Consider the following 285,763-nt stretch of genomic DNA (forward strand, 5'->3'; position numbering starts at 1 on the left):
TCACTGACTGCGGGTGAGGTTGTGCTTGCTGTTGAAACGCACACAACAACAACTGGAATACATGTGTAAATACACTTAGAAATAGCGGACCTTCAGAGTTTAGAGCAGAGAAACACGCATTTAGAAAGAGAGGTAGGGATGCCTACAACAAATGTTGAAAGCGTTGATTGTAAGAGTTATCTTACGGGCTATACTTTTATACTCCTTTGGTTCTTACAGTATAGAGGACCGCCGCGTTTAACTTTCAAAATGGGCTTTTTTTATTTCTAATAAAATACATTTAAATGATCGCCAAGTAAAACAATTTTACGGTAAAAACTTTGAATGATGGGACAATGGCGGAGTGCGTGTGAATGCAGCACCGCTTGTGGACAGAGACTCTGGTGACAGATAAACAAACCCTGCATGGGACTGAGGACTTTTAACAGTTTACGTTAGCAAACTCAGTGCTGTTACACGGCTGTTTTAAGTGCTACGAAAGCATCTTGGTTGACAGAAGACGACTCAATTGACGAACAGTTAAATATCCTAGTTGTGGCCGCTGAGAGGTGAGTTTGATACAAGTTGTTGCTAGAAAACTTAACGGTAAGCTAACGCTGGCTAGTAGTTAGCTAGTCAGGGCTTGTTTTAGCCCCAGTGAAGACTGTTTCTCAAATAACATTACCCATTTTATTTCCACATAATGATTTGTTAAAGTAAGCTAGCTAATTAGCAAGTTATTAAAGTACCCACAGTGTCTGTAATATGAACCGTGTCCCAGTGCCCATATGGTCCCGCTAGTTTGAGCTAGTGATGGGTAAAATTGGCTAACGTTACCGTGGTGAGAGCTAACGGTGCAGTGCTGTTAGGCTTCTTCGCTGAAGGGCACTGGTTCACTTGTTGCACCCTCAGCTGGAGGATAGGCTCCTGCTTCCAGGCAATAATGAGTAATCGAAGAATTGACAAGTTGTTTTTATGTTGTCATCTGATGAAAAGTTGTTACGTACATTTGCACGATGGAGGCAGCTGTTCAGTAAAGCACGTCTAAACGTTAAAATCTCACACTAACATATAAGGAAGAAACACAGTCTAGTTAAACTATTTCTAAATGATCATTTCATGTGCACATGAATTCAATCATGGATTTCATACTGGGCTATCTCCTCAGATTTCATTGCTCATTTGCACACGCATGGTTTTCAGTGGTTTTCTTTCTGCATATTTATAACAGCAACAGAAGTCACTATTTCATGTGTGTTTATCCTTATTGCTTTCAATAAACTCTATAAGTGCAATTATCATTCATTTTCTGAATCTTGTGCATTGATTCTTACATCACCACCTGTGCTTTCACCACTGTATTTCTTGTAAGCGCATTCATCTAAAATAATACTTAACCATTTTCCTGTTTCTCCCACTTCCCCCACTGTCTCATCTTTCCAGTGACCTGTGACTTGGTGTGATAATTGCATGCTGCATGTCTTCACCCACCACCCACCCGCATTCTCTTCTTAGTTTTGATCATTGGCCCTACTTTAGAAATGAGTGCCTTACCTTTCCTCGCATGTTGTCTTGTGAATGTGGCATCATGAGGAAAGACAGGGATAACCCTCTGGCACTATCATCCAAGACACCGTTTCAGAGCCAGACGGACTATGGTAGAGAGCTAGAGAGGCTGCGTGCTGATTTGGAAGCGGAGAAGAACCGAACACAGTGGGCCCGCAGACACCTCCTTGTTGAGATACGGCGCCTGCGGGAAGAAGCTGAGAGGGAACAGCGCAGGGCTGTGAGGGAGCTCACAGCCAGGAGTGGGTGCCAAAAGGACAAGCATTCTAACAAACACTGGCGTGTGCTGGCTAAGGAGCTGAGCATTAAAGACACCGGACGTTGCAGCAAGGTTAAATCCACAGGGAAAGAGTCGTTTTGTTTGTGCAGCATAGGAACACATAGAAAGCTCAATCAGTTGCTGCTGACACTGTATGAGAAGATACATGGTGAGCAGGCCATCCAAAAATTGCACCACAGGCAGGAATTTGAGCTTGAAAAGGCGATCTTCCTCTGCCACCTGCTAGACGCCTATGGAAGACTGTTGCAGAGAAGGCCGAAAGCAGAGCACCCCAGTTATATTTTTAAACATCTCTCAAAAAAGCCAACTCAGGAAGAAAAAACAGCATTCTGTCAAATGCTTCAGAGATCCCAGAGTGCCTCCCACTCAACTAAGAACAACAACAAAGAAGATCAGCAAAAGCAGCCTTCAGACAGGGACTTGTGTGCAGTTGACCCTTGCACCTCTGCTGCAGCCGTGGACACCTGTTGGACCAGCTCGCTGAAAATTTGTCACCCCCACAACATTCCCCATGCAGGCTGGGACGACCAGCCTCCCTGCTGCACTGAGGGGTCTGGGTCAGATGTGTCAATGCCTGCCAAATGCATGGACAGAAATATGGAGGTAAGCTGTTTCACATTTCCATATTAATCATTATTATTTTTGTTCATTTATTAAGTGCATTTGTATTACCTCAATATATACAGTTCAGTGGGGAAATATTGGTATATAGAGTTTATATAGTATATTATTTATTGTAATTAGACATTTTGTAGTATACTGTGTTTTTGTGTTATATTATTATATAAAGAATATAAAGCAGACAAAATATTTCTGTACACATCTATATGAATTCTGCTGCTGCCATATCAATAAAGATCAGTGAAGATGTTTCGCAGGCGATTATGCCAGCCCAAGCCATGATGCTACCTCCACCATGCTTCACAGATGAGCTTATGATATTTGGATCATGAGCAGATTGTTCTTTTTCACTTTTACTTTGGTAGAGATGAATCTTGGTCTTATCAGTGCGTAAAATGTTGTTCCAAAACATTTGTGTTTTTCTGTAGTTGTGTTGTGTATTTTTTCATTAACTCTATCCTGGCTTATCTTTTGGTATGCCCTTAAATTTCTTCTCCTGAAATCTTCTTCAATTGGTGGATTGTGATACCTTCACCCCTGCTCTGTGGAGGTTGTCGGTGGTGTCATTGACTGTTTTTATTGTTTTTTTTCTTCACATATTTCAAATATTTTGGCTTTGATCCCAAATGCCTTCAGTGTACAGCAAACTCAAGTGAATTGGCTTTACCAGTCCAATGCATTTTTTAGGCAGGCTATATATTTTCATTCATTGTTATTCACCAAAGCATTTTGTGTGTATCCTGTGTAAGTGAAGAAAGTATGTGGTATTGTTCTCAGATGACACAGTTTTGTAAAAAGGCAGCAGCAGAAGTTGCCATTAGGATACATCAAACCTAAACGTATTGTCAGAGCTGGTGAATGAAGGACAGCAAATTGGAGGGGTTAGATGAGGGTTGGATCTGTTTATGCACTTTTTTGTTTTTTTTTCTCTCGCTTTCCCTCTCTCTTTTTTTGAAGTAGCAGAAGTGGGTCAGTGCCTTTATTTCTTGGATCAAGTTTTCATAGAGGGGGAAATAAAAAATTAATCAAAGCTTGATGCATGTCAACAACAGCAATGCCAGCTTGGCTGTTTACTGTATTATGCACAGCACTGCTAAGCCATGATGCTTATTATCACAGCACTTCACAAGTCAAAATTTTAAAGGTGGAAATTAATTTTTTGTGCCATAAAATATTTGATATTGTGTTTTGAATGTTGATAGGAGAATTGTTTATTATAATATCTTTCTTATCATTTGTATCACTCTTGTGGTGAGACTGTAACATCACAGACAGCTGACAGCTATTGAACATTTGCTGTTTAGCTTTTTGCCAAATTGCAGAGATGCTTCTTTCCCTCCCTGTCCTAATTTAATGGATACAATTTCATGTCAGATGTACTTGACCAGCAGCCTGCTCTTCGATATCATGACAGGCAGGCAGACGGGGATGCTGTGTCAAAATATGTCAGTGTGACAGTATGTTAATACCACTGAGCCATGATAGACCTGGCTATAGCCCACTTCTGTGCGGAGCAATATGCTGTTTGACCAACATTAACATATGCTGACTGGATGCTTTTTTTTTTCTTTAATGGTCAGTGAGGGTTTTTTTAAATATTTACTGGATGTGTTTTGTTTACATATGTTACACATATTTAACATTTGCTTGTGCCAGTGCTTATGTGTGTAGCAGTAATCATTTATTTTGTTCTTAGTTAGCTGTTTCGCTTCACCTCTTTTCTCAATCATGGAATAAATTCCAATTGTGAAAGGAACTGAAGCAGAATAGAAGTGTTCAGTGGACTTTTTAGACAACTAATGACATGTTCTCATGAGCATGATGTAATAATAGTAGAACAGACTGGAGCTGTGAAATGCAGTGTTTCACAAGTGGTTCATACAGTTTTTTGAGGCAGAAATATGACTGAGCTGAGTTGTCTGGATTAGGTGCCTTTCCATTTTTCAGTCTATTAAAATTAACCCCTTTTCCCTGTGTTACTCAGTGTGCATAGTGTATATACTGTAGAATAGGAAGCACTTTCAGCATTTATTATCATTTAGATGAATGACACTGACAAAAGTCATTGTTAGATATTTTCACATTGTTATCCCTTTGCATTCCTTAAACACAGAAACAGTCCTGTTACATCTCTTTAAAGAGCTGCTAGGTAAAGTTCAGTTGCGAAAAATGTACGTTTATTTTTTCACTATTGTATCTATTTGGGTTACCAGAATGGTTTCCACAGTTATATCTGTGACACTTTCAACCCAGAGTTTGTCAAGGTTGTATGAGGATACAACCATATGTCCTCTCAAATAATAAGACAGGCCCCCTTTTGGCTCTTATTCAGGTCGCTGTTTTATTTGATAGACAATTAGCTGTATTACCTGATCGTACCTCCTATAGTAGAGTGGAGGGTAGTGAGGCTAAGTTACCCAGGTCTTTTGTGGCATTAGACTACCATCTATATGTTTTAAGTACTAAAACATAAGGAGCATTTGCCACCTTGTCAGACATGTTATATGTTTTTATAGCATGCAACTGCAGTAAAACATAATCAGTCTAGACTAGACCAACTTGTTCCTCTGCCTGCCTCTTGCAGTCTGCCTGTGTTGCAGTGTGTGCTGCCTCTTGAACAATCAATAGGCAGCCAACATCATTCCAGCGTCATCTCCATGGAAACGAGCTCTAGTTGTGGTAATGATTGGACCCCGTCTCAAAGCCTGCCTTTTTGTGATAGGACGATGGAAGCAGTCCTCCCTACCCCCCTCCTCTCAGCGACACTCACCGTCTTATACACACATTTTTCCCCTCGTCCTCTTTCTTCACCTATATGGCGCTGGAACCAAGATAGGATTAAGCAGCTCTGTCGAGTCTTATTGCATCTGGATGAAATGCTTTTTGACACCGCAGCATCAACGAGGACAGACTCGCAGCTGAAGAGTCAACATGCCACCCTGCCATTCAGCCACACTGAGAAAATAGGAACGCTAATGGAGACCTGTTAGTTAGAGCGTTCTCTTGTATTTTTCTCCATTGCATGTCTCGGCTTGTTTGCTGCTTCATTTGGGCCTACATGCGCTGTTTTAGCATAATGTAGGATAAGAATTGGACTTGTGTACAGTATCTTTTCCCACTGTCTGGATAAGCACCCATGAAAAACCCCTTTAGACGACAGAGCGGTAAGGCATGAAGGAACATCTGTAAGGCATGTAGTGAGCAGGATTCTCAATCTGAATGCTGCACTTTGATAAATAGTAGTAAGAGCCTGCTCAAGAATGTTACCAGGACGAAGACAGTCAGTCAATTATTGTCGCAAACCAAGACTGAAAAAATGTAACATCCCTTGAGAGCTGATTGTCCTAATTTTAGAAAACGTCACAGTGCAGATTAGGAGGAGGTACTTTACAACTCCTCGTTCATCACTAATTGAGTTTTTATTAGAAATGGCTCATGGACTCTAATCCTAACCGATTTTAAACAAGCATTACCTCCACTGGTGTCATTTTTGTTTGCTTAAACAGGATTTTACAAATCTATGAGACCTGATGTTTGCTGTTTAGCAGCCATGGCTAAAACAGGCCTATGCTTGCTTTCAGACACTTCACCTTAACTGTAACAACACTCCTGCCTATGAACTGTTGGAGTAGGGGACGGTGACATCTTTCATTATTTTATGGGCTGTCGGCCTACCACAGCTGATCTGTGTTATTCACTTCCGGCAAATGAAAAGCCTGCGATGGCTTGGTCTTGGCTGGTCACCTCATTTGGTCATTTTGATTTCATCTGTGCTGCTTGACTTTGACACAGAGTAATGTATGACCTGTGCACTCGACCTGAGCAGACTGAGCCTGCGCCTGCACACGCAGGAATGGAGAGCCGTGAGGACGCGGAAGCTCCTGAACAACAACAGCAGGAGTTGAGGAGGTCAGAAGAGCAGGTTAATATGCAACATGGGCTCTTGGACAAGGCAGTCTCTACCACAGCTAATGTGACTTCAACATCATTGTTAGGAAAGAGGCACCACTCTCTGTATGCAAACCTCAATGGTTTTGAAGTGGAAGGGTTACGTAAGGTGAGTGTGGACCATTTGTTGTTTGTCTCCCAGTTTTGTTCTTGATAGTTGGACCTGAGGCCTGGACTCATGTGATGGGTGTCTAGTAATCCATTAATATTATAAAAACTCTCTGTAGAAGTCAAGCAGTGACTTAAAATATTTTGTATTGTGTGTTGTTTACTTTGTCTTCTTACGTATTGAGTCTTAAGTAATAAGTTATATCTTTTGTTATACAAATTAGCAGAAATTTGTTTGGTGTTGTACTGACAAAACCACCTAAATCGATTCTGTATTAGTTTCTTTATTCTGTTGAAACCTATCACTAATCATGGGATCACCAGTCTTCTTCAAGAGAATATTTTGGCTTTATGACTCTTTTCACATTGCAGACTATAATGTGTTATTGAGTTCCTGTTCTATGACATACATAAAGCAGAATAATCTCATTATTACAGGATTATGTAGAGTAGGTTTTACACTGTTATGTACAGTACCAAGCAAAAGTTTTCCAGTGGAACTGAATGGGAAAGTATGCCCTAGTCTTTTACTGATACTATACTTTAATTGCCCTTTGTATTGGAACACAGTGATGTTTTGTGTGAACCCATGTGTGCAGTGCAGTTTCTCAACGTGTTATTTAGGGTTGTGCTGCTGTAGCAGAATCAGAGGGTTAGCAATGTAACATTCTGACCTATGGTGACCTTGTCCTTAACTCACTCCAGCGTGTGCAGACTGTAAGGAGGGAAAATCCACTTAATGGTAGCCAACAGAAAATCAATAAGGAACCCATGAGATGTTCATGTAGTTGATTTATGTAGCATAAGAGGTATTAGTGTACAGTCAACAACTGTCACAGTAACTTCTTAAAATTACTAGACATTTGGAACTAATTAAAAGGTATCATTCTTTTGTGTAAAAGCCTATGGAATAGTTTATTTTAAAAAGTTATACTTGTTTGAACACAGCCAGCAGGTACTGTTTAAAGGTTATAGATAGTACCTTGGTGCAGTAAACAAAACATGCACTACATTGTTTTCATACTAGACTGTGAAGAGCAACACATGAAGGCAGCTGAATCAACCTGAACCATGTTGAGCTGCCACTCACATAACCTGCTACAACAGTCTCTACATGATCGCTCGTGTATTGAGTTCAGTTTTAATTCTCAGCTGAATTTGTGCATTGCTGGTAAAGTAATGCCTGCTGTTGTTGTTTTTTCTCTGTATCTGCTACTATAGAGTACCAAAGCATGCTTTACTGACAATTCAATAAGAGCTCTTTTCCTTTGTTAAATAGTTTGAGTTTGAGTGTCGAGACAGTATTTTATCATCTAAGCAAGGTAGTAATCTGTTTGCAACATTGCCTGTTGTCTTCCCCACCCCCCGCACTTCATTAGTCCATCAGAAACAATCACAGTGTAGTAAAATCCCCTAATGAACTGTCAACACACAACCTGGAAGATGATTCGAGGCCACAGAAGCTGAGGGGGAGCATTGAATGATGCATTAGAAATGATTATTTGGCCATTTCAGTCCAGTGGGGGTTGGCACTTCTGTTTTTTCACCAGGGGACTGTCACTCTTAGATTATTGTGTATAATTACGCCATTATTTGCAGTTGGGGTAGGACCATCATTCTTTTGTGTCCTTATCACGAGTGCTACCCATAAGTGATGATTGGGTGAATGCTGTGTTTGTGTGTGTGTGTGTGATGTTTATAAGAATAGAATGAATCTCTGTGCTCCTATTGAAAGTGGCTGAAGTTGTATGGAATTTATAGATCATATCTTATTTAAGGTAACCATTAAGCATGTGCATCCATGGACATGAAACATGCAGTATGTGAATATTTTGATGCTTTTATATTTGCTCCTTATTCACATTCATTAGATAAACTTTGTTTTGCTGCAGCGTGAGTAAAAAGAAAAATGTAACTGAGGTTCTACTTCTTTTCTAGCATTCAGACTAAATGCAGTATTTTCTTACAAAGCACTGTACACAGTATTTTGTGCCTTCTTTTGTGTCTTAAACAAGGATCATTTATGATTTGGATCAGTCTATATAAATTGCATGGATGTGTATCAAAGTTGAAAAGGGCTTCAACTAATATATTTAGTTCCTATTGATTTATCTGTCAATCAAACATTTAGTCTGCTAAAGATCAGAAAATAGTGAACTGATCAATTATTGTAACTGTTTTATAGGCTGCTTCAATACGGGCCCAAATAGAACAACCTGTCTGACATATAATCACAAGGTCCTGTGTGTATGTGTGTGTGTGTCTTTTAGCCAGCTATGTTATGGCTTGTGAATAATTGAAAAAGCAGTGAGATGGGAATCTCTGGAGTATTGGTGTCTCACAATATCCCAGCCCAAACATCACTGTCTGTCTGCTGTCTGGCACAGGCTCTCTCTGTGGAACACTGCTCAGACATTGTGTTCACTGTCAAACTGTATTTGGAACAAACAGTGTGGAGCTATATATTTAGTTTTACACCATAAAATCTGGAATTGCAAAACGTGCTGTAGACTATAGATTGAATCTGAAGGCATTTATTGAAGTGTTTCTTGCTATTCTACTGTATTTGTGTGGCAAAAACTAAAATGTGGATAAAGCAGTTATAAAGCATTTACATGTTTACATTTGTCGGCATTCATAGCAAGAACCTATTGCCCTTACATTTGTCCTCCAAGAGCCCTCCGGTCTGTGACATTTCTGGTCTTGGTTCCAAACTGCTGGTGAGATTAAACCCATGATTACTCGTGTTCCTCTCACAAAGGGAAATGCTTTTTGCCTGGAGAAGGAAAGGGAGACTCATTCTGTTGACCGACTTAATGTCAGAAAAGGTCACTCTGGCCTTTCATTACTGAAGTGCCTCCACCAGATGTACATTTATTGAATGTGACTTGTATGGATTTGTTGTGGAACACTGTAATAGTGTTTAGTTATGTGAGCAGTGCAGCATTTTTTTTTGAGACATATTGACCCTCTAGATTATCTGTGTGCATTGGTTCTGTCATCTGGAAAATAACCTCCAAGCCTTTTAGTCTAAACCTGTATAATCGGAACAGTATAGAATATAGAGGGTAAGTGTAGGCTATCCTTTTAAGCTTAAGTCTATCTGTGTTTTTAATAATTAAAATTATTATCTAGGTGTTAATACTTTAACAAGTTGGGAATTCCCAAAGTTTATCAGATATTTGTTTGACTTTTCGAGTGTTGGTGTGCTTATCTGCTTCAGGAAACCAGGCTTATATACATAGTACATTGTTTCTAATCACGAAACTGGCCCTGACTCTATGTGCTGTAAACAGAACACTGTGATTTTCACAGGGTACTTTTGGTGTCATGTCCTGCCTCCTGCACACTCCCGGGCCCCACCCCCAGCTGAAACCAAACAGACTATTTCCCTGACACAGGCAATCTCCTGTTGTGTGTTATAGCATGTGTGAAACAGTCTGGACAATGCCTGGAATGGAATCTCCAGACATTGTTCTGAGTTCATATGTGAAAACAGCCTGAGAATTGGTCTCTGGGGAAGGAGCTTTCATCACTGAGCTCTGTGGTGATGAGGTGAAGTGATGAAATGATGAGATGCTTGCTCCAGTGTTGGCTATAATGTAGTGAAATTTGACAACATCTAAAGTGGCAGCAGGGTCCTTGTGAGTCTGGTTGGATGCATTTCTTCAATTAACTTTATGCACTTCTATCTCTGTTTATTTCGTTGTAGTTTACCGAGGTCAAGCCAGTCTGTAGAATGAAATAAGGTAAATGGTGTTGCCTATATCTGTCATTTTGCTCACTCTGATTCTTTTTTTTTTATCAAATCTTCAATGAACAATGGCAGTTTAACCTCAGTCACATATCAGCTGAATCCTCCCTTTTACGTGTGTGATGTTATAAAATAACAGTCAGCATGAAAGCTAATATCACCTTTCTGATTAAACGTTTTTTTCAAGATGGTCATTAGTGAGCCAATAATAGCTGTCACTTACTGTGTAGACATCCTTTAAATACTATGTGACTGCTTTGTGGTGTAGCTCTAATATAGTTTTGTATTATAGCAAAGAGACCCAATAAGAATTACAACAATATGTGAGTCAATATGTTATTTAATTTTACATTGTAGTGCTTAAAGGAGACAGAGTTGCAAAGATGGTGTGTGTGCAGTGTGCAAGCACTTGTACAGTAAATATTTTCCTCAAATGTAATAAAGCTAAGTATTGCTAACATGATTTTAAATGGTAAAGTAGGTCCAGCAAAATCGTTTCTAAGAGTGTCTGTTATGCTGCGGCTCAGATTAAGTTGTTGTTGGCAGTAGGGTTGCAGCTTGTATGCATACGCAATTTTCTTTGACAAGATTAGGGGTTATTTGCAGAGGGACGCGAGAGAAACAAATCATCTCCACTACATTCTGTCTCCCTCCTTTTCCTTTTCTGCTGACACTGCATGAAACGGAATAATTTGGCGACCCCTCCTTCTGCTCATCTTTTGCCTTTTAAAGGCCAGATGTTCTCTGCATGTCTGCCTTATTAAGCCCTTTGGACGCAGTTTGATTGTGACATTTTTATTTGTGCACTAAAGGATGATAAGGCAGCCATGCTAGTATAGATTTAAATGACTGTATAAGTCCAGCAGTGTTATATTGGTGCTGTAAGGGAGAGGCCTGAAATAGCTCCATGCCATAATAGAGATAAGATCTGAAAGATGAAGGTATTAGTTATTATATAGGTGCTGAAACATTGTGAGCATTTTGACTGTTTAACTCACATTAAGCACTAAATCCCTAATGGCAGAACCGATGAAAAGTGGCTGCATCACTACTCTGTGAGTGAGAACTACAGCATGAAGTGTCTTCTTTACATCCTGACACTGGATGCAAACTGGTCTCTTCATCCCACATACAGTTTTGTCCTGAAATGTATGCACATCTCGGGGGGCGTAGGGGGAGGGGTAAAGGGGGGTGTTGGCTCTTTGTTCTCTAACAAATGTATAAGAGACCCCCTAATCCGTCACCGTCAGGTACCCCAGAGAGATGAGTTGTGATAAATACAGGAGGGGATTTGAGAGGACACTTAAGAGGGCTTCTTCATGATTTATATTTGAATAAGAGAGAAAGCTACTGCTAATAAAAACCCCTCAGGACACAACAGCTATGTGCATCTGTGTAGATTTTAAAGAGATATTTCTCTGCTTTGTTTGAGAGAGTTGTAAATATCAGACCTATTGTTTCCTAACAGTATGAAGGTATGAAATCATGGCTATAGCCTAGTTTTCGTTCCTCTGAATAATGAATTAAGCAATTAGGACAGCACATAGACAAGGAAAGTGAAGTGTTAAACCACAAGAGATGGGTTATTGTGGAAGAGATCAAAACAGATTGTTTAACTTTTTCATGTCTTTTGAGGTTGTCTTTTGATGACAGCAGAAGACTTCAGGAAATGTCATTAGAGGACCTCTGATGCTGTAGGAGGCAGAGATGGAGTGTCATTGATTTGGCTTTAAATCGTAACACTTCACCGTTCTCTGTTTCTCACCTCTGCTGGTGATTTAAACTGTGCTCTGGAGTCATTTCTCCAGCCATGCGGAGTTTGCGAGTTGGGTCTCTGGGAGGAGGCTTTACCTCTTCCATTACTGCTGGCAATAGACAAGGATTAATTAAGGCACATTTCCAGATTCAGCAGACCGCCTCCTTCATGCCAATCCACTGAGCGACACTGCTAAATAGAACTCAGTTTTATTCATTTGTAGACTGTAGATTGGTTTTATAAAAACTGAATCTGCAGTGGGTAAAAGTAGTATAAATGTAGACTCTTATTTGAGAGACGGAAGGATACATCACTTTCTGAAAGAAGCGGCATAAAGAGCTGAGATGCAATGCAATAAAAAGATTTTTCTATTAGTGGGACTTTCTTTATGAACTCAGCATGCAGCATAACCTTTGTTCCCTGAGCTACTGCTGTGTGTTCCTCCATCACTAAGCTTTGTGCTATTTATGTGAATATCTTAGAAGAACACTGGCAAAGTCAGACAGTCCACAGTTGGTGTAATTAATGTTGTGTACTGATGTATTGCTTAAACAGTAGACCCTATGACTGCATGGTTTCTGCTGTAACACATGAACTTGCTAAATTAATAATGTTGTACATCAGTGGCACGTTCTTTTGTATTGCATCTACAGTTATCCTGAATAACAAAAGACTTAACAATAGCAAAGTGTGTGTTATTTGTCTTGCAGCCTCTTTAGAGGCTTACAGTGGGGGATTTCTGGCTGTCAACTAAAAATGCTGATGTCGGTGCTTCTGTGAAACCAGACTGTAGACATTTCCATACGCCGTACAAAAGCTGGCTGTGGATCCCAGACAAAAGGATAATCTGGTTGTGTGACCTTATGAATATGTAAGCATAAGCCCATGAACATTTAATGAGCTATTTAATTCTCTTTTAATAGGCAACTAAAGTCCCTTAGTGTTTTGTAGTGGTCTTATATTTATTTCTCAGAAATGTATTTCTCAACAAAATTTGCATTTTGTGTAATTCTTTTGTCTTCCAAAGAGGTGTGACGTGATGTGATGTTTTTCCAAATATAATTAAAAGTCTTCAATGTTTATTTTAAAAGCGTTTGGTGAATAGCATAAAAAGACAGTAAAAACAGATGTTGAATGAGAATTAAATGTGGGGGTGGCTTAAATGTTAAATATAGTGAAGTTTAATTTACTGCTGCTCTAACAAAACAAGCACTTGAGTCTGAGGTTAGATAAAAGCGTCTTACTTACTTAATTCTGTGTATTCTTACTCCTTCCAAGTGAGGATTTTTATTGCATGAATAGAGCAATTATGGACACAAACAATACCTTGATCTTTCATACAATATATCTTCTGTTTCTTTCTATTTTTATTTTAATCTATCCATAGTTGTACTGTGTCTTTGGTACTTCTCTTTCTACTCTACAGGGCTGCCAATAAGATGCCCAAAAAGATGAATTGAATTCCAGAAAACCCCTAAGGCATTTTTATTCAGGCCCTCAGTGGCATATAAAACTGCAAATGACCCAGATAATCAAGGAACTTCAGTGTGCTCTCTTAGCAATGCTCAGACTTGTCAGTGTCAGCTTTTTAAGAGCTACAAAAGTAATGCAGTCAGATCATTTGGAGACACTCACTTGTAGTTTCTGTTTAATGCTACATTTTTTTTTCTTATTAGTATTGAGCTCGGGTTGTTTTGCTTGTCTGTGAACATTTTGTTTAATTAAAGTGACTCTGTTTTTGTTCAGGTTGATTCTGCTGTGCTGTCAGACTGTTAAAGTCAAGTGGGGGTAGAGTTTGATCTCCTGTGGGCAGACTCAGACTTTTACAAATTTAACAACCTGTATTGTTTATTGTAGGAGTTGCATGAGAATATCCTTACATTTTAGTTAGTTGGCTACAAAGTGATTTAGACAAAAAAAATGTTCAAATGGAGACACTCTGGGACTGTGGCTAAAATCTGGGTTCATGAGTCTACAATATGTAAAACCTTGAATGAGCAGGGTGTCTATTGCAGGACACCATGAAGGAAGTTGCTGCTTACTAAAAAGAACTTTGCTGCATGCCTGAAGTTTGCGAAGAGCACATTGACACTCCACAGCGGAATTGGCAACTTGTTTTGTGGACTGACAAAACTATTTGTAAAGAACACAAAACACTATTTCTGGCACATACAGCGCATAGCATATCATCATGAAAACATTCTCCTAAGTATGGTGGAGGAAACAGGATACTTCAGGATAATTAGCCAATTACATACTTTATCCACTAACACTATGACATTTTTTTATGGTTCTGAAAAAACATGTTATTATGTTATTATTTTAGTCACATTTTTGTTACACACACACATACTCTTAACTTAGATAAAGATCAGATCACATTTTATGACAAATTAATGCAGAAAACCACAAAATTAGTTAACTCCCCGTTCAGTTTTCTACCTGTATCCACAATTAGTATGGATAGATAGATTTAGGCAGAACATAGGGAGATGGCTCCATTAGGCCAGTCGGTCCTGCCCAAGGCTCAGACTCTCCTGACAGACGTTTGTGTAGAGACCCCTGCCCTGCTTCTACTGAGTTTACATCTGCCTTGCTTACTGAGCCAGGCCCACGTGAAAACAGAGCTGCAGTGAGAGAGGAGATCTGGCTGAATGCTAATACGCCAGCCTTAAGCAGACACCTCACCACCTGCAGCTTTTTTCTGTGGCAGCAAGTGAAGCAGGAGCAGGGTGGGTTTCAGTTTGTAAAGAGCCGGCATGACCTCATGCTTAAAGAAAAGCCTCCAGTGTTTTTCAGTATGACTCCCAGGGAACAATTGCAAGATATGGACTGACTCCAAGATCATTAGAATTAGAATGGAGGCAGGCAGAGGCTGAGTTCACTCTGTCCTCTGAGGTGATTGATTGTGCTTTAAAATCATCGTCCTGAGAGGAAGAGTGGGACACTGGGGCCGACTGACTCCTTTAACTGATGAAAGAATAACTCTCAAGGACACAAAGGTTGATCTGAGAGAGGAAGCTACCTGCCTTTAAGCCATTACACAATATTTGCCAGTAGGAAGCATTTAAATGTTTAGGAAGGGCAACAGATGACCTAATTATAGTTTTCTCAGAAAATCAGAGCAACTAATTCAGGTTGCAGCAGTTTTGTAGTTGTAGTGTGAACATCACACATAATAGCATTGGGTGGTGTTACATGTGTGAGGTGTCTTCCGTCTTTCTGCCATTTTTGCATCAGCCATGCTTAAAACTGTAATATATAGCAGAATGTGCTGTGCCACTCTCACTTACCAGCATTGCTGTTGTCCTACTTGTGAGCAGAGGCCCCACCCTTAACTGAGCTGCATCATGAGGTCATTCTAGAGAGAGAGTACTTCATTAAAATTGCTTTTTATCTTTAGTTGTACTTTTTCTTCTGTGTAACACAGATAGTGTGAGAAATTTGTTTCATTTTGTCATTTCTATATTTAGAGATAGTAGTCTTACAGTTTTCTGATCCACTCTCCTTTTCTGTTCAGAGCTGTCATGGATTCCACTGCTCTGCTAGCCAATGGTGATTCACACTAAACATTAAGAATGATGAAACATCAGTAAACTAAACTAACAATAAGATGGTGTTTGCTGATCTTTTGGTATTGAAGCTGTCTGTGAATCATCTTTATTTGCCTGTTGTATCTTTACGTTGACTGCAGGCATTACTGTGTCATTTAGACAATATTGGGAATCTACTAAAACATGCCCATACAGTATATAGGGAAACAGCAGTAGGTCTGGTCATCACTAAGTCATTGCATTCACAGCTTCACTTTGTCCAGTGACTATCTTAAAATTCAGCCACTTTGATATGAACGTTTGTGCAGAGATGTGGTGGTGCACATTTGTTTTTGTTTTTATTTTTATGCTACTGCTTTTACAGCTTTAATGTATTAATTTTAAAATATATTTTCTCCCCAGGTCAAATACTAGTCATTTAAATAAAAATATGGTCTGTTTGTTTGGATGATTTAACTTGAAAGCATATTGGGTTTCTGGCAAGAGTTTGTGACCCTCTAACTAGCTATTCAGACAGGATGTTCAGTGTTACCATCATAATGGAATTGGAAGATGAACACACAAAAGCCTCAGCTGCTGGTTTTGTAAACAGCAGGTCATTAGTGTTGACTTAAATAACAGGTACGGTAGCATTTAAAACCCTCAGAGGAGCCACCAGATCGCAGTTACCAAGACAACATAGATGGTGGTCACAGGATTTTTTTATAGTGTGCTTGAAAAGTACAGTTTAGCTACAGTTTTTTTCGTGTGTCTTTGGGTGGCTGTAGCTGTGGATAAGAACATGCAGACTGTTTCACACTGGTCTAGCTTTTCCTAACAGGTATCACTAGGCAGTATTACCTTTTCCAGTATCTGCTTTTTCATCATATGGAAGCTGCCAAAACTGGTCTAGGTGATGGCTCGGTTTTACAAACCCTCCCCTCACCTCCAGCTTATCTGTTCTCGCTGTCTGTCCATCTGCTCTCAATGCAGCCATTACATTCATGTGTGTGCCAGTCCTAGTGTCAATGGTTCCCCTCTGCAGAAGGGACTGTAAAGCGCATCCCGACACAGAAACACTAAGGCGCAGTGCCCTTAGTGTTTTCCATTTAAATAAAGAACATTCTGAGGTTTCCACCTCATGGACGATAAACACTCATGACAGTCTTGATCACCACATTGACTATCTGCCACATTGACGGCTGCTTTGTTCAGCTGTCTCTTCATTAAGAGCTCACAAGATAACAAGCTAATTAGTGCACAACCCTAGACTATTACACTATATCAACCACTATAAAACTTCATTTAGCAAAGCCTGAAAAAACACTAATTTACTATATTTGGTTCCTTTTTGTCTTTATTTTATTTCTAACAAACTATCATCACAGTCCTTTGCCCTAGGGAATGAACAGCCAAATCCTTAAATCCTGGTGTGGCTGATGTTGCAACTCAAGCAGTAAGATCATCATTAGTGCATCAGTAAATTAGAAATGAAGGAAGGTGAATGTCCATTTGTTTTCACAAGTTTGAACTGTAGCACACATTTAAAACATGGCTGAAGTGACTTTGGGACAGTTCACTAAATGTTCTCCACAGGGACTTTTAAAGCCTGGACCTGAGCCCAAGCACACATTTATTAAGAGGCCTGAAAATACAGTTAATTGGTGTTCTTGTCCAATAGACAGCTTGAGAGAATTTACAAGCACGAATTTGAGAAAGTACATACTGTAAATCTGTAAGTGGTACTCAAGAGCAAAGCAAAGCTGTAACTGCTACCACACGTGTGGCATGTGTCTAAATGACGTAAATATTAGTAAATTAGATTTAAGGGCAATAACCAGAAATCTATAACACAATAAAAATTAGTCAAAAATGAATGAATACAGTTTGGTTTCAACCTACTTTTTCTCATTTTTTTCTTACCCTTGTCTCTGCTCTTCTCCCTCCTCTTATGCTTAGTTACTGCAGTATAATAGATGTTTGGTGCCAGTGGTAAACTGATTAATTTGGTCAAATGAAAAGCCTTTTCTGCAGACTATCATCTGTCAGCCTACATTAGCTAGCTCTTTGTAAACATTGGCTGAGAGCAGAGAAAGGCTTTTCTGTATCTGGAACATGATTTAAGACGTTCTACATAAATGAATATCGATCCATTTTTCTCTAAAACTAAACACAACGCTTACATTTGTGTGCGTCCTGGCAGAAGCCCCTAAACTCAGCATCTGTTTTTGTTGTGCTTACATTTTCAGAATGGCACTGACAGTGGATTTTTGGTGCGTCAGAACTCTGAACTCTTGCGAGCCCTCGATGAGCTGGAGAAGACTTGCTCCACACTGAGGGAGGAGAATGTCCTGCTGGTACGACTAAAAATAACAAACTCCTGACTGAAAGCTTCCTAGAAAGTAGACCAAGTGCACAGATATGTTGACTAAAACATATATATACAGTGTGTATTGATTCAGGTAGGTGCTTTAACTAAGACAGATGATATGGAGTAAAATTAGTAACTGTGTTACAGATCCCCTCTTTAAACCATTTATGTCCCTTCCTGGATTATGTGACTTTTTGTTTGCCTCTACTTTGCTGGTATTTGCTGCAGGCATTTTTTGACAATGATGTTTGTTTCCTGTGTATTTAGCGGAAGAGCAGCGCCCCAGAGACTGAGGAGAAGGTCAGGCGGCTGAGGAGAAAGAACACAGAGCTGGCAGTTCTTGCTAAGAGGCTGGAAGATAGAGCTCGAAAACTACAGGAAGCCAACCTTAAAGTGGTAAACCACATGGATAAAATACCCTTCAAGTTGTCACGGCTCATTTGCCCTCACTCTGAAATAAATGCTGGGAGTGATCTGTTATTTGTCACCATTCAGTCTCCTATTAAACCTAATAGAAATAGTTGAGCGTGTGATGATTAGGAGCCCTGTAAAATAAGTTAAAGCTTCATTGTTGTGTCTATGAGCTCATTAAAAAAATGTACATACTACAAACTAAATATACACACGGTTTTTTATGTTTTTAATGAAAATGCAAGTGCTGTCCCTATTGACACCCAGCTTAACACAACTTTTGTCATCTGACAGTCTTTTACCACATGCCACAAACTAGGTGGGAAGTAGACATTCCTGAGAATGAAAAAAAACTTAAATATAACGTTAACATTATAATAAAATTTAATCTAGTGTAAAGTACTGGAGTATTCTAATGAAAAGTTACACTATGCACTGTATCTCTGTCCAGGCAGCTACAGTCACTGGCAGTTGTGTAAGGTGTGTGCACCTGTTCCCCCCACCCCCTGCTGCTCAGTAAAGGACAGACCAGTGTACCTTTGGTGAAAATATGAAGGGTGTACGAAGGATGTAAAATATGCTTCATGGGCTCTACTAAACTACTGTTTGGAGGCCAGATAATATAATCATTTTCAGAATTTTTACAACAAAAAAATAATGTGCTTCCCAACTTTGGGTTAAATAATTTTTTTATCATTATTATTAATTCTCTCAGTTTTAACATAAACTGTCAGTAAGAATGTATTCAACACTTTTGAAATCCTTTCTAGTGAACTATATGTTTTCTTCTTCCTCTTGTACAGGTGAATTCTCCATCACTGATGAGACCTGGATCAGTGGAACAGTACAAGAGAGCATTTGCCCGTCAGCGAGCTCGTGACCTAGCCCAGCACGCTGATACAATGCTGTCTAAGGACAAGGAGATTGCTGCCCTGCAAGAGGAGTGTAGAGCTCTTGAGGCACGACTGGTCACCACTAAGGTACTCAAAATATAATTTCTCAGTAACGGCTTTACTCAGCCAACACTAAAAGGTTCAATCTAATTAAATTAAAACTACTTCTCCTCTTGATTTGTCTCTGATCAATTGTCTTCCAAGTTTCTGCTCTACTGTGTTACTTTTTCATCACTATGTACAGACTTGCAATGCCACAAGCTCGCTCCCTGCTGGAGAACATGGGTACTGCTCATCCTAACTCCCTCCTAAGCCTGTCTTGCAAAGGCTGCATCATTGCTGATGTCTAGATGACAATGCAGAAATAGGCTGCCTTGCTAAGTGCCTGTTTTTAAGTTCTGATGGGGGGGGATCTAAAAGTAGCTTCTTCTGAATGTGAACATCTGTTGTGTTGAGTGATCTCTTGTTCTAGGCATTGCCATTGCTAGATCATTTATAATATTTAACCTATGTGAATTTTCACCATTTGTCCCTGGTGACAAGAGGGGAGGGTAAAGTGCTTTAGTCAAGATGAATTTAAACATTAAAATACATTGAACTTATCAGAATGCTTATTTTTCCATGGCCCAGAATTAGTTCACTGCATTTTTTGTTTTCATTACACGGTGTTCCCTCTCACTGTGTGGTTGAAGGGAGTTTTTCCTCTCCACTGTTGCGCAATGCTTGCTCAAGGGAGATGTTCTTGGGTTCTCTCTGGGTTCTGACTTTAAGTGCCTTGAGATGATTCTGTCGTGATTCTGTGCTACATAAATAAACGATTAAGATTATGTCCTAATAGATGAGATTATAATTCTTTGTACCGGTTTAGTAATTTGGCATGCAAGACATTCTGTACCTTAAATAAAGTACCTTAGTTAAAGTAACTATAATAAGGGTGTGACATCTTTACTGCATGGTTGTGTTTATATATGCATATGTCTGCATAGGGCTCCCCTGTTCCATCTGGCAGAGTGGAAATTGAGAAGCTTCTCAGGGAGTCTCAGAGGGAGGTGCTGCGGCTCCAGAGGCAGCTGTCTGTCACATCATCCAGACAGCAGCACGACCATAGTCCTGACCGCAACGGCCCAGAGAAGTGTGCTGAAACTGAAGAGGAGGAGGTGGTGGAGAAGGTAAACTCACTGCCAAACACAGCACAACTCTACGCTGACCCCTATTGGTCTAAATCAGCTTAAAAAAACTGATCATAACTTTTGTAATTACACATATGAGATCAGAATACCATTTACTAAGCAAATACCATAATAGTTATTGTAAGGCCCCATTGTAAAATAAAAGATAAAATGATTCATATGTGTAACCAAAGGCACTGAATAGCTACACGAAAACTTTCAGACTTTCTGAACAACTGCTGTGATTATAGTTCAGTGTACTTGAACTTAAGTACATGATTTCAAATGTATTAAGACCAGATCATGTATTTTCATTTAGGATCATTAATAGTGTTGTTATCAACAGTAGATCTATCATTCTGTGTTTGTTGGTAATGTAAAATGTTGCTCGTCTATGTTTATGTTGGCACAGATGCTGTTTTGCAGTGTTATATAATGGCTCGTCGCTGGACTCGATACTAATCTGCCACAAGCCATAATGAGATGATTCCCTGTCTTGAACTTGGTCCTGATCAAAGATACTAAAGTCTCACACTCTGATCCTCTCTGCATTTAATACTGATCCCCTCTGTGTTTAAATCTTAGAAACATTTCTTCACCAGTCAAGTGATGCACAGAGAGATATAAATCACTGAACAGAACATGCACATGAAATATATGAATCTGTTACATGCTGCAGTGGGAGAATTATTTGCATCTGTAATAGGGGAAAATGTATTTTCCTGACATTCTCTTGAGAGGTCAGTTTTATAATTAAATCGCATAAATATCAGTTTATGTGGCTTTAAAGTCATACATCATATTTATGGATTTTTTTGTCAAGTTCTCCGCTGCCTGAGGAGCTCAGATGAGAATGCCGATTGTGGTAATCTCTGTCGTTTGAGGGACGCAAACACGCACTGTCAGTGACACACGCACACCCAGAAAGGGGCCATGTTGTGTGAACTCTAATCCCCTCTAACAACAGAATGGTACAGTCCAGTAATCCGCTCTCTGTTGCTGTGGCAGCGGTGAGAGGGTTTTGGGTGGTAGGTAAGACTCCAGCCGCACTGAAGACCTGCCTATCTTGCCCTGCTCTGGATAACTAGCAGGCCCAGGAAAGACTTGACATTCCCACAGATCAGAAGGGGTAGGTCATCTTATAAGTTCTGTTGTCTCTGTATGTAGGTCTCACTGGTTCTGTGGACTTCCACTTGGCTAACCTCATAGGTGTCTTCTTGGACGTGTGACTAAAGCTGTGCAGGAATCAAAGTTGAGATTTGACACTGAAACTAATCAGCATTATGACGAATTACAAGTGTGCGAGAATTGGCTCAAGGCAGCGGGTGCTGCATCTAGTGTGTTAGATATTATAGTCACCAGCTGATTCTCAAAGATTATTAGTATGCTACGTGTCCCATGTTAGCAGTACAATATGACTCTTAGCTATAGTCTCATAGCTGTAGTTTTTTTATATTTACTAAATCCTGTGGTAAATCCCACCCTTGCCTGTGATGCCACTGTCACTTTCTTACATATTAGAAAGATGGGACATGCATGAGGCCTCGTCAAGGACAGCCTGCCAGAAATAAGGTTTTGCAACAGTTATATTTTGAAGCTTGTAGAATTTAGAAAGACCAACTTAGTGACAGGGTGGATAGAGTGTTTGATGGTGGACATCGATATGCTCCGTATTAAAAAGAAAATCAACGGCCAGGCCAATCCATTAAGGTGCTTTTAAAAGAAGTGATCCAGTTACCCGTTTCAGTAGTCTGCAGGGATTACACCAATGTGCTTATGGCATTCAGGGCCTGCTGAATGGGATCTGACCCTGCTTTAGTACGCATGGGCCCAGGGTGTACTTGATCATGTAGTGTACATGGACCACATCAGGGTGGAGTGTACACAATGGCACCTCAGTGTACTTCTTCTAAGCTGGGACCTCATCTGAGAGAAACACAGTGACCTACTGTGGCCTAAACATTACAACAGGCTTTACACAGAGCTGCATAACTCATCAAGATGTTTATGTGTTTTAAACAGTATTTTTTGCTGAAACTGAGAAATCAACATCCACATTTAATACTTCAAGTTCACAAAGCCACACAGGAAGCATTTGACTCCCTTTGACTTTAACTTTGTATTTTCAAAGCTTAAATGAGAACTAGTCTTCTTTGTTGTCATAGTGTGACTTGCTGTCCTTTCTATCATAACCCAGTCTTAAATTAACCACATTTTTATGCCAGTGATTTTAGCATTCCTGCTTCTCATTTAGCATTACTTTGTAGAATATTAAGCTTAAATATCTTACTACTAATAGTAAGATATTTCACTTGTAAGTCGCTTGGGTTAAAAGCGTCTGCTAAATGACTAAATGTAAATGTAAATGTCTAAATGTAAATATCACGCAGTGAGCTGAAATTGAAGCTATATTAATTGCAGTATCAAGTAATCCTGGGTCAACACATTTCCACTCTGCGCTGTAGCCACTCCAAACAACTAACTCGTTGTTTAAATTAACTTCAGTGGCTTCACGAGGTGTGTTTAAAAATCTTTTCTGCTGACCAAGCAGAACTGGCATTACAAATATTAGTGTGTATAATACAGAAAACATTCCAATATAATGTTTGCACAATATGTGTGTGTTCATCAATTGCATTGTTGGTATTAGTAGACAGTATCGATATAGAAACTGATGCTAACCAGAGCATCTTTGACAACATTACTAGATTGTTGTTGATTAATAAATTAATGAATCAATATACAATTTTACTAGAATGTTTTCTAATATACTACATTATTTAAGTAAAGACTGTTTTTATATGCATTATATAAGTTAACTCCTAAGGTTGATTCCTCCTTAGGATCTCTATACAAATATTTACATGTGCATTTCTAAGCATCCTCTGGCACAACTCACCCTGTCATTTCATGTAACATTCAATTAATATGGCTTCAGTTAGGATAAAAATTGACTTGTGTTACCTTCTTCACTGGTTCAATTAAATGGGAACTAGTGATTTTGACCTTTTGGCAGAATAAAGTTAGATTTCTGTCTTTATTATTGAGATATAAGATATGTATAAGAATCTTAGAAATTTGCGGTGTGCACTAACAAACAGCTTGGTTGATATTTTCTCCATGTAAATTTAGACTGACTGCACAAAAATGTAAATTCTCACAACATGCACAGATTGTTAGGTCACATTAAGTTTGGTTAGGTTGGGTGACTGTGTTGGCACATATACCTTTAAAATGATTCACAATACCCTAATGCTCTAATGCTCTGTGTGGCAGTCCATTCATTCCTCCTAACGCTGTATAAATGAGGAATTATGTAATGTTCACCCTCTGTACCCATTCGTCAGAACTATGTCAGAATTATATCACATGTTGCCTAGCCCCTGATTATACAGAATTTGCTTTAAACTCATCATTTTGAGCTCTCACATTCCCTTTACAAAAAGGATTGCTCTTATCAGGCATTTGAGCTGTGGACTAGCAACACTGACACACTGATCATAATATGTAGTCACCATGTAGATAGCTCCATGAAAAAATCTCAATCTCTCTAAAAAAGCTAAACACAAAGATATTTTTTTCTTTGTTGGTATGTTTGATCATTAGATAGCCACTATGGTATGATGTGTAAGGTGTGGAGCTGTGGTATTCTATACTTACTAGTGCAAGGAAGGAGTGAAGAAAATGAGAAGAGCTGCAGAAGTATTGATGGAAGGAATCAAAAGGAGTATGGTTATTCAGATTTACATTGTTATCCTACCTTGGCCACCACTAACGTCGCCTGCACTTAGTTGCATGGCTGCAAGTAGCAGTTAACACTACCCACTGATGCCAGTCCACTGGATGAGTATGAAGTGCTACAGGCTCATTAAGAACCGCAAGTTTTAGCCATGACTGACCAAAAGACAGATAGGAATTTTGCTAGGATGTTCAGATGATCCAGCCTATCTATAGTTGAAGGATGTGACAGGATCTGATTAGTTTTGATAATCAAAAGGAATCAGGAGGAAAAAATCAGCAGTGTTTCAAGCTCTCATCCCTGTTCACAGTTGTTGTCCAGGAGCCAATAAAATTAGTGCCTTCTGCTGGCCTTTCATCACCACTACTATCAACACAATCTAGTCTCCTACCCAAAAGATAAACCAGTGATAGTCTTGCTTAACTTCACAAACATGCCACCAATTTGGGGCTAAATGCAAAAGCATCAATCAGTTAACGCTGTTACTGAGGTACTTTGTACCCACCACAAAGGAACATAATGCTTAGAAACAAAGCTTCAGCTAGCATGTGTTTGATATGGAGCCCAACCTGTTAGCCACTGGACTAATGAAATTTAACAGTGTAGAGCCAGAATACATCTGCTGGTTTTAATGCTGTGAGTGGAAGTTATACAGATAATAAAATTAAAGCAGTCTGGGAAATTAATTTCTCTCTCTAGGTAGGGTATATAGTTTAAAGTTTCGAATTATCTATTGGAGTATCTGAAATGTGGACTGGTGTTCAGAGGTCCATAGAAACCATTTTCTCTTGTTAATGCCGGGTTGCCTTTATGGACAATCACGCGGTTTCTAAAAATAACAATTGCCCCACACATCAGCCAGAGGAAAGTACTCTTTTCTAATCAAGTCACAAATGTATGACCACCATTTGTCTACTCCAACGTGGTGTTGATGAAGTCATTTTAAGTGTTTCTGTAATTGCATAGATGAACATTTGGCATCATATGCAAAAGTTGTTTTTTTATAGAATTAAAGAAATGTACTGTAACTGTTTGTTTGGCCATTGTACCTCAAGTGACACTGTATCTTTTTGCATATAGTTGGGTTACTTAATTATTATATGAATTAATGGGTATTAACCATTAATTAGGTTTGGGTAATTTCAGTACACCTTTTGGTGGTTAGCAGTGAAAAAGGAAGGAAAGTAGAGATCCACTGCCGCACATGGCATAGCGCCTCTGATCCTGTTATTGGGTCACAGCCTTGGCGACACTAGCACAGTTCTGCTCTGAGCATAAGTAGGTTTGCTCTAAAATTAGATACTGATTCCCGACTCTTAACCCTTAACCAATGTCAGCCTGTCCCCTACCTGGATCCTAGTTAGGAAATTCATATTATAAAAATGAGTGTATGATAGTAATTGGTTAATACTTGGGGTCTGCTGTGAAAAATTCCTTCAGTCATTACATGCAGCCTAATTAGAAAGGAAAGACTTCTTGCTAATGTGACATGTTGCAGGCTACAGGGATTCCCTCTGGATTACTCACTGACTTCTGACTGATTCTTCCCGTCCTTGTCAGGTTGTAGGAGAGACCCCGTGTGTGGTATTAGATGAAGCTCCATCCAGGTGTGAGAAAGCTCCCGGAGAGGAGGAGGAGCCGGGGCTGCGAGTGACGCCCCCACCGGGCCTAAGCCCGACCCCCTCCCATCAGGAGGTACACATAGAGGAACAGCGCCTACAGTTTCTGGTGAGAACTTGTAAAACTAAGATTTACAGTATTATGACAATTTACTTTGATGAGGAAGAGAATAAAACAGCTTGTGAAAGTAATATGCCAATAAATCCTTCCTTGCCAGAGAAATATAAAGCTTTGTAATGGAAAGGGTTAATAAATATCATCATCAGATGAGTCCTTTGTGCCAAATATTCATTCATAAGTGTCTTGACAACTCTACGAAATTGCAAGAATAACACTTTGCTATCCATTTTGCATTTTCCTGTGGTGCTGCAGCTTGAATTTTAGTGCTGTGACTAAGCTGCCTGCCACTGAAGGAAAAACTACAGTCAGATTTGTTATGTAATTCTGGGATTATTTTGATCTTGTCCATTGGAAACAGAAGAGTACTGCAGCACATTGGCTTTCTGATTCTACAACTGGCTCTCATGACTTAAATAGACAATGCCCCTATCTGCTCTCCATGGATTTTTAATGTCAGGATGGAACATTTAAATCTGAGATATTAGATATCGATTTTGTTTGGTTTGTTGTAAGAGAATTGATACAATGTGCTGTATTATATCAGTCAGAAGAATCAGGCAGAAGTCCTTTGAAGGGGGTCAGGGAATGTAGTGTGTGAACAGTACTTTTAAGTTCCAGTCAGTACTGTACAACAGTACTGTACATGATGCTTTGGTCTTCACAGTCATACTATTTGACTACACAACAACATCCTCACTTGCTAAAAATTATTCAGGTCTTTAAAGCTGTAACTTCTGCACATTAAAGCCATCACACGACAGATTTCAGTTTAATTATCATTATCTTGCTGCTTCATCTCTGGTGAGAGGACAGGATCCCGTCCCTTCAGCTGGTGGTCTGCAATTAGCCTGTCTGCTGTGTAGCTTCCCCCTTACACAGTCACAGTGGTAATACTTGATTGAGGTCCTGTGGTCATTCTAATATCCTATGCTAGTCCTGTATGTAAACTGCATTTAGAATAATTAAAGGAGGCTAAACTTTGTAATACCGCACTGCTGAGAGGTCAGAGGTCAATATGCTTACTGCAGCCAATGTGATTTAAATGCAAATTGTTTGTCATCATATTTCACTGTGTTTACACGGTTTGGCTCTTATGCAGTATATCCTGCTCCTAATGATGATGTAATGATCTAGATCTGGTTTCAGAGCCACTTTCAGATTTCTGAATAAGGATTTAGTATAACCATCTTTGCTTTGTTCTCATTGTTTGTTCAGGAAAGTGAGTTGAGCAAGAAGAGAAAAGAATGTGAAAACCTTGAGCATGAAGTAAAGAAGCGACAGAAAAGATGTCTGGATTTGGTAAGCAATCTTCATACTCCAGTATTTCCTTCTCTCATGCTCTGGCAGCCCTCCAGTCTGGTTTAAGCATTACTCTAGTGGACATTATGATTATGTGGGAGATATGGATTTCATCTTGTGGTTTCGTAACAGGAGAGCCAGCTTGAGGATGAGCGAGGCAAAAATGAGCAACTGAAGGAGGAGGCAGATCTCCTCAGGAGGAAGGCACAGCTGCTCGACCAGGTCAGTGTCTCCTTGCCCTATTAGGCTCCTTCCTATTTTTATAACAGAGCTGTGTATATATAATATGTAACAGAGTAATATGTAACATTTAGCACCATAAATTGACCTATAACTAATGTTATTATAAACAGTTTCTCAGTATAATGTAGTGTAGAACGAAAAACAAAAACTTGAAATGATCCAGTTTGTTAACTAGCTGTTGTTTCTCAAGACTCGGGCTGAGAATGAGGAGCTGAGGGAAGGTCTCTCTGAAGTGACCGCTCAACACAATTCAGTTCTCGAGGAGAACCAGAGACTCCGTGCCAAACTGGAGAACCTAGAGCAGGTCCTAAAGGTACACCTATGGCCCAATAATCTGTGAATTCTTCACAGTTTCACACCTTATCACACTGAACTATCTGGATCCTGATTATTGTTTTGGTCTGAACAGCATATGCGAGAGGTCGCCGAGCGAAGGCAGCAGCTGGAATTGGAACATGAGCAGGCACTGGCTATCCTTAAGTTCAAACAGGATGAAATCAAGCGGTTACAGCGGGTAACAAAAAAAAAGCCTTATATACATACAAAACCGTTAAACATGAATTAATGAATTTCAGTGTGTTAGTGGGAAATGGGGTGCCCCGTCCAGCAGGAGGCAACCTCTGAGCACCAGTAAAGCCCTGAGTTATGTCAGCAGCGCTTGCCATGCTGTGAATTTGAATTTTACGATCAAATAATTAACATTACACTGACTTTAATGTCTCTTTAATCATCAGGCTCAGTTATTCGCCAAGAGGGAGCATGAAGGAGTGGTTCAGATGTTGGAGGTGAGTTTGAGGTGCACCAAATTAAGTAAAACAAATGTTTGTTTTTTTTTTTATATCCCCCTGAACGTTTATTACCATACAGTGGAGTCCTGAGATGTTTCCAGTAATATAGGGAGACTTAGCAAAATAAAAATCAATGCCGTCAGAGTTAAAGTTTCACAAAAGAGTGAAACTCACTATAGAGAAAGGAGGAGTCTTTTTCAGACTTCCTCAGTATTTCTTTCATGCATTACCTTATTTCTGCATGACAGGATAAAGATCACAATCTTTATTGAATGTGTCAAGCTGAGCAAAATGAGTATATATATATTTAATCCATTCCCTGTTCTTAGTAGACAAAGCCCATCTCAGTACCACTGAAGCAGCATGGACGTACACTTCACTGGGCTCTTTATTCTTATCTAAACACCTGGCAGAGAAGCAGTTGCAGAAAATACTTGTATTTTTGTCACACTCACAGGCCTGGAAAACCGTTTGAACAGATGGCTTCTCTGCTGCCTTGTGACGTTTTACGTTTGCTCTCAGTGTGAGTGGAACACACTTTGAATTTAAAAAATCACTCTTGACAGTTGAAGTCCCCATCTGTCTGAATGGCTGCCGATTTTGAGTAATGAGAAGCGAAGATCACGAAAAAAGATTACAGAACAAATGCAAAATCGTCATTATGCACAGTTGGTGATTGCATACATGTATGTTTGCTGCCTGTGCTCCTTACTTCCACACTGTGCGTTTTCTTTGTTCCTAAATGAAGTGTGTATTTTATTTTAGGAGTTGACTCAGCTTGTGTTGCGGAGAGAGCTGGTAGAGTATAGTTGCTCCATTTAAAAAAAAAAAAGCAAGCTTTTTTTTCCCTTCCTCTTGCTTCGTTTCTATCACTTTCTTCCTCTCTATTTAAACCCAGAGCATCACAGGAGAAAGTCTCTTTCCATCCTGAGAGCCTGATGTTGTTGACTAGTCCTTTAAAAAGCAGACATTGGCTGCTGAGGGCTAAGAGACATTCTAGTGATACTTGCCCGTGAAGGGATTTTGTTGCTGATCTGGACTTAGACTGCTGTGTTTCTACTTTATAATATTTTCGTTTTCCCAGATTAATTGTTTCACAAGCATGTTTTTTTTCCCCTTTGTGATATTTCTTTGCTAACCAGAGTACACTGGACTGCATGCAGGTACTGTTAACCTTTAGATGGCTTGACTTCCTGAGCTAAATAATATCTTCCTGCCACAAATCCTTAGCTAGCACCTGTGCATACAGTAGAACCACCAAACCCCAGTTGCTTTTATTTAAACTCTACACTACATGTGTGTTTTGTACAGGACATACACCTAAATTGGATGTGGGAGTCATTAATTTCTCTAAACTTATCTTAAACAAATGCTTTATGTGGCCATAGAGGCCTCATTTAATGCTGATGCATTTTTGTAGGTTACCAAATTGTGTGTAAATCAGGTCATTCACATGAGGCCAGATAACAGTGTATCCGTGGCACAGTCATTGCTCCCACCTGCATTGGGAACACTTATCACACTGGATTGTTATTTGATCTTATTATGCTGAGGTAGAATTTCACATTGTGTTTACCCAACACATCACTGAGTTGAATTGCTGTTTGTGAATGAGTATATAGGTTTCCAAGTGATTTTAGTGTTTAGTACTCATTAATGCTTCAGCTTATGTACTGTAGCTAGACGACAAGTGACTGCAGACTGGGCTTTGCGTAGGTGAGAGCTAACAGGAAATGTTGTTCAGACAGTTTCATGCAGAAGCTTTTTGTCAGATCAGCCTGCCAGGAAGCTCCCACCACAACCGGAAGTGAAATCTGCCACATATAGAAACTCAGTGGGGCTAAGACAAACCTCTGTAGTCTTCTGGCAAACAAGCCTGCTGTCAAGTGGCTGTGGTAATGTGAATGCAGTGTAAGACAGAAGCACAGCATTATAACTTCTCATAAGCTATGCTACCCCTCTTACTCTGGTTTTTATTCTTGTTTCACCTCTGATCAGAAAGCTGCTCACCTTCGTTTCCCTCCCGTTTTTTCCCACTGGTCCTTGTCCTTTGTGTTTGCAGCCTTAACATTTGTTTCAGTGACAGTTTATATTGCCTGTCTTGCAGAAACCAACCCTGACTTTATGCCTAATGTTTGCCAGCTTGTGTTGTTCTATTTGTTCTATTTCTACCAACTATAATAATAACATCTGTGTAGGCTCAAATGTTGTGTGCATGTGTGTTTACATGTATCAATTATAAGACAAAATATCAGTTCTTGTTACAAGGATAATGGATGTATAGACATAAAAGGTTGCTGCATGACTCTAGCAAGTACTGTGTTACTTTTAATTAATCTGGCTGATGTATTACATGGAAGAAAATATCTACCTACATAACTAAATAATACAAATGCACAATGAATTTAGATATGCTCAGAGCAATTGTAAATTATAGCTCTTATGTACTGATTATCTCAAATTGATGCTTAATAATGTAGTTTTATGGATTTTTCCCGTTTACTTTGTACTGCACTGTAAAACCTTTTTTCCTGTATACCTGTTCTTCGCGTGTTTTACGTGAAGTCAAAGGTGCGAGATCTGGAGGAGAAATGTCGTAGCCAGAGTGAACAGTTTGGATTACTGTCCCAAGAGTTGGAGAAGTTTCGACTGCAGGCCTCAAAGGTGGACCTGTCCAGCTCTAGCCTTCTCAATAATCCCAGCCTCTCTGTTTTGACTAATGGGGTAGGCCTGACTGCTGAACGAGGTGAGCTAAACCACCGGGGACATGCATACACCAACAAAAACAGCCATATTTTAGGCAGCGATAAACCTGCAGTTAGCAGCACTTCTTATGATTCTTAGTGTTTTATCATTGCTATAATTTAATAAACAGATGAAACGAGATTAAAGGAACAGAAGATTTGGATTGTGTTACAATATAATATCAGTTTTGTCAAGTGTATTTCTTTGATGTAATAGCTGTACCTAGTTTATGACTCAATAATTTACAAAGCAATAAACTTACAGAGTCACTATGAGTAATGTTACCAGCACTCGTCATTAAGAGTCCTGATACAAAACATGGCTTCAGAAATCAAATAGTCCAGTTCAACGCTATTAGTCCACTCTTAGACAAAATGTCTTCAAAAACATCCAAATCCTGTCTCATCCTCTCAGGTTTTAGCATATTTTTGTAACCCTTTTTTTTGTGATTAGCTTTTTAGTTTCCTTTAAACACCAAGGGCACATAAAATTATGCCTAAAATGATCTTCACACCGATTTTGGTTGTGTGTGTGTGTGTGTGTGTGTGTGTGTGTGTGTGTGTGTGTGTGTGTGTGTGTGTGTGTGTGTGTGTGTGTGTGTGTGTGTGTGTGTGTGTGTGTGTGTTACACCTAAGTATCTTCTAACAAGGCTATGAATGAAAAACAACTTTTAGAATATCTATTATAGTGCAATCTCATCCCCAGCTGCTTCATCGTAACATCAGTGTCTTACTTTATGTAACCCAGAAATGTATCCAACCTTTTTTTTCCTACGCTGTTCATGTGTTATAGACTGCACTGATGGCTCTTGGGACATGGTGTCTCTGGGTGAAATAGCCTTCTGGAGTCTCGAGGGAGGAGACACTCTCTCCTGCCCTGAGGGTAATGATCCGCTCGGTGCTCGCTGTGTCTCTATTAGTCATAATATGTGTTGGGCACAGTCAAAAAGCACAGCATGTTCTAACCCATCATTTCACCACCACCATCACAGTCCAACTCAGTAACAGAGCTTGCCTGTAATTCTCGCCATCATATGAGGGTCAGAGAAATGTCTGTCGACCATAAAACCAGTTAAGCCCCTTAGCAGCACTGGTGTGACACGTTGCACGAGGTAGTGTGACCTCTGACCTCAGACAGATGGAGACAGGATATTTCCTCCGCCATTTAATCAGCCAGGTTCAACCTTGAGCCTCCTGCATGTCAACCAGTGACCACATCCCCCTAGCTGCTCACAGGTTCAACCAGGTTAACCAGTGAGAGGGCTGGAGGTGTCTAGTAAAGTCACGGCTTATGTATTATCCTCTTCCTCTCTCTCTCTCCTGCTAGATGTGGCTGCAGCGCTGCGAATGGGAGCCACCCCACACGCCGCAGGTCTGTCCAGGGTGGAGCGCTCGCCTGTCACCAAGCATCGAGAGCTACCCACCATCAGTGTCAGCAAGTCAGCATCTTCCTCCAGCAAGTCAGAGACCACACACCTCACTCCAAAGTCTGACACCCACCTCAGTCCGCACAAATCAAGCCCAACACACGAGGTTAGGAATTTCATCATAAAAACTCATCATCCTTTTACATTTGAATCAAATTTAATCAAATCTTATCAACGACTAAGATTATAGATTATATATTTATGTTACTCCAATGCATAAGTAATGTCTACGACACAATACTGTGATTGTTATATGCTGCAGTTATCTAAACTACTTTATGTCACATTTTATTAAATTGGATACACATGAATAAATCAGTTGGTGAGCCAGAACCTTTTAATAACTGCTGGCTTATTTGGCTGCTTTTTACCCATGAGTTGGTGAGTGTTAGATTCAAGCCCAGGTTGTAGGTTTATAACAATGCTGTATTGGCCTCTTGATATTCATCCAGGTTATGCCATTATGCCAAACTCCTGCTCACAGCTTCTGTGAATTTCTTTGTCTCTGCGTAGACAGGCAGCTCATTCATCAAGATTACCAAGGTGGACGTGCACGTGTACATTGCTTGCGTGGATTTAATGGATTAAACAGCCCTCCTGTCATTTTGTATGACTACAGGCTGTTGCTGACTATTCTAGAGCTCCTTCTGCTAATATGTAAGAGAAATTAGTTGGATCTGCAGCCATGATTTAGTATTTTTGTTGTGCCATGTTTCCAAAGTGTTGGTATCTGGTTTTTCACTGCAGACAGATTGGTGGGTTTTTCATCTAGTCACTCGTCCGCCTAACGTCTAATAAAGCTCACATTTAGTGAAGTAATTCACTAGTCGCTGTGGATTATGAAGGTTATACAGTAGTAGTTGTAAGTGATTATCCTTGATAAGATTTTCCCAGAGAGTTATAAATATACAACCTCTCTTATTGCATTGTGTATAGTCAGCATGAATAGAAATGAGATAAGTATGAGATATAAATTATTCTGTTAATAATCATATACAGGAAATAGTGAATAGTTAATTTCATATGAATAGGCATTTATGATGACTAATAACTAGCTCTGGGTTTACAGTAAATAGATTCATCCAGAAATGTGTAATACTGTGTAAAATCAAGTTTCATTTCCACCTGTTTTGGTGAAATAAAAAACATCACGTCAAGTAAAACGTCATTTACAGTCAACAGTGATTTGCTTTACAGTCATCTCCAGCCATGGCACAGTCATAGAGTTCATCTCTGTAGAATGTACACTCATCTAACATCAGATTTAATAGTACTAGTGCTTTGTGATAGGGAGATTAAGATACATAAAATGTATGCTTCCCTTCTGGACAAAATATTTTTAAAACTGCCTCCAATATTATTTTTAAGTTGAGTTCAACAATAACTGAACATGATCACCTTGATGAATGGAGGTTATTATTTTGTTTAAGTGTAACTAATAAACTGGCAGTCAAGTGTAATTTGGTTATGTTCTGTCAATAGTGTGATGCTTAGACATTCAGTTGTACTTTCTATTGAAACACCATTCCAGATGTACCAGTATTTCCCACTCTTGACATTAATGCAAGCAGCTTTATGTTATGATGATCTACTCTCTGTTCATGGTGTTCTAAGGTGGACACTGCCAGTGAAGTAGAGGAGCTGGACATTGACGTGGCTCCCGCACCTTACACTTCCAGCAGAGGAGCAGCAAAGCTCCAGGTTTTCATTGCACGATATAGGTAACTATACTAGGACTGAAATCAGCTCACTACATTTTCAACACTTTGTTGGTTTATGGAAGTAACTTCCAGGCAAATTTATTTTCACCAGCTATAATCCATATGATGGCCCCAATGACAACCCTGAAGTGGAGCTACCCCTCACTGCTGGAGAATACATCTATGTGTATGGAGACATGGATGATGATGGCTTTTATGAAGGTGAGTCTGGAGTTTGTTTGTTTTTTTGTATTTTTTTTTTTTTTTCATGTTTCTTTTTATAGAATCTACAGTGTTCAGTATTTTAATTTGGCTCCTTTCAGGTGAGCTGATGGACGGACGCAGAGGGCTGGTCCCCTCTAATTTTGTGGAACGCGTATCGGATGACGATGTTATGAGTTCTCACCATCCAGAGACAGGGGATGTGTCCCATAACTCCCTGCTAGACAGCAGCCTGCATAGTGCCAGCCACCAGCATCACCTTCACATGGGCTCCTCAGAAAGGACAGAGGCCCCTGCTACCTCTAGTCCTGCCTCAGCTCCCTCAGATTCGGCCTTGGCTGTCCCAGCCCCCCTCACCAACGGCCTGGACTTGGATTTGGAGGAAGTGGGAGTGGACATAGTGCCTTACCCACGTAAGCTCACTCTCATCAAGCAGCTTGCCAAGAGCATCATCATCGGCTGGGACCCTCCGCTGGTGCCGGCTGGGTGGGGCAACGTGTGGAGCTATAATGTGTATGTGGACCAAGAGCTGCGGCTCAACGTGCCCTTTGGTGCCCAGACCAAAGCGGTGTTGGAGCGGCTAGACATAAACCTCAAAGCCTACCGCGTGTCAGTGCAAAGCCTGACAGAGAAGGGTCATTCAGACCAACTGCGCTGCAGCATGCTGGTCGGTCGGGACGTTTGTGTAGCACCCACTCAGCTGCGTGTGGATAGGATCTCTGCCACCTCTGCCAACCTGACCTGGCTGCCCAGCAACAGTAACTATGTGCACATTGTGTCCTTGAATGATGAGGAGTGTGAGCTGGTAAAGGCTGGCTGCTACTCGCTGTGCCTCAATAACCTCCTGCCCAGCCTGCAGTACACAGTCAAAGTGGAGGCAAGGCCGCACCGTACACCATGGGAGTTACCTGTGGAGCGTCGTGAACACAGAAGCGCTACAATTACTTTCACCACACTAATGGCAGGTCAGTTCAATAAAGTAAAGTATCCTCTGATGTGGATTAGTTGTTTTTCAGTATAGAAAATATATAAGATATCTTTGCCAGACGTCCCATCCCAGTAGATGATTGTATTATCTAAAACTATTATATTATTATGCACTCAAAAAGCACTTATTTTTGTCTATAGGCTCTGATGTGTGTTTCAGTGACTGAGAATTTACAGACAGTATCTCTGTGTGACATACTATGATTCTATGTTTCAGCTCTTGAATTAGGAAAACAAGGTTACCAGAGTGACACGTTAACCAAATGTGTTTCAGTGCAGATTCGGCCTAATATTGAGCAGTGATGGTTTTCCATCAACCATAAAAGCCTCATAGTGATAGTCTAAAAAGTATGTGAACCCTTTAATAATGACCTCAAGAATTGTTGATTTACATAAACCTGGAAAGGGTTACAAAGTGATATCAAAACCATTCACCAGCCTACAATCTACAAATGGAGACACTTGGACTGTAGCTACTCTACCAAGAATTGGGTGGCCAGTCAAAATGAGCCCAAGACCTGGAGTGATAGCTAAAGATTTGAAAGCAACTGGCTAACACATGTTCATGAGTCTACTAAAAAGAACATTGCTGTACGCCTGAAATTTGCAAGAGCACACTGACCATAGTGGTATTGGCAAATGTTTTCTGGACTGATGAAACTATATTGAACAATTTGGAAAGACCATACATCACTACATCTGGTTCAAGAATGGCACTGCATATCATGAAAATATCATGCAAATCCTAAAGGATGGTGGAGGAAACATCATGATTTGGGTCTGCTTTGCTGCATCAGGGCCTGGGCAGCTTGCAGTGATTGAGGGGAAGATGAATTCCCAAGTGTATCAAAAAATTCTTCAGAATAATGTGAGAATGTCCCAAGTCACACAACAGAATGGCTTCAGAAAAACCAAATCTGCCTTTTGGAGTGGCGAAGTCAGAGCCCAGACCTCAACCCAAACAAGATGCTATGAGAGCCACACAAAAATATATGACAGAGCTAAAGCAGGTCTACAGGAAGAATAGGCTAAAAATTTCTCTTGAACAATGTGCAGGTCGGATTCACAGTAACAGGAAGAACGTGGTTGAGGTTATTGCTGCCAAAGGGGGGGGTCAACTAGTTATTAGGTTCAAGGGTTCACATACTTTTTCCGCTGTCAATATGATGTTTTTATGGTCTCAATAAAGACATGGAAGAATTATTATTTTAGGTACATTATATTTAATACTCTTGACTCTGACTTAGATGAAGATCAGATCACATTTTATGACAAATTAATGCAGGAAACCATTAAATTCTGAAATGTTTTTATACTTGTAGTTTATTGAGATCTGAGTTTCATTTTCTGAAACATATTGGCTTGTAATGCAGAGTATTGCACTGCATTAATCCACAATGTCACTTTGTGTTACCATATTGCCCTTATCTTCTACACCTTATTAAACCTTAGGTCTTTAAAATGCATATTAGACAGTGGTACCGCATTCAATTTGACTTGTATTTCTGTAAATAATCATTTAAATTTGTTTAAGTTTCATGCCCACACTCTGGGAAGCCAGGTATATGTTTTCAAAATTTTTCACTGTCCCTGTAGGGTTAGACAGCAACTTTCTTTGTAGCCCATTGTGCTAATTATTTCTTATGCCAGCATTGTATTTTCAGTGAGTTTTTACATGGATACTAAACATGCTGCTCTATTATTTGCTTGCCCATGACTTTGGTGTAATATTTTAAATGCTTGCAGGTCCCCCTGATGCTCCACTTGATGTACAGCTGGAACACGGTCCCTCTCCAGGGATTGCCCTCATCAGCTGGCTGCCAGTCACTATAGATGCTGCTGGGACCTCCAACGGAGTCCGCGTCACTGGGTACACAATATATGCTGATAGGAAAAAGGCAAGAACTTTGTTCTGATGTTTTTATTTTCAACCAAGCTGTGTATTGTTGTTAGAATTCAAAATATTTGAGATGGTAGTTTTAATATGTACATGTGAATTTTATCGTTCTGCTATCCAAGGTGCTGGAGGTGTCTTCCCCAACAGCCGGTAGTGCCCTGCTGGGCCCCTCTCAGATTCAGTCCCTGCAGGCAGCTCAGGAACTTACTGTCCGCACCATGTCTGCTCACGGGGAGTCCTGTGACTCTCTGCCAGTCAATGTGCCCTGCAAGCTGGCTGCCATCATGTCAGGCCCAGCTGTCGCCACCCCAGTTGTGCCAGTTCCCGTACCCTCCACCCCAGTAGGTCCCAGTAACCTGCCCTCGACACCATCCTACATGAACTCTGCTGCCAAGAAGGCCATGCTGCCCAGCACTTTGCCATCAGACATACACATCACTGGTCTTACAATGGAGGCTACTGCCAACCCTCCTCATACTCTCCACTCAGAAGATCTTGATTCATTAGCCTCATATGTGAAGGCCTGGGCCAACCCCTCATCTGCTGATGCCTTGTCTGTGTGTGAGGCCACTGCACCAGTAGTCTCCACCATCACACCAGTGGTAATCCTCACTTTGGCATCACAGCATGTTTTTTCTAACTTTTAAATAGTACCACGTTGACTGTCTTTCTTCTCCTTTAAGGTTGATGTGACTTCTCCCACCACATCAGCACCTAATGCATCTCCAGTAACAGCAGCTGCACATGCACCAGTAACAGCAGCAGCAGTTTTGGAGCAACACAGAGACGCAGACAGCCCTGGAACGATATGCCCTTTCCCATCTATTACAGACTTCATTGAGGACCCCAGTGCCAAGCTCGGGACCCCTGAGCGCATCCCTACCCCACCGAAAGCTCCCATCACTGATTTCCTTAACCCTCAAGACACTAACGTCCTCCGACCACCCAGCACTTCACCTCTGGAGTCAGAGGTAGATGAGGAGGGAGAAAACACCCGCTTGGTGTCCATCGAGGAGTTCTTGAGACAGGACCAAGAGCCAGCATACTGCAGGAGGCAGCAGGTCAGCCCAATTTATTGTCCCCTGTCTAAAGTAGTGCGGCAGGGTGTCCAAATCAGGGGCATAAGGATGAGCTAAGTTTATAATAGTAATAATAGTTTATCCTGGATATTCAGCTACCAGCTTTGTATGAACCAGGCTGTAAAAACTGTGGAATGTTATTACAATAGGTTCATGAAACAGTCACTTTGGATCATTTGATGCAAGTGTTAACATATATTTTAACAGAATTATGGCAGAGGCCTTGTGGAGCCTCCCAGCGACTACCAAGCAGACAACAGCCGCTCAGACCTGTCAGACATCCTGGAGGAGGAAGAAGAGGAACTGTACTCTGATCATATTGGGGAAGCTCAGGCCAGGGGATATACAGTTAGAGCTAACAGGGTAAAGGAATGAGTGTACTACATGTTTAGCAGTCATATATGTCCAAATTTATCACAAGAACTTTGCAAGTTCTGCTTTTGGAAGGAAATGTGCTACTTGTTAGATGATTTCTTTACTGGCTTCTGTTTGATTGTTTTTGTTTTTTTTTCCCTCTTTCCTTGTTCTTTCCTTTGCATGGCCGGCTTGTCATCTCTTTTGTCTGCACTTCTCTCATTCTCTCTGAACAATACACCTTTACCAACCGAAACTTGCATGCTTTGAACTGGGGTCCTTGTAGTCATGCAAGCTGGAGCCTCCAGATAGTGATGAGGAGGTCCTTGAGAGGATCCTTAAGTTGCCCCCTCAGGCCTATCACAGCAAGCAGCTGTTCAGCATTCCTGAGGTGACAGAAGAGGAAGACAGCAGCCACGAAGACCCTTTAACCCACCACACTCGGCCCAATCCCACCCACTTTCACCCAAAAGACTCTGTGCGCCTCCACCATTCCCCCCCGCACCACACACATCATCCTAATCCCAACGCACGTCCACAATTTCCCCCTCACCATCATCACTTCAACAGGGATCCCAGATCACTCACCAAAGAGCCTTTACCCAGACACAGACCCCTGCAGGTCAAGCCTAAGACACAGCACAGGGTGCACTATGCAGACACCATCGATTATTCTGAAGAAGACAACATGAGTTTATATGAGGGTCCCACCAGCAGGCGGGTCTCAGCCCACTGTCCTCCCAAGCCAACCCCCAACAGCAGAGAGAAAGTACTGCTCAGAGGGCTAGGGGACCGCCTTAGGAGGGAGGCCATGCTCAGGAGTCAGATGGCCGTTGCTGCGGCATTAAACCTGAGCCATGGCCTTACCCTGCCAAGAACCTACCCCATCAGCAAAACAGTACGGTCTCTGAAGTCACCTGTTGGTTGTGAGGTGGAGATCGACGTGGAGTACGGCACAGATGACAATGAGGAGCCTGTGGAGCACAGACCTGGGGAGGTGGTGGTGGAGCAAATGAGCTCTGAGTGGTGGGTGGAGAGGGCTCAAATGGAGCACTGCAAACTTCCCCACGGCCGAGGGATGAAGGTTGAACCACTGGTAAATGTCACTTCAGGCCAGACGCAATGGGTGTGTTGTCCCACTCTGCTCCTCTCCCTTGCAACAGTGTTGACCTTTAATGGAGATCACTTAACTTCACGTCTGACACTTCTATGTTCTAATGTTTCTAATGTTTTTCAACATTATCAGTGCAGTGGACAAAGGGAGGTCGGGTCACCTGCTTAAAAAAATAATAATAAACAATCACCCTACAGTAAATCATTCAGTAAAGTCATGGTGCTTGGGATGGCAAAATGTAGCCAGACAGTGGTTACATATAATTTAAACACGTTTGTCACAACTACCCGGCCTGTAACTTCTAATCTTTATAATTCAGCTGAGGTTGAAGAACAACTATTGTATCTGTTCTCTCTCTGTCTGCTGCACTAATTCCTGCTGCTGTCAAATTCTCCTACACCTTGGAAACCACCCAACTCTTGTTTTAAATTAGTCAGTACCGCCATGTCCAATGGTAGCTTACAGTGTGTGTGCTTTGTTGTGTGTATATGTCTGCTAACACCGCCATAGCACAAAAAAGGAACATGTTTATGTTGAAACAGTAGATTGCTGGAAACCGGATGCATTCGATGTTCAGTTTTTCTAAACCCTGATGTGTCCCCTCCTCCCTATTTGTGATTGTGTTTCCTTGTTCGACATTTTTCTTATTGCCTTGTTTCTTTTTCTATATGTTGAGCAGGAGCACAGCGAAATCCCTCCAACTGAGGCATGTCCACCGTGGGGAGGCCAGGCCGAGCTGTCTGCTAATCCAGTGTGCTCACAGGCCAGGCATCTCAAAGGTTGTTGACTCTTTCCTGTGGTGTTTCTCATTTCCTCTGTCTCGATGCTTTTTTTAATGTTAATATGCAGCCATGTAGCCATGCAAGCGTATGAGGCAGTGCTTACACACCTGTGCTTTCTGTTATCTGCCTCCCCCCTCTCACATGATGGTAGTCAGATTAGCAACTTGTGTAGGGAGGGGGTCAGAGGGGAGGAGGTGCTGTAGAGAAGTGGGAGAAAGCCTACTAAGCTGAGAACCGGCTTAACCCAAAGTGGCTTGTCATGACAGGAGGAAGTGACAGACATTAAAATAGTAACTTTGATTAACCAGCAGAGAAACAGGCTGCAGTGTGGACAGTTGAACCCCCTTCTCTTCCGATCTGTCACACCTTCCTATACCCTCTTCTGCTCTGCTCATTTGCCTTGATGACTCAGACTGCTCACTCATTTTGTAAACCTGACCTTTCTGATGTATGTGTGGGCGCACAGTGGACTACACAAATAAATGCATAAGCATACACGTGCACACAGATAGAGGAAGGGAGCAGGGAGAAGTTCTGTCCTATCTACTAGAAAAATCAGTGAGGATGTGAAAGTATGCAAGTGTTCTGCCCGTGACTCTTGCCACAGATGGGCCAAATCTTCCTAATGAGATAGAGAACACATCTCTCTAGGGCAGCTTAAATTCTCACTACAGCTCTTCAAATGTGTCTCTCGCTGTCAGAGAGCCTTCAGTTCTACAGTAGTGCTTTTAGTGAACCTCGAGTCAAACGTCATGTTTGCGATGCTGTGCCATCAGCCAAATTTAAAAGCAGCTTTGAATGATCTATGACACTCAAGACATTAATTAAAAGCATGTTTGCTTTTATTTTTTAAGGTGTGCTTAAGGATGTTTTTTCTGTGAGCGGCACCAGATTTAGGTTAGACAGTGGGTCAAACACTGTTTCCTTTGTTGCTCAGTTGCTGCACATTATGTACGGGTGCACGTTTGTCAAACAGTTCACACAGATTAGGATCAGTGGTTTAGCTTGATTACCTCTTTTAAGGACATGCCTGTGCTGGGCAAACACTGTGCACAGCAGCACTGCAGTTGGTGGGTGGTTGGGGGAAGGGAGGGGAGTGGACAACTGCAGAACTAACTGCAAGCTGTGCATGGCCTCTATGAAACTGATCTGCTGTGGGAGATAATTAAAATAGAAAACGAGTAAAGTAGCGCAGCTAGTATTCTGATTATTTTCTTGATTCGTAGATTCATTGGTTTGTTAGTACAATCTTAGAAGTTCAAACAGTAAACTAACCCTAACCCTAACCCAATAACATCTTTAAATCTCTTCTTTTCTCTGACCAAGAGACCCCAGGATAGAAGCTGCAACTAGCAAATGGACCCGGAATGAGCAGATTTGTATTTGTTTCAAGTTTAGCTTCTTAAATCCATACTTGGAAGAAGTACAGTAGCTGTTAGTTTGGGAGTCATAACATAACCAGTGCCCTCAGTACTGCACTTGTGTAAACAATATGAAGGCTGTGTGTGTGCGTTCGGTAGGCATCAGTCCTGTATCTATATCTGCAGGTGGTGTTGATTCACCAACAAAGAAAGGAGACGGTGACATACGCATCTTTGTGGCCCTCTTCCCTTATGATCCTACCACCATGTCACCCAATCCCGACGCTGCTGAAGAGGAGCTGCCCTTCACTGAAGGACAGATCATCAAGGTTCGTCCTTCACAGCTCAGAGCCCACTGGAATAAGACTGACAATCATGCAGGTCTCTGACAGTCAGCCAGCTGTCATAGTGTAGTATTTGAAAAAATGCGTTATACTGGCAACTTAACATACTGGCAGTGTTTGCTGTTGTTAGATGAAAGAGTATAAAGTCAATAGAACACACGGTGTCCTTATGACTGATTATGATACATATCACATGACACATGTTCTGAACCCCAAAAGCCATTACTTGATAGGTGACGTCTGTTGTATTAAAGTTTCCACTGAGGAAGAGGCTTCGGAGTTTAATAAACACATCTTACACTTCTCTCCTCAGGTCTACGGAGATAAAGATGCAGATGGGTTCTACCGCGGTGAGTCTGGTGGTCGTCTGGGCTACGTGCCGTGTAACATGGTGTCTGAGATCCAGGTGGAGGATGAGGAGACTCGACAGCAGCTGCTGCAGCAGGGCTTCTTGTCCACAGCGGCCTCAATGGAGAAGATAGGTATGTGGCAGATGTAGTAGGTACCTGGAGACCAAATTCTGTGTCAGTTACACGGCCAAATGATGTTGTTATGTTGTCCGCCATTTCCCTTGATAAATGAGCTGTTTAGACATCCTTTACCAGAGGTCTAAATTGTGATGTCTTACTCATAATGTCACTGCTGTTCATGTTCAAGTGGCAAGTGAAAATGGCAGCACCAGTGTTACAGAATCCATACATTGGCACATTTGCATCAGTTTGAATGAAAAGCTTCCTCTGGACCTCATCAGGTCTACATTTCAGTTGAACTAAACTCAAATGGATACAAAATGTTCCCTGTGGTGTTGTTTAGGACAGTTTTGTGGTTTCTTGTACACTGTGGTGCTATCTAGGAAATCAGAACCATCTACTTATTCTCACTCAGACTGCGTTTTTATGCAGGTGTTGAAAAAAATAAGCTGTTTGCTTGAAGTGAGTTGAGTGTTTGCCTGTGGTGAGTGGTAACGAGCCACCCAGCAAACTCAAGCAGTCACTTTGCTTTCATTTCCTGCTTTTACCCAGAGCAGTGTTTACAGATGGTTTAACCTTTTCACTTCCACTTGTTCTCTCACTGCTGTGTCTGCTGCTCACTGGTTGTCATTTTTAAATTGCTCTCCTTCACTTGGCTTTTCATAGTCTGGTCTGCTTCTCAAAAAAATATTGCATCTCTGTGTTTCTTTTTGGTTTCATTTATTTATTTATTTTTTTATTATTGTTATTTTATTTTGGTTTTCCTTTCTAAAACTCTATAAAGGCACTCGCACACACGCACAGCTTCCACGTCGCCCTGTTCCACCGCCGAAACCGAGACGATCCAAGAAAGGTGTGTCTCACTGCAGATTGCGGCTTCCCGCCTCCCCCTTTTCTTCTCCTCTCTGGTTTGCTTCTCTTTCGCTCTCTTTCACTTTAGCTTTTTGCTCTTTCAGTTGCTGCTTCTCACTCTGTGGACCAGGGGGGATTTTTAGGTCAGCTACTGTAGTATTGAAATCAGACAGCTTCTCAGCATCATGGGCAAATATAGCCATTGTGAATAGTGTAGTTTCATGTTGTATTATTAAGCCTACTGTTGCGATTTCCTTTCATTTGTAAGCTATTTCAAGTAACAGCTTTTTATGATTTTGATTCTATTAATAACACTCAAGCAGCAGCTTTGCAGCTGCACACACGAGTCAGTCCTGTCAGTTTTCATTGGATTTTCATGTAATAAATTCACACATGAAATCCAAACTCTAAGTATTTGGGCAGTTATTCAATTTGAAAGATAATAACTGATATTATATTAAAGTGCCATTGTGGAAAATCCTTTACAGGCAATGACAGCCAGAAATCTTTGACCTACAGGCATCAACAAATGCTGTGTATCCTCTCTAGAGATGCTCTCACGAATCTGCGCTGCAAACACCTGCAGCTTTTTGCAGATCAGTACATTGAGTCAGCCTGTCAAAAGTATTCCACATCTTTACCCTTAATCTTACTGCATATTTATGCATTCATACCTGCTGCTTCTGTCAACAGTGTAATCACAAATAAATGCCAGTGTGCCAGTTCTGCTAGCAGTCATACATTTCCAAGACACATGAACATTAGCCTGACAGGTGAGCTGTTATGATTTTAGTCATGAGCTGTTCCTGTTTTGAACCACACTGAACCACACTTTCCATCAGTGTGATAAAGGTGCCTTACTATTATCTTCTTCACATGCACAGTCACCTCTTTACTCGTCACACTGACAGCCACCACAGGCTTAATAGCAACTCTGTATTGCATGACGTTAAAACAACACAGCTGCCAAACCATCATTTAGTAGCCTGTTGCCCAGTTACTTTTGCACTTTTGCAAATTGGGTACAGTGTGTAAAAAGACCTACATGTACTATTATTTCCATATTTATGTAAACCTGCTCAATTTGATGGTGAGGCTGGGCACTTTAATATTCTGTCCATTATCTTATTTTAGCTTGAGTACCAGAACTCTCCAAATAACTTCAGTCTACAATTCTGGATCAGTGTGGCCAGCGTATTGCATGATGACCTTAAGGTCACTAGATGAAGCATCAATCCCCTCTGATCATCTGTCCTTCCACTGTGATGTCTCAAACATACTACAAATTCAGAACTTTGGTTTTGTGATCTTCTTTTGCGTCTATCATTGCGTGATAGTGTTGTATGCTCCTCTCCCTTACCCCTTCTCTTACAGTGGAGTCTGCAGCGCTGTGGGAGGAGAGTGTAGACTCTTCCATCCAAGGTTTGTAGTTAGTGCTTTGACTCTCTCCCTCTCTGCCTGCGCCTGCATGATCAAACGGCCGTTTCACCGGAAACCAACATGTGTTTACCTGATATTTAATGTGTTTCACTACTCGTTTTGCATTGTTTTTATTGGTTATAAACATGAAGACTGTATTTAAGCTGCTGGTAACAGGACTTACCATTATCCATCCTTGCAAGAGTATGTCTGAAGGGAACAAAAGAATATTTTTCCTTCAAGTCATACATATCATAATACCAACCAGTGCCTTCTTCTAACTCCTCTTTTCATTTCACAGTTCATCATTTAATCATCTAATAATTATCTTTGTCTTCATTTTTTATAACTGTGTTGCAAAGTTTTAGGTCCACTCTTAATCCCATGACAAGTGTTTGCTGTGACAGATGTTTAGCAGCACAGCTCAATCTGCTGCAGCCTTTTTAAATGGAAATAAAAATGCAAACTCTCGCTGCTCATCTCCCGTTGTTCTGTTCTGCATGTGTTGTGAGTGTTCCTCAGCTTAGCATGGCGCTGAGTAAGTCTGGCAAGCAGACACGATGAGCTGCATGCTGATGGGCTCATTGGAATTGCAGACACGTCTCCCTCGTCTAATTATCAGGATGTCAGACTCAGCTGGTCGCCCCCTCTCTGTGTTTAACTGACAGATCACAGCCAGACTGCTGCAGCTGCAGGGAACCCGGCCCCAGGAGCATGCAGGATGGTCGCCATCTTTGATTACGATCCACGAGAAAGCTCCCCTAACACTGACATAGAGGTGAGGCTTGTATACACCTGATAGAACTACAGATACACATAAGACCCTGTACTTGTAGCAGTAGGTTTTGTTTCTTATGAATTTGTTTGTTATGACTGTGTTCAGGCTGAGCTGACCTTCAGTGCAGGAGACGTCATACAAGTGTTTGGAGACATGGACGAAGACGGTTTCTTCTACGTAAGTGTACATGACTTTGACAGACATAGTTTGAACTTGTTTGGGGTGATTTTAGTCACAATATACACCATGTTATTTTGTTAGCATATACAACTGTTGCCACAGTATAGGTTTATAGGTGTTAGTTTGAACAAAACAATAATAATAATAATAATAATGATGACAGTATTGTATTGTAATGGAAGGATTTAGGTGAATTCCAGCTCTGTGTTCTTTTATCTGATGTTGTATTTAACTTCCAGGGAGAATTGAATGGACATAGAGGTTTAGTACCCTCCAACTTCCTGCAGGCCTTACCAGAGGATTCTCAGCCTGCACCAGAACCCAGAAGAGAATCACAGGTAGCTGCATTTCTGTCCATTCTCTCTGCACAGCTGTATATAGATCAGGCGACAACCTCTTGACCTATTTTCAATTTCATTATGTGTGTTAACATTTCTTTTTTCACATTATCTTTTAATCATTTGCAAACACATCCAAAGTCATTTTCTGTTTCTTTAATTTCTTCTTCTGCACTCTTTCCTGCATGGCCAGAAGCACAAACGAACTGTACACTTTGAGAAATGATCGTAAGTGTTTCAAATAGGACTCCAGCAGCTCAGCAATCAACCCTAGTCTCCCCGCTTCACTCTCTGTAGTTCTGCTCCTTTGTATCACCTCCTGGAAAAACCATTAGTTCTGGTTTACTGTTCAAACTGAAGTTTAAATCCACGGTAACCGCTCCTTTCCTTGTATTTTCTGTTTGTCCTGTGTCTAACTGTAGTTTCCACTACTATATATTACTGAGTGCATACAGTGTAAAACTAGAACCCATCCAAGTCAGTTAGATATTTTTAAAAGATGTTGAAACTCTAATGTCTTTATTGCTCAAACGCATATTCTTACTTTCATCCTCAAGGGCACCTGGACGTCTTCCACAGAGCTACAAGATCCAGGGCCCTCAACATTAGAAGGCGGTTTGCACCTCCCACCAGAATCTCCTTCCCATGACCCAGCAGAGCACACATACCTCCCACCCACTGCAAGCCCCACATCAGTTCTGGACCTGTCTCCGGGTCCAGCTGTTACTTCAGCTGCAGTGGAGGCCTGCTGCTCCCCTTCACCCCCCCTTCCAGCAGTGAGCCCGGCACAACCAGACAGCTCTGCACCAAGCAAGAAGAAGAAAGGCTTTTTTGCCAAAGGCAAGAAGCTGCTAAAAAAACTGGGATCCAGCAAGAAAGAATAAGAGTCAGGACAGCTGACTGAGGATACTTGCATTACGTTGAAAGCACTTTTTCTATTTGCCCTGTTAGTCTCAGTCGGTAGTCATTGCGCTTAGTGGCTATCAGATCTAATAATCGATGCTTTAACCGTCGGTAATTATTACTATTAACATTAGCCTTAGAACACTGCTGTTGGTGAACTTTCAAACATCGCTCAGCTTACACGGGCATGTCGAAGTGCATGTTGAAGTGTACAAGCTCATAAATATACTCACTCAAATAACATACATAAGAATTTGCAAATTGTAAACTAATTAGCACTTTTACTGCTTCATATAAAACTGGTGTAAATCTCTCAACTGAGATTAGGATTTTCCTAAGAGTCTGATGCCGAAAGCAGACATGCAGACTCAGACACAGCTAATAAAACATTAGCTTTAATGTTCACGTACTGGTGCCACTTTATAATAGAAGCAGCAGTGTGTCTCTTCCTCTGTGTGACTATAAAGAATGCACTACACATCCTGAGTGGATGTTTTTGATGTTTGTGTGTGTGCTTGGTCCCACACTTGTGTTTCTTGTCTTTAAGAGTATTTATTCATTACTTTGTACAGATCATGTTATTTATTTGTTTCAAACTCTGCCCTGATCATCATCAGATCGCATGAAGTGACATCAGGGCAGGAAGTTAGTCATACCATGCTGTTAGAAACGGTGGTGACCCACTTTGATATGTGTAGTTTTTGGGCTTTGAGGTGATGAACAGTCTTTGAGTGTTAAATGTAAAGAATGTGTGTGTGTGTGTGTGTAGATGAAGCTGTGCAGTCCACTGGTGAGACTGAAACCAGATGCCTTTCTAAGACATTAACACGGGAACTCTCGTTGTTTGTGACGACCCTCACAACTGGCCTGATTGTTAAATATTACGTATAATCTGTCTGTGTTTCGGTGTGAGAGAAAGACCTGCTGTGTGTGCACATTAAGTATTATCCTGTGAGCGATAGGCTGTTCCAAGACATAATTCCAGGCAGAGTTTAGCCCCAAGTACTAGTTTTATTATATGATAGTGTTTCCATGACATTCCTGACTAATCAGAGCATCATTCGGTCTGTACATCATCACCAAGGTAATGTCATCAGATGTCTTTTGTCTGGCCAATAGTTTAAAACCCAAAGATCTTGCATTTTAAGACGCAGAAACTCTGCCTGTTAGTTATCATAATAGTTGCCAATTATTTCTCTTTTAATCAACTAATCCAGGGGTTTTCAAAGGCTCCACCCTTGAAAGAAATATACAGGATGCTGCTGCAACCCCCAAACATCCACCCTCTTTTTAAATGGATTTTTTCTGTGGGTGTTTTTGGGTGCTTTATACAGGCTAAAGTCTGTAGCCTGTATAAAGGCCAGAGGAGAGCGTTGTAGGGCTATTTAGAGCACTGAAGAACAAATATATGTTGGGCAATATGAAAAGGTTCATTTGAATGGGTTTTGTCACTCCTGTCAATTCGGCAGCAGTAAAACTACACCCGATTAGCCGTTCACAGTTCCTCTTTGTAGTGTCACTGCCTGCTAGTTTGTAAACTTCTGGGTTCATTGATTAACTGACTGATGGTGGCAGCTGTATCTATTTTATACTTCAAAACCAAAAGACTGGACTCGCTCCTATCACTCATCTTCAGTTTAATATCCACATTAGAGTGAAGCAGCGTCCTCACTGCTGGTCACCATAACCACAGTAATTAAGGGCCTGATGCTGAACACACAGCCTCTCACCCACTGTCATTCAGTATGTTCTCAGCGTAGCGTAGCGTGTCGTGTGGTTTTAAGTGTAGCACGACTAACAGTTCTCAGTCCTGGCACCGGTGGCTTGTGTTGCTGCTGTACTGTGACAGACCCTGCAGCAACGTGTGCGTTCTTTTGCCTCCGTGTTAGCATTATGATGAGGTTCAACTTGTGGTGTATAACCACTGGGTCACAGAGGTTATAACATCTGTACCAGCCCACGCAGCGTAGTTAGGATTAGTGCACCCATTAGTAACATGACATTGTGTTGCATTGGTTGGTTTTCACTGAATGTGCTGTAGTACTTTAAAAACCGAACCATAGCGTATTGTTAATGATTTGTGACGGCGCTGTTCTACGAAGCTGTGGTGCAGGTCTTCAGTTTTGAAGTGAATGTGTGGACCAGGCCTTAGTGTTCAGCGATCGTTCACTCCTTTTATCTGTCAACACAGGGCTGTTAGGTGACTTCTCAGGTTTTTCACTTAAGTAGTTTCTTATTCATGCTGAGCCACCTGTTGACTCCGGCTGTCACAAACAGCAGAATACGCCAAAATCCTAAAAATCTGAGGTGCTTTGCCTGTTACCATAGCTGCTGTACGAGAGCGAGCGAGCGAGCAGCAGCATGGGAAGCATGGAGGAGCATCAGACCTAGTTTCACTCACATTCGTTTAGGTTAAGTTTTAAGTTTCCCACATGGGGGGTCATACGTGATGACACAAGTTGGAGACTTTGTTTTTTTAATGTTACATAAAGGGAGCGTGAAGATGCCAAGGAAAAAACAAAGGGGGGGGGTGAATGAAGACACTTTAGATGTGACGTAGCCGGGACAGAGGCAAGACTGTGACTGTACTGTATTTATATTTTATTTATGTCATCTGTCTGTTTTAAATGTGGGGGTCGGATGCTCAAAAGTTGCCGAAATGTACAGCGCATTTTGTACTGATCTTGTATTTGACAGCCTTTAATGCACAAGTATTCCTCCACCTGCTGTGTAGTGAGTAGACCAGTTAGGACCTAGACCCATGTAGGCAGTGTTTCTAGCTCAGCTGATCATATTTAGCCTTACAAGAAGACCTTGTTTAGTCTTAATATGTTGTTTACAGGATGTTTATTGACTGCATGCATGTTCTACCCGTCTTCGGCCTTATTCGTGTCACTGTCATGTTTGTGTTTTCTAGGCTGACCTTTAGGGTTGTAGACTGTCGATGCAGTGGAAGAGAAGCTGCAGTAGCTTTCTGTATTTAATAACAGTGTTGGCTATATTTTCATACAACACGGAAAGCTTTTCTCTTTTTCTTTTTTTTTTTTTGTTGGCTTACCTGACCTGCATTCATTGTTTGAAACAAGTGGAAGACTGACCTTTTTTATATATATATATATATATATATATATATATATATATATATATACCTGTTTTTATTACCCATTTGGAAGCTCGTCTGTAAATATTTTTGTTAATATTGTTCATTTTATTTGATTTTTTTTGCATGTTTAAGCAGTGTCCATGGAGGAAAAGTAACTAAAGTAGTACACAGAGGATTTGGTGACTTGAAATTGTGATGGTTCCTTTCAAAATGGATCTTTTTACAGGAATAAAGTATGTATATTTTCACAGAAAACACTGAACGTGTGGTGTTGCTGAAAAACACGAGGTGCGACAAGATGCTTGTTCATTTTTCATTTTTATTCAACATCATACAAAATGCACTTTATATGTACATGATAACTTTATTTTTTGGGTTTCAGGACATTTATAACAGATCAATTATAAAATGGAGGAAAGAGTTGCGAGCTTTGCTGCGCGCCACACACCGCCCATGTGAGCTGACTGTGGCAACACTCTGGGTAATGCATGGCCTTGCGAGACAAAGCAGCTTCCTCTTTTTCTGACTTCCTGCGCAGGCGCCATGTTGGACCTCTCCTTTCCCTGTAGCCAACAGTACACTCATCCATAAAGTAGGAAACACTACACTGTGGTGAGGAGTTTAGTAGTGCTTTCTACTTTATGGATGACTGCACTGTACATCCACCAATCGTCTTCCGTCTCGCGTCTGTTCCCCGCTTCTCTCTTCTTCTGCACCTGCACCACCTTCTGCAGCTGCACACACACTCTCACCAACACCCCACCCGGACACACTTTTTTTTTTTTTTTTTTTTTTTTACACCAAACTGAAACTTCTCAGCCCAGCGCTCAAACAGCCCTCGCTTTTGTCAAACCAGAAAATGCACACTTCCTGATTTCACTTGAGCCATTTGTATGCAGAGTTTTCCGCACAGTTGGTTCAAATTCAAATGAATTGTTCAAATTTAAGTTGGTGTATGAGACGGATATCTGTCTCAAACTGTCCTTCAGCTCAGTTTTTGAGGCAAAAGTCAGAAGTAAGCTGCCAGGGGAAGTGCTATCTTGAGGAAGCCATTTTGGCAGGCATGAGTAAGCTTTTCTGTCTGAGCAACAGACAACTTGGTACAATCAAAAGTCATGTTGTAAAGGTTCAACAGTAACTTATCAGTTAGCAGTTGAAAATTAACTTGGAGAAAATGCAAAGAAGAAATGAGGATCAAAAGTATACAATACACATTATAAAATATATAAAACATAGCATGACTACTGCATACAGTGAGAAAATTCAGTTTTTAAATACAGTGTTTTGTTTTTTTAAACAAATTCCACATTCACTTCTGAATAAAGAAGACATTAACTCAATCAGACACGTTTAACACTGACTTATCGTTCATTCTCTCTTAAAATGCGTTCAGTCGTTTTTAAATGCCGTCACAAATAATTCTAGCATTAAATAGATAACGTCCTCCATCATCATACTTTACCTCAGGCTTCCTTTTTCTTTTCTCTCTTTGTTTTAATTGACTCTTGTCCGGCAGCCTCCCAGGTGTCTTCTCTCTGTCCAAGGACTGGATGAAGAAGAAGAAGAAGAGGCTGTCTCCTTTTGAACCCTCCACAACCACGTGATGTAACCACAGGAAGAGGTCTAACAGTCACAGCCCGTCTCTTTCTCTTCTTCCGTCCCAGCTCTGTGCTTTTTGCAGGCGCTTCTTTAAAAGTGCAACTGAGACGATTTTTTTAAGACGCCACATTTTGAAAATGACACAAACTAGGTGTGAGACAACTGGTCCTCCATGTGTTACTAGCAAACACTTGAACGCCCCACACCTTCATTTTTAATCATTTCTATTTTCTGCATACACCTGAATTCATTTGTTTAGGGACAAAGCTCAGTTTTATTACAGTGCTGCGTGTGATGGTGTTGTTTCTACTCATGTACAGCACAGTGTTGGGTAAGGAGCCCAGAATGAAATAGGGGGAGGTTACAAGACACCGAGCTTATCTGTTGCTGTCAGGTGCAGGTGAACAGTTCAGTGTCTTGTAACATGTTAAACTTTTTGTGACATCCATGAGGCGCACATCCTGAGATCATCTTTGCCTTCAGAGGACGTCTCTACAGAAGAGTGTGTGAATTAGACCACAGAGAGGTACCAGAAGTACCTGATGGGTAAAAAAGGACATTTCCTGTGTGAAGATGGTTTCACTCACTCGCTGACGTCCTTTTACTGGAAATAGCGTTTCGAGCTCAATTCCTGTTAAATGAGTTAAACATCGGTGGCTGCTGTTGGTTCTTTCTTGACTGAAACGAGGCTCAGCACGTCAGTGTTAGGTAGTCTGTTCAGAATGAAATGGTTTTTTAAGGAAGCCAGTTGTGAAATGGCAAAAAAAAGTGAGGAGAGGGCAACATCCACAGTGCATGTGTTACAAATGATGAGTATGAGTAGTATTCATTTACTCTTTCAGTGTACATATGGGCATGTGAGTACTGCTTTAAGATAGACTTCAAAAATGTGAACCGATCCTTTAATGTTTGAAACGTCTCGTTCGAGAGCCTCGTTGTCGTCACCGTTCGTCATCACCCTTCTGCTGGTTTTGAAAAGTGAGAGGCCACGGCTTTCAATTCCCCCTAAATGTAAATGCCCAACTGTAGCTGTGCGGTTTCTCACGACGCTAACCTGGAGGGGAGTTGGGTTAGTCCCCTTCTCAACCCCCCCCTCCTCCTCACCATCACCATCACCCCAAGAAGTTCAACAGACTGTGGATGACGGAATAAAGTGAGTAGTTCAGTGGAAACTTCAGCACGTGTGTTTCACCAACAGAACACACTATACATGGAGCACAAGCGGGGGGAGGGGGGGTCAGCTTAGTCCATTTACTCAGGTACAAGTCAGATCTGCTTTATAAATTCTCAAACCAGAAGCAGAGTTAAGAGAAATTATAAATCAGTGTCCTAATATCTGCTTACAACTACAGTCACAAGAGAAATCAATGACAGTACAGGTATATACTAACACGACACAGTCCCACCCATCAAACATACAGAGTGATGGTGGAGTAAGTAAGTGAAACAGTGTTTTAAGTGTCCATCTTATGAATAGCACACTGACACTGTTGCTAAAATGCTATAAAGAAAGAAAAGTTTGCAAAAGTCTTCCCCTGTATATTTGTGTTACTCTTTCCATCACAGGCTCTGTTCTCGGGGGCCATGTGTCACTGTGGTTATGTAACATATAGTGTGTGAAGAGAAAACTCTTTAGCGTCTACTACCTCACACTACTATAACTTAATTCCCATGACACCAACAGATGTTGGGAGAAAAAGAGAAGACATCAGTGCGACACTGATACGTCTGAGGGTGGTGGATGTGGGAAACAAATCAGTGTGTGTGTGTGTGTGTGTGTGTGTGTGTGTGTGTGTGTGTGTGTGTGTGTGTGTCCACTTCACAACAAAGGCTCGACATAAAAAATGATATGGTTATGATACTAAAGGACAACATTTCTGAAAGGCAGGGAGCTGACGTCAGCTGGTGCACCAGATAAAAGTCAGGAAAACACTCACACACTGAGGCTGCAGAGACCTACTTTACAAGAGAGCGCCCTGGGTGTTCGTTTCTTTTTTTTTTTATGCTAAATGTAAGCGTATAAATACGTGATGCTCCAGTTACAAGTGAAACAGGACTTGTTGAAAATACCCAGCATATGCTTGTCTTTAAAAGCCACACATTTCGTTGTCACCTTTAACCCTACAATCTTCTGACCTCTGCCCTGCATTTTGTTAATCCCTACCCTCTACAACTTACTGAGTCACCAGTCTCCAGTTAAAAGAGAAAAACCAGCCTTCATCTGTCAGACGACCACTAGAACTCAGTCATCTGTTCATACGGCAGTGAGGAAATGATCCTAACTCCCTGCCGACTAAAGCTGGGGCCTTCCCTAGCCCACGCTGCCTCTCGTGATAGACCTTATCTGGGCTGGCAGCCATTTCCCCTCCCTGCCTGCGCTCTCCAAGCTCCTCCACAGCCGCGTGTCGACACCGCTGAGCCACCCAGAAGCTTACAGGTCCCTCCCTTCCCTGCAAGCTCCACAGAGGCCTGAGCTGCTCTAAACCAGATTCTGCAGTGCACCAGTGAAACCTTTGTAGTCTTCGGTACAACTTTGATATACTTTCCCTGATTATGTGCATTTCAAATGTTTTCTTTTTGCTAAATATTGTTAATATAAAGTTACTCTGTGTATACACAGAACTACTACATAATAAATGTAGATATAGAAAGATAATATAATCTATATATGTAAATTAGTTGCATCTAAGTTGGTTTGGGGATTTTTTCTTTGTAGGCCTCATGACCTACAGACACTGAGATACAGTGGTAAGAAGCTTTTGGAATTTAATGGTTTTCTGCATTCATTTGTCATCAAATGTGATCTGATCTTCATCTAAGTCAAGAGTATTAACAAATATAATGTCCCTAAGCGGGCCCAAATCATGAGGTTTCCTCCACCATACTTAAGATTGGGATGATGTCTTCATGATGATATGCAGTAACCTTTATATGTCAGGTTTAGTGATGTATGTTCTTTCCAAATAGTTCGAAATAGTTTCATCAGTCCACAAACCATTTTGCTAAAACTGCGTGTCAGTGTGCTCTTTCGCAAACTTCAGGCGTGCAGTAATGTTCTCTTTAGTATATTTCTACACTACACTTTCTAGTTGGTTTTTATGGTTGTTCTCTATACTTACTTTTCAATAAATCCTCTCAAATGTATTGTGTGACCCTTCAGACAAGCTGACACTAGAGATCAATCTACGCTGTTTTGCCCACCCCATCCTCTTTCTGCTCTGCTACGCTCTGCTATGCTTAAACCAAGCTCTGTCCAGTGCAATAGTCAAGTTTTCAACATGGAGTTACAAAAATAAATATAAATAAACACAAATCTGAAAGCCTGAAAACTTACTAATCAAGCAACAATTCTCTGATTGGTTAGAAGAGTGAGCCTCGCTCAAAAACATTGCTGTTATGATGAGGGTTTGATTGAAACTCTCCCCATTAAGATAAATGTTGGAACACATTTCTACAAAAAAACAACAACAACAAAAAAAAAACATACTTCAGCTTTAAGTAAGTGTCTGAATACTTTTTTTCTCATGACGGCACAGTTCTAAATTCAACTTGTTTATCTACAGTACACATGTCAGCACTGGGAAGAACATGCCCTCATTCGTAAAAGGAAATGAAATCCTTAAATATGACAACCTGCTCTCAGTTCTGTAGCTGATCTCTACTCTGCACAAGAGAGGAAGTGTTGTCAGCCTTATGAAACACGCTCACACACAACAGTTTGAGCGCGTGTGGCCTTCTGTTGATAATGTCCATCCTCCTACTTCCCTATCTCCACTTTATCCCTGTCAGACAGAGCACATTGCAAGACTGGGCTGTAGAAACCTCCACTTGCTTTATTCCCTTTTCTTAAAAGACACTGTAAACCTTTCATCAACACCTTGTTTTCTGATCAGATATTTTCCCTTTAGCTTATAGCTGCAAAATATCCAAATATGGGCAAAAAGACACACTGCAGTTATGAGCGCCAATGAGGCCTGTGTGTGTGTGTGTGTGTGTGTGTGTGAAAATGAAAGGCGTGTTTCGCTCAGATGCTGGTACAACCTTCTATAGAGGAGAGTGCAGGCGAACGCAGGCGTTGTCCTGACAACGCCTGCGGTCGGGGAAGTCTTGCAGCAGTGAGCAGAGCTCGTGGTTTTGTTTTTAGTCTGCAGCTGAAATGAAATGACTTCAGCCACATGCATTCAGAAAAGAAATGAGGATCAAATCGCACCGAAGAAACCTAATAAAACCTGCACTTTAGTGTGGAGCTGTTTGCGTTTCATGGTGCTAAAGGAATTATAAAGAATTATAATGCAATCAAATGACATTGCGCTCTTCAACACAGGCGCTCTGCTCTGCAGTGAGTTAAAAACCCACATGGAGGCGTACAGACTTCTTGTGGTTTATTTCTCATTTGATTATCAACTGTCTTCAACCTCTGTAGGTAGATTCTCAGTTCAAAAAGTCTCTGTTCCGCTTGTGATGGAAAGAATGAGAAACACGTAGCATTCTGTACATTTGAAAGTTTGCTTTTTGAGGAAGGAAAGCATGAGTTCTTAATTTGAACAATGTGGCTGACTGTGCCCGTGTGTATTTCAAAATAGCATGGGTCTCTGTCAAATGAATGACGGTGTTCCTGGGCTTCAGTCTATAAAAGCTATTTCATCACATGCTTGGTTGTTCATTCAGATAATATCTGACAGATAACATGATGACTGTCAGTTTGAAGAGAAGCTGGTTGCTTTGATTGAGCTAAGGAGCAGTTTGTCTGTTAAAAAGTTATTGAGTTCAATTACGTTTCAAAAGGCTGCACACGTAGGACATGTTTAAACCCATGTTTTTCTGTTCAGACTCGTAGAGGTGAAGCATCCCACCATGCACTGGACAGATGATTAAGAAACAGACGATCGCTCCAGGACAGACAACCGCTCACACTTCCTGTTTGCACTTCCAGACTCGACTCTGATCTACCTGAACCGCTCGTTGACCGTGTGGCACAAGCGTAACGAGAACCAGGCCCTGGTTCACAATTCTCAAGTTGATGAAGTTAACGGCTTCAGAACGATATGTGCTCTTCCCAGCTTCACGTTAACCAATTAAGCAATTAAGCTGGGGCTTCAATGGGAAATGCATACTGTTTACTTACAATGGAAATGAATGCATGTTGGGAAAAATGTGAGTATTACAAAGATTACATTATAAAGTGAGGTAACAACCACAGAATAAACAGAGCAATAACAAATAGGACGGGCAACTTAGATGGATAGAAAGTGACATTCATAGAAGGTTTAATCAGCTCATGGCGTTTTCAGCAGGTTCGGTGGTTGCTGTTGGTTGTTGATCTGACCTCTGACCTCACTGCGTCAAAGATGTTAAATAACATTAGATTATTCTTAATAACTGCACCTTCCACTACAGCTAAATCTGCTTTTGATTACTGAGAATTTATCAACTCCCTGTGTAATAAAGCGGTTTCCTGAGTTATTTTCACACCAACATTCTTCTGCCTTTGACGCTTATCTGCACTGTAGCACTGTACATTTTGCTCTACTACATTTGCTATTAGTAACCATGTTAATCTAGTTAGGTAAAGCAGCTGAATGGTTTCTGTCAGTGTTTAAGTACGAAAGGTGAAAACGACAAAGAGTCAGATATAGACGGCCTAACACTGTGCGCGCTTTTGTAAACTGCTTCTAATAGAAACCAAGTTACGGTGTCATGAGGTGTAAAGGGGCATGTGATCTGTCTATACAGTATGTTGCACATACTCACATCCAGCACTGGCACATACCGAGAGAGCAGCATGATGTGTTACTAACTGAACTAAGCCTCATATTTGTGTTGAGCTATAGTTTGACGTATGACCTAGTTACAGTATATGTGCGTGTTTTTTTTCAAAGAGGCATCAGATCGTTGTTAAGTACAGATGTGTAAAGTCTTGATATGCTACAATCTAACATACATGATACTTCCTTGTTCAAGATTGCACTCTTCCTTCCAGCTCTCCCTTCATGACCCATTGTAGTTGGTTCAGAAAGGTAAAGTGAGAAATGCTGCTGCACATGTGAAACTAGGACAGCTTTTCTGTATATCATATCACGGATATGTTTACCTTTTTATGCTCTTTTCACCTCAAATTACTCAGCTGTATCTTTATTTATTTTTTATAAAAGAGTGGTTTTACTTTCAGCACCTTTGCAACAAAATATGAGCCAACAACCTAAGGCAAGACTAAGATCTTCCTGCATTCACTTACAGGGTTTTAAATAATCCTCAATGTGCACAACCCTGATTTATCAGACAACAGTAAGTTCAGACAAAGTCTGGACCCTCTGGTGATAAATATTGTAAAACAAGCCTACAGTACGGTGCTACACCCGATCCACACAGCAGTACAGAATGAAAACCTATAAATCAATTAGTTAGTACAAGCTATTGTACAATGAAATAGAAGACACAGCAGTAAGTAGAACTGAGAAGCACTTTTCAAAAAGACAACCTGTTATGATGTGTTTCCACCACTAATAGTGTGGCTTATAGTTCCCCCTACTAGCAGATTAGGGTATTGCACATTGTTTAGCCTCTGCACCACCATGTTCCTCAAATAAAGAAGTACAGAAATGTTTCATTAATAGTTTGAACAACTCATGGTGAGAAGGACGTAAATTTTCATCTACTGAATAAGACCATTTGAGGATTGTGGTCCTTCATGGTACACATTCCTGTCCTTGAATCTACAAATTAAAATGTACAGAAGCATAAGAAAATAAGTCATTTTATGACTCTATGTTTCTTATAAAAAAGACTTTAATTTTTTTCCAATATTCAAAAAATATTCAAAAAGAAATAACCACTTGTTCTCTCCTGTGATCACCAGGGCTAATATTTCACATGACAACAAAAAATTTAGTTGTACAGTTGGAGAGCAGTTCCATGAAACACTGCAGATCAAAAGTAGTCCCACTATTGTTGTTTCTTCCTGGAGACTGTGCTGCAGTATATTACCACTCTAGTGAGACTAAATAGACAGGATTATGTCTTCACCGCTGTATCTCTGGATTTGTAGATCACTCCTCTGCTTTTCAACTCTCTTACCACACCTTCAGGAAAGGAGAGAAAAAGACAATGAAGACTCCAGCAAATCATTTACATTCTAAGTGTGTGTGTGTGTGTGTGTGTGTGTGTGTGTGTGTAAGATTTACTACATATTGAGGCAGTGGGCCTACAGTTAGCATACCTGGTGGTAGACGGCCTGTCACTGACACTGCATATACACCTGGCTTGAAGTTGCCTATCGCATGGGCAACAAAAAAATTCTCATGTGATAAAAATTCAATTTAAATTTAAAGTGAAACTAGGTGGAAACCATATTTCACAAAACATAATGTTTAAAACGATATTAAGCCTGTACTCAGCAGCAGAAGACCGGTTCACAGTCTAGCCACCCAAGTCTATTAATGTAGCTTGAAGTTTAGAAATAAATCCTTACCTATCCTCTGCCACTTAGCGACCCAACTGTCATCAGGACTCATCATAGCTATAACACTGTGGACATGCAGATGTTAGAGATAATCATTTAGAAAACACTCCAGTCTAAGAAGACTTCATGTTATAGTTTTATGGATAATCGAAGCTAAATCAGTGTTTACCCATCAAATGAGGAGCTTGTGCATTCGTAAACCATCTCTCTGTTCCCTTTCATCTGAAGGTATGACTCACAGTTATCACAGCCGTCATATTCAAACTGGTCAATGGTCTAAGGAAAGAAGGAGATAATTGATTTGGTAATGTGCTATATGAATCCAAATCAGAGTGAGTGAGAGAGAAAGAGTGAGTTAACAGTGGAAGAAAATGAACAAGAGAAACTGCTTAAACTCAGCAAACATTGTTGATTCTCTGCTGTTTAATTTGTTGTTTTCAAAGTCTAGAGTCACTTCTACTCATACACACATTTTAAGTGCAGTCTCACGTTATTCGCTGGTTAAAAACACATAATCGTGGAATCATTACTTCTACTTTCTGGTTCATGCGTGAGATACAAGACGAAAATACAGTTTAGAAAACGGCTACGCGTTAGCTCAGAAGCTAGCAGCAGCGTTTTGATCTCACAGTCCACACGTTACCTTCACTAACGAACAAAGAAGACACGCTCGCAGGTGGCGAAGGTCTTTGGGGACAGTTTCCAATGCCATTATGTGAAGCTCCGACACAAAAGTCTACAGAAATCCCACACAATGAAAAAGATGAATGTTTTCAAGATATTACTGTCGCTGGGTAATTACGTCACTAGCGAGGACCTTCAAAATACCCAGCACAGAGGCGTCCGTGTAGCGCGCCTGTATAAAAATCTTTACCAACAATAAATCAGTCACGGCAGAAGGCTTCATTTGAAATTAATTAATTTATAAATGGATCTGACCTTGTATGCGTGTATTTCAACCTTTGCTAAACCAGTGCAATAAAAATATAACATTCATACATATATAACTGTGTATAACAAAACCTAGTAGACTGGTAATGTTTTAAATCTATTTGTTTTAGACATCTTATCATAGGTGAAAGACTCTTGGAATTCTTTACAATCAGCTGTCTGACATGTTTTCTTCTTATAATTTTCCTCAGGTCATAAAGTCAACTGCAGCTACATTGCTTGTTTATTCAAATCTACAGAAACACCTCACAGCCCAAAATGTCTCAGTTCCACAGTCTAACCTTAATAATAATTGATTTCAGGTGCCAGGTAGGGAATTCTTCCTCTGACCACCATCTGGGGCATATTTCCGCAGATGTGATTTGAAGCAAATCCACTACAGAATGACTTAAGAGCCACAACATGTGTCTTTTGGGAGGTCCAGTCAGGGTCCAGACCTCAACCCGTCTCATACAGATGCTGTGGAATGACATGAAGAGAGCCGTTCAACACCAGCGTCCTAAAAATATGACTGAGATGAAGCAGTTCTCAGAGGATGAATGGTCCAAAGTTCCTCTGGATGTTGTGAAGGTCTAATCCACAGATACTTGCTTGAGGTTATTGCTGTCAAAGGCGGTTCAAGCCGTTATTAAAACAATGTTTCACTTACTTTTTGCATCATCAGTCGGTATGTTTAATAACTGTGCTCATTAATGACATAAAAGATCATGTTGACTGTGTGTGTTTCACAAGCTTAGACATGTTGTGTTCGTTAATATTTCTGACTTTGGTGAAGATCAGATCACAAGGGCTTTAACAAAGTATTTTATTATTATTATTATTATTTCATGGCCAATCTACGCAGAAGACAGTGCCACTACCTTTACCTATATATATATATATATATATAATTATACAATCATACCTGTGACATTTGTACATGTTAGCACATTAACATGTTGAAGACAGTAGCTCAGGTTTTGAGGGTGAAGATAAAGACCGTGTCTGGACTAACAGATCCTGGACTAACAGAGTCTGGACTAACAGAGTCTGGACTAACAGATCCTGGACTAACAGATCCTGGACTAACAGAGTCTGGACGAACAGAGTCTGGACGAACAGAGTCTGGACTAACAGATCCTGGACTAACAGAGTCTGGACGAACAGAGTCTGGACTAACAGATCCTGGACTAACAGATCCTGGACTAACAGATCCTGGACTAACAGATCCTGGACTAACAGAGTCTGGACTAACAGATCCTGGACTAACAGAGTCTGGACTAACAGAGTCTGGACTAACAGAGTCTGGACTAACAGATCCTGGACTAACAGAGTCTGGACTAACAGAGTCTGGACTAACAGATCCTGGACTAACAGATCCTGGACTAACAGATCCTGGACTAACAGATCCTGGACTAACAGATCCTGGACTAACAGAGTCTGGACTAACAGATCCTGGACTAACAGATCCTGGACTAACAGATCCTGGACTAACAGGGTCTGGACTAACAGGGTCTGGACTAACAGGGTCTGGACTAACAGATCCTGGACTAACAGGGTCTGGACTAACAGATCCTGGACTAACAGATCCTGGACTAACAGGGTCTGGACTAACAGATCCTGGACTAACAGATCCTGGACTAACAGATCCTGGACTAACAGATCCTGGGCTAACAGATCCTGGACTAACAGGGTCTGGACTAACAGATCCTGGGCTAACAGATCCTGGACTAACAGATCCTGGACTAACAGGGTCTGGACTAACAGATCCTGGACTAACAGATCCTGGACTAACAGGGTCTGGACTAACAGATCCTGGACTAACAGGGCCTGGACTAACAGATCCTGGACTAACAGGGTCTGGACTAACAGATCCTGGACTAACAGATCCTGGACTAACAGATCCTGGACTAACAGAGTCTGGACTAACAGATCCTGGACTAACAGAGTCTGGACTAACAGATCCTGGACTAACAGATCCTGGACTAACAGGGTCTGGACTTACAGATCCTGGGCTAACAGATCCTGGGCTAACAGATCCTGGACTAACAGATCCTGGACTAACAGATCCTGGACTAACAGGGTCTGGACTAACAGATCCTGGACTAACAGATCCTGGACTAACAGATCCTGGACTAACAGATCCTGGACTAACAGATCCTGGACTAACAGATCCTGGACTAACAGATCCTGGACTAACAGATCCTGGACTAACAGATCCTGGACTAACAGATCCTGGACTAACAGATCCTGGGCTAACAGATCCTGGACTAACAGATCCTGGACTAACAGATCCTGGACTAACAGGGTCTGGACTAACAGATCCTGGACTAACAGATCCTGGACTAACAGATCCTGGACTAACAGATCCTGGACTAACAGATCCTGGACTAACAGGGTCTGGACTAACAGATCCTGGACTAACAGGGTCTGGACTTACAGATCCTGGACTAACAGATCCTGGACTAACAGGGTCTGGACTGACAGATCCTGGACTAACAGGGTCTGGACTAACAGATCCTGGACTAATAGAGTCTGGACTAACAGATCCTGGACTAACAGATCCTGGACTAACAGGGTCTGGACTAACAGATCCTGGACTAACAGATCCTGGACTAACAGAGTCTGGACTAACAGATCCTGGACTAACAGAGTCTGGACTAACAGATCCTGGACTAACAGATCCTGGACTAACAGGGTCTGGACTAACAGATCCTGGACTAACAGATCCTGGACTATCAGATCCTGGACTAACAGGGTCTGGACTAACAGATCCTGGGCTAACAGATCCTGGACTAACAGATCCTGGACTAACAGATCCTGGACTAACAGATCCTGGACTAACAGATCCTGGACTAACAGGGTCTGGACTAACAGATCCTGGACTAACAGATCCTGGACTAACAGATCCTGGACTAACAGATCCTGGACTAACAGATCCTGGACTAACAGGGTCTGGACTTACAGATCCTGGGCTAACAGATCCTGGACTAACAGATCCTGGACTAACAGGGTCTGGACTAACAGATCCTGGACTAACAGATCCTGGACTAACAGAGTCTGGACTAACAGATCCTGGACTGACAGATCCTGGACTAACAGATCCTGGACTAACAGGGTCTGGACTAACAGGGTCTGGACTAACAGGGTCTGGACTAACAGGGTCTGGACTAACAGATCCTGGACTAACAGGGTCTGGACTAACAGATCCTGGACTAACAGATCCTGGACTAACAGATCCTGGACTAACAGATCCTGGACTAACAGATCCTGGACTAACAGATCCTGGACTAACAGGGTCTGGACTTACAGATCCTGGGCTAACAGATCCTGGACTAACAGATCCTGGACTAACAGGGTCTGGACTAACAGATCCTGGACTAACAGATCCTGGACTAACAGATCCTGGACTAACAGATCCTGGACTAACAGGGTCTGGACTAACAGATCCTGGACTAACAGATCCTGGACTAACAGATCCTGGACTAACAGATCCTGGACTAACAGATCCTGGACTAACAGGGTCTGGACTAACAGGGTCTGGACTAACAGATCCTGGACTAACAGATCCTGGACTAACAGATCCTGGACTAACAGGGTCTGGACTAACAGATCCTGGACTAACAGATCCTGGACTAACAGATCCTGGACTAACAGATCCTGGACTAACAGATCCTGGACTAACAGGGTCTGGACTAACAGAGTCTGGACTAACAGATCCTGGACTAACAGATCCTGGACTAACAGATCCTGGACTAACAGATCCTGGACTAACAGAGTCTGGACTAACAGATCCTGGACTAACAGATCCTGGACTAACAGATCCTGGACTAACAGATCCTGGACTAACAGGGTCTGGACTAACAGATCCTGGACTAACAGGGTCTGGACTAACAGATCCTGGACTAACAGATCCTGGACTAACAGATCCTGGACTAACAGGGTCTGGACTAACAGATCCTGGACTAACAGATCCTGGACTAACAGAGTCTGGACTAACAGATCCTGGACTAACAGATCCTGGACTAACAGAGTCTGGACTAACAGATCCTGGACTAACAGGGTCTGGACTAACAGATCCTGGACTAACAGATCCTGGACTAACAGGGTCTGGACTAACAGATCCTGGACTAACAGATCCTGGACTAACAGATCCTGGGCTAACAGATCCTGGACTAACAGAGTCTGGACTAACAGATCCTGGACTAACAGATCCTGGGCTAACAGGGTCTGGACTAACAGATCCTGGACTAACAGGGTCTGGACTAACAGATCCTGGACTAACAGATCCTGGACTAACAGGGTCTGGACAAACAGATCCTGGACTAACAGATCCTGGACTAACAGGGTCTGGACAAACAGATCCTGGACTAACAGATCCTGGACTAACAGATCCTGGACTAACAGATCCTGGACTAACAGATCCTGGACTAACAGATCCTGGACTAACAGATCCTGGACTAACAGGGTCCCGGCCGTTGGTTCCACAGCTGACGTCTCGGATGAACGTTTGAACCCCAACAGCACCAACGGCTCTGGGAGCAGCAGCGGCTCGTCTCTGGAGGTCCAGGTACGGCTGTCGATGTGTTTCTTTTCTGTGAAGCAAAAATACAAGAAACGCAGGAGAACGTTCAAAGAATTTAACGTAACTTGCGAAAATGTCGTTACTCTGTTCAAATTTGTTTCAGATACAACATTTGTTTATTTAAAAGTTTATTGATGAGCTAACGCTAATGGGCGCCTGACGTTAACCCGTAGGTAATGCTAGCTGAGAAGCTAACTAAGTTAGTTAACTTTAAAATTGAGCTTTTTTTAAAGGTTTGTTTTGAATACATATAGAAATTTACACCATTTTAAGTAAAAGTCTCATTTACCTCTATTGTTAAGTCACTTGTTGTTTGGTAACTAGTTAACTGTTGTCAGTTAGCCTGTTTTCCTCCACTAGCACTAACTGTTACCGCTGTTTCCAGCGCTACACATCAAAGTATGGATGTTGGTGGAGGTTCACTGCCTGCCAGCATCAACCCCAACAACTTCCCCGCCAAGCTGTGGCGCTTGGTCAACAGTCAGGACAACAAAGCCATCAGCTGGGACAACCTCGGCGAGGTGATCATCATTGACCAGCAGCTCTTTGAGAAACAGATCCTGTCTTCCAGCCCAAACAGCACGGACAACGCAGACGGCTTCAAAACGACCAACTTCTCGAGCTTTGTCCGTCAGCTCAATCTGTACGGCTTCAGGAAGGCCGATCCACCTGTTAAAGACAGCCATCGTTGCAGCGGAGATCGGGGGGTCTATCATCATTTTTACAACCCAAACTTCAAGCGAAACCACCCCGAACTTGTTGCGAGCTTGAGGAGACTCACTGTGGACAACAAGGCCAAGCTACAGGCGGGTCTCAGCGTGACCTGTCGGCCCCCGAGTCGATACCAGCGATTAAGTGGGGATGTTGATGGAAGAGATACCAATGGTAAAAAAGGCAAGTGTAGTCACAGAGGTTTCTCTGTGACAGGTTGCTGACTGTTACTGTCAATATAACTATTTATTAGATTAAATAGGCCGAAAATCACTTATAAATGAGTAACACATGTTTTATCAGTTTTATCCAATCAGGTATCTAACAGGTTATTCTCATGCTTTGTTTATCCCCCCTTCTTCAGGCAGTTTTTCATTGCTTAGCCCTAAACATCTGGAGTCAACACACCCCTACTATCCAACTAAATCTCAGGCCATGACAGCCCACAGTGGAACCCCAGTCCCACCGCGGTACCTGATGAGGGGGCACCAACATCTATCTCCTTCTGTTTTTGCTACAGACCAAGGGATCCAAGTATCATTAAGCCAGCATTACAATGGAGGAGCCCCAGGCTCCGGTGCTGTGCATATTCAGCAGAGTTTATTGCCCAGTGCAAATCATGGAAATCCAAATGTGACTAATCTTAATTCTTGTAGTACGCAATATCATCAAGGCTACTATTCTCCGGGTGAGTGTGATATCAGTTAAATACATCACTTTGCTGAGTAGTAAGAAATCTTAAAATGCATCCTTTTCCCTTCTTCTTCAAGTTTGCCACTGCTACCATTCAAATCTTGTGGCAGGTAGTGGGCTTCAAGCAGGATTATTCTCTCCCCAGAGTTATTACCAGGTATGTGTGGTTGGGTTTGTTGACACACGTGCCATGTAATTTGACTTTGTTTGGTATTGGTCAAAAAGACATGCTATGTCTAAAACATATTCATTTCATTGTTTTAGGCAGGATATCCTATTAATATGTGGTGTCAAGGAGAGAAAAACCAGGACTTACAGAATAAGGGAAGCCAGGAGGTGAAAAAATGTGATATTAACTTGGACATGATTTTCCAGATTGCTGATGAAGTGATGCAGACTCCATCCAGTAACTGCCTGGTTAAAGCTGTGACCCCAGAGAAGAGAGGCCCTGTCTTAGAGCTGTCCTCCAACAACTGCAGTTCCATGCTGTGCGACAGTCCTGTGAGCACCGTGAAAGCTAACCCTTTGTGTACCACACCCATTATAATGGCTGTGTCAGGCAATGTTGATCTAGTCACATGCAGACAACAAGAGGAATCTGTGGTATCAGTACCAGAGCAAATGCCTGAAGATGCCATATCTGAGGTAAGCTTCTACAGTCCTGATTTAATAGAAGCGTTTAGCCTTAGCCTCACTGAAGGCAAGAAAGTTTGCCAGGAAAGGCGGAATGACGGCTGTCTAGCAATTGCAGCTTGTAGAGCAGCTTAGCACAAAAACCTGCTTATTATTTACTATGGTTCCTCTGTGTTCTGCTAAGGTTACCAGTGATGAAGCAAGGGACACTGACGTCATGCATGTCAAGGTTAGTGACATTCTGATGGATCCCATTCAGGTTTACAGCAGCAGCTGCACAAGAAGTACAGCAAGTCTTTAGGTAAGAACATTCAGCCTACAACTAGTGCAAGGAAATGAATTATGAATGATCAGTACTGCAACAGGTTTACTAACACTTGGTTTATTTCTCCTTTTAGATTTTTAGAACATGTTGATTTGGTTGGCATGCAACACAACCCAGGATGTGATCTTAAGTTTTCACTATTCCCAGTCTCCATTCTACACTTTAAGGATTCTTTGTTGTGTTCTAATTTAAATCTTATGCTAACATTGTTGGGTGTTGTAGATTTTTGTGTGTGTATTTATTATAGTGTTTTATCTTATTTGTAGTGATTTTAGAAAATCCATGCATTTGACTAATACTCTACTCAAATTTTTTAGTTTCTCAAATAATTAGTTACTTGTAAACACCACATATTAAAAATATCACAAAGCAAGATTTTATCTATACATTTTAGACAATTATCTATAACAGAATTTTATTTAATGTATGTTTTACACATATTTGCAACAGAAGCCCACCTAAAGTCATCTTCAGAACATAACTTGCAAGTTGGAACAAACTGCTGTAATGGTGGAGAGCATATATCAATCTAATTTATGAAATTATTGTATCTACATATGATTGTTTGTTATTCACTATTTTCTTTCCAATTTCCATTGTTTTTAAAACGTGTGCTTTGGAGTCAGATGTGTCAAAGTGTTCAAATTAAAGTGGAATATAATGCGATGATGCAGCTTCATGGTTTGTGATGTGTTTCTTATTATTCCTTATTGCTCTGCAGCTGGCTGCTGAAGGTGTCTGCAGGATTCTCCACACTAGGGGGAGCCACTCTCTCGCTTTTTAAAGTCTGCTGCTACCTCGCGGCTGTTCCGCCCTCAGTTGCTGCCTTCAAGTGCGACTCGGAATTTTTAGTAGTATTGTTCCTTCTATGTTGTTCGTATAAACATTTTAGTGTTTTTTTCTTTTTTGCCTTCCTGTAACACGTGTGTGATATGGCTGTTTGCCATTTCAGTAAATGTGACTGTGAGATACAGTCAATAGAGACTGTAGCGTTAAGATACTAACATAAGACACCTGGGAACTATTAAGTTACATGATTTATATTTCGTCTGAACTCATATTAATAACATAATACTTATACATCGTGTCTTCCGTGCACACTTTTTAATAGTTTGTGCAAACTATAATTATTATTCAGTGTTTTCCATAAATCCCCAGGCTCCGACGGTACGTGAAGGTAACAGGAGAGTGAGCAGGTAGAGATTGTCAATGAGATCCCAGGGGAGCGACCCAGAGTCCGGGAGGTAGACTGTAGACAGTGTGTAGACAAGTCCGTCCGCTCTGTCGACTTTCTGTGAGGATCCCACGGAGTATGAACCACTTTTATTACACTTTGTGTCCCGATTCTTCTCCGCAGTCGCAGATGATTTTGATGAAACAATCGTTTCCCCCTCGGTGTTCTCAGGAGGATCGGATCTAACTTCTCTCAGTGCAGCGGAGCCTCTCAACTCGGGGAATGTTTTCCTTTTTCTTCTTCTCCTTTCATCCAGGTTCAAACAGAAACCGAGTGTAGAAAACGTGTTGATGGGTCTGTCTGCTGGAGAAGTGGCTCCGATTCGTGTCCCAGTGTAATTATCAGGTTATTAGCAAAGCAACGGTCCGTCCTGCTGCGGTTCATTATTAGATATAGAGCGAGGTGAAGTGAGGGTTAGTTCCCGCAGCTCCCTGCTAGTAAAACACATTACCCAACCTTTTTTTTTTTTTTTTTTTTTTTTTGTGGCTCAGCACTATCTGCCAACATGCCTGAAACTTTCCGGCGGCCACCTGTGAGCCAGCCTTTGAAACTGAAGCTGTCTCTGCTCCCAGTTTGCGGTGGATCTACGGTGGAAATGTGGCGGCCGCAGGACGCGCTGTGTGTTGATGCTGTCGGTCCACTGGTGTCCGGTCGCAAAATGTGAGAGCAAGGTACAGTGACTGGAGCACACTTCACAGTTCACAGTAGTACGGACACGGATGAGGATCGATACGGCGTTGGCAGGACCTGCCCTTCAGGGAGAGGAGACGGGAGTCCAGTCATAAGGCGAACGCTTTCCAAAGGAGGACGTTTGTTGTCTGTCCCATGCAGATCAGCGCAAACTTCAGGCTCGACCCCGACACGGCGTGTGTTCACGGTGCATTTGTGCATGCCCTGCTTCGCCACCCACACTAACGACACTGGATCAAAGTGGTGGGGAACATCAACACCGGTGACGGCAGCTTTCCTGAACCGTGCGGACGGCTCCATGCGGGCAGCGAGTGACACGCGTTGATACCGTGAGTGTGAATATGACCTCTGCTGCTGAATGGAAGCTTTGGGACAGTCGCGCTTGAGCTACGATGGCAGTCCTCCAGCTCTGAAAGTTTGGATCGAGTCTGTTTCGTAGTAGTCGCCCGAAGCAGAGAGGAGAAGCGTGTCGCGTATTCTTCAATCCTGTATCCGTTTTGTTTATCCGCGGTGTTTGCCTGCTTTGAAGTCCACCATGTGCGGCCGGGCACCGCCGCTACAGTTCAGGCCATGACCGTCCCCCAGCGGCGCCTGGCCGGGCTTTGGCCGTGGCTGGTCATGGCGGCCCTGCAGGTGGTGCTGGGCCAGCCGGGCCTGGAGTCCGAGCGAGCGGCCCTCCGAGCGGTCATCAAGGTGACGCTGCTGAAGCACGAGCCGACGGGGAAGCCCATCACTCTGGAGGGGGTGTTCGTGGGAGGAAGTGCCGGGTATGCGGAGGGAAAACTAATGCAGGTAAGGTGGCATTCAAAACAACTAACTGTTCCAGTCATGACTAGAGCAGGACCTCCAACTCCAACCACTAAAAACAACAACAAACAAACGAAAACGGAGTTCTAGGGGTACAGGGGGGCACCTGCTGTCAGCTCAGTTGTTTTGAGTGGGTTGGACTAACTGGGTCTCCTCTGGGTCTTGAACCTGTCTGCTGTGATGGTCCTGCAGAGCAGCTGCAGTGGTTTGTTGCAGTAGCACTTGTTGCTCAGAAGGACTCTGTAGAGGATGCTTTACTGTCCTGCTGGCTGTGCAGACCCACACATAGTGACTCTGAGCTACTAAACCTTAACCTTCTCCCAGGTAATACAATACTGATCAATTTAACTAGTGTCATTCTTTGGTAGAAAAGCTTTCATTTAGAAATGAGCTTTCAGTACACCGTCCTCTGTGGACTGACTACTGGCCTCACATCTTCCTAACCTGACAAACAGTTTACACAGCATCCACTGTCTGACAAACCAGAGGATGTTAACACCTGTACCTGTTGCTATACACCATCAAAACACTGTAGTGACCACGGCTTTCGAGTTTGCCGTTACTATCCAAGAGCTGCTTGCAGCACCACACGTCCCTCTCAGCGCTCAGCATGTGATGACAGAATATCTAAATTCCCTCAACAACAGTGATGACACACAGGTGTTATTGAGGTTGGTTTGTTTTGAATCTATTTTTACTTATCCTTGAAAAACATGGCTTTAGCCGAGGCTGCCAACTTTTGAAGGTGTAACTTTTATTAGGTGGCAGCTTTGTTTTGCAGTAACTATTTATGACATCTAATGTTCTTCCAACATTTTTAAAGCCAAGGTGTGGTCTGTTTAACAGTGCAGCAAGTCATGTTCAGACCCATGCAAGCCTGAAATTTAAGCTAAAGAGGATTTTTCTTACGCCGTTTATACCCTGCAAATGTAAAGTATGTGGTCTATTCAGTGTGCATATTTAGGATTCAAGAGTGGATTAAGGTTCTCGGGCCGTAACGCTTCGGCTGTGTCAATTTATTTACCGTTGCCAAAGAAACAGGCCGACAGATATGAGGTACTGTAGGATCTTGTCTCTCCTCACTCACCAGGTGTGGGAGGTTTTGTGAATGGGGAGCCAGATGCTGCAGTTTGTCATAATTGATAAGGATTTACATGAGTTTTCCACAGAGAAAGCCCAGTATTAGGCACGGTGAAAAGCCACAGTGCTGTTTTCCTCTCCAGTTAAAACCCATTTGACTTTAATGTGTCTGTGTGGGATGTTGGCAACACGTTATGCATGTATAACACAGTGCAGCTGAGTTCAAAGACACTTCCACCTTTCTGGGATTTCCAGCTTTCTTTATTTTATTCCCATAAATCTTTGCACAGATTTTTTTGTACAGATCCTTGGGGCAAAATATACAAATCTGCTGTAGCATAAATGCACTAAATGATACTAACCCCCTGTCACTAGGTCTTCAGTATAATATTCTGTATATACTGTAGTGAGGTACAGGGCATATTGAGCTGTAATGTGGGTGATAGAGCTTTAACAAGAAAGTGCAACAGTGCAATAGGCAGCTAATACCTTTATTTCTGCATCAGTCAGGGTGGCAACAGCCTAATCCTCTGCTGATAAGATTCCCCTTCTTTGTCAAACCTCTGTGGGTCTGTGCAACTAGCGAAATACAGTTCAGACAAACTCTCTCTTCCCAGCTTGTTCCCACAGTACACAGACGTGGTGTTATGCTGCAGGATGCTCTTTGTTGGAGCTTAGGCCTGTTCCAACAGGTTCTTATTGCCTCTGCAGGCTGCCCCGCCGTTCCTGCTTTATGTTCCTGTCTTCCATGTGGATGAAGGGGATGGGAAGGAGCTTGAATTCCGTAGACATGTTCTCTGATTAACAATGTCTTTGTCCTGTTGATGTCGCCGATTACACGCGTATAGCCGTGCTCTGGGAGGCTGTCTGTCAGTCCAAGTGTACTTGAGGAGTTTTAAGGTGAACTATGCTGAAGCATGGCAGCCAGATTTCGCTGCTAGTCGTTTTTGCCTCATGTTGATCTTCATTAACATGCTGTCCTACTGAGTCATGGCTGCTGCTCTATTAGAATTCCTGCACTGTCGAGGCTAATGAAAGAATGCAATATATTCAGCACTATTTGAGATCCATCAGGCCATCGAGCTCAGCAGGTGTTCATGTAAACACGGGTGATTATATAGAGGTACATATAGCTACGCATTCTGGAACCACTCATTTAGTGCAGGTGACTGAATGTGTTCATTAATCCCTCTCTGGAAGTTCAAGCTAAAGTTTATTAGTAATTCCAAACACAGGGTATTAAGAAACAGCTCCATCATTATGCTTCTGTAATCATTTATTCAGCTTTTTATTAGTTCTCAGTATCTGTTTTTGTTAATATGCAGTATTTGTTTCCATGAGACGAGTAAACATATTTGTTCCATTTTTAAAAATGTTAAGATGTTATAACATGTCAACACACAGTTATTTTACATGTTTTAAGCGTTATAATGTCTTCAGCTTGTTAACATGACACCTGCTTAAGTGCCTGCCCAGTCACAAGTACAGTCAGAGTACTTCATACAGAAGTAGTTGTCAGTTTGTTGTCTGTGTTGAAGACATGAGACTTTTCTTTGGCAGCGTTCCCCTGATTTATTAAACTGTGTTCTCCCTGGAAATATGCCCTGTCCTCTGAATGATCATGTTCATAGGAACACTGGCTGGGGTCTGGCCAGAACTATTTGGACAAATAGAAGTGCTGAGGAATTTTGACTCATTTTCCCCTTTTCCAAAATGGATCTTGCACAGTGACCAAAGGAGAAGCGCAGAGGATAACTTTGAACCTGAGTGTGCTGTCCTCTGGCCTCTGTTGAGAGATGCATTTCTTTTCTTCCTGGTTCTCTCTTTTGGTGCGTTTGTACTTTGAAATGTTGAATTGACTTTTGACACATCAGATATAATTCCGGCAGCTCAGGCTATTGACTGAACTCCAGTTAACTCTGCACTACTTCACATTCTTTCGTCTCCCTTCGAAGGGTCCCACAAGGTACTGAATGCCTCCCTGTGTCTCCCTGAGCCCTCGACTGTCCAAGGACTCTATCTGCACGTTTCCCCTGGCTGGCCCTCAGCACAGCCGTTTGGGAACAAGGGATGGGAGGGCGGAGGGGCCGCTCAGGGAGAACATCAAAGTGAGTCCAGTTCCGAACGTGAGCTGGGATGATTAAAAACCGAGACTGTTTACACTGCACTTCCCATATGGGCCTTCTCCTCCCCCTCCTCCCTCAAGATTTCCTGTCCATACTTCCTATCTCCCTGGATGAGATAACAGCCAGGGCTCCTTAGGGCTTTTTACTACTTAGTTTGTTGCTGTGCATAGTTTATATATGTGACATAAACTAAATATATGTGCACATATATGTATTTCATTTTTTACCTAAGAGAGTATTTAATATGCTTTCATATAATGGAACCTTCTTGCTTGGTAGTGTTTGAATAGGCGTGACTTCTAATCCATGGGTTCAGTGAAGGATGAGAAGTTTAAATACTCAGCAACACGCATGTGGAAGACTTGCAGCATTGAAAGGAACATTTTGCCCATAAAATGACCAAACAAATGCTGATTTTCACATTAAGCTCTTGTCACTTTTAAATATCTTCCCCTTATTTCTAAACTAAAGAATCAGGAGCAGGTTTCAGGTAATAATCAGATTTCACTATCAGTCTGATTCTTATGTTTCCTTACAGTAGCATAACAGAGCACCAGCAGTAGTGTGGGAGAGGCCTGCTCTGAATTTTGCTGCAAGCCTCAGCTCACATTAACAGTGATCATATTTGGCATGCAAAGCTCTGCTATGTCCACTGGTATGGACACCATATGAGACCTCAACATACAGTACACAGCCGTAGTCACAACCCCATCCATCCTATCTGGGTCTCTGCAGCACTGGCGCTTGCATAAAGGACCAAATAAAATCGCTCTAAGCTCACAATTTCCTCCTGCTTTGCCGCGCCGCCTGTTTAAAAGAACACTGACTTTTCTGTGATTACCATCTGTTTGTGTAGAAAGGGACCATATTCTGGGTCAAACATCAACCTTAAAGCCAGCATATAATGTAATAGGAGCACTGAGCAATGGTGATCCAGAGATTACTGACATTCTTTAATTTGTGGCCAGCTCGCACATCGTCATCAATAGCCTTCCTGCTATTGCTTTTCTACTACTATAGTGATCAGAGACTGCAGCTCTGTTTTGCCTCTGGCTCTTGTCTCGAACAGACCCCCACGTGTGTCCAAGCTATCAGACAAGCTCTGGACTAATGGTTTCTCCTGAGCAGGCTTCTGACAAAGCTTCAGCCTGCAGCACAGGAAGCACGGGGCTAGCACTGCTCCGTCCACCCTCTTCCACCAGAGATAGCTGTTAGGATGTTCCCTAGGACACTGGGAGGATGGGAGAGGCAGGTTGGGGAAACATGGCAAATCCCTTAATTCTGCTGGCCCCCTTCTTTTTAAGTCATTAGACCAGGTCTGGAATTCTTGAACGTTATACAACACATTCTTGTTGTCTACTTTTCATAGCTTTCCTCATGCAAACAACCAGGAAGAGTCTCTGCTGCTTGAGAATACTCTCTGACACTTCTGCCTCATTTGTTTGTTTGTTTTGTTTGTGCAAAGAACTGACATATTCAAATCCATGTTCTTTGCAGCAAATCTAAGTAAAGTATGCAAACACACACACACACACACACACATATACTAAGTGCGCACATGCACAGAAGGCAGCATGGTAAAGGCATTACTAGTGGGCTTAACCTTGACCCAGCCCACAAACAGAAGAAGAAAACGGGAACATCAGAGCTATAAACAAAAAGCATTACTAAATTTTACATTGAAGCGAGGCCTTGTCCTCCTACGCCACTGTTTATGCGTGTGTGCATGCTTTCACTTTCACACACTTCATTGGCCTCAAATGGAGTGCTGGAAAAACTCGCATCCACACATAAACACACGCTTAAATGAAATGTTAATAGCACCGGCTTTGTCCTGCTCTTGTTTTTGAGCACTTTTATTGTCTGTTCCACTGAGAAACCACCAGAGCGCCCAAGGAGCAGCAAATGTACGCAGCTCTTTTAAATTGTGTTATTATGTAGCCATGCATCCGTTACAATGGAGAGGAATGAGTCACCACTGAGTATAAAAGAGCACATGCACTCTTATATACACACACACAAACCTATATTTTCCTTTGATGGCACCGTACCTGACAAAGGGCCAGGCGGGGCTAGGGTGCGTTCAGGGTCAGTGGAATTCAGTCATGTAAAATGTTCAGGGTTTACAGTTAAGAGTACCTTGGCATTTTTACATTCCCAGAGACACGGGAATCTTGTGCAACCCTTGTCTGAATTTGTCCTAACAGTGCAGGTCAAGTGAAGCACCTGTCTCTTTCCAGTTGAAACCGATCCACTGGGAGTGCACAGGAAAGCCTGCTGATCCATAGCGGGTGTGGAGGCCAAGGTATCCCTTCCCCAGGGATCAAGGCCACATTTATAGAGATTTGCAGAGAACCATGCTGCGACAGATGACAATTGCACCATATGGCAGAAAAATTCAGATGCTGCTGCTGGGGAAGATGGCTGTGTCTGCTTCCTGTCTTCCTTCATGTTTACCAAAAAGTCATTACAAACCCTCACCCTAGTTTTGATTAATAAAGTTTTTGTTTTGTTTGTTTGTAATATGCATGTGTCTGTGTCTTCATGTGCTTACAAGAAATCACAGACTCATATAACTTAGATCCAGAAATACATTTATCAAACAAACAAACCAAATGAAAGAATCCATCATGCTGTTTTTTTTAGGGTTTTAAATGCATCAGCTCTTCTTTAGCTATACTAGGAACATGGTGACCAGTATATACGTTTTGCTAAATTTAGTACAGATATTCATGGTAACCAGATAATGAATCCTAACATCTTTGGTGATGCACAAGATGTACTATCTAGTGCCACCAGCTGGTCTAAAATTTAATTAGAACTACACTACTGCTCAAGTTTGGCATCACTTCAATATTGATTTTTTTTCCAAGGAAACACACACAAAATTAGTCTGAAATAGGAAATATAAAAAAAGCAGGACATGCTGACATTGTCAGTTAGAAATAATAATTCTGATGGACATGATGACTATGTTCTTCAAACTTTTTTCTTCATAAAAAAACCCCCAACAAAACACTTCTTGCAGCAGTTACAGCCTGGCAGACCTTATTCTGCATTCTAGCTGTTAATTTCAATAGTTTTCCTTTCTCCAGGTCCCTTCCACTGTACAAATCTCATATTTTACCTCCACTAAAGCACCCCCAGACCATCACGCTGCCGCCACCATGGTTGGCTTAAGGTATTAAGCACTGTTCTAGCATCTTTTCATTTAATCAGTTTGATCCGATTCCTCACAATTTCTAGCATGATATATCAGCTATATCAAGGGGCACAGACGATGTAAGAGTTGACTTTATCATGCAGTCAGTCACTAATAACTCCTCCGCCTCTAGTGGTGTGAGCAGACTTTTCTGCTCCCGCTGACTTCAAAGACTCAGACGCTCCGCTGCCGCTTCTCATTTCTCTGCTTGGATTTCTCTTCTTTCTCGGAGCCGCGCAGCTTTTAAATTCCTCCTCACCTCCTCTCCTCTAACCAGCCCTCTCTTGTTTCTTGACAGCTCCTTAAAATGGTTGTAATTCATTGTATGCGCTTTCGTTTCAAGGACAAATAATAGCCACATATACTCCTCAAAAGGCAGGAAGCGCTTAGTTTGCTGAGAGGTTGAAGGAAAAGAGTCATCACCATACCACAGATAAATACTCTTTGACAAACTCCCTCCCTCTCTCTGGCTCCCTGTGGCTTCTTCAGTCACTCAGACATTTTCTTTGTAGCTTTGGCAAATATAGCAATAGCACCTCCCAGCAATGTAATTTCATAAGTTATAATTGGCCAGAGGTTGTTTGGTTGTTGTACTACAAGCTGAAAACTATTTGTACGGCATGTTTATGTGGGATACATTTGCATCAGAGCTGCAGAGTGATGTTGTGAAGAAGCAGGATTTGCAGTCTGCCGAGTAGAAGCGAACTTTCTACTTTTCTGCTTGAACGCTCGACTCAACAATCCGCAAGGAGAAGAGCTTTCACCTGTGTGATGGTCTGATTCTTCAAGTATGTGTGTGCAGGCGTGAGGGAGCCTTTGTGAGTGTGTCCGCACTGAGTGTGTGTGTGTGTGTGTGTGTGTGCACAGGAGGCGGAGCTCCCATACTGAGATCATTTACCAAACTCTATTAAGTGGGATCAAAGTGACTTAGATCTTTCAGTGCTGCATGACTACAAAAGCCATATTGTAACCCCAGATCCAGGGAGATAATGCTGCTGACAAAAAATGCTTTATGTCTTCAAACGTCACATGGTCACTTCCAAACGACAAACAGCATGTCCCTTTTTTGACCTTTTTTTTCTCTCAGAAATGCTTCAGTGTTAATTAGTTAGTGGTCCCCATACCCTGCTTCATCAGTCTGATCGGTTGAATTAGAAAAAGCTTAATACACTCTAGGACAACAAAGTCTGATTCAGTGGCTTTGCCAAAAATGAGATACCTGGTTTGACATGTTGAAATATTGTCTTCAATTTCAGTATAGCCTTCCACTACTGTAATACATTCCTATGTTTTCATATGCTTACTGTATAGTACTTGTAGGTACTCTCCAGTACATTACAATATGTTATTATATATTACAGCGCTTATTATTTTAGTCTGGTTTAGTTTGGTGATGTCCACAGTTCCTGGTGGTAAAAACAAACTGCAATCTAATACTACAGGTCCCAGAATTCTGTGGGCGGCAAGCACTTGTTATTCAGCTGCTTGGTTAGAAATAACACTGGAGAGCAACAGGTGTATCTGTTTGTTTATGAAGAGCAACTAGTGCCAGTCTTGGGGGGCAAACACATTGTGTTTCCTGTGACTGCTTCACAATAAAACTCTTCACACCCCCACACACCTTAAAAATAAATTAGCTGCCGTGTTAGGAGAATGAACAGTAGAAAGTAAAGTAGCATTACAAACAATAATACTGGAATACTAGAATACTACACACGATTACATCTGTTTTCCCTTCAGAGTTGTTGCATAGCTATTCATGAAAAATCATATAATTAGTGAAACACTTTACTGAAACTAGGTCACGGGAGCTAGTTTAAAAGAAACATCCACTGAAGAGGTAGAATCAGATTTGTCTGCAAAAGATTGAACACGCTTTGTTGACAATGCAGCATTTTAGTTGCAGAAAAAAAAACACTTAAAAGGGAAAACTGCTTCTCTACTTTATTGGTTTAAAAGAGAACTATTTTTGCCCTTTGTAGCTGCTTGCCAGCTCCTACTGATCACTATGTGAGCAGGAATGATTATTCTTTCTGAACATGACTGATCATCACACATCCAGTCACATGCCTGCCAGCATGATAGATGGCTCTTCTCTCAGTTGGACTAAATGAGAAGTGCATGCTTTTGAATTAGACAAAGGCTTAGTATATCTGCCAGACAAGTGTGTGTAACTGATGTGTTTGTCTCTTTTCACCTACAGGGAGAGTTTTCTTCTCCCCATTCAGGGAGGATTTTTTTTTTTTTTTCAATGCGTACAGTCAGACCTGCAAAGAGAAAGTCCAACGTGACTGAGAGAATTTGAGCGGGTGCCATATCGCCTTCGGTGCTACTGTAAATGCACATAAGCATGCTCTCACAAATACACTTTACACATTTATCCTGTTTACTGCCATCAGTACCACTTCTCAGCCTGCCTCTGCTTGTTCTTTTGTGTCCATGCTACATTAGAGCAGAGTGGTCGACTCAGGTCCTGAGTCAGACCAAAGCACGGTAGATTCAAGGTGATGATCTCACTCTGATTTAATTGGATCTATGTTCTGTACAATTCTAGTTCATATTCAGAGTTTAATTCACACATATTTAATTATTGGCTACATAATGTTTGTTTGTTGCTGCAGGTCATGGATTAATGAGCATAAAAAAATGTATTTGACATTTGTTTATAAGATAATATTGTTAGGCTCGTTTAAACTGTGACTGTAATTTTTAAAGGGCATTTTAAAGCAAACTTTGGATGGTGTCTAAATATTCTTGGGTCTGCTGGGTGGATTTCTATGAAGCCACCTTCGTATCACATCGGTTTAAACATTGTAAAGTGTGTAAGGTGATGGAGAGGCTAGCAAAACTGAACGGCCATGTTAGAGCATTCTGTGTTAAATTCAAGCAGTTGATGCTTCCTCTCAACCAGGTGTTCAGTCTTAGTCCAGGTAGAATAAGTGATTTGACACCACCATGGACTGACCTTGTTGCACCTATAAAAAACAACTAAACCCAAACTCGACTGTGTCTGGTGTACTGCATATGTAGGAGACCCGCTTCAATTGGCCATGACCTCTTGACTGGCTGCTCCTAATTAGAAGCAGTCCCTCACAGTGCCTCCCTCTCTTGTCCAAAGTAAATACCTTGGCACCCAGCAGGAATGCTGACTGACTGCCGTTTAGGGTGCTCTGAGAGAGAAGCTTGGACAGTCACTGACTGCCCTCACATTTAACCCTGTGGAGCCAACACTAACATCTAACGACAGTCAGCAACGGAAACACAAATGATCTCATTGTTGAACTCACTCTAAAGCCTGCATTACCATCTTGGCGCGTTCATGTCAGCGTGCCGAGAGTTGGTTTTCCACTCGGAAAGCTTTCACGCCACATCTTTGAAATGGCCTTGACTGCGAACTGGGACTTTGCAGGGCTACGGTGATAGAGCTGGTGGAATATCATCTGCATCTGTGTTACATAACCTGCATGTTTACATTTACTCTAACATTGGCCTTCTTGCAGCCTCCAAGAGAAAAAAAACACAGGTCCTTGCTGTTTCAATGTCAGCTGCCCTTGTTGTGCAGCCTGGGATCAGGTGGGCTGATCAAAACACAGTCTGTGTTTGAGAGAACAGGGCCATGATGTTAGGGCCGTTCACCTGATAACCTCCCGTGTGTGGGAGCTTCTCCACTACAACTAAAAGCCGTACTTGACAGCTAACTAACTATACGTGCTTTTAGGGCAATACGGCTTCATATACTGGGTCTGTTGGTGACTCCAGCTGCCAACCCTCCTTCCCTCACAACCTTGTGTTTAAACTCCCAGATTGCTGCAGGGGGAGCACTGTCGGCCATGGTGTAGCTCTTTGTTCTGGGCTCTAGGTTAGGGTTAGCACAGCATTACACCAGAGAAGCCCTGAAAGCCAACTCTAAAGACTAAAGCAGAGCTGTGTGTGGTTTGGTGTTTGGTCTGCTCACGCTGAGATTAGAGCAGCAGGTTGGCAGAGGATTGGGTAATGACATGTCTCCTGCTCTCCAGTCCTTGGACCGTCTGGGAATCCTGCAAGGCTACTTAAAAGCAAGACACACACCTACTGTACACACACACACACACACACACACACACACGTAGCACACCAAGACAGGCTAACATTGTGGGAACAGAAACAACATAACATTTATAATCTCTGCCAAATGAGATGTGACATGGTCAACCACTAAGATGACACATAATGTTCCACTCATGTGATTGAGTCCAAAGCTTATTTTGCAGACTACTGAGTCTTGGTGAATGTACATAATAGTATAAAAATAAATCAGCAGAACATGAGAGGAAATAGTTGTAGTAAATGTTACAATAAATTATAGAGAACCTAAAACTCTGTGGTAAGAATTGTAATTGAGGGATACATGAGGTTGAAGAACAGTTCGGAGCTTTCAAGTTCACCCCCTTGTACTACATCAATATAATGTGCAATTAATCTTTTAGTGCATTTTGTACATTCAGTAGCATTGAATATCTGTTAGTAGTCAAATGTTTTTATAGTTATTGTATAATTATTATTATGTTGTTCCAAATCTGATTCATTACCCTAAAAAAATCCCAACACAAATTCAAATGCCTCTGTGTCATAATGTTAGGATTATTTTCCAAATTGTATATGCAATGTATATGACACAACGTTGGAAATCCACTGGTTTTCGAAGCAGTTCGACGAAGCTGTTACAGGTTGCGATCCCGTTCGAGTGACTGTTTACATCCCACAGCATTTTATGAAGAAAGTTCAATAAAACATTTTGTCCTATATGAGTCAACAGCATGTTTATGAAGCTCAAGTCCAAACCGAAGAGCCAGGAACTGAGCCAAGTGCCTCAGTGCAGTGCCAGATCTATCTGAGAGAAAGGGAGCGAGGGAGGGACCGGGTTCGGTGGGTGGGGTGGGGGCTGGTGGTGGTGGTGGAGGCAGCAGTGTGTCTACTGCAGTTCTCTGACCTACCTCCATACCTCTGACTTCCACTGTTTGCCCACTCTGTTAACTATTACCGAAAGGCTGTGTACCTTGGCTGCAGCCCAACACTCTTACACATACTGTGGCCCATTATCAAAGGAGACCTGCACTACAAGCCTTGGACTCCTTCCAAAAAGGCCACAGCCACAGTTTCTGCTTCAAGACTGATCCCACAACTGCAGCACTATCTGAGCACTCCCTCCTGTTTTGTCTCCCTCTCACTCTCTTTTTGTCTCCATCTCTCACTCTCTCCCTACCTCCTCCTCCCATTCGCTCCATTTCTCCTAATCCCCTTGCTTCAACATGCATATGTTGGTTAAACTGTCCTTGACAGGTACCTCACCCACCTAGACTTCTTTTTGTATAATCCCTTTTATGTTCTGCATTCATTTTATCTGCTGTGGTTGCAGTAAAAAACAAAAAACAGAAAGAATAAAACACGAGTGTCACCTTAGCCCATGAACAGACTATTAGAATTTAAATGATCTACTTTAGTTTTGTATAATTAAAACTACCTGGCTGTTCATTTGTACTCTAATGTAGTGCCAGGAGTATAGAAATAAATATGAAGGCAGAGATGGTGTAAAATAAGCAAATGCCAGTGGTGGAAAGTATAAACGTACATTTGCTCAAGTACAGTTTTCAGCTACTTTTACTCCACTAATTTTATCTGAGAGCTGTAGGTAATAAATACTTTTCAAATGAAGATATGAAAGATATTTAAAAAAATATGATAAGCTTTTAGTATACACTACAGATCTTCTACTTGGGGCCCCTTGCAGACTTAGCAGCTTTACCATAGGGGGATTCCCCCTCTGAACACCTCAAATGCTTTCATTAGTATGTGTTTTATGTTGTGTTGTTTAATGTCACCATCTTGGCCAGGTTGCCCTTCTCTAAAAGGTTATTAACCTCAATGGGCAATTAAAGTTGATGAAATTACAGTTAAACACATAAGTAATCATACTCTTCCATTGACTCATGACCGCGGAATTCGTCTTTATTCTCCATGCTGGGAACCACTGACAAAGGAAGTAATTAAATGTACCTGCACCTACACCAACTACATGTAAATGCTACTTGCCAGTTTTACTTAAGTAAAGGTTTCTGTGATCACAAGAGCTGCCCCACCTCCTAAAACCAAAACAAGACGTGAACCTGCTATCACTATCAAAGTGCTATCACATACTTTTATTATTTCATTATGCCTGATAACAGATGACAAACATCTGTGCACATTTCGCCCATGTTAGCCCATTATTCTGAGTTAATGACTCTATTATAGTGCAAAATCAAGATATCAAATAATACCTTATGATTATCGTGACTTTATTATCTCATTATCTTAATGTCACATTATTCATGGTTTGCCGATGTCCTGTCTGATTAGCTTGCTGAGTCCACACATGAAGAAGACACACAGACAGGCGCAAGCCCTGCTGATTGGCTCGTCAGGTTTTACAACCTTTAGTTATTAACTTAAAAGTCAGATGACCAAATAGTGACAAAGTCAGTTTGAGGAAAACCTTTATCTACGTCAAATCCGCTTGATGCTGGTAAAGCTGTGAATTAGCTTTTACAAGGTAGTGAGATAAGTAGGTCACAATCACAAGAAAGGTTTTATGTAAAGGTCATTATATAATTGTAAGATTAAGAGATTTACAGTAAACTGAGCCAAGAACTAAGACAAATCATAATAATAGTCTATTTCATTGTTCACATAAAGTTTCTGACCTTCAGTACAGTATTTATAATTATTATAATTAAATACATTGTGTCTCTTCAACTTTTCCATGTTTCATATTGTGTCACCTTTGATTCCTGGCAAAAGTTAAACTATGTTGGATACAACCAAAGTGAGAGTTCATGATGCCATGTGTTTGTCACGCCTGCTGTTGGCTGATGCTGGTATGTGGCTGCCATATTGTACTGTGTGTGTGTGTGTGTGTGTGTGTGTGTGTGTGTGTGTGTGTGTTTGTGAATTAAAGTACATGGGTGGTATTTATAATACTGTATACTAGTAGGATTCAGAAACTCCTCTCCTGTACCTGGAGCTGAGAGCAGCCAGGTGAGTACAATGAATGTCTGTTTGTGTGTCTGTTACAGTGTATTATGTTTCTTATTTGATCAGGTGGCAGCCTCATCATAACCAGGTGCTCACCCACATTAGGCCCAATCTGTCTGTGCTCATGGCACACTGTAGATGGCATGTAAACACATCATACTTTGAAGTGTGGATAGTTGTTTGTGTATTAAACTTGGAATCTGATTCTTTATAATTGATGTGTAAACACGCAGCTCTTTGAAGTGTGTGTGTGGCTCAGATGGTATCTGAAAGTGCGATGTCAGATATCCTCCGGCCATCCAGTGGAGCCTGGCAATGTGGAGAGATAATGCCAAACTCACTTCCTCCTCCCAGCAGGAAGGTCTTTATTTTTCACCTTGACAGACCTGAGTGGAGACAGTAGCTCTCATCTGAGCCTTATCTCTGCAGCTTTTAATTAACTCAGAGGTGTTTACTCCGCACCCTGTTATCCCTGGCTTTTAATGCCAGGGACTGAATGATAGGGCACACATTAACAGCAGCCAGTGTTTTGTTCTTTGAGCTGGATATGGATTGTGATATATGTAAAGTTATGTTAGCTGCACATTAGGTCGTATGCCGTTGTCTCCAGTAGTCCGTTTTTAAATTGGATCAACTGTTATCAATCACCGCATGTTATATTAGCAGCAGATGATGTGGTCATATGATTATCCACATGACATGAGTGTAAAGCCACAGTGATTCTGTAAGCTACTGTAAGCTAAGTGCTAACTAGGCTAACAAATCCAGTGTCTGGTTCGTGCCTCGTTTTTGTTCTGTTTTTTAGTTTCTGTGGAGATGGGGCCTTCCAGGTGACCTACTGTCCCTGAACACCTCACAACACAGACGGCCAACACTTTGTTCTGGCCCTAAACAGAACACACCAGCGCAGCAGTTGAGAGAATGCTAGAGCTACATCACACACACACACACATTTGACTTTTCTTTTCTTTTTTTTTAAAGCACATTTATTGTTTACCACCTCGGGTTAGCTTGTTAGCATGCCAATACCTGCTAATTAGCATTAACTCCAAGCTGAGAATAAGAGGAATGCGTGTATGAACGTGTTAAGTCATAAACCAGTTGGACAAAATGTACCTCTACTGATGATGGAGCTAGAAAAGTTAAGGGGTCACAAAGCGACTGTAATCCAGACACTAGAAACACAGGTGATTGAAACCGTGGACTGTCTCTGAACGCCTCTTGCTACTGGAATCAGAGAGCTGATATCAATACGCAACAAACTCTGTGAACTTCAGGGAGCGGTGGGATGTTTGATTACTCATCCTGAGGGAGACATAAATGCCTGATGCAATGTTTCCCGCTGTCGTGCAGCTACAGAGCTATTTCAGCCTGGACCAATGTGGTGGACTGGCAGATCAACATCTATAGAGCCACGCCACTAGCATGGCTGACTCCAAAATGTACAGTATGTGAATGTGTATAAACATGTCAGCTCGCTGTGTCATAGCCGCTCTTTGTGTGAAAGTTACGTAACGTACGGATTTTACAGGCGTTGACTACAATTAAATTACCTGTTTTATGTTGTGTGCCTATGGGCACTAATCCCGTTTGATTTGAACCAGGCCATGTTGCAGAAATATTTGTTGTTTGTTATATAACTGTTTGCATACAACACTCTCTCAACTTTTGCATGGCTGCATGAGACCTTTGCTGGAGGGCTGAAAAGTGGAGCGCCAGCTTTGATTCGGCGAAGGCCAGATGCTGGCCAGGTGTCTGGTTGGTGCCCAGAGGACAAACAGTGGCGGCATTTTACAGCTGGGTATTGCTCCACATTTTACAACCCGCTATGCAGAGTGATGCACGGGCCACAGTACGGTTAAATTACACCTCCACAGTTTAAATGTCGGCAGTTGCCAGTACATAATTATGTGTAAAATATACAGTTACTCATCACCTCCTGAACACAAAGTTATTGCTTTAAACAGTCTAATTACGCGCAACTTGAAAATTGGTGACTAGTGAGATCTGAAGCACACCACCCACACACACACACACACACACACACACACTTACACTTACACTACACGCACTCGCAGGCAGCGGCCCAGAGTTCCCAGTCTACATGGCGAGCAGGGAGGAGAGAAGGCAGCACCCTTCGGAGGGTTTCTCCTCCACGCCTACAGCGCCTTTGTTTTCTCACATAATGATTTCCTTTTGGGTCACCTCTCCAGCCTTTCAGGGCAGTGAAAGTGGATCTGTCCAGGGCCTCTCTATTACATAGCCCATCAGATAGGGAGCACTAGATAAGTCCCCCCTGTATAATAAATATCTTATATTTGATCTTCACAGGTGGGAGTGATCTCACAACACTGTAACCAGGGTGCTTCTCTTGGGACAGCTTTCACAAACACCTGCTCTTTAGGAGGTGAAATACATGTTTCAGTGCCTTTTCACATGCACTGTTTCGAGCAAACACACTTTGGCAACACAGAAAACACCCTCCCATAGCCGTTTCCTGTGACTCTACACTGCTGGGGGCATGGAAAGGTGAAAGGTTAACATATCTTTGCTTGTTCAGCTCAACCAACCTTTCTGGAAGCTTTATGGTGCAAATCATAAACGAGTTAACCCCCAACCCAGATCCCTCTTCTACGCCTCACCTCTCCACGGTGCACAAGAGAGAGCGCTTTTGCTTTGTAGGTTCAAAGTTCAGACGCAGGGCCCGGCAATCATTGACACAGTAAAGCGACACCACTTTAATGGAAGGAAATCTGCCGGGAAATCAAAAGGGAATACAAGGAGGGTTGGCTCCAGAATAGACAAGAGATCATAAATACAGTGGAAAGTAAATAGTGGAGGCAGAATGTCAGGCTGCCTTGTTAGCGGGTATAATATTACATGGCTGTGGTTTGAATGGGAGGCATTGGAGACATGGGAGGCAACCCTAGCTGTGAGTTATGTTCCCCTAGTTGCGCGGGTATGCAGTCCTTGTTCCCTCCTTAGCATTCACAAACAGTCAAAGCTGTGGTGTGTCAATCATTTTTCAGGGTGACATTTAGCTTGGAGATCATTGGTCACCCAGGGCAGGGGCGTGTTCTGACCATCCACTACAAACTCTCCCTTTCAGCCCTGCTTATTGCCTCGGTTAAGTCTTGGTCACTTTGTGCCCTGGTGTTGTGTAAGCACATGGCTCTCCTCAGTGTGTGTGTCACTCTGTTTCACCTGTCATATAACAGGAGCATTCATTTGCATACAAATGCAGTGAATGCAAGAAAAGGAAAAACTGGTTAGAGGGGCTCTTTGCAGCAAAGTGAATCTGAGCTGCAGTATACACAAAATTAGTAGCATTAATTTACATTATTGCGAGAATCACAGCCCTTTGTTAGCTGTTCTTGAGATATGACTTGGAAACTTTGCATTGTTCTATGTTTTACTGTTATTCATATGACTTATCTAATGTAAATACATGAAAGGTTCTTTATATCGGCCTGCTATTTTAAAACCACAATCAGAGTTTGTCTTTCCAGCAGTGGAAATAGTCCGCCACAGTATGCCTCCTTTAAAAAAAATGGATTACATTCATTTAAAAAAATGCACTGCTTATTTAGGTAGTATTTATATATGGCATTGTGTGATAAATCTGAGTTATGGAGAAGCCTCAGTTCACAGAAGTCTAATCCGCATGCGGAGGCTTTAATCCATAAAAAAGTTAACTATGTGGCTGAACCCAGGCCTGTGTGTTGTTGTTGCCACTGTTTGTATCCAGCAGCAATGGAAACAGGCATTTCCCCGTTTTATCTTACCCTGCTTCCTCCACTATAAAGATCCAGTCATTGTAACCTGCACGCTTTACTCTGTCATTGTCTACTTGCGTCTTTAGTCCCTTATATTTTTAGATCCCTTATCTGACATTGTCATGGCAATGCAGAATAAACAAGCTGTTTTGATAGCAGTGGGTTTTTCAGTTGGAAACTGTCTCTGAGTACTTTGATCAGAGAAGCCTTTTATTCTGCCAAGAAGCTTAAGGAGCTAGGACGGAGGGGGGGGGGGGGGGAGTGGAACCACAATGAAGCAGCCAGTAGATCAGCGGTGTGCCAAAATGTGAGCAGAAAGGAGTACAGCTGACAGTTAGCAAAGTTTTTACTAGTCTGACCAGAACATGTCAGACTGAGACTGTACAATATCTTATAATGACCTGTTTAGATGTGACAGACAGATGTTCGGGGAGTAAAAGAGCATCAAGTGTTACAACTGACCACTCCCTAAGTCAGGCCCGTCTTAGTAACGTTGCTACTTCCACAATAAATTCTTAGAATTTTTTAAACATCTTTAAACTTTTGGGATTAAAAGCAGAACTTTTATTTCCATCCTGAAACTTTAAAGCCACATGCTTTTCGACGCTGAACGCTTCCAAAGCACACGTGACCAATGCTCTGTACGATCCCTGAATGCCTCACACGTACATCGTGTGAACAAACGTTCACTCTGCATATGAACAATTCAAACATAGCTGTTGTTTAGTTGCTAACACATGTTCAGTTCACTGAAAAAAATTAGTGCGTTCATTAAATTGTGTTCTTTTACTCTGCTTATGCACAACATTGAAAAGCAGCCTGCTAATGTTTGCAACTAATATGCTCGAGCAGATAAAGTGTAATTCTTCCTGTTTGTACTTCTCATGTTTTTGGAAAGGCCAAACGAGGAATCAAACTCAACACTGCAACACTATCCTGCAGATAGGAAATTGAGAGAGGAATGAAGATGATTTTTCAGTGAACACGTAAACATCTTAACTATTCACCCTCAGGGTAACATTATAGCAAATTACTGACACCTTTGTACAAAGTCGCCCTCTGCACACACACTTTCTTTTTCTTTTTTACTTATATAATACAGAACAAAAACGTCACGCCTAAGGGACAATAAATTATTTCAGGTTCAGTTTAATTCATCAATGTGTGTTTACTTGCACAAGCATTGGTGCGTGTTCATGAAGTATAGGTGTTTGTGACAGAACATGCGTGTGAAGTTGTGCATGAGCACGGGCCCTGCACGGCGAGGTCACAGCTCATTTGCTCTTTGTGGGGGTAAGGTTAGGGAGCAGTGATGCATGCTACAGAACGGGAGTGTGGGAACCAACCGGCCAGTGCACACGAAATGGGGGGTGGGTAAAGGACAAGGTAAATGCTTTGGAGCCAAACAGTTAGCATGTTGATGTCTTCACTGAGTGTCCTTGTTCTGTGGGGTTGGCAGGTTGCTGGGCCCCAGGACGCTATGGGAGCTATGGACGGGGACACACAGCACCGTCCTGCTGGGTGATGGATGAGCTATGCTCGCTGCTAAAAATAACAAGATGGAATCATTCCACGGGGTGTCAAAATATGTACTCCACTTGATACTGAATCCAACAACATGTGGCCAATGAATGGACTGGTTGCTGTGCATGTGTGTTTAGAGGCTGTAAAAGAAACACTGTGATTTCTTGTTGAGTGGCATAAAGGTGCTTGATGCCAAACAATTTGACTTGAGTTATTTAAAGAAAAACAAAACAAAACGTGACAATACAGACTTTCACTTCGCAAACCAATCACAGTGTCACCAACATGACGAAAATTGTGAGTGTGAATCTTCTGCATACGACGCTCATCACTGGTGAAGCTCATCTCTCGCAGGTGAGAAGATGTGGGTAGTGAGTCAGACTTCTTTCAGTGACACTGACTGTAGTGCACAGTAAGCAAAAAAGGCACTATATGTCTTTGATAAACATCTTTAGCATTCATTATGACTTCTTTACATGTCCATCCGGAATCATACATTTAACGATTGTGCTTCGTCCAGATGTGATAATAGCCAGGCTCATTCATGACTCTAGTCCACAAACTCAGGCCTTTATTATGGGTTGGGCAGTGCTATGTTGGCATAACATTACAGATTAGAGTCTTGGTTCTATGATTTGTAGCTTTGGCACAGTTTGCACTGCTTACAAATAATAATGATTAGCCTTTGCTTTCCTCCAGAAATAGCGTGCACGGTCATTGTGGTAGTGGCATTACTGCTCCCATCTACCTCTGTTGTTTAAAGCGGCAGCATCATTTGTCTCCCACCAAAATGAAATCCCAACACCCTATTGCTTAGCATATATTTATGTTTTTTCCAACACGCTTGGCTCCTATTGGAACATTGTCAGCCCCCCCCCCACCACCACCACCACCACCAACGCCGTTATTCCACTCTTTGGAGTGAAATCTTAACTGCCAGCACTCAAAGCTGTCAATGAAAGGGCAGCTGTTCCCCGCCCTCTGCCGGCCTGACCAGGCCTCCATTAGATGCTTGCCTCGATGTCCCCCCCCCCGATCCCCATCCCCGCCTCCCCCTCACCCCATCCCACTCGCACACATTCTCACAAATACAAACACACACACACCCACATAGCCCGGGCTCGTGTGAAAGCATGAAATGCCGTTACCAGCAGGCGTCAGATTTCGTGGGCACAGCACCAAGCTATGTCCCCACTGCTAACGAAGGATGTGGTGAGAAACCTATGTGCTACATGCTAACTGCACGCCCAGCATGCCACTGTTGCTCTGCACTTTCTCTTTCACACACACACACACACACACACACACACACACACACACAGCTCTCGAAGGCCAATGGTTGTCGGAGCACAAGTCTGTAAAACTTAACCATAAGACAGAAATAGAACACAGCAGTCTTTAATGTTAGAGTCTCCTCGAGAAAACACAGGCTGCTGGTGGGATCCCTTGGAATAAATGAAGGCTCATGTGGCCAGCTCATGTGTTACCGAAAGAGAAGAGACTGTTTTGAAGCTGTGGATAATCAAACACAGTTTGGAGGAATGTCTGCGGGGAATAACAGCATACGTAGAACATAATTACAGTTGATGTTCACTCTCATATTCAGTCGTTGACAGTTTCGACCACAGTCACACTGAGGCAGATCCAAAAAAACAGGCATACGTTTTGTGTTTTTATTGTTTTTTAGCGATGCCAGTGACGTGGCTTACAAAGCTATTTACATATTAGTCGAAGCTGATTTTTGTGTTTAATGCTATGAAATGCTACTGACAGCCCTGCTTTATCATATGTGTTTGCTTTAACTCGTTCTTGCATGGCAGCTACAGTAAATGGCATTTCGTAGACTGATCCCACACCGCTGGTGCAGATAGTAGAGGTGGTGTTTTTGACGGAGTGGAGAGATTGGTTTCATTTCCGCACATGGGAGGCATGCTCCACATAGCCCGGGGATACAAAACCACATATCTCTTGCATCTGATATGAACTCATATCAGTTTTCAAGTCTTGTCCATCAAAGGCTGTGTTGGTGTTTTTCTTTCTTGCAGAAACAGTTTCTCTGTTTGAATCGTTTCTATCTGTCTTAGACTAATACTCCCTGAATTGACTTTGTTTTGTGTTGTCCTCATGTCTGGAGTGGCTGCATATGAGTTTTGATATGCCTTTCCTTGCTCCTGCTCTCTCCCTGCGTCTCTTTGTCAGTGCTGGGCTAGCTTTAATGAGTGGGCTCCATTGTTACTTGGATTGGGCGCCTGCTTGCAGCTGTGGATGAAACTATCTGGTGTATTTGGCATGGCGCCCATCTTTGGCCTCAGTTTCTAACAGAAGGAGGAGGAGGAGGAGACGGAGGCCAACACATTGGATGTACTTGATGTGGACTGATGGACAGTAGACAGCTTGCCGTGTCTCCACGAAAACAAAAGTGCTTCCCTAATCTACTTAGATGGGAAACCATGGAAACCAAATGCTGTCAGAGAAACACAACGAGCTACAGTAGATGAGCGATTGGACTTGAAGTGAAAGTAACCCCTTGTTGAATTCTTTCTTCCTTTTTTATTTATTTATTTTTTTGCGGTTCGTTTGATGTCAGTGGCTCTGACATCTCGGATGTTTTACTTGTCTCCATGGCCCATATAATCCGCTGGGACAGTTTCATGCTGGAGTATGTGACAGCATCAAACTGCAGTGTAAACTCCACTTTAACCTGTGGGCTCCACTGCCCTCTCAGTCATTATCATGGCCCAGATGATGCTGCGAGCAGTCAAAACACTGCAGTTTCTTATCATTTCATGCCCCTGATGCTTTGTTGGGCCAATGCGCCTTCCTAGTATTCTTCAACTTTCTACATAAATCATCTCTGACATCAGCTGAGGACCACATAGTCCTCAAAATCCGAGGATTTGCCAGATGTAAGTGATGTCTCAGAACTCCCATATTACACATCATCCAAATCAGATATTATGTAATGTGTGAAGTCATCTACAGAGTATTTCGTTGAGCTCAATTGAGCTCTCTAAGCATCAGCCTCCACCCTTCTTGAGTTACATTAGTTTGGAACACTATCTAATGCAGTCATATTTTCACAATAAGAAGCTAATTTGGCTGCTACTGACTAAACACAGCCATAATGTGTGTAACTGCATATCTGATCAGGCTCGAAGGACATAATCATTAGGCCGCTTGTTACTTCAGTGTTGTGTAACAGTGTTCGCTTGTTTAGCTGTGTTGCCCACATCGGGGGGGGTGGGTTGGCTGGGAGCTGTACACACTCCAGAGTGTGTGAACATGTGTGTCGTGAGAGTCCTGAAATTCCAAAAGCTGAAGAGATTTACATTTGTTCCAAAACAGAGCGCGGCCTGGACAGTAAGTTGTTTTAAACACCTGGAGAAGTAGCTGCTCCACACCGGCATTCATTTGCATTAATGGTTTGCTGCTTCGTGTTCAGCAGCAAAAATGGGTTATTATATCATATGTATACGTACAGATTGGGATCATAAAGGCCAGTACAGCTTCAGATTGTTGTCATGCTCCGTGGTTTTTGGCAGTAGAAGGAGATTTGACCCTGTAACCTGTCTTTTGTGTGTACAGCGTATCGTATTGCAGTGCAGTTTTCATACCGCTATCAACAGCAGAGCGGGCTGCTGTAAGTGTAGAAATAAAGGCTAGAAATAAAGGATTGGGATGAAAGAGCACAGATTACATATTCTTCTGGCCCATTTAGAGGAAGCGAAGCCTTCAGAGGTGCCTGTCGAAGCACACTGATGAACGCAGGATTACTCACAGGTGCAACTGCGAAGCACGCACGCACAGACCTCCCTCTTCACCTCTATCTCTCTCGCTCTGTCCCCCGCTATACCTTTTTCTCTTCCCGTGCGTCTGTTTCAGAAGCTTGTGTTTCGCCACCTTCGGCTCTGTGTGTTTTATCACCGGCCCTCATCTGCCTGGTCTTGGCGCGTTTCTGCATGTACAGTCTTTGTCTCTTATCGCCAATCTGCCTCGCTTATCAGCCCCTTTTATGCTGCGGGGTTTTTTTTTTTCTTCCTTTTTTCCCCTGTCTGTTGTTGGCATGCTTTTATTTTTCCACAGTTGCTCATAATAAAGTCCTTCATAGGAAGGTCCTGCTGCAAGGCCTCGGATGTTTGTCTCTTCACTGAGAGAAGGGAGCTCAGTGAGGATGTTAAAGTTGACAGACAGAAAGTGGACAAAGGGGAGACCGGCCTTTGTTGCACAGGGTCTGTCAGTAAACATGCTCTGTTCTCCAATCCATTATACATCTTTAACCTTATGTGCACATCATAAAAAAACCTGGGATACAGTCCTTGTGGATTATATCCTGCTTGTTTACTTTCTTTGCCTTGTGTAATTAGTTAAAGCAATTGAAGCTGTGATGATTCTTGTGACCTCCTGTGGCGTATTGTGTCAGCTGTAGCAGGAGGGTTTGGTTAAGAGGTGGCGCCTTTCTTTCACCATCAGTGATTAAAATTGTGTTTACCGTTGTACTCCTGCAACAATTTCAGACTCATGATACACTAAAAAAATTAAATAAAAATAGATAGACCACAGTTAAGCCAAAGCATCAATTTGTCATTTAGTCTGCACACATTGTTTCTCTTAGCAATTTCGGATGTCCTGTTATGTACTGTATCCTCTTTATATGGTCTGCGCAAAGTATCTGCATACAACACAATAATATTCATTCACTTCTTTACCATACTGTGTTTACATTGATCTACAGTGTGTTTCACTCCACAGACCAAAGTTTGTCTCCATGTTAACATGGATTGAGTCAGCAGTGCAGTGAGAGACAACCCAGAAGGATTTATTGGCTAAAATCCATCAGTACACTACACAGGGTTTTGGCTCCATCAGGGTATGAGAGATCTCTGGTGCCCTCTCTCTGTAGACCAGTTGGAGTCCATGTTTACTCGTTCTGCATTACAGTTGGTAAAATAGGTCCTATATAGTGTTGTGGCAGTTGGCTCGGTCCAGATTATATAAAAATGCTGTTCTCTTTTTGTACTGGAGAGACTGTGACACAGTTTTTCCATGTAGTGGAATGATGCACTATATGTGACCCTAATGATTACAAATGATTTCCTGTAGCGCTCATGCACTGTCTGATAAGAAGGTCGACCCTGAAATGGCCTGTTATGACATTATCAATTAAATTAACTGCCTTTTAAAAAAAGATTGTTTCAAGATTTGGTCTGGTACATAACTCTCGTAAAAACCCCAAGTTATTCTGTTTGTGTGTATCAAACTATAGGCGCTTTAGAGGTGCTGGTAGACAGCCAGATTCGCTGTTTCACCCTGTTTTATGCTAAGCTAAGCTAGTTATTGCCAGGCTTTAGTCTCATATTTAGCGTGTAGACACATGACTGTTATTGATCTTCTCATCTTAAGTCTTGACAACAAAGCAAATAGGTGCGTTTCCCAGAATGCCACACCATTCCTTCAAGCTGCTCCATTTACTGCACACTGAACCACAAATGCGTGAGGAGAACACAGGATGCTTCTGCCATCAGTCTTGTTCTCCTTAGGGGTCTCTCACCTTGACAGGCATGTTTTTGATTCACAATTGATCTACATGCCTACTCCTACTCCTACATTCTGCCTGATTGGCCTGGGGGGCCGACCAGACGGGATGCTTCTGAGTAGATCCACACCTTAGGAGCTCAGCTGTCGCAGGTCTACGCCTAGAGCCAGCTCCATCGCGTGCAACCACCTCAGCCTCTAATTAAGCTTCTAAAGGGAGCGACAGCCTTTATTAGGAATAGAGATACAACGCAGCGTACAACTGTTTCCTCTTTTCCCTCCTTCATGTGCCTCGCCCCAGCTGCGAGGGAAGCAAGACACTAAATCAAAGCTGCCGCTTTGTCTGATTTAAAGAATTGATACTAGCAAAAAAAAGTTGTTGGTGCCTTTGTGCATGAAAAAAATATCAGTGTAGATAGGGGAGTGCTGCAGCCACTGGTGGGGGATGACTCCTCCAGATGATCCTGTGAGTAGCAGTGGCAGCGACGCAGCTGGAATTGTTATCTCTTTGATATTAGGGCCTCATGTAATGTGGAAAACACCCTGGGCTGGCTCTACTTCCTCCCCAGACGATACAGGTTTCACATGGCACTTGTTTTTCACAGTGCCCTTAACATTTGTAGTTCATTCCACTGATTTCAGCGAGAATATATTATGTTTTGCTCTTTCAAAATGAAATCAGCCACAACTTGGCATTGGATTCGATTTTTTTTCTTCTTGTGGTTTTGCTGCTGATCAAACAGTCACGCCCAGAGTCAAGGTTGTTGCTTTAAAGGAAATGACTTAATTTGCACCTGTGATAAAACTGGAAAATGCTGTAAAATGATGCATCAACAACTCACTGACCAAGTAGGTGGGGCCTGATAAACAACAATCGTGCCGGCACATTTTCCTGTGGCCCTCTGATATGGCGCTCCCTTGTGATGATTGTCTGAGATTCTCAGTCTGTCTCTACCTTAACAACGTGCTCTTTTGGAGGGTGAACAAGGCAGGAAGTGCTTTGGATGTTGTTGCCGTCTACCCAGAGGGGCTGCATGTTGAGACACACCCCTCCCTCCTCTCCTTCTTCCCTTCCCGCCTTCCCTTCACACCCCTTGCACTGATCTCCCAGCACATCTATCTCTCCCGAGGCGACAGCCCCGTCTCCTTATACTAGAACTGTCTGGCCCGTGGGGTCCACATAATGAGGCAAACACACACTCATCGTAAAACACTGCCAAAACCACCTCACCACTCTCTCATGCTCTTGTGTCTGCAAATATGTGTTCATTTATGTCAGAGGAATGCCTAAAGTAAACCAACAAGACACAGATCTTTGCTTGGATCTCAGTGTTGACTAGTGGGTAGTCTTTCATTGCACTGCTGGTAGGTGGATTTGGTTACCTTTCGACAGAGCCAGGCTAGCTGTTTCCCCCCCACTTCCAGTCATTTGTGCTAAGCTCAGCTAACCAGCTGCCTCCGGCTCCTAGTTAAACAGACATGAGAATACACAATAGCATGTATACAGACACAAATGCACAGAAGCATATTTGCTCAAATGTCTTTAAGATTGTGACAAGCCATTCATGTATTCTTTTTTTAATTTGAAAAGAGTTTTGAAAGTTGCTTTGATGTAGCTGCCTACTATAAGAAAGTTTGGTTTTTCATAACCATACTTGATAATTTGACAACTGTGAGCTACAGTATTTAGTTTTTTGCAGCTGGGGTTTTAGTGGTATACCTTGAGAGAAAGTGATAAATGCTTTCCTAGTAGGAGGTCTAGATGCTTGGGCTGACGTTATCTCCAAGCAATTAAAAAACAATCCCCAATTAAAGAATAATGACTTAGTAAATAGTTAGTCTAAAATAAAAGGGAACCAAAAGCTGAGGTGCGACCTCCTTCCAGCATAAATCAGTGCCCAGTCGTTGTTGACTGCTCCACTCTGAGGAGTTAACAACTCCCAGTTAAACAGCCATCAAATGGAAGACACCCCAGGGGCCAAGCAGAGCTGAGTAATACAACATGAGAGCCTCTATTATAGAGCTGGTCTTTGTCCAAAAAAAAAAAAAAAATCTGAATTTCTTTTCATCCTACATGTGTTTAATTGTCTATTTTCATTTTGTAAAATGGTCTTTCAACTTAAAGATTGTTGATAAAGAAAAAATTAAAAATGCACAAAAGTGGCTCCAAGGCCCAGTATTTAAAGCCAGGTAACATGAAAGAAATACTTCTCAATACAATATATGTTTGATATTGTTTATAAATGCATTGGGGCATTAAGAGTAGGATGGTAGGACTAATGATATTCCATTGTTTTGTTAGCACGAGTGACGTGTTCAGCTGGCACCTTGGTGGAAAGCGTGTCTAAAGCGTGTTTGTGTGCCAAGAATCACAGAGAGAGTAGAGATAACTACTTAAGTTCATAGTAATACTGCCGAAGCTTGAGCAGTTCAACAGTCTGTGCTATGGGATGACTCACCCCAGGCTTACGGTGATAATAGGCTGGCAGATTGTCAGGATGACTCAAGATTTGCTTGAGTCACACACATCTGCTGGTATTGATTTAATAGTTCACTGTAGGCTGAAATACATTGAGGGACACACCTACAGCTTACCTAATGCTTTATGAGCATTTGACAGAATTAATTCCTCTGCAATTACTATTGAATACCGTGAGTCACGGAGGCAGATTAAATCTATTAAGCTAAATCAAGGGTTGCGCGGGGTTAGTATGTTCAAATTCAACTATAAAATCGATGTACGCTTCTCGAGCGGGCGGATTTGCTAAAGTAAACTAAATATCTGGACAGTTAGGCAGACAGGAGAGTTCAGAGCACCCCCTTGATCTCTGGAAAACTAATAAAATAGTGAAAGCTCAAGAAAAGAAGAGCTTGTCAATGAAGAAAAGTTGCATTTAGTCGCTGACGTGCAGTCAAATACATGTGAACGTGAGGAAACTAAAGAAAGCAGCTGAAGGTGACTGAGAGCTGTGTTAATATTTTTAAGCACTAGTCCCTTTGTATTACCAATTATAACAGAGCCATGGATTCTGTGCAGAATATGATCTGAATATGATCTCTGAAGTGTGTTTCCCTTTCTTTTATTGTTACCTTTCAACACGCACACAGATGGAGAACATTAGCTTAACACCCACAAGAGGTTGTTTTGAGCTGTTTAACCAAAGCATTTGATGTCGACACACTGCCCACTATCTACGCCTCTGCTGCTTTACCAGTATCCCACAATGGTTAACAGGTGTGAATGGGAATAGGGGCTGTCTAAAAGGTCGGGGTCGCTGATGGTTTGGCTGTGATGTGGTTTACCAGGAGAGAGCCGGACTGTGATGGAGTTTGGCAGAGTGGCAGCTGGTCTTCGCCACAGAGCACGGCACTAAGGGACAGGCCTGTAAAAGCTGGTTCTGATTTGCAGCCCACCCACATAGCAGTGCAGCTTGAATGGACCCATCTGAGAGAATGCTGTGCTTTCCCCACAGCCTTTATCATCACTGCTAGGAGTTTGATTTTATGTGGTTATTTACTGCGGTCTACAATCGAGTTCAATTGCTTTTTTCTCTCTCTCTCTCTCTCTCCTCCTCCTTCCCCTCCTCCTCCTTTCCGCCGGGTGCAGGTGTGTGTTCACTCGACCGAGGAGATGTACTGGCTTGTCTACAAAGGTCCTAACACAAAAATGGATCAGGAAATTCTGGTTCCACTTTGCAATCAGTCCGTCCCCTCACATGGCAGAGAATGCCACTGACCAGCTCCCCCTGACCCAGCCACGGCTGGAAGAAGAGGCGGTGAACACATTGTTGTTCACCTCCCCACTCCTCCGTTAGAGCTAAACACGAAATGATTCGATCAGTCGGAGAGAAGTTAGAAAAAGACGATGCAGGTTCAGCAGATGAACCTGATTCAAGTGACTGTTGATGGACTAGTGCAGGAGTGTGGACCCTCCAGTTGACTCCAGTTTAGACAGGATTCTCAAGTCTCCTTTTATGTGTTATGAGGTCACCTTCTTTTGTGTCCAGTGCACATACAAACACACACACACACACACACACACACAGAAACTCACAGATACCCATGGTCCTCACACCCTCAGGGCTAGAGGAAGGAGACGCAGCAGAGGAAGTGTAAAGGTCTAATGTGAGACTGCTGAGTGACTTTGGAAGGATGCTAGATCAGGTTGCGGGGCCAGTCAGGCCTGCATTGTAAAGATGAGTTGATCTGTCTCTGTGAATAGGCCTTGTCTCTGTCACTAGAGTCCTGTTTGTGTTGCAGACCCCAGACCTGCCCCTAAGGCACTAACCGCAGAATGCAGCACTGGAAATTTGAATTCCTTTGTATCACAAGGACGAATGCCATTCATGAATTTTTGACCTGAAAAAAAGATACCAGACAAAATGATTCATGAGACTGCAGATTTTCTTTCTTAAAGAATGAACCAGGATGCAACTTTTTAACATCTTAATTGAAAAGAGGTTACCAAACCCGCCTCACAATATATAAGCCTTCGTATTTGAGCTGTGGAATGCTTGTAAAGTCTGATCCACACTAAAGGTCACAGCTGTAATGTAACCCACCATTAAGTGAAGTAAAGATGTTGTCTAACCCGTTTTGTAGGTTACTTTAAAAGTGTGATTCTGCAGTCTGAGGCTGCAGCATTATCAATTAATTCATCAATTATTTTCTTAATTAGTAAATTAATCAGTTTCCTTCAACTCAAGATGATAATTTCTGATAATATACAAGAAAGAAAGTCAGCACATTATTATATTTGAGGAGCAGAAACAACTTATTTCTGGTATTTTTGTGTGAAAAGTCAAATTACTCATTTTCAATGTTCAGTGTTGCAACTATGCAGCTTTCCTTTCCCTTGTGCCACTGTGCCTTGAGAGGAATCGCTGCAGTACGAACAAAGTCTCCATGTGACACCAGAACTCCCGGTAGCAACCCGCTGGTAAACACAGCTAGCTGGTACAGTAGGACCTGTGAAATTGTAGCCAGAGGCCACTGAGGATTGCCCCCTCTTCCTGTCAGTCATGCCCTGGGCTCATGTCCAGAGGCAGTGGGTTAGTTGCCACATTAGAAAACAAAGGATTGCCAGCGATTAGTCTACTCCTGAAGACAAGGCAGGGACAGAAGGGGAAGTGTTTTGATGGGGCCCAGAAGAAAAGAGTGAAGAGAGACCCCATGGAAGCTTGAGATTGGAATAAATATTTCAGCAGGAAATTACTTAAAGGGCTTGCTTGACTTGACACTGGTTTAGCAATTTGCCAGAGGCTAAAAGACAGTTACAGAGTAAGGAAGGCAAATTTTCTGTCAGCGACATATCTTCTCTTTACTACAGAAGACAACACAGAGGATTTCTGTTTACGATGAATCCCAGCCAGTGATAGTAAAAATAAAAAATGCTTGCAGCACTCCAGTAAAGTCTGGGTTTGCCTGTGATTGAATTGAGAGGCCTTCTCTGCTGCTGCCAAGAATCTGCAGAAAAACAGCAATGTTTTGTCTGCAGGCCCAGATTAGGAGGAGAGTACAGGTAGACGAACTGCTGCTGTACGTCAGCTTGACGCACCTGCGCCACCTGCCTGAGGTCTCTTAGTCACGGGCCGGTGCCTGTTTGTGATATCAGCTGTCCCCTAAATCACAGACGGTCCCTGCTGAAGAGATGAGGTTCAGCAACTACCACCAGACCTGCCCTGCCAGCCAGCACAAGTACCAATTTAAAAGCTTCCCTATGATATGACAGCGCAGCGGTGATGACAGGCCACACTCTGTTCCGGGCTCCCCTACCTTTCATCCCACAGAACACAGAGGGAGAGCGAAAGACTGCTGGGAGTCTTTAAACTAAGAGGCGCTGCACCATAATGTTGCTGCTGTGGTAGAAGGATGCCTTGTGTTTTGTTGTCTGAGGCAGGCTGGGCCCGGCTCTATACGCTCAACATACGCTTCCCCTTCTGTAATTATGCACCAAATATATTTTAATGAGGAATGATGTCTAAATAAATGTCATTTGTGCAAAACCATTCTGTTCCCTGAGCCATCTGGGGGATATTTTGAATGTTGCTTTATCTGAGTAGTTTCTTTTCTACTGGCGCGCCGACAGAACTACAGTAGGTGAATGCAGCGGAGATCGTTCACCGGACTCGTACTGTGTGCTGATGATGCACTCGAACTGTTCCCGCTGAGGTGGCACAGCTCTGTGAAAACGAAAAGCCCGCCAACGACAGACAGAGGCAGCAGCCACAAGTTGACCTTACTTTGTTAGTGTGTGTTTTCTGTGTGCAGGGACTTTTATGAGTGTGTTGACTGTGTGGTGTTGCTGGAGCAAGCAGATGTTGGGTACTTAAGATTTCTGACACTGAAGATAAACACTGTTTGCGAGGTATATACTGCATGACTGCTGGAGTATCAACTGTACATGCACGTACACTATCCTAAATAACCTGGTGCAGAACTTTCGGTTTGGTACCTGTTTCAGACACATCCAGCAATAATTCCAGTCTTTAGATTCTCATTGAGTGTGATCACAGTTTATAGTCTGATACGTGAGTGGGGAACATACGGTAAATTCAAAAGGAAGTTTTGGCAGCATGTCAGTTTGTGACTCTTAGATAAACAGGGTTCACTAGTCAGGTCAGCACAGCCTGTTTAGCTAGAATTATCCTTATGGTAAATGCAAATAAGAAGCCAGAGTAGAAATAGGAGAGGAATTCATTAAACATATAACATCTGGAAAAAGAACAGAATTCAAAATGATATTAATGCCAGTTTCATGATTACATTGATTTCTCACAGCTATGAAAATAGCTACAGTATGTGAAGCATACTGAAGTTTCACTTTAATTTTGTTTTCCATCACGGAGAGATAAAGCTTGGTAACTTTCACCGTCTCCCTCTTTCTCTCTTACACACACACACACACATACACACTGATAGTAGGAGAGAGTGGTGTTCCAAAGGGCAGCAGTGTTTACCTGCCCACTTGAGTGGATTCCTCAGCCGGCTGGCTCAGACGCTGAGGTACAGGCTCCGGTGCCTACGTGTCTACTGTCTACGCTGGAGACATTCTTAGCCTGATATCACAGCCGCACTCTCAACAAAGATGTTGAAAGGCCATATTGAATCGGGAGTAGGAGTGGAGGGAGGGAGGGAGTTTGAGGACATAGACGCACTCGCCTATCGTCAGTGGGGCCCGGAAGCCGTGAAGTGTTGTGCTTGCACATGGAGAGCAGGTGTGAGCGTCTGTATATATGCTTGTGTGTGTGTGTGTGTGTGTGTGTGTGTGTGTGTGTGTGTGTGTGTGTGTGTGTGGACGTGCCATATGTAGCTGCACAGGTGTATGTATGTACTGTATGTGTGTAATCTGGAATAAAGCGACTTCAAAGCAGCATGGCAGCATTCTCTCAGCCCAGCCTGTTTACACTGCTCAGTGGAGTCTGCATTCCTCTGTCTCATTTTTCCATGACATTCCACAAGGAGCTCCGTGCTCCTGGCTTTGTGCCCGCCAACGTTTAACCCCCACCCCCACCTCCCTCCCGCTCCCTCCACACCAACACATATAGTGCATACATGCTTCTGTACAAACAACTGTAAACTCCATTTAGGCAGCAGCACAAGACAGGACCCAGCTGGGGACTGGAACGTGCAGAAACCACGAGCAAGGCAAAGAAGGAGGTGAAAGGCGGTATCACATGCACCCTTGCACTGCAGGGTAGCAGGGGATCCAGACTCCCCACAGCCCTTCTCTTTTCGCTCTCACCCACCCCCCAGGCACGCTGACGGGCTCAGGTGGATATCCAGATGCACAAATGTCAGGTCGCGTTTCACCGGCGTCGGACAGAAACATGTGCTCTGGTTTGTCTTGAAAAGCTCTCAGCGCATTGCCTGACCATAAATCAGACTGCTCCAACGTCTGCCTCGGAGCCACAGTGAAATATAGCAGCGAAAAAGAAAACAATTATGTTGCCAATTACAAGGTGTGTTGCAAGCAGTCAGCGGCCACATCAAAGAAGGTCTCTGCTGATGTGTTTGGGACTGTTTATCGCTAGGGTTGCTAAGGATACTGCATATGTATGTGCCCGGGCAATATGGTTACATAGATTAAAAATAACATGGAAAGGCCCTTAATTTAGCTGCAGTGTTTACTTGCTCTCGGTCTTTATGACTGCATTTCTCCGACATCGGCCACAGGTGATTATGGGATTCCCTGTGGGGTGGAGTGGAGGGATAGTGGCAGACGTCGACCTCTGTGGAGAAATATGTCACTGTTTTTTCCTTTCCATGAGTTCCTCCTCTGGAATAAATTAGAGATCTTCCATGACAGTATAGTAGGTACTGACAACTGCACGGCAAGTATACTCAACTGAAAGATCCCTTACATCTCATTTGGAACCTAAACCTTTTCTGCTCCTGCAAATCTTTTAAATATTTAAGTGAGACATTGGGAAGGTCTTTTTAAAAAGTGTATTTCAAGGCATTGATTGGTTCAATGTGGTCGATTTATTTTATGGAAGATGTCCTCTTTCCAGGAAACCAAGATTTAAGACTGAGCGGGCAACTTAAGGGATGTAGCAAGAGTACATACCCGGGGACAGATGTTAAAAGAATCAATGAGGAAAGAGGAAGTCAGTGGGTTAAGTCATTTTTGTCTGTCATTTGTTCTGCGCAGATGGGAGGATTCAGATGTTGCCGAATGTAAAATGATTCATGGTGCAGACCCTTAAGCTGATTTAATCACAGAGCTTTACATTTCTCTGCAGTTATCAAAACTGTATTCATGTGAATTGTGTTCAGCAGCCAACAGGTGAACCATGCCTGCTGCCAACTCATAATAGAGATGAGTATACTATGATCTATTACACAGAGCTTCATTCCAGAAATGAGAGATTAACTATATAGGGAAAATGTTGAACCTAGATGAATACGTGTTGGCTGAAGTCTGGGAAAGAGCCTCTAATGCTGTATCTTCAATAATTTAAATCCAAACTGCCTTTTATGGTCTTTTCTTAATTCATTAAATGGCATTCATTTTTTATTATTCTAATTATTAATGGATTTTAGCTGCAGTCACATTGTTAACATTCCACGTCAGGGGTTTCAGGCTTTTCCTGTCTTCTTTATGAACAAAGAAACGCTCAGGGCATCTATGTGTCACTCCACAGTGGCTTTCGTGTTCAGCCCATGAGCTGTGTTTATGGTTTTCATCTTTATGACTTGAGACGAAAGCTGCGGCTGTACACGGAAGGGGTAAAAAAGACAAATGCCTCCTTCCCATATGTCATATGTCAAGATTGACTTCTCTTAGAGAAAAGCATAGTGCTGCAAAAGATGTTGGTAGGTGGGTTCGGAGTGGGGGGAGTGGGGCATGGGACTGCAGTTCCATATAAACGAGTGGTGTTAATGGCACCCCAAACAGCCTACTGTTTTATTTTCTATTTATTTTTTATGTGCAAGTGTGTAAAAAAGGCACCTGTCTCTCATTAAAGAGAACCACACTGAAACCCTCCTCTGGTGTCCCTTACAGTTGTATGCACTCATTTTATTCTGGAATAGGATCTCCTGCCTGTCAGTTTGAACCCTTATCTTCCGTGAAGGTCCTGCACCAGTTGCTTAAGTTGACATTATTCCTCCTGAACAGCTACAGCATCAGTTTACATATGTTTGAATGATCCCGGGCACATTGTGGGATTGGGGCGGTGGGTCGGCCGGTGGTCCCACCACTTTCTGTGAGCTGAAATATCACAGCGCCTATGTGGATTGATATTAAGTTTTGTGAAGACGCTCACGGTCCCAGGTAATAAGTGTTGAAGACTTTGGGGATCCCCTGACTAACCCTTACCTCTAGCACCATCACCTGGCCAATCTCATACTGTGATGTTCCCTGCTCACCTGTGCTATAAGTGTTAATTAGACTAATGCTGATACTGATTCTTCTGCAGTGAAACATATCTCTAATACGATCCCACCTCACTACATTAGAATTGTTGCTTTTCAACAAGACAGAAACCTATTATCTATACAGTTCACAGGAGGGGGGTGGGCAGCCTTTGGCTAAACCTAATTCAAACATGTGAGTTAATTGGGCATGAAATTACTAGTGTAATCTTATTTAGTTTCCAAAATTCACACAGTCAACAATCAGTTAGCGGTTTAAAAGCTTCAGTACAGTATTTTGTAATTACACAGCATGCCCTTTCTGTTGCGCATCACCTTTTGTTGCCTTTTGTTTGTTTCTCTGTGTCTTTTATTCTCATTTAATTTGGAATTCTCTTCCTCGTTCCCCTGAATAATCTCTTCCCACATAGCTGAGCTTAAGTTCCCATCCGTAAGCGTCTGACAGCCTCGAAGACGTGGGTTTTCTCTCTGGGCGATGTTGCAGAACCTGGGAGACTTTGAGAATGGTCCTGCAGGCCAGGGACAGGCTGGAGGAAGCCTGGAGGACGTGTGGATGTGGCCCCCCGTGTGCACGGGGAAGAAGGATCACTGCAATACTAACAAACTGCTGGGTTACCGAGCCACTGATTTGTTATGACAGGGAAGTGCTGTGTTTATGTTTAACTCAGAGCTTTGAAATGTATAGTGTAGCGCTGGCCTGAGGCTGATGAAGTGGCCCTACTTGTTGGCGGCGTGTGTATGTGCAAGTATGCGCGTTTGTATTCGTAAGGCCACAGAACCTGTGCGTGAAGTGAGGAACGGGCGCCATCTTCGAAATCCAGACCTGCCAATCGCTGTCCTGTCACCGCACCTGACTGGGAATCTGCTGCCGGGATCACAGCACAGGTGTAACTTTGCCCCACTTGTTCTAATTTGCTACAGGTTTTCTAGGAACATGGGAAGTAGGCAGTGAAGAAGGCAAAGAAAACGATTGATGAAAGTGAGAGCTAGTCGCCATAGATCAGCAGTGCGGTCTGTCGAAATATTGTGCAATAGAAAAAACATTTCTTCCCTCATCTGACGTTCTGCCAGTACAAGCTCACTCTTCATCTTCCTTTCTTTAAAACCAACTCCTCTTTCCTCTCCAGGTTCTTTCTTCTCCGTCTAATCCCTTTTATAGAACAGAGAGACAGTCTGACGGGCCTGGAGCTGGGGGGGAAGCACTCCTACTTAAAGAAAGCGCCCGGGCAAATTTGGGGCTGGTGGTAATTATTTGGGCCTCATTATGGGATCACATTTCCCCGAGTCATTCTCTGTGGTAACGTTACTGGATATGGGGCTGACACTGTCAATAAAGCAAGAGGGGAAAGATGACACGCCTTTTGTTTTGACAGGACCAAAGCAGTAATGCCTCCTGTTCGTTTGCATTTGCAAAGCGAGAAGCAGCGAGGGCCTCAGAGCCCACTTTTCCAGATGCTCCGACAGAGAAAGGCCCTCTGCTCCGCTCCCCTGGCACTCCATCCGGTGTCACTCTCCTATCAGCCTTTCATGTAAATCCACTTAGCGCAGGGTCATGAGACACAAGCCTTTTCGATTGGGGAGTGCAGTATGAGTGTGTTAGTGTGTATCTGTGTCATCTATGGCACTGAGCGCTGGACCGCAGTGTGTGTGTGTGTGTGTGTGTGTGTGTGTGTGTGTGTAGGATCCAGCTTGCTTATTGGCCCAGGCATAGATATGACATTAAGAAAAGACTTGGATTTCAGTGTTCTCACCCCTTCACCCCCCCCAAGTAACCACTGAGATTTAGAGACCAGCGTTCCTGTACCAAGCACCGAGTTACTCGCTCCCCTGCAGGACCACAGGGACAGTGTCACATTCTAATGTTATCTAGGTAGATCTGCTCCCTGATGTTTTTCAAAGGTGGTAGGAAAGGAAGCAAAGGGCCATTGTTTCAACCTGTCATGTCACCTCAGGCTCCTTCATCCCAAACGCACACACACACACACACACACACACACTTACATGCACACGGGCCAAATTTTAGCAGGGATCCTCAGCAAGTCACCCAGGCAACCAGATTGCGATCTCTTCCAACTATTACATGCGGTTTTGTTTCTCCTTTTGGCAGCGACTTTTCCAAGCACTTCTACAAAGAATTTGGCCCCACTGGAGACTCTTCTGCCAAGTTAAATTAGAGAAAGGTTTGATTTACACCTTCAGAGACAGCAAAGTGTGACACAGAACCTGGACAAACCCGGTCCAGGTCCATACATTTACAGTGGCAAGAAAACGTATGCGAACCTTTTGGAATTTCATTGTTTTTTGCATTAATTTGTCATAAAACATGATCTGATCTGGTCAAGAATATGAAGAATTATAATGTGCCTAAAATAATAACACAAAAACAATTCTGATCTTTCATGTCTTTATTGAGAACAACCATATAAACCTCACAGTGCAAGTGTCCTTTTTACACCAGATGTAGTGCTGTGTGTTCTTTCCAAATAGTTCAATATAGTTTCGTCAGTCCACAAAACATTTTTGCCAATACCACTGTGGAGTGTCCATGTGCTCTTTGGCAAAGTTCAGGCGTGCAGCAATGTTCTTTTTAGTAAGCAGCAACTTCCTTCATGGTGTCCTGCCATAGACACGCTGCCTTTTCAATGTTTTACCTACTGTGACTCATGAACACATATGTTATCCAGTTCCAGTGATGCCTTCAGATCTTTGACTGTCACTCCGAGTTGCTCCTTTACCTCATTGATGAGTGTTTGTTGTGCTCTTGGGGTCATTTTGACTGGCCGCCCACTTCTTGGTTCACTTGTTTTCTGTGTTATTATTTTAGGCACATTATGTTTGTTATTTGACTTAGATGAAGATCAGATCATCTTTTTGACAAGTTAATGCAGAAAACCACAAAACCTCTTGCTACTGTATGTTGTGTTTGAGTCTGTCAATCAACAGAAGGTGATTTTATTATATTGAAACATTATTTTATTCAGGGCGTTTAGAGCCATCATGGAAATTGCTATAGCTGGCTGTTTTCCAGATTCTGTACAGATACTGTACATGAGTGTGTGTGTGTGTGTGTGTTCACTTCACATGTTTGTTTTTAATGGTTGTGTTTCAAGACAAAGTTTCAAGATTTCATTAGATTCTTTTAGAGCCCAGATGTGGGACGTTGACTCACTTAAGAAGTGGGTCAGAATCCAAAGATCCCAAGCAACAGATAGTGTGTGTGTGTGTGTGTGTGTGTGTGTGTGTGTGTGTGTGTGTGTGTGTGTGTGTGTGGGGCAGGGTTGATTGAATTCTACCCCTGATATGCACTAACCTGGCAGGCTTTCCAGGCCTCAAGGCAGAGCTCCATGAAAGCAGCGTCTTGCCCTCCTCGCTCTCCGTCGTGATGCTTTCTTTATGATGGAATAATCACATAGTGATATGTTTCTTTCATCTCCTGCTAAACCAGCCTGCTTCATTTTGATAATGTTGTACATAACATTGCAGCCAGTAGTCCCTCAGAAGCCCTGTGACCCGAGCAGCTGGTAATTGAGTGGTGGAGCTTGATGAGAGGTGCAAGCTTCTTTTTTTTTTTTTTTTTTTGCTTCCCCCTTGACACAGACTGACATAACTGCCTGGGCCTGGTTCCCTGCTGGCAGCAGATGAACTAGAAAACTCTCTTGCTGATTATTGGCAGATGAAAAAAGGAGATCTTTGCAGGACTAAGCAAAGGGAAAAAAATATTATTGACTTCTCACCACAGCTACTATTTATTTTCCTCTTTTTCTCTCCATGTATTTGTTTTTGAGGCTGTTAGATTCTTGCCTCTGAATATTTTTAGGATAGTCTTTGATTGAGCTGAAGAGGAATGCCTTTAATCGTGGCTACAAAGGAACCGAGGGACATGTCCCCGTCAGTTTTGCAACAGATCTAGACAGATGAGCATGAGGAGGAGGGATGGAGGAGTGAGCATTGTTAACAGTCTGTGGGGAACTGTTTGCGTGCCCTGTGGTTTTTAGTCCCTGTGAAATGGAGACTCAGTGATTTGGTTTCCCAGGCCCCTTTTTCTCAGGGCCATACAAAAACCAAAGAAGACATTTCAGTCTGTCCTCCTTGCCATGTGTGTTTCTAAGTGGTAGATGGCACCAATGGTGGCACATGGAGCGTGTTGTCAGTCATCTGATTGTAAGTAGCTTGGGCATGTCAAAAATAGAAGATAATGGTGGTTGCCCTCAGAGCCTTGGAGAGCCAGAGGAAACTAAAAGGCAGCCGCTCCTTCTAAGCCTGTTTGGCTCAGCTTTGGGATTATTATCTGCTTTATTAGGTATGATTGCACAGCCCCATGCATCAACATGTTTAATATGACAGCAGAATACAAACACAGCCTAAAGACTCAATAAGCAGTTGCACACTGAAATCCCATTCTTCCTACTGAACGTAACTCTTTCTCAACATTTCCCAGAAGATTATAGCAGAAAGGAGCAGAGGTCATGGCATCAGTGAAATCATGTCATTAAAGGATTGCTTTTTATTTTCTGTCTTTTCCTTTGTTCGGGGCCAAGTTCAGCTGTAGGCCTCTAATTTGGGCCTAGTAAATGCAGACTGGTGGAGGCAGCTGGCAGTGCAGCATGCAGGCCAGGCCAGGGGTTCATGCTGTCTTCCTCCCGTGCTGAACAGGAGCTGTGATTCAGGTCTAAAAAGAATGTGCAAGGCAGACTACTCCCATTAGATTTCGATTTCACTGTCCCACCTTTAGCTAGAGCGAGGCATTTTGGATTTAGATCCATGTTTGAGCCCGAGTGCATATGACCCTGTCTGCAGTGCTCTGTAGCAACAGTATCGCCACATCGCTACCAAATGAGCTGATGCACAGTTTACAGTACCGTATACAGTTTTTTAATTTCAGTAGTTTATCTTTCCAAATGCCTCCATGATAACTGCAGAATCCAACCTGGGTCTTTAGGCATATGGTCTTTATGCATGTGGCGTTACTGTAGCATCATTCAACTGACGATGTCAATACACAACTACTTTATATTTCTTTGCGCTCAGACTCATATTATCTACTTATGGGAGGTGAATCAACTGCACACATGGTGCTTCTCATTTGCTTTTATCTGCCTGCCCCACCCCAGTCCCCAAAGTCTACTGTCTGCGCTCTTGTCTCTCCCTCTGACAGACATGCAACAGCCCTTTGCAGCACATTACGTCAATTCCCCTGGACCGGGGTGCCAGCTGTTGATGTCACCCATGGGTCTTTTTAATTTAGGGATTTCCGCTGGGTGAGATGAGGGGGAGCCCCATGACCTCAGCCCACAGCCACATGAAGAGGCCCACCGGGGCAGAACCACGCTGGTGGAGGGCTGTAAAGGGCAGGGCCAGGCAGGGTGGGACTCCTGCGCTGGGGTGTGGGTAAGTGCGGAGACCCGGTGATGTAGGGTCTCAGGAGCAGTGACAAGCACTGATCTTAAGGCTTTGTGTTAGTGGATGATTCTTCCTCGACTGCCGTGCAACCCCTCGTACCAGTGAAAGCACATCTGTGACTTGCAAACACCGTTGAGCCCTTAAATGCAGCCTTTGAGCAGCCATGAATTTCCTCTCTTTCAGAGGGGATCAAATGTTCCTTCTAAATCTATCTCTCATTCTTTCAGTACTCAAGGCTTTGAGTGGGAGTGAACATCACTATGCATGTAATTGATTTTGTAGGTTGCCATTTTCTTTCTCTTGAATTTCTCCGGGCACGGTTTAGGAAGCAGACGCCTTCATTTAACACATAAAAGCCTCCACAGTCGTCCAGCCCCACAGCTGTTCTGTAATGGTGTGAAAACCAGTTTTAGGGTCTCAGTCTAAGCTGAGATTTCTGCAGACCTTAGATCAAGAGTTGATCATTCTCACCAGGCTGGAAAGGGTTCACAAACTTAATAGTCCCACTGCACAATCACCCATTATTGTATATCTTTCTGTTTAAAATAACAGTTGTGATTTTTCTTTTGCTCAATAGGATCTATTTCTAATTTTTCACAATGCTGTATCAGTGTCACCGTTATTTCCCGTTCATGGTGTGAGATGATAACCTCTTATATTCTTATATTCTCATATATTCTTTTTTTTTTGCAGTATCACCCCTTGTCTCTGTGCAACACAAGTGAGGATGAACGGCAGGAGAGCGACTTCATTACCATTGTCAAACTGGAGCACAGGGTACCCCGCTGTCTGGCGCTGTTCGATAAGGTACAAATCACGCACACGCTAACGCACACACACACTGCCTTTGAATGCTTTGTGGGTTTCTTCCACTGAAACTCTCTGAGAAACTCCCCTCTCTGTGAACCCTCTCAGACACTGCAGCAGGCACATAAACCACCGTGCCACCTTGTCTTCTCTCCAGCACCCCTTCCGCTCTTTGGATTTGGACTTTGAAGGGGAGATGGTTTGAGAGGGAATGATTTGGCAGGAGCTTAATGTTTTGTTCAGGAGGGTGATCTTTCAGAGTGAGGGCTTGGACAGGAGGGGACGGACTTAACTCAGGGCAGCTATGTAGCAAGTGGCAGTGAGCCCTGGCTTTGGATTTAAGGCTTTCAAGCCCCAGCTGTCACTGGTCCGATCCCAGCCAGCCAGCCAGCCAGAACCAGACACTTGGTGTTCTCCATTTCTGCTTCCCTCTAATATGAACGCAGCCAGAGCTCCATAGATTCCATCCCACAGTGGTTTAGATGTATATGTAACTGCACCAGCGTCGACCTACATCTCCTTTATGTTTAAGCATTTTGCCATACACACTGACTGGCATGTCCTAACTTTAAAGCAGTGTGATTTAAAACTGTTGCTATTTTTTTCTTTGTTTTTCAAGTGGTGACAAATTTGCAGGCAGGAGTATAGTTAGGCGACTGTCTTTTTTTAGCCCGTGTTTTCTTTTCCCCTAATTTAAAGCCGTGTTTAGGAGCTGCCCGCCGTGGCGACGATCTAGAGACATTCCCACACTTCCCCGCTCCTTTCTTCCTCCTCCTATTGCTCCTTCAGTGGGAACCCAACAGGGGGAAGAGGGGTGTCACTCAAAGGCTGACTCTAGAAAACAGTTCTGATTAAAGCTTTAATGGCAACACTGTGTGTCCTATAAACAAGACACAGTCTCTCTCTCTCTCTCTCTCTCTCTCTCATGCAAAAGTACCCGTGAACAAAAGCCTGTTGCTTCCGAGTGCTTTCTCCCTCCCTGCAGATCAGCCTTTGAAATCAGGAGGAGTGAAGAAGGGAGAGGAGTGAGGAGGGGATGTGGGGTCTTTCTTGTTGTTTTGGTTGTCTGGAAACTATGTGTTGCAATAAACTCCACTCCAGCCACCTGCATCCTTGCTTCCTCAGTGAGATTGAAAGCTTTTGGTTGTGGTGGATTTATTGGGGATTCATCATGCAGCTGTTGAGGAGTTCGCTCTCAGCCTTTTTAAGAGGATGAATCAGATGGTTTGGGATGTGCGGTGTTGGGCCAGCCGTGCTCTCTGGATGGGACTTGTTTACAGTTTAGTCTGGCTGTAACCCGCCCCACTCATCTATAGATACTCGGATGGCCACAGAGGGTTCATGTTGCACCGCATCTGCCCAGAATAGACTGTAAACCAAACAATGTGAAGCTCAAAACCTTAAAGAATAAGGTTTCATTGTCGTTTTGATTTTGGTTTGCTGAGGTTCTCACCCCCGGCGTCGCAGGGATTTTGCAGATCTGCAGTGATTTATGCTGCACGGTTCCCAACAGCTCGTCAGTGTGTTAGTGTTGCAGATGCTGCACTTACAAACATAGATTTGACAAAACAGGGCATTTTCAATTTAATACAAACACACTAGTTAAACTAATTTTGTACTTTAGGCCTCTAACTATCCACCTCTTCTGGTACATTCGACGGTCACTTGTATGCAATGGATAGTTTGCTCAAACAGAAGCACCGTTTATCTTAGTGACACTTTGAAGCTATCAGATTCCTAATGACCTCCCCGTCAGCTCCCTCCGTGCACCTGAATCAGAACCCTCCACCACTCCAGTGGTTTGGCATCATTACACACCACAACACAAGCTTCCCCGTGTGCTTTCCAGTAGCCAGCCCGGCTTCGCATGTTGACACTAAAGGTTCACACATCACAGTGGTGTCAGGAGGGCGGCTGTAAACTCCACCTGAGGCTTAATTAGTTCTGAATAAATGCTGTAGTCTGTGCTTTATGGGACACTGAGCTGGCCTTGCACCTCTCACGCTGCAGCTCTGTGAAACAGCATCAATAAGAATCCATTTGTGACAACAACTCCTACAGTTTTAGGCCCGTGTCTGAACTTGTTGACTCTCACAGAAAGCCTCGCTTATTGATTCTGCTACTCTCACATAAAAAGGGTTTTCGGCCTGATTGTGCAAGTAAGCCTATTTTCCTTAACTGGGGTTTTGATGTGTGTGTGTGTGTGTGTGTGTGTTTCTGTGTGTGTGAATACAGCTGTATGTGCATGTGCTATTTGCTTACATTACCTCAAGTGTGCTTTCCCAAATTTTTCTCAAGCCATGAGAAAGGTGGCCACTTTGTGGAGGAGGAAAGCTTGAGGATCCAAAGACGGCACCAGTCACACAGATCGAAACGCAAACAACACTGATAGTATGCGTCCAGTATTTGTAACATCATCATCAAACTGAATATGACACCTTATTAAACAGTCACTGATCTAAACTAAATGATTGTCATCATCCATCTACAGTAATACTAAAGGTATCATAGGTTGAAAACAAGGGAAACCTCATGACAATGTCGTTGTGTCTTCATGTTTTCTTGCCTGTAGTGGGTGACGCTCACAATGACCTCAGGCTACACCTGCCTGCTGTTTTTTTTTTTTTTTTTAAGATAAGGCTGGGAATCAGTGGCAGCTGCCTTTCACTTCTCTCCCTTCGGTAGCCAGGTCCAACGACTCCAGTTCATCAGAGACGAGTCGAGGAGGAGGAGGAACTCAGGGGAACATCTGGAAAAGGGGAGATATTTTAGCTTTTGCGAGTAAATGCAAAAAGCAGCAGATACACAATGGACACTCTGGCCGGTACGAAATGCGTCAGTGTTAGCAGACTCCTGGGTTCACTTTGATTTCTCTCCCAAGAAAATTCATTATTTGCTTGTCTGTGCCAGACACTTGCACGGGTTTCTTCAAAGGGATAAACTATGACTTTTTGTTTCTTTCTTCTGTTAGTCACATCTGCACTTGAACTTTTGAATCCTTGGCCGAGCTTTGTTAATGGACCAGCAAGGATCATGCACGTCTTAAACCATTGCATGGACCTTACATTATTCTTTTTCAACTTTGAAGCATGCAGAAAAGCATGCAAAAACATGCACACCGCTGCATATTTACAGTTTTCCTTTTCAGATAAACCATAAGTGACTGCATAAAAAAAAATTGGAAAACCACATGGGGACATTTCAAAATCTGTTTTTCACTCTTTTAAGCAAAAGGTAAAAGCTTTTCTTCATGTTATCCTGAGGGTTATATTTCTTCTGCTCTTTGTCAGATAGGTTTACACGGCTTTGATCATTTCATTGTGAGTGCAAAAGTGCTTCAAAAATGATGTAGGAGTAGCTCTGGGCTTATCGTTTCTCAAGCCTCCCTCTCTGTTTAGCTGTTCGGAGTCTGTTTTGCTGTTCCCTTTCTGATATTTCCTCCCCTTTGCACTGTGCCATTCCTTTTCTCTTTAGAAACAACACGGCTGACTAATCACGTTCGGCTGTTTGTGCCTGTTTGACCCTGACGGCGCAATCTTTTCCCACCCATTTCCTCCGTTGCTAAAGTTAGGCGCTGTCTCAGTTCACTATATCAATGCACAGATAACTCAGTAGGAAGTACTTAGTGTTGAGTCCAGCAGCTTAATGACTGCCGTCTATTCAGTCAGTGTACTCATTACACTGTAGCCATGATGTCATTTGTAGTTTGATTAGTCCGTCTCTAAAGACTGCCTCTTTTATTTTGTCTTTGAGATACAGGATGTTCTGACTATGATATTTTCCTGTCACTTGGTCCTTTCATGACAATGCAGATATTAAAAAGGAAGACACACTTGCAGGGTTTGTAGTTAAGCCAAACAATAGACATCTTTTAACATAGTGGTAATATACGTTGCAGACTCCTTTGTTCCTTATGAGTATGGCAAAGTGCAATTATTTATATTATCTTTAATATATCACTTTAGTTTTTATATTAAAACATGTTTAGTTTACAAGCACACTTCACAATAATCATGTTTGCTACACGCAATATCTTATTTATAATTTAGCACAATAATGGTTAATGAGAATGAAAGGGAGCTGACAGTCGTCATGGACGTTCATCTGTCATATTAAAGGTCCAGGTACAAGCAAATTACGATATTTTAGACAAGGAAGAGTCCTGATCAGCAGGAATGCTGTTCACATTCCAGCCACCAAAATACACCATGGGTTGCTGCTTGTGCACCTCCGGCGCTCTGAAAGGGCTTGTGCACAATTCTCTGAAGAGTTTCTGCTCATTAGGTGCAGATAGTTGCTGTATTCATTCTGGTCTGTGCTGCTGATGATGACGTCCTGACTTTGCCATGCGTGTGTCTAGTTATCTGATGGAAACCTGGTTCCTGGAGGTCACCAGCTGGCACAAGTTCACAGACATGGGTCCATGCACAGAGACCGCTCACAAAGAGCTTTGCTCAGTGAGTAACACTGAATGCTGCACTGTACTGTACTGTTTTCATCCTAAATGGGACAATGCAGTTCTCTTTTTGTCACCACTTCAAAAACAAGTGGTGTGCTTTGCATTTTGCAGTCGTGTGTGGTTTTTATACGTTTGAGCTGTGTGATACAAAAACATAATAAAATGTAGGATTTGAATTGAATTTATCAATAATCATTTAGACATATTTCCACCTTAAGATGACAAGGATCATTTTACCTGAAGGTCTTCAACTTGAGTGAATCACAACATGGCGAGACTTGAAACTGAAAGGTTAGGATAGCCTGCAGGTCACAGGTAAATGCATGTCACCTTGAACCTGCACCATTGTTGCCACTGAGCTCAGCTCAGCACTGTCATCACTCCCAGCGAGGTGTGAGTGATTTGCAGAGACTGTGCTGCACTCTTTCCACTCGTCCTGTCACTTTAAATAGGTGGAAAATTCTCTGGCTTGAAGGTGCACGCGTTACTGCCTGAGAATATTTTCGGCATAACACACCCCAGCTGTGGCCGCAGCTCTCATCCACACATGTCGTCGGTTTCTCGCCTGATGCCAGCGTTGCTAAGCTAAACATTGACTCGGAGCTGATGGCACAACAAGCTGCACAGACATAAAACCTGGAAGATGTGTTGTTTGCTTAGAGAGGTGATGTTTTCAGGTTCTGGCTCTGTCTTCCCAGCGACTGGCGATTAGCAGCTTGTTGCTCCCCCTTTCTCACTTTTCTGCTCTTCCTTTTTTTTTTTTCTCCTTTTACTGAAATGACACATGGGCTGTGTGCTGTGTTAGCCTAGTTACTGTAGGCATGGTGAGTGAACACAGCGTTGTCTTGATTCTGCACAGCAATTTGAGTTTGTCAACAGTGCTGCCACAAAACTTTTATACACAAACAGTGAGATGTCTACAGTGCCGCTCGGTGGGAGGTGCTTCTCCGAAATAGAAGCGGTTGGAATATCACCTGCATGTGTATATGTGCAGATTGTAAAAGTTGTTCCCCTTTAAAAAGTTTTTAAAAAGCTGGGACGAAATGAAATGCAATAAAAAGTAAACTCTCTGATTTGTGATTTGTGACTTGAACCTTTGTTTATCTGACACAAGTTCAATGTATTTTTTGTAACTATGAGCAAATCAAGAGTTTGATGTCTGCAGTACATTTAAAAAACTTCATCACTAGCACGTGCAGAAAGAGGCCTGCTGAAATGTCCAATGACTTTTTTTTAAAGAAGACGTTGCTTTCATGGCAGCATAACGTGTGTCTCTCTAAAATCCCAGATGCACCTCCATGTAGATGGGGCTGCACCTTCGCACAGTCACCCATGCAGATGTGGCCTTTTTCGTCTTTTGTCTTTCGTCACTGTCCAATGTTTCACTCCATCTGGCCCGATTTGTCCTAATTGTGCATGATAAGTTCATATTAGCTTCCCATTGTTAAGGCAGCAGGATAATGTTTTAAGTAGAACCAGCTTAAAATGTTCTAGAGCGGTCATGCCTAGGTGAGCATCCATGCACGCTAGTCTACTTATGTGCACCCTGAGGGCGAGCGCACCGCCCTCTTGAAGGGCTGCTACTGGTATTCGAGAATGAATCTCAAGGCGTTCGTATTAAGAGCGGCACATCTCTCACTTGTCACTTCAAAGGGAGCGTGCAGGAGTCAGGGTGTCGTCAAGCTGTCCTCTTTGCCAATCGGGGAAAAATGCCGAGCTAAAAATAGAATGTCATGTCATGCTTACGAAAAGAAAACGGAGCCCAGATGATACAATGCCGTGCCAAATTGCTGTTAGTAAAATACAGACAACCGGTTGGGAGACACCTTGAGCGGGCTGGAGAAGGGGAGGGTGCGACTGGCGCGACTGCAGCCTTTTTGAGGAATTGGAGCGGGGAGGGAAGCATGAAGAGCTGGGACAGGTGTTGAAGAGTTTGTCACTGAGACAGCTCTTGTGCACTTCCTTATCGCAGCTCATACCTCGTTTTCGCTCTGGCTGCCGAGCTGAAGATGTTTTTCTACACGGGGACGGCAAATAGGATCACATGAGGAGTGCTTAATGGCCCTGCAGTTACAACTGTACTATATCACTGTCTCTCCCTGATGAGTGAGGCGTTCATAGGGCAGTAACTTATTATTACTGCAGTATTAGTTCTTTGATCTTCCAGCAGTTTGAACCCTGGAGTTTCTTAGAGGCGGCTCATCAAAATAACTTTGCAGATGAGAATCGGGCCTGGTCTTGCCCTGGATATGGAGAGAGGAGGCCTGGAGGTGTGCAGGAAAAGCTGACTCCAGAGGCATCAGACTGCAGTCACCCTCGCCTCCTAGAGTTTGCATGGATCAAAGACAGACATATGCATTCATTTGTACCTTTTAGCTTTTATTGAAAATAGGGGCTTTTTTCCTTCACAGACCCTGAATGTGAAGGTGCTGCCCTTGAGTCCCTGCTCAGGAGCCACAATAAAGCACAAAATGTCCTTGCGGCCAGGACATTCCTCTATTAATGACAAAGGCGAATGGTGAGCCTAATGGCGAAACATGAAGAGGGTGGAGAGAAGGCGGGAGAGAGGTGGACAGGTGAACGGGTTGATTCAGAGGAGTTGCAGGCAAGGCCAGAGGGCGACCCATTCCAGGCCTGTCTGTCGTCTGCTCTAAGGTCAGGTCTGGCAGGTCAGAAGCAGGACTGCTGACAGGAAAACCTGTTGCTTTGATTTGACTCTTTGACGTCTTTCTCCTGCCTTTTTGTTGTCGCCCGTCTCTCTCTCTCTCTCTCTCTCTCTCTCTCTCTCAGCTTCTCACATTCCCGCCTTGTTTACCTACCTAATTCTCTTTCCACCCTCCCGTCCTCCATCGGTTCATCTGGCACATCCCCGTTCTCATTGTGCAGCCTGAGCCGCTGGCCCTCTTTAAGATCCGCATTAGAATGTTGTTTTTATATAGCAGCAAGCGGAGGCATGTGGAGTCTCTTTTGAACTGCTCGGCAAACAGATGGAGGTTTTCACGCTGCCTTTATGAGATTAAGTGAAACATTCCCTTAAAAAAAAAAGACATTTCCCCCCTGTCCCTTCACCCTTCACTGTCTCACTTTCTCTCTGTCTGTTCCTTCTCTTTCTTTCTGTCTTCATCTCTTTCTTTTTCGTTTTCTTTTTTTTTTTTTTTTGTCTGGCTCGCCTCGGGCTTGGGCAAAGGCACGCTACTGCTGAAAGTGAAGTGGAAAGTAGACAGGTTTGTGTTACCAATAACTGCTTCCCCAGGCAAGAAAGCGAACACTAAGCATCTCCCAGAGTTTAAAGCAAACCAGCAAACAGGTCTTGTTAGTCTGACACTGCAGGCGGAGGGACTGAGTTCATGTTCCTGCAGTATGAACCTGTTTGTCTGTGACTCAGGTCGATTTGTGCCAAGTTCCCCCCTCTCTGACTTTTAACAAGGGTTTGATAAAACAGATTCACAGGGCAGACAGTGTTTGTCGTTCACCAGGAGACTTCAGAGTCAGATTTGGGGGGAGGCGTGTACATGAAGTGTACATGTGGCGATGCTGACCCACTGACCTCTTTGATGTAGAGCAAATATCACATTGAATGATGGTGAACAAGGTGATGAATGTAATGGGATCACATGATGTGAAATGTGGATCGCTGCACAGCCAGTATTTACTCATATAATTTTGAGTTGCTTCTGTTGAGTATTTCCATTAGATGCTGTTTTATTTATATACTGCATGACTTTTCTTTAGCAGTATATTGTACATTTTATACCAGATTGGTTGTTCAACATTAATTGTTATTTGACATTTTGTTAAGTTTTCCTTTTTTTTATATCTCTTCTAACTTTATCAGATACAATACATTGTTGTTAGTTAATATAAAATGGAACTATATGTACGCAGGTTTTAGGGTTAGGGTTAGATTTTGGTAAGGGTTAGGCTAAGGTTTAGGGTGAGGCTGTTAGTTTTGATGGTTAGAGTTATGGTAAGGCTGTACATATGAAAAATTAAAAATTTACATGGCCTATGCGACAGTAGGGGGCTAGGGAATGCATTATGTCAAAGAGTGTCCTCATACTGACTGCCATACAAAAATGTGTGTGTGTTTGTGTGTTTGCTCTGCAGAAAGACACGGCTTACTGCACGGCCTGTTCCAAGAATGAATTCCTGGAGGCTTACAAGAGCTGTTGAATGAGATGGAGGGCTCAGGGCAGGAATGATGGGATGGAGCGAGAGGAGGGTGGCTGCTGTACAATATAGGAGGGGTGTCAGTCTCTCACTTACAGGCCTGATTAAATAACAGGATGCTTTATGAAAACAAGAACATTATCTGCCTCTTAAAAGGCCGGGAAAGGCCCTCTAATTGGCTTCCCCGGAGCCTCTGTGTTGCCGCTCGTCGATGAGAGAAAAAATCCTCTGCCAGCCGCAAACTGAGAGGAATTATTCAGGGCACTTTCTCTCCCTCATCTGGCCATATTCCCATCGGTGCTACAGGAATGTATCAGCATACCGATACCCAGCTTACAAAAAGGCTGTCTTTTCCCACTCAATGGAGGATTATTCTTACCTGAATCTGTTGATTGAGGGAATTACTAACAGTAAAGAGAAAGTGGCTCCTCTGTGGGATTGGACAGTGTCTCATGTGGCGACTTTCACAGCCGAGGCATTTTTGAAAGATGTTTGGAGAAGCGAGAAGAAAGCTTCAGAGGTGGGGTGCGGTATGTTTGTACCTCCCACCTCCCCACCCGACATCAGAAGAGTCTGTACATTGAGGGATCTGAGTCTCCCTCTTTGTTTCTCTCCCTGCCATCTAACCCAGGTGGTTTACTTAATTATACTTATTACAGTCAAGTACTGCTATAATTAAAGTATATCATGATATTTACAGTTGTAATTAATTTTAGAACTATTTCATATGCTTATACAGCTTTAGTTAATTATAGCCTCAATATGGCACTAGGGAGTGTTAGCAATGCACTGTTGGACTGAAATGTCAGAAACATGTGATTGATAGAATTGCACCATGGAGTTCTGGGGAGCATTTTTGAGAAGCCAGGTTTGTGGCTCTGTGAAATCAAGAGGCAGTTTTAAATGTATGCACATTTGAACGTTCGCACTTGAGCTTTGTTTTTTTTTGTTTTTTTTATGAACGTGCTCAGCAGAGTATATTAATGTTCAATAAAAGACCAGATTTCACGTTTAGAGATCGCTGACGTCGGGATGCTTTGTAGAATTTGATTGATAACGATACAAGACAGCATACGGAATCAAATGTTAAAACTGAGAAATGTTTACCACTGTGTTGCATCACCTTTTAACTAAGGAGGCCAGTTAAGAAGTTTCTTTTCCATTATTTCTTGATTTATGATTTCAACTGCTCAACGGTTCAGGGGCCTTCATTTGCCATATTTTTCGCTTCGTAATGAGCCAGATGTTTTCTGTGCGTGACAGGCCTGGCAGTACTTTTGAAATACATGCAGAATGTGGTTTGGGATTGTCTTGCTGAAATAAGGAAAGCCTTCCCTGAAAAAAAAAGATGTTGGCTAAATGGCAGCGTGCTGCTCCAGAACCTGCGTATATCTATCAGCATTAATGGTGCCTTCACAGATGTGCAAGTTACCCGAGCCAAGAGCACTAATTCAACTTCATGCCACCTCTCTTTAGCCCACAGGACTGATCCATGATTTCCAAAAAGAATGAAACATTTTCACTCACCAGGCCACAGGACGGTTTTCCACTCCACCTCAGTCTATCTTAAACGAGCTCTGGCCCCGAGACGGCAGCAGCGTGCCTGTATTTTGTGTTTAAGTTTTGCTCTTTGCATGGTAACTTGGATTCGCTGTGTTCACTCACAGTGGTTTTCGGAAGACTTTTGTGAGCCCATGCAGTGATTTGTGTGTTTAATGCAGTGCTGCTCAAGGGCCTGAAGATCTCAGCTATTCAGTATTGGTTTTCTGTCTTGTCTCTTGCACAGAGAGATGATGAAATCCCTAAATTATTCACAAATTTTCTTTGAGAAACACATCAGTCTTAACTATTTGCTCACAGTCTTTCACAGAGTGGTGAACCTCTCACCATCCTGATTCTCTGCGATGTTCCATTCAGTCATGATACAGACCTGTTGTTAATTAACCAGTTATCTGCGAGATGTTCCACTCAGTGTTTTTGTCCTGACCTTTTAAAAACATGTGACTGGCATCATTTCAGTCACGATGCTAAGCTAACCTTCTCCTGCCCAACAGATAAGAGGGCACGTGTGATCGACCCTAGCCTCTCGACTCCATCATCGCGGCTGTCAGTGGCAGCCACATCAGTCTCATCTGCCCCCCAGGCTGCAGGTGCTCACTGCCCGTCTCTTTGATGTTTCGAGGATGTGTTTAGCCAGCGATAGTGTATCAGATGGTATTAGTGTTTTTTGTTTTTTTTTCAGTCAACTTGTGCTTTGCATTTCAAATACGTGTCACGGGGCACCCTGCAAATGAGAGGGGAAGAGAATAAGACTAGTGCAGAGAGAAAGAGAGAAGGGCAGACTGAACCTCAGCACTGTGAGTTCTCTTAAATGACCTCTCTTACCTCCACACAGGCAGATCAGGTTTATAATGTTTTTCAGTATGCCTCTCTCCTCTGCATGAGAAACGTGGCCAAGCCCAGGTTCTGGATTTAGAGTTTCTGTGTGTGTGTGTGTGTGTGTGTGTGTGTGTGTGTGTGTGTGTGTGTGTGTGTGTGTGTGTGTATGTGCCAAGATGAATGGGAGCTAGAAGTAGGAGGTGGAGTGTGTTATTCAGGTCCACCCCCGCAGGCTCAATACTTTTCCTGAGAGCGTCGGATCTGCTCACCTGCCCTGACTTGCCTGTCCGCCCCTTCCTCCCCTCCCCTCCTCTTCATACAGTACTCGCCCACCCTCCAGCGGCCCCACATCAAAGTGCCCTTGTGAGTAATAGATACCCAGCAGGGCCACACCCTTCCCTCCTCCGACTAACGCTACTGCCGCTCACCCAGTGGCAAGCACCCGGCAATCACACAGCACACACACACACACACACACACACACGGCAATTATTCTCACACAATTAGACTTAAATATGCAGCTTTAAAGATGCGTAAACAATACTTAGATCAATTGCTGTGCAGCTCTGCTTATTTCGGATGTAATTTACCAAACTACACCAACATTTGTATAAATTTAATGGCTTAGAAAAAACATACATACCAGAACTAATATTATTCCCCTTTGCCTCAGCTGTACTTTGAGTTTATTCATATTATTTTTGCTTATACGTTCCTATTATCAAATCTTATCATGTTAAACTTGTTGAGAACGTCGCCTCATCATCTTAGCGTTGGTCCTGTGAGCATGTTAGCATGCTGATGTTCGCTCAGTTTTCCATCAGCAACCATTTCTGATTCACTTTCGACGTAATGCTACTGAACATAGAGACTGCTTTAAACGTTTGATGACACAACAATAGATTGTGGACAGATGATGCTGATGTCTGTGCTTTCACCACTTATGCAAACTAGACAATCTGTAAATCGACTGGTCCCTAAAACCATACAAACCGATGTGCACATATCCTGTAGACTCAAATGTTGACTAATGGTGCATCCCCGTGGTTTAAGGGTCATGACACTGGTCACTGGCCCCTGCCCCCCTCTGCTCCTCATTTATCCATGCAGCGTGTCCCAGTGCCTCAGTAATGGTTCCAGTGTGCCAGGCTGGTCAGAAATGACAGAGCAGAGAGTCGGTCTCAGACCTGTAGGCCCAGAGCTCTGTAGTCTGTCATTAGACACTTTAATGCAGCAGCACCACAGCCTCACTCCTCTCCCTTCCTCCCCACCGTTCCCTTTTTTCTTTACCTCGTTCACTCTCACTCCTTAGTCCCACGCATATTATTTCGTAGTATAATTTACTCATGCACTGAATGATGTGGAAAGTCATGCTGGAGAATAAAACAACCAACCGAGTCCCCACAAGTACTACAAAGTTAGATTGTGCTAAATGGAGTCAGATGCAATGTTTTAAACAGGCAGTGAGGGTTATCAGAGACCAAAGAAACGGTCAGAGTCAGTGGTGGTGTGTAATTAGCGGTGGTAATGATTTTTACAATAAAAACCACCATACTCACCAGCTAGGTTAAATTGAGATGGAAATGTCTTATTCCACTAACACGGTCATTTAGAAAGTTCAAGTAAAACTAATTATTGAAAAAGAAAATGTAATATTTCGTTTTGGGTGAATTTTCTTTTTATTTGGCTCCAGGTGTTTTAAAGTTCTCTTCAAATGATCCTGATATAAGCATATTATTTTCTTAATGTCTGAAAAATGTTAGAGAATAGATTATTGAATGATTACATTGTGATCCCTGCTGCAGACTATGGGCTGTAAGGGTCTTATTCACTGCCCTTTTAGTGCAATCCTGTTTTCTCCGTCATGTTGGAACATGGCGGCAGATGAAGGGATTTGGCCTGGTACACAGAAGTGGGCTGACTGTGCCGTCCGCACCACATTAACCCCACAACAAACAGTGAGACATTACCGGGCACAGTGATCTTGTCAGGCAACGGGAAAAGCTTTGGCCCAGCTATTTGGTGAAATAAAGACATCACCGCACCGTACTGTAGTTTGCTTCTGCCCAGTCAAGAACACACTGTGATGCCAGGTCTGACTCACAGACCGCACTTCGCCAGGGATGTAAACAAACAGCACTGGCTATCCCGGAGCAGGCCACCCACTGCTGGAGATCACTGACTGGAGTTTATGGAAGCTGCTCGGGGACTGATACTGTAGAAAAGCACTACACAAGTCTGCAAGTTGCAGACCATTTAGTATTTGTTTCTTTCTTCTAAATGCAGACTAGTAAACTACAAGAATCAGTATATTATATTGCAAGAAAGACTCTTTAACATGTCTCAGGAGGAAAGGCACACGTGTGAATAATAAAATGAATGATGTCTGAGTTTCATCTAGCTGCTTCTGTCCATGCTGACTTGCTGCCCCGCTGTCGGGTGTGTTATTAGTAACACACTACAAACTACAGTCCAGGTTCCACAAAACACAGCTAAGAGTCGCCCACAGCCTGCTCAGCGTTAAAAGTAGCGTCAGGCTATCTTGGTATGTGCGTTATTTGTTTTCTCAGCGATGACGTCGTCTCTGTATAACTCTCTAAACCACAGTCATTTCCGATGCTGCAATTGTTTTTACTCAAATGCCAAATACTGTTTAATCACGTGTCGAGCTGCACCTCGTAACGATGGGTGTTTACCTAACCACAGCCGTGTCTGTTTCAGTTCCGACCATAACAAACCTGGAGACGGTGAAACACTCGAGGACGTAATCTGTTCAGATGTCTTGTTAGCATCAGACCTGCAGTTTTCATTGCACCATTAAAGCTTCAATATATCTTATATTTATCACGTAATGAGGCTTCTTCTAGAGACATCTGGCTCGGTCAGCACACTGTGGCACCACTACTGAGACATAATAAGACCACAGCGGCAGCCATTTAAAATCATGTTATGATATATTTTTGTACTGGCTGTTAGTTTGAACTGAACAATTTCTCCTGGTCCTGTGTGTACGTGTGTGTGTGTGTGTGTGTGTGTGTTTGATCACAGGAGCAGGCTTCCCTGCATTTATTACCAAGATTAAAGGCCGTGTGGGCTCAGTGCCACATAGGTAAAGCAAATTCCCACATGTCTACGTTTTTTTCCCCCCCTAAGTGGCCGCACCCCATCTAGGCCCATGCTTGTACTACAATTACAGTTCTGATAAAACAGGGAAAGCAACTGCTGCATAACAGCTGGAGGCCAGATCAAAGTAGATATGTTAATTTTTTTACCTTGACCTTTGAAAAGCACATGCGGTTCTACGAGCTGCTGCAAAGTCTCAACTCCTGCTGCTCCCAACGTGCACATACTCATGCACCCTCATGCTTACGCACTTATGGATAATATAGTACATACATATCTCACATTTGATGTATGCAAAGCAAATGCCTGTTCCTTCCGTGTCATTCATTGAAGCTCTCTCTTTCAAGTGTTAAAAAGATGACCTTCCTCATTAACTTGATTCATGGATCAAGTGAGTGACGCTTCCCCTTCCCTCGCCTCGCAGGTTTATGCTGCGAGCAGTGGGCTGGGAGATGCTGTTTGGTGTTGAGTTTGACCAGGCTGATGAGGGGTTTAAACTCCTCATTATGCGTTGGCAGATGCCAGACACTAGAGTGAGCATGCGATGAGATATTGATGAGAAGGCTGCCGTGTGTTTGATCGCGCTCTTGGGGGCGATGCAGGCGAAAGCATTTCTGGGCTTTTGCAGAGAGCACTGATACAACAGAGAAAATGCACTTTAACAGAGAAAGAAGCTTGTGCACAAGAAGGAGTCAAATGTGTGTGTTATCTTAGTGTGTGGTAAAAAACACTCATTAAGTTCCCTAAAGTCAGCTGGCAAGCTATCAGTGAATGTTATTTGCACACATTTGAAACCACCAACCACTTTAAATACCACTGAGCCTGGTTTGAATACTAAATGCCCCTTTTTTGTATAATGGGCTGATGCCCTATTCATTTCAGTGGTTTAATCAAATAATCCTCTGCTGCTTTAACTTCATACAAAGGTAACAGGTTTGTGCTGTGGTCTTTCTGCTAACACTCTCTAGTCAGTGTCTAACTTTCAGAGTCAGGTGGAAAAGGGACAGAAGGAGCTGTACTCCGGTTTGTGTTGCGAGGCCCAGAGACTCGTGGCATGACTGCCATCTAGTGACAGTGTGAGACACTGGCACGACGTGTCCACTGCTTAGCTCACAACTGAAGGAGCAGCATGTTTTTGACCGTAGCCTTCTGTTTTGTGTCTTCCAGGCTCGCATGGCACTGGAGAAAGGGGCTCAGGCTGTTATCTTTGATGTCAGCGATGATGCCAATGCTGCTGCTGAGGTGAGCGTGCAGGCGCAACTGAGGCTCTGCCAGTGAATTAAGTGTGTTATAAGTGTGTTAATTAATAGCAAAACATGGTCATTGCTCTTTTTGCAGCTGCGGGAAACAGACTCGCTTCCCCGTCCAGTCGTGCTGGTCGAGGCTAACAATGCAGAGGAGCTGATGGGGTTGGTCAACAAGAACGAGGAGGCCAAAGTTCGTATTGAGGTCATGGTGGAGCCACCTACATTGGTAAGTATCAAAGCACATCAAGTGCTAAGTTTTCAAAAACTTATACGACTTTTCTTTTGCTAGTTCCAATGCAAAGAAAAGACTCTGGTAATAGGAGGAGAGAGGAGGTTGTGGGTACTTTTCACATGTAGAGCTCCTGTAGAGTTTTAGGTTGTGTGAATTTAGTGTTTAAGTGTTTGCATGACAATGGGCAATAAAGTGTAGTAAGAAGACAGGTGGGGTTGTCCTTAATATCCAGATTTTACATTTTGTAAAATGGTTAATATGATTGATTATCAATATTTGCTCTCTCTCTGTCCCCCCATTTCAGCCACATTATGATACGAGTATCCTGATCACCATCCTCGTGGTTATTGTGGCCATCGTCCTAATTTTTGCTTTTCGCTACAAGTGCAAGTCCAATAGAACATGGGTGAGTGAGTGAAAGAAAAAGTATCAGTGGCCTCTCATTGATTTGGGTCTGCAGATCAGTTTCACAGGAAACTGTCCTATTGTTGTGCTTGCAGGACTCTGTCCATCAGCAGACCATGCGGGCCATTAGTCGACTGGAGACCAAAACCTACAGCTCTCAGGCCTGCTCGGGCTCTCAACGCCACCGGGCAGCCTGGGGGTCGGCCAGCAGCTCCAACTCGAGCCCTGTCTGTGCCATCTGCCTGGAAGAGTTCCAGGAAGGGCAGGTAAGAGGAGAGAGAGTGAAGAACATAGCTGTAGATTTACCAGTCCTCATTAGTAACGTATGCTTTATCTATGACTTCCATCCCAGCATTTGAGGATCATCTCCTGCGCTCATGAATTCCACAAAGACTGTGTCGACCCCTGGCTGTTACAACATCGCACCTGTCCCCTCTGCATGCACAACATCATGGGTGAGGACAAGCATATTTCCAGTTAAGTTTTGGTTCCATAAGGTGTTCATTGAACTATCTGATCCATTTTCATCAACTATATTAAGCTTTTAATTTGATCTCATCCAAAAAAATTTTTTTGAAATTTTCATCTGATTAGTTCAGGCTAGTTCAATTTTGCATGTGTCACAATTTTTGTAATAACACACAAGGAGTGTTTTCTCCTGAACTGTAAACCTCTGTGTAAAAGTAATATGATAGAAGTTAAATAATACAACCATGCACGTTCTAACTGCTGCTCTGGTTCACAGGGACAGAGCGGCAGCCCCAGAGGAACAGACTCCAGCAGAGTCCAGAGCAAAGCCAAGGCTTCCTGCACTCTCAGCCTTACAGCAGCCCACACAATCACCCCTTCCCTCAGCATGCGATCCCTTTCTCTATGAGGCCCCACTATCCTCATGGACCCTCTGGACCCTATCCTTCTTTGGGCCACTACAATGGCTCATCTCCCATGGACAACCAAGCATTACGTTTCCTCACCAGCAGGCCATTTGGCTCTAGTTGTGGTTACCACCTTCCTGCAGAGGGTCCTGGACGGCCCTACAGGATTGGAGGTAACTGCAGGACCTCTACTCACCACTACGCGCCTCGGCGTCCCTGCCACAGCTATCGCTCATCCTGCCCGGCTCAGCGCAGTGCATCCAGCTCAAGACTGCACCACACTGCCTCTGTCACACCACAGGCCCGTGGAGCGCCGGCCCACAGCCGGCAGGATGAGGGCAGTTGCTCAGGTGGCAGCTACCACACAGAACGCAGTGGATATTTAGCTGATGGACCAGCGAGTGACTCCAGCTCAGGGCCCTGCCATGGCTCCTCCAGTGACTCAGTTCTCAACTGTACTGACGTGTCCCTGCAAGGCGTTTATGGCAGCTGGTCCACTTTCCGTAGCTCTCTGAGCAGTGACTATGATCCGTTTGTGTATTATGGGCCAGGGCACGCCCCCCGCAAGAATAGCCTGGAGGCTGGTGCCCAGGCCCGACCTAGATCTTTGGATTCTGTGGTGAACAAAGCTGGCTGCCCTGAAGAACAGCCACAGACTGTGTTCAGCCATATCCACTACCACAGCCACAGACACCACCACTATGAGGAGGGGGAGCCCGGCCAGGGCCCAAGCAGAGGATCAGATGAGGAGCAGGGGGCCGCAGCCGCTGTGTCTGCACCCGCTGGTCTCATTGTTGACAAAGACTCACCTGTGTGCCCTCCTAAGCACAGCCCTTGCCAGTGCCCAAAGCTAGACCCTACAGATCGGCCCAGCCCAGGACAGGCAGAGTGTCAGGACCATGATCCCAGCAGCCCTACAGGACCTCCTGTCCTGGTCTCCCCAAGACCATTACAGATCCAACCCCACTGCTGCCATCAGGGACATGGACACCCTCCAGCGCCTCTTGGGCGAGTGAGTGGCTGTGTACTCGACGGCCCCTCTGTTCGCTTCCATCAGAGCCTGGATCTGCAGGATGACCGCAGCATCCACATTCATTATGGTCAAGGCCCGGGCTTCTGCTGCTCTCCTCCTGAGCTGCACCCTGCCTTGGTCCCTGTCCCCCTCATACTAGACTCTGGAGGGATAGAGGACTGGCCTTGTTGCACCGGGGCCCATGTTGTGTGGCAGAAACGTGTGCAACAAGCCTGCTCAGAGCCTCAGCTCCTGGGGCCTGGGACTTCTATGGACAGGCCTAGCTGCAGGCTCCACCATGGGCCTGCTGCTGACTGCAACACAGACATTTGTTTATACTGCCAAACATTACACCACAATCAGGGTGGGTGTCTTTTTCTTTAATAAAACAAAATGATCTTCGGGGTTATTACAATATTGCTATTTCTGTTGCATATGATAAGATAAGATGTGACATCACTACAGCAAAGTGTCCTTCATGTAGTTGTATGCAGGGCTTGCACACCTGTTTCCATTTTGCCGTTCATTTTTATTCTTATCTGAAGATGACCTGAGCTGTTTTTGTGCCCACAGGATCAGAAGAGGAGTCCGGTGTATGAGAACCTGTTGCATCCCCATTACCGCGCTGCTACACAGGAGCCAGAAAGGACAAGCCCATCATCGACTAATAGCTCTCACGTCTTCCACAATAATTCCACCAGCAATGCCTTCTTTCGTACGATTCCCTAGCCGCCCCAAGGAATCACAGCTCACACGCTGATATGCCCTTTCATCTGAGTTATTATCAAAAGTGAAATCATTGTGATTAGACTATTAAACTAGTCCAGTGAATCTCAAAAGAAATGCTGGATCCTTCGTGAAATGTCATATGGAAATACAGGGATTTAAACATTTGGAAGCAGGGAGTTGCTATGGAAACAGTTTGTGCATCATAAAAAAAAAAGTTTCTTCTTGTCGGTTATAGGAAGAAAATTCATTACTGACAGAAACTCCTTAGTGGCAACTAACGAATGATCCTTGCTTTAGGGTGTTGGGGCCTCGTGAAGTGAGACTCGATCTCTGTGGCGCTCGCTCTACTGCAGAGTCACTTGATTTATCTTAGAGGTACTTCACTTCTTCCTTGGCCGAGTCCAGTCGCAGCTGAGCGAAGCTTTTCTCTCCAGCCTACCTCAGCTCAGATTTCTTAACACGCCTCACACTAGGGGGTCTTTAATGGTACTGCTGTAGTGATTTGTGTGCGTGTGTGTGTGTGTGCGTGCGTGTGTGTGTGTGCGTGTGTGTGTGTGTGCGCGTCACAACCATGTAGCTCCAATAAACTCAACTTAAAGTTATCCTCTTGACAGCCTGACCTGTCCAAATGGAGAGAAAGGTTGCCGCTCAGCCGCTCAAACGACGAGCATTCACTGGGGTTGCCGCGCCTTGCATGGGCCTTGTTTTCATAATTTCAATAATGGCAGCTGTTTTCAACATGTTTGTGTGTTTGGATCATTTTCATTGTTTTTTTTATTTTTTAATTCACCTTTTCAAATGAACTGGTTTGACTGAATTATGTCGTCGTCATTACAAGCTATTGTCACGTTCTTGTCACGTCTCTTGCCAGCGGTTACTTCACATGTACGACCTCAGTGCTGTTGAAACCCCCTGATCTGTCCATCCTCTGCTCCTTTTAACACCCAGTCCAGTCTCTTAATGTCTTCCAGCACCTAAATGTTCTACACTGCAGCCATAGTAAGGACCGTAAAGTAGTACTAAGTGGAAATAAGCCATGCTAGGTAGACCTCACAGTCTCAGACTGCTGCTGCAGAAGCTTGGTGCTTTTTCCAGTGATTTTGAAATTTAATGCATAAAGTCTGAGATAGATTTCAGAAACAAACACAAAAATGGGAAGAAAGAATTCAGTATAGTTACAGTAATGATCCCTGAATGATCCCCTGTGGCAGTAAAAGTGCAATGGCAACCCCCGATCCTGAGGTTCCTTAACGTGGAAGGAAAATACACTTGTGAGTGTAGATTTTGAAACGATTGTGTGTACTCGAACCTCACGGTGGCATCAGTGAGCGTTGTAGGCTAATCAGTGAAAATGTGAAAGGGATTTTTCTTTGCAGTCAAACTGCAGAAACAGTTTAGTGTAGCACAAGCAGCAGATAAAGAGCTCACGGCTGTCACAGTGCCAACCGGTAGCACTTACTAAAGCCTTTCACGTGCCTCGTTCTTTCACGCTGCTCAGAATCTTAAATGAGGAACTTCCCGACACGCTAAGCTCTTACCTGTCTAACCAAAGAGGCAAAATGTTGAACACGGTGCCTTTTTCCTGCTTCCACCCCCTTGCCTTAATATCAGAATGCAGTGTACTTTTAATGACAAGAGAGAACTTGCTAGAATTGAAGTGGAGCTCATTTTGGAGTCAGTCATGCAGAAATGTCCACTTGCAGTCCTCTTGTATTAAAAATACCTCACTTTGAATGTGTCAACACAGCGTCCTCTAGCTAAAGTAACAGAGTTCTCCTGCCCAAACAGTCTCTGGGTGGCTGAGATTGAAATGACTGAATTACAAACAGCACTTTTGCTTTAGCGCATTTTATGTAAAACAAACAAACATACAAACAAACCTAAATCTCAGAGTATTCATTTGAAAATAAGCCCAAAACCGTCAGCACGTGAAACATAAGGGTTTGGTGAAGCCGCCGTATATCTGATGTGATTTCATCCTGTTCAGTATCTCTCTCTCTCTCTCTCTCTCTCTCTCTCTCTCTTTGTGTCATGTATGTGTTTGTTTTGTCCTGTTTTGCAAGAATAATGAGCTGAAACTGCCTTTTCTAAACGTTGAAAAAAAAAAAAAAAGTCCCTTCCAGAAAGTTAGGGGATGTGTCAGTATATTTTGGATACTTTGTGTACAAAAAGAGAACAACAAAAGCAAATGAAATAGTGTTGTATTTTATATATATATAATAGAACATTTCAATATAGTGACATGTCACTAATATATTTATTTACTAATATATTTATCCATTTCGGCCAGGTTTGAACGAGTGGTTTCTGTATAGACTGAATGTTCCTGTATGGAAACTGACCAGTGCCATCACAGATGTATCAACCTGTCTTCATTCCAATTATATACAAATAAATTATTTTGAAATAAAACCTCTGTGTGCTGCACTTTTCTTTTCTTTTTTTTCTTCTTTTTTTTTTTATAAACTATGTTTTTGTGCTGCTGATGTTAAAGGAATAGTTCACCCATAATATAGTAATACAAGATAATTTGTTAAAGAAACAATTAAAGGTTAGAGGAAATGTTACACTGCTTGTGTTGATGTATGATTATTAGAACTTAAAAGCAGCCAACACAAAATGGATAATTGTTTTTATTACAGTTTAAAAGGGAAATGAAAGTGAAAAAGTTTCTGACAGCATGATATCAAAGTTACTTTAAAAGAGAAGACTGTGTCATATGTGTCAGTTATAATTCAGTGAGGCGTGGAAGATCATTTATCTAGGCCTTCGAGAATGAGAGAGAGCTATCCCGACTATTATCAGGCGTTATGAATTTACTGATTGTATCTAGTAAGAGACTTTATTTAATATGGAATTTCATTTCAACACACATGCTGACCCACAAGAACATGAGATCCTTTATTCGGCCGTACATCACGCAAGCCTCAGACAGCATGAAGCATTTGTGACTGTGCTTGCAGCTGGTCACATGAAGACATTCAACGCTCTTTGTAAGCGTTTGATAGTCGTAGTTGTGGAGGTTGTTGACTGTGTTTGTAATGTACAGCAATGTATAAGTCTTAAGTGTGGTTTGGCAGCAGCAGTCGGGGGATCAGTAGAAGGCTTTCTCCTGCCCTTCGGGTGTCAGGGCGGTGAGGTTGCCTCTGGCGTCTTGATCCTTCTCAATGGCCTCAAAAAGAGACTTGAAGTTTCCTGCCCCAAAGCCCTGGAGAAAGAACAGACACACACAGATGGCTAATTATCCAGAGATGCACCTTCTTCTGTGTCATGTGTTATGGCTCCGGGGATCTTCTCTCAGACACCGTTCTGGGTGTTCGGGGCACTTTGATGTTGGATTACAAACGGCAGATAAATATTCTCACAGGGTTCAAACATCCACTGCGCTCTGACAGGCAGCGGCGCTCGTGGGGAGCCTCGCAGATTAATCATGTAAATATTTTCATAGATAATCAAAAAGATCAAGTGTTGGTGGTTGCTCTGAGAGATTCTTCGCCGTAGTTCGGGATTCAGTTTCTCACTTTCATGCATTGTATCCACATCTGTAGGCTCGGTGAAATGTTGGAGAGTGACAAGACGGGCCTGCTCTGACAAGCAGAACGGGCGCTGGGTGCGATAAATGAAGTGCCACAGGGTGCAACCCAATCCAAAGATCCTCCTCGCTGTGAGGCAGTGAGCCTTTTAATCTGGATCTGTGATAGATTTACTGAGCTTTTACAAGTGGGCTACTGCTGTACTGTTCACACTGGGTGGGAGCTGAAAACAGGTGTTCAGGTGGCTCCATATCTGCTTGTTTCACAGAGCTACAGGCCTGGAGACCCCATCAGTCAGGGCTTGAATTTACTAAATACATAAATGCTAAAAGATCTAAATGATCACTTACGAAGTGGTTGTTGCGCTGAATGACCTCCAGGAAAAGGGTTGGTCTGTCCTGCACAGGCTTGGTAAAGATTTGGAGGAGGTAGCCCTTGTCATCAAAGTCAACTAAGATTTTCAGTTCCTTATAAGGTAAAACGCAGATATTTTAGTGCACAATTTAAAAAAAAACACTGTAAATTATTACAAAAAGACATAATGTGCCCGCTTACCTGTAAGCGGTCGAGGTCCTCTTTCACCGTGATCTTGGCGGTTTTGAGTTTCTCCCGCAGGGTCTTGTAGTATGTGTCAGGTGCCGAGAGGAACTCCATCCCTCTGGCTCGCAGGTTCACTATCTGTTTTTAAGACACACACACACACACAAAACAACAACTGTAAACTTGCCTTTGCTTGTAGTTTCAGAGAGGCCATGCAAAGATGGAGCTGAAGTGGATTTTGATAATAATTAAACTTGACAGGCTCACAGTTTGGATAATGTTTGACGTGTTGAGGGCGATGTGCTGGACACCTGGTCCCCCGTTGTAGTCCACATATTCCTGTAAACACAGAGATATGAGGCATAAGAAGTGTCACAAATATGACAATAACTCACATATTGTATATCAAAATTGTTCATTCATAGCACAACTGTTGCTCATTTGTCACATGGACCCTGGGGGACAGTTTACAGTACAGAACAGGACCTCGGCTCTGGAGGTGGCTTCATTGCTAAAATGAACTGAAAAAGTCCGACCTGGATCTGTGACTTTTTCTTCCCCATGGCTGGTTCATTGATGGGCATTTTGATGGTCTCCTCGTAGTTAGTCACCACTATGGACCTCAGTGCACTGTACTGCGTGTGGATCTGCTTGTCGTCTATTGACCAGAACCGGTGGAACATCAAACACTTCTGATACCTGGAATTTGGAGAACGCACACAGATCATCAGAAAGTGCGTGAATGAATTGGAACTTAATATGTCTCCTCTGCTCTTGGTGACTCTGCTTTTTTTAAAACCAAATTTGCTCTTGAGGTTTTATAGATCAGGAACATTGAACTGGGGTCAGCTGTGGAATATCTAACGTTTCCCCCTGTGGCAAACGTGGACTGACTGTTTGTGGTGTGTTTACTTGTCCTTTTGCCCCGTGTGTTTGCTGTGCCCCCCGTGTGTGTACGTGCGCTCCCACAGGAGCCTTACCAGTCTGAAACTGGCACCATTTGGTCATCTGGCTGGTTTCCTACAATGTGATCGATGAAGTTCAAACCTGCTGGTGGACTAGAAGGAAAAAATGGAAAAAACAATGTATAGGGTATTTTTCCATAAAGGATCAACAAACAAATTGAGACTCACTGTACAATATAATCCAAACACGTTAGACAGTCATCTGATTTGAGTCTAACTAGAATGTGGAATCAAATTTATCGCTGAAACTGGCAATAGACACTCAGGCTTGACTAGATAGAGGTTTTAAGCTTTATAAAACAACTCCTGCACGTAAAGAGGTGTGTACTTTTTCTACCACTTTACACTATACTCCACTGTAGTTTGGTACAGTAGCACTTGTACCAGTGGCAACACAATAATGCCCAACTAAAAATAATCAAGCAATAAGATTTGCAGTAGTAGTACAACAACTATATTTCTCTTCATGTATGCCTGGATTAAAAATTAAACAGGTTTGTGTCAGTGCTGCACATATGCAATAGACCCACTGTGTTAACTTTACACAGTACCATGGGGCTATTCTGACCTGGTGAGGCTACGTTTCATTTACTGATGGGTTATTTAACCAGCATTAAATATGGCTTTAACTAACCACATTATAGTATAGTGTATTTCTTTTTCTTTCTATTGATTTTTTGTAACTCTACAACGTGTTATTATGTAAGAGACTCACAGTTTGGTCAGCAGAGGGTCCCTGAACAGAGGCTCTTTGTAGCTGGGCAGGAAAAGGCCTTTGTAGGGTCCGAGGTATTCAATGAGTGTGTGAGTTGTGTCTCCATACTGAGGACAAAACAGTGACACAACACTTGTTCATTTTCAGTTGTGTGTGGCTTTCAAATGTGCGTCACTCTTTACGTACCGTCTGAACCACAGCATACTTGACCCTGCCGTGGCTGTCCTGCTCCACCCAGGGCTCCTTGACGATCACGGCTCCTCGGTCCTGTGCTGTCTGTCAGTGGAGAGGTGTTTGAATACAGAAGAATAGATTTAGCTATCTGGCTGCTGACGGCCCTCTGGTGGTTGAATAATAGAATATCTTTCCTGTACATGCAGTGAACTGTCTTTTTACACTTACACTGTATTTTTGATTAATACAGCTTTAAGTCAGTAACTGTGTATCTTTGTAGCTAACTGAGGGCCTGACCTTGACTGAGGTAAAGAGGAGCTCTTAGCACTGGTAGCAACTGCGCCCACATGTTTACCCTTATTTCATCACTCACCGTGTTCACCACATGACAAATACATTCTAAAATTATTTTTATATCTAATTTGCTATAAAAAAAAGAGGGCAAACATTGTGGTCATACCTGCTGTGGGCTCCAAACTCTGACTAAACTCTCACAGCACATCAGTGTCACACAGGAGCCATCTCATCATTGTTACCTTGATTAAAAAGTCACAGTCCTCTACTTGGAAAGCGATGTCCTTGGCTCCATCTCCATGTTTAATCAAATGTTCTCCCATTTCTGAGAAACAATAAAATCATGTCAAATGCAGCCATGTACTGTATGCACTTTAAAACCACCAGGTGATCAGCATGGGAAAAACACACTGCACTGCTGGTCATGACTGACAAGCTTTCAGAACAGACAGTTCATGGCAGCTTGCTGTGTATGCAGTTGTGTGGCTGCAGACAGGTCCGAATGTCCGTGCTGACCCATGTCCTCCATAACATTAAAACCAACAAGTGGATTTAATGGCTGATTGTGTAGAATCTAGTTTTCCGAGACAACTTACCTTCGTTTCCAGGATTTAGCGGAGATTGAAATACAAATATTATCTGTGAGGAGAGAGTATGGTTGTGTTTGAGATCTATAGTTTATTGATATACTGTCATGGCTGTTTATTCATTTATTTAGCACATAATGTTGAACCACATACCTTATCCTGCTTGATGGCATGAGACACCACCTCTCGGCTGCCAGTCTCCAGGCCTTTATAAGCCAAAGGCTCAAAGCCCATCTTATCACAGTAGAACGACGCGGCCTGCAAAATGATCAGACTCTATTTAATGGGAAGAGGTTTCCGAGGAGAGTTCTCTTCTAACTTCATTGAACACACTGTTAGAAGAGTTCATATCCTGCAAAAAATGTGCTGACTGAGGAGCAAGCAGTCATCTGGGGCTGATCAATCCGGACTGTTGACTGAACCACAGTGTTCGAATAAACTAAATACATGCAAGCAGATCTGTTCACATGCAAGAATGATTCTCATTATCACTTGCTGATCACTTTCTCTATTAATCTCTAGTATGATAAAGACAACTAACCACATTTGTATTTAAACAGTTAAATACACAAAATTTACTTTCTGCTGTAGGTCAGTGGTTTGATACCGACCTGTTTGGCATTGCCAACCCAGAAGGTGATATGATGGAACCTGATAAACTTCCCCTTTGCGGGCTAAAAGGCAAAAGTACAACAGAAGAATTACAGGGACTTAAAAATAAACAGTATGGCACATTTCAGTGAACCAGAGTTATTCTAGTGTGAACCTTTTTTTTTTGCTTTTCAAATAAATTCAATGTAATTTGCAATGTAACATCATATTAGCTGTAGATTTCATCCAGCCATGTATGATGCAGGGCCTTTCTGCAGAACTGTGCCCTGTTGTTAAGTGCACATGTTAAATCTAGAGACGTTCAAAGAGAGTCATTGTCGGAGGCAGCTTTCTGCTTACCTTCTCCCCTTTATCTGTGTAGCTTGTCTAAAAAGAATAAAAGACAGAGATCATTACAACATTTCCTACAAAGGCTTAGACCAACCGGCAGTCAATAGATCTCATATTCCTAATATGATTTAATTGGTTCTCATCCACTGAAGATACAGTCATCTGCTTAAATCCTTAGCTGAAAAATCCGCCAACGTCCCACATCTAAAATCTTCTTCTCATCTTAACCGACTCTGATAATTGTGAAAAATGTCTTACCATGTTGTGATTATAGATGGGCCACAGTTCAGAGAACAGAGAGATCACCCACCTGATGGCGTCCAGATAAGTACTGACCTGATGACCAGCTGTGATTGGTCCTTCGGGATCTACACCCACCTACCCACCTCCTCGCTTCCTCCAGCTGAAAAGTTCAATGACTGTAGCCCGTGTTCGCTCTCTTGGGTCTACTCCTATCAACCTAGGAAAAATTATGAAACTGATATTACACTCGCTCTGGTCTGGGATGATTAGTCTAAAATACTTAATTTACCTCACAATGTTGAAAAGCTCAGGAAAGGTTTTATGTAATAAATGTGTAACAAAACATCCAGAATGTGAACTTAACTGAGAGTGGTGCAGTTTGTCATGTTGAGGCTAAATTAAATGTTGTGATACTGTCCTGCATCAGTCCCTTTCCCTCCCTGGTTTACGATTTCCACCACCAGGGGGAGCAAGGTCAACAAATATGCAAGGAGATGATTCTGAGATCACATAAGAATTAACTTTTTATCTGCATATAAACAAATTCAATTACCCATATTAATGATCTCTTAGCAGTCATAAATGGTGTTATTTAAAGCAATGCATGTCCTTTACAGTCTTACGTTGAAAGGTGGATTACACTTCCTTTAATCTTGGGTTAAACAAGATCTATCACCCCATCAATCAGCTGTTCAGTGAAAAATGTCACAGGAATGGAGAAAACACAGACAGGGGCGAGGAGAGCTGCTCCATGGTTGACTGGTGTCAGAGAACATATGAGGTCAGGTCTAGGTTGAAACAGACAAGGCTGTTGTTTAAAATAGTGTCTGATCCTAACTGCGGTGCTGTAAACTGCACAGGCATGTCAGCTGTATACATACATACACATACACATTCCACAGGGTCAGGGAGTTTACTGAGCCTTACTTTGTTCACCATGTCAGAAAATAGCCAAAAGGCACTCAGATTCCATTTCTATCCAACCAACAGTCCAAAACCTAAAGAGATTTAATTTACAGTTATATGAAATAGCAAAGCACAGTAAATTATTACTCTGGAGGATATGGAAACAGAACATTTTGGCTATTTGCGCTTTTTATTTTACTTTGTCATGATATGTTGATTAAATTTTTTATTAAGTAATTATTTTAACTTTACACCTGGTAATATTTTTTTCTGTAAGCAGTGGAAGTGAACTACTAATTAACTTATTTTAATAAGTTAGATTTTTTTAATTATTATTCTTTCCCCTCTGCTTGTTTTATTTTAACGATTATTGACATCTATGGTTTGTTCTTTCATTTAATAATGAAAATGAAACTTTTTATTTGAACACAGTGACATAGTGCTTTAAACCCGTTGACTTCTTCCTGCTACGTGTGTACAATAAGCAGCATGCGGCGGCTCTGCTATGCGCACGTACCGTGGTGTGTACGTGTGGGTCCAGCGTATGCCGCGCTGTGATTTTCTATTGGTCCACTTCAGGAGCTTGGTGGCTCCTGATTGGCTCTGCTGTGGGTGTGTGCGAGCCACTTGCTTGACTGTTATCGATCCTCGTTGGTCGGCACAAATTCTGTATCCCCATTGGTGTAGACGGTTCAGTTTCCTGTCAGACTATTGGCTAGAGCTGTAGTCATCTAAGAAGAATGCGGAAGTCGTGTTGTCTACTGAGTCACCGTTGTGTCAGCTGATTCCTTCAGAGTGAGTAACTCGATTTAATTTTTAAACATTTTAGCGTATACATGATTTCTTGTGTGTGACATGTTGCCAGGTTGTCAGACTTGTATTGGACATTTGAACCATGAGCTGTTTTGTCGTTTTCTATTGGCAAATAAGCGAGTTTTAAACAACAGCTTCCAGTGCTGTTGCTATCCGTGCTATCCATGTAGCTAGCCTGATGCTAACGTATGCAAACAAAGCACACACACTCAAGCGCACACTTTTGGTTTGTCAGCTAGCCCCCTCTCAGGACAGTGCCAGTCTGACGTGAGGCTGTCCTCCACTTTCACTTTCACCATGCGTGTGTTTGAACTTTATCCCTGCTGTCATTTCTTCACACCTGTTGTGTGGGACGAGTCAAACCCAGCACCTGTTATCTAGTGTAGGTGGGGCTGGCTCTCATGGGGACCGCTGTAAATTTCTACCGTAGGTTGGTTGTTCTGGTTGTTTGTTGGTCTGAGGAAATCACCTTAGAAAATACCCCGCTGGAGTGAAAAGTTATTTTATACTCCTGAGGAAGAGAAACTAGTTTTACAGAAGTCATCTCATGACTGTAATTACTGATATGACGTTAAATGTCTTTATGAAAAGTGTTTCTCTTTATTATATAATCAACAATGTTGCCTTCACTTGGCTGGAACAAAAGTGATGTGAAAGTGTGAAGTGAAATTTGAATTTTCTGTTACGCTCTATTGTATTTTTAGGTGTGCTGCCATTTTTAAGTATACATTTCAATCAACCCTGTGTCTTTAGAACAACTTAATTTGCTTTGTTTTTTAATTCTACTGGTTACAGGGGAAACCCAATCTACTGCCTTAATTTGAATCAATACCTTTGATTCTAATGTTTAAAAAAATATTCTGAACATTGCCACCTTCATAAAGGAGGATTTATTACAATACAGTTTTTTTTTTTTTTTTTTTTATGGATTTTGAGTATATACAAGCAGAACCGTTCTCTCCAATATGACGATGACGTGTTGGAATGCAACAATAAATACAGCTGCCTAAACTGTTACTCAGAAGAACATACACTATTAGATGCTGATCATTTATAAGGGGCTTGGACTGTAATCACATTCTTTAGACGTGTCCTTGAACTATTTACTTCAAAACAGAAAAACACATTCCAGCATAGTCTTGGACAGCATCATGTGTTTTCATATTTCTGTCATAATACCATGGGATGATATGACTTCATTAATCTGCTGCAAGTGCATTTGAATACTCTTTCTCACTGTTCCTCTACTTTTTTAAGTCTTCAGTTTGATTTAGTTCTCATTAAATTTTTACCCTCATCATTTGTTATGCTGGATATCTCATACCCCGCACTCACCCATTCACCTCTTTCTTCTAGACTGTAACCGACCAATGAAAAGGCCAATAAGGGTGGGCGTAATACTTGCCCACTCATGACACCAACGTCGTGACACTTTTAGATCTGTCTGGAAACCAAACCACTTTTGGTTGAAATGCTTAGAGCTATGTTTTGCCAACAAGAACCAAACATACCATACCCACACAGCTATAACTGGTGTTGAGTCAATTCATCTTTGTCTTGTCTGAATCCTTTAGTAAGCAGACAGCAGAAAGGGGAATTATCATGGTGCAGCTTTTGACAAGGCTTTAAAATGTTTTATTAATTTACAGTTTACGTATCAGAAGACTGGATTTTACATGTAACTGCATGCTTAATAATACGAAGCAGGGTGTGGTAGTTACCTGAAATAGATCGGAACATTTCTCTCCTCACCTTTTTATGCAGAAGTAGACGTCCCTACTGTATGTGGAATTTCAGCTTTGTTTTCCTGATGAGACATTTCTATAAAAGAAGAAATCACACTGCTAATATCACATTAGATTATATTACATACTTTATTAACACCAGAAGGGACATTCCTCTAGTGTCTTATTTATTTTAGGAGGCTCATACAACAGTTGTGATAAGTTATTGTTTAGAGTTATGAGTTTTGTCAGATCAAATGTCTTTAGTAATAAGCGTGTGTGTTTTTTGTTTTCATATGCTGAAAGAGTGAATGAAGGAAAGGAATGCTGCTTCCACTCACAAAGAAAAAGTGCTCTCTCTTAATCCAACCAGTTGTGCAATTGTCTCTACAACACAGCAATAGCTCTTCCTTTTTCAAGTTGTGCTTACAATACTTGACAACGGGCAGAGCAGATATTTAAGGCGTTATTGTTGAATTAGAGGCATAATCAGGCTAAATTGCACTGCAGCCAGACAGCGCTTCTGGCCTCTAAATTTACCGCATGGTTCAGTCTCCAGAAACAGCAGGTAATTTTTTTTTTCTGTAAACAAACTGATAAACTTAATGTACACTACCTGCTCAAAACCAAACTGCAAACAAAGGGAGCAGCTACCACGTGCAAAGTCTTTATAAATGTTTGATAGAAAATTTGGTGACTGTACAACTGCTATTCTTTAGGTGTGTCCCTAGCTTTAGATACATAAGTTGCATAAAAACAAGACAGGCAGTTAAAGTAAAATTAAACCTGTCATCATAACTCAGTCATCATAACTTTCTAAAGTGATGAAATGTCAATTAGACATTTAGAATACAGTCTTTAGATTTGAGCAAGCAGGATTAGTGATAACGTCTAAACTTAAAGAAGTGCTAAATTAACTGAGTAGCTAAAAATAGAATGTTTCTGGGATATTCCCTTTATAGCATTATTTTGTTTGGCTTGGTATCGTGTCTGTTGGCTTGACGTTCCACCATGATTGTTATGTTTGTAGACTCACGTGACAGGCACGCGTTATAACGTGTATGAAAACACAATATCATGCAGCTATATTGTCATCGCGATATGACATTCATATCATAATTATAAAAAAATATATATATATTATGAATGGTACAAAATGGCACAGCTCATAAATTATATCCTTATAATATACTAGTTTATGATTATATTAATAATGTTATAATAGGCATTAGTGATGTGGCCAAAAGTATTTCAGCAATCTGTTTTTTCATTTAAATTGGTATTGATATATAACATACAATTAATACTGTCCATAAAGAAAAGAAAGTCATTTTTGTTAGACCTTAATGTCTGCATATTACACTGTATGTCATGGTAACCTGTCGTGATCAAGCATTTTGAATTGGAAGTGTTTTATTCTTTGACAACTCTAATCCAAAATTATATTTACCTACAGTAAACCACCCAGTTGGCCTGGGTACCAACACTAAACATGCTAATAATAATGGCATTGTATCATGGGTAAAAATTTACTGTATGCAGATGGGAGTGGTTGAAAGAAAGATGAGAATTAAAACATTGATCAGATGATTGAGCAACAGAGTTCACTAAGATAATAAAAGTTCATCGTTAGAATATTGAATTTTTTATCACAATAATTTCAAATACTGTTTGTATTGCCTAACCACACTGTTATAATATGTCAACAAAATTTCAGTTGTTCTACTCCCTGTCGGCCAAATTCTCATTTACTGCAGCTTTAATGGTTTTGCTTCCGCTATGTGTATGTGTATGTGTTGAATAGTTAAGTCATCTAACACTGTTCTTGTTGAGCCATTAGGTGACTCACATTACTTCAACTGTATTATTGTTCTTTTCTGAAAGCAATTATGACTGATTGCCTACATCTGGTAATTCCTACTGTATATTAGCAAGTTTTTAGCATGAAAGCTGTCCCGTTTGATAAAATGAGTCATGATCTTATTGTAGGTGGGTGAAATGTAGAAAGTCCGTGCCCTGTATTGTGGCTCCTTTCACTTTGAGAAGCCTGGCACTCACAGGGTGGGAGGGAAAGAGAGCAAGCAATAGAAACAGAGCAAGGGAGGGAGGGAGCTATGTCATGCACTGGATTACAACCCGTATGAGTTTGGGAGACGAAGACTGCTGCTACTCTGCAAGACATTCTGCTTTTATTCAAGCTTAAGATAGAGAAAAGTTCCAAACAAAAAAGAGTTTGAGTGAACACTTTGTACAGGTAAGAGAAGGCTACTTTGAGAATAGTAATTCATGAGTTGAGACTACTAAGTTTAAGTTTTTTTAATTATTATTGTGGTACTGTGTGCAAAAGGGGGTGTGTCTACAAAAAAAACCAAAAAAAAAAACAAGTGTAGGGACATGAAAGAACAGCACTGAACACTGAGAACTTGGATCCGGTTTCAAGTTGTGTGAATCAATGTGTAGTAATTAAGGCTTTCTGTACAAAAGGAAATGACTATAATGTCTGGCTGCGTGTGCATGGCTGCGTGTGCGACTGTCTTTATAGTAACCTTACGGAGAGTCCTCCGTTCTCTCCTGACAGTGACGTGCACAGGAAGAGACAGCAGCCCAATATCTGTTTGAGTGTGTGTAAAGCTCGCCTACTTGCCAGCAGTGTTCAGTTTCGTACAGTTGTTCACTGAATCAAGTGTTTGGATTAAGGCTGCTCGTAGTTTCACTCTGTTTTTTAATTTTAACACGGTGATGCCACTGTAGCAGTGCACGGTTCTGTTAAGATACGTTTTAGACGACCAGGATGTCCACCTGACTACTTGTTGATGTGTTGGGTGTGGAGAACAGCTGTGCTGTTTGCCAACATCTGCTTCTCCTGCACTTATCTGTTTGGCTGCTGATAATCTGAAAAGGAATGTTGAGTTTCTATTTCCTCCAAGTCAGTTTCTCATCAGGTCAGGTTGGCTGATTAGCTCCAAGGTTTCACTTGTGGCTTCATGCTTGTTCTTTCTATGCAGCATGCAACGTTTGGAGTGTGTTTACATTGACTTAATCATTTGTACTTGAACCAGCACATCATATAGCACCACATTCCTCTGAGAGCTGATTGTAGATTGACAGCGGTGTTGTGGTCAGTTCTATAAAATTAAATCACACTCAACATGTTCAACAAGTAGACATTTTCAAATTTTTAGTGCCCGTATCCGTCCTGCAAACTGTACTTTAGACCAGAATGGTTTGAAATTCAGCCCTTTTGCGCAATCACTCACACTCCACAACCACCCACACACCATGTCTGAAGGTAGTGTGTTTTTATGTTGGCAGGAGCTATCGCTGGCACGGCAGAGCCCAGTAGACAGGAGGAGAGGGAGGGATCTGAAGAGGAGCGCCCAGATCGACTGTCTACGGCACTGACTGGCAGCATGGTGAGTCAATCACTCTGTTGGGGAGGGGACAGTATGTTATATATTCGCATATACTTGATGCCCTGCTGAAAAAAGGTGCTTGTCTGAAACCCAAACAGTTTACGTAAAATCAAGTTGGGACTGTTTCGCTCTTACACAGGAAATGGCACACTACTGTTGCAGGTTTAAACAAAGCTCAGGGTGTTGCAACATGTGCAACAACAGCTGCATTGTTTTGTTTTTAACTTACAACACATGCAGTTTAGGTCATCAATTAATCTGACTCAAAACAGTATGTCTTTCAGTTCTTATAGGTGTTATCTCTAGCTTCCCATGAAATTCAACAAGCACAGGCTTTTAGGAAGCCAGTGAGAGATCAGTATTTGATGCTGCACTATCAACTCCTGCTGGTTGATTCAGATGCATGCAACAGAGAGAGGGTGGGGTCTTGTTAGAGATCAGTAAATGTGGAAATAAATAATCGGATTCGATAATTAAACCACAGTCAGCTCTAATCAAGTATGGTCCACATGCAGCATCTCTTCACACTCTACTCATTTTAGCAGCAGGGTTACACTTCATCGTGCCCTCGTTTTATTCTGGAACATGCTGCTCCATCTCTTAACATGCTGTGTAGCAGGTAACAGATGTTCTTTGTCTTTAATGTTGCTCCTTGCCACATGTTTTCTGTACAGCTCTGTATTTTAAAAAAAAACACATCCACACCCTGCCAACCCCCTGTTCATGTTATGATGTGACCAAATTTGTTCGATGCTTTGTTGTCAATACACCGAATCCCAGCATGCTTATTTGGACGTTGTCGTACTGATCTCAGTGAACTTACCACATTATGACATCAAATGCTTGTGCTGTAGTCAAGTGGTGAAGGTGATGAAGACACACCCAACTAAGATGACCAAGGCACATGTCTCTTACATTAGATATCCATCTGTCCAGTTTGTATTATAGTGGCTGTTCAAACTAAGACTAAATGTTTTTTGTTTTATGTAACACTGTCATGAAAGTCAAAAAGATGGAGCCAAATATGCCTCCCAAAATGTCTACATGTACTTTTGTAAGAGTAACTGGGAATGCTGAGTCTCAGATTTTGCTGGAGTCTTCATGAGACAAGTGGTGGTTTGTCTAATCATGCTGCTGTTGTGGGCCTGAGGGTTGTAATTACACTGAAGCACGGCAAATGTAATGTGCAAGACTAAGATGCAAGACTATTTGTAGTTCACAACTGTGTGTCAATTTTACATAAGCCATGCAATCCTTTGTATTTTAGTGCATTTCCCAAAGTAAGTGATAAATGTATTTTGTATTTTTCTCCAGTTTTTGGCTGCACTTGACAAAAAAGTATTTTCAGTATGCATAAGATTAGATTTCAGAAGTTTTTGAGAGAACCCTGAGCACATGATGGGTTTTCTTCTCATTGAATGCACAGTAAATGTCCTTCAGTCATGTTAGACTGTGCTTTAGGAGAGGGGGAGGGAGCAGTGACAAATCCTTTTTTGAAACCCATGGGCCCAGCTTTTATGGGACAGAAATAGGAAGTGTAACAGGAGGATGTGTGTCGGTTCTGGTCAGCTGGGTCCACAGAATGCCACCGTGGCTCAGTGCCCAGCTCTTAGCCTTTTTATGGGGCACTCAGCGGAACTCGGGGTTTAATTGGTGGCGGGGCTGATGAACAAATAATTTGCCCACTGAGGCATGTACAGTGAGAACACCATGCTCAACTACTAGTATGTTTCGGGGGGGGGGGGGCGTTTCTCAAGCATGGTTTACAACTACAATAGTGGGTCATATACTTTTAAGTTACTCCATGGGCACATTTGTCCTCGATTGTCGTTGATCTAAATGTTGTTTTGTTGGGTGGGCTTGTGGGACATATGTTCCATCAGTTTGTTCCACAGGTAACATGATCCTTTTTAATAGTGGCCTGTGAAGTAGCGCTTGATTGCTTCCCAGCCTTCAGCTCTTTCACTGAAACAAAGGAGGAAGTAGTGAGTACATACTGTTGTCCACTCACGTTGCTGTATTGTTAGCCAGATAATATGAGCATGGAAACAAGGACAATGGGGTTGTTTTGCTACCCACAGTGCACTGTGAGGCTACCTTTTAGGGGTTGTGCAGAACTAGCAAGCAAAGTTAGTTTGTCAACACTGTGAAAGATGGGTGTTTCTGTGTGAGTGTCTGTCACCTGCTTACATAAGAAGTGTGTGTGTGTGTGTGTGTGTGTGTGTGTGTGTGTGATTGTGCGCGCGCACTACTTCCTATATGCACTGGCTTGACACCAGGGGCCCTGAGTGAGGTTGTAGGGTAAACCCAGAGGGTTCATTCCAGGTTAGCTCTCTTTAAAGGGACTTCCACCAGCACTGTCTGACCTTGTCCTAGTTCCTGACGTGTGCCTGTCAGTTTTTCTGTTCCTCCTTTTTTTATTCAGTTCACATAATGGTTGAACCTGTTGGTCAAGAACTGCTGTATGCTTTGAAGGATAACTTTAAGAGTAAAATTACACAAAGCACTTCTTTCTTGTTACAGAATTATTGTCAGTGATTGCATGATTGTTGGCTTTGTGTGGTTTCAGGTTGTAAAATATTTGCAAACATGGCTACATGCATCTGGAGTTTGAATAGGTTTTTGCTCTGGGTAGACGCCCTTCCTAATGCCTCATGTCTTATTAGCACACTTCTTCTATAGCTTTTAGAAAAGACTTAAGTGTCAACATGTAGGGTAGCACACTGTGTTGGTGATTCGCTGACCTCCTTTCCTAAAATAAAACGTGGGACACAGGAGACCAAATCTGGCTCTCACTTTTGGGGTGGGGGGAAATCAGATCCCAATGTCTGGATTATGAGTCCACCCATCATAGGTTGGGCTGTACTATCGAGAAAGTTCTAAAATGTCCATGCAGTTTATGCGTTTTTATTTTTTACTAGATAAATATGGAAATTTATATGAAAGCTTGAGATGCAGTCTGATAAGTACTGTATGAATCTTTTCAATCAAATTCATGCAGAGGTTTTATTGAAAGTCTGAATAAGGAGTTCAGAAATCTGCTAATCCGCTTATCTCATCAAGGGAAAGTCCTCCACATCCCGAGACCTAATGGGGTTGAACATGTCCAGGTTATGAGAAATCTCAATTGTTGGGATTGTGCCAAAGACAAACACTTTCGCACTCGGGCACTGCTACCATAAGACAAAGAAAAGACAGAGAGACTGGTGTAGCTTCTAATGTTTACCTTCTCAACATAATAGTTCAGTAAAGCCTGTGTATTTATATACTCACAAACAGATGTTGTATTGAACTAGTGTGTGTTTTTTGTTTTTTTTCCTCCACTTATTCATGTGACATGAAAATGTTTCCGTGCAATGTGCCATGCATCATGCCTCCTGCAGCAACTGTCTTTTTTTTTTATGCCACACAATTTCATCACAATCCATAAAAAGGCATTGTTTTTTTTTATTAATTAATAGTATAGAAATTAATAGTTAACATAACATTAGTTAAACAACTTTGCCATTTTACACTTTATTTTTCATGGTCTGCAGCTAATTGCACATTAGAGATTAATTACAGTATGATATAAAGTATTCTAAGTATCTACAGACAGAAATGACATTGGAAACTCACTGGCAGTCATGAAGGACGGTTCGCAGCAGGTTCAGATACAAAGCAGAGCACAGTATGTGAATTATCAGATCATTAGCATATAGTAACCTTGGGTCAAGCAAACAAAAAAACTTGTGGCATCATTATAGTTACTATCAATAAATAAATAGTGACCTCGCTACTCCATGATAAACTGATTTTAAAATGAGCCTCTACGATGTTAAAATTACGTTCCAGGGCAAACCCCAGTTAAATTAGTCCTATTTTTATAGCGTTGTGTTTACTACGCTATATGTGTTACGTAAGTTGGGGGACATACAGCTGAAGGCGAGTGACTGTCACGACTCTGCCAAAGAGGAGAGGGGGCTGTGTCTCCCCCAGTAGTATAGGGCAGACTGTGTACACCATATACATCCAATGACCTTCCCTGTTTTGAAGCACAGGAAGGTGCTGCAGCAAAGCACAGTTCGCAACAAAGATGTACTGCACTTGTGTCGAACAGTGCCAAGAAGACACTCGGAGACGGGGAGAAATATTTGAGTCCGTATAATGCTGTGTCACCAGAGATATCCGCATAGACTCACTCTCCTCACCACCCTCCCTCCCCTGTCCCCTGCCACGTATTTGCCTTCTCCACTAGATCAGTGCAACGGTTTTGTCATGAGATACTGTCTATCCACTGATAGAACAGTCTGTCTGTGTGTCTTTGTTTGAATCGGTTTGCTTCAGGTTGCGTTTTTTTTTTTTTTTTTTTTTTGTGTTAAGCACTGACTATACACACACAACTATGAGTAGACGGTGTTGCTTTAGCAAGAGCCACAGTGTACTGCAACTGATGCAAGATGGTGCATGCATAGCAGTCAGAGCATCTTCTGGTTGTTGGCGGTATAATGTAGGCTTTACCGCCTCGTTGCTGAGGGAGAGGCATATTTATGAGGAGATGTCGGTGAAGGGTGAACAAGGAGGGAGAGGAGAGGGGGAGGAAAGGGGATGAGAGGGAGACGGGGAGAAATGTGAGCGTGTGAATGTGAGAGAGGGAGGTAGATGCGCATGCTGAGGGTGGAGCTTAGCATCAGGCAGTTCCCTCTGTCTTCCTTTCTCTCCTACATTCTCTTCTCGCAGTTTCCTCCATCCACTTGCGATAGTTGAGGAGACACATCTGCAATCTTTTCATCACTTCTGGCTTTCCCCTCAGGTCTAACTCAGCTGCCTGAGTGGACTGCTGCTCCTGTTTGTGTCCTGGACTACCCTTCGCAGTGCAACAGGGGCTGTCGTCAGGCACCAGCGCTCTCTTTCTCTCTCTCTCTCTCTGGGAGCGGTGGGGGGTGGGTGGGGAGTGTTTCCGAATGAGACCCAGGACTTGCGTGTTGTCCCATAGCACCACTTGAGAAGTGGGATCGTACAAAGGGTGAAGGGGGGAGAGAAAGGGGTGGCAGGCAGAGGGTTTCAGAGTGAAAGAGGGGTGGAGAGGCTCCGGCTGCGAGCAGAATGGTTATGCCGGGTCCTCGTGCTCTGGTCGTGCTGCTGCTCCTCAGGCTGCTTGTCTTTCGGGCACAGCCCTGCCTCTCCTCGACATGAGCCTCGCAGGAAGGGTGTCCTGCTCCATGCTCAACTGCTTTGTAAGTCTACAGGCTTTTATTTTGATGCTTATTTATTGAGTCACCTTTATGATGGATGTGTACTAAAGCCTTTCCCTCTGTACTTGATCTGATTGTGTGTGTGTGTGTGTGTGTGTGTGTGTGTGTGTGTGTGTGTGTGTGTGTGTGTGTGTGTGTGTGTGTGTGTGTTGTGTGTGTGTGTGTGTGTGTGTGGGGGGTGGGTATGTGTTGGTCGACACGTGAGCGCTGCAGTTATTCAGTAACCAACACTGACTCCACATAAAAGTAATTGAATTACCTTTGCGTCTTCTCATTCATGTCCTCCTTTATTGCGGCTGTAACTCACCTCTGTTGAATGGGGGGGGCCTTAAGCTGCTGCTAAGTTGATTGGCAGGGAGGAGAGAGGGAAGCTGTCAGGAGTACAGTACGTTTTTAAAAAAAAAAAAAAAAGCACCTGAGAGCAAGCACATTTTCCACTCACTGATGCACGTTCAGAGCATCTTGAGACAGAATGGGGTAAAAATGTTGACAGTTTAAGAACCACACCAGCTGATGTCCTTGGGACTAAATTAACTAAGGTCTACAGGTTAACCTCTGACCTTTCAGTCTGTTTTGAATTAAAAATTGAATAGGTTGAAATTGAATCTTAAATAGTTACTAAATGCTTTACATTCTTTAAAAATGTGGATTTAAGTTTTCACCATGTTTCCCATAGTTGTTATTAGATGAGGCTGAGAGGTATTTTCACACTTTGGCCCAAACAATAGGTTAGAATATATAAAATTCTAATCAATTTTAAACTCATGACAGCAAAAGGCAAAAAAATCAGGTGGTTACCAAAGTAAATGGGATCTTTCTCCAGGGCAACATGAATAAATGTGTGATGGCAGTCTTTCAGGTGGTAGACCAGAAAACGCACTAACATTGACATTTCCAGAACAGTCATTAGGAGTTGCAACAGGTACTATAGATTGAGAACAGAGAGTTAACCCTGCTGTGTCAGGACAACATGTACTAAGCTGTCCCTCTCTTGTGATGCTAACAATGGATGATCATCTTGGTAGACCTTTAATTTCATAACCATTTTGTCCAGAGAAATCATTATGTGGTGAACCAGAGAGCAGCTCCTCTTCTCTTTCCATTTGACAAGCCAGATGCTACACAATTTATGATATTTTAAATATGTCTGTAGTGCGCCTGAGTCAGCATTTCCTCTCCTGCATCAGAGTCTGCATAATTTAGTATCTGCATGCTCTCTTATTTAAGTGGATCACAGCTCTGTCAGTCATCTTATGTGGAAGATGGCTCCAGCATTGTGCCAAGTTTTCATCATTGCTGCTGTTGTTGTGATCCAGATGCAGAACAAAACTTCTTCTGTTACTGTTTAAATACATCATGTTTATCTCACTCTGTGAGATGTTGTCTGCACTGAATGGTTCCATAAAAAGCCTAATTGAATTGATTAAGATTTTTCCATGACTCAAATTCTATTATACCCACCAGCTAAATGGATAAAGTGTAAGTGCAGGCAAGAGCTTTTCGGGGATGTGCTTCAGGAGGTTTACCTTTTCCTGCACCCTCTTTGAAGGGTCTGGATCTGGGACAGTAATGTAGTAACACCTGTAAGATGTACACAAAAGAAGCTATCGTGGCCAAAGTGTCCTAAAAGAGTGTTAAATCAGCAAAATAAAAACAGAGCAGTATGTATTTTTTGTATTCACTGAAGAGAATAATATTTTAAGGGACAACTGGTACTCTCATTTCTGTCTGGTCACTTTGACTTTTACAACAAACCCTGTCCCTGCCTAGTTTCCTCAGGTTTTGGATTGCAGCCCAGTCACTGGCCTAAAATGGGACTGACGATTTCAAATCTGTGGTTTATAAAATATTAACATAGAGAGAGAAAGAGAAGTGCATTTATAGAGATTCGTCATGCTGTGCCATCTTTGATCTTGACCCATTACTTGCTCTCAGAAGAAAATATTTTTGTCTTCTGTTTGTTGCTGTGTTTCATTTTATCCTGTCCTTGCTTCTTCTGTTTTCCTCCTCATTTGTCATTTTCTTTCTCTATGACAACCCTTTTCGGGTCATTTCTTTAAAATGTAGACAAACTTAATATGTGTGCACACTGCAAATAACTGGACGCTAAGCAGCCGGCATAAGTGCATGCTGCCCACATAGTTAGGAGGTCACCTCTGCATCATGTTGCTCTAATCTGCACAACTCTAGGACAAGCCCTAGTCAGATTAAGTAAATAATCTGGTCAGTACGGACAGAAAATTGTTTCCAAAAGCTTTAGAAAGAAAGACTGTCTCTAAAAGAGGTGGTTGTGTATCCATGGTAACCAGACACTTATTCACGGACACTGTGCCGGTCTCTTTTTCAATCCCTCTACCTATTTTATGTGTGTGTTGTCATTCTGTCTGTTTGCTTCATCTTCCATTCAGACACACATGCAGAGATCTCTAGAAGGTAGTTGTTCACACATGCATTTCCCATTTATTAAAACCTGTTATTGGTTTATTAAAAATGAGCTGCATTTTTTTACCTTCACATAAAGACGGTTAACCTCCCAGGATAGGGTTGTTTAACCAGCTGCCACTGAATACATAATCAGTTTTATAGCAATACGTGCTATCAAGCTATTAAATGTGCTATCGACTCTGACATTTATATTTGATAATTGCAAAGTCATATGTGTGCATGCCCGCATGTCTGTCAGCTCCAGTTTTGTGATTGCTAGTTGGACAAAGGTTGGGGGGGGTGCGCACGCTCACAGCAGTGACGAAGCAAAAGTGTGTCGTGCACAGGACAAGCCGTGCTCCATCTGTGAGACGGATGGAAGTGAGAGCATTTTCTCTTTTTTCCCCTCTATCTTTCGGTTGTAAGTGTTCCCACAAACACAGCTGCACCGCTGTTTCTGCTCTAATGCAGCTCGCTCTGTTTTACTCCACCTGACATTTCCTGTCCTTTTGGTGTCTAAACTTGTCAAGTAAAGAAGTTGGAGTGTAGTATTGTTTTCTATGTTTTATGTTTAGCATCTTTGCATCAACATACACTACTGTGTGTGTGCATAGCCTTTGTCATGGATTTATGGAACAATACAACCTTTAGTCAGCTGTTTTTGCCTTTAAAGTACACTGTGTTCTAGCACCTCTCTCGTAGGAATGCAACGTCAGGACTGCTCCGTAACAGAGATGATGAAATGGTGCCAAGTGTCTTCCAGGTAGTGCAGCACAAGACTTCAAGGAACCCAGAAGTGGATGGATTATTAGTATAGGGTGTGTGTGAAGATTGAATGCATGCTTCTCTCTACTGTCTGGCATTGAATTTTTTTATGGGGCATTACATAGCGATACTGCTGTCTGCCTCACAATAGTAAACTTTACATAAGGGGTAAAGCTGGTTGGCACGCTGATGCCCAGCAAGAGCATGTGAGTTCCAGCAATGACCTGACCCAACCTACAATGACCAGACTCCCGCAGGATGCCTCTGACTGATGGTCACTGTCATGATCCACCTGTTGTCAGGTGAACATAAATAAACTGATGATGTCCAGCTGTCCCATCAGTCTTGCTGAAGGCTAACTCAGGCCAAAGTTCAGAGACGAGTGGTGTGGTATTTCAAAGGGATATTGACATTGACTTTCTGTTGGTTGAAGTCTCAGAATTGCACCACTGTTTTTTAAATTCAGTATTTTGCAGTGATATTAAGTGGAGCGCAGTGACGTTGTGTATTGCTACATAGCACCTTCCACCTCATCTTTACCTTAAGTGGAATCACAGGTCTAGCATGAACATAAAGGGGAATCTTTGGAGGCAGTGGAGCCCACAGGAATACCAGACAGCACTAAGCGTTGGAGCATCTTTTAAACTAGTGTAGACAGTTTGGCATAGCCTTGACATGTATCTCGATGGCTGCTAACAGGACTGCCATTTGTTGCAGTTGATGGTGTGAAGTGATAGACGAAGTGTCTACACTGTAGACTGTGTAGTGACTTGGGTTGATCTCTCTAATGAGTAAGAATTTCTTACAGAAATTAGAGATATACTGTCCAGTCCTGTGCTTGACTCAGATTTAGGCTTCAAGTCTTATTTTGTTTCCACAATTGATTAATCTGTTATTTTCATGATGAATCATTTCATCAATAAAATGTAATTTATAGTTTTAAAGAACCCAGAAACCCACCCAAAAATATTTTAGACAGCAAAAGTAACCAGTTTAGCTTGAAAGGGGGTGGGGCATTTATTAAAATAGTTTTTTTTTTTTTTCATTCAAAACACTAAATTATTGTTATTATCTTTGAATGGCATGTTATTTGAAATGGTTAAATTTCATATTTGTAGTTGGTAGTTGACATAACTTGTGCAGTCATTCTATGCAATTGTATGCCTGCAAAGTCAGCTGGTGACTCAAAGGGAAGGGGCTGTTACTGTAGGGACAGTATTTCCATCTGTCCCCAGTCAGCCCAATGGGTGGTGTGCTTATCGTGTGATTTAATCACTGGCTTGGACCTTTGGATGACAGATGCAGTGATTGTAAACATGGCGGGAGGTCTGCATGGTCAGACATCAGGGGGTTTCCTACTATAATGTTTGACATTTCTCTGTTTTTGTCCTGGAGAAAAAAGGAGAGCCCAACCTGCATCAGTAGAGTGGACCACTGAAGTAAACCACATGTGACTGCGTTCTGCCTCCCTCTGGTTCCACTTCAGGACTCCATTTGTGTTTTCATTAAGGAACAGCATTGACATATGGTCGTACTCAGGTGGAGAACCATTGGAATAGTAAAGGGGTTCAGGCAGCCAGAAACCAAACTGGGTTTATCCTCACATGCTGAGGTAGCTCGGTTTCTGGAGAAATGATAGAAATAACCTGGATGTGGATAAGTTAAAGACGTGCCTGCACATGTTATAGCAGGCAATCAGAGACGGGCATAAATCACAACTCAAAATAAGATCAAAACAAGAATAAATATTAGTGTGCATTTGAATGCATATAAACTAAAAATGTATGTGCAAAATTTAAGATATTAAACAAAACATTTCTTGCTGATAGAACGGTTGTGAGAAACTAACAATATTTGAATGTCACGTTTTTTACATCATGTTTCAATTTTTAAATGAATTGTTTTTTATTTTTCTACAATTTGTTGCATATGGTGGTTTGTTCTTTATACTATAAAAAACAAATCACAATATATCATTGTGCTAATAGGATCACGATATATAACAGTATGTTGAATCGTAACCCCTGTATTGTGATGCATACGTATATCACCTGATGCTTGCCAGTGCACAGCCTTAAGTGACACACACAAAAACAGTCATATTTTTATATCTATTTTTCCCAATAGTGAAGGAAGGGCACAGTTTCATTCATTTCATTCAGTTTCACGAGCTGATTGCTTTCCCCCTTTTCTCTCCAGTGAGTCAAGTATGATCCAATGACAGGTTTGCCAGAGGGCACTGGCACCCTAAGGTGCAAGGACACCTTTATAATAAGCATGCACATGATTCATCAGGATCCTCACAATATTGCATTATATTAGTTTGTCGTCGAAATAGTTGGTCATTAGGTATCAAAATGTCACTAAACAGAGAATGATTTCAACTCTGTGGTAAGTTAATGTAAATGCATGACTCACAGAACTGACTGTCTGACCTGTTACAGAGCTGCAGTATCTTTGTTTGCTCATGACTGTAACGAGTGACAAAGTCTGCAGGGTTTTGTTAACCTGTGCCCTGCTCTTACTGTCATTTACACACATGACTCCCTGCACAGTGGCAAAGCAAACAGAATATAAATCTGTAAAAGTGGCATTCTTCATTCATCAGTAATATAATTAATTGGAAACATATACATTTTGAAATAGCTTGCCTCACTGACCTATTACAAGGTCATGTGCCCCGTATTTAAAACAAATTTTAGAGTTTTTGTAGTCAATATTTAATCTTCTATGTCTAAGTTAGCTGGTGGGGATTGTGAAATTCCACCTGACCTGGATCCCACATCAGAAGCCACCTTTTTTCTTCCAACATGGCTGTCAATAAGCTGTTGTAGGCTAGCAGGTTGTGTGTTTCTGCTTTTTTATGTTGCTTTCTATCCTAAATAGCGTTGCACTAAATGACGACAGAAGCATTTATCTAACCATCTTTGCATTGTGTCTGGCAGGGTGAAGAGGGGCCTCCCAGTCTGGAGTACATCAAGGCCAAGGACCTGTTCCCCCAGAAGGAGCTGGTGAAGGAGGATGAAAGCCTTCAGGTGTGTTGAACGCTCTTTGTCAGCCCTAGAAAACAGCTGCCCCAACTGCTGCACACTCAGTCAGGAGCTGGTGATAAAACCGAGTGTGGCACCATTCTTGTTTCAGCTCCTAGTTTGGCATCAGTGTCCTCTCTTTACTGTAAGAGGCAGACTGTAGCCCAGGTGCCAAGAGATGACACAGCCTTAGAGAAGCCATTTATTGTCATTGTTATGTCATTTGTCAGTGTTGAACAAAATGAAGTTAATTAGGCAAAGTGGTGGGTAACAAATCACTGCACTTGGATAAAGCAGCATACAACAGCAACAAAAACACATCAATAAAACATTATTAAACATTAAAAGTTCATTCTAAAATTGATTCCGAGTTGGTCTCTTTAGATGCGATAAGGGGAATATTTGTGCCTTGACCTGAACAGAAGGAAAGTTTTGGAGTCAAGAAGAATCTGTACATATTGTTACTAAAGTGCCTATAAAAAGTATTCACCCTCTTGGATGTTTCATCATTTTATTGACATTATAAATCATCAGTCATGGTCAATAAAAGTTGGCAACTTTGACAAAAAGATTTCAGAAAAATACATAATTGTCAAAGTGAAAATGGGTCCCTACAAAGTAATGTCAATTAAATAAAAATATATAAGGTGAAATCAGTGTTTGCATTAATATTCACCCCCTTCAGGTCAGTATTTAGTAGATGCACCATTGGCTGCAGTCACAGCACGGAGCCTGTGTGGATAGGTCTCAATTAGGCTTGAACATCTGGACACTGGATTTTTACACTATTCTTCTTTGCAAAACTGCTCAAGCTCTTTTCAAGTCAGTTCACAAAATCTCTGTTGGATTGAGGTCTGGACTTTGACTCGGCCACTCCAGAACATTCACCTTCTTGTCAGTAAACCATTTCTGTGTAGCATTTGCTGTATGCTTCGGATCATTGTCTTGCTGGAAAACAAATCTTCTCTCGAGTCGTAGTTGTCTTGTACACTGAATAAAATTGTCCTCCATGATTTTCCTAAAGAGTAGTCATCGGTGTGTTGGTGGCTTCTCCAACTAGTCTCCTGCTTGCACGGTCACTCAGTTTGTGTGGGCGGCCTGTTCTAGGCAGATTTAGACATGTGCCATATTAAAGGGGGTGAATATTAATGCAAACACTGATTTGACCTTACATATTTTTATTTAATTTAAGGTAATTTACTGATTTTTTTTTTTTTTTTTTTTTTTTTTTTGTCAAAGTTGCCAACTTTTATTGACCATGACTGATTTATAATGTCAATAAAAGTACAAAACATCCAAGGGGGTGAATACTTTTTATAGGCACTGAATGACTGTTGCACAAACAGAGCTCAGTGAAACGCTGCATGTTACAACAACGAAAAGTAAATCTTTAAACCAGCTTTTTACTGTTCTCTAGTTTCCAGAGTGTGACTGTTTAAACTAGGGAAATAAAATGTAATTATATATGTATATGTTATATCTTTCATATAGTCCCTTTAAACATGATTATGAATACTATTACCTCAAATGTTACCCAACGGTTTGCTTAAGTTGAAGTCACTGCAGCAGACAAAGAACAGGAAAGCTAAAAAGCATTTAGGGCCATGAAGTGAGGTGCATTTGAAAGTCTGTTCCCCAGCAAAGACGCCAGTGGCAAAGCTGTGATGGGCAACTTGCACCGAGCTCTGAGTGCTGAGTTTGTGCTCCCTGCCTGTCTGTGGTTAATGGAGCTGAGCATCATGTGCCTGGAGAAACGGGCAAAGAAAGGTGGAGGGAGGAACTCTTTACCCAGCCTCGGGCTCACTGTCTGTTGTTGCTTTTTTGTGGCTATTAATAAAGCATAAAAGTTTCCACTTTGGTTGCAGTAAACTACAGAGGGAGGTCCAGTCCATTCAAGAGTGATTATCATTACTATTTTACAGGTGCTTCAAAGGTCCTACTGGCTTTCTTTATTTTCAGCTATATAGTACGTGAAGAGGTCTGTAGCATGCTGTCTGATGATTCTGAAGCTACATCTCAAACTGAAGGGCTAGAGGACACAGCTAGCTCCGTACTCAGTACTTAGTAATTGTTCTCATTTTAGACACCTTGCAACATTCCTGTGTTTATGCACCCCCCCCCACATTCACACATGCAGCCATGCATTGTGTCCTGCCTTTGTGTCCTTTTTTTTGTGCGCAGGCACTCCCATTATTGCTTACTGACAGCTGATGCCTCTTAGCATAGTAGCAGGCGAGTTACAGGCATTTCCCACCATAATTAACACCCTGCTGCCTTTCCACTTGCGTATGTGCAAGCAGTGGTGCATGCCTGCAGTCGTGTGCAATTTGTATGCAGGCACGTCCTCGCAGACGGGCTGCTTGAACCGGAAGTCACGACTCACGAGTCAGTGTTCACGAGGCTCTCTGCTCACTCTCTCTCTCTCTCTCTCTCTGTCTCTCTCATAATTCAGCTGCTGAAGGCTTCAGAGGGGAAACGTGACACAGTATCTTCTGCTGCACTTGCTGCCTGCCAGTGACTCATGCACCTACTTTTGGAGCACAGCTTGTTAAATGCAGCTCCCAGTCTGTACAGCATGTTAACTATGGCACTCTCGGCAGGACATGTTTGGTCTCTTCCACAGCACAGCAGCAAACACGCACTCAGTAGCTGCACGTTCTCATCTGAGTAATTTCTGCTAGACAATATTTAATGCAAATTGGGGACATCTCCTGACTCATGACTAATGAAAAAAAACAAATCTTCTGGGGGTTTCTCTTTTCCAGTTCTGTTATGCTATATAAAACTATATCTACAGTTTTGTCTGTCTCCGACCATATCTGACTTCGTCCTTTTGTTTGTAGGCCTGTCACATTAACATCGGGGGGTTTCAGAGTTTTAAATGCATTTTACTGCCATGTTTTCAATATTACACTTTTCTGAAGTCCTAAAGCAGAATGCGCGCAGTCTATATTTGGCTGTAGCAGTGTCCGAGTACAGATACCACGTGTTCCATTTCCCAGGTTAAGCTGTACTCTTTCACTGATCATGCTTGCTGTCCAGGCTCACACACATTTTCAGTTAGACATGAGCAACAGCAGTGCAGCTCTTTAACATAAGCCATAGCAGCTTTCGTTTTGTTTTGTTTTTTTTGTGCGTCTTGAAAAGAAATCTGGGTAAATAGATGTCAACGTGACAATGACATTCATCTGCTCTGTGCACTGACAAGGGCTTCTACTCTACTGTTCTTTCAAGAGAGCCTGATTTTCTGACCTCTCCTCATAATCCCCCCTCCTCCCCCCTTCTGGCCTGCTGCATGTCCTCTCTTAACATGCAGCAGTGGGTGCTCTTCAGCATGACTCAGCAGTGCATGCTAAAGCAGGATGAGGTAATGCTGTCTCTAAGCAACAGTGTTGTCCTCACTACCAGTAGCTCAACAACGAGAGCTGAGTCGTAACTCGTGCTCCCCAAAGATCCTGATTGTGTTTATGCAGCCAAAACCAACACGCAGGCAGTCGCACAGAAGTGATGACTAAGAGAAAGTGAAGTGTGAAGAGGTCAGCAAAGCGAGTGCGTAACGCAGTCCCCCAACTTGTCAGATAAGACAGAAAGTGATATTTGAGCAATTATGTATCTCCCAACAGGATGTAGTGCAGTGGAAATGATTTCATCTTTTGTATAATGTCATACCTTCAGTTCTCCTGATTTAACCTCCTCTTATTGTTCACTGAATTCATCATTTTAAGTTTGTGACCACCAGAGTGGGCAGTATGATGCTGATCACTCTGAAATTGCTTGGTCGCCTCACTTCTTATATGGCTTAATTTAGAAGTTGGCAGCCGTAGCCGTGTGCCTCTTTTTCTTGCGGCCAACTTTTAAAGCTAATGACTTGCCTCAGAATGAATTGAAACCTGCTTTCTTTTAAACTCTGTTGGGAACCAATTACCTTAATGTAGGGGTCTTGTAGCAGCCAAAGCCCGGGCTTGGCTGTGTCTGCACTAAAGTTGTACATGTAAGAATGTTAATGGACAGTTTTGGGTCCCTCACTGTACCATCAGTGCTGGTGCAGACAGTCTCCCTCCCTGCCTGCCTTTTGTCTGTCTGCTCATTCAGACTCAAGCCAGCAAGCCCTCTGTGCTCACAAAGGTCCTTCTGTAAAACTATCATGTGCTAATTGGACAGCTACACATGCACACATTTTCTCATGTCCCCCTGATCTCATTTCTGTCATGTCAGTCTAGCGCTCTAACAGTCTTTGCGAGCATGAACTTTGCCCGTTTGTTACATTTACTCACGGATATATTTTCAGTGGAGGTGTTGGGAAAATTCTTGAGTTTCAGTCTGTTCAATTTTGTCTTTTGCCTGTACAGACCCTGGCGTTGGATGTCTAAAATGTCATAAGTTTAGCAAAGTTTCAAATTAGTACTAAGAAAGTACTAAGAAAATGGTTTAAATTGTTTTTGTTTTGTTTTGTTTAGTCATTGGCTTTATGTATCAACTGAAATATCTCAACATCGACAACAGCATCTAGTGAGTTTACACAATGTGTCGGTAAACATACACTTTGCTGATTCTGACTTGTGAGAGCCACGGTGATTTTAAAGGACTATTGGAAGGATTGTCATAAAATTTGGGGCAAACATTTATCTCAGGATGGTTTCTAATCTCTTTGGCTGTTTACCATCTCATTTCACCATGATCAAGTCTAAATGTGCACCCTAAATGCAAAGTAATGACATTCCCATAAGCGTCAGCTGTAGTTTGTGCTTGGTACTAATTGGAAAATAATAGCATGTAAACACGTTAGACGGAGAGGAACAAGGTAAACATCAACATGGTAACATCAACGTGCTAAATACAAGCTCACAGATCCCTTGGCATGATTGTAGTCTCCGACGTGTTAACTACAGTTTTATATGTTTGTCTTCCGCTTGAACAACACGGAGCGCAGTTTTATAAATAGAAACTTGGATGTTATGATTATTCTCTCGCTAGACAAAATACACGCTTGTAATAAGCAGGTGGTAGTTTAATGTTTGTGCAGCGCAGACTTAAACAATGTTGCCGTGTGTCCCCACAGGTGCCATTCCCAGTTCTTCAGGGGGAAGGGGTGGAATATCTCGGCCATGCTGATGAAGCCGTTATCGCCATTTCCAACTACAGGCTCCACATCAAGTTCAAGGACTCTGTCATCAATGTGAGTGCACATCACAGGTGATAAATGTACAGGAGAATCACAAAAGTTTCACTTCAGTTGAAAAGGCATGGGGGGGAAACTACTGCTGCCCTGACACACCGTTACAGGAGACGGTTGTGTCATGTTTAGTTGGGATGCTCATAGACTTTTCCCCTTTCCCCCCACATACATATTATAAACACATAATTGTGCTAACAAGGCTGGTAGACCTGTAAAGTGGTTGTAGTCCTATCCCAGCCTAGTGGGCCTGAAGGCCTTTGTACCTGGAGTGTGTAAGAGGAGTGGCGGGCCCTCTGATCTTTAAGCAGAACAGGTTTAATGCGGCCCGGCCCCCATTGGCACTGATGCCCACTAGCTCGCTCCTGCTGACGTCAGGCCTTGTTCAAACACGGGACAGTTGTTTGCATTCACTGACAGCAAAATTCCACCTCCTTCCCAAGAGATTTAGCAAGAAGCAGTCGAGGGCACATCACTAGGATGTTCAGGATGCATGTCTACCTTGACCTACTAGTTGATTTATGCAGAGTTCAAAAATCTCCAGGGTAACTGGTTTCTTACTGGCCAGATACCTGCCTTGACCCCAAGAGCACAGAATGACCTCTGTAAAAAAGCCAACTAGCCACAGTTTCTCATCCCCTGGTCAAAACTCACCGCCCTACTTCTAAGTTGTTTTCTTGCCCTTTGCTCCCATCCTTGTTTGTCTTTCTCTCCATGATTTCCATTTGACTGGTCATGTGCTGCAAGTAGCACACAGTGTGTTCCACTCAGTTATCCTTCATCTTTCAACCTCTTGGATGTTGTTCTTTCCTCTTAACTCTTCATTTCCCTTTGTCTCCCGATTTTTTTGGTTTAATAGTATTTTTCCATTTCCTCCTGTCTTGTGTCTTCCCTCCCTCCCTTCTCTCTCTCTCTGTGCTCCATGGTGTCACTGTGTTTTAGACCTACCCAGGTGTGGACAATGAAATATCTGTGAGTACCATATGATGAAACACCACCCTCTGCCACAGTCTAGACAGCTTAGTCATTCAGCTCTTGTTCACTCTACACGATTACAGCGCGATGAGGACAAATTGCAATATACAATCAACAGAGTGGCCACTGTGGGCTGTCATTATTTTCTGTGCGGCATGGTGGCTGACTCAAAATAGTTATATTTTCTCGTTCCTACAGAGTTCGCATCCGCACCTTGTTGCTTAAAGGTTTGTCCAAAAGTGAAGTTGCGTGGGTGATATTTTGTAAATCTTGGCTACACCTTCATTATCACCTCACTTCACAATATTGCTTAAAACACTAGAGAGCAAACAACAGCTGTTTGGCAACGTAACGGAGGTCTAAAGACAAAGCACTGCAGAGGCCACATTCTCCTCCACAGTGCAGTTAGAGCTTTGCTGTCTGTGTCTAGCCTGAATACAGTCTGTACTAGACCAGAGGGTGGTAACCTCTTTGCACATGTGCTGTCTGCTCAGACTGTGGGGCCCTCAGGCTGATCACACATGCTCTCTGTCTCCCCCTACAGGTGCCTCTCAGGCTGATAGAGAGCGTGGAGAGCAGAGAGATGTTCCAGCTGCACATCATCTGTAAAGACTCCAAAGTTGTCAGGTATGGAGAGCAGCCCATCCTCTCACGTCATATCAACCCCGCAGACAAGTTAATGCTGCTCCCAGAGTTAATAGATCACACTAAATGAATTTCGCAGTAGCTCACTTCTGTCTGGCTGATAGGAAGGATTTATATCGCACACTACCACTGTAGAAATAGCCGATATAACTCTTCCAGTTATATAACAACATGAATACAGCTCCAGCAGTGTCTCTCTCCCCTGAAGTTGCTTAATGACTAGTGATTATAGAGATCAAATGATGTGTCTTCACAGTGTAACAGCGTTATTCCTGCTAATGTAGCGTAAGAGGAAAATGGTTGTACGTATATGTAAGTTAACAGTCTTGTCATTGCAAATGATTTTAATTTGTGTGTGTTTTTGATGGATTTCTTTCTGCCTAATTTTTCAGTCTAGAGTTGTCAGCATGACAGCAGATTTTTTTCCGGTTAATTAGAACCCTAAAATTTGTATCATATTAGCGAATTGATCGATTAGTCTACAGAAAGGGGAAGAATTTATGTGATTCATGTTGTAATTGATATTAATTTATCAATTATTATTATGAACAAACAAATAGTTTTTACGTACCGATCCATTTTGAACTCTTGGGACAAACAAAGCCAGCAATTAGAAGACATCATCATGTCCTCTGGGAATTTGTTTTTCTCTGTTTTCTGACATTTTATAGACTAAACACACAGATGGTGAAAATAACATCTAAATAATGGTTAGCATGCTCACACTAGACTACAGCCTGCTTATATTTGACAGTAGACTGATGAGGACATCTGTGAAGTTCAAAACCAGTCAAGCCGTCACATTCTCAGCAGCAGATGTGCCAGCAGTGTCTTGGTTCCTCATCATTAAGCAGCCACAATATTACTCCTGTGTAAATGCTGGAAATCACTGAAGATCTGAAAAAATTAGTTTTCCATGATTTTCTCCCAGACACTAGTGCAAGCTCACTAAAAGCTCTAATCTTCTCACTTGGTTTTCCACAGATGCCACTTTGCAACGTTCAAGCAGTGCCAGGAGTGGGTGAAGCGTCTGAACCGGGCCATAGCTCACCCGTCCCGGCTGGAGGACCTGTTCGCCCTGGCCTACCATGCTTGGTGTCTGGGAGGCAGCGCTGACGATGAGGACCAGCACGTTCATCTTTGTCGCCCAGGTCCACATGCTTGACAGATTATTTTAATAACAGTTACACGTAGGAATTGTTGTTTTTTTGTTATGATAAAGTATTCCTAAAATAATGTCTCTTCCTTCTCTGTATGTGCAGGTGATCACGTGCGTCACAGAACGGAAGTAGAGGTGAAGAGGATGGGCTTCGACACACAGAACACCTGGAGAGTGTCAGACATAAACTGCAATTACAAGTATGTCACCAGAAATAACACAACACACTCTGTAAGTAGTCATAATGATTATTTAGAAAGTGAATGCTGATTGACAGTGACAGTTGTAGCCCGCTACAGAAGGAGGTGGGAGAGTAGAAGTAGTGGGTGTGTTGAGATGTGTGACAGTCAATTAAGCCACTTTTTGCATCTGATTGCTGCAATTTGTGCTAGATTGGTTTCTTTCTAACCAAACAGTCATATGTCATGATGTATTTTTAAATTGAATGGTTTCAGACAGAAACCACTGGATATATTCCCAAAGGGAAAGTGACTTCTGCAGCATAATCCAATTCTCTGCTAGTTATCTGAATATTGTTTGTGTTCTAACTAATCCTCCCTTTACCAACAAATCCCTCAAAACACAACTTCGATGTTATAAAATTGCCTCCTTGTACATCTGAAACTCTACTGGAAGTATCTTATTTAGAGGTTTGTGGTACATCAACAATGGAGAGTCTACAGAATTTGTGTAGGAAGTTTCTTTGGACATTTTCACATATTTATGTTGTGATTTTTCAGTGCCACTATGAATCTAAGCTGCCTACTGACATCGTTCCTATATAAACTATATGTTTTTCTGAGTTAAACTGCAGTGGGCTATACCTTTTATATGCCTTAACAACATGACCTGTGTGACCTCTATGACTCATCTGACCTCTCAGGCCAGCAACACTCTCAACACACAGCCACTCAAAGCAGAAATATTGCTGTGTACTTTGTGTGTACCTGTTTATCAGACTCTTGTGTCTCCTTTGGCGTCTGTGCAAATAAATGCTTTAAAAAAAAAAAAAAAAGGTCAGTCTGCTCAGAGGGCCCAAGAGAGCACATCCTGCTGAGGGAGACAGACGCACAGGACAACTGGCTAATTAAACAAGCCACAGCCTGCTGAGGCCCATGACTCAGCACAGTATTTCACTTCCCCTCTCCTACACACACACAAATACACACACAAACACTCTGTGTCTTTTCCTCCCTCCTTAGACAGAAGGTGAACAGAATTTGGACAAAGTACCATGGGAGAGGAGGAGGAGACCAGAGACAGCAGACAGAACTGGGCAGTAGCACATTGTGATTTGTTCTCTGCAGAGCCCAGAGACATTGATGCTGCATTGACCCTGAAAACGAGAACATTTGTTTCGTGAGGGAGAATGTGCAGCAGCTAAAAGCACAGTTCAATCTTGATCTTATCATTGAAAGAGCCTAGAAATATAATGCAGTATTAGGCATTTAACATTGCTCTAATAACATGATTTGTGTTGACCTTCGTGTCCACAGGCTGTGTTCCAGCTACCCACAGAAGCTCCTGGTTCCAATATGGATCACAGACAAAGAGCTAGAGAGTGTAGCTTCCTTCAGATCCTGGAAGAGGATCCCTGTGGTGGTCTACAGGTAAGTTTGTTGACACTTGTACACATGATCACTTCTTCTTAATGTTTAATAATAACATTTACTTTTTTGATCATTACATCTAGAATTACTTACTGTTTACTGACGCTCTAACCGTTAAATCCAGACACCAGAAGAACGGGGCAGTGATTGCCCGCTGCAGCCAGCCTGAGATCAGCTGGTGGGGCTGGAGGAACACTGATGATGAGTACCTGGTAATGTCCATTGCCAAGGCCTGTCAGATGGATGGAGGAGCCAAAAGTACCTATGGAGCACCAGCCTGCCGGCAACGTGGGGAAGCTCCCGACTCATCAGATAGTGATTTTGGTAAAGCTGTTGTTTGATTTAAGTATGTGGTCTTATACAAGCATTGGTAGAACAGTGGAAAAAAAAATCTAACTTGGCCTCATGATAATTCATGATCAACACATAACAATGACACACCGAGCAGGAGGAGATATATCCAACTTAAATTTTCATGCCTCTCCCCCTGTAACATACGACTGCTATAACACCGTCCTCTCAAAATAATAAACTTTCTGTCCTCGCAGACTCCTCTCTGACAGGCGGCTCTGGATGCGATGACAACACTGTGAGACAGAAGCTTCTGATTCTGGATGCCCGCTCATACACCGCTGCAGTGGCAAACCGAGCCAAGGGCGGAGGCTGTGAATGTGAAGGTTAGCGTCATCAAACATTAGAAAACAGATTCACTGGATTCTAACAATATAGTAAAACTGTGTTTAGTAAGACGTGAGATGCCAGGACAACGGCCATGGTATTTGTCAGCATTTATTCATCACATTTTTATTTTGCACAGCAATAATGACACTTTCTCATGAGTTAACATTATCTGCTATCTCGAGTGTGATCGCCAGCTCTTTGTTTCTGATTCTGTTCAGTGATTCAAGCAGGCAAAATTAAACATACTGTAATAGCAGTAACTTGGATGTACCTACAAAGATTTACTGTGCAGTGCCTCTCAGCTTTGTGAAGCACCAAAGTCTCATAAACTGCATTTCCAGCAGAGGTAGGCATCTGATTTCAGTGGCAGACAGACATAGGCAGCAACTAGCTAGGAAATACAATAAACATCGAGCAGCTTCTTTTTCTCAGGAGTTCAAACAAGAGGGAGTATTTAGTATAATTAGACTCAACTACACAAATAAAACTCACTAACACATACACTTCTTCTAATATTTGCTGTCAAGTGTGCGGCATCTATTAGCTATCAACATATTGTAGAGGTCAGCCTGTTTAGATGTCAAAGCTTAGTAAAAATCTAAAATATCAAGTGAGTTTTTACAGCTTTTGGTCTGTTTTCATCTGTTTGGAGGAAGCACAGCGCTGTCCTAGATTTTTAACAGTGACCTCATTTTATAAAGTGCTTTGCTTATTAATTTAATGCGCATGTCTGATTAGATGTATGATATTTAGTAAACAAAACAGAAATGACTCCTGCCAGCAGTGACGGCGCACAGCCACTTTTGAAGCTGACTGTTGACCGCTGAGGAATTCATATGAAGGTGTTAATGATTATTAGAACTGCAAATGATTCTTATTATGGCAGTGATTGCTATACGTGACAGAGAGAATGCCACAGTCTGAACACATGTTGCTACAGTATTTTATAGGGTAAGCAGTGTTTATGTCTGATGACTGTCCTCAGAGTTGTTTGTGTTTGTTTGTGTATAGAGTACTACCCCAACTGTGAGGTCATGTTCATGGGAATGGCTAACATCCACGCCATCCGGAACAGCTTCCAGGCTCTGAGGGCCGTCTGCAGTCAGATCCCAGATCCGGGAAAGTAAGTCGATCTCGCTGACCTTTCTCTCAAAGAGGTTCTGCTCTGCTCTCCCCCCTCCCTCCCCCATTTTAATGCCCCACAGTAAGGCAACACCACACAGATGAGAATGCTACCACAGCCCAGTCTCACTCCTTCTGGGCTGTACAGCTGTGTTATGTGTTTCCTGTGTTTACATGTATGTAGGTCAGCTGTCCATTACATGTGTGGTTATACAGTATGCACAGTCCATAGGTTAACCCAGTTGCAGTGAGGTCACCACATGCTATTTCTCAGCTTGTTATTCTGATGGAGGTAACGACACATTGAGGCCTCCAACATATAGGTCAGGATCTCCCTCAGCCTCAAAACCCAGTCTGAGTTAACCCCAACTCGCCCAAGCTGATGTGGAACCTAGATACTGCATACAAACGTCACTTCATCACAGGGCACATACGAAACAGATCTAACCAGCCTTGTCGCGTGTTTCCAGCTGGCTTTCAGCACTCGAGAGCACCCGCTGGCTGCAGCACCTGTCTGTCATGCTGAAGGCTGCCACTCTAGTGTGTTCAGCAGTGGAGAGGGAGGGCCGTCCTGTCCTGGTGCACTGTTCAGACGGGTGGGACCGCACACCTCAGATTGTAGCCCTCGCCAAGATCCTGTTGGATCCCTACTACAGGACATTAGAGGTGAGAGTCTGCACAGTTTGACTGTTTCAGGAATATTTGTTTTGTTGTCATTTGAAGTTTGAATACTTTTAATATTAACTTGTGTCATGACTACTGTCCTCGTCGTCCACAGGGTTTCCAGGTGCTTGTAGAGACCGAGTGGTTGGACTATGGTCATAAGTTTGGGGATCGCTGTGGCCACCACGAGAACGCCGACGATGTGAGCGAGCAGTGTCCCGTCTTCCTGCAGTGGCTGGACTGTGTTCACCAGCTGCTCAAACAGTTCCCCTGTCTGTTTGAGTTTAATGAGGCCTTTCTGGTGTGTGCTAGCACTAATGTCTCTCTTATCTCTCTGATGATGATAATATACATTTAGTCCTTGAAGATGCAGCAGCCAGTCAGATACCAATATATATTATAATTTTATATTTATTTATTATAGCATTAGTCAGCTGTTGCGTAGAGTTAGCGGAGTAGTATTCAGTTCGTAATGAATCATTGCTGTTGTGATAGGATTGACCTCGTATCTTGTTTTCAGGTCAAGTTGGTGCAACACACCTACTCATGTCTTTACGGCACATTTCTATGTAACAACGCTCACGAGAGGGAAGCGAGGAACATCTACAAACGAACCTGCTCTGTCTGGTCCCTGCTTCGCTCGGGAAACAAGAACTTTCAGAATTTCCTCTACATCCCCTGTCATGATATGGTACCAGCAGTGTTTCCAGTATTATTCATACTTTTGTAACATAGCGACTGCTAAAATAGAAAAGCAGCTGGTGGTTGCCTCCATCTGTCTCTGAGCCTCTGAGCTCAGGGAGGAGAAGGTGACATCCTGCTTGTCGTATTTTAGGACCGTAGCATAAATTAGTTTTACTTCTTAGATCCCAGGCAGAGTAAGTGGCTTGATTAATGATTAATGGATGGTGTGACTCCATTTTTAACTTTAATCTCCAAACTGTCTTTTTGATCAAAGATTTAAAGCATAAGATTAAATCTATTCCACTTCCTCTGCCACCCGTTCTGCTCCTCCCTGTTCTAAGAAAAGAATAGACGTGATTGTAATACACTGCCCACAGCAGTGGAAGAACGGCACTGATTGAGTAATAGCCACTGTCCTTGCTGTTGATTGTCCTTGTCTGCCAGGTGCTGCAGCCAGTCTGCCACACTCGGGCATTACAGCTGTGGACAGCTGTTTACCTGCCCACCTCCTCCCCCTGCACCGCTGTGGATGATTCTGTGGAGCTCTATCTTCCTCCAAACGTGACAGGAGATGAACTCACCCCACGGTCCCTGGACAGGTGTGTTTGTTGGATGCAAATCTGATCTCCTACTCAGTATTTGTACTTGCTGTTCTTGTCAGACCATGCACACAGATTTACATTCATTCAAGACTTGAGTCAGACTGCCCTCTAGAGTCCTACGCAGAAAGAATTATCATTGCCACTGCTTTATTTATTTTGTATTTCCAGACTTCCCAAGACCCGCTCCATGGACAACCTGCTTTCAGCCTTTGAGAATGGAGTCACCCTGACGCGTACGTCCAGCGATCCTAATCTCAACAAACATTGCCAAGAAGGTCGTTCTGGCCTGGAGCCCTCACCTGCCACAGAAGAAGTCTCCACAGACTGCTCTGACGAGGTCATACCTGACTCTGAACTGGACAAAAGTGAGCGGGAACCTCTAGATCAAAGTCCTGCCAACATCCCAGAGAGTGTCCCAGTCGCTGATGACTGTGAAGACACAATGGACAAACCCTGTCTCACCACACAGCCCCTGCCCTCTCTGCCCCTTCCCCCTGTCCCTGTCTGTAAGGACATTGCACTCATCCACACTCCAATCCCCACTCCTGTCCTCCAACAGGCTTTGCCTCAGATCACAAACCCAGAGAACCCCTGTAGGACTACTGAAACCACTACGTCACCCACTCATAAATCAGAGCCGTGCTTACCTCTCCGCTGCAATGGGACTGAACCTGCAGCCGCCACCCCACTGCTCAATGGCCACGCTGACAGCCCAGCAAACGGCCTCCCAGAGTCTGCAGAGCTGATGGCTCTGAAGCAGCATGTACCACTCCAACCCATGGAGGACTCCACTGAGACGCTCACCGATGAGGCAGAGCCGCCCCCGGCTCTGCCCCGCACGGTGAGCCCGGATCTCACTCAGACTCATTTAAACAGTGAGTCACAGCCGCAGGTTCAACTCCAAAAGCAGAAAGAGGACATGAGGACGGTGAAAGGAAGAGAGCGTGCATTAACAGCAGCAGCTCCTGTAGACTACACCCAGGTAGCAGCTCGTCATCTGATCTCCCAGAGCCAGCTCTCAGATCTGTCCCTGCTCGGCTCCCACTGGGACAGTGTCCAGGGTCTGGTCCAGTCCGCCTGCAGCAGTGCCAGCCACTGCGGTGTCAATCGGGCCTCTCAGACCACCATTTACCAGAGCCGCCGGCTTGCCAATAAGCTGCTCCGCTCCCACGGCATTGCCATCACCAATGGATCCCAGTGCTGTCGCAGAGAAGCTCTTTGTTATCCCAGCAGCCCCCTGCAGCCTGGATGGCTGTCTGCTGCCAGGAGTGCCGGCTACACAGGCCTGTGTGGCCCTGCTACCTCTGCCCTCAACAGCTACTCCTTGGCAGGCCATCAGCTCCTACCAGTGTCATATTCCTCACCCTCCGCTTCCAGCTCCTCTCCCCCACCACAGGCCCCCGCTTACCTCGATGATGACGGGCTGCCGGTGCCTATGGACGCCGTGCAGCAGCGACTGCGGCAGATCGAGGCAAGTTACAAGCAGGAGGTGGAGGTCCTGCGGCAGCAGGTGCGACAGCTGCAAATGAGACTGGAGAGTAAACAGTACAGCACCCCTCCCTCGGAGCCAGACATCGACTATGAGGATGACATTGTGAGTAGCTGTTTCAGTGAAGACAGCCAGTGCCAGGGAATCTTTCTGTCTGCTGTGTTGATAAATATTTACTTTTGATTATCTTATCTTATCTTAGATTTTCTTTTCCCTGTTTTTTCTGGTCTCACCCTGTTCTCTCCTTTTCAGACGTGTCTGCGGGAGTCGGACAACAGCAACGAGGAGGATTCTCTGTCCACCCACAGTGAGGACCGTCTGTCTGAGGGCAGCTGGGACCGAGTGGAGCGCAAGGACACAGAGGTCAGCATCCTTTTAGACCTTTACTGGCACTGTAACATCCACTCTGTCTCAACTCCCTCACCCTGATTCCTCCTGCTCACCTGTTTGTATCAAAGCACCTATTATTACAACACACTCTTCTGAGAGTAATGCTTGTGTGCGTGTGTAGGTCACGAGGTGGGTGCCCGACCACATGGCCTCCCATTGTTTCAACTGTGACTGTGAGTTCTGGATAGCCAAGAGACGTCACCACTGCAGGTGGGGCATCACTAAGGTTTCCTCACACAGATAAACACAGAACACAATGAATCACTTCACAAATATTAAAGAGATTGAGAGTTAAATATCAGAGAATTTATATTTGTCCTCAATAAATGTTCCTCTGTAAGAACTAGAAGGCGACTCACTGTTTTTGTGTTGCACTGAGATGATTCAGGACGTTACATACAAACAGACGCCAAAGGGCTGCAGTTAATGATTATTTTAACTCTGTAACCAGATGTAATAAACTGGAGAGTTTCTCTCTTTGCGCTCTTTTGTTGCAGCACAATTCTGCCTAAGCAACAGCTGCTGTTCAAAAGCTCGCTTTGCTTTGTGTTTTCAAGGCAGTAATTCCAGCTTTGATTTCAGCCCCTTGGTTAGCCAGAGAATTATTTATATGCCTCACTGGCAAACTAAGACAGCTCAGTTTATATCCATAGACTAAGCACCAATCTGAAAACACAGGAAATCGAAGCTTAAAGATGAATCACAGTTTGACTACAGGATAGAACCACACATGCACCCTGATTTAATTTTTTTCAGTGTACATGGGTATTTAGACCACAGAAAGCACCTGACCTCAGTGTGCAAGACGTTGGTCTTAATACTTCCAAAGCAGTTTGGATGGGATAGAAGTAATGAAACATCTTAACGTTCTGTGTTCTCCCTGTTTAGGAACTGTGGCAATGTGTTCTGTAAAGACTGTTGTCATCTGAAGCTGCCCATCCCAGACCAGCAACTGTATGACCCAGTGTTGGTCTGCAACAACTGCCACGACCTGCTCCTGGAGTCTCGCACCCGCGAGATCCGCAGCCAGCAGCTCAAGAAGGCCATCGCCACAGCCTCCAGCTGAGGGTAGCGTCGTGTAGCGTGGTCCGCCTCGGCTTGGTCCTGCTCGTTTTGGACTGATGAGCCGAGTGCCCCGTTCTTAACCCCAACATGCTGTGGTTTTGGCTTCGGGGGTGAGAAGAGGAGGAGGAGGAATTGTTACTCTTTGGGTGGCTCGGTTTTGGAAATGGAGATGCACTGTGAGAGGCGGAGAAGACGGAAAGTCTGAGGTGGAGGCGCGTCTGCAGGGGAGGTTGTCCTACAGAACAAAACCCCTTGTGTTCAAAGACAATTTCAGCCTGGAGCGCTGCGGCATCCTGCTGCCTCCACGTGGCTCAGTCTTCTAACAGTGACCCGTCTGAGACATCTCCAACCTGTCCACCCCAGCAGAGTCACTAACCTTTAGTACCAAACACTCGCACCCTCCTTACAGACACTGTCTTACACTCGAGAGGACAATCGCCCGCCCACGTCGGGCGACTCCAAAGCCTTTACCTGTACTACTGGAGGCTTTTAACTACAAAAGAAAGGAATTGCTGCTACAGTATTTAAAAGTCTAATTTTGTATTCTTATTTTGTGCACTACTAGCTGTTGTGTATTTGAGGGAATCTAAGACCAAACTTGAGCAAAAGGGAGAAATCTGCTGTTTACTTTGCCATCGAATCTCTTTTCTTTTCTTGTTTTCTCAGAGCCTGAATGTAAAATGTAATGAGTAACTGGATTGAGTTTATGTTCTTGTGCATTTGGTGGGTCGTATATGTGGTCATTGCTGCAATGTGTTTTCCAAAAGATGTATATGCACACTCACTGTGGTTCTGTCTTTATCGATGCTTCTCTCCAGTAAAGACTGCAGATGTCTGTAATGTCTTCTTCCAGTGCGAGAAGAAGTCATTTGAAGGTACTGTTGCACTCGTGACGTGACTGAGGGAATTTCTTTAGGGTTTATTCTGCTGAGATGCTTGTGAATGAATGAATTAATGTCCCCATAAAGCTCCATGTCCATCTGACTGACGGCTCCTCACATCGCTAACTGGCAGTAAAGAGTGAATAAAGTGCTTGGAGTTTATTGTTTATGGGAATCTGGCCACAGTCCCCTTTTAAAAACAAAATATATATGTTTGTGTCTACTGGTTGTTCCTCAAGACAATAGTGCCATATTTTCTTTTGTCTATTTTTAAAGCCTTTTTCTTTCTCATGGATGGCAGCAGTTTTCTAATGGGCCACCTCTGTATGTTTGAAAGGTACAGATAGCTAGCTGCTTAATAACACTGAGACAATGACAGGTGAACACGTTGATTGAGTTTGATAACAAGGCTAACCATTTCAGTGGGTGATCAGAGGTCAGTGAATTAATGAAGCTCCGCAGTAACCCGTCATCTAACGTTGGGGATGTTCATGAATCAAAATCAATAAGGGGAACTCAGAAATGTAACATACATGGTTATCTGATCCGTAGTGGTGGCTAAAACCTGTCACTTAATGAATAATTGTTGTAAAGAAATGCACTGTAAAAGTAAAATCCCATTGGTTAAAATAAAAGATTATATCATGGATCTGTTCCCCAGCCTGCTCATTTATGTGGAACTGTGAAAGGCTACTCAGAGGGTCCAGACTGGCTGTGGCCCACCTCCACTAGGGGTCTTTAGGCAGGACCTCCATGCACTTACCCCGCCTTTGCCTTGTACTTAAGTTGCTTTGAATAAAGTGTCTACTAAATAAATATGAATGGTTATTTAGTAAAAGTCTAAATTCAGACGTTACACTTTCAATTAAAGCCTGAACGCTAGAGCCAGATCTCCAGAGTTGTTTTTTTTTTTTTTTTTTTTACCTACACGTCAACCAGCTGCACGTTACACTGGTTTATGATGGACTTTCCAGTCCAGCTGTGTGTGTCAGACATCATCTCTTCTTCTTCTCTGTCATCGTTTCTTCCGTTTGTCCACCAGATGGAGCTTTTTCATCACCACAAACTCAGCACCCTGCTTCTACAGCTAGACCGGCCTCCTCAACCCACCCAAGAGAATGTTGCATAAGTTCCCAGTAGTTCTTCAATTTCTCCCTTTTCAGGTCAAAATGTAAAGTTTCCTCTCTGAAATGATTCCGCCTTCGCTTCCTTCCTGTGAAAAGGAAACTTATCGGTGCTTTTGAATAGTTTTTACTCTACCACACACTGCCCATACATATGCAGAGTGTGAAGGTCTTTGCAGTGTTCCTGCATCTTACCAGTCAAAGTCTCCAAGACGAGCAACGTAAGCTAATTCATGTTTTTTCTTTTTTTTTTTTCTGAAAGAACTTCTGCTGCTGCCCCTCACTGTACTCACTCAGCCTGATCAATAATTCAAGGTAAGGGTGTTCAAGGCTCTCACCCTGTGAACAGAAAATAGAGGTGACAGCTTTATTTATTTAATTTTTTTTTTTTTTTTGTCAAGAAAAGTTGAAGTCTCATGTGGAGTTTCTTCTTTTTTTCCGGAGTGGACAGGGTGAACTGAGCCGGAAAAGAAACCTTTTGAAACAGTTCACCTGATGTTCTCTTTTCCGTGTGAAGCTCTCAGGTGAAGGAACGTGAGCTGTGTTCCTCACGTTGAACTGTAGATCCCACATTTTACTGTAAGATATGAAACACTTCTGGCTAATTAGTAATATGAATTCATATTTGTATAAAAACTATTATAATTAGATGTTACTCACACTTTGGTGTCTGTTTTCTACTTGTACACTACATTTGAAGGGGAAATCTTGTCATTTTGGATTTTACTACATGTATTTAACAGCTGTATCACCTTTCACATGAAAAGTCATTAGTTTATGAAAGATGATGCCTTTTGATAGATTAAACCAACAGTGCAGGAATCAGGTCTTTTACACATGAATACATAACAACAAATCATAAATGGATACACTGAGTCATCTGATTTTATTGGGCAGCACTGATTAATTGTAAAGGAACGAGGATCCATTAGGATGAATTCAGCAGCTGAAGAGGTTTAGTGAGATAATAATCCTCTCACACTGCTCCCTTTCTTCTCTGAGGGCCACTTTGTTTCACCTGTGGACCAATCAGCTGCCAAAAGAAAGACAGAAACACCTTCTCCCATCAGCGGGGAGACGTCTTTGCGATCAGCACCACAATGGTGATGACTGCACCCCGGGAGCCCCCTCGCTGCTGGATCTCTCCTCAGTGGGGGAGCTTTATTAAAGGCGATGCCCGAAGGGGGAGGGGCCACTCTTCCTTTCCTGTCGGGGTACGGTGATAGATAAGTAGGAGAACCCCCTGCAAGAATGCGATCACGTTGGAAAGAACAAGTCATTGTGTTGTGTTGCCTCGCTCGAGTCAGAGACGCTTCACCATGCAGCAGCTGATCCCGCTCGTTCTCCTGGCTTCATGTTGGACAGTCTGCACGGGATCAGGAGGTGAGTCTGCTTCCCTCATCCCTCCAGGGTAAATGTTCATCTCCTGCACGGCTCCTAGATGAGAGGGTTTCATTGAATTTAAAGAAAGAAGGGTTAAGTGAAGGAGAATAGCATCTCTGTTCTATGACTTTAACTAAATATGTTACAGACTGAATTCATTACGTGAATCCAGTCCGAACCCCGCAGGATGGAGTCCTCTCCTCCTTTTTATGTCTATTTGAAAGTTGAGACATTTCCTAATCTGAGGAATCTAAACAGACAGAAATCCTCAGATAGAGAAACAAATGCGTTGTGAGAGAGGAAAGAGTGACAGCTCCGCCAGATGAGAGCGAGGCTCTCCACCTGCTCCGTCCGTCCCACTGACGGCGGCACCGGGCTCGGCTCCGTGTTTCCCACTTGCTCATCTGCAGTTTCGAGCGGATGCGGAGATCCTGCATCACCGGATCCGCTCCAGTAGAAAGAGATGAGATTCCCCCCGGAGCCTCTGTGTTTCGGCTTTCGTCCCCTCTCTCTCTCTCTCTGTCTCTCTGTCTCTCTGTCTCTCTCTCTGTCTCTCTGTCTGTCTCTGTCTCTCTGTCTCTCTGCACCTGCTCAGATCCACTGAGCCAATGACAGACGTCTGCGTCTCTGTTGCCGCAGAGAGACGCGTCAAGCTGCGCAGCGCCAATGTCTCCAAATTCACAGGCTTTATTTTCTTATTCTAATGAAACTACACATTTTCTCTGAAACGTGCCAAACTAAATTTGGCTTGAGAATTTATTTTTGAATTATTCCACATTCCCCAGGGTCCAATTAAGCTCCTTTTATTCTACATGACTGGATTTTTCCATTTAATTGTCTTGGCTTCCTACATCGGTGGAATGACGCCACTAAACGCTTTTAATGTTTTATTTGTGACAGATTTCTTCTTTTTTTTTTCTGGGACTTTTTGTCTATTTTCCAATTAAGAAAAATTCAAATAAAGCTTCACACAAACAAAAACCCACTGCAGGTTGTTGATGCTCCGCTCAGCGCCGGTTGCTTCAGCGTTGTTGGGGGGGAGAGTGGTTGTGGATAAACAGATAAACGTTGATTGAAAAACGTTTTGGCCCTGGAGCTTTGTTAGAGAGAAATCCTGCTGCGTGCTGGAGGTGTCAGACAGTCAGGTCCATTTTCTCCAGTGCGCTGGATGCATGAGCCCAAGTAGAGTTTGTTCTAGACCCTAGTTTATCAGGCTCTGGGCACATGGGGGCTCATTCTCCCCTCTTGCTTTGTGTTTGGGTGAAATGCAGCTCCTGCAGCACCTGCAGCTCCTGCAGCTCACAGTTTATGTCTGACGCGCGCACGGCACAGCGGCATGAAACGACCCGTCCCCGCGTCACTTTGCGTCTGCAGCCCTGGTGGACGTGCGGACAGACGCCTCCTCTGTGTTTCCCTTTCGACTTCTCTTGTTTTCTTCGTAACAGTTTCCTCAAATTGCTGCAAGAGCTCAGTTCCACCGAAAAACCCACTCGTTTTTGTTGTATCTGCAGAGGCACGCGTTGATTGGTCAAGAATTGTGCGGACACGAATCTGATTGGCTGGAATGAGAATAACTGCTAGTGAGCGTTTATTTTATTATTTGATTTGGTGGTTGGAGCTACTTTAAGTACTTTGTTATGCTGTCAGTTTGTTAATGTTTAACAGTACATTATTTTCATAAGCTCATCATCATTTAAACATCAAAAATCACCATCACCAGTCACGTTTTATCGTCACAGATGATAAAACTAAAGGTACACTTTTCTTTTTGAGGCGCACAGCTGTGTTCCTGAAGGTTCCTGTGATAAGACTGAGTTCAGTGCAGCTTTCTGAGAACAGAAAGTGACACATCTTCACAGTTACCATGGGGAGAGTTTCTCCTGCAGTGTTCACGCTCCACTCACATGTGTGCAAATACAAACAAACAAACAAACAAACAAACTTAATTTTCTGGGACCAGTGTATGATGGACCAGAAAATCTAAGCAGACGCCCCCCCACACCCCGTGCCTAGTTTATTTTCAGCACGCACCATCGTGCCTTATCAGGAGGAAGAGGCTTAACAACATGGCAAAGAAAGTCTCATGAGGAAGTCCTCATGCAATTCCTGTCACAGACCAGGAGGCCCTCCTTGTACGTTTTCAATAGCATGTGTATTTTTAATAAATATTTGATTTGTGAGATATATCTGCAAATATTTGCCTGCAAGTGTGGGGTGGAGAAATGCAAAGCAATTGTGAAATAATAAACCCAGAGATACCCTCGTGAAAATGGCTGATGCGAAAAGCTTGGCTCAGTGTTTACTCTGATATCATGGAAAGATAAAGCACAAACAGCAACTTTTGTTGTGAGTGGAAGGCAATTCCTGTGTATTAGGGGACTGTGTATGACCAGGATAAACAAGAAACCAACAAGAGAACAATTAACTGTTTGCTTGAAAGAATAAAAATAAACTATCACTAAAATAAAAATAATAAAATCACTAAAATGACACATTTGTAAACCTGCATGAAATCTAGTTGGTTATTTGTCTGTTGTAATGATCGAAATAGGAGCGAAATAGCAGAATTTTAAGCACATTTCAGGAGTTACATATATTCTGAAGCACTGACACGGAGAATGTCAATGTTTGTCGTTGAACTGGGGAAAGAGTGAACCGAAAGTGTGTCAAGAAGTCAGTGAAAGCCGGAGGAGGAAGTGAGACGGTTTGGGGAATGTTTTCTGGGCCTCTTATACAGCTACATGGCACAGTGGATGCAAACGTTCATCAGAACCTTCTTCAACTACATGCAGTCCCTTTCGCTGCATTCGACCGTGCAGGGAACTGACTGAGCAGAGTGTTTCTCCTCTTTACAGTTTATGTTTTATACTGGAAGTTTGAAGTCTGTGACTAACTTGTCAATGAAAACTGTCTTATTATATTTCACTTTCTGTGTTTCAGATTGGTGCTATCAGTCCCAGTTCACCTGTGACCATCAGTGCAACAGTAAGCTTGTATAACATTTTTAAAGACTAATTAAACTTATTCAGTTCTCCAGCCTGAATCTTTAAGAGGGTATTCATTCATCTGCAGGTACAAAAACAGCGTTTACCAACTGACTTTCTGACTGAAAAAAGTCTCTTCTGAAATAACTGGTTAAAATAAAAGTACAGTCACAGTTTCATTACTGAAGAATGTGGATTTGAGAACTGTCTGCATGAAATGAAACCTATCACACAGGTTTTGGAACATTTGTCCGAACTGTAACATGCTGACATGTTCAGCTGTGGTGACCCCTGAAGGCACAAGCCGAAAGGCTACATGAGGAAGTGTAAAGGACTGAAGACTGATCCCTCTGTGTATGTGTTTTCCTGTTTTAGCACCAGACAAGTGGGACCACGTCTTCAGTGACTGTAAAGGAAAACACCAGTCGCCCATCAACATCGTCACTAGAAAGACTTTAAAAGACGAGCGTCTGACTCCCTTCCAGTTCAACAACTACCAGCAGATCTTCAGAGGAACGATCAAGAACAACGGTCATTCAGGTGACCGTCGTGTTTCTTCCATTACGGATCAAATCAAACCTCTGCTGCTTTAACAAACTGTTGTTTGAGCTCTTTGTATTTGGTTCTGTTTAACAGCTCAAGTTGGAGTTCCTCATGTCAGCACAATCACAGGTGGAGGTCTCCCGTCCACCTACAAGGCCGTGCAGTTCCACCTGCACTGGGGCAGCAAAGGGGGTCCCGGCTCTGAACACACAATTGATGGGGAGCGGTATCCTATGGAGGTGCAGTAGATTTTAGGACAACATTTTAAGATAACAAGAAAGCAGACACATACGTATTTTAAATCAGGCTCAGAATATGACTGTATTCATACCTTCAAACAGCCAAAACACAAAGTGGGACTTTAACGTCTCACCTTTTTAATGGATACACCACTGCACTCTATGATCAGCTGGTTAGGCAATATTATGTTATCATGTTTGATAAAGAGCTGTTCAGCTTACACAGGATAACATATCATGTCTCATTGTGAGAACACACAAACCTGTCTGCTGTTGCATCAACCCTGGACTGACTTTGTTACATTTACAACATGACCCTGCAAACAAGTGTAAAATAACCTACAATTATAATTTTATAACATTGTTCTGTCTCCAGCTGCACATCGTTCACATGAAGCAACATTACACTGATCTCAAAACTGCACTGGCAGACACAGAGGGCGTTGCAGTTCTTGGGTTTTTCTATGAGGTAAAAGGTTTTAATCCAATACTATTATACAACAGACCTGAAGATGAAAGGAAACAGTGCTGAAAAGTGTCACTTTCCATTTCCAGAGGTCCAACAGTGAAAACAGAAAGTATGACGCCATCATCAAGTCCCTGAAAAGCATCAAAGCTACAATGTAGGTGTTGACGTTCCCTATGTGCAGACTGGAAACATGGCTCCATGGCATTGTTGCTGGTGTTTTACCTGTGGCTCTCCTGTTTTTCAGATGGCAGCACATCTCTGCTTCCCATCTCCCTGGCGCAGTTGATCCCATCTCAGCAGAATCTGACCAGCTACTACCGCTACAAGGGGTCTCTGACCACACCAGGGTGCTCTCAGTCTGTGATTTGGACAGTGTTTGAGAGTCCCATCCCTCTGAACGAGGATCAGGTTAGGACAAAAGACGTGTACATTTAAATTGTTTGTCAGTTACAAAGATAAATTTCTAAATAAAAATAGAAACTATACAGCCATCAAAAATACTGACCTTATGAAAAGATTGGACAATTGGAGCCCGTACACAGTATTACTATGTGTTTCAATAGTGTACAGAGGAACAGTAAATTAGCAAATGTACTGAGTTAAGTCCATCACTGAGGTAAATACCCTGACTCAGTGAAATCGCACTCTTTACATTTGTGTTTCTCTTTTGTGCCTTCAGCTGGAAGAATTCTCCGAGCTCAAGTTCCATGATGGAAAGCCCATGGTGGAAAACTTCAGGCCGGTCCAGCCACTAAACGGCCGGCAGGTGTACCGTTCGGGAAGTGCAGTGATCCTGGCCAGTTCTGCCCTGCTTGTAGCCACCCTCACAGCGGCCTTGGGACTGTCCCAACCCAACTAGAGCGAGGCAATCCGTGCTGCACTGCGACATCCATGAATCCCGATTTGTAGTATCTTCATCGCATGGTTGCTAAGATGATCCAGCACGTCGTAGTGCAGGCATGACTCACCTGGTGTTCCTCCCTTACGACACAAATGACAAAGGTGTTTAAGGAATGCCTTATGAAAAGTGCTGTAAGGGGTTAGATTCATGCATGCGTAGTGAAAACGTAGGTCTTATTTCAGCATTATGAATGTGCCATAAAGCAGGTCTATAAGCACTCGAAGTGATGGCTGAATTCAACACCAGACCCCTTAGTCATGCCCTCATTTTCCCAGGCATCATCCTATAAACACCAGCATACAGACATCACACATCACTGTACACTTTAGACCTTGTTCAATGTCAGGTAAATTTAGTCTCTGCTAATGTCAGTATGAGTTGCCAATGGTTTGTGCTCTGAGTGCAATGTCAGCCCCATGACCTGGCAAGTGATGTGCTGTTTTCTATGGGCCATGTGAATGGCATGATGCTATTAATAGTGGTACCCAGTAAAAAAAAAAACAGGCTTCATTTCAAAGCCAGCGAGCAAAGGAGTCGGCACTCAGTCTTTTCTTCCAAAGGCCACGAGCACAGAGTGTGGCCGTCAGGTGAACCCCCCAGTGTCTCTCCTCTCCAGGTCGAAAGGCTGCAGACAACACAGCCGAAGCTTCAGAAACGCTAATGATAGTAGTGAGTCACAAAGTGAGTGACAGCTGAGTGGGGAGGGAGATGAAGCGAAGATGAACGTATCACTTCTGTTTATATTCATACATCACAGTCTCTTGCATGAAGCTGCATGTCTCGGTGTTCCAGGTCTTTATTATGTGCTACATGTAAATGGCTGCTGGAGTGACGGTTCATACACAAAATCGTGTTTGACCAACTTACACACACACACACACACACACACACACACACCAGTCAGTGTATTTCCCATTGTTGACCCTAGAAGTTCAGTGAGATGATCTCGGGGACACGTGACTGTGCTCGTTGCTTGTATTACAGGATCGCAGATGCACTAAGTGCCATCGACTGTGAATTGCATCCCAGCGAGCTCACACTGATTTAGTCTTTAGGAAGTCTTTATTCTAGGGAAGATTTATTGTGATGATTGAGCAAGGCATCTGTATTTCCAACTTTTCATAAGGCATCGATTTATATTTCTATAGTGTGTCATTTGTACACATGTATTTATTTACTGAATGTGTATATTGATATGAGATGCACAGTTATGGTTATTTATGTATTGAAAAGTTTATATAGTCCTGAATGCATAAATATATATATATATATATGTATATGTATAGCATTAAGTTGTTTATGACAAATCGAGTTTACTTAAGATGTTCCAGTGTATGAGATTGTCAGGTTGTAAAGCTTGAACATGTCAAATAATGTGCACAATGTGTTCCAACTGAACAATAAACCACTTACATGCCTTTTTAATGACTGGTCACGCTATTTGAACAAATGATCAAAACTGTGTTTAGAGTCTGTGTCTGTCGAACCCCCCCCCATGTCCCTGCGTGGTGAAAACTGATATTAGAATACACACTGATGGCTCTGTGAGCTCAGACACTCAGACAAGCTTCTCACTTTCCTGTGCGATTCCCCTTCAGCCTGTCAGCAGAGCCTGAGAGCGCTCAAGGACCACGATCCCCTTAATCCTTTTCTTATTGACTTGTTCGCGATGTTACAGATGCTGTTTTTGGCTAGAGTTCACACACACACACACACACACACACACTCAGCTGAATGAAAGACTAAGTAAGTTAATAAGTTTTATTTGCACGGTTCGCCATAGAAGGTAACAAAGGAGCAACACAAACGTATCAAAATCTACGAGGTTATGAAACTTTATTAAACCTTTCCCACTTTCAAGTTAGTTTATTTTTCCCTGAAGAATCAAAAGCCTCATTGTGATGGACAGGCTTAGGAAGTCTCTCACAGAGACGTACACAGGGACAGACACAAAAGCTTCATTGAAAGCCTTCCCTTCATTCTCCTGCTCTGGCATCTTCAACTTGAACTGGGGATCAAGTGGTGATATTGCAATGATATTAACAACAACTACCGTAAAACCACACTAACTCCTAAATTTCCCGTTAAATGTCCATTATCCCTGCAGTCTCTGGGACAAAGGGCGTCTTTCTCTCTGGGAGAAACCAGAGGCATCCTCACACTGACTGTGACCCTCCCTGAAAACGCACACGGCAGCAGCCCATCAGATAGCCAGCTGCAGTTAAAGGTCACTGGGCCGCTCTTTGTCCATGTGGACTGGAGAAAAACAAACAGTATCGCCTTCACTTCACAATGAGTGCGTTTCTACGCCAAGTGGTCATCAAGAGATATTTGTGTCAACTTTCCTCTAATCCTACCGATACACCTGCTAACCAACTTATTGTGCCGGTCACTGATTGAACTCCCAGAGGTGTCATGATGCAACGTCAGCCAGCAGTCAGTAACCCCTTTGATGCCAGGTAAAGCAGCATCAGCTAGTCAGCTACAACAGGCCTTTGGAGTCTTGTTTTTGCAGGGATAGAAATCTAGAGGAAGTAAACAAATAAGAAATTAAATTCAGGAGATATAGTGTGTGCAGGCGATGTGGGTTTCATTCAATTACTTAAACAAGGAGACAAGGGACTATTAACTGGTAACATCTTTCTTTCACAGCATAGACACTGCACACCAACAGTCATTAGCTTAGATTTTCCAAAGAGCGATGACAATATCCTACAGTTTATACACAGCCGCTGACATTCGTTTACATCCAGCGCTGTGATAAATGATAAGAGAGGATGTGAAGCGATTTAAATCCTTTTGATCTCACGGAGCCGGACGAGTAAATCACCGGGTTCAAATTGCCTTTTCAAACACTCCATTCTCCTTTTCAATGACACCCGAGCTTCAGTCGCAGGCGAGGTCAGAGGTCATTCTGGTCAAAATTAACGCAACAAGGAGGATCTCTTTAGCTGCCTTGTTTGCACCCTGATCCCAGAGGTGCTCAAGGAGCACCGTGGCATCTGGCTTAGAGGCGATGCGATCAGCTGCTGCTGAGGCAGCTCATTGCACCCAGTGTCAGACCTATGTAAGTGGAGTCAGCAAAGCAGGCAGACCTGGCTCCGAGGCCACTCTCACAGAGTTGGCTAAAGCGCTGGGTTAACCACTGTAATCCCTTTTAGGAGTGGCAGCTTTGAGAAAGCGATCTGGATTAGTCTGGCCCACTGTTCATGGAATGAATAGAGAGGTGGATGCACGGATATAGAAAGCAGATTAAAGCCCCACAGCACCAACAGAAGCCAATCACTCCATCAGAAACACATGACTGTTCTGTCCAAACGTAGTGGCGAACTTGTTTGTCTCTTAAACAAGAAGCACCACTGATAATGAGCACCTGTAGTTATCGCTTTCCTGTGTTCTGTAACAGTATGTTCTGTGCTGTCAAGACTGTAGACCAACACTGCCCTTTGTGCCTCACACTGATTAGTGTCTCTGTATTAGTCCTCTCAAGAATATGACGAGGAAAAAGTCTGTAAACTAGTCTGAGCTGGTTTCATGGATGTTTTCTTTTCTTATCTAGTCCACCGGAGTCATGCTGACAATATGAGAACTGAGCTGCAACTTTTCTCAAGGTCACACTCTGTGCACTTGTCCAGTGGAGCAGAGTCCTCCGTTAAGTGGCTGAATATTTTTTATAGATAATCTTTAAAAGACTACAGCTGTTTCTTTCTCATCATTTTTGATTAACGAAGAATTTTCACAACAAACACCTCTTTAGGCAGAGTAGTAGTCGTGGAAACAAGAGCATCACCCCCTCCTCCACATCCACACATCTTATTTACACCATACCGTTATGGCATAACAGAGGAACCCCCAGTTGTGCAAATTTGAAAAGGAGCACATTTTACCCTCCTTCACTACAGGTAAACACTTGTTTCCTAGAAGGTTACAAGTCGCCCAAAGGTGAACGAGAGATAAGAGGAACTAAGTGCTCACGTTGTTCGAGAGCGACAACAGTGTAAGATATTCGTCCTCTGGGAAATTGTGTTGAAAGAAATAAAAAATGTATCTGCACAGTTCACCGCGAGGAAGCTGATATCATGGATCATCGGGAAAGTGACGCTCCATCGTGACCTGAGCGCAGCCTTGAGCCGTGGTGGCTTCAGTCAACAGGAAGAAGACTGACGCTGGGGTAACAGACAGTCCTCTTCCAGCAGAAACAAAGGCACCTTAAGTACCAGCACTTCACAAAGAGCCAGAGGCAAACTTGGTGATGTCGTTCTATTTTTGACAACAGGGCTGTTTGGCTGCATTGTTCTCGTGGCACAGTGCAGTGCATGGGGTGAAGGGTCTCGTAAAAAGTGCAAATTAATATCAAACTTTGGGGCAATATCTGAATTTTATAGACGCGCTCTGATAAATAAAACAAATAGATTCTCAAAAATGTGTCAAAGGTGCACCATGTCGTCCTGGGGCTGGAGGACACGGTGCATGTTCATGTATCGTTTTGGAGAGGGGCAGGATACACGATTTGAGACTAAGCAACAGTCGAACTCCCACATCCATGTTTGAGGATGTGATAATGCACATGTTCTGTTATGTATCTAAATACAATCCATCCACCCTTCCATCAATGCTGCGATTTTTGTTGTGGCTGATGGTACACCCTGTCCACCCGGACAACCTGAGGAAGTGGGAGGAATTGTCCTTTTCCATTTGTGAAATTGAATTTCATGAGTCATTCTGACCAGTCACAATGACAGTGGGAGGCTGCTGCCTGCTGGTACATCACGACAGAACCGCCCCTGCCCGCCAACCACATCCTACCCATTATCCACCCCTGGCACTCAGCCCCGTACCCCTCCGCCCCCCCGCCCCCCATTGCAGAGCTCTGCTGCTTTTTGAATGCAAATAAAGCCCAACTGGAACACAAACAGCTAAACTGGGCCGTGCTTTGTTTCACCATCAAACAAATGTTTCATGCAGAGGCAAACATAAATATTACTTCTTGAAAAGAAGCAATATTTATATTTTTGAGGGGGAAAAAATGCAGTGAGCCACCACATGCTGACACACAGACAACTGCAGGATGAGATGACAAGAGGCAGGAGACGGAAATGCCCTTGGACTTTGCTACAAACTGTTTAGCTGTGCTTAGTACAAACTAACGTAAATAACTGTTCCACGAGAACTTCCAGTATACGTACATCTCATACATACAGTCCCCTGCAAACGTATTAGAATGCCGTTATCTATTAAAGATTAAAGATGCTGTATATTTTATTTCATTTCTACTGTGGCTTTGATCTAAATCCATTCTTATTTCTTACTCCATCCACTTTTTACAAGGAGCTACTTATTAGGGTTTAACTGAAATTAATATGATTAACTTCCCAAAATGGCTAGACAAACTACACATGCACTATAAGTAAGTACATTTTATTTATATAGCTCCTTGCTACAGAAGCGCTTCAAGCTATATTACCTAAAAATTTAGGCCTTGAGCTACTTTTTAAACGTTTCCACCAAATGCACAGATCCTAATTCCAGAGTTCAGGATCTGCTATTTTGAGTCTCTGTCAACTCCATCAGCCTTTTAGCTACACACACAAACACACACACACACAAACACACACACACACACACACACACACACACACACACACAACACACACACACACAACACACACACACACACACACACACACAAACACACAACAATACAAATATTGCTTCAGTTCAACAAGGCATCAGGAGTTACAAGGGCATTTTTCTTTCAACAGCTAACAATCCCAAAAAGCTTTCCTCTTCTGCTCTTCCACAGTGATCTCTCATATTCTGAAGCAGGCTCTAATTAAACGCCTGCTGCAGGACAATGGGACAGTTGTGTCACCTCTTGTCTTGGTAACAAAGCGCTCCAACTTTTCCAGAAGCTGTTGAAATAACTTAATATATTATAATATATATATATATATATATTGTTACACCACCTCACCATAGTCCCCCAAGGGGACTATGGTGGGTTTACACTGCACACTGCGCAGACTGAGCAAGCTCTCACCTCTGACGCTTTTACAACACAGGAAGGAAAGAGGAAATATCAAATACTTCCCATTCTTTTTCTTCCTGTTAGTGGAACTTCAGCAGGTCACCATTAATGCTGCGGCAACACATTCAAACAAGAGAAAGTTCAAGGCTGAGCGAGGTTCGGAGGGGCGCGTGTGCACAGAGGTGCAGATCATATTCAACTGCTTCAATTTTACGCTGAATTAGACAGAAACTCCAGTTTCAAAGGGAATGCATCAGCGGGATTTGGAGGATCGTTTTACTGAGAGTTTCTGTGGCCAAGTCAATCATTTACACACACAAACACACACACACACACACACACACACACACACTTTGGCCTGTGCGAAACACATGAATTCACAACAATATCCCTCACTTAAGTTGCAACTGCAGCTTGGAAATCACATATTTACAGACACCACAAGACACCACAGAGCCAGTGATGGAGCACAGATGCTGCCATTACCACGCAGTCGAGCTAACATGCCATGCTGACCTGTGCAGCACCAAATTTGATGCACTGACTCACTTTTATTCCCACCTGAAAGCACACATTAAAGAGGGTCGAACAGCGGCATAACCCCTTAAAGCACTGTGTTAAATCATTTGCAGTAATATCTACTTTCACTGCTCACCTATCCAGAACACATAAAAATTCAACACAGGTAAACCTGAGTGAATTCATTGTCATTACATCACATGTAACTGAAGCTGAGAGCTCTCAAAATAATGACAGATATATGATATATAAGTTACACAGAATGATACAGCTGGAAATAATGACGAGTTGGACTTTGATTGTGTTGATCGTACTCCTATTTGCAGTTCATGTCATTTGTGAGGGGCATCCAGTCAGCTTTTTTGCCTGAGCTTGCTGCTGTCTTTTCTATGTACTATGTTCAATCTTCAGTACCAAGATGAGTCTGCAGGCACATTGGAATTCATTCAAAGGTTAGATTCGTACATCCTTTGTCTGGTTCTGTGTGTTTGCAGCAATGAGGTAGTACTGTATGAGTTTTTAAGACCCACGTGCCATCCCACAGGAAGTAAATGTCCAGTGTTGTTAATACTAAAATATGTGTTGTATAAATGGTTTATATCATGAAATCATTAAACTTTTACTCTAAACACACATAATTGTATTTCAGGCAGTTCATCGGGATCAGAGAGATGAGAGAGGAACCAAGGCTACACGAGGCAAAGTCCAGTCAAAACGAACTGGAAAGGTCGTCCAGAAAAAGACGAGAAAAAACGAATGGAATTCGAATGGGACTTTATATAAGTCAGTGAAACAAACCATTCACACATCCACACTCTCTGCTTCATCTGAGTCATACACTTCTGTTTTGTTTTTGGTTGCTCATTCCCTCTCTCAGAGGCTCCTTATTAACACAGTCACTTAGTCAAACTACATTATTCAGTTTGTCACTTTCAGTTCAGTCTAGTTCAGTCAGTCACTCGTGGACACCTTCAGTCTGTGGTGTTTAATCCTGCTCGTTGAGGCCACTGTCCTGCTTGTTTTAGACACCTCTGCCTTAAGTCATTCACTCAGTCACTTCTTCCGTTATACAGTGACACACTCGGTTGCTCACTCTGAGTGATAACGTCACTAGATGTGGGGGAGTGATACTAATAGTGTACATTTAAGATTTGCCAGCCTTGACATGTGCACACATGATGGTGTGAGGTGTCAAATGACTTTATCAATATTTATCAATTAAACAGGTTCAGTGCTTGTGTCGATCCAGCAGAAACTGAAAAATCTCTGCTGTGCAGTTAGGGACACCGTGAGCCTCTCAAATGTCTGTTTTAAGTTCATTCAGCCTTTTTCCTGCTGCCCTGAAGGGGACGAGGGGGTTCTCTTTCCCTCGCTTGTGCTGACTTTGTGCTGATTTGGAACGAGACGCAGGGAACTTTTCAAAGGAGTCTGCAGGCACCCCACAGGGCCAAGCTCCACTTTCGGCCTATTTTCTCTCCCGGGCGCCCCAGCCTGCGTACAGCCCCAGCCGCATTTGTATGTTTGCCTGTGTGATTAGCTGCAAGTGGGTGTCCTCATTCTGCTCCGAATAATGTTACGCGGATGACAACATTTGTCAGCATCAGATAGCTGCGTGGCTGTTGATGTGGGATTTCTCAGCTCGTACAAACCCAATAAGACAACGGAGCCTCAAGCCCCTCTCACTGGTGTAAAACAGCGAGTGTATGATACACTCATATGTACATCAAATTTTGTTACAGCTCATACAGTGATGAACACCAAGAGACACTCACTGATCCATCCATCCCGATACGGAGCAGCTTTCGTATGTGTACTGTGAATACAGTCATAGGTGGACACATAAAGAATCATGCATTCATAATAGAATTAAATACATTTATTATCATATTCCTCAGCAGACGGAACAGGTCAAAGTAATTATATTCTGTGCACTTTATGTCTTATGGCTTTACATGTGGCTGTAACATAATGTTCTCACAGTCACCATGGAATGAACGTCGAACTTCTGACATGATACAAAATAAAAAAACACACATTTCAATTTACACCTGAATAATCTGTTGCAATTTTAGGAAGGACACAGCTGGAAGTGTTTTACTTTGCCATTTTATGTTTACACATTTCATATATACATCCATATGGGTCAACAATTGATCACGGTTATAAAAAGTACTGATTGAGTAAACAAATGTGTAACTGGTAACAGTCTAAAAGCGCTCACCCATACAAAAGTTATCATTTTTCCTGAATCTGTCTTCTCTACCATTTTCCCACAGCCATGGCAGCATTTGCTGAAGCATGTTTGGGTTTTTCTGATCCAGAATTTTCTCCCAGATGAGCGGCTCTCAAAACATCGGGCCCCTGGATTATTAATATTTATCACTCACACATCCTGCCGTCGATTATTCTCCAGAGTGGGATGGGATTGTGTCACTAGCTGAAAAAATGAATAGCTGTTTATTTATAAAAACACGGGCGCCACTGGGCGGGACATTATTTTCTGCCATGACCTTTGACACAGATGATGTCATCAGTTATATAGTAAGCAATAAGGCCCTGAGTGATTCAGGGGGCACTGAATCGTACAGCACTTTGCTACAACATTGTCTCTAATAAAGGACCTTTACTGAAAGTGATTTAAAGCAGGTCACGCTCACAGACCTGAGGCATCATGAACAGCTAATTAAATCTAACTCTCACTGTAGATGGAATTCTTAATTGGATGAGCTTAATTGCCTGTGAGACATGAGCATTTGTGTTTATCTACTATAGATCTGTTCCAGCAGTGGGAAGGCTGCCAAGCTGCCGTGCAGCTCCTGGTTCCTCTTGTTGCTAATGAGCCCATTTCCAGCTGCACTCAGCTTTTTAGAATTTAGTTTTCAGATTTGTGCACTTCACTGGAGAAAACACCTCCACAGAGAGAGGACAGTGATGAACAGTCACAACAGAAACACTCCCTTCATTGCATTGGTCCACACTGAAACATCACAGAAACTACTGGATGCACTACAGCGACGTTTCAAACAGGTGTCTGTGGTACAAAACAACTCCAGCTGACTTTTCCTGTAGTGCCACCAACAGCTTTCCATTTGTAGTTTAGAGTGAAATCTCAACAACATTTTCATTTAAAACCAATTATTTGAATAAATGATTGAATTAAAAATGCCAAGACGTAATTTTATCTAGCGCCATCATCAGGTCAACAACTGGAATTGGTACCTGTAAAACTAATGATATTCTTATTAGTGTGTAGTTGTTAAGTAATTGGTTAGCAAAGCAAAACTAAGCTGATGACCACTGTAAACCCTGCAGTCTATATTGCACCTTGACAAAAATCTATGTCCTTTTATTAACTGATAAATCAACATGATGTTTTTCATTTTCACACTAACATCCTCTAAATCCATCATCTATATTATTTGGTTTGTTTTGTTTCAGATGTATGGCACAGACCTGAACTGGTGACCCCAACCCCCAGGTCACAGGCATATTGTGTGAGGCAGGCGCTGGATGCATAATAAGAGCCAACACAGGATGACATAACAATTGAGTCTCTATAGGTGAACACGGTCAGGGACAGTGTCATCACAACCATCCACCAAAGGGAGGATGTGAGAGAGATGACTAATTAGCCCAGTGTTCTTCAATTAGCTTTACCTCTTGTGTGGGAAAGTGACTCCTGGTTGGCAGTGTAGGATAATTAAAATAACCGTACGCAACGTCTTTTTATCATTATCATTAACGGATGGGTTAATTATAGAACAAACCTAATGAGATGTTTTACAGGAGTGTTCCAGATATTTCAGCTGTTTGTTTACTGTGGGTGGTCACACAAAGGTCACACAAAGCCATGAGACTCTCATGGCTCTAGTCCTTGTCTGCTGCCACTGTGTATCCCATCAAAATATTCCCAAAACCTTCAACCTCAAATCCCATGTTGTCCTGATGACATCATACATGTCAGTGTGAGTCTACATGCAGCTCCATGTCTAACAGGGATGAAGGTAAAATTGAAGTGGTGTCCAGCATGTGGACTGATCAGATAAAACCAGTGTTGATTGATTCCCTTTTTTGGTCTGGTCACTATCTATGTTCGGATGTCTTGACTTTTAATCTGTTTTCTCTGCCGCACAGCATGACGTTTCAGATTTTTATTTCCCTCTTCCTCTAGGTTTGTATGACGTCTGCAAACTTTGCCCAAAATATTTAATGGAGCACACTTCTTTGGAGGTGCTGATTTGGCACATAAGCATTTTATGAAAACGTCACTTAAGTGTCTCTTTTAATATCTGTCAGGGTGTGTCAGCGCTTTGCCGACCATTCCTCTGGTGCCTCCTTGCCACTTTCCCAAACTTTTTTAGATGACTAACGTTGTCAATCTATGGCTTGCGTTTGCTATATTCCATCATGAGACCTGCTGTGAGGACAGCAGACAGCCTACTTGAAAAGTACAGCAAAGTGCAGCAGTACAGCTCGTGTGATAACCTCAGAAAAGAAAACACTAGAGACACTTTACCACTTCAGTACAATAGCAGACAACATAGTGTCATGTCATAGCACTGGACCATTACAGTACACCAGGATGCAACATGTAGAGAGATACTGCATCAGTTTGTCTGTGAGATGCCACCCGGCACCACTTTAACCCCTCTGCCCTGCTGCATGCTGTAAATGACAGGTGAACTACCAAAGAGCACCGGCTTTGTGTTGGCCTGATCGTAAACACATGATCAGGTCTCATGTTACAATAAAAGCTGGGAAATTGATTGAGTGATTTAGCATTACCCAAATCCAAAATGTTGCCGTTAGAATAGTTTGACATTTTGAGATTTGATTTGAAGATCAATGCGTCTGTCATGCATGCATTAACTAGGCTGTATAAATAATAGAGAGCCCGGTTGTCTCTGAGGTTAAAAACTCTGAAGCTCACTAACTACACACACAAACTGAAATGTAACAAGACTAACAAACTGCAGCCACACAGCAGCTGTAAGACACTGTAATTATGCAAAGTAGAGCTTTGAGCTGAAGTCATCATGCTAATATGCTCACAATGCCATATACTATATGATACAACATAGTAAAAATAGGGGGTATTATGGGGATACTCTTCTGTCACTGCTTCTGTCTTCAGTTCCTGCTTGTTTTTGGGGGGTCCCGCCTTCAGCTTTACCTGTGCACGTGAGATCCGTGCACAGCTGTATTCAGATCAGCTGGCTGACTCGGCCATAACAGAATATTCCACTGCTTTACCATTAAAAAGGTCTTGGGTTGCTTTGACGCTGTGCTTCGGGTCAGTGTCCATCTGCACGATGAAGCAACTCGATCATAAGTACTTCCTTCCCTTCTTTTTTCCTTTTGATTCATTGCGACACAGAAGAGAGGCCACTAAAAGCACAGGGAAGATAAAACAATGGACACGGGACTTTCATCATAGAACAAAGCGATTTGCTGTGAGTGTACAGGTGGGTTGGTGTGTTCATTTGGGTGTGTTCCACTCTGTTTAGGAGGTGAAATTTAAAAAAAATTCCAGACACAGAGTTGAGCACACGATGAGGCAGAATAACATCGAAGAGGTGTAGAATGGGATGACGACACAGTGACAGGCCGGAAGAAGTCACACACTGTTGCGAAAGTTTGCTAATGAGCTGTACTTTAGTAGATTTGACCCTTCTGCTGGTTATTCTGCGTCAACACTCCCCATCACTTCCCCCTCCAACACCTCTGCAGATGACATCTGGTCTCTGAATATCATCCTTCCTCCCACTTGTACCTCTGCAACATACTCCGTTGCATTCACTCGATGCTGCTCCGTTGTCCTACCATGGTAATGACACAACCTCCACCCCTCTGTCGGCACGCATTCAAAATTGAGGTTGACCCCACCTCTTCAACACCATGAGCAGCACCAGTGCACCTCAACGGACCTTTCTTTTTACCTTCAACAACCTCATGCTCCTTTGAATTACAAAATGTACACTGCTGAAACCAAATATCTGTAGTTCGTATAAACTGGGCTAGTGTAACAGATTATTAATGACTGACTGGACTGCGTTACGTGTTACATGTGTGATATCATGCCATGCAAAAAAAGAGCTAAACCAATGCATATGGAAGCTGAGGTTCATTCCCTTTGCTTCTCTGATGTGTGTGGACATATGTAAGATGTACAGCAGTGAAAGTCAATAGTGCAGACAGAGACAGAAGATTTTATTTTTGCGTGATTTCATGCGTTCAGCTTGAATATGAATACAAACTCATCACAACCAAATGTCCCATTTAAGGGAAAAACTGAGGGAGGGAAAAACTCACAGGATAGAGAAGGAACAGAGGGGAGAGGAAAGAGGTAAAAACAGACTGGCCACAGGTGTCGCCCCCAGAGTTTGCAAATGAAAGCTATTTTCAGTAGGTTTGACACAGTCACCACAGGGTGCCATAGAAGTGGCTCTGGATTATCTGCCCCCTTCAACACCTCCACTATGCTGCTACCCCTGTATTGTGCACCTATGCTAATGCGACGACCACCATTTCCCCTCATTTCAGCAAGGAACAGTGGAGAACATCTCTCCTCCACCACCTCCCCATTTGCCCCCAGCATCTGACACCTCGTCTACACCAACCCCCGACACGGCCATCATTACAAATCCGGTGTTGGAAGAAGCAGGCAGCGTGGTGATGCTGGTGGAGGTTACATGTCATGTAAGGATCTAATCTAGCCTGTGACAATTTCACACACAAAAACTTTACAAAAACAAAAATTACAAAAAACATTTCAAACATGTCGGTGAAGATTCAGTCGTCCAGGTGAAGTTATCAGAAGTTTTCAAACATTTCCTCAGCATTTAATAAAAAACCAGATGTATTTATATTTCTCTAGGTTCATGAACCCACATTAGGCCTTGCTGCTGATTGATGCTCCACGTTTACAGCAGCGTTAAGGAAGAAATCCAGTATATCTCTGCTGTCTACGCTTAATGTCAAGTCCCACAATGCCAAATCTAAATGAATCAAATACTTGTTCTCCTAAAATAAATATGATCAGTCTGGCCATAATGTGAAATAATACACTTTGTTTGTTGTTGTTGTTGTTGTTTTATTTTGGGATGTTCAAATGGTTTAAAGCTGCAAAGTCTGATTCACTTTCTGCAGTCACCGTATGATTTCCTGGTAGCATAATATGACCATGAACTACATTATGTTGTTTATTTCATTGTTTCAACACGTGTCGGACAAAAAGAAGAAGTAACTTACTAAACAGAATCTGGAAGTTGAGTCCTTATAACTGAATTTCTTCTTAGTAGACGTAAGAAGCTAACAGGAAGGTAGTCCACTTACCATGAGTCAACTTACAGATGAATTCAGCTGGATGACTGAGAACTGTCACTTACAAAACAGTACACTGTTTATCACAGGATGGTAACGAAGGTGGTTTGGTTTAGCGGATGTATGGTGTAATTTAGGATATTTTAGAAGAGTTTAGATCAGTTTCCCAAAAGCGGGTTCATAAACTGCTTAAGTTTCTGTCCTTCATCCTCTGACATCATAGGCAGCTGACTGAACACATCCATATAAAGTTACTCAAATGTAAATGTTACTTAAAGTCATTGAATACTGATAGTCTTTGTGGTATGTGTGTGCGTTTGATGAGAAATGGTTCAACATACATCCTAGGTGACTGTTTCTCTAGAAACAATGGCGCAATCGTCCAATTGTGTTCCATTACTGCTCCTCTATTATTCCGTCACATCAGTGGAAACGATGTGAGAAATGGCCCAGAATGAGCAGTAGACGGAAATATGGTCGTGATACTGAGCTAAGCTTATAGCGCTGCTTATCTGCAGACATGTTCGTAATACTTTCTCCTGTTCTGTCAAATCCAATATTTTTCTCTGCAGTTCATGTTAAGGAACGTGACCAATGTGACTGTGCTGGCCAGCTGTGATGGTCTGAGACAAAGAGAGAAGCAACATTGATTTATTTTCTCAGCTGACGACCCCAGGACCCTGTGCAGAGCACGGATCCACACCAGGAGCGTGGACCTCCGCGCTGTCAAGACTGAAGCAGTGAGAACAAGCTACACACACACACACACACACACACATATCTGGAAACAACTCAGATCAACCCATTAAACGCTGCATTCAATATTGCAGTGTGGGGAAAATGATGAAAAAGCTGTCGTTGTATACACACTTTACCACCTTGTACACATTTAGTTACAACAATATCTAAACTTACAGAACACATCATGAACCATCCTCTGAACTTCACATGATCTTTTTTCCTTAGCTTTGGTAAAACTATGACGTTGTAACGTCCACCACACACATTCCTCCCACATTGCTTTAAAAATAAGAAGTGCATCCTATTCTGTTGTTTTTTGCTTTGGGTTGTGATGCTTCATCACATACTGTACATGTCAGATGTATATATTTAGAATAGCTACTGTATGCATGATAGTAGGCATTGTGTGGGTAGATGTGAAAGATAACTATTACAAAAAACCAGTGACCCATACTTCATGAGAATAACCACACATGCATCAGGTCGGATGTGTCAGCACTGATACCCACAGTTTCGCTGAGAGCTTCATTTGCAGTACGTATATTCATACACACTGAGAGTGTGTGAGATGCTCTCATCCAAGCTCTCCCTGCACAGGAAACTCCAGTGTGCAGACACAGCTCTGCGTGATTGTGCAGAGATGTATTATTCACCATCTTTAAACACGGATTCTCCTTTTCCCTCCATAAATGGCACTGTGAGAGCAAATAAAAGGTTGAACACTTGTCACTCTGCTGTGTAATAATACCACCATATTATGAAATATGTGTGTGTTATTTTAGTTCCTCTACTATTTTTATTTGTTCCTTTTTTGTCTCCCTTGGTGAAGCAGGTGAGAGATCACTCAGCGGGGGAAGCCCTCTTCTCTCTCTCCCACTCTAGCTCTTCAGCATGTGTCCTTTAATCACTTGCACATATTCATTATTCACCTCCCACAGGTTATGAATTATTCATCACTCAGATTTCCACATGGGAACAGTGAAAAAAAAATACACAAAGAATGCCTGTTCCATGTCTTCACTCTTCCTCTATCCCCTTTCTTTCTCTCTCTCTCTCTCTCTCTCTCTCTCTCTCTCTCTCTTTGTCTCCCTCTTCCCTCCGGCGCAGTCTTTTTCTCTCCTCCACCTCTGTCATTCTGGCGCAGTGGGAACAAAAATAGGGAGAAATCAACCACCTCCAATCAAGTGGCACGCTTTCCATCCGCCCTGACCTTTAGTGGTCATTAACAGGTCGCAATGAAACAGTTCATCTCTAGCTGTCAATATAGGTAACTGTGAGAACAACACTGTGAATGAATAAGATATTGATGCTAAGATGTGAAAATCCATGCATGACATGTTTTTTATGACCCCCTCTGTCAGGGTCAGCTGCGATACAGCCATCATGCAGTATTTCTTCTTCAGTATTGGACACAGAGAAAATTGCAAATGAAAACCGATCAATCTGTGCCTGTGCTGCTGTCACATCTCACGCATTTTAGTGTCACAAGCTGCTACATTTGTGTTACTATGTCTGCTGGGAGCGGCCTGCACCAGTCAGCTGTTATGTCATCTGCAGGGAGAGGATGGATTTTTATTTGTTCAACTTTGCAGTCGTTGCACCACATGAATTCTGGATTCCAAGATAGTGACCAGATCTAACCCACACTTTGACAGAGAGGAGCCATCTTGGTGTGTTGTGGTCCTAGCAGGGTGATCGCTCTGCACGTTGAACAGAAATGTTGTCATCTCGTGCAACTCTAATTTACTGCAGAAAATAAGGCATGCAGGAAAACAGCAGAGCTCTGGTGAGTCGGTGGCGGTTCTGCAGGTTTCAGATCGCAGCCGGGGCTTTGGCAGCGTGAAACCTTGGCACAGGGGGTGGCACAGCAGGATTTAAGAGATGACTTCCTACTCTGCCATGCGTGCGCCCACTCAGCCAATCTGCCACCACTGCTATGTGACTGAGCCTCCTTGGACCCTCGGTGCAGCTACATCCTTATTTGGGCATTTTTTCCTGACCCACACTTATAACTGTGAGCAATGGTGCGCAGTGTGATTTGAAAAATAACAATAAAAGAACTATGTATATGCACATATATATGCAAAAATGACAAAATGACTGATAAGCTGCAAAATTTCACTGACTGATACTGGTGCCTAATATGTCAGATGTACCTATTACACATAACTACAGTGACTCCTAATGGCTTCCTGCATCTTAACATCTTTTAGCAGCACATTTACATGGCCGTTTCTGATGTTTAACTCACTTCATAATCTTGTAGTGGCTAATATTAGATGCAAGTCCTCAATACACTGCCTGGGAGGTTAATCACATTAATATGTGATGAGACGTTTAGTCTCCCATTAGGATTCATTTTGCCTTTTATTGCATTAGACACTCTTGTTGAAGCAATTACAAGTTGGCAAATATTTCAGATGTTGCAACCTATCTGTGTTGAACCTCACGTCCTCTGCTATGCAGTCTAAGCAGAGGGTAAGAAGTAAGAAAAAAGGCGTGCCGCAACCTGTCTCAATGACCGGTTTCACCTTGCAACACATGTTCACTGGGGACAACGTGTTGTGCAAGCAGAGAGCCAAAAGAAGGTTCACTGCTTCTGCTGCCTTCTGCTCCAACTACAATCGGACAGCGAGATAGTAGAGTAGAGTGGCACAGTGAAAAACATTGTAAATTACATTTTATTTCACAAAATCTTGCACAACCTAATCAAACAGTAAATTTATCTCTCAAAACTGAAACGAGATATTGTGAGGTCAGATCATTCATAGCAGAACTTCACTGTAGCAAAGCAATTGATGAAGTGGAAAGCAGGACTTTGTTTGCTTCAGTGGGAGGGAGAGTGAGGCTGTGCATGATCTATGGCACCAGTGGTGGTGGTTTTCCATGGCAGCAGATGTTCTGCAGAAGCAGGTGCACAGGGGTGAAAAGCCCAGATGGAAAAAAACAATAATCTATTTATTTGCTACTTTAAGGAGAAAAGTGAAGGTAAATGTTCATCTCACAGCATCATTTCTGATTCCTGACATGACAATAGGACAATAGGCAGCTCTTTGGACAAATGCAGCTCCTTGACAACTCTGTTAAGTAAATTGGTTTTTGTAGGTTCACATGTAGAATGAAAATGAACAACTACTCAAACTAAATAAAATATATATGTACAACATTTACATTACTCATTCATATGTTGAGCTTTGAATATGAATATGAATTTCATCAGTGAGAACTGATGGGAGGCCAGTGGCAAATCCAAAAAACCAGGAGATACAAGAAACCAATACAACCACACTGTGACTGTGAGCATAAAAACCCAAAGCAGCAAACTAAATAAAGAGAATCAACACAAGGCAATAACAGACATGCATGTGTTGCAGTAGAGAAGGACAATACATGGAATAAGTGATGAGAAAGGAGGCCAAGAAACACTAGAGAAATAGAGGGAAATCATATTGTACGCTGCAAGTGGAGGAAAGGGAGACAGCAGAGAAGAAAGAAGAGAAGGTCATTATCAGCAGCTGAAGCTCAAAAGAAGTCAGATAACAGATAAAGAGAGCGTGACCTTTAAACAATAAAAGTTGACTCGACAGGCTTCGAAGAATATGGGATGTGAAGAGAGAGATCAGGGACAGAAGTAATAATAATAACCTCTGGACGGAAACATCCAGAAATGAGAACTGAAAATGTCAAAAATTGTAAACTGGGTAGGAACAAACCGAAAGGTGAACCATGTTCATACTGCGATGGATTAATGAGGCCTTCAGAGTCGACTGTCAATAGATCAGATATCAATACCTTAGTTTTTACCACTGGAGCTAACAGACATAGACATACTGAGTGAAGGAGATTGGGTGAACTGAACTGAGCAGTGCATAAATCAATAGCACAGAAGAATTAAGTCTTGTGGGGGTGCTGAGGTCAATCCCAGCTGTCCTTGTGAGTGAAAGAATTTGTATTAACTAAGACTGCACAAGATACAGATTAAGATTAAAGCAACAAACACACTGTAGAGCATAAAAGATGATAGTATCACTGACACTGAATGTACAGTACTGGTTACATGTTGGACTTTGTGCAGACTTCATACTGTGTGCTATGTAATATCTGCAGGTTGTGTTCACTCACATGTTTTCAACAGAGGGTAACTTCATTTACAGTACTGAGCAGGGGGAGCTATTCAGAGCTGAGGCTGATACTACTCCTCCCAGTGTTTCCTTCACTACAGATATAGTGGTAACACGAGAGCAGCACGACCGTGAAAAGCATATCAGCAAATATTCTGGCTTTGGGGATTTGTGTCCCCCTTTATTCTCTCTTTCTTCCTCCCTCGTGCTTATCAATAATGCATGAATGAACACCCTTTCAGTTTTTAGTGCAGACTAAGTTTTATTTTTATTTTTTGCTGACTAACTGGTTTATTCCTTAAAACAACTAGAAAGTTTAAATGCAGGTAGAATGTGAAAAAAACTACTGCTTAAAAATGAAATGAATAGACGAAGTCCAGCAACCCTCCTAAAACAGTTTGTATTCTGACATCATCAATGAACTCCTCTGCAAAGTAATGTGCATTGGACGTGATTCGTGTCTGCTTTGGTTTTTTAATCAAGGTTATGACTTCTTTTGTAACCAACAGCTCCACTGAGCCGTATGTGTGTGTGTTTGTTGGCTTTTGATAAGGAGTCTAAGCACTGGCACAAGCACAAAGAGCACTACCTGTAGCTGCAAAGCGAGAGGAGCCTGTAGTTGGAAGTCATGTGGAATGACTCGTGAAGCATACTGGGATCAAGCTGTGCCACTAGAGCTTCACCAAATTCAGCATGGATGCCTCAAAATGTCCTCTAGGCCCAGGCTTGGCTGAACTTGATTTTTACCACCATATTATGAAATTTAAGAAGAGGTACAGTGTGCTGGACAAGACTTCGCTGACATTGGTTAGTCAAAAGATGAAAGGATGGTTTATAGCACCAAAAATAAATTAAAAGACATTATATTTTGCAACATCCCATTTTAAATGGTGGGAAAATAACTTGGGACAGGATGTTAACTCTGAACTCACCATTAACCTTGCATTAATTCAAGGCCAATGGCAGCATTATAGAGCACTTTCTTATAAATCTGTCTAATTGGTGCTTTAGATACACAGTAAATTCAGATTTGATTATGTTTTTCTGCATTAGTTTGTCATAAAATGTGATCTGATCTTCATCCAAGTCAAGAGTATTAACATATATAGTGTGCCTGAAATAATACCACAAGAAAATCTGGTCTTTTATGTCTTTATTGACAACAACCATAAATTGAACAGATGACATGTTAATGACAAATTGATGTAGTGAAACTATGAAATTCAAAAAGGCTCTCATACTTTTTCTGGTCACTTTATATCTCTGGACCAAAGCAAAAGATTCTGATTTAGTAAGAAGGGATGAAGAAGGACATAATGTTTTAGGGAAAGATGTTGTTCTTACTTCTTACTGTGATGGGTGGTTTTACATATTTTAAAGAACAATTCAAAACATCCTAACAGCTGACTTTTACAGGTGTGAAGCCACAGTCATGGGCTGGATTACCAAACCACCGTAACAGGCCCTTCGGAGCCCCATATTCTTTGTGTATCAAAGCACTCATATGTGAAATACCTCTTGCGCTGCTTATTTATTACCTTTCTTTGTTTGAAACTGTGACATTCTTGAACAAAGATGTGTTTATATCAACACCAACAGGGGGATCACAGATGAAGTATTTGCCCCAGGCCGATCGCTATGTGAATCAGTCCATGCTCAGACTCACTTCAAGGAAGTGAGAGGACACACTGGGGGCGTGGAGGTGTCACTAGATATAACTAACTCTCCTGTGCTGGTGCTGTGACTTGCCTCTGACATTGATGCACGCGTGTCTGCCGCCCTCTACTGTCATTCACCTAGTGGTACAGTACAGTGTAAATAGGGGAGAACACCTAAGATGCACATGGATTTCATACTTAAAGATTGTGTCACATGAACACAAATAATACCTGGAGGTTTTGACATCATATAAATATACTGTAGATCTCAGCTTTGCTGTACCCGTGTCATTGAACTCTTAAGTTACATCCTAAGTCCATCAAAGGAACAAGAACACAGCCACAGTGTATAATTTTCTTGCTGCTTTCACACAGACACAAGATATAAGTACATACAGTTGCCTCTTTTATTTCACAGTTTCACATGTTGATGTGGCATGTGGTGATGCAATGACAAAGGTGACCAAAGTATTACAGGAAAGGAAAGTTAAAAAGTTTAAAAAGCTACCTCATATTCTCTGACAGTAATCTGCAACATTTTACACTGTAAAAGGTTATATTCCCTAAAGTTAATATTCAAATTAATAAAGTTGTTGTTTTTTTTGTTGTTGTTTTTTGCTGTAGAAGGAACATAATAGTAAAATAAACAATATTATTTACCACTTCATATCCAGTTTAGTCTCCGTTCATAGGCCTTTGAAAATATACAGTAATTTAATGTAGTGTATGTAAAAAAAGACTTAATTATAATACCATAGAGTATCAGAGTATCAGAGTATTAGAGTGATTTGTGAGCCCTTCAATTCCTATTACTTTCTTCAAGTCCTGGACTTTGACTTTTTTTTTAATGTCCAGTATAAAAGTGACTTCTGAGCAGTAGAGCAATTTATTTTTCTTTTCTCCAATTGTTAATTTTTCACTTGTTTCTCCTATTCTTCTGGAAATGATTGTAGAAATGTGTGTCTATGTTCACATAAAATGGAAAAATATTTCATAGAAAGTTACTCTTTAATTCAGTAGTGTGTTTACCTTGCACCTCTCCTTTTTCCCACTGTTACTTTTAGCTTAGTGAAGCAGAGTCTGCTTATGCAGAAGGGAAAATGTTTTTAAAATGTTTAACACAGGCTTTGGAAGTGTTGGACAGATGTACATTTATATTTACATTTACATTTAGTCATTTAGACCCCATGGGTCGTGTACTCCGTCAGGTAGGGTCTGATCTTTCTGACGTTGTGGAGGGCATATCTACACAACCTAGCGACTGCAGGGATGTGTTCAGTCAAGGTCAGCTGGTCATCAATGATGACCCCCCGGTTTCTGGCTGACTTAGTAGGGACAATCACCACCGATCCAATGTTAACGCTGATGTTGTGTTGAGTTGAAGGTCTGGCAGGGAAGACTAGAAGTTCAGTTTTGGGAATGTTAGTGTTGAAGGTGTCTTTTTCTCATCCAGGCAGAGATGTCAGAGAGACAGGCAGAGATTTAAGACGAGACAGTTGACAGTCATCCGGCGGACAGGACAGGAAGAGCTGTCCTTTCCGCCGGATGATGAAATTCTCTAATAGGATGGTTTTTTATTGAATGTAGGCTATTATTAATTAAAAAAAAAAATCATACCAGAAAACAATGTTTTACAGTAGATGTCCTCGTTTGTAAAAGTGGAACGGTTTGAATGTAATTTTGGAGATTTATGCTGTATTTGATCAACTTTGTTAGTGAATCTAACAGAAAAGCTTGTGTAGAAGGATAACTTGGCCCAGTTGAGTTCAGTCTGCTCTGTTTGCTGAACCATCGATCCCTGACTGATGTTATTGTTGGTTTCTGTCCCACGTGTCCCCTGATCATTGACCTGCTGCAGGTCAACTTTCCCCTACTGTGAAGGGTCGGCGGTGGGCGGGGCGAGGGCCGGGCTGTGGGCGGGGCGAGTCACCGGGCAGCGCGTTGGTCACGTGACCGACTCATGTGATTGAACAGGGAACAAAAGCCGCGCAGTCCGTTTCCGGGTTGACGCTGAAACATGTTTGCAGCCGGAAGCGGAGGGCTGCTCCGTGCTCTGTGCCTGTTTGCGGTGTTTGACGCCGCATGTCTCCTGAACAGCGGCATGCTCTACCCCCAGGAGTCCTCCTCCAGAGAAGTGAAGGACCTGAGCGGGCTGTGGGACTTCAGGGCTGACACGTCCCCGAACAGGCACCAGGGCTTCGAGAGGTCATGGTTCAAGAGTCGGCTGGCTCAGGTGAGAGGGACGGTAGCTGGTACATGAAGCAGCTCATCTCAGTTAGTTCGACAGCTGAGGAAACCCCCAAAACTTAATCCGAAACGTATCTGACAGTAATGCAAACATTTCACACTGTAAAAGGCCATATTCCCTAAAAATAATATAAAAGTGAATAGACTATAAAACACAATGAAGGGCAGAATTGTTGCCTTGCTTCTCTTCTTCATGCCTCTTTACTGCAGAAACAACACAGGAGATTAAAAACACCCAGAAGAACATTAAAGTACATTAAAGTGTGCAGAAACCTGCTGCTTAGTGTCCCAGATGTTTGTGGACCATAGTTGATCAAAACTGTGAATAAGATCATAGCCTTGGGAAATATGTTGTAATAACTATGTAGACAGGACTTAATTACGATACTGTAGGAGGCTGTGTGATTTGTGAGCTCTTAAAGGCTGCTTTTTCACATCTTGGACTTTGACTTGTACATGTACACTACATTGAGTAGAGCGATACATTGTTCTCCTCTTTAACGTCTTTAACCAGTATTTCACTAGAAAAAGCATGTCCAACAGGAATATATCTCGGGTTGGGAGACAGCCATCGCCCCAGAAGCAAAATGCAGATCATGTGTAAAACAGTCCTTACTATCTGCTTGTTATTATCATGGTGTTATTGGTTGTTTTTTTTTCTCTTCTCTTTCTCTCTTTCTCTAGACTGGTCCAGTGATGGAAATGCCGGTTCCTGCAAGCTACAATGATATCACACAGGACCCCGCACTGAGGGACTTCGTTGGCTGGGTGTGGTACGAGCGAGAGGTTGTGGTGCCTGCCCGCTGGGTTGATGACAAGGAAATAAGAGTGGTTCTCAGAGTGGGAAGTGCTCACTATTATTCAGTGGTGGTGAGTAACACTTGTATCCTCCAAAACAGCCCCAACACATGATGGCTTAAAGACTGTTGATTACTAAAACACAAGCTAATACTAATCTTTCCTGGTCTTCAACACACAGTCATTCCCTTTATACAGAGCTACTAAATTAGCGAGATGAGGCTTCTTCAGAATCACTGTCTTTACCTTTGCAGTGGGTGAATGGGGTGAAAGTGACAGAACACGAGGGCGGCCATCTTCCTTTTGAGGCCGAGATAGGCAGCATAATCCGCGAAGACCCAAATGTGCCTTGCAGGATCACCATCGCTGTCAACAACACTCTGAATCTGACAACTCTACCTCCAGGAACCATCCAGTATATGAAAGACCGCACAATGTAACCTCATTTTTCTAGTCTGAAATCAACAACACTGACTTAATTATCTATCTATCTGTCTATCTACTTATTTATCTATAACAATTCAGCACTTCAACTGTATTTTGTGCTTAAAATGTCGTCAGTGACATTTTAGCATTTATAACGTAACTAAAGTGAGATTTCTCTCTGATGCTTTGGTTCAATTGAGTATTTTGTACTTTTTTCTTTATTCAGAAGATCTTACCTTTTCTAGTATTGCAAAATATTTGTCAGAATTTATAATAAGAAAAATGTAATTGCAACAGGTATCCCGATGGATTTTTTGTCCAAAACTACCAGTTTGATTTCTTCAACTATGCGGGGATACATCGCCCCGTACTGCTCTACACTACTCCAAAGGCGTATGTGGATGACATCAGTGTAGTGACTGACTTCCTGGATAATACTGGTAAATAAATTCAGCAAAATAAAATTGCATTCAGTTTTAAACCCTCACCTGCATCAAAGCATTTGTAAAAAAGAAATAGAGATTATTTATAAAAATCATAGCATGAACCAGCCTTACACATAACAACAGCTTTCTTAATAGTTTCTCTACAGTTTATGTGGGTTTTTTTGAAATTGCTGTGTCCCCTGTGTTTTAGGTCTGGTCCAATATGATATCTCAGTCAAAAATGCTGCTACATCCTCCCTGAAGGTGACGTTGATGGACAAAGATGGATACAGTGTGGCCTCGTCCAAGGAGCCATCTGGACTGCTCAAAGTGGTAGATGTCCATCTGTGGTGGCCATATTTGATGGACGAGAAACCGGGTTATCTCTATTCTTTGGAGGTGAGACAACATGTTCACATGTACATCTCTTACTAACTCTTTGCACAAAGTATCCCATACAGGTCTCTTTTTTTTTTTTTAAATGGAAAAATCTGAAGTGTAATTGGCAAAATAATTACTTGCAGTCAGTTGTTTCAAAATGGCTCTATGTCAACCAGCTGCTTATATATTAATCCATGAGTGATGAGTTGTATATTACATGACTACTGAATGCATCCACACATACATAGCTGAAATAGTTGGGGTTGCCTTGGTCTTGCTCAATGGCACCACAAGCACTGCTTTTTCACTTGCCCCACCCAGATTTGTATCCTGGCAGCACAGGGATTGCTCACTTCTTTGCTACTGCCCACACTGTTAACCCAAAATGCATAACCAATTTACACATTTATACATTTTGTTGTACACTGACAAGTAAAAGTATGTGAACCTTTTGGAAATTTATGGTTCTCTGCATTAGTTTGTCATAAAATGTGATCTGATCTCCATCTAAGTCAAGAGTATTAACAAATATAATGTGACTAAAATAATACCACAAAAAAAAGACCTTTCATGTCTACATTTAGAATCTCAAAGTGCTAGTGTAAAAAATATGTGAACCCTTTGAATAATGACCTCAAAAGTCAGGCGTTAGCATACCTCTTGTTTGGAATTTGTTTGGACATGTGGACTAGAGCTACTTTGACAGACAAAAAACACTTAGACTTTTAGACTTTGCTCTGCACAAGAAGAATATGCTTTTCAGAGGATCTACGTTCAACAACTTTTGATTTACATAAAGGTGGAAAGGGTTACAAAGTGATGTCAGATACTTTAGAAATTTACCAGTCTACAGTTAGACAAACAATCTACAAATGGAGACACTCTGAGACAGTGGTTACTCTACCAAGAAGTGGGTGTACAGTCAAAATGACCCCAAGAGCACAACAAACACTCATCAGTGAGGTAAAGTATAAGTTAGAACCAAGACATAGAAGATAACGTGCATTTGACAAGCGTCTCTGAAAGCAGAATAGGCGTGTTCTCAGGAAAACATAAAGAAGTTTCTACATCTTGTTGCTTGATTACAACAACTTCATTTATCACATAAAGCAAATTCATCGTGAATAAGCATGTGTTTTGTTCCCTTATTACAAAGTGTTACCAGATAACTTGATGTGTGATACATTTTCAGACATTGTGCAACATTTGAAGTTGTCTAACATAAGGCTTGATTATAAACTGAATCTGACAAATTATATAGGAACTTACTGACTAATAAACATTTTGTTCATAACTTGTTTTTCTTCAGCTCTACTCTTCAGTTTGTTTCATACAAGGTGTTTAACTTTTAACATCCAGGTTCGCCTAGTGGAAGCTTATAAGGGATCAGCATATGACGATGTGTACACTCTGCCCATTGGCATCCGCACTGTTAAAGTTACCAGCAACAAGTTCCTCATCAACAACAAGCCTTTCTATTTCCACGGTGTCAATAAACATGAGGACTCTGATGTGAGTACCACTAGAGGGAAGCAAAACCAAAATGTCTGATGAGTAGCTATAACACTGCCATGATAATAGTATACTGGAAGAAGTGGATCCAGCTCAGTAATCTGATCCTCTGTTTTCTTATGCTGTAGATTCGAGGTAAAGGCTTCGACTGGCCCCTTATTGTCAAGGACTTCAACTTAATAAAGTGGTTGGGGGCCAACTCGTTCCGCACCAGCCACTACCCGTATGCTGAGGAGATCCTGCAGATGTGTGACCGCCATGGCATCGTGGTGATAGATGAAAGTCCAGGGGTCGGCATCAAAGACATGTAAGTGTCAAACCTGTGACTTTTGAGAATGCAGGATGGTCAACAGTTTAAATACTGTTCGCCACAGTTCATAAGGACAAAGCACAGACTTATGTGTTATCTGCTGGTGAATGAGAGCAACAACATATAAAATATGTAGAAACTTCGAACCCCCCTCTGTATCTGCACTTCAGATGACTTTGTTTTTCTTGCAGTTCATAAGGACAAAGCACAGACTTATGTGTTATCTGCTGGTGAATGAGAGCAACAAGATATAAAATATGTAGAAACTTCAGTGTGTGTAAGTTTGCACGGTCCCACACTGTTACAGGTTATCTTCAGCGATCTGGCTACTCTAAGTTGTAGGCTGAACACAACCTCTTACAAAACAGTTTCCATCCTACATCATGGAAGTTTATGCAGTTAAATCAAAAGTAGAGAGAAAACAGCACAACAAAGAATCAAATCATTATACATGCCAGAAACCTGGGGGTGATCATTGATGATCGACTGAGTTTTACCAACCACATCTCCTCTGTCTCAAGGGCATGCAGATTTGCCCTTTTTCAACAGAAAGCTCCTACCTTTCGGATTATACAAGACAACTCATTGTGCAGGTTCTGGTCATATCATGACTTGACTACTGCAATGTCTTACTGTTGGGGTCGCCAGCGTACATCATCATGCAGGTCTACAATCCGTCGCGCTCACTTTTTTGGACTACACTTAAAACCTTAAAAGAATTTTGCATTTATACCCATGTAACTGAAGCAGTTCCTTCCAGAACACTTTACTTTATAGTCCTTCTCCTTGGCTTAGATAATTGCTTGCTTTGTACCTCACTTGTAAGTCGCTAAAAGTAAATGTATACAGCTCAACATACAATCAGGAACTGCAGATTTCTGGAGAAAACTAAAAAAAGAAGGCCCAGCTCTCCTTGTAACTCACACAATACCTGCTAAATTTCAACAGAAATATTTATCTCAGCACCACTCAGCACAAGCAAGCATGGTATTCACTTGTGTTAAGATGAATATTTAAAGGACAGGTTTACATCTTTCAAGCTCAGAACTATCAATACAACACAAAAAGTCAATATCTATGGAAGGTAACAGCTCAGGCTCTCAAAGCCCCACATCATATGCAGCTCAATATTACATTTTTGCACGGACTGTGGGTTTTGTCTCGATCTCTTCCAATTGATTTGTGTTAGCGAGATGAATCAGTATGATAACAACCAGTAACTCGTTTAATAAACAAGGTGCATATGTGTGGTCAGTATTATTTTAAGGAAGAAAGGGGAAAAAATGTGAACCTGTTCTTTCAGCCAGTGTCAGGAATTCAAGGGGATGTGAATACGTGAAACAATTTGTTCTTTTAATCTGTTATTGACAAGCAGGACGTTTTCTGAGATGAGTCTTCACTGCTGTTACACACAGGTGCTAATAAGTGTTAGCTTTGTCTTGTGGGCTGTTGTATGATGGGTGGATCTGGTATGTGTTGTCTGTCAACTCTGTGTGTGCCATGTCTTTTGTGCCTTGCTAATCTAGTCGTAGTTATGGAAACGCCTCTCTCGCCCATCACCTGGATGTCATGGATGAGCTTGTACGTCGGGACAAGAACCATCCCTCTGTGGTCATGTGGTCTGTAGCCAATGAGCCTGCTTCAGAGATGTCCCCTGCTGAAAACTATTTCAAGTAAGTTTTTTTACATGAACTACAGCATACACATTCATACTGTTTTTCTCATAATCCATGTCAAGATCTGTGATACCAGGACGAGAAAAATGTAAAGCATTTGTAAACTAACTATATGAGTGTCTGCAGGAGAGATAATCGTTTGTTTATCAGTCACAGGCATATGCCTTATCTCCGAAGTGTGGTATGCTAATGTAAGAGTAGTCGTGAAGCCGCTCAGAACGAAAACAGCTGGAGCTCAACAGCAGCCTGAGGCTTCAAGGAGAAAAACAAGACAGACATATAATTCACCTGCCATAGGCAGTGTGTGTGTGTGTGTGTGTGTGTGTGTACAACAAAGTGTACATGTAACTAAAGACCAGCTGCGAGCATTGTGTGGCTTGTTGTGATTATTCTTCATCATATGACTGTGATGTATCTGATTTCTGGATAAACCCCCCTCTGTATCTGCACTTCAGATGACTTTGTTTTTCTTGCAGAACTGTGATTCAACATACCAAAGCTTTGGACCCCACACGGCCTGTCACCTTTGTCACAGACAGTAACTTTGAGAGGGACAGGGGGGTGAGTTTTTACTCTACTTATATAGGAGATTAACTATTTGCCAGGTTTAGAAGTTGACACTTTCCATGTCCGGTCAATTATATCACGATTTTTATTAGATTTTAATTTCTTTAGTTGATAAGAAAAACCCCTTAAAATATTATTCTTGCTTACTTTTTAACCTCCTGCAATGATGTACAAGTGTTCTCCAGCGAAGACTTCACATGCAGAAAACATTTTCACAAAAAAGGTTCTAAAATATACTTTTGTGCCTGATAGTGCAACACATCAGATGATCACAAAGGATTTAACGTTTTCTTATGCTGCAGATAAGTGCCTGATGAAAAATATGGGAGTGAGAGGTTTTATCTGTTGATATTCTGAAGCTCTTGTTGACTGACTTGTTGCCCGAGGTCACAACACATCTGAGAATTTTTTGCATTCCTGTGCAGTGAGGGGTTCTGCTGAAGGTGTTGTTTGTAACTTGAAGGTTCTGTTTCTGCCGCTGACAATCTACAACCATTCTTTCAGGAAACCACCCTGTAGTTTGTACTAAAAAGATGAAGAAAACCTTGGCCTCTGTGCAGTGGAAATAATGCAAGTTTTTTTTACCTCACAACAGATCACTGGATCTACTAGGAAATTCCTTGTGTGTAAATGAATGATTAAACAAACATACAGGAAGTTGAGGTTATTGTCAGAGCCTTTATCACTATTAAAAAATGAATCAAACTCTATATGTCTAAGTTGTATTTGATTTTGTCCAGGCTCCCTTTGTGGATGTGATTTGTGTGAACAGTTACTTCTCCTGGTACCATGATCCAGGCCACTTGGAGGTCATCCCCATCCAGCTCAAGACTCAGTTTGAGAACTGGTATGGAAAGTACAAGAAGCCCATCATCCAGAGCGAATATGGAGCAGATGTAGTGCCGGGGCTTCACAATGTGAGCTTTCACACTCTTACTCTTTAAATGACTTGACTTTTTAATATGCAGTAGCAAGAAGGTTTGTTCACCATTTGGTTTCATGGTAGTACTACAAGGTTTTTATGGTTTATTATTTTAGGCACATTGTATTTGTTAACACTCTTTACTTGAGATGAAGATTTGTATTTATTTACACTTTTTACATTTCGTGACAAATTAATGCAGGAAACCATAAAATTCCAGTTCACATACTTTTTCTTGCCACTGTATGTGTGTGTTTGTGTGTGTGAGAGTTTTGTTAGTAGATGTAGAAATGTTAATAAAATTTATTTTCCCTCTCTTCAGGATCCACCTGTGATGTTTACTGAGGAGTACCAGAAGGAGGTCCTGCGGAACTACCACCGTGTGTTTGATGAGAAGAGGAAGCAGTATGTTGTTGGTGAACTCATCTGGAACTTTGCTGACTTTATGACTTCACAAGGTACTACAGCTGCAGATCACACTACAGGTAGACTGAGCAGAATGCTGATGTTAGAATATTGCAGGCACATATTAACATATTAACCAGATTTCTTTACATTCTATAACATTTGTCAAACATGAGAAAAACCTAGTTTTAAGTTTACAAATTTCTAATTGTTATATTCTCCTTAGAAAAGTCTTATCCATCAGTCAATCTTCACAGTCACCTGACAGTTAGACTTCTCTGTTTCTGCATCCCGTGCTTTGCTGAGGTTCTCGTGTCTTGTGTCTGCAGGTGCGCTCCGTGTGGTAGGAAACAAGAAGGGCATTTTCACCAGACAACGACAGCCCAAATCAGCAGCATTCGTCCTGAGGGACAGGTACTGGAGACTGGCAAATGGCACCGGAAGACTACCTCCTTGGACCAAATACCCCTGCTCATTCTGACACCTGCCAGTGTCAGGGCATCCATAACAGGACAGACTTGATCCCATGGAGGCACAATGCCCTGTGAAAAAGTGCTAGTTAAAATTCAGTCAGCTTGTTATATATGATTGAGCATTTCCTTTGAAACTATTTTAGTATGTTTGCGCAAGATCAAACCACCATGACAACACAATTTAGCTGTGCTAATCTTGTGATCTGCATTGAACTAAACCACCAATCAGGATTTCTCCTGCTATCTGCATCATTTAGCGTGTATGGGTTATTTTTTATTTTTAGTAAGAATTTCTGCTAATCAATAAGTGCAATAACTTTTTAATAACAAGAATGAGTGTTTTGTTGCTGTTAGGAGTGAGAGATTTTATTCACTTTTTACAGGAATATTCTGATACAGATATGTGAGGTGGCACCTCTTAGTTGCTGTCATAAAGGTCAGATAAAACCCTAATCAGTGCGTCATCAGTAATTAGCTCTAACCTTTCCTCCTCAGGAAATGGGAGTTCAACTGGTAGAGAAAGCACATTACAGAGACAGGATAAGAATCTAACTCTAACTAACTCCTGGGTTCTGCTTTTGTATATTTTTATCACACATATTCTCTACTTACACCTTAGATTAGTGTTTTAGGAGTTTGACTTGGCTGTGATGGAAATTGTTTTAAAGAAATGTAAGTCTTTGAAATCTGTGTTTTACACAGACATGTTTTTTTTTTACTTAAAGTACTTTAATGTTACTGTGAACTACAATGTGTAGTCTAATGACAAATGGGCTTTATTTTTATATATGCAAATCAGATCAAATAAACTCTCCATTTGAATCAACATATTAAAGAGAAACTGTATTTAATTAGTAGTAGTTACTGGTGATGAGGAAAAAAAAACTTTTTCAACATTATTCTAGATGAAGATTTTAAAGTCTACTTAAGTGGTTGAGTGGTTTAAATAAGACACCTAAAGGGTTAAGAGACATGCTAGTTGTTGACAGTGGTATGACTGCAATTAGACTTTTCACTATCAGCGGCTCTGCTCGTGTGCTCAACATACGATTGACCTTTGTCTTACAGCAAACCCTGAATATTCTGACTCAGCATTAGTTAAATAGACCAGAGTTGGGAGTGTTCTTATTTACGTTTTGCTGTGGACATGTATTGAACATTTTGTGACAAGCAATAAAACTTAATTTTTAGAGATCTTCTCCTTTTCTTTAATTAAATTAGTATTTACATAATAACAGTTACACAGATGGATATTAGTGTGACTGAACACATCATCCTTGGTCTTCAAGTGTCTCCAGATAAACTCCAGATAATATGTTCTGGAGATGTTTTTCACATAGAAGCAGAGTTTTTTATTATACTAAAGTCAGAAGGATGTAAAAAAAAATAATATACACGTACTCCCAAAACTTGAGCCATAGGAAGCAAGCAGAAAAGTGCAAATAACTTGGAGTAACAGCTAGTTTCAGAGGGAATGTTTTAATGGTAGATCATTTCCACATGACAATGACACAATTAAAAATGTTCTCATGTCAACCTTTTCCACAGTTTTCCCTTAAGGTAAGATGGATTTAAACAGATTACTTTTTTTCACACCCTCCTACCATTCGTGTAACACTTTTCCATGTAAGAAAATACAGCATTTTAAAACATATTTGGCAATACAGAAGCAAACCCAGTTAAGTTTTCCTCCATAAACAAATTTAATAAACATTATATGCTGACACATGGATTCCTAGCCCTCCAACCCCTCAACTTTATTTTTCCTAAAATAACCCAGGATTTTAACAGTCTATACAGCTAAAGGGCATAATTAATGATGAAAAAAAGAACATTACAATCATGTAGTTCAAACAGAGTGTATTCTTTGCTAACAAACGTGTCCTAGCTAGGCAAAATAAAGACATTTATATAGTGGAGTTCAGGAAGATAAAAAGGAATGACCATTGGTTGACAGGGAGTTTTGTCTGACAATTCTCAAAAGGATTTTTGCACAGATACTGAATATTAAACCTTTGGGAATGACCAATTGATCAGATTACATTTTAATGAAGGCAAGCAGGAGTGCCCGTTACAGTTAGCGTTTATTGTTTTACAAGGCTAATACTGTTGCTCGTCTTTGGCTCAAGGCCTAGTGATCAACCAGAAGGCACTTTTGTTGGCATTGGTGATGCAACTAACATGGCAGTTATACCTTAGGGCCTAAATGAATATTATGAGGATGCAGTATCTATCGTTTCCACATTTAACCATCACACAACGCTGTGATCCTTTTACCAGCCAAATGTTTTCACATCCAAATTTCTTACTGCTTTCTTTAAAGTAACTAGTGTAATAGGTAATAGGCTTGCATATCAGTGGAGCTGTGAACGTTAATGGCAGGCTGCTTATTGAATGCTTTTCAGTTCTACGGTCAATTCTCACAGGACCCATAGCTGTTGCCAAAAAATCTAGCAGTTCATGTCAGTTTAACTCATCTAAAAAAAAAAAGAAAAAAAAAAGACTAATTTCACTTTGAATATAAATAAAAAAACCTGATGTAAGCTCAACAAGGCAATACTGTATACGGGACATCTAAAAGAGAACTTACTAAGGAGGAATGGAAACATAAAATCATTGCATGGAGGACCAAACAGTTGGGACTGTGCTGGTTTTTGCATTGTTTTGCCACTTCACTGCTGATCATGTCACCGTAACTGGCAACCAATTTCCAAAGCAAGCCATGGTGTTAAAATAAGCGTTTTACTACCAGGAAACCATTGGTTCCTGAAAAGGTATTGAAAGTTTTAGTAGACATTAGTAAATTGCAAACAGCGAATCAAACAGTGTCACTTGATTTTGAACCAAATTCCTGCAGTCAAGTAAAGTGAGTTGCATTTTTGGTGATTGAATATGATTTTTTTTTTTTTTTAACTGTCCATTGTGAGTCCCAAAATTGGAGTGCTCTTAAATGCAGTTCATAAAGTGAAATTCAAATCTATATTTAGGTTTTAGTCTGCCAAACTGCAGCACGTCAATAGTTACTGTGGTCACTAAAACCTCATGAACAAGTGTTAATGTGGTGAACAGGAACCATGTCGTCTCTAGAAAACTACTTTAAAAATATAAAACACACAATGGTTTGGAAAGCAGATAACAGTGATGTCTATGATAAGTAGCAAATAGGTCACAATATATCACATAACAACATGTCATTTTACTTTGACAACAATTCCAATTTCAATTTCCATTTTCAAAAACAACTGGTGACATCTTATATTGCCACACAGTGCATAACTGAAATGGCTTTCCCAGTTAGACAGCTACTAACAACCTTCACCCCATAAAACCCATAAAACAGCTGTCTATGAGAGCATGTATTCTGTTCAAATGTGAAGGTGCTTGGAGACTAGCAGTGATGAGAACTATTAACAAATTAGTTTGACACCGCAGATGAATCACATTAGTACAGGTGGCCAACATATACTAAAAGCCAGGAGTTAGTGAACCATGCATCTGACAACTAGGATATTTTTATCAGTGGATTCTGGATAGAAAAGAGACAGTAGTCCTACTGACACTGAACTGACTGATACTGTCAATGTCTACCAAAAACCACTACAAGCTGTTCCTGCTTTCCCCGTGCTGTGATTCAACTCCACACAACCCTGGTTAGACTAAAGGAAAAGCTTCAGTGTGATCAAAAACCATCAGCAACGCGGAAATCTTTCCACACACTCCCCAAATGGCTTAAACATACATAAAAAAACATTACATTTCCCAAGTTGCCCTAACATCTTACAGATGAACTGTAAATCAGCTTGTCTAGATCACCAGTACTGTTCCAATGACATCAGATGTATACACGCCAGACAGTGAACAAAAGCCAGATGAACATTAAAGCAACCGTAAGAGAAATATTAAGAGATGCTTCTGCCACCGGGTCGTTCTACTGCTGAGCAGACAATCACAGTGTAGCAGCCTTTGCTACCTCATGAGACTCTATTAGGGAGGGAGAAAACACTTCACTGGCATGTTAATTTACAAAGGTGTGATCATAAAAATAAAGCATTGGACCTGTGACAATAGAGCAAAGAAACACCAAAAAGAAAGAAAGAAAGAAAGAAAAAGGTAATTCACCATACCACTCCTTTAGGCACATAAGTCTTTAGGGATCCCACGTGTGGTGGTCAGGAATGCTTTACACTCATGAACTAATGTTTAAAAAAAAAAAGAGGGTAAGGGTGCCTTTACACAAACATGGTGAGAAGAACCTATAGTTCTGCTTTAAAAGACTCGATGGCTTCAGATGAAACAGTAACCACTCACAACAAAGACTCTGAACTGCATGCCTGACAAGGATTACAGGACAGAAGACGTCCCGAGCACATCTTCACACTCATCCCACATAACCGTGACCTTCATCACTTTTTCTCTTCTCCAGTTTTTTTCTCCTTCTTCTTAAAGGTTTGTGTCATCACTATATCACAATCTATCCTGGAATATTGCTTAGCAGCTATTTACAGAATTGCAAAACAAACAATCTGACTGATCTACATACAATATCTCACATTGTCCTGTGTTTATTTTTAGTGGTCCTCTTCAAAAGGAAATGTACTATAAAGTGTAAACATGGAAAAAAAAAAAAAGAATCTGTAAAAAATCATTTTGTCCCACCCCCACCAAGCCATAGAACCTTATCTGCAAACTGTATGATCACCTAATGACTTTGTCTAATTCTGGGAGCCATTATTTGGTTCCAGGTTTTAGTGCAGATCTGCTGTGCAGTAATAGGACCTTTCTAACAGTGTCAGGTAAACCCCTCTGATGTCCTGGATTTTCTTCCATTCTGCGATCGTTTTGTTCAAAAAGAGAGCTGTCCTCCATCATTTACTACTGTGGCCTTCTGCCTCTGCTTGCTTGTGATGTTGTGTTTCCACACATACACACACACACGCACACACACTCTGTCCTTTCTCTCTCTTTCTCACACACATACAAGCGCACAAACACACAAACACACACACAGAGAGCAAGCCACTACCTTAAGGGAGGAAACAATGTTAATCAAGGAAAAAGAAATTAAAAGAAAATCATGTTTCACTTACAAATCCTTCTGTTATGCAATCAACATTGAGATGTCAGGCCCAACATTTAAGTTAAATTTCTTCATGGTTTTTTTTTTTTGAACACACAGCAGAATAAACATTGTTTGGAAGCAAGGTCTCCTGGTGGCAAGTCAAATGTTCAGAGGTCACATATCTTTTGTTGTTGTTGTACTTTTCTTGCCGTACTTGACAGCTTAGTCCTGCTTGACCTGGAGCTGCTGTTTCCAGGCTTCATTCAAGTAAACCAGTCGCTTGTAGTTGAGAATAAAGAGAATGAAGTTCAGGGCGTACGTGGTGATGCAGATGATGCAGAAGTCCTTTAGGACAAAATACAAGATGTAGCCCAGGTACAGTGAACCCACCACTGAAAAGATGGATGTCGTCATGAGAATGAGGGCGGCCATTGCACTGACAGTCATTCCTAGAGTGAGAAACACAAACTAAGGCTTAGGCAAATGACCAGGAAAAAAAGAGGACACAACCTTGCAACACACAGGAATTCTGAGTCAGCTCTTTTTAGCCTCAGACGGACCTATTTATATGATCATACTCCTCGTGATGACATTTATACAAACACTGAATAGACTGGTCATACTAATCTGTTGTCACATGAGGTGGAGTCATAGTTCTAAGGCTAAGTTCTCCTCTGTGGTTGTGAACACACTTGTAAACTGATTTGCGCTAACAAAATGTATCTCACCATTAGTAGGGGTGTAAGAAATATCAATGCACTCGAGTATTGCAATGCTATGTTTTGTGATACTGTATAGATTCCCAAAACCATTAATCTTTAATTAATAGATTACATGCAAAGAATATGGTAGACAATAGTTTACTTGATGCTTCTGCCTAGCTAGGAGTGTTATTTTCCTCACATTACATCGCCTTATTTACAGTTTCTAAAAAATAATACCATAAAATACTGAGTCTAAAAGCCTCAATAAACAATATATCCAAGGGCTATTATACTCACTGAAACACAAGGGGGACATTAATGTACTTTGTATTAATGAATTTCCTTAAATTAGTTTAATTTCTATTTAGAATAAGTGTTACTGACAGGCATGCTGGTTGAAACTAACTAATGAAAGTGCATTTATTAAAGTACTCAAGTGCTTGTACTTACTTATAATATTATACTTTTACTCTAATACATTTTAGAGGTAAATATTAGACTTTACTACATTATTATGCACTACTTTGGCCTCAGTCAGCTTCATTTTCACATCCTCAGTCAGATGCTGAAGGGAGCCTACCCTTCTTGTGTATCCACAAGGTTTGACATTTGAATTTATCAGCTGACAATCCAGTAAGATTATTCTTGACCTGCCATCTCATCCTACTACACTAATCAATTGTTTAAGACCATTGTGGGAATGCTTTACTTAAATATAGTATTAAATCTGTAGTCTATGATCTATGAACAGTGTCTCAACATTACAACAGACAATTTTGATAGCTATTTTTTACATATAGTCCAAATACCTTATTGTCTTCATTGATTATAATGAACACATAATCTAACAAAACTGCTTAAAGGTACTCTACAATAATGAGTGTCCTGTGAACTATAGCATTCATTTTGTGTTGAAATATATATATGTAAAATGTGGGTTTAGAGTAACACTTTTCAACAATAGTCCAAAAATGAAAGTCAGCATTTTCCAGAGCTTACAGCTTTGGGGTCGCACATACTCACAAATTATGGACAGTCCAAGGATGTAAGAATTATAATATTCCTGAAATGGAGTGGTCTTGCTTTTAATATGGAAATGTTGACACGCTGTAGTAACCAGTTTGGTTTAACTGGGCTGCTATTGTGTTAGTCAAATGAGTGGTAACTGCTGTGGCTAAAAGGATCTCTTGTTCTGTGCCAGGTGGCAAGACAACTCGGCAGGCAAATATGTCAAACCAGCATGACTGAGTTAGCAGAGTTATCGCTGTACTGAGGAGAAGACAATGTGACTGTGAACGTAAACAAAGGGGAAGAAACCTTCAAGTTAAAACAGGTCACACATAAGGAGAAATATTTATAATGGCTCTTGTCTGAGAAAATTATACAGAAAGAAATTAGGAATCAAACTTTACAAATTAAGCCATTAAACTTTGTGCTGCAAGAATCAATGCCCTTGGATCACCTTTGGTATTTCTGCTGTTCCTACATGATATTTTTGCTGCAGTCTTACTATGAACTTGTAGAAATAATTCCAAAAAACAGAAAATGTTGACTGCATTTATGTAGAATGAGCTTCAAAAAGTATGAACCTCCCATCTAAGTAGATAATTATGGTTATACATAGCCCTTTAATAAGATGTCAATGTCACGTGAGTCACATTCAATCAAATATAGGCTTGAAAGGAAGGTAAAGTGTACATTAGAGTCAGCGCTAAATTTGCTATACTAATGGCTTAAAATTACATCTTACCTAACAGGAGTTGGAAGGCATAAAAGATAATCCCGTAGACACTGTTGGGTTGGTTCAGTGCACTGTCATTTCCAAAAATTGAGCCCAAAAGTCCAAATCCTCGACCCCACCTAAACCACAGAAACAAAACATGAGCAGAGAACAAAGCAGTTACATATTTATTTCAGCAACGTTACGGTAGGAAACTATGTTATAGTGGCTTTGACTGAGGAAGGCTACAGACGAAAGCTGCAGTAAACTAGAAAAACTAGATCATAGTCAAGTACTAATCCAACGAGGTGGACTAAAAGGATGGAAGTAAGATCCAAGTCAAATGATCATTTGAAATACTTCCTGATGTTCATTTTCTAAGAACCTCTCAGAACCTGAAGTTTAAATTTTCAGACATGTGTGTCCTACAGCTGGGCCAACCATTGCTTTTGTTGTTTAATCTCACACTTATTTTCTTGAATGTTTATCTGTAAATTGTCTCAGAACAATAAAAGTGTATCGCAGTTTCCCAGAGTTTGAGGTGACGTCCACATTCGCCTTGTTTTTCTGACCAACAGTCCAAAATTACAACCTTTCTGTTGACCAACTAATCAATTAATTGACTAAACATAACTCAGAATTTTAGGTGAAAACAAATGCTTTTGCATTTTTTCTTTACTACAACAGTAAGTCTCTCTACAACGCATTTGTGCTTGGTCAAATCCTTTAATGCATGTAGCAGATACAAATCTACAAACACAAAATGAGTGTCCTTGGGAAACTTTTTTTTTACCTTTCTGTGCAGCAGTTTTCCATCAGTGAAATTCTAAATATTGTGAGTGTGCATTTACTGTCTTGCATAAGTAACAAGTCATAGCATATCCAAAATATAATAAATTTTTAAAAAATGTATCAGTGAATCAGTACCAGCATAGAAGACTTCAAATAAATACAACTATACCCATATACCGCTATTTATATACTAAATTTATAACGTATTATTACATTCTTAGTCTGTAGCAGTAAACACAGGAAGCATGTTACAATATGTCGTAGTGTACAATAAGTTCGGCTATCTGATTTTGAATTTCCACCCTGTGGGCGCTTATTCTCCTTATGGATGATTAATTATGTTTTTCCACATTTATTTACAGCCAGTATTTTGGCTAGTGATTCAAGGCCTTATCTTGAAAATGATTACGTATTCAAGGAGACAGGCACAAAACAGGCAAATAAACATACAGATAGAGTAAAGTGCATAACCAAACAAAGTATTTGCTTTATATATAGCTCTTGAATATAGTAGGAATTGAACTGCTAAAAGACAAGGTGGTTTACACTAAAGCCAACTGTTATGATTCTTCACTTACAGGATGTAAGTCTGGGACATTCAGTTTTTACAAATAGCAAATATATATATTAGGCAACCTGAAATCTAAAAATACTCACGAGACTGGTGAGAAAAGCCAGACTGTCTCTAATAATCAAAGAATCTCCTCAGTCATTTAACAAATATGTAATAAATCACGGACAGGCTGCATTCCAGTCATGCTGTGAGTGTGTGTGCAAGGCCGACAAGGACTCAGTGAGTGTGACTGAAGAGATGACATTCATTCATAGTTGCATGTGGCCTCAGTAAAACTGGTGTGGAAACTGGATTTTATACAATAACTGTTATCTTAATGATGGCGACTGACTGACTGCACCAAAGCTAGCCACTTCCCATCAGAAATAAATCTAAGCAATTCTCCTACATCACTTTCATCTGTGGAGTTATGGTATGTTTTGGACTATTTATCTAACTGGTAACAATGTCAGATCGTGTGCAGCACCCTTCTGATAGGAAACAGTGTTATAGTGGCTTTGACTGACCTCTGGAGCAGCTACAGTATGTGCACAGTCCGTTCAAGTAGACAGCGTAACCCTTTGGACTGACTGAGAGCTGCCAAGTGGCATTAGCACGACAGACACATGACAGCTAACGTGGGTGAGACCTAAGTTACAAAATTACATGAAGCATAAACATAAGCAGTAAGTAGTAGCTAGCCTCCAGATACCCTGAGAATGAATGGCTCCCAACACTGACCTACACACAACGGTAACGTTAATCAGAGCAATCAACTTTTGTGCTCAAGTTGGTGTTCCAGATGTGTTCTTTAGCTACATACACAGAGCACCCATACGACCTGTGAACATTACCCACTGACCAAGTGACAACTTCACAACTGCCTGCTCTCTGTGCACAGCTAGCTGGCTAAGAAATAATGATAACAAATGTTAGCTAACGGTTAGCAGAACTAGCTTCGCCGAGCTAACTAGAGAGCTAATGATGTGCTTATTAAATGGGAAGATAACAGCTAAATACCCTGTGTAAAAACAAGTCAACTACTATTGTGGTCGCAGTATATTAGGAGTTATGTTTCATCTTTAGCGGTAACGGGCGGCAGGCAAATGTTAGCACAGCGCATTTGACAGTTTAAACCGCGCAGCCTTCCCCAGATGGCCACAATAGCAGGCAGCTTCATTGAGCGCCACTGTCGGCGCTCTTTGCTGAATTCAAATTACCTTGAGCTGAACACTTTTGAACAGCTGATGGAGCTACTGACGTCGCACACAGCCGTGTAACTCGGGTCCCGAGCCTTTTCCCTCTCGACGTGAAAAGCATATAGAGACAATAGTATGCCCAACAGGCAAACAACAAGCCTAGCTATTCTTTCCCACCGAGGGGTGGACACTCTCAGGACGGGCGCCGCCATCACTCTCCGGCCTGTGCTGGAGACACGCATACACACGCAGCGAGCTCGCTTGTGGTGAGACAGCGACGTGGAAAAGCGTCAGGACGCGCCACACGGTGAGGGGCGGGGCGGGCCGCGCCGGGCCGAGGGAGCGGGGAGCGACCGCAGCGGAGCCGCACAACACGAAGCGAGGCACGCATTAAACGTGGATCCCTATGCGGAAACGCTTGCATTTACGCTACCTTGATTGTTTTCACGCACACTGTCATCAAACTGCTATTTTAACCCCTAGTTGAGAGTCAGAAAAACGTAATGGATAATATTCATTGTGCTTTGTTTTAATGGCTTCAAATAGAGCGCACAAGTATCTTCACCATGTGCTGTTACTGTACCTTCAGTTATTATTTATATGCCCATTAGCCAAATACGCTCCAGTCGCTAAGTTAGACATTAACCATGCAATAACTGTGCCTTAGCATCGTTGTTAATGTAATTAAATTTTTATATAATTAAAATGTTATATTTTATATAATTAAAAAAAAAGTTTAATCTTCTTCAATATGTCATCAGCTGCGCAGGCTACATGCAATACAGCCATGCATTGGCACAACAACAGTGGGGGAAACCTTCAGTCCAACATAGCACATGATCCCGAGTGGACAAAAGTAAAATAAAAAGCGGAGTTAAATATGCTGAAATATGCATGTATGACTTTTTTTGTTTTGTTTTGTTTTATTTTACAAACACGTTACATCCATACAGACATCAGTCCATATTTTGCTTTTCCTCAACAGCTGAGTGGCGCAGCCGCGGTCACGTGACTTCACTTATATAAACACTGGGTGACTTCTTGTGTTTACTCGCTCCGAGGATCGTCTGCTGAGAGCTCCTGCAAACCTTTTCCCAAATGGCCACAGACATGGAAAGATTTGTTTCTTTCGAGGAAGCATATTACGATCAATATGACTATTACAATCTGGATGAGTACTCTTGCCACGCTGGTGGCAAAGGGAGATCCAAGAGGGAAATCGAGCTGAACACAAATCGCCATTGTCCCGCTGGACACGAGAGGAAGATCGCAGAAAAATACCACAACAGCCAAATGAAACGCAGAAGAACCAAGAGCTCGTCGTCTTGAATGTCTTTCTTCGATGTTTACAGGTACCAGTGCGCGTTTCTACTCCGAAAATGCTGTTTAGTCGTTGCTTAAAAACCATTGTTTATTCAGTTGTCGGACCTTGTGAAAGGAAAACACTACCTGCTGCTTGGGTGTTTACACAACTAGATCCTGCAGACTAGTCAAGCAGCTAGTAAACCCCCAGAAATGCAAGGTGAACAACGCTTCTGTGATGACATATGTAATGTAGACTATGTTTGCTTTGTCCTTTGTATTTGGTAGAAAGGCAGAGCCCATCAAAAAAACAAAAACAAAAAAACATCGATTTCTACACAGGCGGAGTAACTAATCTATTAAATATATAAAAATAGATTTGTCACCACACCAACCTAATGATTCAGTCAAACTACAGAAAATGTAAATAGTGACAATGTAAATGTTGAATTAGCAGAATTATCACACATTCACTGATTACAGTATCTCACATGTAAAGATTTCCTGATTTCCCTGTTGTGTACCATTGTGAACTGTATATCTTCACTTTTGAATTGTAACTAAGTGTGCCAACATGGGCTTTGTAAAAAATAAGTAATAAACATATTTAATTAAAACAAACATTTTATAGATGAAAGGATGGATTAATAATTAAAATAACCTTTGGTTTCAGGGTCTGGTTTGTAATGACTATTTAATTCTGATTTCCAAACAGATGCAGACACGAGTTGGATTTCTGATGTTGACCATGGCCATGTGTCTTTGCCTTTCCTGTCCCAGTGAATGGACCGCTGTGACCCCTCGAACATGCCCAGTAGTCACGAGACAGCTCTCCATTCCATACTGAACCCTGTAACTAGACCTACTGTTCTCGAGTTACAGCTGTGCAAAAATAGTTTGTGTTAAGCTATATAGGTCAGTGGTGTTTACTTGATGAGTGTATATATATATATATATATATATATATATATATATATATATATATGTATATATATATATATATATATATGTATATATATATATATGGATACATATTCATTTCTGTTGGTGCAGAAGAAATTGTACTGTATTTTATTTCAATAAAAATTATGTTAACCAAACCAACTTGAGCTATTTGATTTCTGTTGCTCACAAATGAATGAAAACAATTTTTAGTCAAATTACTGCATTCCACATTTGTTTAACTTTTCTAGTGGGAAAAGCACAGTCTGTCTTTACATCCCTCTTGTTTTGCTCTACTTGATAACTGGATATGACTCTCTTCCTGCACTCTATTCTCCTTTTCTTCTTTCTATCTGTGTCAGAACTGTTATTGGAGGAATGACGGTTGTTTGCTTTTTCTGTCTCTGGGGAGTGGCATGCACACCCAAACACTAGATCCAGGACAGGTTTTCAGAAATGCTCACCATATGATCTGCAACCCAGAAAAAGTTTTTTTTTGGGTTCCTTTTTTGTATGATCATTTGTAATGATATGATTTAGTGACATGACTTAATTCCAAAAATGTGCTCCAAATAGAATCAAATATGGTTGATGTTGAACACTTCACTAATACACTGAGCTCCTCCTCTCTCCTCTCCGTTATCTATTCAAATGCTACCATTGCATAACATTACCTTTGTCTTTTCTCTCTTCCGTAGTTGTGCTTCCTCTTCTCTGTCTCCTTCTCACTGTTCTCCTCTGCAGGTATCGTCGGCCTTGGGGCTATATATCTCCAGAGTTCAGTTACTGGTCCTACCGACCTGACCAGTGTTTTTGCTTGTTGTTGTTGTTTTTTATTGTCTGCTGTTCCTTTCTCTCTCCTCTTTTTCACACACCCCAACCAGTCCAGCCAGCCAGAGTTTTTTCCTCCCCACTGTTGCCTAATGCTTGTTCAAATGGGATTGTTGGGTTTTCTATATAATTCTTTATACATGTATACTTTGTAAGGTCTTAAATCTTACACTGTAAAGTGCCTTGAGATGACTTCTGTTGTGATTTGGTGCTATAAGAAAATTGAAATAAAAATAAATTAATTGAATTGAATACTACAAATGAAAGCTGTGGTAGATAGACTGCAGGAATTGAAAACTTACACAAACAATAGACGGAATTTACTCCTGAGGCTCGTCAGTACTTGCCAGTGTTCTTATTACCCTTTAGCTGTCTGCTTTTATTTTGAAGGAAGATATCTAAACCGGAAACGCGCACACGTCTTTCCTGATTTTCAGACGGTTTGCAATGAACTAATAAACTGATCATTTATTTCGACTCTTATTAGTTTTGACCGCTATCACCATGCAATTATGCAACGTATGCAGCGAAGAGACACCGAAATACAGATGCCCAGCCTGCAAAATAAGATAGTAAGTAACTTTAAGTATTTACAAGCTAGCTATCCTTGATGAGTTTACCTATGTGTTTGCCTACGATATTAACGTTTGTGTAAAGGTAAACATTGTTATTAGAGATAGAGAATAACCTTCAAATAGTTAATACTTTAAAAGACCATTCTATTCTGGTATACATTTAAAATAATTAAAGATAGCAGGCGTATCAATCAAATGCTAAAGCTAAATTAACTAATGTTACGATTCAGTTCACGTACAGTGCAGTGTCGTACATTTATAAAAACACTGGTTCGCACAAGTAGAAAACACAGGTATCTAACTGATTATTTCATAGTCGACTTAAAATTAAATGAACTGAGGACGATACTACTGTTTTACAATTACGTTTTATAATTACATGTGAAAAACAATCTCCACCACATGTGACGGCAACTCGTGAGGGTCAAAAAGGGTATTCGTATTCTTCGGACTTAGAGCTGACGTCATGAAATGTACTTTCAAAAATAACAATTAACTGAAAATGATGTATTATTATAAATTATTATAGATTATTATTATATATAAAACAGCCTGGCATTTAAAATTGTTAAATTTTACATTAAGTTACTACAGTATACTACTGTATATAAAGTAAAGTATACTTTACCCTTCATTTCAAATGTATAACTAGAAATTCCCTTTACCATAAATTCACCTTTGAGAGTTTGTCAGATAAATCTGGACTGGACTTGGACAATAATGAATTCAATGTTAAAAGCATTGAATTTAATATTGTTTTCAAATACACTGTTTTCTTAGTGGTGTATCTGTACTAAAAGTGTTTAAGCTTGAGTAAAGTATCTTAAGTGGCACTTTTACTTGCAGTCAAGTATCTTTTTTAGGCAAGTACTTTCACTTTTACTTGAATTTTGAGTTTGTATACTTCTGCCACTTTTGCACACACAATTATATTGAAAAAGAATCTGTGTTTTTCCTCCTGCAGTTGTTCACTTGGCTGTTACAAGAGGCATAAAGGTAAAGTTGCCGGCCGCTTGGATTTCATTCTTCTCTACACACACGATGGCCAATGGAAATATTACGTTTCTCATCATCCACTCATTGCCATTCTTGTCATTTAATTTTCTCCATAGAAACTTGCCTTCCCCCTGAGCAGCCTAAACCCACTGTTCCTGAAGTGAATGATACTTTGAATACAGGTATGGTGCTCTCACAGCCCTTGCAGTTGTGTTTGTCTGTGAAGTGTGTCCATGTCAGTCACCAAAAGAACAATTCATCAAGTAAAGTATAGGTGGGTGTGGGCACCAGAGAAGATTCAGAGAGAACTGAAAACGACTTATATAGAAAGATTAACAATATAACACTGTAATAATGCATCAAACTGAAAGTACAAAAATGTGTTACAAAGTTTAAACTGGATTACAGCAAAAATGGGCAGTGGATAGAGTGACTTAAATAACCTTTACCATTTTCTGATGCCCATGAGAAAAACACCTTTGCTTTACCATCTTTGCAGATTCTTGGACAGTTGAGGATCTTCTGCATGAAGATGACATCATTGACAAAGTGCCTCTACAAAGGCTCCAGCTGTTAGGTATAAATCCAACAAGATGCTTTGTCTTTTCTTAACCCTTCAGTTTTTCTGAACACTATTGAACAGCAGCATCATGTGCCAAATGTTCTTTTACCACTTATTTACTAAGCACATAAATTCATGTTTCTTATTTTTCTCTATAGGTCAGTCAAAAGAGCTGAGAGATATTCTTTGCAACCCCCACCTGAGACAGTTACTGCGCTCCATTGACAGTGCAGACAACAAAGACGATGCAATGAAGGCTGCGATGCAGGAGCCTCTGTTTGTTGAATTCTCAGATCAGTGTTTAAAAATTGTAGAAAATGAGGCAGGAGGTTTGTAATATTGTGCCTGTATTTGTCTATCAGATTTATTTTTGGGATCTATTTTTGTAGGGTGGACCTTTTATTGATACTTTTTAATGTAAAATGTAATGGAACAACACACTGTCTCTACACATAACTGACATTGTTGCTGATTTAACTTTTTTCTGTTCTGTCATGCCATGCCTGTATTTTCAAATAAATGTTAAACCAGTTTTATTTCAGAGTAAACATTAACACAACAGTAATTATGAAATCACATGTAGACAGAGTGTGCATAGGAAGGCTTTAATAACACTGGCATTTATTAACAGTCAATTAAATATTAACATAATTCAAGTTCTTGTACACAGTTCCCAGATTAAACAGATAAAAAGCATAATGGCCAGAATGGCCACATACCTGAATCTACAGCTAAGGAAATACTGAGAATCAAAAAAGCTGTGCCTGAGATGTGATCAAAAGCTAAGAGTGCCAACATCAGTGTTAAGTTAATTTCTGTAGCATTTATTTAGGTTAAAATTAATGTGATATTAAAATTGTCAATATTAAAAAATCTACTTTGTTCTCCCACACAATAAATGTAGTGTACTTTGGTATATCATACAGTACTTACAGTGGTTTTAACTGCATCTGCTAAAAGTCAGAATATGTTTCAGTCAGCGTTTTTTTCTGATGTGCATATTATAAAGATTCGCTACCAAACAAAGAGCAGCAGTTTCAATAAACATAATTTATTTGTTTTCTATTTTTTTTGTTCATCTGTTGCCATGTGTGGATTTAATGTGCAATATGTGCTTTACACGTGCAATATTTGCTTATTACTAAAATACACTCAAATACTGGATGTTGACATCTATAATCATGTGTCCAGCTGAATCACCCAAAAACATATGTATAAAATTACACAGAAATAATCACCTTTTAAATAAATACAACGGCCTATTTTCAGTTTGAGCAAAGATTTTTAACAAGGCACTTGTCAATGGCCCAAATACACTGATCAATAATCAGATGTTCCAAATAAAGACCAAAACAAACCTGCAGTCTTCTTTATATCTCACAATATATATAATATCTCTTTTTCTTTTCATGTGACGACACTAATATTAGGGAAACAGGGCACATGTTTTGTAAATAGTTGAATGCCTGCCCTATCTCAAATGTAGCAGAAGGTCATGTTTCTGCCAAAGTCTACTCACTAAGATTTTGAATTTGAGACTCTCTGGGACCTAAAGGCCACGACAGGTGATTTTCTGATAATAAGCTTAAGTTCTTAGGTCACTGTAATATCTCATCTGGCCTCCTGATAAGATAATAGAATAATTAATGGTGTAGGCAAAAACGTGAAATAGCAGGTTTTTGGTTTGTTTCTTCTGTGTCAGGTTGTATAAAACAGCTGCTTTACTAATAAAGCACCACTGTGCCAGATTATCCCTTATCAGAGTCACTGAAATCTGCCTTTAGTGTTCTAATAAGAAGGAATTCTTACAATGTTTTCTCAAGCAGGATCTCATTGAACCCTGTCACCTCTCTCTTCAGGTCTGGTTGCCTGTCAGCATAGAGAAGCGGGGATCGCTGACAGTGTAGCTTTACAGATCCCTGAGTGGAAGAGGAATAAAAAAGCATTTCAAAAGGACAATAAAAAGAATCACAAAGTAGACCAAAATTTGCAGATTTAACAGAACTTCTGTGGGTGTGACTTCACCTTGGGTTGAGCCCGTATGGAAGCAAGCTCCTGCGTGCACTGGTTGGTCTTCACCTTGTACTCCCCTCTCCTGGAGGGCAGGTTGAGTGAAGCCATCACAGACATCACTTTCTGGAAGCCTGTGGCAGTCAGAGACATGGTGATGGATGGGGCGGAGGCCAGGGCCAGGCCCATGGGCCACCCTCGCACTGTTACAGGCTCCTGGATGTGGGAGAGCTGCACTGAACCCCGTTCTCTGATAACAGGGTTCACAGCTGGCATGTCATCTTCCACAAAGTCCTTAGCATCATCGAGTTCTGCCTCAGCCAAGGATTTTAACAGAGCCTGCCATGAGACCCAAACAGTCATTTATGCATTATCCATGACCATTTATTCTTCCTTAATTTAAACAGGGGAAATTAATGAAAGTAATGGTGGCTCCTAATTTCTTGCAGCAAACCTGCAATTTAGGTGAAATGCTGCTGGTGTTCAGAAAACAAACAGTTATAGATACTAAGATCTATTGTCATGTATGTACAGTATAACTCACTCACATAACACTTCAAAAATGAATTAAGAGCAGCTTGAAAAATCCTGTAGGACAAATTATTGGGTACTAATAAAATATGCAAAAGAAGCTCACAATATAAAACAAGCAAAGCAGTAAAACTAAGAATGTTCATGCTTCAAAGACAACACATCAATATGTCAATCTGGGAGTTCCTTCGTTGTTCAGTTGAAGAATGAGGGGGGAAACATAAGACATGATACATGTTCTTTCCAAATCTCACCCTCCACTTCCTCCACGTGTTCTGGATGACAGCAGCTGCTCTGTTCCATCTCTGGACCTGCTTCCTAACCAGCCAGGACCGCACCACTGCAGGCAGCAGAAAACATATTCAACATTCAACCCATGACTGGAAGTAAAAACACCATTCCTTCTACAATTTTGATTTGTGCACCGCAGAGAATGCTGATGAATCTAGCATTAAAAGTTAATCAGATGAGAATCTATTTTTGGCAGCTTCTGTTCCTTATGAAGGGATAATTAGTATCACCCTACAAACAGTGTGTACAGACTCCACCAGCTGGTTTCTGTTGGCCAGACAGGTTAAAGCCAGTAAACTCCCAAAATGAGAACAAGGCCACGGTGCTCTGCTGAATCCACTCAGACATACCTGTTGTCAGGGTATTAAAAGTTTACCTGCTTGGATTAGAGTAGCAGACTGTCGGCGGGCATGGCGCCTACAGCGCTGGTACCGCAGCCAGCAGCACTGAATGGTGAAGGCACACTGAGACTGAATCTTCTTCCTCTGCTCCTCCAGCAAATCTAGCTGTGAGAAGAGAGCAAGGTGGGTCAGTACTTGCTATATAATCCTCATCACTTATCCAACATTTACAACACAGACTAAGAACTACATGTCCAGCCATCACAATTTCCTGTGCATTTTTGTAGAAAGTTATAAATACACTTTAACTTACAGTTTGTATGAGAATGTCTGTCTATATAAATGACTGACCATTGACTGAGTGAGGAAAACTTTAGTCCTTCCGCAGTGTGCCCATGAATTGTGTTTTTCATTTATATGGCAGCGTGAGTTCAAAACGTGGTGCTGTAACACCATCCGAAGTAGCTTCTCCACTTCTTGCCGAAGCATGTTGCCACCAGCCTCCAAATCTAAGATAAGGAGGCAACCAAAAATTAGGCAGAGCAAAGCAGTAGAGACATAATTAAAGTAATGGCTGAGCAGCAATCACACAATTGAGAGATTCTGTTTTACCACAGAGAATCAATTTAACAGCGTGTCAGTCAGGTAAAAAGTGTAGTGTAGTGATAGAGTGTTACATATACGCAGGTGTCTTTCAACTCTGACAACATGCAAGTGCATATGAAGAGGAGAGAGGTAAAGAGGTTACTAAACAGAAGGCACCAGTCAGGATTAGTGAGCAGGCTAACAGAGGGTAAAACAGTTCCAACAGTGATAAGACAAATATGAAAAGTTAGCTCAAAGACACTAAACAAACATTAGACAGTAAACAACGGGCAAAGCACAATCTGATATCCAGAGTTACATGCAATTACCTTCACAGTTCATATAGAGATGTAAATTGTGTTAGAAAGTCCTTTATTATATACTAAATTGAAAATCCCAAGAAGAGCAGTAAACTGAGGATCACATTTACAAAGAGGGCTAATGAAGAAAAGGGAGAATAAACCACCAGACCTAAAGAGAGGAAATAAAAATCACTATTTGTCCACGGTAAACATGCCAAAACTGACCATGAATGGACCCAGCAACAAACTGTACTTACCAGCACAATGGCTCGCTGACTTGAACCTTGGATCTTTTAGAATCAGGCCATAACGTTGCATGAAGCTTCTGAAAGGAATTCTGCAAAACAGAAATCAAACGTTCATCAAACACCAAGCAAAAAAAAAAAGCAGGAGATTAAACAAAGGAAAAATGTTTCACCTTATCGGAAAGCCAGCAGCACTGATGTGTATGGTCTCCACAATGCCACATGCCTCCAACTGCATGATAACCTAACAGCGCACAAGAAATATCCATGAAAACCTCTTTTATTTTGTAAAACTACAACAGCAAACTGTGAGTCATCTACAACCACAGCAGAATATTTACCTCCTCCTTTTTGAAAGTAAGTGGCTGGCAGTCAGGGTTTGGTTTGATGCAGCGAGTGTAGTGAGGAGTTGTGCTGTGGAGGATCATCATCAGTCTCTCCAGAGAATTCTACAATCAGACATTCAATTAATCAGTGCTATGACTAAATCATGCAGTGCCCAACAAGCTGCTGAAAAAGGCTGTAGTCTTTCCAACCTTGAACTTAGAGACTACAGTGACTTTACTGAGCCCCTTGGTAGTCGGGATCTCAGTTTCCTTGTCAGTGAAGAGCTGGTGAAGCAGGGAGTTATTAGACTTCTGCAGCAGACTGATAAGCTCTGGTGGCACAGGGTCCTATAAAACAAGATCCCTTAAAGGATTACTGAATGGATGGATTTTGTGAAGCTTACTAAATAAAAGTGTTTCTTACCTTGTTTTTCTCCACCATGCCCTGTATCTGGTAGCTGACTTTGCCAGCGTAATGGGCCACAGTGAAGTGTGGCACCTTGCTGAACTTGTCCCAGCTGATGTTGGCATTATCACTGAGCTCCTTCTCCAAACGAACCCTCAGTGTCTTTGCATCTGAGGCTCGATTGAGACGACTCTCCTACAGGAAAAGGAAAGTGAAGCATTTCCACTTACAGAATACAGTCACCCATACTATACTATCCTTTAATAATAAATCACTGTAAGATTAGACAAAAAATCAATCGCTGCATGTTCTTTTCCTGTTAGGGTTAAAAAGGCCAAAGGAAACCCCCCTCTTCTTCAATGTAAACAGCTAAATTCTTACTTGTTATATAATAATTCATGATTTAAGAAGCAGATGCTCTTTTGTCTTATACTCTTTTACTATAGCCAAACATTGATTTCTCATTTCACGTGAAGACTAATTTAAGTTGAACTTTTCCTTTACTTATTAGGAATACATTTATTCCACAGAACGTAACTGCAAATAAAAAAGTGACATAAAAAAAAATTACAGGATTGTTCCAGTTTGTTTTTAATATTTTTACATAATTAATATTGTAGGAATTATGCAAGTTTTATGTTGTCTTCATTACAGTTTTTATGAATAAAAAGAAATACAAAACATTCAAATGACCAGCATACCTCATTAAGAAGAGAAAACACACTGATTGGGCTTCCCTCTATTAGATCCAGACAGCTCTGGTTGTCTTGGTATTTGACAAATGACCACTGCAACCCTTCTGACACATATTCATCCTGTGGAAGCAATATAAACACATACGTTCAAGAACAAAACTCACTGTTCACATTACACAATAATTAGGATCAGTCGAAGCTTATTGATTGTCTGAGGCCTGAATCTACACAATGAGCAGAGGATCTAGAGCTCTGCTAGGATCTCTGCATGGGGATAAGACTGACAGACGCTACCTGCTGAGCTCTGAGATAATGAGCCACAAAGTGCTGCTGCAGTTTTTCGTTTGCGTAGTTTATGCACAGCTGCTCCAGGTTATTGACCTGGAAACACTCGAACCCGTACACATCTAGGACTCCTGAAGATTACAGAGAAGAGAAGACTGCGTGAGCTTATGTCAACAAACTGGAGATATGCATTTAATGTGTCATGAAAATATTGACTTTACCTATGAAGTTGCACCACGTGGAACTGTCTGCACATATGCTGTTGTTGATTAATGTAACCAGCCATTCAAATAATCTGTTGGAAACAGTAACACACTTTTTGTGTCAAAAGACAAAGCCTGTTATAATCAACTGTGACAAATAGATGTATCATCTCACTGCATTTAACAACAACTTAATCTGAGTCCAAGACAAACGCAAGCTGCTACATAACCAGTTGTTATCACACACACACTGACAAACTGCAGCTATTTCTTACTCAAATCCTCAGTCTTACTGGGCATAGATGACCTTGGCCAAACAGTCTCTCCTCATGCTGCACTCAGCCTGGGTACAGGGCTTCAGCACACTCTGCTTTCCAGCCTTTAAAGTCATCACTCTTAAACATGTGTGGAGCTCATCAGCAGGGACACATAGTAGCTCAGCAGCCCTCTGCAAAAAGTCTAAAACACAGGCAGCAGAGGAAAACATGTTACATGTGATTATTATTGATAGTTAAAGGAAGCAGGGAGATTTCACGGAATTCCTTTTTCAATCAGTAGAATGACAAGTGTAGTTGATCTTTCAAAATAAATTCATGGTCATACTGTTTACATGTATGTATGGCCATACATTTTCATTAACAGAAAAACAGGAAGCCATTGATATGAGTTGATTAAATTTCTTAAACATAATCATATCCTAAAGTCTAAATACCTTTAGACTGTTCTTCTAAGTCACAGGGTTTTGATTCATCTGTCAAAGAGGAGAAATTTACATTGCCCAGCTGCAGAATTCCTGCTAATACCTGTAATTACAACAGAGAAATATAAGACTTCATCCACAGAGAAACTAAAACAATCAAATCAAAATGGAAAGTCGAGGATCCATATCTTACCTGGAATATTTGTCTCTGCCTTTCTGTGTTAATGCCCAGATGAATCATTGCTTTAAGAGTCTCATGAAAACAATCCTCTGTGGAACAGTAAAACACCATTAGTTATCTGTATCTAAAAGTGAATAAATTTCCTAACAAATAAAGGATGAAGGATAAAGATTTAGACCAACCCTCAATTGTTTTTTCTGCATTTGGCAGCCACATAAAATGTTGTTCATGCGGCATCTTCCACTCTTTTCTCTGCTCCTCTGTGGCCCCTTTCATCATCTAGAACACATGAACTTCTTACCATTCAGCTCTGTATGAATATTAATAATAAGCTGTAATATCCTATGAGTTTATGTGACTTAGTCACCTGGTAAAAGATGTGGAAGTTTCTTTCATTAGCAGGTTGGCAGGCCACCCTGGTCTTCTCCAGCAAATATGTTTGCACAGACGCCCCCACTAACAGCTGAAACCTTCATGTAGAAAAATAACATTAAATAACCCATACTACAGTTGACTTGCTGATTTTATCTCATGTAATAATAAAGGAACTACAGCAGGTACCTGTCCAGCTGGAGTTGGATGTACTTTCCAAAGCGGCTGCTGTTGTTGTTCCGTAGTGTACAGGCGTTTCCTATATGGAGGGTAAACTGTTGCTTAGTGACTGCCTGCAGGGGTAATTTTCATATTCACAAGTCACAAGAGATCTCACCAAAAGCTTCCATGATAGGGTTGGAGTCCAGCACCCTCCTCTCTATCCTCTCCACTGTGTCCTGACTCTTCACCAGTGAGGAGGAGGCCGCAACAGTGGCATAGTATTTCATCAGGCAACGAGATGTCCATGTCTGTAAAGGAATAAATTGATAGGCCACCAACTCAGATCTCAATCTCACAAAACGAACAAATTTTCACCTGGAGATTCTATCTATTAACCTTATGACCCAATTTACAGAGATCACCAACAAGCAAAACCAACAATTACAGGCCTTATGGATGTATATCACAGCTATTTCCTGCCTAATCTATGGTTTAAAACTGTGTAAAATAGTAAAAATTCCCACCCAAGGGAATAGAAGCTTTTCTGATGAATTGTTTGCAGTCAAAAATGTTATTCTGTGTTTAAAGCAATACATCTTAATTTAATGAAAAGCTTCTTGCAGAGAACATTTGGCTTTTTGCTTAATAAAGAAGTTACTTGATAATCAAAATTAATTTTCTTTTAAGCAACAAATGAACTCTTTATTGCAGAATCTTCTTTGCTAAAAGTACTTTTTTCGAAATTGTGGGATTAAAGATGTTTTTCATGATGAGGTTTTGAGTTTTGTTGCACTGCGATTATTGCTATTTGTACCACATATCGTCCACACTGTAAAAGGACTTTTCATGCTATTAGATATGAAAAATAACTAATAATTACTTGTGATCAGATGTGACTGTTGTTATTTCTCTTTAATTAGTAAGTTACTAAAACCCTTTTGAACTTTTTAGTATAACACACGCGCTGCTTTACCTTTCCTGCACCGCTCTCACCACTGACCACTAAGGACTGGTTCACAGGCGCCAGCTGACTCTGGACATTTCTGTAGGCTTCTTCTGCCACAATAAAGATATGTGGCTTGAACTCCTGTTGATAAGCACAGACAGGCTTATTAAGATGCTGCTTATTCATGACCAAAGTCCCCAGAATTTAATGAGTTTGAGGTCCTGACATAATGAGACAGTTAAAGATCTGCAGTGGTTTAAGGGATCCCAAATCAGCACGGCTAATGATTTTTGCACTTAAGATTCTGCAAAGTTATTAAACATCTAACATACTGATGAAATATTGATTGTTAATGGTGTGTTGACACACTTGTGGTAGCAGTTGGGTCATTTTAAAGTTCTGCATTAGTGTATAATTTATTCAGGAAATGGCCTTCTCTTACCACACAACTCTCCCTCCATATCCACACCCCTGATTACACCACCACCCATCTTTCCCCATGATAATATAATTTAAAAAGAAACAAACAAAACAAAAACTGAAACATACTACTGAAAAATACACTGTACATAAATTCTAAGATTACAGAAGCTGTGATACTGTAAATACCTGTGGCTGAGGGGCACAGTGATATTCTTTCATCACATCCAGAGAATAGAGGTCAGGTATTGGCTGGAAGGGGTTAAGAGCCACCAAGGTGCAGCCAGCATGGGTATAAAACACCCTCACATTGTACCTGGCTTGCAGGCATTTCAGCACTACCAGGGAAAAATGTAACAGCTCATTAGATACTAACACCAAATAAACTAGAAAGACTACAGACGATTGCCACGGGAGAGGAGAGCAAGAGAACAACAGAAAAAAACAGCAGCAAAGATGTTAGACTGTGATAAAAGTAAAAATAATATGATCCATACCACAGGTGCCACATGCTCTTAGTTTTACAAGAAACATTCTTTAGCACTTCCATGCTGTTGCCCTGACCTCTGCTGTTAACAAGCTGTACTGCTGAGTTTTCTCCTTAAAGCATGTTCAAATAAAAACTAAAACCTTAACACAATGTTAGTGAGAAACACTTTTTCTTACATAATGCATCAGTGTGTTTCTATGTCAAGCCAAACTACTTAGAGTAGAAATGACTTCTACTACTCATTTTCCAAATTCTGGATGTTAGAAATGAATAAGGAATATAAGATACTTTTAGAAACCATGTTTTGGTAAGCTAATAAAGCCATGCCCTTGGTTCTGAGTAAAACCTACTCAGCAGTTATAGTGGATACCACAGCATTTTGGTGCCACAGCTATAATTCATGCATTAACTTTTGATCTCTATGTAATACACAGCACATTATGCAATTCAAGGTGACATGGTGAGCTGAAAATCTTTATGTCCCACTAGCAGCATATTTGTATTAGAGCTTATTTATATATTATATGTTATTATACATTAGATTTATGTCATAACATTTTAATCAAATGCATACTTTGTTAACAAAAAAATATAATAGATGATTATTTCAAGTCTTCAAAATAATTTACAAACTCTAAAAGAGTGTCCTCTTTGTTCACTAGTCACCTGTTGTAGGAGTCACAGGGTTGACTTTGGTGAGGTCATCATAAGTGTGGAGCAGGTCTTCTTTAAAGAGGAAAGCCTGAATTTCTCCCTCCAGTGAATCATTTAGGGATGGTTGACAAGACTGGACTTTCTGGATGAATTCTTTCACCTATGAGACAAAATGTGACAAAAAACACACTGATCTTTAAAACAGATTGCACAAAACAAACCTTACATTTTTTCAACTTATGACTAGAAAAGCGTTACATGATTAAACGAAGGCCAAGGAGAGGAGAAAAATTATGCTTAGAATCATATATTTATTATAATGCATATATCTGAAACATAAACACCTCTGTCTGGAAATCTGAAACCAGACAGCTGAGCACAAACCTTTGATGTCTTCATAACCTCAAGTCTCAACCTGCCACTTTTCAGCAGATAGATTCCAGATGATGTCAAAATAAGATCCTAGGTCTTGACGCAAAACAGTACAGCAACAATAAATAAGCTAAAATTCTTAAATGTCGCAAAATATTGTAGTTTTTATTCTCTGTAGATATGTTAAACATAATACGGATTACATAGGTAAATAAAGTGTGATGTCTCGTACTGCATGCTATTTTTGAAATACATACATACATATAGACTCACAAAGGTATGTCAAGGTATGTTATTTTTTGTAGGCCAAGGCAACATGTGACAATTACTTCAGAGTGACAAATGTTAAGTATACTTTATCCTTCACGTGGCTTGGATGTGAGCACTGTCAACTGTCCGACGTGCTACATTGTGCAGACAGATTTAATCCAATAACAGGCAACCTACATCCTTTATTATAGGGATTTATATATAGGGATTTAATACCTAAACTACCTAAGCAACATCAATACCATTGCTAGTACCCAGTGCAACATGAAATCTTGCTATTAGCTGTATCATAAAATCTATTAAGTGTCATACCATAGCAGGATGTTATTAGTAATACGTTATGATACATTATGTTAGCACAACAATCACATATAGGTAGATAAGGTGGAACACATTAACAGTGTCATTCTTTAGGTTTTGTTGGAGTAGCCCTCGTCCTTGATGTCGTTTTATAACCAAACTCTATTCAAAAAACTAACAATTTAGTGAAGGTTGTTGTAAACCCCGGTAACTAACGGCTACCCCCAACATAAGGTATTATTTCAATATTTTGAGCCACTAATTTATACAAAGAGTCACAGCCATGTGTGTGTGCCATGTCTATTTGCTGAAATGTATTTAAATAATTGCTAAAAGTGGTTCAATCTTCAGTCACGGCGGTCTGTATATATGTGTGTATAACAAGTTTGTTTGTTGTTTGTTTTCATTAACGCCATGTGATGGGTTAGAACTATCTACTAGCATAAGGTATCTATGAAGTTATTCCTCAGCCACATGTATGAGGTAATGTAACAACAACATTTGTTTTCAAAAGCTTTTCAATACGAACCAACACTGACAAACTAACATTATTAACTAAGTCTAACATGAAACTTAAACTATAACACCAGTGGAGAAAACGGTCATTCCGTGTAACTTACCGTGGTCCCTCCATTTCTGCGTCCTGCTCTACCGTTAACGTTCCCTCGGTCGTCGGCTGAACTCATTGATTTGACGGTTACCCTCGAGTTTGTCTTAATAGTAAGACGAAACTCTCTGATAAAAAAAAAAACAAACACCTAAAGTGTAATGGAGGTGGACTGTGACTATTGTGTTGTGAAGTCTTGAGCCTCAGTATTTTCCACTTATGTCAGAAATTCCTCAAGGACAACGTCCAGCCGGCCGCCTCCTGCCTCCCCGACTCCCAAACCACACTCTTATTCCCGCCCTCTTCATGAAGCTTCACGGTCCGTAGACCAGCTGAGATTTCAGTGCTATAAACAACTCCACAAATGCGTGGTGTGTATTTTGTATAATATTGACTATTTTTTTCTTTTTATAGCCCCAATATTACTTATGTGACTTCATAAGTTATATGCACAAGATACTGTGGTCACATATTATATTAGCTTCTTAACAATTGTTAAAACAAAGTTTTAAAATTGTACTTTGCTCTTTCTGTGAACCTTGTAGCTTTAGGACTTGTAAAATAAACACCAAAGCACAACTTTTCGTCGTATATGATCATTTTAATTCTACTTCTTCCATCACCGTGAGGTACGTAGTTACCAAAAATCCGAGCTGTCATGAATGAGACATGTTACCGGATGCGGAAGAAAGCCAGGAGGCTCTAAGAGTTCAAATGCTAATGTTGGTATCATGGTTGGACACAGCAGCTGCAGATAACTATGCTGTCAAACAGGTTTTTGAGTTAACGACGTGGAAACGATCGATAAGTAGACACACAGCCACCTTGTTAGTTATAAAAATGTCGTAGTGTTGGTGCTGGAGCATTTGGTTGACTCCGCTCGTGGTGAGTGCCATTGAAATATAATCTGGAAGTGTATTTGGGAAGAGAGCTGCGTACGTATTGTTCTTTTGTTATACGTCTATGTTTCTGCTTTAGCTGAATATCAGTACGTCAAGATCTGAAAGGTTGCTGTAGTTGCAGTTTCTGGAGTTCCTTTGACCTGTCTTATGGCTCAAAACCACGATTAGCCATATCAGGTGCTACACTATCGTCCTAAATGTTAGTATGCAGTGTCTGTCCAACATGTTAAGATGTATCTAAACATAATTATGTGTCTCTTGTGCAATCACTAATGAAAGTTATCGTTTGCAGGCCATGTCTCAGAGGGAATTGAAGGAAGCATTTGTCAGAAATCTCAATGGCACCAATCTGCAGGAGGTGGCACTGGGCTCTTCTCTCGCCCCAATATGCTTCATGACCAGAGGACTGATTCTGATCCTCTACCAGCAGGCTAAAGGGACTCTGCCACTACCACTGATTTTTCACCTGCTTCTAGATTTCAGTGTGCTCATTCTACCCCTCGTCCTGTCATGCACGGTCCTCAGCAGTGTTCTTCACCAGGTCATCGCAAGCTTAATTTTGGTTTCAGCTTGTATGTTTTGCTACATCTATCGTACCAGCCGTCGCCCTTCTGCTCAGCACTCAAAGACCAACATCAGCACTTTCTTTCAGAGTCATGTGGAGTTCAACCAGGTTCCCTTTGTGACCCTCTTTAGAGTGTTTGTTAATGTGAAAACAGCCATTAGCATTCTTGCCGTAGATTTTAGTATCTTCCCAAGGCGATATGCTAAAACAGAAACCTATGGCACTGGAGTTATGGACTTTGGTGTTGGAGCTTTCGTCTTTGCAAATGCCCTTGTCTGTCCAGAGGCACGGAGGAAGAAGATCTCAGGATCCAAGTTGAATCACATCACAAAGCAGCTTTGGTCTGTGTGGCCCCTGCTTGTTCTTGGTATGGGAAGACTAGTGAGCCTCAAAATGTCTGATTACCACGAACATGTGACAGAATATGGTGTCCACTGGAATTTCTTCTTCACACTGGCTATTGTCAGAGTTGTGACCTCCATGCTTCTGGTCATCTTGCCAGCCAATCAGTCGTGGGTGTTTGCCCTTCTTATTTGTGGGATTTATCAATTTTCTCTGGAGACATCAGGCTTGAAGAATTTTATTCTCCACAACAATGACAGAGAAGCAGACTTCCTGCATGCTAACAAAGAGGGCATCTTCTCTGTAGTGGGCTATGTGGCCATCTACATGGCAGGAGTTCAGGTGGGGCTCTATGTGATGAAGCCAAGATCCCATGTTAGAGAGTGGCTTAAAGCACTTTTTAACCTCTTGTTGGGAAGTTTTGTGGCATATGCTGCTTTGTATATATGTCAGACACTGGTGGAGCCAGTTTCCCGTCGCTTAGCTAATTTACCTTTCTGCCTCTGGAGTGTTGCTCAGTCTTTGTTATTTGTATCATGTCTCGGTATAGCTGACATGATTTTACTGTTTTCGAAAAGGACATCAAGCTGTCACTGTGTGCCGTCATCTTGGGATTTGCATAAAAAAGACACTGATTCAGTCAAAAAGAGAGTTGAAATAGAAAGACTTTGTCTTGTTCAAGCTGTCAGCAGGAATCAGTTGCTATTTTTTGTGCTTGCAAATGTCATGACAGGGCTGACCAACTCAATAGTGGACACACTTAGCTGTAGCAGTTCATTTTCAGTCTGTGTTTTGCTGTCATACATGTTCGTGAATTGCTGTGCTATATATGTTTTACATTTGAGTGGAATTACTGTTAAATTCTGGTAAATGTAATCTGTAAAGCTACACGGTTCTCTTGTGTATTTTTAATAGGGCAAGAGTGTGAAGCATTGAAATTAATTCAATCAATTAAAAATGTTTTAATGTCAAAATATATAGTATGTAATGCTGATACTAATGTACATTGTACATGATGTTTATTCAATACCCATGGCTTGATAACATCCCAATAAATGTACCATGAATCTGGACACAGTGTTTAGTGTTCTTAAATGATTTGCATATTCTATATATTGGCTCTCTTAAGGATTTAAAATTGTATTGTTTTCATACAAACTGTGCTAAAACTACAGCCATCTATATATCCAAAAAACTATTTTAGGGCTCACAAAATATAAATAAATCTTATCTTATGTACAACAAGTTCTCCCCTATTGTCTTTTGTTGATCTCTTATTGATTTTAATTTTTTTATGTATTGTTGTTGTTGTTACCTACCTGTTAATGTCATTACTCAATGCAGAGCTGTTTGTGGTAGGGTATGTTTCAGTTTCTCATCCCTACATCCTATTTAACGCTCAGGGACTATAGCATCTATTGTTAAATCATTAAAGTTTGTGGTCCAGAAGGTCAACCAAAAATAAGAGCCAAGAGGGATATCTTAAAAAGCAATATAACTTTTACATATATATGTAAAACTGATTAAAATACATATATAAAAGGGATAAATTACATGTAGGGAATCTGATTTCTAACAGCTTTACTTATGAATGAACATTTGAGTAACAGTAACGAAGTATGAATGAATGTTTTCTTTATCACAGCAAGGCCATAGTGCGCCCCCTAGAGGTAACACGCATTACAACGTCAGTGATTACGTACGGGGGCAGAGGTCAAACTAGTCATGAAGATTCCGCCACCGTAGCAGCTTCACTCACTGTCGCACTTGTTTATTTTTTTTTAAGGGGAACTTTTAGAAGCGGGTAAGTCCAAACTATATCTACTTGTTTATATTTAGATGTTACTTTATTTTTCCAAGACGTAAGTTTATGCTGTGTTTTCCACGTTTGTTGAAGAAGCTGATGAAAGCGGCACTCGCTAAGTAGCCAGACACCTAGTTGAACTTTATATTAGCCGTATACAAGCTTGCTAACGTTAGCTCTGAGGGATAGCAATGCTAACTAGTAAGTTAGCCAAGTTTGCTGGCATCGACGGGGTATGGACAAACTATATGTAGATATAATTACTGCAATATTTTTTTTATTATTTCTTAAGGTATTAGAAACGTGGCAGCATAACAAACGATTGCGAATACTGCGCATAAAACACATTCACCGGCTTTCTCAATTTCTTATATCGTACCTAGATTAGCTAGCAGGCTAACGTTAACTGGCTAACCATCGGTCAGTATTTTGTCCTCCACAGCACATAAACGTTAGCATGATTAAAACCGGATTCATACATTGAGTACTTTTAGCCAGCACGCATGCAGGCTTATTTTACAGACTTAAACAGCATATCCTTTCCCATAAGGTTTCGTTTTCTGTGTCGTTCTGCTAACAAAGCTGGTTAAATCTGGGTCAAGGCAAAGCTGTGTGTGCTTCAGCTGTGTTAGTAACGCTAAATCACATGTCATCCTTCAGTAAATAGCCGATGTTTTGGAGCGTGTTTTAATGCCTGCTAAATACATGCTTTATTATAATGACAATGTGCTGCTAGCCTGCAGTGAATTAGCATTAGCTTGTTACTGTGCGATGTCAGATATCGTCAGTCGGTCTCTTGTGTGTCACCTGCAGGGCAGCCGCACCACAACCGTAACTGGAAGAAGTCATGGCACGTCTGGTAGCAGTTTGCAGGGAAGGGGAAGAGGACTACCCATTTCTGTCGCGACAGATTCCTCTCTATATTGATGATACTCTCACGGTAAGTTAGCTTTCCCATATTTGTGTTTCCAAGGAGAATGTCCTGTGGTGTAAAGAGCCTAACTCAACCATAACCCTCTTCTGATTATGTGGGATCACTTCTGTGTCAGTTTGCAAACTCATTAGATATCACAAAGCAAAGGTTCAATTGTCACTGAGCACTGAGGAAGTCTGAATCTGTATCATTAATATTACATGGCATATTACAATTATACACCTTCAAGTACATCATGAAGGGTATTAATTGTAAGTGCTATAATACAAAACTGCTGTTTATGTAAGCTTATGCAGTAAATAATGGCATCTTAATTTAGAAGTGCAGAAACCGGAGTTACAGGTCCATTTACACAGTTTCTAGAACAAAAAATTTCCACAGTGACATTCTTAGATACATTAATGTGCATTAACTGTCTATTATCTAATTTTATCAGATGGTGATGGAATTTTCTGACAGTGTTATGGATGTTGACGGGCATGAAGTCAACACTTTCCATTGGAAGCAATTTTCTGAGGTGAGAAGCATTAATTTTACATAGTGACCCCTCCTAAAATGTACCATATTATGTGGTTATTATAATAGTTTTTATTTATTTATTTGCTCTTTGCCTGTTTTTAAACACATACACTATGCTGAAACATGATGTACTGTGTAATTCATTTGCTTTTAGTATCACTCCAAATTGAAGCAGCAGGACTTGAACGTGACTTTGACGGTAACGTCCAGGGAGGTGTACAGTGCATTATCTCAGCTGGTGCCATGCGTTGGCTGCAGACGAAGTGTGGAGCGCCTCTTCTCACATTTAGTGGAATCAGGGAACCCAGCCCTGGAGCCCCTCACAGTGAAACCTTCAGGCATGCTCTCTGTCACTAAGGCCTGTTTAACAGATGTAAAGAAGCTCTACACCCTCTTCTATGTCCAAGGGTAAGTAATAGACAAATGTTAAATTTCTACTTTGTAGAGTTAAAGAAAATTGTGCTCAAGTAAAGACAGAAAGAGAAGGGGGCATCTATCCAAAACCTATACTAAAAGAGCTGAAGAATTTGGAGTCCACTGGTAATCTAAAAGTTGGTGCGCATGCTGCAACTTAATTACAATTTTTCTGGCTCAAATCCAGTTGGGGAGCGTTGTTTCATGTCATATATTGTCTTTCCCTGTGTTTCTTGACTGTCTCTCTACTACTGCTACTACTATTTCAATTCAATTCAATTCAATTTTATTTGTATAGCGCCAATTTACAACAGAAGTTATCTCAAGGCACTTTACAGTGTAAGGTTTAAGACCTTACAGAAAATATTTATACAAAAAATTATAGAGAAAACCCAACAACCCCATTTGAGCAAGCTTTACTACTACTAAATAAAGTCTAAGATGGCAAAAATAATCTATAAAAATGGTAAAGAGTTTTCACACCTAAACCCAGAGAAACTGTCTTGTATTTCAATAAAAATTACAGTTGCAAAAAAGGAAGTGTCATCAGTTCACAAAAATCAAAACATTTCCCAGTAGCACTGTGGACTGAGGGGGTCTTTGGCAAACCCCAGGTGTGGTGCAGTGTGTTTTTTTTAGGGGGGGACAACACACAACATTACTAAATGCTTATTATTCACTTTCCTTTTTTGCCACTGAATGTATCAGAGTAAGATAAAAGTGCCTTCCTTAGTGTCCAAATGTTTTTCAGTTTAATAATTGAAACTGTGCTGATACATCATGTTGAAATAAGAACAAGACGTTCCTGCGGATTTTTGGTGTGCAAATTATTGAGCATTTTTTTTGAGTGTTTCCTTTGGGAAATTTTATGAAACTCTGTATCGAGGGATCAGCCAAAACAAACCAAAACTCAAATGTGTAATATAAACAAGATTTCTGTTGCTGAGTTTGAAATACTGAGGATATAACTATACCAAGCTTAAACATTGCTCTCTAAAAACTACTCAGTGTCAGATACAGAGAAATACTAGTGTATTTACATTAACTATGCTGTGTTTTTAAAACAAGTTGTGTTTTTTACAGGTCGAAGTTGAATGACATGATTGATGCCATTCCTAAAAGTAAAAAGAACAAGCGGTGCCAGTTACACTCCTTAGACACACATAAACCAAAACCTTTGGGGTGAGTGATATGCCAGTTTTCTTTTTCCTTAACCAAGCTTTTGTATCAGATCATTCATGTTATGAATGTTTGTTTGTTTATTTGTTTGGAGTCTGTTTTATGAGGATTTGTCTCGCTATTATTCAAGCTTTTTGTTGTGACGAGCTGAAGGCCACCAGAAGTTGTATAATGTGGTTAATGTATTGTAGTTTTGTCAGTGGGATATGCAAAGTTTCTCAGTGATTAGAAAATCCTTTTCATACAACCTAACACTGTACATACTCTACTGTATGTGCTCAAAAGATCATTATTCATGAAAACACATTTAGCAGACACTTTTATCCAAAGCTCCTTACAAGTGAAAAACAAAGTAAGCAACACAAAATTGGGGAGAAGACATTTCAACTAAATCAGAGGGGATCAGAATGTTTAACTATTTGTTTACATATGTCTACATGTTAACATGTGAGGTTGATAAGGAAGTACATAAGAATTATTTAAAGGGTTCTGTCTTACACAGTTTATTGAATATTAGGAATGAGCCTGTTGAGTAAGCAGAGTTATATAGCTCGCTCCATCATCATGGGATCACTGAGCTGAAAAGCTTAATTTTTATTTTATGTAATACGTCACACTGTGTTTTGTATGTAATATTTTTTGTGTTATGTAAATATTGCAGCCTTTCAGTACATTACAATTTTGTTAGGAATCAAATTTGGGAAACAAGAAGATCAAGTCATGTTAAAATAAAACACTGATTACCGTCTTTTGGCCATTTTGTATAAAGCACGGCCACACCACCTCCTAAGCAGCCAGATGAGATGCACTGTGTGTTCTGACCTCATAGCCAACATGAAATTTTTCCCAAACTGACCCCTGTCCTGATTTATAAATATGCTAAAATATTTTCATACATATGTTAGAAGTCCTTATAAGGTGCTTAAAGAACTACAACAGTGGGCTTTTAGCCAGACTGTTAAGTGTTCTGATCAGCAGATTTAAGAGAATAATTGTGCATTGTGATGACACAGCTGCAATCTGACATGTTTGCTTACAGGGGAAGCTGGATGGATGTGTGGGAGCTGATGTCTCAGGAGTGCAGGGATGAGGTGGTCCTCATTGATAGTGCCTGTCTCCTAGAAACGCTGGAGACATACTTGCGTAAACACAGGTAATGCGTGACTGATCATTTCCACAGACCTACTATTTATTAAAAGGTTAGAAGGGAATTAACTGTGAATTACTGTGTTGTGTACAGGTTTTGTACCGACTGTAAGAACAAAGTGCTGAGGGCATACAACATCCTGGTGGGTGAGTTGGACTGCAGTAAAGAGAAAGGGTACTGCGCTGCCTTGTATGAGGGACTATGCTGTTGCCCCCACGAACGCCACATCCATGTGTGCTGTGAAACAGACTTTCTTGCCCACCTGCTTTTCCGGGCAGAGCCAGAGTTTACAGGAGGTTATGAGTAAGTAAAGCTTTTTATGTAAACAGTGACTGCAGCGGAGCTCCCGTTAATCACTGAAGAAACATGTTTCATTACAGTCATATTCTATTATGGCTTTTCTATTTCTTTCAGTGTATAGAAACATTGAATGTATTGTTTTTGTTTGTTTTAAGACGCAGAGAGAGACATGCCAAGACCATTGACATTGCACAAGAGGAAGTCTTGACCTGTCTGGGTATTCATCTGTATGAGCGCTTGCACAGGATCTGGCAGAAACTACGAGCTGAGGAGCAGACCTGGCAGATTTTGTTCCATTTGGGAATCGATGCACTACGTAAAAGTTTTGAGGTACACAACGTCTAAGCCTTGTATGTGTGTGATGTATCATTTCAGATTGTTTTATCAGTTCATGAAGGCATAAAGGCTGTGTTGATGTGTCCCTAGATGGCAGTGGAGAAGATGCAGGGGATTAGTCGGCTGGAACAGTTTGTGGAGGAGCTATCTGAGGAGGAAAGAGCTAAAGAGTTGAAGCAGGAGAAAAAAAGGCAGAAGCGAAAAAATCGACGCAAAAACAAATGTGGCTTTGACATAAACGAACAGGAGGCAGAGGACAAGGACAAAAATCTGGATGAGGTAATTGTCCACTAAAAATGGGAATCTGGGACTGAAACACGTTATTTAGGACATCTGTTTCTGCTATATATGTTTGCCTGTATTTCAGTCTGGCTCATCTGATGTGTTGTAGGGTTCTCTTGACTCTGTGGAGGATGGTTGTAAGGTGTGTGGTAGCCACGATGAGGAGGAAGGAGCTGGCTGTGAGGAGGGCATCGCCACCAATGAAAGCACTTCTTGTAGCTGTCCCGATAACACTAAACCAGGTAAAGATGCGGACAGGCATAACAACAAGCCATTAAACCTTTATTTCCATGTAGACTCCTTTTTAAGAACTACTAAAAAAAATTTCCAGATTTGGTCCCGCACAGCAATGGCAGTGACTGTGGATACTCTTCAAGTATGGAGGGCAGTGAAACAGGATCACGGGAAGGCTCTGACATTGCCTGCTCAGAGGGAATCTGTAACCATGATGAAGCAGGTGCAGCAGGAGTAGCTCTGAGATGCTGAGGACTTACAATCTTAATCCAGATTCTTTTAAACATATAGTATCATGTCTTGACTCTTTTGTCTCACTGCATGTTTTTGTTTACTTTGTGAAGGAGATGACCCAAATGTCCATCACTGTGCTGGTGACAAGGAGGAGGATGGAATAGACAGTTGTTTGGACTGCTGGCAACACTCTGAGGAAAATGGTCAATGCAAGAGTAAAAAGATGAAGAGAAAGGGCAAGGGTTTATGCAGTGATCAGGTGAGAGCACAAGCTGTAGAATTCAAATTCTGTAAGCATAACATACCAAACTGTGTACTAAAGACTGCACATTTTTCCAGGGACAGAAAGATGAAGGCTGTATGTCAAACGGGAACTCAGCAGGCCACAGTCCACCGTCATTGCACACGTGCCGAACCAAAGAAATATTTTCTTCGTTTTGTGGCGATACGTTTGCCAGCATTGCACTACGGTTACCCTGGGCAGTACACCAAAAGAACCTCAGCCTTCATGTGAGGCCCTCAGAGACAAACATAAGTCTCGCCGAGCTTCTGGTTAGTGACAAACTGATGAAACCAATTAAAAATAGACCTTTCTCACAACACATAAAGCTTTGTATGATAGTTTGTGAGCCACTATTTATAACTGTAAAAAGATCTATAGTTCATGCTATCAAAACCAGAAAAGAGGTATGGCATAATAAATGGGATGTTAGATTCTAGCGTTTGTGTAATCTCCTTTGCTCTTCTTGTGCTCTCAATTCAGGATGATTCAGAGGTTACTTCAGATGAAGAGAATTGTCTCACACAGGATGAAATCCAGGCATTTTTAGAAAGAAACCGGTCGTTCTACAACAACCGTCACCAGTACCGACAGCTCCTGAAAGAGAAATTCACCAACTACTGCCGCACCGCTGAGCGGAGTAAGCCAGTCTGCAGAAAGTGGTTTGCCACCACCAGTGTCAACTAACTGCACTAATGACATGTCGTCTCCTGAGGAAAAACACTCATGACCACTTGCTGCAACGTGTTTAGAAAAGAAAAAAATTCTGAAATCCATTTGGTGACCTGTTCAGTCATTTCTCATTTTAAAGTCAATGTAATTCTTACTTTCTGTTGGTTGTCTCTCTCGTTTGCACTTGTACACCAACACATTTTTTCCATCTCATTTCTGGGCTACTTTCTCACCTGTAATTGTTCTCTTTGACCAAGCTTGGCTATTTGTTGCTGGTTTTCTGTAGGGTTATTGGCTAAGTGCACAGTGGAATCAGTAATGAAGCTTTGCAAGCTGTGACATTAGGGGTAAATTTTAGGAGTCTTATGTTTTCTTCCTTTGTTTTTTTTTTTTTTCTTTTTTTATTGTTAATTTTGGTTTCTGTTTTGTTTCTCTTTGGTGACAGTTCAGTGTAGTGGTAATGGTTGTACCATTAAATGTGTACAGAAATCCAAACTATAAAGATTTTACAGAGAATAAACATCCATTTGTATTAAGGATTTGGGTGTGATGTTAAAAGCGCAATGTGCAAAATTTACTAAATAAAGAATATTTATTAATATGCATTAAACATTTGTTGTTGTTGTTTTATTTTATTGACCATGTAAGAGTTCATTTATATTTTGATAAATGACAGATTAAAACCATAATGCTTAATCTCTAAACTACTTAGTGTCTGCTACTAATTTAAACGCTGGGAACCAGGTCCGGCTCAGCAGACTGGTAGGAAGCCTTGTCCTGGAGTTGTCCGGGTTAAATCTTTTAATCTAGCAGTTGTATTACAGTACAGTATTAGTACACAATGTGTTAGTAAGGCTTAATATCTAAAACAACATACAGTTACCAGCACTAGCGTTACTTCGCTTACAGGGTTGTTTTTGTAATATATCACGAGAGAACGGGGTTTATTACAGGAAGCACTTGAAGGCAACATACAACATACCCGTATTGCGTTATTTTATTTCACTTTATTTTATTTTATTTTATTTTCTTCCAGTAGATGGCGCTAAAGAAACACGCCGAGAGCATCGCAGGGCACAAAAAGAAAGTAGGAGGTGATGTAAAGCAAACATTTACACACAGTGGAGCTCTTCACGTTACCTCCAGAGCAGCGCATGGATCCGAGCTTACGCACACTGACTGCCGCTCTGCTGGATGCTGCACAGGCTGAGACGAGGAGCTGTAGCCGCCGCCTCCCTCCATTTGATCGGACCGCACACAATCCTGACAGCGGCAACTGTGGCAGATTCAACTGAGCAGACAGAGATACGGCTCGGGGGCTGTTGTTTGGTTGAACCGTGACCGGTGTAGACAGTAACGTTACGTGGAGATGGAGCGGTGGAAAGGCAGAGTGGCCCTGGTAACCGGAGCCTCGGTGGGGATTGGAGCGGCTGTAGCCCGGGCACTGGTCCAGCAAGGCATGAGGGTTGTCGGCTGTGCCAGGAATGTCGACAAAATAGAGGTGGGCAATTTAATTTTAAATCATTAAGAGCAGCGAAACGATTGACTGTCCGGCAGTTAGGAGAAGCTAGCTCTGTGAGGTCAACAAACTAGCTAACTAGTTCATGTTAACCGCTAGCTAACGTTAGCTTTCCAACTTCAGCTAACGTTAGAAACCTTTAGCCTCAACGCTGGACAGAGGCATGATTTGTAAAATACAGATAACCTAAACGTTTTATCTTTGTTTGTAGGAATAGATAAGTTGGGCATGGTGTTATGTGACGTAACCAATTTAATTTCAGACATAAATCTGTCCTAATACTGTGTTTTTAATGAATAATACATGTTACTGAGACACTGTAAAACCTTCTTTTAACCACAGTTGAATTACCACAGGCGATTGTACTAATTTCCCATTTAGACATTGCAGAAATATTGTTGTACATTGTAATTCTGCTCCACATTGGAAAAAGTAGTTGATGTAACACAGTACCAAATAAAGATGCTCCTACAGCAGCACTCTGCAAATCCCACCAAACCTCTAATCTGTGATAATCTCTATTATTAATCCTTATGGAAGAATCTCTTTCTTTTGGTTGATCTTCTCACGTGAGGTCGCAGGTCAGGGTCAGCAACAGCATACTAACATTTACAGCGTTTACAGTGTGTGTGCCTAATGACAAGGAAGATGCCTGCCAACAACTGACCACTGTGTGGGCCAGTAAGTAGTACAGTATGTCACCCTATCAACCCCCAGGTACGTCCACTACCTGTACAGGTAGAGTCAAATTACTGGAGTTTCCAAATCAGTGGATCCCCTTGAGTCTTTCAGGATTGTCATGGATCCCTCAGCCTTATGGGACACTGTAAACAAAGTATTGTCTACAGTGTATAAGAATAACTTTCCTTATTGCAGGTTTCAGTCTCTCCACTATGTCTTTACCAAAAGGCTTAAAGGGAGACTTACCCAAATTTAGTCTCGAATCTTATGTTTCTAGTTTGCATAGTAAATGTGTTTGAATGGTATCAAACATCAGTTTCTCTTCCTTGTATTAAGATGTCTTTATTCTTGTGTTTGAACAATTCTTCAGATTGTACAATCTGGAGGAGTGATCAGTTTGGTCAAGCGGTAAATTTAACTTCTATAGTATGAGCAACCAGAGGCATGTGCATGTACATGCTTATACATGTACTCCCCAAACTAGAACCATTGGAAGCAAGTAAAAAATGAATAAAGCTGTGATTTCAAAACAAAAATATTATTATAAAAATGTCTACACCTAAATAAGAAATCACATTTTTTAGTCTTATCATTCAATTTTATTACTTTACAACAAATTATGCTATTTGAAAACACCAATTTTCAAATTGTTGTACTGTTATACTTTATTGTTTTTATCACCTATTCCTTGTACAGCAGTATTAAGTCCTGATGACTAACTGTTGTCCAAGCATAAGTCATAAGACATTGTATCCTCTTATCATGTCAGCCAATAATTAAGCTTTACTGTCTTGTCTCCACACTTGTTCTAGCCTCTAGCACTGGGCTGCACAAAGGATACTGTGCTAATGTGTTTTCTTAAAGCAGAGGAGTGCAGTGTGGTATGCCTCTGGTTGGTAACAACACTGTCATATTTAAATATCTAAGTGTTGTGCTTAGTAGTTTGAATATTTAAGTAGATGATATTGTGAATACTGTGAATAATACACCCTCCACTGTAACGTTTTATGGTAGCAGCCATATTAATAATTTATTTTTTCTCCAGTATTTAGTCTGCCACTAGTAAAGTTAGCTATTATTCATTAAATAGCTCAAGTCTCATGCTTCTAGTTAATGGTGCATTTGAGATAATTTAATCAATAGAATAGTTTCTTCAACAAATATGTAAAATAAGTGAATGATAGCTAGTCACAGCTAAGTGCAGCTGCCTTCCAGGCAAGGAGTCATTCATGTGATTCTGTGTAGCATCAAATTTAATGACAGGTGATATTCCAGTGTTAAGCTATTTACAGAAGAGTTTTAGTTTAGTTCCTACAGCTCAAGATATGCCTTCAGATGTCATGTTTTGTTCTACCAAAAGGTCTTTAGTTGACAATGAGTAACAAGCATAAAGTGTAGCAAGCAAAGTTTTTCTTTTCTCTTTATTGATTGAAAAAAAAGTTTAATCTATATTTAAGTGAGGGCTTGTTTTTGACTGAAGTCCCCACCTTGACGACACAAACACACCCTTGCCTGTATGAGCATACAGTGGGTGTGAATTGCACAATAGATAACCTCCCTTCATTCATGCTCTGGTCACATGGTCCCTCCTGTCAATAGTTAACTGCAACGGTTTGTTTCTGCCCCTGTCAGTGACTTGTGCAAGACTAAACAAGGTCACCGCATTTAAAATCTGTATAGTAATTTTACATAATACAAACGTCAGCCAGCAGTAAAGAGCTGATCACATTACAGCCAGAGTCACAGTGCATTAACTATTCTTTGTCATGGGTTACAATACACGGAATCATCTCACTAAATACTCGATCAAACCACAGATAGTGAGCAGATCGAATAGAGCAACAGGTTTCGACCTCTTCCACCGTGACAGATTTCACCACTTGTACAAGACTTCAGAGAGATGTCTGTGTGAGTTGAGGGACAAAGCCAGTATTGTACTCTCTCTGCTGTGTAAACTGGGTTCTTGCTGTAGTTGTGCCAAACCTGGCATGCTGTTAGTGGGGGATGCAAGTGTCCATCACTGAGCAATTGTTCTTGACTTCGCTTTTGGTGTTTCTTCCTTTACTTGGGGGAAAAGTTTTTATTGTCATTTTTCTTTAAGGGTAATATTCTTATTCTCTCATAGAAGACTTCAATTAATGTTAGTGAATGGGGAAAATGCATGCAAATGTTGTTTTTCTGTGTAAAGAAAACATGGAGGCAGCAGAGTGAGGAGTTGTGGCAGCAGTATTGTTTTGTTGTCAATGAGACTATGTAGTAGGCAGTGGGAGAGCGGCGAGTTGCAGGGAGACGTGTGGTCACCATGGGCTCTATGCAGGAATGAAGACGACAGGGCTGCATCCAAGTGGCACCAACACACTTTCCCATTAACTCGTGAAACCCCCCAAAAGCAGAGGAAGAAGGTTTTATTTAGCGGTAATGAAAAAAAAATCTTTTCACATAGTGTATTGTTTGAGGCTACCAAAGGCTTAAAAGTGGCCTCTGAGTCCAGGACAGTCCCGTCCAAATGTGTACAATTAAATGTGTATTATTAAGATCCGTATTTATGCAAATTCTCCTAATGACTGATCACTGCAACATCTGACTCAAGTGGTGAGCAGTGACGCCATCAAAACCTGTAAATGTAGGAGAACCATTAGTTGCATTTCTATGTTTTTTGAATGACCTGCAGGTCATGGTTGCTGTAGACAAGGTTGCTGTTGCTCAGAGGGCAGAGAGGCAAAGATTGAGACGGGGTGTGTCGCATTATCAAATTCTGTGGTCACCTATGCACCTACAAATATAGTTTGTGTTGCTGTGTGTGTAAGCCAAGACGCTTTAAACAAATTAATGTGAGTGGCTTTTTATCAGGAACCAAATGCAGTTGTTAACTCTTCACTGGTAAATAATGAGTGGGAGATAAAACAAATTTAACAGATGGGACCCAAAGATTAGGAGTCCATAAGTAACTAGACAAAGAAAGTCAAACATCATGTTTTATATTTTGTGGATAACCCTCTTCAGTTACTGTTTTAAGTTTTTGCCCCACAGACATTAGTATACACTTTGCAACTTTCCTGGTAAAAATAATTGTCCAGATATCTACTGTATAATAGAATATGCAAATAGTCTTATTTGTTTTAAGCACAACTAAATGCAGAACAAATTTTATCTTCTACGTAATCACTGTTTGTATTGTAAGCCTATTTAAAAGTGATGAAATGAAACGGACAGGTCCTGGGTGCTTTGAGGCTACCCACAATAGAGGCGTCCGTCAAAATTCAAAGCTTTGGCTGTGTCAATTTTAGATCAGATAAATTTAGCAAACATAATTTTTGTGGTTTTAGTGATAAACAGATTTGTGCTTGGCATATAGAGAGCCTGGGTTAGCAAGAGATTGGGAGGAGATTGTAGATAAAATATGCCCAAAGAAGATCATCCATGTCAAATTATTGTGCTCAGCATTAAAGGTAAAACTGTCAGGGAGAGGCATACAGAGAATACAGTTCATTTTAATATTGTACTGAATCACTGTGGCTGACTGGCTTTTTTTAGATAGTGACATTTGATCTCTTGGTTATATTCAGCTTGTGATTTTATCTGTTTAAACTCTGTCAGTGCTGAAAAATACACTTTATTCCAGTGGACTTGTATCAGGCTGTCAACTTGCTGCAACTCAGCAAAAAGCAGAAGACTACACACCTTTTTTAACTAGCCTCAGCATCTTTTATTTGAGTAAGTACCTCATAACTTAAAACTTGAATTCCTTGGCAGGTGAGCCAGAAGGTTAAATTCAGACCTTGGCTGACTAGCTTAGATGCCTGCTCTGAATGATCTGAAAAGTTCTTAGACATGCTTCAAAAGCAGAGGTGACATCAATGTCTCTGTCTACACTGAAGCTCTTCCTGTAAGATTGGAAGTGGGTCTGGTCAGACAGTTCTACTCTGTATCACACCCTCTGTCTTTTAGTCCGTTGTACTTAATGTCTTGTTTTAGCCATATGTTTGTTGTGGAAAGTTACAGTTGTTGAAGCGTTTCTCAAATCCTTGCAGAACCCCATTTAACCTACGGACTTAAATCCAGTATCTATGAATAGGTCAGTCGCTGTATATAAAGATTGTGCTTTGTGCTGCGTCAGTTGTCATCAGCTGCAAGAGAAATCACAGCACTGCCGTCATCACCTGCACAGTTGCTACTTCATTTCCTGTGTCAGTTTCCTCCTAAGCTCATCAAGTTACTTCACAGCTTCTTCGGCTGTGAAGCTTTTGTCTTCAGCCATGCAGAAAGCTTTTCCACTGTCTGCACATTTTCCACTAGAGCTCTGAGCTGACAATTACTAACTAACTAATAATTAAATATTTTTTTTCATGCCTGCACGAGAAGCAGAATTCATAACAACACAACAAAAAACATGTAATCCTCCCAAAACATCACCCCAGACTGTTTTGAGGATATCAGTGACGTACAGCAATGTGGACACAGCCTTTTGAAATAAAGGTAGTTAAAGCTGATAAGAAAATTAAAAATCTGTTATTCATTAACTTCACTCAAAAAAGTTACTCAAAATTAAATGCGGAATAAAATAAAAAGGGAAAGGATCTGAATGTTAGTAAGACACTGTACCTCTTCTTCATTACTTCATGAAAACTGTAATGCAACCATTATTACTGGCAGTAATTGGAAAAAACAGAACTAAATTACTTAAAGCTTTTATATCAGGTGTATTTTTAATTACTTCTGCTTGATCTGCTGCTCCCACACATTTAACTGTCTGATTTGTCCAGACAGCTCAGTGATCCCCATGAGCCACCCCTAGACTGCACCACCACTGTGCTGTCCTCTCGGTGCTCATCAGCGTTCTAGGTGTAAGGTTTATTAGCACTGACATTCCCTCCTCGGGCCTCCTGCCATAATAGGTAGGGCCCTAGCTGTTTTGTGCTGTTAAGGACTTACTGGAAAGCTCTTCTCTGTGTGTATAATGTACATTATGAGTCTGCGAGGAGGGATGATATGGAATGGAAGAAGACATCATGTACAGTTAATACTAAATGCTAATGGAGCACCAGGGCTGCATTTAAATGTAATTTAGTTGCAGAATAACAAAAAAGTGATTTATGATTAAATAATCTTATGCAACAACACAACTTAAGTTCACCAGGTTCAGTATTTACAAAACTGGTGAGCGACTGACGAGAAATAATGCACATTTTCTCTTCAGTGGCAGCCAAATTGGATTCGTTGCTGGGTGTTTGTTTGATACTGGAAACACTCTATGGCTACTCTAAACTCACATACTGAATAGAGCTCAGCTCAGTCTGGCCCAGTTTGAAAGGTTTTCTATTTGATACGCGTCTGATCAACACTGTTTCCATGAGACTCCCCTACGTTGCCTGCTCTGGACCCAAGTTGTTTGTCATGTACTCAGCATGCATAATGATGTGGCTCCAAGCTGGCATCAGAGCCACCCTCAGGCCTGTGCTGAGAGTAACGTTGTTGTTCTGATGGCCAGCGTCAAGCGCAGAAATAACGCATGAGGTAGTGGAGGCACGTGATTCAGGCTAGTTCACTAAAGGAAGCTTCACCTCTCAGCATGTTGTAACTACAAACATTGTTTTGTTATCATCTGATTTACATGTGACCAAATAGGTAAAGGCTGCACTCTGTAGCCAATGTAGTGATTAAGTATTGTTTGAGAATATAAAATCCAGCCACACTGGTTCCACTGGCCTGTTTGCTGTGTCATTCAGGTTACTCATACTAACCAATATCCACACGCGTATTGTTTTTCAGTGTTGCCCTCACTCAGCATGAGTTTATAGTATACATTAGTTTAAAGTTATTATTGCTTAGGTTTCTAGGCGTCCTACGTGGCCCCACGGTTATTCAACACAAATGTCTGTCAACGGGCACAGTTACTAACAAAGACTACAGTTATTTCCCTTATCTGCCTGCTTTGATTAGACTGCAAGAAATGCTGTAAAACCACCCTGTTCAACCTTTAGACCCTCTGGAGGGTCAGTGTGTAAGGAAGAAGAAGAAGTAATCAGACAACCGTCCCTTCAACCCTGCAGCAATCCTATTACGCAGCCTGCTCTCACCTTTCACCCCACACTTGTTGTGATCATGCTCAGGCTAAACTTGAAAGTTTGCTTTTATGTCACACAACAGTAGTTGAGCTGAATAATAAGTGGCAGTGCCAGGCTATGGCACAATAAAGTGTCCTCAATGACTTTTTAGTTATTTAATGAAGAAGATTGAAGATTCAAATTCAGTTAAGTTACTTTTTTGTCGGTGGCCCAGTTGGGTTTTCATGGTTTATGGTTTTTTTAGGGCTATAGTGTTGCTTACATTTCACTGGTGAAGATAATTGCACTGAATTAGTCATGTGTCAGTAATTATATAGAGTATATGGTGAAATCTGATCAGCTTTATGAAGTACGCTTTATGTTTTGTTTTCTCTCTCCCTCCTATTGTTTCACTTTTTGGCTGCCAACCCTCCCTCTCTTCTTCCCCCTCGTTCTCCCCCCTTCTGTACACTTTCTCTGATCGGCGGACCTCTCAGTAATGAGGATGAAAACGCATTATGACAGGCAAAATTGTTTTGTGTGTCACAGGTACTTAAGACAAAAGACAGGAGAGGGGAGGGGTTTACTTATGGCTGTATTACAGCTTTTGAATCACCTATCAGTCTTTACAGAGAACACAAGAAGGTACAGCATCCTATAACACAATCTTTTTTTTTTTTTTTTTTGTCTGGTAGACCGCCTGAGTCAACCTGAGACAAATCTAATTTCTCAGCTCTCTCTGCTCATGACTGCTGCCTTGTGCTATTGATCTGACTCACCACTGAAAGCTTATTTGCCTTCATTGCTTTATTTTTATCTCTTCTGCAAGCACTTTGCCCATTTTTAGCAGTTCCTGGAGGAGAATGGGTGAATGATAGATGAACATGGTGTGAGACAACAATGTCTCTTGCATTTTAGACCTTACATAACAGCCCTCTTTGGGGGCAATGAATGTGATGTTGCTATGTGCACATATGTCTGAGAGTGCTGTATGGGCGTGTGCACACCCATTACTCTAATACGTAAAAGCTTTATCACCTGCTGCAATATAATTTGTCTTTGAATAAAAAGGCATTTAGGCTTGGTCTTATCAGGACTGTCTGGGTAATGGCAAACAGTGATTTTTATTTGAGTTACAAAGCTTTGTATGCATGTGCAATCTTCAACGTATCAAACTGGATTCTCATGCTGCACCGTACAACTTGGCTTCAGCTTTGTTTCGCCAGGTCTCAGGTCTTAATTTTTTTTAGCCCCTATCTGTCAAGGTGTTGCTGTGAAGCCCTTAGAGATATTTGTTTCAGTTTAGATTGTGATGAATTAATATTGTGTACTGCTCATTTGGCAAATGGTTGCTTATCTGCCATTTCTGTAGGTGTGACCGATATGAGGGCTGGTACTGGCCACCTTTAAGTTAACCTCCTTTCTGAATAAAGCAGAGCCTCTGCACCAGTCCGTCTGCCTACTCCTTCCTGCCTGAGAGCCAGGTCCCCTCAAGGTATTCAGGCGAGTGTGAAGTAAAGAGCTTTGGTCTAAAGGTAGAGGAGATCCCTTACTTTAAAGGCATTAGAGTAGCTAAACAGAGCAGTGATCACAGCTACACATTTAAGGTAAAGTGAGTTAGAGTGGTCTACCTGTGCAACAGGGGCAAATTAACAAGTTTTAGTCTTTACAGCTAAGACAAGGGTTTTCAGTGTTTTATTTTGACAGCTTTATTCTGTTAATGCTTTCTCTCTAGATAATCCGCGTTAAACAGCTTAGAGGCAGAGCAGGAAAATCTGAACACTCAAGTGTGAGAGAGGGTGCATTCACTCAATTACACATTTTGCTAGAAAAAGCCAAAACAATCCCTAACTTCAGTTTTATCCTAATTATAAAGAGCGGACTTTATAAGTACACTCTGTTTCCTTAAGTTGCCATAATCAGCAGATATGCTGTAGTACTTAGTCTAGGTGCCAGACATTTAACAGAAAACATAAAAAGGATTTAGTACCTATACGGTTCATCTTATATTTTGACCACTTGAACACTTAGCTGGAACTGTGCACTTAGTGTAAGCACATCTTGATAATTTCATTGCAAATCCTTTGTGGTAGCATGCAGAGCCAAAATGATTAAAAATAGTATCAAATAGTCTTAAATGACCAGTTTATTGTTGATTCATCCACTCAGAATGTATTCAGAACATGGCAGGTGGTGTCGAGGAAGGAATATTTGAGCTCATCTGAGTGGGCTATGAGGGTACATCAGACACACCATTTTAGATCACCACTAACAAGACAGAGATGCTATCAGGCTCCATGCGCTAGAACTAGGTGCAACTTCACCTTCATGCATTGACTACAACTAACACAGCAAAATATATACTCATAGTATGCAGCTCCTGGTGGCACGTGCTCTTCACTGCGTCTACATGGCCGACATTCAAAATTGAATCCTTCTGGCTGCTCAGGCGCCCGGGTGGCTTGTTACACACTGCTATACATCGTCTCTGTCCCGACACCCCGCCCTCATCATCCACACCCCTCCTGTTTGACGGAGACCCAGAGTGAGACATCAGGTGACTGCTGCAGCTGTGCCTGGCAAGGGGATCTGTGTCGGCTTGCATCAAACCCACAGTGGTGAACAGCCTGTTGACCTGGTTGGAGTGTAGCCTGCTCAGCCTGCTGCATGCTCAGCCCAGCTGTATCCTGAGCAGTGCTAAGATTGCTTCTTGTCATCCAGGCTTATGCAAAAATCATTTGAATTTTGGTAGAAAGTGAAATAACAGAAAAACTGGTTTTGGCTACACTGGTGCTGCCAGGCTACCAATGGCCTTTCACTGATGTGCTGTGGATTTTATGGCTCCATGTTGTCACAGCCGTCTCAGTGTCTTGGTCAGCAGGGTGTAGGGCAGGAGTCTTAATTATGGTTCTGCAGGTTAATCATTTCTAGCTCTTGCCTAACAGTTGTCTCGTTCCTGATAACCAATTTATGAGCAATTGTATGGTAACTTCAGTGTTTATTATGCTTCAGCGCTTTTGAATGTTGTCAAATTGGGTGTGATCTGTGCTTTTCAGAAGCTGGCAGCAGAATGTCAGAGTGCAGGCTACAGCGGCACCCTGATCCCGTACAAGTGCGACCTGTCCAATGAGGAGGAGATCCTGTCCATGTTTTCAGCAATCAAGACACTGTACAAGGGCGTAGACGTATGCATCAACAACGCTGGACTGGCCCACAGTGAGCCCTTGCTAAGTGGAAAGACAGAGGGCTGGAGGAACATGATCGATGTGGGTGCATTACAGACACACATTATGCCTAGGCAGAAACGAGTTGTAGGATGGTTTGAATAATTCTTTTAGTTTTATTTTTTTCCATGATTTAGTGACTGAAATAGAGCAGAAATGTGCACATACACGAGTCTACACACACAACCATAGATTCTCTCCCCTCACTTAAGTTATTCTTCATTGGCTCTGAGGAAAGACTGTGGCACAGCAGAGGCCCACAAATAAAAGCCAGTACCATTTCTCTTGTTGCCGCTCATTTACAAAGCTCTTGACCTGAGAACCCCCTACTCTAAAGTCTCCTTCTCAAGAGTCCTGCATTCATAAAGCTCATCCATCTGTTGTCATGGCAGCCCACATTAATATGTACAGTATGTACTATGGTAAATCTGTATGGCGTTGTTCGGTCACTTCCCGTCATTCTTGCCAACAAATTTGCCATCTATCAATATCACTATGAGAGTTGTTTAGAGGCCACAAGGTCTAACACACTGACCCAGTGGACATCAGGGAGCTGAACTGACCCAGCAAATCAGCCAATAAAACACACTTATGTTCCACAAATAATACCAACTCACTAATTAGATTTTCTCATGGTGTGAATTCCTTTTTTCTTATATTTTCAAACTAACTGATACTTTGCATGATGCTTACACTGACTGATATCAGTGTGGTTAGATAAAGTTGCTGTCTTTGCCTTCTTGAAGGTGAATGTGTTAGCCTTGTCTATCTGCACCCGTGAGGCATACAAATCAATGAAGGAGAGGAATGTTGACGATGGGCACATCATCAATATTAACAGGTGAGGACAAATAAATAGCTCAGACAGTTTATGGGTGATTATTAACCAGCAGGACCCCTGGCATGTACAAAGAACTAATATTGGTAACTAGTAAATCAGAGAGTGGATGGGTTGGGATTTACTACCTTAATTAGGACTGGAATCAGGGATGAGCTACAACACGAAAGTGATACATCTGATACATCTCCATCTCTTCTTCTACCTGTTAAAAGTATGGGGGGACACCGGGTGGTGCCAAGTGCTGAAGCGCATTTCTACTGTGCCACTAAATACGCTGTGACTGCTCTGACAGAGGGACTACGACAGGAGCTTCGACAAGCAAACACTCACATCAAAGCAACAGTAAGTTAGTCGTCACCCAAGTGTTTATAGTGTACATAAGTGTACATAACATTACTGTATCTGGTCGTCTTTTACTTTAGAATAAGAGATAATGTGTTTTTCTCTCGCCTGCAGTGTATTTCTCCTGGACTCGTGGAGACTGAGTTTGCCTTCAGGCTTCACAACAGTGATCCAGAGAAAGCAGCTGCAGTGTATGAGAGTATAAAAGTAAGAGTTGACATTTGACCAAGGGTCAACGGATGGGTTTTACAAAGTGAAAGCAAACACGGTGTTCATCAATAATCTCCTCTCTCTACTTTTCAGTGTTTGAAAGCAGAAGACATAGCCAGTGCAGTCACATTTGTCCTCAGTGCGCCTCCTCATGTCCAGGTACCTCTCTGTTACTTTTATACCATCAGGTATATGTGTGTTGAATGTCGGTTGGTTTCTTTATTGATCTCCCTTGCTTGTGTCACCAGATTGGAGATGTGCAGATGAGGCCAGTAGAGCAGGTGTCATAGCAGTGCAACCGGAAGCTGCAGGAGGAGCAGTCATGGTGTCTCCGTAGCGACCTCTGCTGGGCAAAGGGTGGGGTGGGGTGGCTAAAACAAATCAACTACTGTGTTGCAGAACTGCAGGGATGTCAGCAAGGAGGCTGAGTGAGCATTAAGGTGGCCGTGTGAGGAAATAAAGGTTGAGGACTTTGTAAACCACTACAAAATTACTACTGAATGCAGCAAAATCCATTTCTGTGAATTATTGAGCACAGTTCAGAACTGGGCTGACTCCAAAATACAGTAGGAACAAATAACAAAGGAGAGAGTTGCTGCTGTGCTGTGTGGTCATCTGCACAACCATCTCTTCAGACAGAGTATGCCATTGATTGCACATGTTTTTTTTTTTTTTTTTTTTTTTGTAGGTCGTAGGTATGACATATCTATTTGAATTAAATGGAAAGAGTAATTGCTGTTTATAAAAGTGATGTTTTTGTTTTAATTTTTTTATAAATATTTTAACATGATCATAGGTAGATGTAGTCTCATACTCACTAACCATACACTTTATGTTATACTAATTAGCCGTCAACAGGCTGCCTGCACTGTTTTCAGAAACACATTTGGTTACCCCTTGTTTGGATTTTTCTAGTTTTTAACCCCATATAATGAAACAAGGAAAGAACAAAAGACAGATGCCCTCATCTCTTAATCACATGGGTTTCTACAGTTTAACTTTTTGCCTGTGTGATCTCAGTACTGTACTCGATTGATTTGTATGGAGTTAGAAGAAAACACTGACAACGGAAATCTCTTATGAGAAATAAAAACTGGTGAACTGTGTTCACCAGACTTTTGAAGTCAGTTCATCATTGATGAAAGAAGACACAAGCCATGGACTTCGACTTTAACATGTTATTACACGTTATATCACATGAGATAAGAAATGCATGATCCATGTACTCGTCTGTAAACCAACAGCATTTTTCTTCTTGATCAGCAATGCCCTGTTGCATTTGACCTAATAAATGAGTCAGCCACCATGTTTTGGTCCGCAGTGCTTTGTTTTTGAAGACAGCAGTTTACAGCAATAGTGATTGTTTTAATAGCTTAACTGTAAAGATAAACTAAATATATATGTACAGTACCTTATTTCTCAACACACGTAAAGGCACAATGTGGCCAAAAGATGGCACCCTTAGCAAAATCAAGTCTTCAAGTGTGTGTGCGAGCGCGTCAACAGAGGAAGTGCTGGCCAAATATTGAAGATTCACAATGATACAGACTCTAAACAGGCATCTGTCCAAAACTTCTTATCACATTCAAGATAAAGCGTACAGCAGAAGAACAAATTCACAGGCTCTAAAGTGTCCACTTTAAGATATCTGCATGGCAGATATGCAGCAACAGCTTTTCAAAATCATGTAAATATTTTTTTGTATGCTTGTGTTTCACTTGCCAGATCTTTGTTTAGAATTTAAAACTAATTGCAAACAGTATCTGATTAAACTGTAGTTTGCCAGAACTATTCAATTAATGGGGACTGTGCTGAGCACGGAGGTATCAGAAGTTTGTCTGGATAGGTTTTTCTGTCAGACGGATGTTGGAGCTGATGACAGCGATGTCTGGATATCCATCTTTCCCTCCCCTCTCATAATATGGCATTTTTGACATCTCATCCAGTGCGCTGGGTGTGAGGGACCGCTTGAGTTTCTGTTGGAAAGTTTCACCAACAGTATTAGCGTACAGCTGAATTTGACAGTGTATGAACATGACACCATGTGCACTCGAATAAACAAGCAAATGCTAAATGCACATTACCTGCATTAAAGAGCCAGGCAGCACCCACAATGTGTGAATGGCACCCAGAGGAATCCAGATAATGGAGGCCATGGCAATGACCCAGCCGACCCCCTGAGCCCAGGGAGGGAACACATAGTTCTCATAGCGGGCTGGTTTGAACTGGATGATGGAGAAAATGAGGATAACCTGTAGCAGGAAGAAACTGAAGCTGTGACGTAAATCATAAATCAAGCTCATGTTGCTGTAAAAAAAAAAAGAAGAAAAAGAAGTGTGTTGACTTACAGTGACCAGCACTGGAGCAATTATTAACCAACAAAGCCTGAAGAAGATGTTTGCTCTTTTTCCAGTCATCTCCTCCAGGTTGTCTGATAGTCGGTTCACACCTGCATGCAGACAGCTGCTTTAGACAAACTTTCACCCGAATGTTACTGTGTAACATCTGCTGTCTTATATAAACTTGCCACTAAAGAAAAGAAAACATAGTTGAAGATGTTTTTCTCACCATAACTCCAACAGATGGCTACAACCTCAAAGAAGGCAAGAAACATAATGGACACTATGGCAGTGTAATGATCCATGAGCTGGAACACATAGATTCCCACCTGAGCAGAGAGAGAAACACTCTGTAGGCAAATGCAACTGATGATTTTGTAGTTTGGTTATGATTTGCTTGCAAGCCATCTAGTAAATTAGAGAGGTCTCTACCTGCATGACACAAGGTATTCCTAAAAGGAAAGCTACGCCACAAATGGTGAGAATGAACAGCTCCTTCCTCTTGAAATATTTAATCAGGGGTTGATGGAATTCATCCATGAGACTAGTCACCATCACTTCAACCATTGCAAACTGTCAGACAAAAGAAAACTCAGATCGAGCAGTCAAAGAGTTTTTTCTACAGATTTCTAGAGGTGGAATGTTGTTTCCCCAGTTTCCCCATTATCTACCTCACTGTCTAATCCGAGGCAAAGCAGCATGAAGAAGAACATCACAGCCCAGAGCTGAGCCACTGGCATGTTGGTAAATGCTTGTGGGTAGACAACATAAACCAGCCCTGGACCTGTACACACAAACAAACACACAGGAAAAATATATATAATGAGTTTTTGAAAAACGTGATGGAAATATGTGGAGAATTCTCCAACAGTGACTGTCAACACATTCACTGGAGGTTCACGGATAGACAGCTCTCTTTTCTTGTTGGTTACACCTCTTAACTATAAATGCAAAGGAGGTCTAGAAACATCATCGCTGGTTTGGTTTTCTCACCATCCACAGCCAGATCACTGACAGGAATGCCCTGCAGATGAGACATGTATCCAAATGCAGAGAAAATGACGAAGCCTGCCAGGATACTGGTGAAGGAGTTGATGATGGAGATCATCAGGGTGTCCCTGTGGGGAGAGGAGGAGTTCATCATATCACTTTCTTACTGCTCAGAGATCATTGCTGTTAATACCGAGATGGAGGGGGAATTAGTGGAAGAGGATTTCTGCCTCATTACTTCAGCACGTTGTTGTTAAAGGAGTTGTAGCTGGACATGGCCATGAGGGAGCCAAACCCGATCCCGATGGAGTTAAAGATCTGAGCTGCAGCATTCACCCACACCTGCAAAATATTCAAAACTATTGAGCACTGGTGATTACCACCCCTACCAATCAGTGACCATGATGGAGCTAGTTTTTATCTCCAGTTCTTTGTCTCATTTTACCTCCAATGACAGCAGCTTGTCCCATTCTGGCACGATGAAGAAGGTTATTCCCTCTAATGCTCCAGGAAGCTGCGTATTATTGATCAGCAGTGCAATCAGGATAACATACGGGAAAAGGGCCGTGAAGTAAACCACCTACACACAGAAACAAAACAAGGGGCTACTATTCACTGCGTTTCTTCTTGTCGCTGTCTCAAATTCTTTCTGTTTGCCCTCACCTTGCCTGTTGACTTCACACCCTTGAAGATGCAAAGGTAAATGAGGATCCAAGCCAGGAGGAGGATAAGGAAAAGCTCCCAACGCACCTCTCCTGTGTCCTCCACGCCACTAGTCTGCTCCAGCATCTTATATCTTCAGAGATTAAAAGAAAAACAGAGAAAAGGTAGAATTTGTTCAATTCCCTAAAAGAACTACAGCAGCATTTGCACGCGTGGTGTGCCACAGGGTTGAATTTCGGGCCTTTTAATGTTTCTGGTTCATTCTGGTTTCTGTGGTGTCATCCTCAGATCAACATGTGAGCATTGGCCATTTTTTATCAACCAAATACTCTTTGCCCCCTGCAAGAATTGATCTTCCTGAATATGCTCCCTTTTATTTTAGTTGCTCAACAAGGTGAAATGTCACATGATTAGATTGCCATGGAATTTAGTTTATATTTGCATTGTTCTCAGAAGTCCCCAACTTCCCACTCAATATCTACTTCAAGTCATCATCTAAAAGACGGTTGGGCTCAAATTTCACAAGAGACATTTGTTATCCACAAAGGATGAAGCCAACAGACTATTGTGATGTTTTCACTTCTGGCTCACTGTGCAATTTGATGCCAATAGTCTTGATTTTATTTTGTGATCCCTGACATCTGATTTAAACAACACTATAAGATTAAGATCAACAGTTCAAAATGTCAACTTCTCTCATTCTCTTCAGCCTAAACTCTCAATTTCTTAGATCCATCAATAGTAGCCCTGTACAGTTACTTTCCAGAACTACATCATTTCCTAAGCTATTCACTGTGCAGTTGTGATATTCACCATAGTTCAAACATTCCATGTGATTTAAAGTTATTTAACTGAAGGTAATCAACTACTTTCTGTTAAAGATGTTAATAAGTAAACCAATTTGAAATCATTAAGTTTTCCAGTGTCTACACAAGCATCTTCTTTTATGTAAAATCTTGAGAATTGCGTGTTAGAAAACTAATTTCAGTATTTCCATTGTCAATACTTTCTTATCCAAATCAAAACTAAATCAAAAACACTTCACATTAGTGTTAGAAGGTGACCTTCCCACTCTTCTTTCATTTACTTTATCACTAACAAACTGATAAGATGTGGTTTTAGTTCAATGTTTTGCTGTCTATTAACATCATTTATGTTCACAGATGATACAGTCACTGAGTTTGTGCTGTGTGAGCACGCGGCCTCTTCTAATCTCGCTATAATCTAATCATTATCTAGTCTCCATTTATCATTCTGACAACCAGCATACTTGAAGAACTCCTGGCTGGCTGTGGAGGAGTAGCTGCTGTTGGTGGCATGATTGGTGCAGTTAGGTGTGTTCCAGGTGTTGTTGCAGTTCTGCCAGGGTAGCGGCGCCTGGAAGGAGCTGAAGAGGTAATAAAGAGCCCAGGTGATGACGACATTGTAGTAGATGCACATGATGAAGGAGATTGCCACTGATGCTATGCCCACTCCTGACAACACACAGAAATAATGTCTGAGTGAAGTCCGTTTTTATTTAAACACCTTTCAGTGACAGTGTTCATGCCACAGAGTTTTACCTTTTACCTTTTAACAGCGGGCAGACATTAGCCAGAGCATGCACGGGACCTCTCCTTGTGTACTGACCCACAGTCAGCTCCATGTAAAGCAAAGGGATCCCCAACACCACCAGCATGAACAGGTAGGGTACTAAAAAGGCACCTGATGGGAAGTAACAGCGAGTCAACTGTCACACACATTTTGCAAACAAGTTTACGACCGTGCTAGTTTTATGGCATCCTCTAACAGTTCAACCTTGCATAGCCAATCCTACAGTGCATTTCCTTGTGTATATTTTGAGTCCTTAAGTTTAATTATTAATACATTTAATTATTTAAAGGTTTGTTATTGTAAACTAATGTTTCTTTAAACATGCAGAACTTGGACTTATCTTCACACATTCTTAGGTCACATGTACTAAGATGATTTGCAGAACGTGATCAAATCAACACAATCAGTATTACTGTGGAAGAAAATGTTTGACGACTTGCTCACTGGAAACATTGCTGTTAACCTTTGGACCCACATTTGAGACCTGTGTAGATTTATATACAATGTGTACAGAAGTTAGTTGGACTTAGTCATTTTGTTTTTAAGGATGAAGTGTCAGATTGGGTTCTCACCTCCTCCACTCCTGTAGCAAAGATAAGGGAACCTCCAAACATTGCCCAGACCCACAGCACAGCCGATGCCAGCCAGAGTGAACTCTATCTGCCTGCTCCATGTGGGTCTGCTGCGCTGTTGATCCATGTCTGCTCCCTGTGTCGCCACTGTCGCTCGTCTGGGCCCCAACACCGTGGAAAAGGTGGCTGGAATTTAAGTGTGTGTAGGTGATATAACCTTCCTTTTTTATTATCCTTAATGATTAGCTTTCCAACACTCGAGCATGCAGTGACTCGGAGGCTCCCAGAAGAGGGGAAAGTTTGTCTTAGTTAATAGGTGTCATAAAATCCAATAAATTAGTTCCATTGAATAAAATAGAAAATGCACAAAGCAGAGCACATTTTGTTTTGAACAAGACACTACAGACATCATTACTTAGTCTGCTGAGGGCCAACAGTTAAAATAAATCCAACTCTTCAAGCTGGGTGTAAATGCTCTTTATTACTTTGTGGCTTGTTTAGTAAATAGGTAGTGGTAGTAATAAATTAGACAATATGTAGCAAAACAACACTTTTGATCATGAATTATTCATAAAAGAAATTACTCTTTTGACATTTCATAGACTCCACAAGCTCACCCCTCCGTCGCCCCTCATCATCACGAAATCTAAAACTCCCCAGTACACTCAAAAGGTCAGTTTGTAACTCGATTGCCATATACCATATTATTAGGCATGAAATAAATAAAAAATAAAATAAATAAAAACTAATTCTAAACGTTTTGTAAAAGCTCACAGAGGTTTTTATGAGTTAGCTTTCTCTGTCTGCAATGATGCTTGAAATCGGGCTCATGTCCCAGTTGGATATTCGCTGATTTCCTGTAATGTGTCACGTGACTCGTGGGAGAGCAACATCATGTCAGCATTTTAGAGAAGAACACTGCTCTATTTAGTAAATGGAGGAATACAGTAAACATTATTTGGTGAACTCCCTGAAATGAAATGTTTCATAAAACCCAAACAGCTCTCAACATCTCTCAAAGGGACGTTTGCGGATGGGACATTACACACACTGTGCTTTGCTGATAACAGCGTCAGGCATATAAACACTGAAATGTGTTGGGCCAGATGGGTTGGCATGACTTACTGGGTCAGATGACAGCAGCTGGAAAGAAACCAGTAACATCCCTGAGGGAAATGAGTTCAAGAGGAAACACAGCCAACCAAGAAAAGAAGAGGCTACCGCAGAGGATTTTAGTAACATCACAGGCTGACAAACAAGTCTGGGGTCTTAGCCGCAACTAATTCTGCGGGAAGAAGCAACGTAGTGCAACAAGAAAGCTGTGTCACAGAGGATGAAAAGTAAAGTGGTGACACTGTGGGACGAGGGAGACATCAGACAGGAGACTTGTTTGCGGAGAACTGTGATGTGTGGAAATGGTGGAATCCACTTGCTGTTGTGTGGTTGTTGATGTGATTGTATGATAAATGTGCATCTAGTTTCAAATCCCAGAAACCTCAAACTGATCACTACTGAGATTAAGCAGCTGTTTGAATGTTCTTGAGAACACCAGGATGTCAGTCAACCAGTAGCTGCAGACGAGCTTCAAGTTCTTCTCATGTTCAGGACACACATAGAGATACATGACAGTGTACAGCAGACCATCAAAGCCACAGCAGTGCATATGCTGCAGTGTAAAGTGCAACACTTCCAGGGAACGTTTGTGAATGCAGGTTTAGTGCAGTTCATGTGCAGGTTGTAGTGGACCAGGGCTAGCTCCAAAACAGATCATGTCCTTGCAGCAGCAGATCCCATTTACCCATATGAAAACATGCCACATGGTGAGAGCACTCAAACGGAGGAACTCAAGGAAGGATGAAGAACTTAAAACATCAGACAGGAAGATCTTTCATGTGTCAGCATCCACATTCAGTCATCTGCTTGTGTCATCTGACTGATGAAAGTCAGTCCAGTACTTTGAGAGTGTCCAGGAGAGTAAATATGAACCAGGTTTATGATTTGTCACATGTTTTTCAGGGTGATCACTGAAACCTAATAGAGATAGCTACTGCACAAAATGTGTCATTATCTCCACATGTTAGTTCATGCTGGTTTTCTTCTGTGGAGTGCTGATGATGGGTTTCCTCTTTTTGCAGAACAATATGGCCCAGCTTATTAGACGACCCTAAACGCTGACATCTCAGAGTGGAGCCCAGGACGCAGAGACGCAGTCTTACACGCCTCTTTGCAGTTTCCTTACAGCTGTCACCCCCCCAGAACTGCCAAAACCCCATAGAGACAGTGTCTGCTGCCTGGGAACCTAAATTATATATATAAAAAACCAACACTAGAACCGGATCTCTCTCTAAATGATTTGATAAGTGAAAGTGAGTTTTTCCTTGCCACCATCGCCCCTGGCTTGCTCATCAGGGACAATCTGATTATTGATTCATACACATTCACTGTTTGTGTAAACTTCCATAGTTGCTTGTGTAAAGCTGCTTTGTGACAATGTCAATTGTAAAAAGCGCTATACAAATAAAATTGAATTGAATTGAAAATAGATTTATTTGTCTTACTGAAACCTGGCTGCAGCAGGAAGAATATGTTCGTCTGAATGAGTCAACCTCAAGTCATATTATTACCATGTTCCTAGAAGCACAGGTCGGGGTGGAGGAGTAGCTGCAATCTTCCAAAAGAGCTTAATAATCAACCCCAGAACTAAACATAGCTTGAATTCATTTGAGAATCTCACTCTTAGCCTCACGGATCCAAACCGGAAAAGTCAAGAACCAGTCCTGTACTATAATTAATTCACTATTAGACTCCATTGACTTTACTTAAAATGTAAACAAACCCACTCACTGTTTAATCACAGCCTTGATCTTGTTTTGAGATACAATGTTAAATTGATCAATTAATCGTTTTTCCCCAAAACCCTCTTTTATCTGATAATTTTTTAATAACAATTGAATTTACTTTACTTAACTTTGCTTCACCTAAGAATAAGATTCACTACAGTAGATGTATTATTACATATAGATTATAGATTATCTGAAAATGCTGTTGACAAAATTAAGAAACTGACCATCTTTTATTTCAGAGCCATGCACCAACACAGAGGAGGGCAGTCATCTTAACTTCACTCCAGCACAAGTAAACTATCTTTTTGATAATACTGCAGCTTCACTCAGAACAATACTCCATACTGTTGACGTGAAAAAGAACATAGTGAATGAGAGGAAGCTAGCTCCATGGTAAAGTTTACATATCGTACCTTTAAGCAGATATCACCTAAGCTGGAAAGGAGGTGGCGTTCCACTAATTTAGATGAATCTTACCTAACCTGGAAAGACAGTTTAACAAAATATAAAAAAGCCCTCAGTAAAGCTAGAAGCACGCATTATTCATCATTAATAGAGGCAAATAAGAACAACCCCAGGCATTTTTTCAGCACTGTAGCCAGGCTGAAAAAAATCATAGCTCTGTTGAGCATAGTATCCCCTTAACATTCAGTAGTTATTGCTTTAGATAAAATCAATCAAATAAAATCCCAACTGTTAGAGAAATAAGTGATCAGATCGTCCCTGCAACTGGCATTGATGGTCTAGCATGTACAACATCTCCAGATTCATTTGTAAGACCACACTCATACTTAGACTGCTTCTTCCCTGTAGATCATGCTGAGTTAATTTCAGCAATTAATTCATCTAAACCACCAGTTTGTTTTATCTTTGATCAACACGTCCATATTAGACCAGATCATTCTATCTTCACTAACAGGCTACGTACCACAGGCTTTTAAGGTTGCTGGAGTCAAACCTTTACTCACAAAGCCCACTCTGGACTCAGGGGTTTTAACTAATTATAGACAAACATCAAATCTGCCCTGTATCTCTAAAATCCTTGAAAAAGTAGTTTCAAAGCAATTATGTAACCACCTGCACAGGATGACCTCTATGAAGATTTCCAGTCAGGATTTAGAGTACATCATTGTACAGAAACGTCACCTGCTAAGGTCACGAACAATCTTCTCCTAGTATCAGACAACAGAGTTCTCTCTGTACGCGTCTTATTAGATTAGTGCTGCATTCAACACTATAGATCACAACATTCTATTACACAGACTGGAACATGTCATTGGGGTTAAAGGAACAGCACTAGGGTGGTTTAAATATTTTTTATCAGATAGATTCCAGTTTGTGCATGTTAATGACGAGTCTTCCATGCACACAAACGTTAGTTATAAAGAACTGCCTTCTTCCACCTGAGGAATATTGATCAAATTAGAATCATCCTGTCTCAAAGGGATGCTGAAAAACTAGTCAATGCATGTGTTACTTCTAGACTGGACTATTGTAATTCATTATTAATAGGATGTCCTAATAACTCCTTAAAAAGCCTCCAGTTAATCCAAAAGGCTGCAGCCAGAGTTCTGACTCATCACTGCTTTTAGAGAGATCATATTTCTTCTACATTAGCTTCTCTCCATTGGCTCACAAGTTTAAAGCACTTCTCCTCAAATGTAAAGTACTTTATAATCAAGCTCCATTTTATCTTAAAGAAGATGGTTCCATATTTTCCCAGAGGAACTCTCCATTCTCAGACTGCAGGTTTGCAGAGTTTCCAAATGTAGAATGAGAGACAGAGCCTTTAGCTATGAAGGGGTCGAGGCAGATGGCCGCCAGCCTGAGTCTGGTTCTTCCTCTAAAGGCAGTTTTTCCTCTCCACTGTCTCCTATAGTGCTGCTCAAGTGGGATTGTTGGGTTTTCTTTATAATTCTGTTATATTTTGTGAGGTCTGGTGCAGAATTGTATATACTTTAAAGTGCCTGCTGTCATTGAGGTATTACAAACTGCAGAAAGAAGAATGAGGACTCCACAGCAACAAATTAAACACTGTAAACTGTGCAGCCTACACAATCTACCTCATTACATTACAGACACAACTACACTCCGCAGATATTCAAATTATACAGCAGCAATCACAGCAACATCAACACATCAGTGATATGAATGAATATTCTCAGAAGGCCAGGTCAGATGGCTCTGAGAAAAATACCAGCGATGGTTGTTTAGGTTATTTGCGTGACGATCCATCCAACAACCACCACGCCTTCCGCGGTTTGCTGAAATCCTATCCCTCACTGTGGAGGAGGGGCAGCAGAGAAAGGAGAGGGCTGTCCGACCTCAAGAGGCAAGTTTGGACAAAATTATCACGGACGTATGACGATGCAACATTCAAAATAAAAGCAAAGCATCCACCTAAACACACATTAATCAGCGTGAGCTTTATTTTGAAAAGCCCAACGCGGAAGTAGGGGCGTGGAGCCACTACACGAGTGTTGGACTGAAAATAATTGAGTTAAAGGAAAAAAAAAAGAGGAAAACAGCTCTTAAAAGACAGATCTGTTGTGTCGAGTAGGTGTGGACACGCGTTTTGTTCTGCTGGTAAAATGGGAAACTGCCACACCGTCGGACCAAACGAGGCCCTGGTGGTTTCAGGTAACGAAAGGAGCTTTTTTTTTTTGGACGATGTGTTGACGATGTTTAGCTTCTTCTGTTCGTCAGGCTCGACGGAGGGAGCTCGTAGAAAAGCATTAGTTACACCCCCAGGGTAGCATGTGTGCTACACCGAAGCTAGCATTGAGAGTAATATTACAACAAACCTGTGGGTGTGGGCTGAGTGGGAAGAGGTAACAGGTCCAGAAAGAAGAGGGACGTGTCCATGTTTCCCTCCCAAAAAAATGTAAGATTAGAGTGTTTATCTGGAAAGTCTTTCAAAACAACCCTCATCATCAAATACCAGCACGGTTCGTGTGTTTCTCTGCAGACGGTGTTTTCATAAGAAAGCCTCTTTTCTCTTTTTAAGTGCTTTCAAAATGTATATTATATTATTATATTTGCTGCCAGGTGTGTTTAAGTCCTAGTTTTGGTCCAACTTCTAGTTCGTAACGTGCTCAGGAAACAGCTTTGACCTGGTCTTTTAATATTATAAAACGACTATTATCAAACTCCATATGAATTGAGAGCTAATCAAATTATAAGGAAATGATGATCAACTCTGCTGGCTGCAGCCTCACCACCAACAGCTGATGCATCTTATACTAACTACTCCCAGCACAGGATGCAGGGCCCCAGTAGAAAGACTGAATCCAGGATCTCGTTTTGAGTCAGTGCTGCTGCCACAGGCTGGCACCAGGTTTTCTTTAATCAAAACTCTCTGTAATGCTTCAGAAAAAGATGCTTTGATCTCCACTGTTTTATTGCCTCTGTGGAAAACTTGATTCTGTTTAAATGTGGTTAGGCAGTGTAGAGCACAAACAAACTCTGGCACGCTTCTGTAAATGAATGTGTTGGGGCCGTTTCCTGTCTCTCCGCTCCTGATGAACCAAAAAAGAGAAACCAATTTTCCATTGTTGGCAAACTTCCAAGAGTATACCAGTCATCACATATGTGGCATAAAAGGCATTTAGAGCATAGGTGCCCGAGTGTGAACAGCATGTCTTTATGTCAAGAATGATTCATTCAATAGTACAAAGATACAAAGAGAAATCCTTTTTTTGTTTTTTGTTTTTTTGAGGAAGTTGGCTGCCTGATCAGATGTTTTTTTGCTTATTGTGAAATATGGTAAATAAGTTTAATCTGTGTGCTGTGACTAGTCTTCAATTACCTTTCAACAAAGAGCAAAACCCTGCATAAAGAAAAGTGGACTTGATGGGTTTCCTGCTTGTTTGTTTTAACTTTTGTAACTTCTTATTCATTCACGTGGACGGCCTCCCCTCCTCCACACTGGAGTGAGTGCAGTCAACAATCTCTTTTAAGTTCTAGACTGGAGCAACTGGTGGTCAAATGGTGTGTAGGCCTTAGTATTTCTAGTCCCTCAATCTGTCGTAACTTTTGGCAGGACTCGGGTGGGATTAAATGGTAAAATCCCCTCTCACCCACATCAATTCTTTTAAAACAACCAAAAAAATATTTGCATGTTTTAAATTCTGCATGTCTCTTGTTTGGCATTTCAGGATTCAAAAAGGTTAAATAATAAATTAGTTACTTGATTCACTCTGTATTGTTCTTAGTACTCATGTGTGTTCATTTCCTGGTCTGCACATTTATAATGCCCCTGTTTCCTGTGGGCTATTGCTCAGTCACGCCAGGGAAGTGCATTATTTGGTTTTTGTGAAAAATGGGAAATCTACTGCATATGGCCACTGAAAATTTGGCTTTGCATTTTTCTTTTCTGTTCTTTTCTTTTTTTACATTTGCATTAAAGTAGTGTGAGATGTCTGTAATATTTGGTTGTTGGAGTGTATGTGTTTGTAAAGATAGCTCAGTCTGTTAGCATGTGACAGCTGGGAATGTCACACTAAACACTCGAGATTAAGCTATCAGCCTGAGGTCACTGAATGAGACTGATATGTACTGTTATCATCAATGTCAGATCACTTTAATATAATGTATGAGTTCAATTGATGGTTTGCGTTAAATTAATCATCACAATCAGAAAAATCATAGCCTGTGCACCAAGAGAGAGAGTTGGTAAAGATGAGGCATTAGTAAGTACAAGACATTAGCTTCCTTGCTGGTGTTCATTGTTTATGTCCGTGAACTGGGAACAGGTCAACGTCTCTGGACTTTTCCTAACATGTCCCCTATGTGACACACCACCACATGTGTTTATTCACTGCATGGGCTTCATTGTAATATACTGAACAAGGCTTTACAACACACGAGTGCTGCCTACCTTCTGGTAGGGTGATAGAGTAAATCTGTGTGGGTGTGGGAGAGAGAAGTAACATCAAATTAAGAGATTTAAAAATTGCACCAGAAAGCAAAGGTGAACTTGCTCCTAGTGAAATGCCACAAGAACAAACATGGTGTGGGTTGTGGTTGGAAGACTGGGGAGGTGTGCATTTTTATGACTTGCTAAACATCACATGATTATCACATGAAACTGGGTCACTGTCTGATTGATCTTTCCCAGTACTTCTGCCTTGCTCTTGTTTTAAAATGTAATCTCCTGCTACAGTTAGCTATAGGACTGTGTATTCATGTATTAAAGTATTTCCTACTGATGACATGCTGCAAGATTTCAGTTCTGTTTAAATGCATGTGGGGATATATTAAATGCATACAGAATATAGATTCCCAGCTTTTTTGAGAATGTAGACAGCCCAGGCTGTAAACATAACACAACCAAAATCAAACTGTGCTTAATGTCGATGCGATTCTCTGTGTTGTTCCAAAGGGGGCTGCTGTGGCTCAGATCAGAAGACGTATGTCGTGGGAGGCTGGGCGTGGGCCTGGTGCCTCATCTCTGATGTTCAGAGGTAAGAGCTGTTTGCCTATATTCCTGTTTGCTCAAATATAGTGGATACAGAAGGGCTGCACATCTGCACCCCCAATGCTTTATTGTGTTAATTTTATGATAAGCGGAGAAAGTTGTTTTGCCCTTCAGTCTATATTAGTTAACCTATAATGAGTGAGAACAGGTTTTTAGATTTTTAATAAATAAGCAGATATTTCTAATCATATTTCTGCTTTGACATTATGGGTTAGTGAGTGTTGATTGATGGGCACAAAACTGCAATTTTGTCAATCTAAAATAATCTACAACACATTAAAGTGTGTACAAGGTGAAGAAGATACTTTATGAAGTCACTGTACATGTTTATTCCTCCGTTTATGCCAAGAGCTTATAACGACACACACAGCACAACAATAAGTCGTCATCAGCCATTGCATTGCTTGACATTTTCCTTTATAATGTTGAACATGGGCACTGCAGTTTATTCTCAGTCACACAGCAACGTTATATAGTAAATAATCTCTTGTAAAATAGTTCCAAGCAAATGCACACATTCACACACATTCTAAGTGACATTTGTTCAAAATGATACCCAATTTGGGGAAAACATGTAACCAAAATGCCTTTTTGCACATTTAGTAGAAATAACTGGGCTTGAAGCTAAGTGCAGCAGACATGGTGGAAAATTCAGACAAGACACATTGTTGGTTTAGGTCTCTTATGGGGTGACCATAAGAAAGATAAAATATGATGCCTGACTTTTTTTTTTTTTTTTTCATTTCAACGCTTAGATTAGAGAATTAAGCAAATAATAATAGAATAAGATTAATTTATAGTGAATTTAGACTGATAACATCAATATTAATGGATAATGTTTAACAGATGTGTAAACATAGCGGGTCACCTCTGTCTGCAGTTTTTCAATTGCGCTCAGCTGAGTCAGCTTCAGAGATAACACTGGAAAGATAAACAGGTGGCACATCATGGCAAAGCGAGGGAGACTTACTAACATGTATAAAACTATACTCAACAATTACAGTTAACGTCACGTCTTTCCCATGTTAATACATGAACACAGAGACAAAAATAGTAAGTTAAAATAAGCTGCAAATATTATTGACATCGTAAAATTATCTGACTTTAAAATGAGCAAAAATAAAACCAGGAAACTAAATATTGAAGCTTATTTACGTCAAGTCTAGTCCTGATTAAAAGACAAGACCTGGAGCTGAAAGACTGCCAGTCAGATAAACTCTGTGGACCTTGAAACCACTATAAGACATTAAGTGACATATATAGGGATATACTGCGCATGCATCCCTATAAAATCTCAGTATTATGGCACTGAAGCTGATTTAATTTTAGTGCAGCAGTGTTTGTTTGCAGTAAAATTGTCCACTGAGTCTGGTTTTACAGTCCAAGTGATCACAGATTCATACTGAACAGCCCATATTTGTAGAAGTGTATATATTTCACCTAAAAGCATCAAGCCACCATTGCTTGAGGTATTTTGTTTTATATATTTTTCGTTTGTGAAAGTGTACAGTAATGCTCTGAAAATGATTTAACTTGTGATGGTATTCCTTGACTCTGGAGCTTCTGTCTTTTAATTCTGTGTTACTACTAGTGTTTGCCTGCCTCTGTGTTTCTTCTTTGCTAACCTGCTTTGCTTTGTTTAATGTTGATGTCACCCTGTTTCAGCCCCACTCTGTCTCTGTCTCTTTTTCTTTTTCTAGTCTAAAATGTAAGGTACACCTAGACAACAAAATAAAGTTGATGTACTATAGAAATGATAAACCCCCGTTTAGTGAGATGTCATCCCAGGAATCCCCTCACATCTGATTTTAATGTTTGTTTAGATTATGTGCAAGTATGCCAACATTTCAGATGCTTTAATGGAAGACAGGAGAGATGCTCTTGCTTCTCTGCACACTAGTGAACACTTCAGCTAAAAGCTAGGAGCTAGACTACATTATAAAAACAGCGGGGGAGGGGGCAGTCTTCCTGGTTGTGATGCAGTAATCCTGTTAAAGCCCAGCCCTGATACTCATTGATCCAATTCTTCTGGAGAGATGGGACGAGCTTTTTAACCAGAGTCTCCTCCTCTATGTGTTGCTGCAGTCAGCCTCCCGTGTCCTTGACTCCTAGAACAATGAAGTAGTATTTATTTTACAAAAACAACAGTGACTGTTTTATCAGCTTAGAAACATAATCTCCCATAAGCAGTCCAACTGGACTAGTGGTGGAGGATAATGGTTGTTTGTAGAGGGCATTCCTTTTTAATTTCCATATAAATGTAATCTCAGACACTTGGATTAATAATCCTGTCAACACTTTCCATCTGTGTCTCAGTTTATTGAAACTTTTCTTAATAGATAGCCTGAAGCTATGTTGCAGCTAAGACAAGTTGGGGTTTGTAAGCATTGTAACTATCAGCACATCATACAGAAAATGACCTTCAGGGCTAAAACCAATATACCAAATAGGTGAGATCAGGGTGTCTCCCACCTCGTCCCTCTTCTGTCTTCTTCTTTTCCTTGGTTACTGACATTCCTAACACCTGTTGTCCAACTTACTGTTTTGCCTCTGCTATTCCTGCCTGCCTGCCTGGGTAGAATGTCTCTGGAAGTTATGACCATCCTCTGTCGCTGTGAGAATATCGAAACCTCGGAGGGTGTCCCCTTGGATGTGACAGGGGTGGCTCAGGTAATGCCTTTGAAAAGACCAGGGGGGGGGAGCAATGGCTGGTGCTCAAGACCAACGAAACACATAGGAAAATGGTCAAACTAACTGGCTAACATTGTGTGTATGCATGTTTGGTTTTTCTCATCTTCATGGCTTTTCTTGTTCTGCAGTCATAAGGAGACAATCAGCTGTCACTAACTTGTGCTTTGCTATAAAGCTGATCTCTTGAGTCACCTTTTGCAACGGAGTCAGAAAATGAATGCTGTAGAAACTGCTAAAAAAGAGGATATAAGGTCTTAAGTGCAAAATTTAGATTTAATTATTTGAATGGAACTTTTGGATTTAAAAAATACTGTAATTATAGCACAGTCCTAAATCTACAAAATTGGTGTTGCAGACAGCATCTCATTTTGCTTCGTTGTTGGTGATCTGCAGTCCTTGGGTGAATGGTTTCACTTTGTCCTGTTTTATTTCCACATGTTCTGGCCCTTCCCTTCATTTGCTTTGCCTCTGAACATGTCAATTTTTTATTTTATATTTTGTTTCACATTCTTCACAGGCTAACGCTTGAGATTATGACCCTGCAGCCCAAGTGTGATGATGTAGAGACAGCGGAGGGTGTAGCTATTACTGTGACTGGGGTGGCTCAGGTAAATCACCACACTTTTCTGGGAATGCCAGCTCAGACTTCACCAACCCACACATCCCCCTTCTCTCCTTTTCTCTGGCATCACCCAGTATCCACTGCAGAGGTGGAATTTCATACAGAGGGCCCAAGATATCATGTTAATCATATTTTTATGATTAAAACATTGAGGAGAAGTGTACATACAGTGTAGTGAAACTTAGCTGACCCAGGCTTAAAACTTTAGATTTTGTTTTTTAACAAAGAATTGATTGATTGATTAAGAATTAAAAGGAAAATTCGCCACAGAACTGACATTACATTTTGACACTAAATACATGATGATATTCTTAATTAATAGCACTTTTCAGTGTAACCGAGTACTTGGTAGGTTTAACTTCTGCATTACATTCTGCCACAGCCACTGTAGCAGCGTTGTAGTTTGCACCATAACCAACAAACACCTCGTCAAAAGAAAAGGAAACCAACTTTTCCAAGGTAGATTTCTTCTGGAGAACGCAGATTACTCGGCAAACGCATAAATGGTTTTCTAATCAGCTTTCTGCAAGAGCGCATGTGCATAACAAAGGCTGCTGACACTCAACACTCTACTGCTGTCAGCTGAGTGCTGCAGAATGAAATGAGAGATCATTACACAGAGCGATGCAATCTGCCCGACATTAAAATAAAACTGAAACCAACACAAAGTTTCCTGTAGACGTTTTAATAAGTTACTTTTCACCGTACATTTCTTTCAGGTGGTTTGCACTGTAAATAGGAGCTCTGTGACTGTCGTCGCAGGGTGTCTCTCTCAATGCACGGCTGCATGTATTTTATTTCTCTCAGTAACCTGTTTACTTGAGTCCATGTAAACGCAGTTATTGTTCAAGTTGTAGTTTTCTCCTTTAAGTTTCTGATGCTGGTGGAGAAGAAAAAAAGGTTAGAAGATTTTAGAAACATGTTCTTGTAAATCAAAGTTTGAAAGAATTGTAAAGTGTTTTGTTTTTTGTGGTGAATTTTCTCTTTTAAAAACTTGTTCCAGCTCTGAAAGAAGCTACCGTATCAGTTTGTGTTTTGGCTGCAGTGATGTTCCTCTTCTGTTTTCCTACACACGTTTGACAATGAGCCTCCTGTTAAGAGCTGAACAGCCCCTCGTTTTCACTCAGTTCATTCCAGGGAGTCTCATCATGCCACCATTTGATTGGCCAATGCTGTTGTGGTGTCTCCTGTGGCAACAGCAGTAGCGTGTCCTAAATTGAAGACACATACAGTGTGTTTAGACACACAGAGAAATGACAACTAGGATATTGTTTTTTTTCTTCACTTTGCCAACTGGATGAAAATCCCATTCTTTAATCTCTAGAGACGTTTTACCAAATGATCTTCAGCAGTATTTCTGTCTCCTTTAACAGCCCACTGGTCACGTGGCAGTAAAACCACATCAGTAGGAAAAAAAAAAGTGTCACATTTGAAAATGCTTTTAACATTTAAAGTTGAGAAATGGCATAGAAACAGTTTTGATTGTTCTCACATTTCCTGTATTTGTGCTATTGAGTTGTGTATCTTGATTGAGCTGTTTGGAGGAGGCTGGAGGAAAGGTGGTGTCACGAAGAAGGGTCGAGTTAAGGGGTCAGGAGTTAAGGCGAGACCATTTCGCACAAGTCTTTATTCCAGTCCCAGCTGTGGCACGGCTCCCCCTGCTGACTGTGTGGCATTGCAGCCTTTTCTGTTGTCCAATGTGTTTTTCCTTAAAATATCACCCATCTTTCCTGACATTGTGTTGCCTTCATTACTGGTATGAGTGCATGTAGTGAAACACAGCTATGATCAGACCTCTCACCTAAGGACCCAGTTCACTCTTTTCTTCCAGCTCCAGTGAAGTCACAAGATAAGTGACACCTCTGTGTTGCTGACTGTCCTGTAACCATTAGGTCACTGCAGTTGATCCCCCTTTTCTTTTATCTTGTTGATAATTATTCTTTTAAATAATTTTTGCCTTCCATTCAGTTCCCTCTGTTTTGGATGATCCAGTTCATTCTTTTGCTTTCTAGCAGGGTCACACAGTATATTTGTGTCTCGTACGTTTACAATGAAACAGCCTATATTCTCTTCAGTCAGATGTACAACTAAGCAGAAATTGAAATTATTGTATTTAAAACTATTACAGCAGCAAACATATGTCTAGTGCATGCTTGGTTGTCATTATAAGCCCCAAAAAGGATTTGAGGTTTATGTCTGTATTTAATAATAATAGTATATTTATTATAATTAGTATATTGATGCTTATTACTGACAAGGATGCTGCAGTCCAGGCACTCAGTCACTCTGCTGAGATAAAAATGTCTATGAAAAGATCATAATCATCCTAAATTATGCTGTGTGCTTTCAAAACTAGTATGCTGTATTGAAAATGTATCTTAATCTCAAAAAGTAGCTGGATATCATTTTGAATATCTAGTATTATTTTTTGAGAAATGTAAACTCAAATGATTGATTAATTATCTGGCCACTGCTTCAAATCACTATTGACCAGTGTTTTTTAAAGCCCTGTCTAATCAGAAAGGAAGATTATACACAATATGCTGTCCCAAACTGTGGGTTCATTTTTCCTGGTTTTGCAGGATTAATTGAAATGTGACCAAACATTTCTTTAAAAGCTTTGTGCATCCTTGTCATTAATGTGTTGCATACTCATTTGTTGAGTTGAATTTTCGTGTGTTGACTTCCCATTTTAAATGTTACTTTCCTTTGCACTTCCAGCTTTTAAATATATGACTGCTGCTGTAAAATTAAGGGAATGTTACCACAAAAGCCACTGTGTCGTGTTTTCACAAGTGCCACACCTCCGTGTGCCTGTATTTGTATTTGCTTGTGATGTGCCTGTGTTTGTGAATGTGTTCAGCTGACGATCTCTGTCCATATTGGCACCAGGTGAAGGTGATGACAGAAAGCGAACTGCTAGGTTATGCCTGCGAACAGTTCCTGGGAAAGTCAGTCGTGGAGATCAAGAGTGTCATCCTGCAGACCCTCGAGGGTCACCTACGTGCCATCCTTGGTGGGTAGCTACGCTAAGCTGCATGGTCACTGTTTGATTTTGTTTTTGTCTCTCAACATATCTGTGCTGTCCACTTAGTTTTTCATTTCACTAATGTAGCAATCGGGCAGTAATCACAGATTTCGTATTTCAGGCACTTTAACTGTTGAGCAGATTTACCAAGACAGAGACAAGTTTGCCACCCTGGTGCGAGAGGTGGCAGCACCCGATGTTGGTCGCATGGGCATCGAGATCCTCAGCTTCACCATCAAGGTTTGAAAGATTATCGAGTTTGCTGCATTCTTAATTTGTGTTTTGAATATCTGATATCATTTGAATATCACACATAATTGAATAACCTGCCATACTTGTGCCTCTGTTTTATTCATCTTTCAGGATGTATATGATAAAGTGGAGTACCTGAGTTCACTGGGGAAAACTCAGACAGCTGCAGTACAGAGAGATGCAGACATTGGAGTGGCAGAAGCAGAAAGAGATGCTGGAATCAGGGTTAGAGAGAGGAAATTAAAACTGCAAACAAGCAATTCACCTTTGCTCAATTTCTTAATAGCTATCACATTAGGAAAGTAACAAACCACTTCTGATCCATCTTATCTTCTGCACTCTCTCTTTTACAGGAAGCTGAGTGTAAGAAAGAAATGATGGATATCAAGTTCTTAGCTGACACAAAAATGGCCGACTCCAAACGAGAGTTGGAAATGCAGAAGGCTTCCTTCAACCAGGAAGTGAACACAAAGGTATCAATGTGGAAATATCGCATTGGCCTTTTTTTATTCCAACAATCAGAGTAAGTTATTAATAAAAAAACTGCATTTTCTAGAAAGCAGAGGCCCAGCTGGCGTATGAGCTGCAGGCTGCCAAAGAGCAGCAGAAGATCCGTCTGGAGGAGATTGAAATTGAGGTGGTGCAGAGGAAGAAGCAGATCACTATTGAGGAGAAGGAGATCGACCGCACTGAGAAAGAACTCATCGCTACTGTGAAGAGACCTGCTGAGGCCGAAGCTTACAAGATGCAGCAACTGGCTGAAGGACAAAAGTGAGTGGATCTATACACAGTAATTATAATAACTTTTATAATGAAATAACTTTCTATATTTGGGGAATCAAAGCTCAATAAACAGCTGTGAAACTGGGCTATTCTGTATTTTTGCTTCTATAATAAAAATGAATAAACCTGTTGTTTTATGGTAATTAAAGGTTACTTGACATTTTTTTGCACTAAAGAACTGTACATGTTAAACAGTTATTTTGTCACCTCTAACCCTACCCCAGAATCAAAAGGGTGCTTACAGCACAGGCAGAAGCCGAAAAGATCCGTTGCATCGGTGAGGCAGAGGCCGCCTCCATCGAAGCAGTGGGAAAGGCAGAGGCTGAGAAGATGAGGCTGAAAGCTGAAGCCTACCAACAGTACGGCGAGGCTGCTAAGACGGCTCTAGTCCTGGAATCTCTGCCCAAGGTTTGTCAAAAGGATTTCTATGCCTCTGGTTTAGAGAAATTAGAATTAAGTTTAAAACACCTGAAAGATGTACACGTGGACCATTAAACATGAACCAAACTACCTGCTTAACAGATTCTACAAGTACTAACATTTAATGCTAACCCTGTAGCATTAGCAAACCTCCAATATTTATTTTTTCTGAGTATGGAACAGAACAAATGCAGTATAAGCTTAGCTGGATTATTGTCAGTCCTTGCATGTGTGTGTGTGTATATACATATATGGCGTGGAGGAGTCAGTGAATTAACAGTTGCTCTCTGTTTTTTATCAGATTGCCAGTAAGGTGGCTGCACCGCTGTCAAAGACCAATGAGATTGTCATCCTGAGTGGAGAGGGCAGCCGTGTGACAGGAGAGGTGACACGTCTGTTAGCTGAACTCCCTGTGTCCGTCAACGCCCTCACTGGGGTGGATCTAACCAAGGTGAGAGTGGCACTGTTCTCCACAACAGTAATGCATGTTATCAGACTGCTCTTATGAATCCTTGGGTCTACTCTGCCACTGTCAGAGCCAGTTTGAATGCTTGACTTTTAATTGTAAGAAGATTTCAGTGTTTGAGCAGTTTCATACAAAAAATAGAACGCAAAGCAGCCTCATACCCAAAAACATTAAAAACAACGGGCTGGACACCCACAAACGCTCAACAGTGCTCAATCCTGCCAGACTTGTAGACATTCCAAGGAGTCTATAGTCAGTGTGTGCAATATTTAAATTCCTGTTCTCACTGAAACTTAACTTAGGTGACATACATACATATGCTGATCCAGTATCATTCTGCAGAAATTCAGTGGCACATCCCTACAGTTGGTATTATAGGCATCAGACTTTGATTAGCCATCTGGGGGTGCTGAACCTTCTCTACACACATCCATACCTGACAGCAGTCACCTGTACATTCACATGTTACGAGTGTGTTAACATGCAATTTTCAGAGTAATATCATGTAATACACAGCTGCAGTTTCTAAATGTGTGGCAGTACTGTGCACTAGTTCTATTAATCTCTGTTAAAACCAGCTAATCCTTGTGTGTCCTGATCCCACAGATCCCTCTGCTCCAGAAGATGACCAGCCCACAGTGCCAGACAGCCATCTGATGAATCAGGCCAGAGATTTCTCTCTGAATCTTTCAACATGTTTCTGTCTCAAATATGAAACCAGTTTCTTAGCCTCTGACCCCTTATGCAAATGCCTTTGACCAGAAACACTTGGCGCTGACCACGATTTTTATATTTTTAAGATGTTTTTCATTTACTCAAGGAAAGAAAACAACTGGGGCCTTCCTCCTACAGGACCAGACTGTATCTATCTCCTCATTTTAAGTTCTTATTGTAGACACACAGATTTGTTTGTTTGTTTGTTTGTTTGTTTATTACATTTTACTAGTTAACCAGCATTATATGCTGCAGACCTGCTCAGTTCTAGTAGTCATCCAAAGCAGATTTTGCTATTTTTTGAGGGAAGGGGAAAAAAACCACAGTCTAAACAAAACATGAAGGACAAATATGAATATTGTACTCCTCTCTGAAACTGTAAATGTCTGCCTGGGTTTTGGAGTGCTCTGCTTCCCTGTCATGCTGCTGTGACATGTATTCAGCTTTGGGAGTAGAGCAGAGTGTGGCAGCTCCTGTATCTTCATTGAACACGGATTCGTCCCCAAGCCCAGTTAGTGAAGTAGCTCGCAGTATACCGAGCATAGTGTGAAAGGAGTAGCTTTTATTTCCTCTTTACTTTTGAAACTGCATTTCATATAGATAAGCTTTATGGATTACAAAACCGCTCACCAGATCTTCACTCACTGTGATTTAAACATTTACAGTACATTACGATATCAGTGATATTTGAATCATTTGTATGATAATTCTTACCTCGTGGTTTGTTGTCACGTTGCCTGTCTTGTTCTGATGTGCAGTGCCTGTTCACCACTCAAGTGCCCAAACCTTAGGACATTGGTTTGGCTTTAGTTAGATTTATTTCAGTGTATCACTGCATTATAGATGGACTAAATAATTACATATTGCTCCCTGGTTTCATAGCATCAGCTTATATTAATAATAATAGTGTTCACTTTTGTTGCATGTCTGGACACAGGTAGAGATAAAAACTTAGCGGATGCATAAAACAAAGCCATACTTAAAGAATATTATCTATAGTATAGACCCTAGATGCCTGCTAGGTTTAATGAACATTAACATATTACCTCAAGTAGCACCTGGTAGGCGTTCAGGGTCTGCGCTGTAATTCATCTTGTTACTTCTTTCTTCCCACGTCCTGAGGTAAACTGTTAGTCCTGTGTCTGTTCAGATATTGTAGGCATTTTGTGACTTTAACCCCACAGTCTCTCCTTTATGGCAGAAAAGCGTTGCTATGCTGTGGGTTGAAAGTTACCACTGTGTCGCTCCTCATTATGTCCACTCCATGATGACAAAGCAAGAATGAACTGTTCCACTCAAACTAGCATGTCTGGTGTTACTCTCCACTCTGCACACAGATAGCTTTGACTGCCTTTTTTTTTTTTTTGTCTGATGAATCATATTGTGAATATTCATGAACCTCTCTGCAGAGTCTGTGATTTTTATTTTGCTACTGATAGTTACAACATTATCATATATTTGCCATTTTATCTATTTTTATGTGAAATAAACACAAGGCTTGTTATTTGTTTGGTCTGCACTGACTTTGTCTTTGTGTTTTTGAAGTAAATGTTACAATTTCCTCCAGGTTTTAATGTTTCTACAACTGTTTGAGCTGTAAATGTAGATGTTGGTAAAACACTGCTCGGCTTTCTGTCAACACAGTAATATCAATAACTAGTTTATATGTGATTTTCTTTACCATATCTTTACACAGCCAGTAGTTTTTTTTTTTTTTTTTTTTTTTTTTTAATGATTCAAACATCATCAGCCAATGAAACCTGACAAAAAGCATCTGATCGAGAATACACTATCCCATTCTCAAACTGGGATAATTCACTGCAGCTTGGCAGAG

General features: G+C 41.6%; 16 protein-coding genes and 1 long non-coding RNA gene across 29 annotated transcripts in view; 11 read left to right on the top strand and 6 right to left on the bottom strand.

Moving 5' to 3' along the window:
- The first annotated feature begins 378 nt into the window (after positions 1-378).
- Positions 379-51,468, top strand: LOC113170751 (peripheral-type benzodiazepine receptor-associated protein 1). The gene is made up of 32 exons (XM_026372987.1): positions 379-548; positions 1,423-2,428; positions 17,795-17,902; positions 18,184-18,312; positions 19,131-19,307; positions 20,207-20,389; positions 25,689-25,856; positions 27,084-27,167; positions 27,300-27,389; positions 27,601-27,723; positions 27,820-27,924; positions 28,145-28,195; positions 28,964-28,996; positions 30,764-30,944; positions 31,736-31,825; positions 32,270-32,475; positions 33,984-34,090; positions 34,182-34,291; positions 34,393-35,256; positions 37,025-37,176; positions 37,298-37,777; positions 37,859-38,236; positions 38,462-38,617; positions 40,402-40,501; positions 42,052-42,194; positions 42,523-42,691; positions 43,464-43,532; positions 44,906-44,953; positions 45,619-45,728; positions 45,834-45,905; positions 46,148-46,246; positions 46,804-51,468. Exons 2-32 carry the CDS (start codon positions 1,457-1,459, stop codon positions 47,128-47,130), a joined length of 6,084 nt encoding a protein of 2,027 aa, XP_026228772.1. The 5' UTR covers positions 379-548; positions 1,423-1,456; the 3' UTR covers positions 47,131-51,468.
- A 7,187-nt stretch (positions 51,469-58,655) lies between these two features.
- On the bottom strand, positions 58,656-60,125 carry supt4h1 (SPT4 homolog, DSIF elongation factor subunit). The gene is made up of 5 exons (XM_026370194.1): positions 59,954-60,125; positions 59,480-59,586; positions 59,320-59,375; positions 59,068-59,121; positions 58,656-58,930 (listed from the first exon to the last, which is right to left on the bottom strand). The coding sequence occupies exons 1-5, from the start codon at positions 60,020-60,022 to the stop codon at positions 58,863-58,865; spliced, it is 354 nt and encodes a 117-aa protein (XP_026225979.1). The 5' UTR covers positions 60,023-60,125; the 3' UTR covers positions 58,656-58,862.
- Positions 60,126-64,898: 4,773 nt separating this feature from the next.
- hsf5 (heat shock transcription factor family member 5) lies at positions 64,899-67,392 on the top strand. The gene is made up of 7 exons (XM_026373222.1): positions 64,899-64,911; positions 65,186-65,719; positions 65,901-66,224; positions 66,307-66,386; positions 66,494-66,874; positions 67,047-67,163; positions 67,261-67,392. The coding sequence occupies exons 1-6, from the start codon at positions 64,899-64,901 to the stop codon at positions 67,161-67,163; spliced, it is 1,449 nt and encodes a 482-aa protein (XP_026229007.1). The 3' UTR covers positions 67,261-67,392.
- A 2,283-nt stretch (positions 67,393-69,675) lies between these two features.
- Positions 69,676-131,037, top strand: LOC113169572 (E3 ubiquitin-protein ligase RNF43). 2 transcript variants are annotated; one of them, XM_026371094.1, is made up of 9 exons: positions 69,676-69,903; positions 110,181-110,294; positions 125,593-125,667; positions 125,764-125,898; positions 126,209-126,310; positions 126,405-126,575; positions 126,662-126,785; positions 127,055-128,560; positions 128,770-131,037. In XM_026371094.1, exons 1-9 carry the CDS (start codon positions 69,682-69,684, stop codon positions 128,793-128,795), a joined length of 2,475 nt encoding a protein of 824 aa, XP_026226879.1. In that variant the 5' UTR covers positions 69,676-69,681; the 3' UTR covers positions 128,796-131,037. The 2 variants fall into 2 exon arrangements, with proteins under 2 accessions (XP_026226879.1, XP_026226880.1); XM_026371095.1 differs by having other exon boundaries at positions 126,662-126,764.
- A 764-nt stretch (positions 131,038-131,801) lies between these two features.
- Positions 131,802-136,987, bottom strand: hpda (4-hydroxyphenylpyruvate dioxygenase a). Its single transcript, XM_026371097.1, has 14 exons — positions 136,934-136,987; positions 136,685-136,711; positions 136,345-136,407; positions 135,887-135,991; positions 135,743-135,785; positions 135,389-135,471; positions 134,865-134,954; positions 134,679-134,785; positions 133,979-134,056; positions 133,535-133,697; positions 133,266-133,337; positions 133,014-133,136; positions 132,809-132,925; positions 131,802-132,133 (listed from the first exon to the last, which is right to left on the bottom strand). The coding sequence occupies exons 1-14, from the start codon at positions 136,934-136,936 to the stop codon at positions 132,020-132,022; spliced, it is 1,188 nt and encodes a 395-aa protein (XP_026226882.1). The 5' UTR covers positions 136,937-136,987; the 3' UTR covers positions 131,802-132,019.
- A 1,580-nt stretch (positions 136,988-138,567) lies between these two features.
- mtmr4 (myotubularin related protein 4) lies at positions 138,568-173,012 on the top strand. 3 transcript variants are annotated; one of them, XM_026370982.1, is made up of 20 exons: positions 138,568-138,619; positions 143,674-143,774; positions 155,143-155,232; positions 160,286-160,402; positions 161,342-161,371; positions 161,919-162,001; positions 163,004-163,170; positions 163,282-163,378; positions 164,675-164,788; positions 164,913-165,112; positions 165,337-165,465; positions 166,481-166,592; positions 167,062-167,257; positions 167,370-167,555; positions 167,775-167,945; positions 168,383-168,537; positions 168,709-170,134; positions 170,282-170,392; positions 170,541-170,629; positions 171,308-171,485. In XM_026370982.1, exons 2-20 carry the CDS (start codon positions 143,772-143,774, stop codon positions 171,483-171,485), a joined length of 3,654 nt encoding a protein of 1,217 aa, XP_026226767.1. In that variant the 5' UTR covers positions 138,568-138,619; positions 143,674-143,771. The 3 variants fall into 3 exon arrangements, with proteins under 3 accessions (XP_026226767.1, XP_026226768.1, XP_026226769.1); XM_026370983.1 differs by lacking the exon at positions 138,568-138,619 and adding an exon at positions 142,478-142,615 and having other exon boundaries at positions 171,308-173,012; XM_026370984.1 differs by lacking the exons at positions 138,568-138,619; positions 161,342-161,371 and adding an exon at positions 142,478-142,615 and having other exon boundaries at positions 171,308-173,012.
- Positions 173,013-173,545: 533 nt separating this feature from the next.
- On the top strand, positions 173,546-181,426 carry ca4a (carbonic anhydrase IV a). 3 transcript variants are annotated; one of them, XM_026373019.1, is made up of 9 exons: positions 173,546-174,068; positions 174,492-174,872; positions 177,813-177,857; positions 178,232-178,396; positions 178,493-178,638; positions 179,015-179,107; positions 179,194-179,260; positions 179,352-179,515; positions 179,787-181,426. In XM_026373019.1, exons 2-9 carry the CDS (start codon positions 174,809-174,811, stop codon positions 179,964-179,966), a joined length of 924 nt encoding a protein of 307 aa, XP_026228804.1. In that variant the 5' UTR covers positions 173,546-174,068; positions 174,492-174,808; the 3' UTR covers positions 179,967-181,426. The 3 variants fall into 3 exon arrangements, with proteins under 3 accessions (XP_026228804.1, XP_026228805.1, XP_026228803.1); XM_026373020.1 differs by having other exon boundaries at positions 174,523-174,872; XM_026373018.1 differs by having other exon boundaries at positions 173,546-173,804; positions 173,941-174,872.
- A 20,953-nt stretch (positions 181,427-202,379) lies between these two features.
- Positions 202,380-211,730, top strand: gusb (glucuronidase, beta). The gene is made up of 12 exons (XM_026372366.1): positions 202,380-202,631; positions 203,330-203,515; positions 203,698-203,879; positions 204,167-204,309; positions 204,506-204,693; positions 206,035-206,187; positions 206,316-206,494; positions 208,024-208,170; positions 208,650-208,734; positions 209,481-209,657; positions 209,985-210,120; positions 210,397-211,730. Exons 1-12 carry the CDS (start codon positions 202,416-202,418, stop codon positions 210,546-210,548), a joined length of 1,944 nt encoding a protein of 647 aa, XP_026228151.1. The 5' UTR covers positions 202,380-202,415; the 3' UTR covers positions 210,549-211,730.
- A 265-nt stretch (positions 211,731-211,995) lies between these two features.
- On the bottom strand, positions 211,996-220,858 carry vkorc1l1 (vitamin K epoxide reductase complex, subunit 1-like 1). The gene is made up of 3 exons (XM_026372663.1): positions 220,589-220,858; positions 218,054-218,163; positions 211,996-216,048 (listed from the first exon to the last, which is right to left on the bottom strand). The coding sequence occupies exons 1-3, from the start codon at positions 220,807-220,809 to the stop codon at positions 215,822-215,824; spliced, it is 558 nt and encodes a 185-aa protein (XP_026228448.1). The 5' UTR covers positions 220,810-220,858; the 3' UTR covers positions 211,996-215,821.
- Positions 220,859-224,058: 3,200 nt separating this feature from the next.
- Positions 224,059-226,840, top strand: znhit3 (zinc finger, HIT-type containing 3). Its single transcript, XM_026370787.1, has 5 exons — positions 224,059-224,214; positions 225,182-225,213; positions 225,330-225,395; positions 225,713-225,790; positions 225,934-226,840. The coding sequence occupies exons 1-5, from the start codon at positions 224,147-224,149 to the stop codon at positions 226,110-226,112; spliced, it is 423 nt and encodes a 140-aa protein (XP_026226572.1). The 5' UTR covers positions 224,059-224,146; the 3' UTR covers positions 226,113-226,840.
- A 342-nt stretch (positions 226,841-227,182) lies between these two features.
- On the bottom strand, positions 227,183-237,735 carry LOC113169401 (unconventional myosin-XIX). 3 transcript variants are annotated; one of them, XM_026370779.1, is made up of 24 exons: positions 237,483-237,735; positions 235,933-236,080; positions 234,966-235,114; positions 234,384-234,497; positions 233,586-233,718; positions 233,438-233,507; positions 233,244-233,346; positions 233,059-233,155; positions 232,889-232,965; positions 232,708-232,798; positions 232,289-232,454; positions 232,014-232,087; positions 231,802-231,923; positions 231,514-231,627; positions 230,831-231,007; positions 230,617-230,754; positions 230,422-230,529; positions 230,254-230,324; positions 230,093-230,172; positions 229,300-229,457; positions 228,984-229,113; positions 228,571-228,656; positions 227,801-228,124; positions 227,183-227,694 (listed from the first exon to the last, which is right to left on the bottom strand). In XM_026370779.1, exons 1-24 carry the CDS (start codon positions 237,546-237,548, stop codon positions 227,581-227,583), a joined length of 2,910 nt encoding a protein of 969 aa, XP_026226564.1. In that variant the 5' UTR covers positions 237,549-237,735; the 3' UTR covers positions 227,183-227,580. The 3 variants fall into 3 exon arrangements, 2 of the variants coding, with proteins under 2 accessions (XP_026226564.1, XP_026226565.1); XR_003299557.1 differs by lacking the exons at positions 227,183-227,694; positions 227,801-228,124; positions 228,571-228,656; positions 228,984-229,113 and adding an exon at positions 229,863-230,004 and having other exon boundaries at positions 229,328-229,457; XM_026370780.1 differs by lacking the exons at positions 227,183-227,694; positions 227,801-228,124; positions 228,571-228,656; ... (7 more) ...; positions 231,514-231,627; positions 231,802-231,923 and having other exon boundaries at positions 232,271-232,454.
- Positions 237,736-238,164: 429 nt separating this feature from the next.
- On the top strand, positions 238,165-240,351 carry pigw (phosphatidylinositol glycan anchor biosynthesis, class W). Of its 4 annotated transcripts, XM_026370782.1 has the most exons (3): positions 238,165-238,354; positions 238,448-238,570; positions 238,664-240,351. In XM_026370782.1, the coding sequence occupies exon 3, from the start codon at positions 238,667-238,669 to the stop codon at positions 240,146-240,148; it is 1,482 nt and encodes a 493-aa protein (XP_026226567.1). In that variant the 5' UTR covers positions 238,165-238,354; positions 238,448-238,570; positions 238,664-238,666; the 3' UTR covers positions 240,149-240,351. The 4 variants fall into 4 exon arrangements, with proteins under 4 accessions (XP_026226567.1, XP_026226568.1, XP_026226570.1 ...); XM_026370783.1 differs by having other exon boundaries at positions 238,165-238,548; XM_026370785.1 differs by lacking the exon at positions 238,448-238,570 and having other exon boundaries at positions 238,165-238,404.
- A 608-nt stretch (positions 240,352-240,959) lies between these two features.
- On the top strand, positions 240,960-248,199 carry ggnbp2 (gametogenetin binding protein 2). The gene is made up of 14 exons (XM_026370781.1): positions 240,960-241,082; positions 241,896-242,022; positions 242,453-242,533; positions 242,690-242,943; positions 244,033-244,131; positions 245,168-245,281; positions 245,369-245,578; positions 245,731-245,905; positions 246,002-246,190; positions 246,303-246,435; positions 246,525-246,650; positions 246,772-246,920; positions 247,001-247,213; positions 247,425-248,199. Exons 2-14 carry the CDS (start codon positions 241,930-241,932, stop codon positions 247,626-247,628), a joined length of 2,040 nt encoding a protein of 679 aa, XP_026226566.1. The 5' UTR covers positions 240,960-241,082; positions 241,896-241,929; the 3' UTR covers positions 247,629-248,199.
- A 532-nt stretch (positions 248,200-248,731) lies between these two features.
- Positions 248,732-261,780, top strand: dhrs11a (dehydrogenase/reductase (SDR family) member 11a). Its single transcript, XM_026372719.1, has 7 exons — positions 248,732-249,114; positions 258,914-259,123; positions 259,828-259,922; positions 260,135-260,264; positions 260,379-260,471; positions 260,568-260,633; positions 260,723-261,780. The coding sequence occupies exons 1-7, from the start codon at positions 248,983-248,985 to the stop codon at positions 260,762-260,764; spliced, it is 768 nt and encodes a 255-aa protein (XP_026228504.1). The 5' UTR covers positions 248,732-248,982; the 3' UTR covers positions 260,765-261,780.
- Positions 261,538-272,351, bottom strand: si:ch211-283g2.1 (sodium- and chloride-dependent GABA transporter ine). Of its 2 annotated transcripts, none has more exons than XM_026372715.1 (14): positions 272,279-272,351; positions 266,632-266,817; positions 266,036-266,170; positions 265,737-265,941; positions 264,467-264,599; positions 264,249-264,383; positions 264,042-264,145; positions 263,807-263,931; positions 263,485-263,597; positions 263,246-263,386; positions 263,043-263,142; positions 262,823-262,923; positions 262,559-262,726; positions 261,538-262,450 (listed from the first exon to the last, which is right to left on the bottom strand). In XM_026372715.1, the coding sequence occupies exons 1-14, from the start codon at positions 272,337-272,339 to the stop codon at positions 262,301-262,303; spliced, it is 1,857 nt and encodes a 618-aa protein (XP_026228500.1). In that variant the 5' UTR covers positions 272,340-272,351; the 3' UTR covers positions 261,538-262,300. The 2 variants fall into 2 exon arrangements, with proteins under 2 accessions (XP_026228500.1, XP_026228501.1); XM_026372716.1 differs by lacking the exon at positions 272,279-272,351 and adding an exon at positions 269,190-269,206.
- Positions 271,935-285,448, top strand: LOC113170580 (flotillin-2a). Of its 2 annotated transcripts, none has more exons than XM_026372718.1 (11): positions 271,935-272,114; positions 274,858-274,939; positions 277,533-277,623; positions 281,159-281,282; positions 281,416-281,534; positions 281,658-281,771; positions 281,900-282,019; positions 282,103-282,317; positions 282,554-282,737; positions 283,051-283,200; positions 283,822-285,448. In XM_026372718.1, the coding sequence occupies exons 1-11, from the start codon at positions 272,066-272,068 to the stop codon at positions 283,870-283,872; spliced, it is 1,299 nt and encodes a 432-aa protein (XP_026228503.1). In that variant the 5' UTR covers positions 271,935-272,065; the 3' UTR covers positions 283,873-285,448. The 2 variants fall into 2 exon arrangements, with proteins under 2 accessions (XP_026228503.1, XP_026228502.1); XM_026372717.1 differs by lacking the exon at positions 277,533-277,623 and adding an exon at positions 278,162-278,252 and having other exon boundaries at positions 272,066-272,114.
- The window catches only part of LOC113170582, a 3,145-nt gene continuing 2,663 nt past the window's right edge, over positions 285,282-285,763 (bottom strand). Inside the window, exon 2 of the long non-coding RNA XR_003299652.1 lies at positions 285,282-285,763. This exon is cut by the window's right edge and continues 1,311 nt beyond it. This is a non-coding gene — a long non-coding RNA (uncharacterized LOC113170582).

The sequence above is a fragment of the Anabas testudineus genome, chromosome 14, assembly GCF_900324465.2.
Source record: "Anabas testudineus chromosome 14, fAnaTes1.2, whole genome shotgun sequence".
Classification (NCBI taxonomy): domain Eukaryota; kingdom Metazoa; phylum Chordata; class Actinopteri; order Anabantiformes; family Anabantidae; genus Anabas; species Anabas testudineus.

Bases quoted from the DNA above. Each gene is read 5' to 3' on its own strand.
- LOC113170751 (XM_026372987.1), top strand. From the start codon at position 1,457: ATGTCTTCACCCACCACCCACCCGCATTCTCTTCTTAGTTTTGATCAT. The intron at 28,196-28,963 runs GTGAGTTTGAGG...ATTTTATTTTAG, and splicing joins GAGTGGTTCAGATGTTGGAG to GAGTTGACTCAGCTTGTGTT. The intron at 38,237-38,461 runs GTCAGCCCAATT...ATATTTTAACAG, and splicing joins CATACTGCAGGAGGCAGCAG to AATTATGGCAGAGGCCTTGT.
- supt4h1 (XM_026370194.1), bottom strand. From the start codon at position 60,022: ATGGCATTGGAAACTGTCCCCAAAGACCTTCGCCACCTGCGAGCGTGT. The intron at 59,376-59,479 runs GTAAACACTGAT...GCATGTCCACAG, and splicing joins ACAAGCTCCTCATTTGATGG to TGTTATAGCTATGATGAGTC. The intron at 58,931-59,067 runs GTATGCTAACTG...CCTTTCCTGAAG, and splicing joins GACAGGCCGTCTACCACCAG to GTGTGGTAAGAGAGTTGAAA.
- hsf5 (XM_026373222.1), top strand. The intron at 66,387-66,493 runs GTATGTGTGGTT...TCATTGTTTTAG, and splicing joins CTCCCCAGAGTTATTACCAG to GCAGGATATCCTATTAATAT. The intron at 66,875-67,046 runs GTAAGCTTCTAC...TGTTCTGCTAAG, and splicing joins CTGAAGATGCCATATCTGAG to GTTACCAGTGATGAAGCAAG.
- LOC113169572 (XM_026371094.1), top strand. From the start codon at position 69,682: ATGACCGTCCCCCAGCGGCGCCTGGCCGGGCTTTGGCCGTGGCTGGTC. The intron at 126,576-126,661 runs GTAAGAGGAGAG...CTTCCATCCCAG, and splicing joins AAGAGTTCCAGGAAGGGCAG to CATTTGAGGATCATCTCCTG. The intron at 128,561-128,769 runs GTGGGTGTCTTT...TTGTGCCCACAG, and splicing joins AACATTACACCACAATCAGG to GATCAGAAGAGGAGTCCGGT.
- hpda (XM_026371097.1), bottom strand. The intron at 135,472-135,742 runs GTAAGTTGTCTC...ATTGTTTCTCAG, and splicing joins GCTAAATCCTGGAAACGAAG to AAATGGGAGAACATTTGATT. The intron at 133,137-133,265 runs GTGAGCCTGTCA...TCTTAAAAACAG, and splicing joins CGTCAAACATTATCCAAACT to ATAGTGAACCTGCGAGCCAG.
- mtmr4 (XM_026370982.1), top strand. The intron at 155,233-160,285 runs GTGTGTTGAACG...GTGTCCCCACAG, and splicing joins AGGAGGATGAAAGCCTTCAG to GTGCCATTCCCAGTTCTTCA. The intron at 167,258-167,369 runs GTGAGAGTCTGC...CGTCGTCCACAG, and splicing joins CCTACTACAGGACATTAGAG to GGTTTCCAGGTGCTTGTAGA.
- ca4a (XM_026373019.1), top strand. From the start codon at position 174,809: ATGCAGCAGCTGATCCCGCTCGTTCTCCTGGCTTCATGTTGGACAGTC. The intron at 178,397-178,492 runs GTGACCGTCGTG...TCTGTTTAACAG, and splicing joins CAAGAACAACGGTCATTCAG to CTCAAGTTGGAGTTCCTCAT. The intron at 179,261-179,351 runs TGTAGGTGTTGA...CCTGTTTTTCAG, and splicing joins GAAAAGCATCAAAGCTACAA to ATGGCAGCACATCTCTGCTT.
- gusb (XM_026372366.1), top strand. From the start codon at position 202,416: ATGTTTGCAGCCGGAAGCGGAGGGCTGCTCCGTGCTCTGTGCCTGTTT. The intron at 204,694-206,034 runs GTGAGACAACAT...TTTAACATCCAG, and splicing joins GTTATCTCTATTCTTTGGAG to GTTCGCCTAGTGGAAGCTTA. The intron at 210,121-210,396 runs GTACTACAGCTG...TTGTGTCTGCAG, and splicing joins TGACTTTATGACTTCACAAG to GTGCGCTCCGTGTGGTAGGA.
- vkorc1l1 (XM_026372663.1), bottom strand. From the start codon at position 220,809: ATGCGTGTCTCCAGCACAGGCCGGAGAGTGATGGCGGCGCCCGTCCTG. The intron at 218,164-220,588 runs GTAATTTGAATT...TCTGTGGTTTAG, and splicing joins TCAAAAGTGTTCAGCTCAAG to GTGGGGTCGAGGATTTGGAC. The intron at 216,049-218,053 runs GTAAGATGTAAT...TTCTCACTCTAG, and splicing joins TGCCTTCCAACTCCTGTTAG to GAATGACTGTCAGTGCAATG.
- znhit3 (XM_026370787.1), top strand. From the start codon at position 224,147: ATGCAATTATGCAACGTATGCAGCGAAGAGACACCGAAATACAGATGC. The intron at 224,215-225,181 runs GTAAGTAACTTT...TTCCTCCTGCAG, and splicing joins CCAGCCTGCAAAATAAGATA to TTGTTCACTTGGCTGTTACA. The intron at 225,214-225,329 runs GTAAAGTTGCCG...TTTTCTCCATAG, and splicing joins CTGTTACAAGAGGCATAAAG to AAACTTGCCTTCCCCCTGAG.
- LOC113169401 (XM_026370779.1), bottom strand. From the start codon at position 237,548: ATGAGTTCAGCCGACGACCGAGGGAACGTTAACGGTAGAGCAGGACGC. The intron at 233,347-233,437 runs GTACCTGCTGTA...TTCTACATGAAG, and splicing joins ATCCAACTCCAGCTGGACAG to GTTTCAGCTGTTAGTGGGGG. The intron at 229,114-229,299 runs GTCAGTCATTTA...CTCTTCTCACAG, and splicing joins TTTTCCTCACTCAGTCAATG to CTAGATTTGCTGGAGGAGCA.
- pigw (XM_026370783.1), top strand. From the start codon at position 238,667: ATGTCTCAGAGGGAATTGAAGGAAGCATTTGTCAGAAATCTCAATGGC.
- ggnbp2 (XM_026370781.1), top strand. From the start codon at position 241,930: ATGGCACGTCTGGTAGCAGTTTGCAGGGAAGGGGAAGAGGACTACCCA. The intron at 245,579-245,730 runs GTAAGTAAAGCT...GTTTGTTTTAAG, and splicing joins GAGTTTACAGGAGGTTATGA to ACGCAGAGAGAGACATGCCA. The intron at 247,214-247,424 runs GTTAGTGACAAA...CTCTCAATTCAG, and splicing joins TAAGTCTCGCCGAGCTTCTG to GATGATTCAGAGGTTACTTC.
- dhrs11a (XM_026372719.1), top strand. From the start codon at position 248,983: ATGGAGCGGTGGAAAGGCAGAGTGGCCCTGGTAACCGGAGCCTCGGTG. The intron at 259,124-259,827 runs GTGGGTGCATTA...GCCTTCTTGAAG, and splicing joins GCTGGAGGAACATGATCGAT to GTGAATGTGTTAGCCTTGTC. The intron at 259,923-260,134 runs GTGAGGACAAAT...ACCTGTTAAAAG, and splicing joins CACATCATCAATATTAACAG to TATGGGGGGACACCGGGTGG.
- LOC113170580 (XM_026372718.1), top strand. From the start codon at position 272,066: ATGGGAAACTGCCACACCGTCGGACCAAACGAGGCCCTGGTGGTTTCA. The intron at 282,318-282,553 runs GTGAGTGGATCT...ACCCTACCCCAG, and splicing joins CAACTGGCTGAAGGACAAAA to AATCAAAAGGGTGCTTACAG. The intron at 283,201-283,821 runs GTGAGAGTGGCA...CTGATCCCACAG, and splicing joins CTGGGGTGGATCTAACCAAG to ATCCCTCTGCTCCAGAAGAT.
- si:ch211-283g2.1 (XM_026372715.1), bottom strand. From the start codon at position 272,339: ATGGACACGTCCCTCTTCTTTCTGGACCTGTTACCTCTTCCCACTCAG. The intron at 262,727-262,822 runs GTAAGTCAACAC...TTCCTGCTACAG, and splicing joins TTGCTCCAGTGCTGGTCACT to GTTATCCTCATTTTCTCCAT. The intron at 262,451-262,558 runs GTAATGTGCATT...ACTTTCCAACAG, and splicing joins TGCCTGGCTCTTTAATGCAG to AAACTCAAGCGGTCCCTCAC.